Source organism: Schistocerca americana, chromosome 9, assembly GCF_021461395.2.
Source record: "Schistocerca americana isolate TAMUIC-IGC-003095 chromosome 9, iqSchAmer2.1, whole genome shotgun sequence".
Lineage (NCBI taxonomy): Eukaryota > Metazoa > Arthropoda > Insecta > Orthoptera > Acrididae > Schistocerca > Schistocerca americana.
Window position 1 is genome coordinate 144800052 of NC_060127.1, and position 288358 is coordinate 145088409.

Genomic DNA, 288358 nt, shown 5'->3' on the forward strand with positions numbered 1-288358 from the left:
AGTCGAAGTGTGAGATATAGAAAAAGATCCACCATCCTATCCAGAAAGTGCACTGTAGCGTTAAATAATTACGAGACCATAAGATAGAGAATCACCGATGTAAAGCCATCCCCACTGGGCGGAATTTCTCATGTGTTATTGTTGTAGGTTATAGAATTTGTGTGTTTAGGTTATAGAATTTATCGGAATAAATAAGGTAGTGAAAAGAAAAAGATTGGTGGCCTTTTCCTTCGAATTGTATGTTGTCATGATATCCAGAATTTATAATGTGTGCGCCACTCATATTCAGTGCGATGGCCACGTGTTGATAAAAGCCGTTAAATAAAAAAAAAAGAAAACGTGGTTTTGCCAGTGCGTAGTGAACAGTCAGAGTTCTGCAAATTACTGATAGTCAGGAATGCGTTTCCATTGCGTATTACTCATATAGGAGGATAATTTGTAACTTAATTGTGAGTATGAGAGTTCATGTTACTCGATAAATCAGAATGAATCCACTCGCTTGGCAGACCACTCATCTTGCAGGCCTGACTGCTTGATGCCACAGTATGAGCAAGGCATGTGGGTGCCTCTCAACTATTACCGCCAAACATGTTACAATTTTTGTAAACGATATTGGAAAAGAAGTCACACATCTAGATTGAAGCAGATATGTACAATAAATAACAATAAACGCAGTAAACAGGAAAAGAAGTAAGATAAACAGAAATGAATAAATTCAGAAAAATAAAGGAGTGCTAGGGAACATACAGTAAATGCCATCTTTCAGAGACTGGTAGTACTGCATTTTAAAAAGTAAAAAGCTTAACAATATGCAAGTAAAAAAGGAGCAAACAGGAAAAAAACATTAACACGATACTCAAAGCTGTACCTATGTAACAATTTGCATTAAATAAATTAACCAAGTAAAGTAAAAGCACTACTTGATGAGACAACTACAGTGAGTATCAGACATGGAAAGTAATACAAGTATCAGTCTAGACACAGATTTAACAGCTCTAACTACGGTCTATACGTATCACACAGACAATTTCAATAAAAAAAAGAACTCAATGAATATAGGAAAATGGACGGACATTGTCTGTTCCTTCATATGCCCCTGAGTATTAATTTCGTTTTAGCTTACTGGTTTTGTTTATTTTTATAAACTATTATGTAGGCTTGCTGTCCCAGTTTTCTGTTAAATTTTTTTCCTGTTTAAATCGTTTATGCTTATTTACTGTTCAACTTTTTGCTTCTTACATTGCATTACTACCACACTGTCAGAGATGTTATTTACTGTACGTCTCTGCCTCAATCTAGATGTGTAACATTTTTTCCAGTATCATTTACAAAAATTGTAAGTTCTTTGGAGACAATAGTCAGTAAATATCTGAAGATGGCGTTGCAACCTGAAAACCGGTTAACACAATAAAAAGATTACTGCAGAAAAAAATCAAACTAGCGCTTTACATTAATTACACTCAGCCTTCTTTCAAGTTCATGCTGGCTCAGCGGCAATCTTGATAATCTGTTCACCGTTGCATTAAAACCTGCCCACTTCCATCATGGGGTGTCATGAGCGCTCATTGATGACATCTGTACATATGTGCTTCCTGAATAAACACAACTGATGTTTTATTGTTCGTCAGTGTTAAATCCATTTGTCACCCTCAGACTCGATCGTGAATTTAATCTTTGGACTCTGAGAACGTATTTTTCGCGCTGCATTTTCAATGCCATACATTAAAATTGAACTGTCATGGGACGTAACTGGTTCAGTCACATGTCAGCAACCAACAATATTATCCAAAATTTTCTCAATCGAGGAACGGGGCTTAAAACTGTCTCTGAGCACTATGAGACTCAACTGCTGAGGTCATCAGTCTCCTAGAACGTAGAACTAGTTAAACCTAACTAACCTAAGGACGACACACACATCCATGCCCGAGGCAGGATTCGAACCTGCGACCGTAGCGGTCGCGCGGCTTCAGGCTGAAGCGCCTAGAACCGCTCGGCCACTCCGGCCGGCAATGGGGCTTATGAGGTCCAGAGTATTGAGCTCGTTAAATTCACCATTGTTGAAATTTGGTCAGAAAGTTCAACTGCAAGCTCAGAGCGTTGGGTGACCAAGGGGCGCATTTTGCGTTGCGTTTCCCTAAATTCTTCCATGTAGTCTAGAACCTGGCTGGCAGAGACGACAGCACTCACAGACCGCGGAACCGGAGCTGTGGTCCCTGCGAGGTATCGAGAAACGCCCTCAGCCTTTCCTAGAAGCATACACAGAGAAAGAGCGACTGCCACATCATCGTACATAGTGTGGGGAACGAGCTGCAGTTTTGTGCCCAGACGAATTTTCAGCCAATCGGTGTGAAAGCCCGTCCTGCAGAAACTTCTAGTCGTTTTACCGAAACACAACAAGCGTTTTTGGAGAAAGTTCTGCGGACTTCCTGAGTAATTTTGAATCCGAGAAAATATTTTTGACTGTTCTGGTGACAAAACTCGGGTTCCTACCTGCCACTGGTAGCGTAGGGAAGGTGTGACGATCATAGTGAAATGGAATTTGTTGTCCCGTCCCACATTTTTCTCAATAAATTCCGGTACAGGAGAATTATAGCGAGAGAATTTTTATTCTGCAGAAGTAAATCTGTGAGTAACAAGCAGGAGAGAATGGACCAAACGGTGTTTATTTATTTATTGATTGATTTTATTTCGTGTGTGCCACGTTTCGTTGCACACTTTCCCTTGTGTGACCTGGACGGTATGAATAAGAAATTATGCGAAATAGCAGAAAGCTTTGGTCAGAGGTCGTAGCATTGCATGAGTAGAGTAGTTGTGTGGGAGGATAGTACCAAACCCTAAACGCGAACAAGTTTGGCAAAGGTAGTGTGCAAGTCAGGTCAGAGAGGTCACAAAGGCATGAGTATTGGCTCTGTCAGATTGGCGAACCATCCGCTCCACCACCTTTCGAACAACGGTTAGGCGATGTCGCCATAGGCGTTGGACAGACGTGGAGGACCGAACTCACAATTCTGGGAATGTTAACAAACGTATTAGAATGTTTGAAATCTGTTCGCTAATAAAGTACAGATGTTGAAATCAGGTGTGCGGTTACCACTAAACCCCCGAAAGGGAGTTTCTTTTCGTAATTTAGTCAAATTTCAGTAAGAACTTTGCGTTTGTGCCTTGGTCAAGCATTCACCATGGGCCTTAAGCTCACGGCCATATTATTCCTCTGTGCTTAACGGAAGTTAACTCATTTGATGTATTTTAATGTGGTGTTTCTTTCACAGTAATACACTCCTGGAAATGGAAAAAAGAACACATTGACACCGGTGTGTCAGACCCACCATACTTGCTCCGGACACTGCGAGAGGGCTGTACAAGCAATGATCACACGCACGGCACAGCGGACACACCAGGAACCGCGGTGTTGGCCGTCGAATGGCGCTAGCTGCGCAGCATTTGTGCACCGCCGCCGTCAGTGTCAGCCAGTTTGCCATGGCATACGGAGCTCCATCGCAGTCTTTAACACTGGTAGCATGCCGCGACAGCGTGGACGTGAACCGTATGTGCAGTTGACGGACTTTGAGCGAGGGCGTATAGTGGGCATGCGGGAGGCCGGGTGGACGTACCGCCGAATTGCTCAACACGTGGGGCGTGAGGTCTCCACAGTACATCGATGTTGTCGCCAGTGGTCGGCGGAAGGTGTACGTGCCCGTCGACCTGGGACCGGACCGCAGCGACGCACGGATGCACGCCAAGACCGTAGGATCCTACGCAGTGCCGTAGGGGACCGCACCGCCACTTCCCAGCAAATTAGGGACACTGTTGCTCCTGGGGTATCAGCGAGGACCATTCGCAACCGTCTCCATGAAGCTGGGCTACGGTCCCGCACACCGTTAGGCCGTCTTCCGCTCACGCCCCAACATCGTGCAGCCCGCCTCCAGTGGTGTCGCGACAGGCGTGAATGGAGGGACGAATGGAGACGTGTCGTCTTCAACGATGAGAGTCGCTTCTGCCTTGGTGCCAATGATGGTCGTATGCGTGTTTGGCGCCGTGCAGGTGAGCGCCACGATCAGGACTGCATACGACCGAGGCACACAGGGCCAACACCCGGCATCATGGTGTGGGGAGCGATCTCCTACACTGGCCGTACACCACTGGTGATCTCGAGGGGACACTGAATAGTGCACGGTACATCCAAACCGTCATCGAACCCATCGTTCTACCATTCCTAGACCGGCAAGGGAACTTTCTGTTCCAACAGGACAATGCACGTCCGCATGTATCCCGTGCCACCCAACGTGCTCTAGAAGGTGTAAGTCAACTACCCTGGCCAGCAAGATCTCCGGATCTGTCCCCCATTGAGCATGTTTGGGACTGGATGAAGCGTCGTCTCACGCGGTCTGCACGTCCAGCACGAACGCTGGTCCAACTGAGGCGCCAGGTGGAAATGGCATGGCAAGCCGTTCCACAGGACTACATCCAGCATCTCTACGATCGTCTCCATGGGAGAATAGCAGCCTGCATTGCTGCGAAAGGTGGATATACACTGTACTAGTGCCGACATTGTGCATGCTCTGTTGCCTGTGTCTATGTGCCTGTGGTTCTGTCAGTGTGATCATGTGATGTATCTGACCCCAGGAATGTGTCAATAAAGTTTCCCCTTCTTGGGACAATGAATTCTCGGTGTTCTTATTTCAATTTCCAGGAGTGTATTTTGGGGGATTATTTTTTTATTTTTCCTATGTTTTCTGTGTGTACTTGCTTCCCCGCCACATTGGTAAAATGCAATTTCGGTCTGAAAATGTACAGTAGACGAGTGAATAACTGTACGGTAGTTCGTGAGTGTAAGATAGGGGAGGAATAATCTCGTGTGTCGGTATTTTTTGCATCTCTGTTGGCTACCGCAACTTGGCCACGTGTGTGGACTACTATCACGATGATAGTAGTAAATCTTTCTTGTGTCCCCGATAACTATTTGATTTGGTTACAATGAAGTGCGTGACGTAAAATATACGTATTAAACTCTTGTATCTAAGAAAGTTCAGATTTTTATTCCCATTGATGGGATAAAGGCTTGCAAAATTTTGCCGTCATATGATAGTAAATGATCTTCCCCCCAGCTCAGTAATGTGGTGTTATTTCTGAAAGCAAGATTAAAACAAAATTGCCAGTCATAGTCAAGTATATCACTTGCTGCCCTCTCTTCAGTTACGTTTTAATGAAAATCGAAATATTCAGTCAGATGCTCTTCCGCCCTGACCGAGTTCGCTTGTAGTGTCTTTGCTGAACTTGTTCTGCGTGCCCCTAGCAATTAAATGTAATAAGCATCGGTTTAGGTATAATTGTGTGCCTGTATAAAATTTTATTGAAGCAAAGCCTGCGCTCCCCTCTCCCTTTCCATAAAAAATGGTTCACATGGCTCTGAGCACTATGGGACTTAACATCTGAGGCCATCAGTCCCCTGGACTTAGAACTACTTAAACCTAACTAAGGTCATCACACACATCCATGCCCGAGGCAGGATTCGAACCTGCGACCGTAGCAGCAGCGCGGTTCCAGACTGAAGCGCCTAGAACCGCTCGGCCACAGCGGCCGGTCCCCTTTCCATAATTACGTGGCGAAAGTGCATCATGTTAACTAGAGAGACCAGTTGTGGTTATACATATTCCAACAGATACACCGTTAGTTGTTGAAATGCCATCGTTATTGAATAAGTAGCAGTTAATCTATACCCTCGACTGATTATCTCCGACCTTCATCATAAAGAATAGGTGAAAGTCACTATTTCAGTTGCATGCTGGCTCAACAAATGAAAGTGAATAGAAGTTCTATGCTGCTTACTAAGCCCTGCATAGCTCTTCTGTAGTAGATCTGAAAGATTCCGTTATCCGTTGCATTCAAATTTTTTACCCATTGGTTAAACTCACCTGCAATACCTCAGCAGGGGCCTGTAATTTCGTGGACCACACTAATTTGTTTAACCATTACTACAGAGGGTAGCTTGCAGGAGCTGTAGGACATGACAAGCGACGGTATTCCTCCTACCAGGTCCAGCTTTACCAACACCAGTGGTAGTGAAACGTTACGTTGCAATAGGAGAGAGCAGTCAGACGGAGTGGCGTTCGAGGACGTTGTGCTTACTTTTCAGGCGACGTCTCACTGCGGAGATATTGCTAGGATGCAAAACGTCCGTGCTGTGAGCGGGTTTGGTAGTGTGAGATACCAGCTCTTGTACTCTACGTGACAGATCGTTCTTCAGCCACACCACTACAAAACTATGCATAACGGGGATCTGACCATAACTAATCAATATTTTGGTCCTCATGGAGGGAATGAAGTGGACTTAATGTAATAGACTCTTCACTACTTCGACCATCTGCCACATAAATTATTATTGAAAGGGTTGTAGGCTCTGATTTCTACTGAAATTCGAGGCGTTTGGTGTGATTACACAAATTTGCTATCAGGACACAGAAGCGAAATACGATGATCCAATATAATGACACATAATTAGAAATCATATGGAAATTGCTGCAGTGCGTTTGAAAAAGTAAAGCTAAGGTGGACACCTACACCACAGTTCCCAACGATAATTCAATATGACTATAGTTCCCTGGATTCACAGGGTTTGTGAATGGCAAACTACACGCTAATGCGTTATATGTATGTCGAGCTACGATTGCAGCTGTTTGCAGGGGCGCACGCATTATGCTGTGAGCAATACTCCAGTGAAGACCAATGCTTACCACGCGGCCTGTGATATTCGCTATTTTTGGCTTAATTAAAACAGCAAATTCAGCCAGAAGGCAAATACTTGTTTATAAAGAATGATTAATATATAATAAGGCGTCGCATGGCGACGGTGGAATTTTCTAGATAATGTAATTCGTCGTCTTTGGGCGGCAAACAGAAAAATACGGATAGATATGCGATCCTTCACTATTTTGTTCGCTGGAGAACAAATGAAGCCTTGAGCGCTAAAAAGACTTTTACTGTTTTTCTGAAGTAAGACGGACGCAGATTTGTGGCGGTCTGATCTAATTATTTTTACTAAATAAATAAAAACGTGTTCCGTCTAAGTTTTGAGTGAAGTGTAGGAAGAAGAACTGTTGTAACTTACCGTGACGAAGCACGAGCGACTCAAGAGGACAATGGCTATATAAAAGAGCGCTCAATGGACATGATATGGACATAAAAATCTACCGTCATTGTAGTATTAAGCTTAAGACTCCAAGATCAGCAGTCCAATGTGCGTGTTACATTGATAAAAAGAAAACCGTTTTATCGTCTTCTTGCATCAGCTTTAATATTGAATTTCTCTTTTGTGTCATGTTACAGTTGTTTTTGCGCCCTTAAGAACTTTCTGGTCCCTTAGGAAATTTTTTTGTCATAACAATAACTTCACAACCGGGTATGACCGTATCTACGATCATGAAGTAATTAGAAAGACGATAACGCAACTTCTTAATCAATAGCACGCTAGTTGTGACTGCCTCAAGCCACGCGAAACCGCAAGTAAAAACTATTCACATCTCATAATGCAATATTTTATGACAATGGTCAATCCATGATTCTTACGCCAATTGTGATTGATAAAACAGTTAGTTAAATCTCAATTTCCAACTTTCCATTGAATAACAACATCACTTCTATTTTGTAACATCACACTTGGCGCCCGAACAGGGACTTGACCAAAAATTAGTTCAAATTCTTGGAAAATTTTCTATGTGCTTGTGTTAATAAATGTTCTGTCGTTTCATGTACACATCGTCTCTCTGTGAGAATAACGGTCAATAATGCAGTTTAATTATCGAGAGAAAGGAAAAGAAAAGAGACGCGAATTTGCTGAGACAACATAGCGGTAACCAAGCCATCAAAAAGTAAGTCAGAATTTTGCATACGCAGTGTAGTGCTTCAGTAGCAACGTTGCTTTTCCAAGTCGATCCACATCCTTTCTATCTCCTTCCCGCTATAGAAAATCTGCTTTATTTTATCTTTCAAAGTAAAATTCTTCGTAGTCTGATAATAGAAATTATTTCTCCCCATTGTTAGTAGAGCTGTATTGCATTTTCAACATGGTGGATAGTGTGTGCAATTTGCAGTGAAGAGCATCTTCATTCATTTGTCTGAAACGTTTAGATTCCATCTTGTCTTCTCGCCAGATAGAATTTCATTTGTTGCTCACGCGAGAGCGGTGCTCTTAGCGGACTCACCACGTCACTGACAAACGACGAAAGCCTTGCGTAGCACCTGATTTACTGACGAAAATGGCAGATAGTAAACAGAGACAGGTGACAACAGGAGACGGGAGTGAAGACGTTAATAGTATTCCATACCCTTTACGATCGCGAACGGGAGGTTCCCGTGTGGAAACTGAACTAACCATGTCTGTAACAGGGGAAAGTGACCCTAAAGTCCAAATTCTTCCCGCTGCAGCTACAAATGACCTCGGTGCGTTAATGGAAATGCTGAAACAACAGTTTGACGCAGTAAATGAGACTATAAAAACACAAAATGAGACTGTTAACGCCCGATTAGATGCTGTAAGCGAATCATTAAAAACACAGCTAGGCACAATCAAAACAGATCTGCATAAAGAAATTACGGCTGAATTAAATACCCATTTGGGTGAGGTGCAAACTAAGATCAGTGATCAAATTCAGAAAATGCAGAAACAGGTGAAAAGTGAAATAGCTGAAGTATCTGGAACATTAAACACAAAAATTCAGGCAGCTACCAAAGAAATAAACTCAGTTAGAAATGCAGTATCTGACATTGAAGGTGTAGTGGAGGATCTGTCGAGGCAGATAGACTCAATCAATATTGAAGAACAGGTTAAGAGCACCGTGAAAGCACACACGGAGGCATTGTCGGAACACTACGGTGAATGGATAAAGGGTAAAGATATTTTTATCGAAAAGAAGGTCAGGGAGGAGCTTAGGGAGACTGTCAAGGATGTAACTTACGAAATCTTAGCTGCTCCTGGTAAGTCGGGAGACACAGTAGTTTCTGAATTGGGACAGATTCGGAGGACACTTACACGGGATCTTCCCGAGTGGAAGCAGCAAGTAGTGGACGAAGTCAGAATGCTCAGAAACTGGGTAGAAAATCCGCACACACATACGCAAACTATAGGGAACAACTCTTTAGACGGTGACGAATGTCAGTCAACTCCTTATTGTTCACCGCCTGATTACATGCAAAACAACAGTCCTGTTGAGTTCCGAGTAGGGAAAATAAATGATCCGCCCACAATCGTGAGTTTAATGCAAGAGGAAAGTGTGATTAAGCATCGCACTTTTCCTGTTTTTCATCCGCAGAAGCGAGAAATACACCCCATCGTGTTCCTAAAGAATTTTTCCGGCATATTTCCCAGGAGCTGGACAGACAGACAGCGTATTCAGTTCGTCACTGGCTTTATTTCTGGTGATGCAGCATTATGGGGAACGGAAATGGTAGACACGTGTAGGAATATGAAGAGTTTGAGAAAATGTTCTTGGCAAAATTTTGGAGTAATGGGGTACAGCAAAGATTAAGGAAGGAGGTGTATGGTGCGGAAATTTTCAATGAGAAGCATGGAAGTCTCCGGCGATACTTCGAGAAGTATCTAGCAAAAATTAAATTCTGGGATTCTCCGATTTCTTCCAAGGACGTAATTATGATTCTCAAAAGCAAACTCCCTGTGTCTATTAGAGAGAAATTAGTAAATGTGTCCGAAGAAGACACGGATGTATTCCTTTCTGTGCTGGATTCCTTAGATTTAATTAGCGAGGATGTGCGCTCCAAGGTTGGCAGCGGCAAATTCTTCCCTGGCAGCCAGCAGAATGCATCGCACGCGGACAACAATGCGCCCAAGGAGAGAGCGAGCTACTGCGACCGCTGTTACCAACCTGCCAGCGGTTATCAAAACGCAAACGGCAATAACTTTAAACGGAAGCAGAAAACCAATTACAGTAATCAGCAGAGATACCACCCAATTTACAACCACCAGGTACAACATCAGTACGGAAACCCACCCTTTAATTCTGCGCCTGAGCAGTATGGAAATTCTCCACAAACTAGTGGTAATTTTTCAAATGGGCCAGTGTACAATCAAAGTTATAGGTCGAAATATAGCAAGTGGCATGGGCAAGGCGGAGGCCACCCAGCACATCAGAACAACTTTTCACAGAATAGAGGACCGCGGAACAATTTTCAAACGGTACCAAATGCGAACTTTCCTTCACAAGGAAATGATTCTGCCGGCAACCAAAAGATCGGGCGACAGCAGACGTCTCAAGTATTTTATTCACAAGTGAATGCACCCAGTGGATTTTACCCCTCTACACCGGCATTTGTACCACATAACCAGCACCAATATGAAACGGAACAAACACTTAAGGCCATGAATGACAAACAGGTTAAACATCCTGCGGAAAATTAGAGGCAGCACCTTTCAGCCTCCAAGAGGTCGCTGCGGATTTTGAGTGGGGGCACTAATGAATACTCTGATTCTGAGTATGCTAATGCGATACGGTACGACCATGAGACCGACTTACGAGATGACCTTGCACGTGACAAAGAAACTCAAGATATTAACAACATTTATGATGAACAGGTCCAGGCTTCGATTAAGATTTCTATTGCCAACATTCCTGTCAGCCATTGTTGATACAGGAGCAAACATCAATGTGATGTCATCATGTCTCTTCAGACAGGTGTCTTCTGTTTCAAAAGTTTTATCATTGCCGATTCAGGGCTGCTCCATATCGGGAGCGATTGGTCCATTGAAACAGAGAGTTAGTTTACAGACACAGCCTCAACTGCAGATAGCATCTGTTTTGGTTTCTTATCTCTTGCGTACTGGAAATTCCCTTGTGTGAACTGTTAATGATAAGTATTGTGTTGAACAGCGCACTGACTACATGGTAACGGCTACTACATGTCATCTTTAAGTATTAAATGCTTTGTATGGAAAAATTGTTTATAGTGATGGACATGAACTGATATTTCTTCAACAAGCTGAAGCAGGAAATTGAGGTTGCACCAAAAATTTCAATTTAATTTTAAGTTAGTAATAAGAAAAAAAGTGCTTGCGAGGTGATTGCCCGGAGCTAAATAAAATATGTAAAGGTGAGAAATGGAGGAGGATGCGTAAATAAGCACTTCTCTCAAGGTACAAGAATATTTATAGATTTATTTTTAGTAATGTAAGTACTTGAAGTTCTGTTGTAAAAGCCCAAATTACCTGCTTAAAAAAAAAAAAAAAAAAAAAAAAAAGAAGGTACATGTTCAAACACTCCAGACAGTGGACAGGAGTAGAAGAAATAGCTTAAAGTTCAGTTAAAGCGTGCTGTTAAATGGAAAAACGAGTGGTAACCCGCATGCGTTCACGCAAGGAGACAATAAGCTGTAGTAAACTAAGTTAGGTGAAATACAGTACAAATGGAGGCAAACCATGAAGCATCAATAATGTAGCGTAAGTACTCCACGAGGCCATTAATTGCTATGAAAGTAAACTATTTCCCTGTGATCTGAGCCCAATGTAAAGAGTATATGAGGAATGTTAGCTGACGAATTGATTTCAGTAGAATCAAGTTACTAAATAACCACACAGCAAGCCCCCTGTATCATAAATAAGTCCAAGTAAAGATCTTCAGAAGATTTGTAGTGTAATCTAGCGACCATTCAATACCCTAATTGAAGGCTAATCTAAAGAACATGCAATGCAGTGATATTTAAACTTAATATTGACTATAACCTGAGTAAGACGTAGAAGTAGCAAAGTATGCTGTAATGAAAGAGGTTGAAATTTATATATGTGCCTATGTTTATTATGATAATTTAATTTACATGCAGATTTTATTGCAAAAATGTCTCCTAAGACACTCCTCTTATGAAATCCATTTTCCTTGTGCCCGTTCCTTTTGATCCTGGTTCATTAACCCAGACCAAGGGTCGACTTGTAAAAGGCACGTGTGCTTCGGGGCAAAGCAGTGCTTATGAGAAATGAGACACGTAGCGTGATGAACTTCGCTAGCTTTGGTAATGTTTGTTATGGACCGGTTGTGTAAACCCAGTGAACTGTCGGTAATTCCATTCATGCGAAAAATAGTAGACACGCGTTACCCTATTTTTTTTAACAGAGAACGATTGCTGAGTACATGAAGCGAAGAGGGAGACCTATTGTTATCCAGTCTGCCCTCAAATTTATATAAAAAAAAAAAAAGATTCAGCGTTAAATGCGTACTCGTTATGTAGTAGATATGCTGCGTGGCAGTAGAAAATGATCTTGGGTGCACTAAAGAATAAATGCAACGAGTGTTGCGAAACCTGTAGTTTTCATAATGAGGAGATGAGCACTTAAAAGAAAGTTTGAAAGAATATTTTTAGGTTCACTAGTGAAAGCAAATCTTGAGATATAAAGAGTCCATTCATAAAGCAGTTGTTCACTGGACTTAACAAAAGGAGTGACCATTAATTGTAAATATTAGCTCGTAAGTGATATTTTGTAAATAGTAGAATATAAGTCTTTCTGTACCAATGGAGGAAACCTGCAAAATTGGTTGTTTTGTAAATGAACTCTATCGGCGAAGGAACTAAGCACGAATGCTGTGTGAAGATGCACACTAAAGTGCGACGTGCATAATAAAAGTAACTGTTCACTGTATGTTAGTGGTAGTGTTGTACTGCAAGTGTAAAAAGAAGTCAAGGCTACGACAACAGGTGCAACGCAAAGTTCAGTGTTGTTCTAAGTGCAGCGACAGCTAAAACATTCGTCGTCACTTACCTGTGAGCCTCATGGGAGGCAGTTGACAGAGAAGTATGGAGGCAGCGTCAGTGTCCAGCTCCTCCGATGGAAAACGCGCGCGAGGTGTTTGTATCGATGCACTCGTGTGATACGAAATTCACAAAAAAAAGGAGCAATCTACGACCAGCAGCTCTGTTACAGCCTTAGCGCGAACGGATACTGAGTATTGGAGCTCACGCAACACTGTGCAGCCGCTGTGAGTGGCTGACGTGTGGGTGACGAAACAATCCAAACTTTAAACTGCTAACCGCCATGACTTCCATCGTACATACTGGAGGAAAGACATTTGTACACTTGTGTGACTACATTTTCATATGTAAATTATGCAATTTTCTTGAGTTAAAGTTAAGATGAGTGAGAAGTAGATTGTTAGATTACTCAGACCTTAAAGCCATTAATACCGGCACTCCTGAACACTGCTAAAATGAATTATAATTCTGTCTCTTGATGGACAAAGAAAATGAATGTGCACTATAGGAAGACCCTAAACTCCAGACCAGTCCCGATCCTTAACAAATGTATCCAATAGGTTATAAGTTATACTAATAATTTTCCACTTCTTTTGTTTCATATTGTAAATAAAAACCCAGAAGCCGCATGAATTCCTGGCACCACAGTGGAAAGGACAGATGTACTGCATGATGAACGCCGTAGACAGCTAACACAGAAAGTGAAAGCATCACGAAGTGTAGTGCTACGTTATTAAACTGTAATTGAACCACAAGGAGTCAACAGATGCTCGAACATTGTCCACTCTAGTTTAGTGAAAATAAGCACTCACTGTACATATGTATTAGTTGTTAAGCTCAAGAGAAAGTAATTCCTGAATTCTATCCCCTGAAGTGCGAAATGAACGTTCACTTATTGTTATAAGCAAATATGGACCAAACTTAAATATGCACATAAATGTTAGTCTTGGTATTATGGAATGAAGTGACTGATGAACAAAGAATGAAAAACTTTATTTTGAAAAATGATAAATATCTGATATATGTTTATAAATGTAATTTCAATTTAAGTACATGATACGCCAGTAACATTATGTAAATGTCACACCAAAAATCACGAATATCTCATGAGGACATGAGGATCGAGGTAATCCTTCGGCATTCCCTCTCTCCTCATGGGAGGCAATGTGATATTCGCTATTTTTGGCTTAATTAAAACAGCAAATTCAGCCAGAAGGCAAATACTTGTTTATAAAGAATGATTAATATATAATAAGGCGTCGCATGGCGACGGTGGAATTTTCTAGATAATGTAATTCGTCGTCTTTGGGCGGCAAACAGAAAAATACGGATAGATATGCGATCCTTCACTATTTTGTTCGCTGGAGAACAAATGAAGCCTTGAGCGCTAAAAAGACTTTTACTGTTTTTCTGAAGTAAGACGGACGCAGATTTGTGGCGGTCTGATCTAATTATTTTTACTAAATAAATAAAAACGTGTTCCGTCTAAGTTTTGAGTGAAGTGTAGGAAGAAGAACTGTTGTAACTTACCGTGACGAAGCACGAGCGACTCAAGAGGACAATGGCTATATAAAAGAGCGCTCAATGGACATGATATGGACATAAAAATCTACCGTCATTGTAGTATTAAGCTTAAGACTCCAAGATCAGCAGTCCAATGTGCGTGTTACATTGATAAAAAGAAAACCGTTTTATCGTCTTCTTGCATCAGCTTTAATATTGAATTTCTCTTTTGTGTCATGTTACAGTTGTTTTTGCGCCCTTAAGAACTTTCTGGTCCCTTAGGAAATTTTTTTGTCATAACAATAACTTCACAACCGGGTATGACCGTATCTACGATCATGAAGTAATTAGAAAGACGATAACGCAACTTCTTAATCAATAGCACGCTAGTTGTGACTGCCTCAAGCCACGCGAAACCGCAAGTAAAAACTATTCACATCTCATAATGCAATATTTTATGACAATGGTCAATCCATGATTCTTACGCCAATTGTGATTGATAAAACAGTTAGTTAAATCTCAATTTCCAACTTTCCATTGAATAACAACATCACTTTTATTTTGTAACATCACAGGCCTCAGGAATCTGCAGTGAGATGAGTGGTGCGGCGTCGCGGCGGTGAATCGAGCGACCGATGTACCACAGTCTCTGCTTCTCAGTGCTGCATCTCCAAACCATACACCGCACTGTGATGCCTCGCGAACCAAAGCTCTCAGGCAGAGATTAGTTCAGATACGCCTTGCCGCAACAAACCAAAGGCAACCTGAGTTGCCTTGCACCTAAGGCCGTTATTACACTATCACCTTTCTACGACAAAGAAACATGAATGAGACTTTCACTCTGCAGCGGAGTGCGCTGATACGGTAGATTAAAACTGTGTGCCGGACCGAGACTCGAACTCGGGACCTTTGCCTTTGCCCGCGAAAGGCAAAGGTCCCGAGTTCGAGTCTCGGTCCGGCACAGTTTCAGAAACAAACATGATCAAATATTCGTCAAGTTTATTTGACAAAGATTTCGATGTGCTACTAAAACGGAGTATTACACTATAGTCATATTTTTCGTCAAGCTTCAAGATGGCGGACAGGAACTACTTGTTATTATGCGCTGCAGTTGCTTCTACTACAATTGCATTGTTGTGTGTATTTGGAAAAAAAGCGGCGGAGAAATAGGAAAAATACTTGGGTGCAGCCATGGGTGTAACGTCGAGATAATAAAAGCGTTCAGCATAATTTGTTATGGGAGCTGCTAGCGGAGGAGGTCAAGTCTTATATAAACCACTTACGAATGGGTGAGAGTGCATTTCAGTATTTGCTCAGTAAAGGGGCTTCTCATATTACAAAAAAGAAGACTCGCTTGAGAAATGCTGTATGTGCAGAAGACAGGCGCACCGTGACACTACGATTTCTTGATACAGGCGACAGCTACTCAACTAGCAAAATGACTCTGAGCACTATGGGACTTAAGATCTGAGGTCTTCAATCCCCTAGAACTTAGAACTACTTAAACCTAACTAACATAAGGACATCACACACATCCATGCCCGAGGCAGGAGTCGAACGTGCGACCGTAGCGGTCGTGCGGTTCCAGGCTGAAGCGCCTAGAACCGCTCGGCCACACCGGCCGGCACTATGCTAGCACCCGAACATCACACTGCACATAAGCCAAAATTATTCCAGAAACGTGTGAAGCGATCTATAAAGCACTGAAGAGGGAATATCTGAAGGTAAAGAAAGGTATAGTAAACTGTATGGACAATAAGAACTATTTGTATTTCGGAATAATTTAATTTGTAGAATTAGTGTTCCAACAGCTACAAAGTACGAAACAGATGAAGCGCTTTTTCACTTGTTGCATCCAGCGTTCAAAAACAGCGAAGTAAGAATTTCTTTTTATTTTAGAGTGTGACCACCTTCTCTGTTCTGGCTTGCTGAGAAGCTGCGGCCGGCCGCGGTGGTCTAACGGTTCTAGGCGCGCAGTCCGGAACCGCGCGACTGCTACGGTCGCAGGTTCGAATCCTGCCTTGGGCATGGATGTGTGTGATGTCCTTAGGTTAGTTAGGTTTAAGTAGTTCTTAGGGGACTGATGAACTCAGATGTTAAGTGCCATAGTGCTCAGAGCCATTTGAACCATTTTTTGAGAAGCTGCCTTGATATGTTCAGATGAAGAGGTGGACGGCTGTAGCTGTGGTTATGGATCTCTGCAGGACATTCCACCTGCCCACCAGCACACGACTTATGGCATGCATTGTACCCATTGCTCAACCCCACAACCTCCCCCCCCCCCCCCCCAGCCCCCTGCGAAGCCGAAGCAAGGTTATTAAGAAGAGTCCCAACCATCACTGGTCCCAACTTTGCAGCCGTGTTTACAAACACACTACAGAGACATCAAATAGCTGAAGCGATGCCAGCGTTCCGAGTATTTATATTTCACATTGCATCAAATCTTCGCTGAGGCTCTAGATTTGATCACATTTCTTTGACGAAATGCACGATTTGACAGTTCCCTATTACACTATCAAATTCCTTTGACATAAATATTTGACATATCAACTTCGACAAAGAAACATGATAGCGTAATACCGGCCTAACCACGAACATATGGTGGGCCTTGCCGGTCCCACACAACCACTTACGACTCCCGACAGCTTGATTACGCCACCCTCTTGGTAGTCTAACCACCGCACTCATCTTCTCCTCACTACATTCGGAAAACGAAACTGGTTCTCTTAATCCACATTTCAGAACCCGAATCTTTCTCTTCACGCTCAAACGCCTTCCAAAATCATATGCTACATGTGGATGCTTCAAAAAACACAATCAATTTCTAGAGCCAATAGCGCATTTTTTAATGCCCGGTACCTCCTCCCTCCAAAAGATCCTCTATCACGCCATCCAACACATGACCTCCAGACGCGCTTCGGCGTCATAGTCAACAAGCCAATTAAGATGTCGCCTCTCAATTCGCGCGGGAATACCACTGTGAGAGCCAGTGCCTCCCTCAAAAAAAATGCAGGAATTTTCGAAACGCCTGGGTAACGTACGTCAAGCCGCGCCGATGGGACAGCTTTTCTTCCACAGACCGAAACAGCGTTCTCCGGAAGGCTCACGATACAAAAAGCGTTGCGCCTACCAGTGAAAGTTGAGGCGCACTACCTTCGCCTACTTTCTCTGCCAAGAACAGGTACCAGAGCGACGCGATTCTGAGAAGGTGCCGTAAAACTCTGGCGCCGAGCTCTGCCTTGTGGAGTCCCCGTGGGACACGGGTCTACCGCCCGCTGCTGTGGACCGCCCGTCGGCGTTCCACCCAGGGAGGTTGGGGGGGGGGGGGGGGGGGGGGGAGCGTTAACAGACGCGCCTCGCCTGTCACTCAACATACCTGAGCACAGGCACCCACATTTTTTAAACTGCCAGCCGTAAAGTTGTTGTTTTGCTGTCTGAGCCAGCGGCGGCCACTGCACACAACACTACCCTTGGCTGACCACGAGGAAAATGCTTTTACTACATCAGCACCACATCGAAATACCGCATAAAAAATGGATTAAATGGCTCTGAACACTATGGGACTTTACTTCTGAGGTCATCACTACCCTAGAACTTAGAACTACTTAAACCTAACTAACCTAAGGACATCACACACATCCGTACCAGAGACAGGATTCGAACCTGCGACCGTTGCAGTCACGCGGTTCCAGACTGGAGCGCCTAGAACCGCTCCGCCACTCCGGCCGGCAAATACCGCATACGAAACTACATTATAACCAACACTGAAGGACTAGGAAGAGCAGTTGAATGGAGGATATAAGATGAGCACCAACAAAAGCAAAACGAGCATAATGGAGTGTTGTCTAATTAAATCAGATGACACTGAAGGAATCAGCTTAGGAAACGAGACATTTAACTAGTAGATAAGTTTTGCTAATTGGGCAGAAAAATAACATGGTGGTCGAACTAGGGAGGACATAAAATGTAGACTGCCGACGGCAAGAAAAGCGTTTCTGAAGAAGAGAAATTTGTTAACATCGAGTATAGATTTAAGTGTCAGGAAGTCGTTTCTGAAAGTATTTGTATGGAGTGTAGCCATGTATGGAAGTGAAACATGGACGATAAATAGTTTGGACAGGAAGAGAATAGAAGCTTTTGAAATGTGGTGCTACAGAAGAATGCTGAAGATTATATGGGTATATCACGTAACTAATGAGGAGGTACTGAACAGAATTGGGGAGAGCAGAAACTTATGGCACAACTTGACTGGAAGAAGGGACCAGTTGTTAAAACAAGTTTTAAGGCTTCAGGGGATCGCTAATTTAGTATTAGGGGTATGTGTGGAGGGTAAAAATCGTAGAGGGAGACCAAGAGATGAATACACTCAGCAGGTTCAGAAGGATGTAGGTTGCAATAAATATTCGGAGATGAAGAGGCTCACACTGGATAGAGTAGCAAGGAGAGTTGTATCAAACCAGTGTTTGGACTGAAGACCACAACAACAACAAAAATGTGAAAATATGTGTGAAATCTTATGGGACAACTGCTACGGTCATCAGTCCCTAAGCTTACACATTACTTAACCTAAATTATCCTAAGGACAAACACACACACCCATGCCCGAGGTAGGACTCGAACCTCCGCTGGGACCAGCCGCACAGTCACAACAACAACAACAACAACCAACACTGAGCCTAATCACTGTCAACCCTCCATACTGTTCATTGTGTTGGCCTCTGTTGTCTCCTTAAAACAACACGAGTGCCCTAATCCGCATGCGGATTATAATCGATCAGTTAGGTGAAAAAAGGGTGAGCCCAAAGGACGAGCCACCTCTCAAGGTGTCCGGCCCGGCCTGGCACTTCTTTCGCTGTTCTTGTTGAGTTAGTGTCGCCATTAGCACTAGCGCTGCTTATCCTCTGAGGAACTCACAATTTGTGTGAGTTTCTTTTTATAGCAGGTTTTTTGTTCTGGGGTCATGATTCGACCTTCTACAGTACTATTCCCATTGCGAGCTGCCCAGACTTTGAAAGGTCGTTGGATTGTCGAATAGCAGCAGTCTTCCACAGAAAATTCAGATGCCTTCAGCATTTATTCAACGCAGTCCATACAGACAGGAATTTTATCTCATGACTGGCTAATTTGTTTCTGTCTGTAATTCCATGCACAGTAATTCCATTATCCGTCACATGATAAACTGTCTCTATAGTTTCCCTTGATCTGTGAATAATATTGTTTTAATCAATAAATTAAAGATTAATTTTAATGAACACAATCGTTTTTGTTGTCCTACGACCCTTTCTCTAAATACATACGGCTCTCTATGCCTACACTGTGCACTCGTCGCATTGGCATTCCGCTGTAAAATGGGTACCATTATCATGAACACTTTTTTGACTAACCAAGAAAAATACTTGTTTCACTCCTTTTGCTTCTGAAATTTTGAGACTTATTTGTTGGTAATTAAACTTCACCTTGAAACGCGTATGTATTTAGTACAGCGATGGCGAGGCATGACAGAATCTCTGACCAGAGAGTTATTTATCGTTGCTAGTCTGCGCTTGACCGCGCGAGAGTGCAGTAGCATGTAGGGAGTCGGCAGTTGCAGTTGCGGTCGAGTTGCGAGAGAGTTCAGTTGTACGTAGCGAGTCGCGAGAGCATGTAGTAGCGCGCGAGAGACAGTCGGAGTTGTGTGTGAGGAGTCGGCGGGCGTCGACATGGGCCTCTGGTCAAGATTCAGGACGAGGTATACTTTTTAAATAAGGTAATGAAGCAGCATTGCGCTCATCTGATAATGTAATGCATCTTAAGTGTAATTAATTTGTTCAAGAATCGCCCCAATAATAATTTTGTTTTCAAACCAAGCATTTTAACAAAACAAACATTTTATTGAAAGAAAGTTTCCCATGCATTTCCTTAAAGAAAAAATTTGCTTAAGTTCAAAGAATTTTTGCGATGCATTTCCTCCAAGCTATGGCGAAAATAAGAGCAGATGCAGTTTTACTGAGGTAAGAATTTGAGTTTAGTTATTTCACAGGGCCTAAGATCGACATTTCGGTCTATTTGCGTTTTCATTGTCACTGAGATTTCTTTATCATTGAATTGTGTTTCATTTTGTGGGGAGCTTACACTTCGTTCAGAATGCTATTTATCATTTATTGTCATGGTCATTTAAATTATTATATTTTTGCTGGGAGGTTACACTTGGCACTATGTCCATTAACATTTAAATATTGTCTTTCGAAATTTTGCGGGGAGGCTACACTTGGCGACATCCGGCCAGGATCGTATTTCTTTGGGAATCTTCTAAGAAACAGTCAGATGTCTGCTCTTATTTGCTTACATATAATTAGCATTTGGCGCAACGCTTTTATTAATGTTATGACTTTTTTCCACAGCTCATCGGCAATTCGTTGCTCTGTTGTATTTGTGTGTTGCTTTTGCATTGTGCTTATTTGTTTTGTGAATAATTGTGACTATTGTAAAAATACCGCGAAAGACTGTGAAAAGTGTATCGTGAGGTATTATGAACGAAATTACCGACTTAAACAACTTTACTGATAGTACTTGTGATACGCAGTGTAATGATGACAATCAGTGCGTTCCAACCACTAATGATGATTATTATCTTACTGATGAACAAACGAACTCAATTGTCTCGTCTGTTAATTTGACGACAATTGATGACGCGGGATGCCCTATTGTAATGAGCGCTGCCCAGCCTAACACACCCGGTTTGGAAAATTCAAGTAACGTACAGAGAAATTTTTCTAATGAAAATGGACAGTGTACTGAAAGTACAACGGATCTATTTAATTCCGAAATAGTGTCTGACAGTGTACATCCGACTGATAAACCTTTTTGTAAATTACAGAATGACCAAATGGTCACACAAAACGCGACAATTGCAAATACACCGTCAAACAGTACAGATAATGGAGTAGGTAATGTTACTTTGGATCAAATTATGGCATTGTTGCTACAAACGAATAAACAACTTAGTGAACAGGTCAAACAACAGAATGAAAAACAAGACAATCTTAAAGAAGATCTCAAACAACAACTTAGTGAACAGAACGAACAGTTAAATGAAAAATTAGACAACAATTCCAGACAGTTAAGTGAAAAATTAGACAACAATTCTAGACAGTTAAATGAAAAATTAGACAACAATTCTAGGCAGCTTAGTGAACAAATTAGAGCCGTTGCCGCGCAGTGTCATGACACTAAGGAACAGTTACGCGAGGAAATTGAGGCTTGTTCTAGAAAAAGTAGCGAAGAAATTAGATCTGTTGCGCAAGAATTAATGGAAATGCAAACAGCTACAACAGAAACACTTAGAGACGAAATTAGCGGAGTTGCTAAACAATGCTCTGAAAAAGCTACACAATTACGCGACGAGTTTAACGCAATGACGGTAGAACTTTTGCGCACAATGGGTGAAAAGATTGACGCGAAATTCGACCAACAGAACTCTCAAATTGACGAACGTTTTAATCTTCACATACAAAACAGTGATACGCGTTTCCGCAGATTTATTCAGGATCAAAATAAAGTAAAACGTCAAGTAATGGAAACAATCACTGCTCAGAGACAAGAAGATAAACGTAAAATGTTTGCGAAGGCAAAAACATACGTAGACAACAATATTGCTACAGTGTCCGACGAAATTAATACCATCAAACAGTTGAATACAGAATTACGTGACGAAATTTCCGATCTTAAATCGAAAACAGACACATACACCACAGATTTTCAAACAGTGACCGACAGACTCGAACAATTAGAACTAACACAGGATTCCGACGTCGACAAAGCTGACGTTAAAAAACTAAACGAAACCACACATAAATTACAAAAACAGATTAATGCCTCAGACACTAAAACCGCTGATCAGGTAAAAATACTGACTGAAAAATATGATGAATTGGCCAGGCGTATTGACGTTATTGAAAGTAATAATGACAACAAATCAGACGATACTGCACCGATTTCATTTAATCAAACACCTGAATTTCAAAAGTTACAGCAGACAGTCAATGAGATTGATTCAGCTAATAACACGTTACGTAGAAATTTGTCAAGCTTACGGCAAGAAGTAACAGAGATGAAAAATATTTCAGTTAATAACACATCACAGCAGACGCCACTTTGTGAGCATTTGTCAGAGTTACGGAGCGCGTATAATTTGAGCAATTTACAGAGACTACGCGACTTAAAATCCGAAAAGCTACGCAACTTAGACTCAGGAATGACACAGACAAACAGATTCTCACACAAACCTGAACGTGTTCTCAAATTCAGTGACGAGAACGTAGATTATGAGCAAATTTTATCTGCAAGAAAATCTAAAGAATTTAGTAATGACAGAACACAGATACACGATTTGAACTGTATAAGACAATTTATTTTCGTACTTTCACCGCTATTACCTGTATTGCAGAAACTGGAATTAGCATGAATACAACAATTTGCTTTTGGATTTTTATCGCCATTGCCTGCAACGCAAAAACTAAAATGTAATTGCAGCGCGTAATAGACCTCAGGGGATTCATTACGCTTTAATGAATATGTGCCGTAGCGTGCATAGGGCCCCGAGCTGTAGTAGTGCTGTTTCATCTTTAGTTTTCTGCACTGCTGCCTTCTCTTCCACTATCCTTTATATCTATCAAAACAGCTCTTTAACTATTGCTCTACCTAGAATTAAGAAAAATGACTAATGAAAACCCGATATGACAAATTTTTACCGACAGTGACAATTTTCATTAGGCACTCCAGAACTACTAACGTAATTTTGATAACAGATAAAATCGTAATCATCAGTATGTGTAAAATTTTCAGCAGTCGCAACCACATTTTTTTTTGGTAACAATAGATGTTTTTCTCCACAACAGCATGAAAGTCAGCCGGTTAGCATACCTAACCAACAATGTTATACACAAGGTCAGCCAAGCTTTAATGTTTCGCCGCGTACACGTATAGTCCCAGGTACAACAAATAGTAACGCACGGCAGCAAAGAAATAGCTTCGTACAGACAACACACTATTTCAACTCGTATCGCAATGCGCCGTATAGAAATTACTATCATGACAGACGTAAAAATGACGAGCACAATTTTCAGCGTACATTTAATAACAGTCGATCTTATGAGCAGCAACAACATCAGCAACAACATATTATCATGAATGAACCAGACAATAGGTGTCATCTATAGCGTAACACGTCAGGAAGAAATAACAGAACTGTTCAAATAATCGAAATGCCACAGCATCTTCCCGAAAATAATAACACGTACGATAGAATTTAACCAGATACAGCACAGATTGCATATTCCAGAAACGCCAAACAATACTTTTGACACGCAGAATTTTGTTCACGTGAATGTTATTTGAAACATGCTTTGTTAAATGCACCACTTTTATCGCACACAGATATTACCAGAAATTTTTCCATTGCGACCGACAGTTCTAACACCGCTTTAGGCGTACATATTTTCCAGGAAATTGAAGAAGATGGCTCAACAATAATTAAAAACATCGCATTTGCAAGTCGCATTCTGTCGCCTGCTGAACGAAATTATTCCGTTACAGAACTGGAAACGTTATGTGTTGTATGGGCTTTTACGAGATTTAGGCACTTTCTTTATGGCAGACATACCACCGTTTACACAGATCACAGAGCGATACAATTCTTACTTTCGGCTAAATTTACTCACGACAGATTAAGCAGATGGAAGCTTTATTTACAGGAATTTAATTTTACAATTATTCACATTCCCGGCACACAAAATGTTATAGCAGACGCACTATCTCGTTCTCTCAGCAACAATCAGCAAGACGTCGCAACCAACTTCTGCAAAGCAAATTTCAGCGTCATGTACATCCAACAAGTTGCATTTGAAAATTTTATTTCGTCGTCATTACAGGACATAGCAAAAGAGCAAAATAAAGACAACGTGTGGAAAGAAATTAAACACCTTTGGCAAGATAAGAATAATGTTACGATTAGAAATCACTACACTGTACGCAATGACATTCTATTTCGCTGCTCTCATCCTGACAGCAACAATTGGTTATTATGCATTCCTGACGAACTGGTTAACAAATTAATTTGGTATACTCATTTAAGTTATGCACATTACGGAGCCAGAAAATGTTTTCTTATACTGAGACAGAACTGTTATTTTGCCAACATGGAGAAACGTATACGACGAGTTTTAGCGTCATGTAGCATTTGCCAGAAAGCTAAGTCAGACACCACTTCACATATTCCTCCATTATATCCCATTGTACCTGTTAAATTAAGACATATGGCCGCAGTAGACATTTTTGGTCCAATTCCGAGAACTAACAGAGGTTTTTGCTACATCTTTGTCGCTGTTGAACTCATTTCAAAATTTGTTACTTTCACTCCGTTACGCAAAGCTACTGCTAAAACTGTTTCGAAAGCATTTGTAAAACATTTTCTATTTCATGTAGGGCATGTGTTGAAAGTAATTTCTGACACTGGATCGCAATTTCGTTCTGCTGTATGGACACGCATGTTACGAGCTAGAAACATTTCTCCAATCTATATATCCATGCTTCTTCGAACCCTTGTGAACGATTAATGAAAGAAATTGGTAAACTGTGTAGAATATACTGCCACAAAAGACATATTGACTGGGACACACACATACTCTCATCCCAAGATGTAATTAATTCCATACCAAATGAATCCACTATGCTCTCTCCGTCTGTTATACTGAAAAATGCTGAACCACCTAACAAAATTAAAGAATTAGTAAACTTTCCTACATCTCGTCGATTACGACACCACGAAATAATTAACATTGCGCTGGACAACATCAAACGTGCCGCAGAGCGCCGAAGAAGACAGCAAAAACAGGTTTGTACACGCCGTGACTTTCACATTGGACAGAAGATATTAGTACGTACACACTATTTATCCAGCAGAATAAAAAGTAAGTGCAGTAAATTTGAACTTCTATACGCAGGTCCATATCGGATTCGCAGCATTCCTCACCCCAATGTTGTACACGTCGAAACTTTGAGAACCAGGAAAAGTAAGGGCAACCACCATGTGTACAATGTTAAACCCTTTATTGAATGAAACCACTTTATGATTTAACATGCTATGATGCCATTTACTAATTTTTATTACCACTTATGCAATTATATTCACATGATTAATTATTGATGACTATCGTATTTTTTCTTAGCAAGTGCCCGGCAAGGTAAGGTTAGCAGGTCGCTCTTCTTGTCGTTACACATCAGACCGTGCATATTTTTCCAGGCAAACTTACGTATTTTATGGTTCAAATGGTTCAAATGGCTCTGAGCACTATGGGACTTAACTACTGAGGTCATCAGTCCCCTATAGCTTAGAACTACTTAAACCTAACTAACCTAAGGACATCACACACATCCATGCCCGAGGCAGGATTCGAACCTGCGACCGTAGCGGTCACGCGGTTCCAAACTGAAGCGCTTAGAACCGCACGGCCACACCGGCCGGCTTACGTATTTTATGAATAATTATGCAATTCTATGTAGTGACGTATTAATTTTATCAAATTCTCTCTCCATTAAAGTCTTTAATTCTCGCCTCTATTAACTACACTACATACAAGCTGAACACAACGAACGTCACATTTGGTCTTTCTTGTGGATATACGATTGTTTCATGTTTTGTTTGTATGCAATATGGAATGGTTAAGACATAGCAAACACCAGTTGACTTTAACATTTTTGCCTTATGATATCTCAACATCGTGACTGTTTTAAATTTTTTTTTTTTTTTTTTTTCTGCTGCATTGTGATATTTTCTGTACATTTTTGCCTTTGAACACTATCTATGCTTTTGACGTATTACGTTTTCCGTCATGTTATGCTGTATACTTAACTATGTCACCATAAACCAGTCATTATTTAGTGAGTATATGATGTAAATGCAAGACATTAATCTTTGTTCATCATTTTCAGAAAGAAATAACATGTAAAGGAAACAAATTAAACAGAAATGGGAATTTCAACTGCGGAATGATCGAAAGAAGATGCAAACCTCGTGAGGAAGAGTAAATGGATCAGAATTAACAAGCATTAACAAGAATATACTATACACATCGTAGAATAGCAGTCTTAACTAATTTTTTCTTTCAGAATACAAGGCGATTGACGCAGGCTGTCAGACAGAACTACACATTTTAGTTTTAGTGATGAAATATGCTAGAGATAAGGAATAGTTGTGTAATGAGTAATGAGGTGATTTTTTTTTTGCAGATGATAATGAATGCTGATGAATAATGATGAAGAATACGCTACTATGAATAATGAAGTTTTTCTTTACAGGTGATGATAATAATGAAGTTATGATAATATGGATAATGAAGTGATGGATAATGAAGTTTTTTTTTCTTTACAGATGAGAATGATGTTGAAGTTTATGTATTTATGCTATGTAGTTATTTAAGTATTTGTTGCAGTTTGTTTTGACAGTATGTTTTATATCGTATGGTATGATGACTGAAGGTTTTGGAAAGGACAGCTATGGAACACATTTTTTATACACATTTCACTACCTGTTAATTCGAAGTTCACTACTTTTCAGCATAGTATGCGTTTCTTCTTTCAGCTCAATAATCCATTTTGTATTTTTTTCCAGGAGAAGCTTGTCATGATACTTACTAAACCTGTTACTTATTAAACCTGTACTAGTACTTGCATTTTTTTTACCCAGTTGTGTCTATCATCAATAAATGTGATCACATATACTTCCTTGTTTCATAACCTTGCTACAGCTGACTCATGACGATTGACGTTACACATTTTTCATTTACAGGAACAACCCAGAAGCAATTTTTTTTTCTTTTTCTCTTCTTGCTTTCCCTTATAATTACCCAAAGCAATGCATTGCTAACAAAAAAAAACATGTATCACCAGTTCCAAATAATGCTACCCATTTAAGAGAGTCCTGAATAATACTGAATGATGAACAATGTTTTGTACTATTCAATACTTGCTGGCCACTGAGTGCCAATAATTAGTGTAACTAAATGAATTATGTTAGTACTATGCCATTCATTAGCTCCTGTTTTCAATGATGACTTTTGATGTTTTGTAACTGGCCAATGAGTGCCAATAATTAGTATAACTAAATGAATTATGTTAATACTATGCCATTGATTAGCTCCTGTTTTCAATGATGACTTTTGATGTTTTGTAACTGGCCAATGACTGCCAATAATTAAAAATGTTGTACTATTCAATACTTGCTGGCCAATGAGTGCCAATAATTAGTATAACTAAATGAATTATGGTAATGCTATGCCAATAATTGACTCTCATTTTCAATGACGACTTCTGATGGTTTATAATTGGCCAATAAGTGCCAATGTTCACTATAATCAGTTAATTTTATGAACATTATTCTGTCATACTAAATATGCTTTGTAACTGGCCAAGGACTGCCACTGTTTATTGTAATACGATTACCCATGATGCCAATAATTGCTATAATCAGTTAATTTTATGAACATTATTCTGTAATACTAAATACATGGTACAGAAATGTACAATAACTGGGCCATGAATGCCGCAAACTACTAATGTAATTCTCAATGAAGTCTACTATATGACTTAATGTCCTTCACCTTCTGAGCTAACTACCCTGAATTACTGCAATATCCATTTGTCCTGTCCATCCTCATGATCATGGAGCACTATATTTGGTTTTTGCACTGATTCTACTTGGTGTACCTTGTAGGAGCGTGGTGTTGACACGACATGCTGTCCACCACCGTGAGCGATGAAGACGTTATTATGGTCCCACTGTTTGGTGTACCTGATGTACTGCCAAAATGATAACAGGGAATATTACTACGACATTTCAGTGTCTTGGATACGCTGATAAATACTTCTGGGAAAAGAACTGCAAATTGTCTCACTTGGTGTTGTATTTCTGTGGAAAGATATGGACTTTCAGTGCAGCTGCGTGCAACCTAAGTGCTACAACCATGACGCAATCCTTCCTATTCCTTCCCTAATTCTTGTAAAATGAAAAAGTCATATACAGTGCGTGTGCACTTCCTTTCATTTGTTAATAAGATCAGTTATCCTGAAATTACTAAAGACTTCTATAGTGCATGTGCACTTTATTACACTCCTTGATTTGTTTGTTTGTTGTAGAAAAATACTAGAGAGTACTACAGTGCGTGTGCACTTTTGTCATTTGTCAATATGATTTGTACTCATTAGGTTTATTTGTCGTAAAAATATTAGAGAGTTTTTCAGTGCGTGTGCACTTTATGCCATTTGTACTCATTACGTATATATTTTGTGGTTTTCTGATATGTTCTGTACTACAGTGCGTGTGCACTTTTGCCATTTATTAATACATTTTGTGATTTGCTGATATATTCTCAACTGCAGTGCATGTGCACTTATGTCACTTGTCAACATGATTTTTTTACCATTGCGTTTATTTGTTATGAAAATGCTAAAAAGTTTTTCAGTGCATGTACACTTATGTCATGGGTTAATATGTTTTGTGCTGAACGTCAGTAACTGTGCACTTATGTCATATGTTCTGTACTCATTGTCATTGTCTGAAATGTTTTGTACTCGGTGCATGTGCACCACATTTAATTCATGTACTACATTTGAATATTCTGTAAATTGTAAAAGTTAATTAATTAAGAAAAAATTTGTTGCTCATGGCAAGTCCAAATGACTCACCATCGCTGCCAAATTTTTGCCCCTCCAGTGAACGGTTATGAAACGCGTATGTATTTAGCACAGCGATGGCGAGGCATGACAGAATCTCTGACCAGAGAGTTATTTATCGTTGCTAGTCTGCGCTTGACCGCGCGAGAGTGCAGTAGCATGTAGGGAGTCGGCAGTTGCAGTTGCGGTCGAGTTGCGAGAGAGTTCAGTTGTACGTAGCGAGTCGCGAGAGCATGTAGTAGCGCGCGAGAGACAGTCGGAGTTGTGTGTGAGGAGTCGGCGGGCGTCGACATGGGCCTCTGGTCAAGGTTCAGGACGAGGTATATTTTTTAAATAAGGTAATGAAGCAGCATTGCGCTCATCTGATAATGTAATGCATCTTAAGTGTAATTAATTTGTTCAAGAATCGCCCCAATAATAATTTTGTTTTCAAACCAAGCATTTTAACAAAACAAACATTTTATTGAAAGAAAGTTTCCCATGCATTTCCTTAAAGAAAAAATTTACTTAAGTTCAAAGAATTTTTGCGATGCATTTCCTCCAAGCTATGGCGAAAATAATAGCAGATGCAGTTTTACTGAGGTAAGAATTTGAGTTTAGTTATTTCACAGGGCCTAAGATCGACATTTCGGTCTATTTGCGTTTTCATTGTCACTGAGATTTCTTTATCATTGAATTGTGTTTCATTTTGTGGGGAGCTTACACTTCGTTCAGATTGCTATTTATCATTTATTGTCATTGTCATTTAAATTATTATATTTTTGCTGGGAGGTTACACTTGGCACTATGTCCATTAACATTTAAATATTGTCTTTCGAAATTTTGCAGGAAGGTTACAACCTGGATAATAGTGTTTTGAGTCTGCAAGTCTGGTTCGCAGCTCACACTCACTACTGCCTAACTCCAGACAGCTCACAAAAACCTTGAATCGATACACACATAAAGACCGTAATAAATGATTTGATCTTTAACATCAGGTCATTCGCCAAAGTATTTGTTTTCAAAATTATTTCTAAAAATTACGGGCAAGTTTCTAACCGATGTGCGACCCATTGTCAACACATTATTATGTAAATAAAGTTTTCCATCGAATGGGACATTTTCATAGTTTTTTTGTACCAACCGTAAGTTTTAATCGAGTACTACCTAGAACATTGACGTTAGCAAACAAACCAAAATTATTATTCATTTTGAGCGGATATACATTTTTTCGTTGATATTGAAAACGATCCCTTTTTTTGGGAAATTGCTTCTGTAATAGTGTCCCTAATTGTTATTGATGTTTTAGATATTTCTCTGGGGCACCACTTTTGACATATACCGTGGCCTTCTTGCGAACTTTATAAATCTCTTGAGTACTCGAACAGCAATTCCACACTCTAATAGCACTGTGTGAAAAGTCGTGCAAAGTCCGCACGACAATTTTATTTTATTGAATATGTAAATTACTTGAAAGCGATACAGAAATTTAAAAGTGTATTTCGACTGAACGAAGGAAAACATAGGTACAAAAAGAAGGAAAACATAGGTACAAAGGAGGTAACTGCGAAGAAATCATGGGTAACAGAAGAAATACTTCAATTGATCGATGAAAGGAGAAAGTACAAAAATGTTCTGGGAGACTCAGGAATACAGAAATAAAAGTCGCTGACGAATGAAATAAATAGGAAGTGCAGGGAAGCTAAGACCAAATGGCTGCAGGAAAAATGTGAAGACATCGATAAAGAAATAATTGTCGGAAGGATAGCATAAAGGAAAGTCAAAACAACCTTCGGTGACATTAAAAGCAGGGGTGATAACGTTAAGAGTGCAACGGGAATTCCACTGTTAAATGCAGAGGAAAGAGTGGATAGGTGGAAAGAATACATTGAAAGCCTCTATGAGGGGCAAGATTTGATAGAAGAAGAACCATGAGTCGATATAGAGGAAACAGCGGATCTAGTATTAGAATCAGAATTTAAAAGAGCTTTACAGGACTTAAGATCGAATAATTCACAACGGATAGATAACATCCCATCATAATTTCTAAAATCATTGGGGGGAAGTGGCAACAAAACGACTATTCACGTTGGTGTGTAGAATGTATGAATCTGGCGACATACCATCTGTCTTTCGGAAAAGCATCATCCACACAATTCCGAAGACAGCGAGAGCTGATAAGTGCGAGAGTTATCTCACAATCAGCTTAACAGCTCATGCATCCAAGTTGCTTACAAGAATGATATATAGCTGAATGGAAAAGAAAATTGAGGATGCGCTAGATCAGGATCAGTTTGGCTTTAGGAAAAGTAGGCACGAGAGAGGCAATTCTGACGTTGCGGCTGATAATTGAAGCAAGACTGAAGAAAAATCAAGACACGTTCAGTGGATTTGTCGACCTGGAAAAAGTGTTCGACAGTGTAAAATGGTGCAAGATGTTCGAAATTTTGAAAAAAAGTAGAGGGAATCTATAAGGCGAGATGGGTCCTATACAATATGTACAACAGGCAAGAAGCGATAATAAAAGTGGACATCCAAGAACGAAGTGCTAATATTAAAAAGGGTGTAAGACAAGGATGTAGCCTTTCACCCCTACTGTTCAATCTGCACATCGAGGAAGCAATGATGGAAGAAAAGAAAGGTTCAGGAGAGGAATTAGAAATCAAGCTGAAAGGATATCAATGATACGATTCGCAGGTGACATTTCTATCTTGAGTGAAAGGGAAGAAGAATTACATGATCTGCTGAATAGAATGAACAATGTAATGAGTACGGAATATGGATTGAGACTAATTCGAAGAAAGACGAAAGTAATGAGAAGTAGAAAAATGAGAACAGCGAGAAACTTAACATTACGATTGAAGCTAATAAAGTAGATGAAATTAAAGAATTCTGCTACCTAGGCAGTAAAATAACCAATGACGGACGGAGCAAGGAGGACATCAAAACCAGGCTAGCAATGGCATAAGGGCATTCCTGGCCAGAAGAAGTCTACTAATATCAAATACCGGCCTTAATTTGAGGAAGAAATTTCTGAGAATGTACGTCTGGAGTACAGCATTGTATGGTAGTGATACGTGGACTGTGGGAAAACCGGAACAAAAGAGAATCGAAGCATTTGAGATGTAGTGCTACAGACGAATAGACTGATAAGGTAAGGAATGAGGGGGTTTTGCGCAGAATCGGAGAGGAAAGGAACATGTGGAAAACTCTGATAAGGAGAAGGGACCGGATGATAGGACATCCGTTAAGACATGAGGGAATGATTTCCATGGTACTAGAGGGAGCTGTAGAGGGCAAAATCTGTAGAGGAAAACATAGGAATACATCCAGCAAATAATTGAAGACGTAGGTTGCAAGTGCTACTCTACGCTGAACAGGTTGGCACATGAGAGAAATTCGTGGCGGGTCGCATCAAACCAGTCAGAAGACTGATGACTCACAAAAAAAAAATAAAGAAGAGCGGGGGAGAGATCTAGATTATTTATTACGCTTTTATTATTTCAAACTAAGAAAATTTCTTGTTGATTGTGTTCCAGAGCTTTTATAATTTTTTGGAAATTAAACAGTGTTACACATTAAGCGACTATTCCTGTTCTTTGTTGTGCGACCGGTGTCCATTCCAGGTATAAGGCTCTGCATGACTACACATTGTTAATAAATATTATGTTTTTGAAATTGTGCTTGTTATGTATGTATGTAACTCTTTATAACAACATTTTGCTGCTCTTGCACTGACCGCGTTTACTGATAAAACTTCCTGCATATAAAGTCAGCTTGTTATGCAAAATGTTTCTTCATATAGATCTAAACATGTTTCAGCAACTTTGAGCCATCGTCAGTGAGTTTCTTTTATTTAAATCTGTAGATATTAAATAAATGTTATGTGACAATTAATCTACGAAAATTAAGTCTAAAACAGTTTCTATTCGTCGTTGTCATTACCTGAATTTTACATTACACCATTATGCGGGACCTCTGTACATTGTCTTTTACTGGCAGTTTACCATCTGCAACTGAATGCTATGGATTTCGTTGGTGAGGAAGCCCCCTACACCAAACAGGCCCTGAAGACCACGTGATAGTCGACCGACAGCCTCTCATCTTCAATCGTTCATCGTCGGATGTGGTATGGAGGGGCACGGAGTTAGCACAGCGCGCTGCGGAACTTGGCTCCTTCGCATGAAGGTCTGTCACATTGACCACTCGGCTACAGAGGTAGAACATTAACTTTTTAATCACTTTTTTTTCGTGAGTCATCAGTTTACTGACTCCTTTGATGCGGCCCGCGACTAATTTCTCTCCTGCGCCAATCCCCTCAACTCAGAGTAGCACTTGCAACTTACGACCTCAATTATTTCCTGGGTGTATTCTAATCTCTGTCTTCCTCTACAGTTTTTGCCCTCTGCAGCTCCCTCTAATTCCATGGAAGTCATTCCCTGATGTTTTAACAGATATCTTATCATCCTGTTCCTTCTCCTTGCTAGTGTTTCCCACATATTCCTTTCCTCCTCATTCGTTGCCTTATCAGTCCACCTAATTTTCAACATTCGTCTGTAGCACCGCATCTCAAATGCTTCGATTCTCATATTTTCCGGTTTTCCCACAGTCCGCGTTTCACTACCATACAATTTTATTATCTAATCTTTTTTTTTTTTTGCTGTACTAAGGTATTTTGCTACTGTACTTGCGATTACTTACCTTTTGTTCTCGCAAATCGTTCAAAAAATGGTTCAAAAGACTCTGAGCACTATGGGACTTAACATCTAACGTCATCAGTCCCCTAGAACTACTTAAACCTAACTAACCTAAGGACATCACACACATCCATGTCCGAGGCAGGATTCGAACCTGCGACCGTAGCGGTCGTGCGGTTCCAGACTGCAGCGCCTAGAACCGCTCGGCCACACCGGCTGGCTCGCAAATCGTTAAGATAGATCTAAGACGTTGTGAAGCATATACATACATTTCACATATTTTACAGTATGCAGTACTTCGCTCGTAAATAACACCGATCAAACATCGGGAAAACACAGTCTACATGATGTCGTGTTTCCAGGCTCAAATGGCGTTCACTTGTTCTCAAGTGATGTCTGCCCTAAATTTGAATCTTTTTATCTCTCCCTGCCTCTCTCTCTCTCTCTCTCTCTCTCTCTCTCTCTCTCTCTGTGTGTGTGTGTGTGTGTGTGTGTGTGTGTGTGTGTGTGTGCGTGTGTGTGTGTGTGTGTGTATGTCGCCTGTTCTGTAGCTCCTTTAATGTTTTAAACAGTAATTCTTGCTCTAAACAAAAATATGTACTGAATAGTGGCCTGACAGAAAATGGTCGTACAATGAAGAGGAAATTGAACAGCAGCTTAAGGTGTTACACGATCTTATTTCTACAAGAAATAAGACATTATTCAATTACTTACACAGTGTGTTCATAAATCATCTTCATAACTTAAGACTCTAATGACTTCGAAATTGTGCTAGATATTAACAAAAGGGTTTTCAATATGCGATAAGATATGTCACAAAGTTTTTTTTCATTTACATCTACATCACAATCCGCAAGTCACCTAATGGTGGGTGGCAAAGGGTACTCTCGGTACTTCTAATTGATCCCTCCAACCCTGTTCCACCCGCGAATAGTGCGTGGGATGAATGATTGTTGGTAAGCCTCTGTATTGGCTCTAGTTTCTCGAATTTTCTCCTCGTGATCAATACGCGAGATGTGTCTGCGGGCAAGATATATGTTGTCCGACTTCTCCTGAAAAGTGCTGTCCCGAAACTTCAACACTAAATCTCTCCGTCATGCACAACGCCTCTCTTGTGACGTCTGCCAGTTGAGTTTGTTTAGCATCTCCGTAACGCTGTCTCGCCAGCTAAACGATCCCGCGACGAAACGCGCCGCTCTTCGTTGTGTCTTCTCTATCTCCTCTATCAGTCCTACCTGATAGGGATCCCAGAGAGATGAACAATACTCAAAAAACGCCTTATAAGCCACTTCTTTCGTGGATGAGTTACATTTCCTTAAGATTCTTCCGATGAACCTGAGTCTGGTGTCTGCTTTCCCCACTATCTGTTTTATATGGTCATTCTGGGTAGTTACCCCTAGATATTATACGGCAGGCGCTGTCTCTAGATGTTTGTCATCAATAGTTGTCAGAATTGGATTTCTTTTCCTATGTATGCGTCATGTGTTACATTTACTTACTTTCAGGGTCAACTGCCAGATTCTGCACCATTCCTCAATCCTCTGCAGGTCGTCCTGCAAATTCTTACTATCTTCCGGCGTTGCTCGTACTTTGGTATAGACAACTGCATCATCTGCGAATAGCCTTAAAGAGCATCCGACGCATTCTACTCAATCGTGAACAGCAACCGTCTTATCACGCTTCCCTGTGGTACTCAGGATATTACCGTTACATCTGTCGATTTTGTTCCGTTAAGGTCGGTCGGAGTGGCCGCACGACCGCTACGGTTGCAGGTTCGAATCCTGCCTCGGGCATGGATGTGTGTGATGTCCTTAGGTTAGTTAGGTTTAAGTATGTCTAAGTCTAGGGGACTGATGACGTCCGATGTTAAGCCTCATAGTGCTCAGAGCCATTTTTTGTTCCGTTAAGAGCGATATGTGGAGTTCTATCTGCAAGAAAGTCTTGAATTCAATCGCAGGTCTGCTCCGATACTCCGTAAGCTCGTATTTTTTTTCATTAAATGGCAATGCGGGATGGTGTGTGTTGTGACTTGGCAAGACAGCCAAGTCACTATGAGAGGAAGCCGAAAGGCACGGGCTTAAGCTCACGCAGGCTGGCGCGAGGTCTGGAACAGTTAAGGGAATTAATAGTAGCAAATAAAGTACGTAGTTGATGCAATACTTAACTTTAATCCATAATTGGTGTACATTGCTCTTGACGGTACAGGTTTTATAATCTCAATATTAACTGGTAATGGCGCCTTGCTAGGTCGTAGCAAATGACGTAGCTGAAGGCTACGCTAACTATCGTCTCGGCAAATGAGAGCGTATTTGTCAGTGTAGCATCGCTAGCAAAGTCGTCTGTACAACTGGGCGAGTGCTAGGACGTCTCTCTAGACCTGCCTTGTGGTGACGCTCGGTCTGCAATCACTGACAGTGGCGACACGTATACTACCGGACCGCGGCCGATTTAAAGGCTACCACCTAGCAAGTGTGGTGTCTGGCGGTGACACCACAGTGTCAAATACCTTACTGAAATCAAGGAACACAGCATCAACCTGAGCGCCGTTATCCACTGCACTGCGGATTTCACGGAGGAACAGAGCGAGCTGAGTCTTGCATGATCTCTGTTTTCGGAATCGATGTTGTTTTTTGTAGAGGAGATGTTCATTTTCCTAAAAATGCCATAATTCTTGAGCATAAAACATGTTCCACAAGTCTACAACAGATTGACGTCAAAGATATAGGTCTGCAATTGTATGGATCTGTCTTACGGCCTTTCTTAAAAACGGGAATGACCTGCCTTTTTTCCAGTCGTTAGATACCTTTCGCTGCTCAAGCGATCTATGATTACTCTAGAAGGGGAGCAAGTTCTTTCGCATAATCTTTATAGAATCTTATAGGTTTCTCATATAGTCCCGAAGCCATTCCGCTACACCTTCCAGGGGAGACGCAATTTTGACGCAAAAGCGAACCTACTAAAATGTGGACGCAACAGGGGAAATCTCAGTCTGTAGCCTGGTTCATACGGACGACGTGCGATACACAAGTGCAACGAAACTTTCAAACACGCTACCGAAGGCAACCACCGTCCCAGCCAACTTTTCGGGCTTGGTTTACGTCCTTTATGGATACTGGTAGTGTTGTCCTTGAAAAGGGGATGAGTCGCCCAAGTATTTCAAACGGCAACGTGGGCTAGGCATTTGGAATAACTCCGAGATAATGGGTGCGTACGATGGCCAGAGAGTTGAAAACGAGACGATTAACGGTACACAGTGTCTTTCATAAGATGTTACTGCTATATGCCTACAACGTCCAGCTTTTTCGAGTATCGAATAGTTTGCAGTGCATGTAGTATGCGTTATCCATGTCATTAAGAGTGCACACATTGATGTGTGAATGAGGATGTAGTAGTTTGAGGTAGCTTATCACATGTTGAAAACTATTTCTTCGTATCTAGGATAAGCTGTAAACATAATTCATAGCGACACTGCATTTGCGTTCAGGCTCCATACGAAACGCTGTAGTCGAGTTTGTCACCTTTGCCACCTGGTGTCTGATTGTGATTTCTGCCGTGTTTATTAACCAAGCGCAATCTGTATGCTGCTTTTGAGGGAGCATGAACATATATTTTCGGTGCACTCTGTATGATATTTTATATGATTGTTTTACTTTCGACATGCCAAGCATGTTCTTGGAATGTCTGTTTATTATGTTATACAAATTATTGTACTTACGAACGAGATTCTTTGAAGTGCAGTGTGTAAGTTACGTTATGGATCCATATTATATGAAAGATGTTGTATAGATATCTCACAACCTGTTTTGTGCTTACTGGATGTTTACAGATCCGAAGATGGCAACATAGTTTGCCGAAAGCGATAATCTGAATAAACGCTCTACTAATGCGATCGTGGCATTTCGAAGTTTGTAATTTCTATTTTCACACACTGTCGGAAAAAAATCACAGCATCAAGAAGGTGTTGTGCGATATAAACGTAAGTTGGTAGGCGTGTTTCTACATCTGAAAGTTGATGGTCTCTCAGATTTCGTCGCGTAAGGATGGCACCAGTAGCGTCACTATGAGGAGGCAAATCAGATATGCTTTAAATACACGCTGTAAGGGTCGTGAGCGTTCGTTATCTTTGAGATTGGACATGATGAGCTGAAGTTAGTCAAGAATGTCTTTAAGGCGACAAAGATGGCAATATCAACACATCACTGAGTGTGAACGAGGTCGTATATAGGCCTACGAGAAGCTGGATGTTTCTTAATTATTATTTTCCTCATTAAATTTGATTACGATTATTTTTTCCTCTTATTTTTTGTAGTTTTTTCTGCGATATTGCAGAAAGACTTCGCAGGAATGTAGCCACTGTACATGATTCCTGTCAGCGGACGTGCCGATGTGGACACACCTGGCCCGTTCAGATCATTGAAATTAAGCACCACCGGGCCTGGCCAGTACTTGGATGGGTAACCGTCCAGGTACGCCGCACGCTGTTGACATTTTCCCTTTTGTCCCCTATGGCAGGTGGGAGAGGAGAGATAGTGTCGTAGAGTCCCTGATCACCATTTCCTGATGAGCAGTTGACACCACAGTGACACAACGAACTGTTACAAATCAGTTTCCTTTAATTTACGTCTATGGTCACAAACTTCTTGTTAACAGATTACCGGTTTCGGTCTTTAATGGCCATCATCAGATCTGTTTCATAAAAAGAAAGTCCTAATGTACTGCAGCCATAGTGGCATCGTCAAATGTTAAATGCGGAATCATTTGACGATGCCACTATGGCTGCAGTACATTAGGACGCGCTACAGACGCGAAATTTAACTGACGGGAAGAAGATGCTGTGTTATGCAAATGACTAGCTTTTCAGAACATTCACACAAGGTTGGCGCCGGTGGCGACACCTACAACGTGCTGACATGAGGAAAGTTTCCAACCGATTTCACATACACAAACAGCAGTTGACCGGCGTTGCCTCGTGTAAGGAGGAGAAATGCGTACTCTCACGTATCCGACTTTCATAAAGGTCGGATTGTAGCCTATCGCGATTGCGGTTTATCCTATCGCGACATTGCTGCTCGCGTTGGTCGAGATCCAATGACTGTTAGCAGAATATGGAATCGGTGGGTTCAGGAGGGTAATACGGAACGCCGTGCCGGATCCCAACGGCCTCGTATCACTAGCAGTCGAGATGATAGGCATCTTATAGGCATGGCTGAAACGGATCGTGCAGCCAAGTCTCGATCCCAGAGCCAACAGATGGGGACGTTTGCAAGACAACAACCATCTGCACCAACAGCTCGACGACGTTTGCAGCAGCATGTACTATCAGCTCGGAGACCGTGGCTGCGGTTGCCCTTGACGCTGCATCACAGACAGGAGCGACTGCGATGGTGTACTCAACGACGAACCTGGGTGCACGAATGGCGAAACGTCATTTTTTCGGATGAATCACGGTTCTGTTTACAGCACCACGATGGTCGCATCCGTGTTTGGCGACATCGCGGTGAACGCACATTGGAAGCGTGTAGTCGTCATCGCCATACTGGCGTATCACCCAGCGTGATGGTATGGGGTGCCAATGGTTACACGTCTCGGTTACCTCTTGTTCGCATTGACGGCACTTTGAACAGTGGACGTTACATTTCAGATGTGTTACGACCGGTGGCTCTACCCTTCATTCGATCCCTGCGAAACCCTACATTTCAGCAGGATAATGCACGACCGCGTGTTGCAGCTCCTGCGCGGGCCTTTCTGGATACAGAAAATGTTCGACTGCTGCCCTGGCCAGCACATTCTCCAGATCTCTCACCAACTGAAAACGTCTGGTCAATGGTGGCTGATCAACTGGTTCGTCACAATACGCCAGTCACTACTCTTGATGAACTGTGGTATCGTGTTGAAGCTGCATGAGCAGCTGTACCTCTACATACCATCCAAGCTCTGTTTGACTCAATGCCCAGGCGTATCCAGGCCGTTATTACGGCCAGAGGTGGTTGTTCTGAGTACTTATTTCTCAGGATCTATGCACCCAAATTGCGTGAAAATGTAATCATATGTCAGTTCCAGTATAATATATTTGTCCAATGAATGCCCGTTTGTCATCTGCATTTCTTCTTGGTGTAGCAATTTTAATGGCCAGTAGTGTATACTTTTCCATTGGTATTTTTTTTCCCTGCCAGTGTACAGGATGCGGCGATCAAATCTGGACAAACAAAACTTTTTTAAAAATCAGATTTATTCAAACAGATACACATGAAAATCTTCCAAAAATAACAATACTCGACGCGACCTCCGCCGCAACTACAATATGGCGGGAAATTCAAATTGAAATATTGTCCGTATATAAGCGCCGCACCGTGTATATTGTGTCGCGTTCCCCTGCGCAGAGCTGCCCGCTTTCCCCGAACTTTGGCAGTCGGGATGGGCAGTGTTGTCGCAGCGGGGCAGCGCGAGTAAGCAAGCCTGTGTTTGCCGGGCCGAGCAGCGAACTTGGCCGCCGGCCGCGGGCACGGCTATTGGTTCGCAACGAGGCAAGTTTCCGGCGCAGCCTAGCTACTAGCTAGCCAGGCGCGTTCCGCAAGCTCAGGGCTCAGAGAGGCCTGGACGGGTTCTCTGGCCGTGGTATGTGCTTCCTCCGCAGTGCCGCTGCGTCGGAAAGTGGCTTGGCTGCATGTTTCAGACAGGTCGTACCTGTGTGTTATACGGGGGGGGGGGGGGGGGAGGCGTTCAATAAGTACTGCAATACATTTAGTTTCTCAACCAATTTCGGTTGGAAAAAAATGCACGTCGTCGAATATACTCGCTCTGGTAGGTCGCGGCGCTATAAGCAGCTTTCAAATTCGCGTCTGCAAAGGAGGTGCATTCCAAGTAGAGAGCTTTCACTGAGTTTGTTTTGGAGAAAAACCAGAAAATGCAACTGTTATTTCTTTGGTTAATTTGAGCAGGGAACCAAAGGACGAGGTCATTGGCCGTGCCCTTTCAAAGGAGTCATCCTGTCATTTGTCTGAAGTGATTTAGGGAAATCACGGGAAACTTAAATCAGGATGTCCGGACGTGGGTTAGGATGCAGATATCCAAAGGCGCTTGCTGAATGTTTGCGGAGACTTAGCAGTGACCAAAAGCATGGTGAGTCTGAGAGGTGGCATGAGCCCCCTCTCGTATTTCTATCTTACGATTTTCCTCTCTAATTGCATGCAGTGAAAATTCGCTATTCCTTCACACGCGGACTTCACACGCAGCGTCTCTCGTCACCCGGGTGGTCCGGTGACAGGCGGGATATGCTGATCTGGAAAGGGTAAAGCCGACAGGTGTGAGGAAGTCGAGTGCATGCTTTGCAGACGCCGACATTGTCAAAAGACACGCCCGGAGGGGTCTGAAGTAGCGGCTGGGCTAGAGGTTCCGTTACTTCACAGAAACTTACCAAAAACACTTTCTGGCGAGCTACCAGCGAGGCGTGGGAATGACTTGTGTACCCAGGCAGTTGTGGCGGGAAAATTCCCGCGCTTTCTGCAAAATAGTAACTGTGATTGGCTTGCTCAGGGCATAGCTCCGTGACGTAGCAAAATCAGCGCAGAAATTGGCGCCAAGAATCTCCATTGGTGGAATGGTAGTGCTCCGGCAATAGAGTGGAATTTTCCGCCGGTTTTCGAGTTGCTGATTGGAACGTTTAACCACGGCCACTGTCGTGGGGGCAGGAATGTTGTGTGTTCGGCCTGTACGGGTGCTCTAGGTAGTCGGCTCTCGCCTTTCGGTCGAGGACGTCGAAGCAACCAGCCATCGCTTCCAGTACGCCAGATCGTGTCCTTCCAGCTAAGAAGACAGCTTGGTAATGTACGTCCGCAGCACCGGCAAAGCAGGCATTTTTGCTAGGCGATAATCAGAGCTCAGCAGAGCGCGCCTGTTCGTCTTTTTCTAACTTTGTTCTGTCTTGGGTAGCAGCAATTAATGTTGGGTTAGCTGTGTGTCTCTCTTAAGATTTGAGTGGCAAGGAATTGGCTCCACATACCACTTCATCATAAACCTCACAATCTAGTTTAGGGACAACTTCACCTTCACAGCGTTTGAGTATCCAATTTGATGTATTATAAATGTTTCATGTGTTTTTATTATTTTGTGTTTAGTCTTAATAAATCATATTGTTATTTTGGACAGAACTTTCATTCTGTTAATCGGTAGAGCAACCCTATCATTTCTCACTACGTTAATGAAACCTTCCTTTATTTAACTTATTTATCAAATTAAATTATTGCAGGTGCCAAACTCTTTTCTACTCCACTTGCAGGGTTGATTAGTCAGTTCGCGTATATTTTTTAATCCATGTGCAACAGCAAAAGTCGGAGTTAGAATAGGGGGGGCTTAGAGCATCATTTACATATGTGGATTCTAGAAGAATTTAGTTTTAAATACACTGCTAGCCCCGGCACCTCGCAAGTCGTTGGACAAGGCATCTGTCATCACCGCAACATGCATTCCAGCTCGTCGCACACTGTTGTGACTTCTGCAACAATGGAACGTGTGGACACTCTCATTAGAAGTGATCTTGGCAACTGTCTACTCTCAAGGGATTGTTCTGTGTCCTTCCTCAAGATTCAACGATCAGTTCTGAAGTTTACTGTGCTGCCCTCAGAAAATTGAAGAAACGACTTCAGAGTGCTTGTCGCCACAAAAATGCAAACGAACTTCTCGCTCTCCACGACTGTTCTTCCTTATCCAGGCCACAGCCCGGATCTCACATTTTCCAACTTCTATCCACTTCGGTACGAGGGTGATGGGGAGGTTATTGATGTGTCAAGACGTTGGCTCTGAAGTCGCCTAGTAAGATGGCGTATGCCGCCCTACTGAGCGGAGATTATGCTGAAAAATATGGAGTTTGTAGCCAAAGCAGTGGAGAATAATATGGTCCATTGGAATTCTGAATAAAACCAAGCGGCTTTTGGAAAAAAATATGTTGCATTACTTCTTGAAGGCAATGTCCTGACTGGCTGGCTGGCTGATCCATCTCCACCCCTGCCCAGACCACTACGGATAGAAACTTGAAATTTGGAAACGGTCCTCATTTTACACTATATGCATCGTTTAAGGAGAGACTGTTCGAAATTATACCCATAAGGAGGTGAAATAGGGGATGTATTTTGTCATTTCAAGAAATTTAGCCCGTGTCGGAGTGATATGATGGGTGAACTTTTTTTTTAACTCCCACATCAAAAGAAGTTTTGCACCACCCTGGTTCCCAGCACTCCTGAAGATAGACGTCAACTGTGGATATTGTTTCACAGACACAGTCCCTTTGACTGTTCAGAGATGTCACTAAACCAACCCAAAGATGTAAACAATCATGCATGAGCAGTGCCTATTACACGGAGGGCGTCCGACAACTTCCAAGACCAAAGTTGTCTTCTCTGACACTGATGCGTCACCAGCTTTATCTTACATTTTGAGGAGAAAAAATCACAGCAGGGAGATGTCAGCCCCAGCAATCGATTCCATGCGAAAATTTGGGTCATAATTCTGATAATGCAAAGTTACGTCCTTCCGAAAGTACGGCTATCAAACTCCCGTGAGCACCAGTTCTTTTTCATGCGCTCAACCTAATGCCCGAGCGCGAAATCTTGCATTACAATATTATCGCACCTAGGAATGAGGGCGCTTCGGTCAGCTTATCGGGTTTATGGTGATATTTCATAAAGACAAGCTGAAAGACTTGACACTATATGCACAACGGTTTTGAAATCATCCACAGTGCGATGCACTTTCCTCAGCCACCACTGTACTCGTTTATTGCATCGTCACCGCGTGTTCCTATAATGGCCACGGGAGGCCAAGTGTAATAATATCTTGATCAGGTATAGTTCAATTCTTTTATCTTGGCGGTTCGCGCATGCCCACCCAGACGCGGGAGATTGCTGCGTTGCCAGTTGAACGCGCCAAGTGAAGCAGCGCCATAGTATACAGGGTGTTACAAAAAGGTACGGCCAAACTTTCAGGAAACATTCCTCACACACAAAGAAAGAAAAGATGTCATGTGGACATGTGTCCGGAAACGCTTACTTTCCATGTTAGAGCTCATTTTAGTTTCGTCAGTATGTACTGTACTTCCTCGATTCTCCGCCATGATTTCGTATAGGACACTCTACCTGTGCTGCTAGAACATGTGCCTTTACAAGTACGACACAACATGTGGTTCATGCACGATGGAGCTCCTGCACATTTCAGTCGAAGTGTTCGTACGCTTCTCAACAACAGATTCGGTGACCGATGGATTGGTAGAGGCGGACAAATTCCATGGCCTCCACGCTCTCCTGAACTCAACCCTCTTGACTTTCATTTATTGGGGAATTTGAAAGCTCTTATCTACGCAACCCCGGTACCAAATGTAGAGACTCTTCGTGCTCGTATTGTGGACGGCTGTGATACAATACGCCATTCTCCAGGGCTGCATCAGCGCATCAGGGATTCCATGCGACGGAGGGTGGATGCATGTATCCTCGCTAACGGAGGACATTTTGAACATGTCCTGTAACAAAGTGTTTGAAGTCACGCTGGTACGTTCTGTTGCTGTGTGTTCCCATTCCATGATTAATGTGATTTGAAGAGAAGTAATAAAATGAGCTCTAACATGGAAAGTAAGCGTTTCCGGACTCATGTCCACATAACATATTTTCTTTCTTTGTGTGTGAGGAATGTTTCCTGAAAGTTTGGCCGTACCTTTTCGTAAGACCCTGTATAGTTCGCAAACTTACGTTTAGGGAGGAGCGCGCAGTTTGTGAAATAAAGCTACCACTGCCGCATTAACCCTTTCGCTGCTACAGAGACGTGTTCCCCACATCCGCGATGTGCGCGATTTTGTCATCATTGCACTGCTCGCCTGTGCGGACACATGGTGTTTCGACTGCTCTGACACACTTTATTATTCAATTTCACAAAAACTATTTGGCCCAAAAATTTTATTTTTACACGTCTTCTTGACTGATACCTTCTCCCCCCCCCCCCCCCCCCCCCATAAATGACTTAATTTTGTTTCGAAGTTCAACGCAGTTATTGTGCAGCCTTAGATGTAGTAAACCATTGCACGAAATTTTGAAGAGCTTGCAGAGGTAAAAGTCCATAGCGTATACTTTCCGTATGGTCGATTTTAGTTGCCACTAGAAATTTCAAAAAATTACATTCAAACGAATAAAATACATGAAGTAATACACTTTGATGTTGTTTCTAAATTAAGAAAATACTAAGCACCGAACAAGGTTTGAACTCAAAAACTTCTGCTTAGCAGTCACACACTTTTTTTTTTTTTCGGGGCCGTTGCCTTTCGCGGGCAAGTGCTCTACCACCTTTTTTTTTTTTTTTTGTTTTGTTTTCCTTTTTATTTTTTTTTTTGCAGCAAAAGCGGCAAAAAATTAAATTTTCAAAAACTAACACTTGACTTGCTGTGTTCCTTCCTCGGTGACTGCAACAACTTAGAAGCTTCTACTTTTTTTTATATACATATATGAAGGAAGGTAAGAGAAAGGAGAAACAGAAACCTTTATTATTCACAAAATAAACATAGTACGTCCTGACACATAATAACTGTCCTAGAAGGAACCTCGCTGCCGTCCTACCATGCAGCATGAAATAACAACAAAATCAAAATGGGGCCACTTCCGGCACCCTAAAGAAAGTATTTATGGATATGAAAACAAAATTTGAAGTACATCCAATTGCTAACTGTTCAAGCGTGAGTTCTTCGTAGGTCGCATACTCGCATAGTGTTCTTAGTCGATCACATTACTTGGTCGGTTTCACAACGAAAGCACCGCCGCTCATCTTTGCGCACCCGGCACACCCCAACTATATGGCGGGTCCGCAAATACCGTTACCAGGAAATTGGCATACCAATCCTTGTACTTTTGTAGCCGTAATAGTTTCGTGTGTTCATCTTGCAAGTATTGCCAGGAATCCAGGACGTTCAGTAAGTTCGTACGTGTGTCTCTATAGATGTAATGGACCGTCATGCCTGTGATCCACGCCACTGCGTTCGTCTTATGACGCGGAAAATACGTTTCCTCTGGAAAAAATACTATGTCAGAACAGACTGCTGTATAGATAGTGCGCCGCATGAACGCTATTATCTTTCTTGCGAGAGTCCAGACAGCCAATGCCTCGCCGCAGACCAGCCGATGGTCGTCCGTATCCAGCATGCCGCATTGCTGACACAAGGGCGAATCCGCCAAATGTATTGCGTACTTTTTATCATTTGTAGGGTATTTTCTGTTGACGACAATGTACCATGTTGACCTGACAGATGTAGGTAGGTGGGGGTGGTGGACCGTGCGCCACACCACGTGCCAATTAACAGCTGGATGTTTGCGTTCCACCCTATTCCTGGCGATCTGTCGAAGAAGCAGATGGTACACGTCCTTCGACGTCGACTGTCGGGTCGTCGGTAAACGCTCTCGAACGTAACTGTGTTCCACGAGGAACGTGCGCACATACGTTAAAGGGGGTGATATACGGCCGACACTGACTGGAGGAAGATGCGATGTTGGTACGAGTTCTTCGATGATCGTCCCCGTAAGCGAGTGATTCCTGTTGCGCCACCGTTTGAGCATAGTATTAATATACATGGCACGCGCCTTCTCGTGCACGTTCACTAAACCAACGTCTCCCTCTCGCGCTGGGAGGGTAAGCGTGTTGTACTGTACCTTAAAGAGTTGTCCCAGGCACACATAGTACCCAAAAGCCGCCTGAATCCTCATAGCCATCGTGCGCGTCAAGGGAAGAAGGTGCGTCAGGTGGCACATCATGGGCGCGAGATAAAGGTTGACGAGTAACACTCGCTGCAGCATATCCATCGACCGTAGGGCGTTTAGTCGTACTGCCGTGCGGACTCTGAGTAACAGTCTTCGGTAGTTGTCCGCAGCCGTTCTCGCTGTCTCCTTATGAAAGGTGATACCCAAACAGCGGAGGGTTTCCACCGCAGGTAAGGGTCCTTCCGTTCCTGGTTCTAGTCCACGCCCCACATGCATGAATTGTGATTTTCGGTAGTTGACCACACTTCCAGCTGCCATCCCATACGTCTGTAGCCAATCCAGTGCTGTTTGAGTCTCCCTCTCATTCCGTACGAGGAACACAATATCATCCGCGTATGCTCTGCATTTGAATGACAAATGCCGTAGGGAGATCCCGGTAAGACAGCGGCGAAGGCCTGCGAGGCACGGTTCTAAGGCGATCGCATAAAGGAGGATCGACGAGGGGCAACCCTGTCTCACTGATCTTAAGATCTTAAAATACTCAGTTTTCCCTCCGTTGACCACCATCGCTGATCTGGCGCCGTGCAACAAACGCATCACAGCATTGGTCAATAATGGCGAGACACCCATCCTATTCATCACCGCCGCGAGGTACACATGATCCACGCGATCAAAAGCATGATCGAAATCTACTGCAACCATCGGCCCCCGGAGGCGGCATGCAGCCGCGAGGGCGACGACGTCACGATAGTCTCCCAAGGCTGTGTGGATATTACTGATGCCGCCAAGACGATCGGCATGTATTCGATTCTCCAGCGACGTTTTGATACGACTTCCCAGGATGCGCATGAAGATCTTGTAGTCACTATTAAGGGGCGATAATCACAAGGCCGTTTGCCACCACGGGGCTTCGGTATCGGTATCATGAGCCCTTCCTTGAATTGAATGTGAACCGGTACTTCTTGCTGCAGAAGCTCATTAAACATACATAGCCACATCGGTGTCATAATGGTCACAAAGGCACGGTAAAATTCCAACGGGAATCCGTCTGGACCTGGGGACTTGTTGCAAGCACCTCGTGTAATCGCTTCCTCCAGCTCTTCACACGTAATTTCAGATAACCCGTCCGCTTCCCCGTTCACACTCGTCGCGTCTGGGATCTCTTCCAGGACGTTCCCCAGCTCCCTCTGACCCTCCCCGTTGCTCGCATAGAATCTGCTAAAATGATCCGTGAACGCCTGTGCTATGCCCCTCTGTGTTGTAAAACGACGGCCATCGCCGAGATCGATCTCATGTATTAAATTCCTGCGTCTTCTTCGTCTTTCCTTTATCACGTAATGCATCGAGGGAACCTCGTTGGCAGGAAATCCTGCGACCTCGCGCGTATCATCGTACCTGCCATCCTCTGCTTCGCAAGTTGTACCAGCTTCGCTTTAACTCGGTGGACGGCCGTCTGGCGTTCTGGTGTAGGTGGTTGAGCTAACAGCTCCCGGAGAGCCGTAAAGTAAAACTCAGTGGTCGTGCGCTGCCATTGAGAAACTTCCTTCCCGTAACCTATTAACGTCCTCCGTAAAGCTGGCTTCGCGCACTCGATCCACCACTGCAGGACAGAACCGAAAGAATTTCGTCGACGGAGGCAGCCATGCCACGCGTCCTCCACCATGCGTCGGCATTCTGCATCTCGCAGGTGGGAGACGTTCATCTTCCAATTACCCCTCCGTCTCCACACCTGCTGTCTATTAAGGTTAACCGTACAAATATATGCCTCGTGGTCTGTAAATGCCGTCGGCCATATTTGTGCGTCCACCGTCGACGTTGCTAACGCCCTTGAAACGTAGATCCGGTCCAAACGGCCCGCGGAGTGGCTAGTAAAAAATGTATATCCTGGTTGGTTTCGATACTTCGGGTCCCATGTATCGACTAATTCCATCCCGTTGACCAGCTCCCTAAGTTCTTGGCTAGTAGTATAGTTAGGTTGTTGGTCCTTTTCTATCGAGCACACAATTAAAATCTCCGCCGAGTATGCAACCATCGTATCGTCCCTGGAACAACGGTGTAACCTCATGGGCGTAAAAATCTGCTCTGTCCCTTCTCTTATCCGAGCCTGACGGTGCGTATATGTTGATCAAACGTATTCCACCTATGGTCAGGGCCGTACCACGGGCAGAAGGCAAATATTCCACTTCGTCTGCACGTATCCCTTCCTTTAATAGAATAGCTGTGCCAACGCCCCTCTCGTCACACGGGGAACAGTAAATGTCGTAACCGTAAAAGTCCGAGGGGGGAAGTACCCGAACTTCTTGTAATAGTGCTATATCTAAATCCGCAGCCCTTATCATGTCACTGAGCATCTCGATTTTTACCGGCGTCCCAATGCTATTGATGTTAACAGACCCTATCCGATAAGCTTGTTGCATGGCTGTCAACGTAGATAGGGCACCGTACGGTCGCTAATTCTTCCGTACATAGGCTGCTGTCGTACTAACGTCCCCCGCCGTACCCTCATGTGGTCTGCCGTTATTCCGTGCACTCTGCCGGTCTTACACCGGGAGAGTGCGTGGGAGCAGTTCCTCCGGCATCATCTGTTCCCCACGGGGGTGGCTCTTCTGACCAGTCCCCTAGTGTCCCATCGTTGTCGTGCGATGCAGGCGCCGTAGCCTCCTCAGTAGCCTGTTGCCGTCGATCGAGCGCCTTCGCTGTGTCTGGAGCATCGTCAGCGGTATGTCGTGCCGCCGTCCCGCTGGCCACCGTTGCATCCACGCTAGGCAATTCTTCTGTATCCATGGTCGTCTGTTCTGTACCCGTAAACTTCTCAGAATTGTCTGCTAGATCAGAGTGGTCGTTCTCCACCGTGAGGCGACGCTTCTTCCGGCGTTTTGGTGATCGCTGTTTACGTTGCCGCGCCTCGGAATCAGAGGTCAGCATGGTCTCCAGTTGTTCGTGGGGGGCGTCGGAATCATGCGCCGTCGTATGATCGACGTCTCCAAGTGCGTTATCTGAAGGGGCCGCAAGCGGAACCGAAGAGAGGGCGTCCTGTGACTGCTGCAGGCGGTCCACCGCAACGTCGTCTTTCTGTGGCTCGCCACGATCCGTCGCTGTCTGTGTGTTCTGGTACGCGTCTGTCTCGCGGCCCACGTCATCGCGTAATGCGGCGACGTAAGTCATGGGGAGCACGGTCGGATGCGGCACGAGCGGTGGATCATCCCGTGGCAGCTGTAATAACCTTCGTTGAGCACACTCAGAACGTATGTGTCCCTCCTTCCCACATCCAGAGCACGTCCTTGGTTGTCCGTCGTAAATGACAATCGCCCGATAACCGGCGATGTACAAGTATGACGGGACGTGTTTTCGGAATTCGATCCGTATTTGTCTGACGCCATTGAGGACAGGATACGTCTTGAAACTCATCTATAGTCAGCAGCGTGGTCTATGTCAAGCTCATAAATGAAGCGGCATGTGACGAACTACTACTTCGACACCGACAAGGACTTCGCTTCTGTCATTCGGACGGGAATGTTGGAGCGGTAACTGTTGAACACGCCGGCATGGGCCTCCGAACGATCCGCGTCTTTGAGCTTCCATTCGAAGTGCCAGAAGAATTGGTGACAGACGCCCTGCGTCCTTACGGAACGGTCCTATCCCACGTGGCTGAAAAATGGGCGTGTATTCCAACTAGAACGTCAGGTTCGATTTTCACCTCGTCCCGTAAATAACGTTCGATCTCGTAAGCCTTCGGTCGAGCATATTCGTTAGCAAAACTAAATTTCAGTGTCGATTTGCGGAACGACAAAGCCATGATTCGTTCTATGTATACCGCCACACACCGCTACACACGTAACGTAAACACCTCTCGCGCAGACGTGCGGCAGGGACGTAAACACCGTCCGAACCGCTGCGCCGCCGAAGGCTGACTGTAATACACTTTGATGTTGTTTCTAAATTAAGAAAATACTAAGCACCGAACAAGGTTTGAACTCAAAAACTTCTGCGTAGCAGTCACACACTTTTATCGTTACGCTCTCGCAGCTCGTCGATCGTTACATCTCCCAGAGGACTTTAAAATATCACGCAAAATACCGACAAACACTGTTGGTATGACCATGAATTACTCACGTTTCGTCGAAGTACAATAGGAAATAAACAATTACCGCTGTTCTTTATTGCGAAAAAGCGGTTAGTGAGAATGATACAAATACTTTTCCTTGCTATCGCCTAAATTAGGAGGCTTATTGCTTGTTTGGCTTAATTAATTAATAGAATATGAAGCAATTGGTATAAAGAACGCTTTTTCCAAACTTTCTATAAAAGAAAGTCTGCTATGAAGACACTGCTTTCGTTCAATTACTTTATTTATGACTGAAAGTTTCTAAAACTGAAGACACTCGTCCGTGCTCTGCACTGCAGTCGAGCTCTGGCAACTTCGTTCTCTGTTCATTGGCCGACTGTGTTTTGTGACGTCAGATGCGCAGAACGAACCTAAACTCGGCCGCCGTCGTAAATGACGCGCACTTGAGTACAGCAGATTGAACACCAGAACCATCCTATTCGTGCGTTGTTGGGGTGAAGGAAGAGGAGAGCTGTGGACGCATCTGCTCAACGTGTTTTGAAATCTTTTTCGAGAAATACGTTATTTTGCGCGAAATATAGTAAGTAATGGTGAGGTCCAATACTCCGCGGAGCATAGGGAACGATGCGGGAGAACCGCAAGGCTGTATTAGGCAAGGTCCTAGTCCTAGTGGAGGTGGTTTGCCATTGCCTTACTCCAACCGCAATGGGGATTAATGGTGACGACGATGAAGACGATACAACACCCAGTCATCATGAGGCAGGAAAAATCCCTGACCCCACCGGGAATCGAACCCGGGAACCCAGAACGCTACCGCACGAGCTGCGGACATAATAAGTAATATGATTATGAAATACAGTATGTCTGTACGTTCAATACATTTTAACAAGATTCTCGTATCGACATTTTGTAGCTATGTATATGCCTCAAAATCAAAAAGAATATGCCTAAACAAGTGAAGGATTATTATTAAATGAAGTTGACAATTGTCGATTTACAGTTTAATTGCTCCAGTCACGTTGAAGAATAGCGCATCTCAAATGTACTTGTCTTTTACAGTGGTAGCTTTAAAATCCAAAGAATATATCGCGTAGCTGCGGTAACTAAAATAGCGCTACACTACTTCTTTAATGACATACTCTTTTTCGGTTCAGTCTTTTGCACTGCACTTGTGAACCACAACATAGTAGTGTTCAAAGCAAAGAAATCTGTGGCACCATCCACAGGTTAAAACCTCTGACTTTGACACCACGAATAAAGCGTGTTACCAATGTTAAAATGGTACTTCACAAATCTCTAACTCACTCCTCACGCCGGGGCATTGCGCTGCCGTTGTGGGAAGGAGCGAGTGCCATCCGGTAAGTGAGCGAGAAAGTTTGAAAGCTGTACTCTCAGAAGGTCATAATATTATTATGGCCCAAATTTTCAAGCGCAATCTGTCGCTGAAGCTGATATCTTACTAGCGTGACTTTTTCTCCTTACAGTATGACGTGAAGTTGGTGAGTTTTCCTTGTAAGGAAAGAATCCAAACGCCGGCCGCAGACGGTCGCAGGTTCGAATGCTGCGTCGGGCATGGATGTGTGTGATGTCCTTAGGTTAGTTAGGTTTAAGTAGTTCTAAGTTCTAGGGGACTGATGATCTGATCTTAAGTCCTATAGTGCTCAGAACCATTTGAACCATTTTTGAAAGAATCAAAGCAACCTTGTCAATAAAATGAAATACGATTGAATCCTCTTTGAAGTCCCTCAGCACTGTGGTAGGTGAGCAGTGTGGCTTCACGAAAGAGATCACATCTAGACGTGGCCAAGTGAATATCAGTTAGCACGAAAAACTTTTCGTAAGATCGAATCTTAACCTGCAACTGAGGATGCGAATGAGTCGTTCGTACGTATTCCGCATTTTTCTCTACGGGTGCTTGATCCTTGACCAGGACTAGACAAAAGAAAGGATGCTTTGGAAATGTATCTGCATCGATGTCTCATACGAATGTACTAAAAATTTCAAACTAACGAGTCCCTCATCAGATGAAGAAGCAAAATGAGATATTGATCACTATAAAACAAAGGAAAAGCTCAGTAACTAACACACATTGTAAGAGACTAAAGATACCAGTTGTTACAGATCATCATTAACGGTAAAATACGAACGAAAAGATCTGTTGGAAGAGGAAGGAACTCTTGACTGGAGGACATTTGGATATGGTACAACTGCTCGCCATCAGATGCTTTCCATAACTTAATGTCGTTCATCATATTACATGTTTTGGGAAAGCTTGCAACTGTGTCATTCATGATTTAAATAATGAAAACTGCACCAGTTACTTATATCTGCTGCTTAGCACAACGCATTTCGAGAATTTATTATCATTTTCAAGTGAATTTGTGAATTTTTTTTACATGAATATGTTTGATGGTGTTCGAATGCAAACATCACCAAACATATTCATGTACACTAATGCACAAATGCACTCGAAAATGAGAATAAATTCTCGAAACGCGTTGTGCTAAGCACCAAAAAGTAAATAACTGGTGCAGTTTTCACTATTTAAGTCACAAATACGGGAAGCGTGTAAGGGATAAATCCCTGCAGTCGCGCTATTCATCTATGTCCCAGGTGGCTCAGATGGATAGAGTGTCTGCCATGTAAGCAAGAGATTCCGGGTTCGAGTCTCGGTCGGGACACACATTTTCAGCTGTCCCCATGGAGATATATCAACAATTCCATGTTGGCAGCTGAGGGTTTCAGTTAATTATCATTTAGTAAAATCTGTATTATACTGTCAGTTGCAACAGTTTTGCTGAAATTGAACGAAAAGTATTCAATACTGCAAAGTTCTTATGTCTTGAGCGCGCCAAAAATAATAAAATAATAGCGAAAACCTGTTTTGTTTGTGATCTATGTTTTTGATAAATGTGAAATACGGGGTGTTTATAAATGAATATCGGGGTTTTAACGCTTTATAATATTTATTATATTTAACTTACAGTTATAAATGATATGTCAAATGAAACAGCAACTCAAACACTTTTACCAAGAACCTTATAAATGTTCAATGTGAGGACCATTTGTCAAACGGCACACATCAAGTCTGTACCCAAGCGCTGGATAGGCCGCAAGGGGGTTGCTTTGCATGGCCACGTTCACCCGACCTAACGCCATGCGATTTTTTCGTTTGGGGCTTCATCAAGGATCGTGTGTACGTGCCTCCGCTACCAGCAGACCTCCCTGAATTAAGAAACCGGATTGAAGCAGCTGTTGGTACAATCACTGAAACACTTATCAACGTTTGGGAAGAACCCGACTATAGACTTGATGTGTGCCGCGTGACAAAGGGTGCTCACATTGAACATTAATAAGGTTCTTGGTAAAAGAGTGAGTTGCTCTTTCATTTGACATATCATTTATAACTGTAAGTTTAATATAATAAATATTATAAAGCGTTAAAACCCCGATATTCCCGGAACCGCGCGACTGCTACGGTCGCAGGTTCGAATCCTGCCTCGGGCATGGATGTGTGTGATGTCCTTAGGTTAGTTAGGTTTAAGTAGTTCTAAGTTCTAGGGGACTGATGACAACAGATGTTAAGTCCCATAGTGCTCAGAGCCATTTGAACCCCGATATTCATTTACAAACACCCTGTATAAAAGTGTCGTATGCAGTGTGACTGCACTGCCATTGAAATGTGGCGCATTTGCAGTCCTCCCCCCCCCCCCCCCTCTAAGTCAGCGTGCTGTGGTGGTGGGGGAGGTGTGCAGTTATGCCGAGCCAGGCCACAGCTAGCCAAATTTTAGGCCGCCCCTGCTGTACCACTTCGAAATTGATGGGGTGCTGATTGCTACAAATCACCTGCTGTTCCTTCTAATCCCAGATATTTCATATACGATTGAGATAAGGTGATTTGGTGGGCAACTCGAAAGGCTGTACAGTGCGTGAGTGGTACTCTAATCAGCAACATACTCACGGTGTTCTCAACTTGGAAGATGGTAGATTGCACACCACATATTCATCATAAAAATATGAAGGTTGGGGCAACGCTTGGTCACTGAGAATGTTAAAGAAACTGTCCTATTCCATGTGAATTGCAACCTGACTGAGTGGGGCCAAGTCACTGCATGAAAAATCAGATACCACCTGCCAACTGTTCCCGGGTTCGATTCCCGGCGGGGTCACGGATTTTCTCTGCCTCGTGATGACTGAGTGTTGTGTGATGTCCTTAGGTTAGTTATGTTTAAGTAGTTCTAAGTTCTAGGGGACTGATGACCATAGATGTTAAGTCCCATAGTGCTCAGAGCCATTTGAACCAACCTGCCAACTGCACCATCCGCTCAGCAGTATGAGGGTTCAGCACCTCATTGGGTTGTCGTGTACTGGATGCACTGCGTCATATGATAACACAGGGGCTCACCGGACGACACTACTTGCCTACAGCCATCTAACGTCAGACTTTTACGTCTTCTGATCCACTGAATACGAGCAGCCTAATGTGCTACTTTTGAGAGGTTCTCGACTCTAAACGTCCCATTTGATGCAGTTTCCTTAGAAATAACTGGTCAAAACGAACCTGTACTCGCTGGTAACAGCAAAACGTATCAGGTTTCATCTACATCTGCATGAATACCCTGCAAATTACACTTAAGCTCACGGCAGACGGACCTTATAATATTTCTCTATTATTCCACTCTCTAACTGCGCGCGGAAAAAATGAACACCTACACCTTTCCGTGCGAGGTCTGATTTTATTATGATGTTCGTTTCCCCCTATGTAGGTCGGCATCAATAAAATATTTTCGCATTCCGGGGTTAAGTTTGTGATTGAAATTTCGTGAGAAAATTCCGCCGCAACGAGAAACGCCTTTGTTTTAATGACGTCCAACCCGAATTCTGTGTCATGTCAGTGACACTCTCTCCCCTATTTCGCGATAATAGAAACGTGCTGCTCTTCTTTGAACATTCTCCACGAACTCCGTCAGCCCTATCTGGTAAGGATCTCAGACCACACAACAGTACTCCAAAAGAGGACAGACAAGCGTACTGTAGGCAGTCTCCTTAGTAGATCTGTTACATTTTCTAAGTGTCCTGCCAATAAAACGCAGCCTTCGGTTTGCCTTCCCCACAGCATTTTCTATGTTTTCTTGCCAATTTAATTTGTTCGTAATTGTAATTCCACGTATTTAGTTGAATTAGCGGCCTTTACATTTGACTGATTTATCGTCTCACAGAAGTTTAACGGATTCCTTTTAGCATTCATGTGGATGACGTCACACTTATCGTTATTTAGGGTCAATTGCCAATTTTCGCACCATTCAGATACCTTTTCTTAATCGTTTTGCAGTCTATTTTGACCCTCTCATGACTTCACTAGACGATAAACGACAGCATCATCTGTAAAAACCCTAAGACGCCTGCTCACGTTGTCTCCTGATTCTTTATGTAGATAAGGAACAGCAAAGGGATCTATAACACCACCTTGGAGAACGCCATAAATCACATCTCATTTACTCGATGACTCTTCGTCAGTTACTACGAACTGTGACCTCTCTGACAGGAAATCACGAATCCGGTCACATAACTGAGACGATATTCCACGGGCACGCAATTTCACTACAAACGGCTTGTGTGGTACAGTGTCAAAATCTAGAAATACAGAATCAATTTGAAATCCCTCGTCAATACCACTCAACACTTCGTGTGTGTAAAGAGCTTGTTGTGTTTCACAAGATCGATGTTTTCTAAATCCGGGTTGACTGTGTGTCAATAGATCGCTCTCTTCGAGGTAATTTATGACGTTAGAACACAATATATGCTCCAAAATCCTGCTACACATCGACGTTCACGATATGGGCCTGTAGTTTAGTGGATTACTCCCATTACCTTTCTTGAATATTGGTCTCACCTCTGCAACTTTCCAGTCTTTGGGTACGGATCTTTCGCCGAGGGAATGGTTGTACATGATTGTTAAGTATGGCGCTACTGCACCAGCATACTCTGAAAGGAACCTAATTGGTATACAGTCTGGACCAGAAGACTTGCTTTTATTAAACACCGATACTGATTGTCACATCAAGAGGCACATAGACACCACTTTACTGCCATGACATGAATGCCTGGTACCAAATCCACACCACGTACAGAGCATCAAAGCGCCCACTCTACACTTAAAAACGTAAGTAAAATTTTGTCCAGCGAGTATATTTGCTCCTAAGTTTTAAATGTGTGTGTTTGTGTGTGTGTGTGTGTGTGTGTGTGTGTGTGTGTGTGTGTGTGTACACTCTTTGAGCAAAACTGTGTTTTAACTTTTTTATATATACAATGTGTTTTCCAACGTAGGTTGATTAACTTCTTTTTGGGAAATAGAATATTTCCTGGTAATAAATGTTTAAATGTGAAATGTAGCAGTTTGATGAATTCCTGTCAATAATATTTTATTATTTATTTCTTAAACATAACACAGATACGGGTTATGGTAGGGATTTCAAAAGACATGTAAAATTAGGTATTTTTAGGGTTGTATATATAACACACATCTGTCGATCATCCGACTGAGTAGCATAGGTTCTGTTGTAATTTTTTGTTTCCCACTTCACATCAGTGTTTTTGGTTAGGCATGAGCCCTCAGATCCACTCCTGCGCTCCTGTGCCTTGTATCGTTTTATTTGGTTCGGTCTTGGGCGGCAGATCCTACAAGTGGTCTGTAAATTTGATACAAAAAAAAATTGCCCACCCTGTTCTCCCCCTCTATTTCCACCTATTAAGAGGCTGTTTAAAATTAAGTCATTTGTGTCTCTGTCTAAGCTGTAGATGTTCTCAAATGCTTATCCCCATCATTCTATCAGCTAATCGTCCGCCTTACGTCCAACCCTCTCTTTCGGGAAAAAAATTAGCCCTGTTTGCTCCCGCTTTCACTGTAGTGTGTTCTGTACCCATATTCATCAAAATATTTCTACTGTTTACAGGTGTCACCCCACCCCGATCCCACCCAGATCTTCCATTGGGAATGTGGAATTAATAGTGTAATAAAGTTTTAATCTCTATGTTCACATTCTTCATTAAAGAATTTTTTACTATTTAGAAAAGCGCGCCCCCGCCTCCCTACCCCCGCCCCTCCCCCCTACCCCCCCCCCCCCCCCCCCCCCCCCCGCCACTGCTACCCCACCTCCACATCTTACATTGGCTATGTGGAATGAAAAGTGTAATAAAGTTCTAATCTGTAGGAATGCGTTTACCGTTTTAATATGTATTGGTATAGTATAGGATACAGTGTGAGGCCCACTTTCTTTTTATTTACACTGTACGATGCATCACTTTGTGAGCTGATGTTTACTTGCTAGTACATGCTGTTTTGGTTTTTATCTGTTAACAACATCCTAGCCCAGTAATGTGTTCTAGCCAACTTATTTTTCGGCTGTAACGATCTTTTGTAGGAGAAAATTTCGCCAATGTGGCTCTGCCTGGTGTACTGATGCCGTTAAATGGTTTTCTATGATTTAAGATGATACATTTCCGGCAGTTACGACTTTTTTTTATTAAAGGAAACAAAAGAAAAATTCGGAGTAGGAATTAAAATCCATGGAGAAGAAATAAAAACTTTGAGGTTCGCCGATGACATTGTAATTCTGTCAGAGACAGCAAAGGACTTGGAAGAGCAGTTGAACGGAATGGACAGTGTCTTGAAAGGAGGATATAAGATGAACATCAACAAAAGGAAAACGAGAATAATGGAATGTAGTCGAGATAAGTCGGGTGATGCTGAGGGAATTGGATTAGGAAATGCGACGCTTAAAGCAGTAAAGGAGTTTTGCTATTTGGGGATCAAAATAACTGATGATGGTCGAAGTAGAGAGTATATAAAATGCAGACTGGCAATGGCAAAGAAAGCGTTTCTGAACAAGAGAAATTTGTTAACATATAGTATAGATTTAAGCGTCAGGAACTCGTTTCTGAAAGTATTTGTATGGAGTGTAGCCATGTATGAAAGTGAAACGTGGGCGATAACTAGTTTGGACTAGAAGAGAACAGAAGCTTTCGAAATGTGGTGCTACAGAAGAATTCTGAAGATTAGATTGGTAGATCACATAACTAATGAGGAGGTATTGAACAGAATTGGGGTGAAGAGGAGTTTGTGGCACAACTTAACAAGAAGAAGGGACCGGTTGGTTGGACATGTTCTGAGGCATCAAGGGATTACAAAGGTCGCCATTGTGGCATTTCTTGATGTAGTACGTGTGTATATGGAATTTCACGATCTAGCTCACTAATGTATAGTGTTTACTTAGAAACAAAGATTAATATGTACCTCTTAGTAAATTGATACTACAATTGTTGGCACGTACTATGGTTTGGTTCTGTCTTTGACTGTATCCTATTTGGTAATGGTCATTGAGCGAAAATAGCAGCGAACTGTGTAAAATAAATGACGGCTGAAGGTTTCACCATGAATTTTAACGAGTGTATTTACATAATAGCAAAAAAATCTGTGCAAAATACCTAGCAATCTCAAATTGTTGTTACCGTGGACGCATCTTCTGAACGGAAACGAAGGAAGTGTGACATGGCCGTTATCTTTGATGGGATACACTATTATAGCGTTATATATGCTGTATTCTGTCCTATTACGCAGTAATTACCTAACAGTTTATTTCACCAGGTCTAACCACGAATACATTAAGATGGGGTGTAGGCTACCGTTGTGAGCTGTGGAGCTATGCCAATTCCAGTGCTGTGGCCAGCTGCACTGGGTTTCTCGAGGATCCATGGCCCGAACAGCCCAGTCAAGGTGATCTCACAGATTCCCCACTGGATTTCAATCGGGGGAGTTTGTAGCCCAAGGAAGTATGGTAAGCTCATCCCGGTGCTCTTAGAACCACGCGCGTGCACTGCGAGCCGTGTGATACGTTGCATTGGCCTGTTGGTAGACGAGGAAAACCAGACTGCATGTGAGGGTAGAGATGGTCCCCAAGGATAGACGCATACTTTTTTTGATCCACTGCGATTTCCGTAATGACGAGACTGCCCAGGAAACGCCACGAAGACATTGTGGCTAAAGTTTTAAAGTTCTGTGCCCTGTCAAATGTTTTTACAAAGATTTTAGGGAGAGGATTTTAATTTGCTCACTGTGTGACAAGCTCGCCCATATTTTATGTAAGTGGCCAGCCAATAACAATTTCCTGTGACATTCTTGTTGCTATGTTTCCCCTTTCCTTACGTTTTACTTTCTTAGGTAGCATTTTCCTTCTTTTCCTGCTTTCTTTGAGTGTGTGCTTTAGTTTTCTTAGGTCTGTCCACATTCGTTCCTTTTAATGTGTGTCAGGGCGCTGATGACCTCGATGTTGAGCGCCCATAAGCCCCAACACACCACCACCACCACACGAAAACATTCTCCAGACCGTAACTGTCGCAGGGTGTTTGCTTTCAGTCATTTCATGCCGCACACGCCGACAACCATCTGTTCGACGGAGCATAAAACGTGATTCATCTGACAAGGCCTCCTCTCGCCACTCATTGGACGTCCAGTTGCGATATGAGTTTTTAAATGGCGATAAACAGCATTCAACATTGGTGCATGCGGAGGCCCATGTGCAGCAACATTCGTTGAACGGTCGTTGAGTTGACGCTGTTGGTAGCTCTGTGGTTCATCTGGGCGGTCTACACGCTTAATCAGGTATATCGCAGCCATCGTCCACACCTGTCATCTATGACCCTGAGAGGTGGCATGCCCTAAGATGCACACAGTGACTTGCCTCCTCTCATATTTATAACTTACTCTGAGTAATTCGATTTGGGGAAGTATTGCCGAGTATTAAGAACTCAGAAGATATGAATACTTTCCTCTCTAATTGCATGTGGTGAAAAGTTGCTATTGCTTCACACGCGGACTTCCCACGCAGCATCACCCGGGTGGTCCGGTGACAGGAGGGTTCTGCTGATGTTGAAAGGGTTAGGCCGTTGGGTGTGAGAGAGTCGGTTGGATGCTTTCCAGACGCCGACATTGTCATAAGAGCGGGGGCGACACGCCCACAGGGGCCTGAAGGAACGGCTGGGGCTAGAGATTCCGTTACTTCGCAGAAACTTAGTGAAACACTTTCTGACGGACTTCCAGCGAGGCCTGGGAATGACTTGTGTTCCCAGGCAGTCTTGGCGGGCAAATTCCCGCGTTTTCTGCAAAATCATAACTGCGATTGGCTTGCTCAGGGGATAGCTCCGTGACGTAGCAAAATCGGCGCAGAAATTGGCGCCAAGTATCTCCATTGGTGGAATAGTAGTGCTTCGGCAATAGAGTAGAATTTTCCACCGGTTGTCGAGTTCCTGATTGGCACGTTTTAACCACGGCCACTGTCGTGGGGGCGGGAATGTTCTGTGTTCGGCTTGTACGGGTGCTCTTGAGAGAGTCAGCTCTCGCCTTTCGGTCGGTTACAAGACTGAGCTCTCGCTGCTCTGGACACCCTGCCATCCGACAGCTGTCTAATATACTTTCATTTAATTGTAACTGTTTGACGAAGTTGCTGAAGTTTCAACTTCAACGTAACTCTCTGAGTACAGTTGGCAATTGAGCGTTCTGTGTACAACTGGACTATGTTGTCCGTCTTGAGCAGTTTTGGCTAAAGTTGACTGTATCGGAGTTACTGTGTGACTTCGCTTGTTAAAATCACTCACTGTACCGTCAGTGATTGTGTGGCGAGCCTTCTTCGTCTCCCTCAGAGGCGCATTTGTGTTGCTAGGAAGTCTCTAGTCTGGAACAACCAGACCAGGATAATTTGTTTCGGGCTATACTCGCAACATTATCATCGCCACGACGGGACGTCGAAGTAACCAGTCATCGCTTCCGGTACGCCAAATCGTGTCCTTGCAGTTAAGAAGACAGCTTGGTAATGTATGTCCGCAGCACCGGCAGATTAGGGAATTTAGCTACGTGACAATCAGAGCTCAGCAGAGCGGGCCTGTTCCCGTCTTTTCTAACGTAGTTCTGTCTTGGGTGTTCATTGTCTGAGTTCTCACTACTGTAGCAGCAATTAATGTTGGGTTGGCTGGGTGTTTCTCTTAAGACTTGAGTTGGAAGGAATTGGCTCCACATACCACTTGGTCATAAATGTCAAAATATAGTTTATGGACAACTTCACCTTCACAGCATTTATTTGAGTATCCAGTTTGACGTATTGTAAATGTTTCATGTGTTTGGTTTATTACTTTGAATGTAGTCATAATAAATCAAATTGTTATTTTGGACAGAACTTTCATTCTGTTGATCGGTAGGGCAACCCTTTAATTTCTCACTATGTTAATGAAACTTTCCTTATCAAATTAATTTCTATCAAATTAAATTATTGCAGGGTCGATTACAGTCAGTTCGCGTTTCTTCTTAATCCATGTGCAACAGCTAAAGTCGGATTAGAAAAGGGGGGGGGGGTTTAAAGCACCATTTCCATATGAAGATTCTAGAAGAATTTAGTGTTAAATACACTGCTAGCCCCGGCACCTCGCAACCCGAGGTGCAGTTTACTCAGCGTCGGGTTAGGATAGCGCGCTTTTTTTTTATGCACGCTACAGCTTAACAACAGTGGCACACGAAGAGTTCACAAACTTAGCCGTTTCGGAAATGCTTCCACCAGTGGCCCGAAAGCCAATGATCTTGCCCTTCTCGACATCAGAAAAATCGATTCTTTTCTGTCTTAGGACAATGACTGCACTGGTTTGCCCGTCCCCTGACACACATTGTATACCCTCCACTGCTGAAGATGTGCTCCAGTCTTCCACCATGGGGTGATAGCAACAGCGGGCGACGGCAGTCCACAACGGTGCACCGTTTCAATTACTAGGGTTTCTTCCCGTTCCATTCTTTCATGGAGCGCAGCAAGGATGACAGCTGAAACGGTTCAAATGGCTCTGAGCACTATAGGACTTAGCATCTGAGGTCATCAGTCCCCTAGAACTTAGAACTACTTAAACCTAACTAACCTAAGGACATCACACACGTCCATGACCGAGGCAGGATTCGAACCTGCGACCGTAGCAGCAGCGCGGTTCCGGACTGAAGCGCCTAGAACCGCTCGGCCACAGCGGCCGGCACAGCTGAAATGTCTCTGTGCGATGGTGATCTTGTTCTCACGATCCCTATGGAGTTGTAGCCTATTCCTAGGTTCATCATTTAGTTCCTGAAACATTGTAAGTAGGCTTTCTGGGGATAGTCTGCATGCATCTTCAAGAGATTCCCAGTTCAGTTTCTTCAGCGTTTATGTGAAACTCTTCCATGGGTCAAAGAAACATTGACCAGCAGTCCGCTGTTGCAACCACCGACGCGTCCAGAACCTTCTTCGCGATTTGCTCCGCTCTTCTTCGATAATCGCTAATGGAGTTCACGCATCTATTTTAGACGCGTCTGTTTGGTAAAGGAACTGTGTGGTATGCGAGCCAGATAAAGCCGACAAGTGCCGCTGGAGAGCGCTGAGAGGGCAAAATCACATTGAACAGCTCGCCCCGTGTGGCGACGGCGCTCCATCTCTGAGGCCGGATTTTCGTTCTGCGTCCACGTCAACATTATCTGCCTCGTCCCGTGTGAGGACTCCATTAGCCGTATCAACGCATTTTCAATGACACGTACTACCAAGCAGATTGGGGGGGGGGGGGGTTATGACCACAGAAAAAATTTTAAAATGCAGATTTCTTTACTTGATGTTGACTGTTACTCAAAACATACATTTTCATAAGATATTGATGTGTAAGTAAGGATCTGAAACTGAGAAACACCGAATACGACGTTCACTGTGGAAAGCATTATCTACTACAAAGGCTCAATTTTTTTAGTTAACGGAAAAATTTAGAACATTTATGGAATATAGTATGGAATTTTCTGGGACAGATGTGGACTCTGACCACGATTTATTGATTATGAACTGTAGATTAAAACTGAAGGAACTGGAAAAGGTAGGAATTTAAGGAGACAGAATCCTCGATAAATTGAAAGAACCGTAGGTCATAGAGAGTTTCAGAGGGATAATTAGGGATCGACTGACAAGAACAAAGGAAGGAATAGAGTAGAAGAAGTATGAGTAAAAAGGCAGCAGACGAATATGTAGGTAAAAAGACGAGATGTAGTAGAAATGTTTGGGTAACACAAGAGGTACTGAATTTAATTGATGAAAGGAGAAAATATAAAAATGCAGTAAATGAAGCAGGCGAAAAGGAACACACACGACTCAAAAATTAGACCGACACGAAGAGCAAAATGGCTAGGCGGAAATGGCTAGAGGACAAATTTAACGATGTAGAGGCATATATCACTAGGAGAAAGATAGATGCCACCTACAGGAAAATTAGAGAGACCTTTGGAGAAAAGAGAACCACCTGTATGAATATCAAGAGCTCAGATGGAAAACCAGTCCAAAGCAAAGAAGGGAAAGAACAAAGGTGGAAATAGTATATTGAGGGTCTATATAAGGGCTATGTAAAAGAGGGAACATTATGGAAATGGGAGACGACGTAGATGAAGATGATATGGGAGTTATGATACTGTGTGAGGAATTTGACAGAGCATTGAAAATTTTAAGTCGAAACAAGCAGCCGGGAGTAGACAATATTCCGTTAGAACTACTGATGGCCTTGGGAGAGCCAGCCATGACAAAACCCTTCCATCTGGCAAGCAAGATGCATGAGACAGACGAAGCACTTCAAGAAGGATATATAATAATTCCAATTCCAAAGAAAGCAGGTGTTGACAGATGTGAAAATTACCGAACTATCAGTTTAATAAGTCACAGCTGCAAAATACTAAAGGGAATTCTTTAAAGACGAATGGAAAAACTGATAGAATCCGACCTCAGGGAAGATCAGTTTGGACTCCGTAGAAATGTTGGAACACGTGAGGCAATACTGACCCTACGACTTACCTTAGAAAAAAGATTAAGGAAAGGCAAACCTACGTTTCTAGCATTTGTAGACTTAGAGAAAGCTTTTGACAATGTTAATTGGAATACTCTCTTTCAAATTCTGAAGGTGGCAGAGATAAAATACAGGGAGCGAAAGCCTATTTACAATTTGTACAGAAACCACATGGCATTTATAAGAGTCGAGGGGCGCGAAAGGGAAACAGTGGTTGAGAAGGAAGTGAGACAGGGTTGTGGCCTATCCCTGATGTTATTCAATCTGTATATTGAGCATGCAGTAAAACAAACAAAAGAACAATTTTGGAGTCGGAATTAAAATCTAGGGAGAAGAAATAAAAACATTGTGGTTTGCCTATGACATTGTAATTGTCAGAGACATCAGAGGACTTGGAAGAACAGTTGAACGGAATGAACAGTCTCTTGAAGAGAGTGTATAAGGTGAAGATCAACAGAAACAAGACGAGGATAATGGAATGTAGTCGTATTAAAGCAAATGGTGGTGCTGAGGGAATTAGATTAGGAAATCAGACACTTAAAGTAGTAGATGAGTTTTGCTATTTGGGCAGCAAAATAACTGATGATGGTCAAAGTAGAGGGGATATAAAATGTAGACTGGCAATGGCAAGGAAAGCGTTCGAGACTAAGCGAATTTTGTTAACATCGGGGACATCTTTTCTGAAACTATTTGTAAGGAATGAAGCCGTGTACGGATGTGAAACGTGGAGGATGAGCAGTTTAGACAAGAAGAGCATATAATCTTTCGAAATGTGGTGCTTCAGAAGAATGCTGAAGATTGGATGGGTAGATCACGTAACTAATGAGGAGGTACCGAACAGAATTGGGGAGAAGAGAGCTTTATGGCACTACCTGACCAGAAGAAGGGATCAGTTGGCAGGACATGTTTTGAGGCATCAAGGATTGACCAAGCGAGAGAGAAGCGTGGAGGGTAAAAATCGTTGAGGGAGACCAAGAGGTGAATACACTAAGCAGATTCAGAAAGATGTAGGTTGCAATAATTAATCGGAGATGAATAGGCTTGCATAGGATAGAGTAGCATAAAGGGCTGCATCAAACGAGTCTTCGGACTGAAGACAACAAGAACAACAACAACAATAACAGCAACATATAATATGGTACAAGAACTGCTTAACAACACAAATATTTTTGTCTACATTGTAAAATTGAAAGTAAACGATTAGATTACAGTGTTTTCGAAAGGTGGGCACAATGTACCGCCACCCTCTTGGTAAGATGAGGGTGAAGTGAGGAATCTAGAAACATATTTTAGCCTACCACGCACCTGTCCCAGAGGTATAACGACATTTGACTAATTCCGGCACATTCTGGAGCGTTTTTGCAGTCATTCTTCGTGCGCTCCACGTATGACTGGTACGAGAAGAAGCCCTCTAGTAACTGGCACAGTGGAAGTTGTCCTCTGCCGTGCACGTAAAAGTGGACGAACCGTGAAAGAGAATTCAATTTTCAAAGCGCGGTCAAGATGGAGTCTGCGTCTCGAAATGAGACATCAGAACCTGTGAAGGCTTCCTATGCCGCCCCCTAAACAACCTGGCATGACTACTCAGGGTCTCGAGTAACAAAAAAACTTCTTCTCTCTCTGGGATACAAGATGAAACTTTGTAGACAACAAAAGCCGGAGACCATTGTAGCGACCCCTCGGCTCATGGGAATTTCTCACAGTAATTTCCTTCCTCTCCCCCGCTCCCCACCCCTCTCCCCCCCCCCCCCCCCCCCCACTCGTTCCCCCGATGTGTTCAAAAGAAAGCAGTAATATTAAATTTAAATGAATCCCGTAGCCTCATGACACCCTCAGTTGAATTACAGCTAATGAAACTCGAAGAAACCTTACAATGACGACACCAGCAGCTTTAGTTATAGGACGAACTTGAAACGGCAGCCGGCCGGTGTGGCCGAGCGGTTCAAGGCGTTTCAGTCTGGAACCATGCGACTGCTACGGTCGTAGGTTCGAGTCCTGCCTCGGGCATGGATGTGTGTGATGTCCATAGGTTAGTTCGGTTTAAGTAGTTCTAAGTTCTAGGGGACTGATGACCTCAGCTTTTAAGTCCCATAGTGCTCAGAGCCATTTTTTTTAAACGGCAGACAGTTAGAGAGCAAAAGGTGTCTGTTAGTCTTCTACGTATTTCTCACGATTGTTTGAATACCTTTAGGAGTAGATGCTCGGTCATGCTTCACACTACCATATAGTTCAAAGATGGCCGATCAAACAATTAGCTACTTGAGAAGACGATCACATCATATTTGGGGTAGCGCAAGGCTCGAAACAATTGAACCAAAACTCATATACTGAACTATAAACAGCGTGCCACGGGGAAACCTTTAAAAATGTGTAATCTGAAGTTACTCTTTTAAATTTTTTAGTTTTGCGGGAAATCTACCGAAAAATGAACACACCGAACTTCTCAAATTTTCCTGTACAGTGTTTAACCCTTTCCGATCTGAATTTTTTCTGGAGAAAGGAAAGTTTTTCTTTCTGCTGTAAAGCTTTTAGGTGATTTTTTAAATTATTTTAGATACAATATCGTACAAAAATATTTAGCCGTTTTCAAAGTATACTTAGTGCACTTGGCTTCTTTTTATTGACTAAAATAACTACTTTTGAAATATTCGCTGTTGTAATAAATAAACTCATTCAATAATTACCATGGAAAATAACAATAATCATGTTCGTTTATACAGTGGCATTAACTAACTAAGCACTTCCGTAGACTCTGACGGTCACAAACTGGTTCACACAGCTATATTGACTTGTCGATATGTTTATAGGAAAGCCCAACAGTTGGCTGAAGTTTTACCTGATAAAAAGATAGAATATTCACAAATGTGTACATGAGGTTTCCACTCCGGAAAAATATTTTTGTTGCAAATAAAAGACAGTAAAATTAAATGTACACAGTAGTAGCCAGAGTGTCTGAAAGAGTTATGGAAGTGCTATGGAAGTGTAAATTATTTTTGCCTCGTACGTTAACTGAGTCAGTCTCGCACTTCGTTTCGAATGGACCACGTCATTAACCACAAATTCTACGATTTACATGGGTGCCAGAATTAGAATTGCAACACTTTTGAAGAGCAGCAAGGACGGAGTCCGTGAACTGACGTCACTCACCACCCTTTTCTGCACTACGAGTACTTCTTGTGGAAGCACAGAACTACGTAAGTTCATCGCACAAAACACAGGGTAACCACAAAGTTCATGACACAGTTCAAAAAAATGCATACAAATAAATAGCCAACAACAGCATAAAAAATCATACAGTAAGTCAAAGTCAAATGCTCAAACCCTTGTTTACATTGCCAATAAATGTTCTATTTGTCCACTGTTCTTCACACAGCAGACACCATACTGGTAGTCCTTGGCGTGGAGAAGAGCTGAAAAAAGGCACCGCAGTTCTGTTTTACAAAGAGTGCACTACATCATTGGCCCCTCACCTACCTTGCATTTACCGCGAACCTCTATCCTAGCGCAAGGTCCTAAGCGACTGGAAAAAAAGCGCAGGTGACTCCTGTAGATAAGTACGGTAACAGAACGGACGAGCAGAATTACATACTACTATGTTTAACGTCGGTTTGCTGCAGAATTCTTGAACACATTCTCAGCTCGAATAGCAAGGTTTTAGAAAGTTTCGCTCCAGCGAAATTCAGCTCGTCCTTTGCTCGAATAATATACTGCGAACTATAGATGAAGCGCAACAGACAATTCCATATTTGTAGATTTCGGAATAGCATTTGACGCAGACCGTTAACGACGGTACGAGCATACGGAATAGATTACCAGGTATGTGAGTAGCGAGAAGACTTCTTCATTAAATTGGTTCAAATTGCTCTGAGCACTACGCGACTTAACTTCTGAGGTCATTAGTCGCCTAGAACTTAGAACTAATTAAACCTAACTAACCTAAGGACATCACACACATCCATGCTTCTTCATTAACAGAACCGAGTATGTTGTCCTCGACGTGAGTGTTCGTCAGTCACAAGGGTACAATCGGCACCACCCCAAGGAACCGTGACAGGACCGCTACTGTTTTCTATATACAATATTATCTCGCGAACAGGTTTGGCAGAAATTTGCCGTTGTGTGCTGATGATACTGTGCTGTATGGGATAGTGTCGTCGTTGAGTGACTGTAGGGGGACGCAAGAGGACTTAGACAAACTGTGGAGCGGTATAAGTTAATGTAGATGAGTAGTGACCTGCTTGGCACAGTCACTTCGTTTAAATATCTGGGCGTAACGTTGATAGCGATATGAAATGGATACGGATTTGTGAGAATTGTGCTAGAGACGGAGAATGGTCGATTTCAGTTTACTGAGAGAATTTCAGCAAAGTCTGGTTCATATGTAAAGGAGTCTGCGTATAGAAAGCTAGTCCTACCTGTTCTTGAGTACTGCCCGCATCTACATCATTTCAGATAGAACCAATTCAAATGCGGGCTGATGGATTTATTCCGGTAGGATCGAACAACACGCAGCTACTACGGAGATGCTTCGGCAACTCAAATGGGAATCCCTGGAGGGAAGGCGACGTTCTCTTCGAGCAACACTTTTGAGAGAATTTAGAGAACCGCAGTTGAAGCTTACTGCAGAACGATTCTACTGCCACCTACGTACATTTCGCCTAAGAGGCACAAAGATAGTGAACGAGAAATTAGGGCTCATACTGAGGCATGGGATGGAGGAAATCTGTGTTATCAGAGCTTGGCTGCACACTAGGGCCTCAGACCTGGAAATGGACTTGGGAGTGGACTTAAGCAGGTACCTAATAATACAAATAAACATGTTAAGTTATTTTACTTTTAGCAGGAAACAAATCGGCTCTTTTTGTCGCAACAAAGTCGTGGTGAGCGATATTTGTTTCAGCCGAGTCCAGCTACAAATTGCCGATGTCTGCCGAAATATCCAAGAAAATGCACCTGGTGTCTACTACCAGGATGAGCCCGTATCTGTGGTAGACGTCCGGACACTTTTGATCAGGTAGCATATGCAAAATGTAGATTACATATCATTAATAGCATGCACTTAATACTCGAATAACTCTTGTAGTTAAATGGCAGTTAAAAGGGCGAAGGAACGTCAATAATGCTCCTGCTGCGGAGTGTTCGGAAGTCATGACCCGAGGCACTGCTCGAGCAGTGTGTGAAGCAACGAGGCGGGTTGCCTACACGGGTGGCGCCAGTGCGCACGCGAGGTGTGGCCAGCCAGATAACACAGGAGAGGGGGCACGGCAGTCGATGTGCGTGGGGCGCGTCACGGTGTTTTCTTGGCTTAAATAAAGACGTTCCAATTTACTCGTATCCTATCCAAACAGTAATGGCACTTGTTTAAACACCACCATATCGCCGTTCCTGATAGTGCTGTCTTATGTTATCTGAAGTACCTTACGTTTTTAAAATTTCCTGCTCTATCACTAAGAAGTGGGTTGTTGGATAATCTTGAAAGTAGCCGGAACTAGATACGTGGAGGCATAGCAACGCTCATTCCTTAGTTGTAAGCCATTACTTTTTTTATCACACGTCAACACTAGGACAATATGACAGGCGTTCAATAAGTACTGTAACACTTTTTTTCTCGGCCAATTTCGGTTGTAAAAATGCAGCATTTGTTCTGGGACATCGTTGGAATATTTCTACTTCAACCTCTATAGTTTCATGAAGTTCCTATACGTGGCAGTGCTAACTGTATAAAGTATGTGATCAGAAGTATCCGGACACCCTAAAAAACATACGTTTTTCATATTAGGTGCACTGTGCTGCCACCTACTGCCAGGTACTCCATATCAGCGACCTTAGTAGTCATTAGACATCATGAGAGAGCAGAATGGGGCGCTCCGATGAAATCATGCACTGCGAACGGGGTCAGGTGATTGGGTGTCACTTGTGTCATACGCCATTACGCGAGATTTCCACACTCCTAAACATACCTAGGTCCAATGTTCCTGATGTTATGGTGAAGAGGAAACGTGAAGGGACACGTACAACACAAAAGCGTACAGGCCGACCTCGTCTGCTGACTGACGGAGACCGCCGACAGTTGAAGAGGGTCGAAATGTGTAACAGGCAGACATCTATTCAGACCAACATACAGGAATTCCAAACTGTATCAGGGTCCACTGCAAGTTGTACAGTTAGGTAAGAGTGAGAAAATTTGAATTTCATGGTCGAGCGGCTGCTCATAAGCCACGAATGAACTCGGTAAATGCCAAACGACACCTCGCTTGCTGTAAGGAGCGTAAACATTGGTCGATTGAACAGGGGAAAAACGTTGTGCGGAGTGACGAATCACGGTACGCAATGTAGCGATCCGATGGTAGGGTGTGGGTATGGCGAATGCCTAGTGACCGTCATCTCCATGTCTAGTGCCAACAGTAAAATACCGAAGTGGAGGTGTTACGATGTAGTCGTGTTTTTCATGGAGGGGGCTTGCACCCCTTGTTGTTTTGCGTGGCACTATCACGGCACAGACCTACACTGAAGTTTTAAGCACCTTCATGCTTCCCACTTCTGAAGAGCAATTCGGGGATGGCGATTGCATCTTTCAACACGATCGAGCACCAGTTCATAATGCACTGCCCGTGGCGGAGTGGTTACACAACGATAACATCCCTGCACAGAGTCCTGACCTGATTCCTATAGAACACCTTTGGGATGTTTTGAAACGCCAACTTCGAGCCAGGCCTCACCGACCGACATCGATAGCTCTCCTCAGTGCAGCACTCCGTGAAGAATGGGCTGTCATTCCCCAAGAAACCTTCCAGCACCTTATTGAACGTATGCCTGCGAGAGTGGAAGCTCTCATCAAGGCTGTGGATGGGCCAACACCATATTGAATTCCAGCATTACCGATGGAGAGCGCCACGAACTTTTAAGTCATTTTCAGTCACGTGTCCAGATATTTTTGATCACATAGTATACAACGTTCAAAATGGCGTCTGTGAAGGACATGTGTTCGAAGCAGAATATTTCATTATTTTCTTTTGACGAAAACCAGACCATCACACATATTCATAGTTGGTTCAGTATGTCGCTGGTTACCTGGCAGTGAACAAAAGCACAGTGAGTCGTTGGACGATGTGTCTCTCATCATCGCAACAAGGTCACAGAAATCTGTCCGATGTCCCGCGCACAGAGCTGTGACTCCTGCAACGTTGGAACGTGTGGACACTCTCATAAGAGGTGATCGACAGATCGCAACCACACAGCTCGCTGCTCAGATGGATGTCTCTGTTGATAGTACAGACATACTCGTCCACCAGTTGGGGTAATGGAAGGTGTGTCCCTCTGAGTTCTTCGGCGCCTAACAGAAGACCGTAAAGAGCAATGAGGGATCATTTGTGCAGAATTGCTTGCACGTTACAAGGCTGATAGTGACAATTTTTTGTCGAACACCGTTACTGTCTATGAAACATGGATTCGCCATTTCGAAGTCATTTCATGGATTGGCGCCACACTACCTCTCTTTCGAAGAAAAAGTTGAAAGCTGCACCCTCAGCCGGTATAGTCATGGGGACGGTCTTCTGGGACTATGAAGCGGTTATTCTCTGTGATGTCCTCCCTCAGGAAATTGAAGCTAAATGATTTCAGCGTCTTAGTTACAACGAAAAACAAACGAACTTGTCCTCCTCCGTGGCAATGCAATACCCCATACAGGTCTGAATACCCGAGAGGAGCTCACAGAATTTTGTTGCACTGTTCTTCCTTATTCACGCTACAGCCTGGATCTGACACTTTCAGACTTTCATCAGTTTGACCCAATAAAGAATTCACTCCACGTGAAGCAGTATGGGAATAATGGGGAAGCTACTGATGCAGCAAGACGTTGGTTCTGACGTTGACTAGTAGAGTGTATTGTGCAGTCGTATAGGCCCTCGCACTAAGGTGCTGTTAAGCCGTCGAGATGAACGGAGATTATGTTGGAAAATAAGACAATAACCTTCCAAACTTCGCAGGAGAGCTTCTGTGATGTTTGGAAGGCAGAAGGCGAGGTACTGCCAGAAGTGAAGCTGTGAGGAAGGGGCGTGAGTCGTGCTTGGGTAGCTCACTTGGTAGAGCACTAGCCCGCGAAAGGCAAGGGCCCCGAGTTCGAGTCTTGGTCCGGCACACAGTTTTAATCTGCCAGGAAATTTCATATCATTGCACATTCCGCTGCAGAGTGAAAATTTTATTCTGGAAGATAATAAGGTTTTGTAGCCAAAAGAGTAGGTAACAATTTGGTGCAGTGAATCCTAAATAAAACGAACCTTCTTTGAGAAGAAAACGTATTGCATTACTTATTGAACGCTCTTGGTACTAATTTCTACAAACATCGTAGGCTGTCAACTGTTTTAATATGTAAATTGTTTGAATAATGTACTGTATTATTCATTGACCATTTATTTCCAAACTTGAAAACTTGGGTGCTTCGGAAAATAAGTGAAATTGTAAAAAATGCCCCCCCCCCCCAAAACTGTAGAAGTCAATGGAAGAAGACAGTCATACATTGCAGAAATGTCACAGGGCACAATAACCTGCTACAATTTTAAAAAAATAGTGACCTTTCACTCTTATTGAAGAAATTCATTACTCTTGGTAGGATATACATGTTTATGTAATAGGAGCGATTTGTCAGTTTAATGGAGAGAAATTTCGTCTGAAGCCACGATCGCTAAATTCTATTTATTTCGCGATGACTGGTTTTTACAGAAATTTCCTGTGATCAAATGATGACGGCAAACTTATGTCGAAACCCTTCATCGTGAAATAAATAATGCTGATCTATGCTGCAGAAGAAATTTCTTTCCATTATTTGTTACTAAGATACAATTATAACTGGGTATTAAATAATTGTGAAAAAAGTGATAGGACATTATTAACTATGATAAAAGTGACAGGTCACTACTAATGATGATAGTAGTGGTACGTCATTAATTACAGTAATTAGACAATAAATTATGACAGACCATTACCAAAACTGATAATGCAAAGTGACTTCCTTGTAGATAACAGCGGACCGCTTATGCCAATAGGTCACTGATTTGTGCTCTTGTAGCAAACAAAAAGAAGTTCGGAGTAGGTTTTAAAATCAATGGAGAAGGAATAAAAACCTTGAGGTTCGACGATGACATTGTAATTCTGTCAGAGACAGCAAAGGAGTCGGAAGAGCAGTTGAACGGAATGGACAGTGTCTTGAAAGGAGGGTACAAGATGAACATCAACAAAAGCAAAACGAGGATAATGGAATGTAGTGGAATTAAGTCGGGTGATGCTGAGGGAATTAGATTAGGAAATGGTATACTTAAAGTAGTAAAGGAGTTTTGCTATTTGGGAAGCAAAATAACTGATGATGGTCGAAGTAGAGAGGATATAAAATGCAGACTGGCAATGGCAAGGAAAGCGTTTCTGAAGAAGAGGAATTTGTTATCATCGAGTATAGATTTAAATGTCAGGAAGTCATTTCTGAAAGTATTTGTATGGAGTGTAGCCATGTATGGAAGTGAAACGTGGACGAATAATAGTTTAGACAATAGAAGCTTTCGAAATGTGGTGCTACAGAAGAATGCTGAAGATTAGATGGGTAGATCGCATAACTAATGAGGAGGTACTGAATTAGAATTGGGGAGAAGAGGAGCTTGTGGCACAATTTGACTAGAAGAAGTGATCGGTTGGTTGGACCTGTTCTGAGACATCGAGGGATCACCAATTTAGTATTGGAGGGCAGCGTGGAGGGTAAAAATCGTAGAGGGAGACCAAGAGATTAATACGCTAAGCAGATTCAGAAGGATGTAGGCTGCAGTACGTACTGGGAGATGAAGGAGCTTGCACAGTATAGAGTAGCATGGAGAGCTGCATCAAACCAGTCTCAGGACTGAAGACCACAACAGCAACAACAGGTAAGTCGCACAACTGCGTCAGCACTTTGACTAAAGAGATTATTAACTCGTGGCCTTGAATATCAGGACAACATCAGCCTTAGCACATTGATTCCTTGGGGAGATTTGGCAACACTAATCTTGACCGTTGGCCTTTGAGGTACGTGTTCTTTGTACACCCATATCTACCCTACTCAAATTGTACCTTGGAACGTGTTTTCACATTAGGGAAACCCTTAATTTGCAGGAATAAATTTTGTAGTTTCAGAAAAGGACTGCAGCACAGAAAAACTGTATGCCATAATTTAAAAATGGAATTAGAAAATTTGTTGAATTTCTATTATAGGGCTGACTACAGGCGGATGTTTGGAGAGTGTGCGAAGGTACAAGACTCTCCCATATATATATATATATATATATATATATATATATATATATATATATATATATATATATATATACGACACCATGTCTCAAAACTTAATACAACTATCTGTACACAGGTAAACAAGAAAAAGAGTAAATGGGAGCAAACTTAATACTAATAATAACCTCTCTGAATCTAACAAATATAACCTAATTTAGTAAGTTAAATTATATCATTGACTGATTAATTAAATATGTAAACAAAACAGAAAATTAAATGATATTATGAAATATAAATGATTTTATGCTTGATTCCAGAACATCAATCCACCTAATTTTCAACATTCTCCTATAGCATCACATCTCAAGTGCTTCGATTCCCTTCTGTTCCAGCTTTCTCCCAGTGCATGTCTCGCTACCATGCAGTTCTTCCTTAAATTAAGACGTATGTTTGATACTAGCAGACTTCTCTTGTAGCCTGTGTTAGTCTGCTTCTCGTGTCCTCCTTGCTCTGTCCGTCACCGGTTATTCTGCTGGCTAGGTAGCAGAATTCCCTAACTTTGTGACCCCCAGTTCTCACGTTACGTTTCTCACTGTTATCATTTCTGCACCTGCTAATTACTTTCACGTTTCTTTGGTGAATTTTAACATAAAGCAATTAGGAAAAAGAAACACCATTCTGAGAAAGCATCTCCAGAGCTTAACCGCTTTACTGGGCTTCAGTAGGGTCGTGTCTAGGTGGTTTGCTCTTGGACGGTCGATAAAGAGATGCACCGCAAAATCTGTAAACATTTGATTTTTGGAAAAAAACGGCATTTTATCTGTGGAGATGGGTGCCGTATTGAGAAATTTGATTATTCCTGTAAGAAACAATAACAGAAAATGATTATAATCGCTAACAGTTCACCTATACATTAGTACTGTTGTACGCACACTAAAGTTCAGAAGGAGAGCGATTATGAGTCTCGTGTTGCGGGCTGCGTGCTTGACAAATCAAGGCGCCACTGTCACGTCAGTGTTTACAGGCTTCCTTCTCTGCCGCTGTAGTTCCGTGCGTATGAAGAGTCTGAGGACTGTGGCGCTGCACTCGCTTCACACTCGCCGACTCGTTCCCTCTTACTGAAGTGCGCAGGACTAGTCGTGACTTACTGTTACTACAAAAGGTGAGTAGATGTCCTTGCTGCTCTAGAGTAGTAGTGACAAGGCGAAATGATCGATTTGTCGGGATCAGATGGCCTCTAACGAAGCTTTGTCTTGTGAGAATGTACAGGCTGTAAGATGAAAATTAACTAATGAAAAGTACACAATTGCAAATGGTTCATATGGCTCTCAGCACTGTGGGACTTAGCTTCTGAGGTCATCACCCCTAGAACTCAGAACTACTTAAACCTAACTAACCTAAGGACAACACACACATACATGCTGGAGGCAGGATTCGAACCTGCGACCGTAGCTGTCGCGCGGTTCCAGACTGTAGCGCCTAAAACCGCTCGGCCACTCTGGCCGGCACACAATTGCAAATGTGTTTCATTATGGGAGGAGTGATCTCTGGAATACGTCTCACTCTAGTCCACACTTCAGACGAAAAACTTTCAAATTCCGACCAATGCAAACAAAATGGTTGTATTCTTGTTTATTCGACCTCCACCATGAGAAAACATACATACTGTGTCAAAAGAAAAGTCGGCACAGAGCAACGTGACTGTTATATCCCTTCAACAAAAAAGCGCTCCATGTCTCTATTCATTTGGTCATGCCAACTTGCGTTTATGGGCTAACAGTAAGGTGTGTAGCTTCCTATTTGTGTAATTTATCGTTATAATTAATCGACATTTAGTGACTACACTTCATCCTCAGGTCATGTTTGCTGCTACTGTCGTTACAGACTCGGTAACGTCTCGAAAGTTTGCATATGCCAAGATAATTGTTAGATAATGATGTTTGGTTTGTGGGGCGCCCAACTGCGCGGTTTTCAGCGCCCGTACAAATTCCCAACCTTTGCTCAGGCCAATCTCGCCGCTTGCATGAATGATGATGAAATGATGAGGACAACACAAACACCCAGTCATCTCGGGGCAAATGAAAACCCCTGACCCCGTCGGGAATCGAACCCGGCACCCGCTGCTCGGGAAGCGAGAGCGCGACCGCGAGACCACGAGCTACGGACAAATAATTGTTAGAGATTCTCTAAATAGATATCAAATACCAAAATACATCTACTGCAGTCTTCGAAAAAGTTTCATTTTTAGAAATGTATGTATAAACAGAACAATATTCATTCTAACCGATCAGTCGTTATATTGTTATACGGGGTGAACAAAAATTCAAGCACTGTGACTTCGCAGTGCGATACCTCACATACTAGCAGTCAGTAAATCGACGTTAACCGTCAGCAATCTGGCAACACTGTAATCACATGTACTGTAACTACCGATGTCAGCAAACAGCGGTAGTTCTGTGGAGCTGGTTCAGTGAATAGCGTTTTGGTCGAGACGGTTTTCTGTTTTTCTTTTTACCAGTTTCATTCGGCCACACTGTAATACTGTAACATACGTTTCATAAGCCACACAATCCGACATATACAGTGTTTCCCTAAAAGCCACACAATCCGACATGTACAGTGTTTCCCTAACGGCAATGGACATGATCTTCCCACGTTCCCATCGGTAGTAGTAACAATAATAATAATAATACAATTAATACAATAGGAATGCATGGAGATAGCAAACAGCATGCGCTGATCAGACACAATGTTGAAAGGCGTAATTAGTGGCTCTCCGCAGTGCCGTGTGATTGTTAGCCGTGTGTGCCGTATGATTGTTCGCCTGCCTGCATTACTTCCCTTCAAGTGGACTCTCCCAACATTCCACTGTTTCGTTTATCTCAGCCAGCGTTAGTAGCATCGTTGATGTGTGTCGTTACGTGCTGACGTGAACATTTAAGTTTAGTTCCTTTGTTTGTTTGATTCTTTTTTGTCACTGTTAAAATGCTAACCATTGAAGAACATGTGTTTTTAGTCGAACAAGTGTTCAAAGCTGGCGGTAAATACACAGTTTCAGTTCGTCAAACATTTAATTAGTTTTCCCGGAGACAACACTCCCACATCGCTACACTGTGCAAGATTTGATTAACAAATTTCGAAGTACAGGTTCAGTTACAGCTGCAGCGAGTGGTGGTCGTCCTAGCGTTTTGTCTGAGGATAAACTACTGAATATTTCAGATAAAATGTCCATGAGTCCGAACAAGTGAGTAAGAAAACTCGCCCAGGAAATCGATGTTAGTGTCGGAACGGCCCACACAGCTGTAACGAAAAACTTAGAACTTTTCTCATACAAAGTGACAGTCGTGCAAGATATGAAAAATACTGATCAATGCTTGAAAAATTTCGTTCAACAAAATGAAAGGGATATTCTTAATGAAACATGTTTCACTGATGAGGCGTGGTTTCATTTATCCGGGTACATGAAATCACAAAATTCTCGTACAAGGAGTACTGAAAATCGATTGTATATTCATGAGGAACCACTTCATTCTGTGAAAATAGGAGTGTGCATTGCAATTTCTAGACGTCGGATTGTGGGTCCCATATTTTTCAACGAAACAATAAACGCACTACGATACTGCAGTGATATTCTGTACCCATTCATAGGAGAACCTGTGTTAAGTGAAATACTGAACGGTTATTTTCATCAAGATGGTGCCACCGCGCATACAGCTCGAGTTTCAATGTCACTGCTTGCTGATGTTTTTGGTGATCGCATAATTTCACAGGGACCTTGGCCTCCACGATCGCCTGACCTAACACCACCTGACTTTTTCTTCTGGGGTGCAGTGAAAGCAATCGTCTATAAAAACCTTCCAAAATCCATCGATGAATTGAAAACTGCAATATCCACTTTCACTGCTTCTGTCACAGAAGAAATGTTACAGCTTGTGTTTGGAAACATGATTACACGAATTGAATTGTGTATTCAACAACAGGGGGGACACTTTCAACATTTAATGTGAAAATTAGTAAGTAAAAATGAATATTCAATAAACTAATAACTTGTATTTCACTGAGTTTCATTTCCGTATATTCACTGCGGCATACGGTACGCGCGGCTAACAATCACACGGCACTGAGGAGAGACTTTTTGAACAACCCGTACATACAAATAGTAAACGAGTATGGAAATTATTTGCCGCTAGCCTTGCTGGTGACGCACTGTCCTAACGCGGCAAGCATAATAGTCGGTACAAGTCGGAGGGACCACTGAAGGAGGGTACACAGAAAACTGGTTTGGAATCTAATAGATGCAGTGGGCCAATAAGTGAACGTCCTCAACGTGCAAACGGTTTCTTAAAAACTGACCAATGAAAACGAATGGACTTTCATTCTGTGTTCGTAGTACGAAACGGTAAATGTTATATAGAAGACCCAGTGTGATCGCTCTGTGACGATTAAGATGCCAGATACCACGCAGAGTACGTCTAGCAAATAAAAACAAAGAGGCCGTGAGCCAGTATCGAACCCTCGACCTTCTGCGTGCTAACCCAAAATGCCGTCCACAGCACCAACTGTACAGAACTACTGTTGCCTCTTAACAGAGGTAGTTACATTTTCATTTTCCTCTGTAGATTTTCTTGACCGTGAAGGAAATTCTTCTAGCTCGGTCGCCTAGTGTGAAGACTGTTTGCCGTTCCGTCGTCACGGACCTTTGCCCGCGGTACACCGTCTTGGAGGTCGTCTACACTTCGTACTGGCTTCATGCCCTTTGCAATATAGCTCTCCCTCCCACCGAATAATAACCCCTCTGTCTCTGAAGATATATCCAAAAAATATTGAACCACCTACCATCTAACCGCCTAAAATCCAGGAAACCTATGTGGGAAGACGAAGTCCTCAAATTCGCAGAAAGGTACGACAAGCAAGGGAATGGAGGCAATACTGGTATCTGAATAATCACCATCGTCTCATCACTGATTTTGATCCTTCGGCACCGGTGAAAGGAATGCAAATGCCCAGAAGAACTTGGTGCAGACTTAATGGTGTGAGGACTAACCACGGCAGGTGTAATGCCACTCTCCACAAATGGAAACTCACTGATGACCCACGATGCGACTGTGGTGCAGAAGAACAAACAATCCCTCACCTGGTCTGCGAATGTCCTGCGAGGAGCTTTGAAAGAGAATGGAGGGATATCATGAATGCTACTCCACGTGCTGTTCAGTGGGTGACGTGCTTGGATGTGGACTTGTAATAGCTCCAGAGGCTGTCTCACTAATCTTTCCAATATTGTTGTTTGCAATCAATCATTTTATAACATATTTGTAAATCGTTTATTATATTAATTAATAGTATGTGTGCAATTTTACTCTGTAGATGCCATAAGCTAAATAAATAAATAAGAGGTAGTTACCGTACACGTGATTGCAATGCTGCCAGATTGCCAATCTTTAACGTCGATTTGCTGGCGGAATTATGCGCAGCACGACATTGTGTGAGAGACATTGTTGTGTTGCGAGTATGTGAAGAACCGCTTTGCGAAGTCCGAGTGCGCGAATTTTTCTTCATCCCAACTTGCTCCTGTTATTTAAGCAGGTAGAACATTTTGTGACATTTCAGCTTGATTTACAGTTTAGTGGAGGAAATTTCTATCAGAACGGTTGCGTATGTAGCGGGAATGCCGCGATACCGCCACACACCGTCGGGTGGCTTGCGGAGTATGGATGTAGATGTAGATGTAGATGAAGTGTGCGGTTGTGCGTGGGCACTCGCGTACTCACCCTGCGCTCTTCGCGAGTCCGGTCGACTTGCACAAACCGACAAGGCCGGCCGTGGTGGTCGAGCCGTTGTAGGCGCATCAGTCCGGAACCGCGCGACTGCTACGGTCGCAGGTTCGAATCCTGCCTCGGGCATGAATGTGTGTGATGTCCTTAGGTTAATTAGGTATAAGTAGTTCTAAGTTCTAGGGGAGTGATGACTTCAGATCTTAAGTCCCATAGCGCTCAGAACCATTTGAACCATTTGAAACTGACAAGACTCAGGTGACGAGTGGGCAGCAGTTGGGACTCACGGGTCCTGTCTATGGCGGGAACAGGCAAACAAGGAGCTCGGAGATGACGCCGCAGGAGTCGCTGGCGAATTTAAAGTGAGTATACGGACTAAAATTAAAATTTACAACAGTCTTGATCGCAATCTTGTTCAAATATTTTTTTTATTGGAGTGGGTGACCGGTTTCGACTCTATGAAAGAGTCATCTTCAGACTCTGTAAAGATATATTGCCAAAGTAGTGTAGACGTTATAATAAGCATACAAAAATACATAAAAATAAGATAAATAGTATAAATTATAACGAGCGATAGGTGGACACTGCTGAATGAGTTCCGTCGACCCTCGACGCTCGTGTAACTGCTGACTGTGCATGGAGGGGACGGGTGTTAATAGGGCTGGACACACCCACCGTTCTGAGTATGACATCATCAGTAGCCAATCAGAAAACACTTTCATGATTAGATAACTTAATACACTACTGGTCATTAAAATTCCTACACCACGAAGATGACGTGCTACAGTCGCGAAATTTAACCGACAGGAAGAAGATGCTGTCGCATGCAAATGATTAGCGTTTCAGAGCACTCACACAAAAGTCGCGCCTATGGCGACACCTACAACGTACTGACATGAGGAAAGCTTCCAACCGATTTCTCATACACAAACAGCAGTTGACCGGCGTTACCTGGTGAAACGTTGTTGGGATGTCTCGTGTAAGGAGGAGAAATGCGTACCATCACGTTTACGATTTTGATAAAGGTCAGATTGTAGCCTACCGTGATTGCGGTTTATCGTATCGCGACATTGCTGCTCGCGCTGGTCGAGATCCAATGACTGTTAGCGGAATATGGAATCGGTGGGTTCAGGAGGGTAATACGGAACACCGTGCTGGATCCCAACAGCCTTGTATCCCTAGCAGTCGAGATGACAGGCATATTATCCGCATGGCTGTAACGGATCGTGCAGCCACGTCTCGATCCCGGAGCCTACAGATGGCGACGTTTGCAAGGCAACAACCATCTGCACGAACAGTTCGACAACGTTTGCAGCAGCATGGAGTATCAGCTCGGAGACCATGGCTGCGGTTACCCTTGACGCTGCATCACAGACAGGAGCGCCTGCGGTGCTGTACACAACGACGAACCTGGGTGCACGAATGGAAAAACGTCATTTTTTCGAATGAATCCAGGTTCTGTTTACAGCATCATGATGGTCGCATCCGTGTTTGGCGACAGCGCGGTGAACGCACATTGGAAGCGTGTATTCGTCATCGCCATACTGGCGTATCACCCGGCGTGACGGTAAGGGTTGCCATTGGGTCGGTCACTTCTTGTTCGCATTGACGGCATTTTAAACAGTGGACGTTAGATTTCAGATGTGGTACTACCCTTTATTCGATCCCTGCGAAACCCTACATTTCAGCAGGATAATGCACGACCGCATTTGCAGGTCCTGTACGGGCCTTTCTGGATACAGAAAATGTTCGACTGCTGCCCTGGCCAGCACATCCTCCAGATCTCTCACTAACTGAAAACGCCTGGTCAATGGTGGCCGAGCAACTGGCTCGTCACAATACGCCAATCACTACTCTTGATGAACTGTGGTATCGTGTTGAAGCCGCATGGACAGCTGTACCTGTATACGCCATCCAAGCTCTGTTTGACTCAATGCCCAGGCGTATCAAGACCGTTATTACGGCCAGAGGTGGTTGTTCTGGGTACTGATTTCTCACGCTCTATGCACCCAAATTGCGTGAAAATGTAATCACATGTCAGTTCTAGTATAATATATTTGTCCAATGAATACCCGTTTAACATCTGCATTTCTTCTTGGTGTAGCAATTTTAATGGCCAGTAGTGTACATAACTATGAAGGAACAGTTGCAGTTGGAATACATCGTAATGTCAATTATTGGTCATTATTCGTCAATGAATATAAGATATACTATTAAAATGGTTCATTGGTATGAAATAAGGCTTAGAGTATGCTGCCCTCTAAACTCAGAACTACAAATCTGCACCAAAGATTGTCGTCGGCCCAGCGTTTGCGTGGATAATCGAGGAAATGGCGTCCTGTTCCTCTGTGGACGTTACTGGTGCTGTCAAAGATTGTACTAGCGGGAGATGTATGTTACGGTTATGTGACGCCATAGAAATACAGTTAATTTTGCTCTCTTCTGATGTCAGCGCCATGAAAATAACTGTACTATGGCGGAACCACACCAATATTTCTGTAGTAACAGCGGAACGATGTTACTAAAGTGCATCGATAGTCGCCGTAGAAACGGCGTCCTAGCCCGGTGAGGCAGGCATCAGATGATCAAGGTTGCGATCAAGACTGTTTTAAATTTTAATTTTAACCAATTTTAAGATCGCTGACTATGTTCTCAAAAATTTCAAAAATTTTATGAGTGTACGGAGCTCACTTCTGATCTCTAGAACACACGTGTCGTGGACACTGTATTCGCCAGATGTCGTCGGATACGTATCGATACTGAAGATGAATCTACGAGATCTATTCAAAAAAAGGAGCGAAATGCGGTTGGCATTGCTGCATGCGCCTGTGTTTAACGTGTGACTGCCGAAAGATTCATTGTTGTATGTCTGTTAGTTATTGTTCAGTGTTTTATCGAGTAGAACGTGTGCTGCACAGTTTGAGAACTTCGAGATGTCAGAGTTAGAGGAGCAACGCGTCTGCATTGGATTTTTCGTGATGCAGATGATCCAGGAAGGCTGCGGTGACGAATGTTTAAGCCGTACTAGGTGTTACGAATGGTTCATAAGGTTCAAAAACGGCCGGATGGAAGCTAAAGATGACTCTCGTTCAGGACGCCCGACGACGCTCATATTAGGAACGTCAACGAAATTGCGCGCGTCAATCGGGGACTGACTGTCCGGGAGATGTCAGAAGAATGTACCACATCAGTTGGATCAGGTCATGAAATCCTGACAAAGCATCTTGGAATTCATTGTGTTGCCGCCAGATTCGTCCCAATGCTCATGAGTCAAAACCAGAAAGACCTTCCCCTCGCCATCTGTGAAGAGCTTTCTGGTCACGTAAATGAGATGTTCTTTAAGAGAATCTTAACTGGTAATGAAACGTGGGTCTACGGTTATGATGTTGACTCCAACGTTCAGTCTTCACATTGGTTCGGGAAAGGTTCTCCAAGACCATTAACAGCTTGTCAGGTCAGGTCAAATTTCAAAGCCATCCCGATAGGTTTCTTTAACTTTGAAGGATTGGTTCATCATGAATTCGTACCAGAGGGACAACGATGGTACTATCGGGACCTGCTGCGAATCCTCCGAGAAAGTGTGAGAAGGAAAAATGCCTGAAGTGTGGCGAGACAATTCATGGCTCTTGCAGCACGATAACACACCCGCACATTCATCCCTGTTCGTGGAGGGCGACTGTTGCACAGAAAATGAAATCACTCTGCTGCCTCATCCTCCATACTCTCCAGTCCTGCTCACGCAGGATTACTTTTTTTTTTTTCGAAGTTGAAAACCCCTTGAAAGACGAAGATTTGCAACGATAGACAAGATGAAAGAAAATTAGCAGACTGCGCTTCGCGCGATCCAGCAAGATACGTTCCGAGATTGCTTCCGGAAATGAAAACGGCATTGGGAGCGGTGTATCAATTGTGGAGGAGGATATTTCGCATGAGACCATGCACGATAAGAAAAAGATAAGCGTAGAAATATTTTGTGAGCAAAGTTCCGGAATCTTTTGAACAGTGCTCGTATAAGGGCGACTCCGGCGCCGTGCCTGGATAGCTCGGTGAGTCGAACGCTTACCCGCGAAAGGCAGAGATCTCAGGTTCGAGCCTCAATGAAGAACACAGCGTTAAGCTGCCAGCAAGTATCATATTTGTTGTAGAGTGCAAGTTCTTTCTGGAAAGGTGGCCAGTGTTTACCCAAAATCGATAATTATTGTAATCATGTTCTGTAACTGTCCCTAAGGAAAACAAAAGGAGTGGCTGCCTCGCCTCTTGGACTTCGCTCCTCGTGTACCACGTTGCTGTCCGCCCGCGGTATGGTTATTCAGCTAAGCTGTACATCTCAAATATTCTCGGAACCGTTTACTATACCGTAATTCAGGAAATTAGATGTAGCCTATAGGGGAAAACGGGTGTACATGGACAAAAAGCAAGAGGGAAGAATGAAACGAAAGAACAAGGACCAGCAGCTCACATTAAAGAGGGTGTAAGAGTGGCATGCCGTCTTTGGCCAGTACTGTTGAATCTGTACATAGTAGACGCAATGGCTGAAACAAAAGAAAGCCTCACAGTGCAGATCAGTTTCAGGGTAGAAAGACATCAATGACAAAATTCGTTGATGATGCTGCCGTCGTCATTTAAGGTAAGGAAGAATTGAGGTATCTGTTGAATGAGTTCAACAATGAAATTAGTACAGAATATGGATTGAGAGTAAACTAAAAAAAGGCGAAAGCAATGAGGAGCAGCAGAAATGAAATTCGTGACAAACTTAGTATCAAAACTGAGGACGATGATACAGACGAATTTAAGTAAATTAGCTACCAAGGTAAGAGAATAATAGATGATGGACTAAATAAGGAGGACATAAAGCGTAGAGTAGAATAGGCGAAGGGGGCATTCCTGGCCAGGAGAAGTCTACTAGTATATCAGACATCAACCTTAAAAAAATGGTTCAAATGGCTCTGAGCACTATGGGACTTAACATCTGTTGTCATCAGTCCCCTAGAACTTAGAACTACTTAAACCTAACTAACCTAAGGACATCACACACATCCATGCCCGAGGCAGGATTCGAACCCGCGACCGTAGCGGTCATGCGGTTCCAGACTGAAGCCCCTAGAACCGCACAGTCACAGCGGCCGGCCATCAACCTTAATTTGAGGAAGAAACTTATGAAATGTATGTTTGTAGCACAGCATTATACGGTAGTGAAACACGGACAGTGGGGAAACCTGAAAAGAAAAGAATCGAACCGTTTGAGCGTGGTGCTACAGAAGGATAATGAAAATTCGGTGAACTGATAATATGACGAATGAGGAGGTTACCGCAGAATCAGCAAGGAAGGAACGTCTGGAGAACGCTGACAAGAAACAGGGCAGGATGGCATCACTGTAGGGGCCGCCCACTGCCCGACCGTAAACCACTACTAATTCGTCGGAATGCAGGAGGAGGACCTGTCCGGCGTCGTTAGAGGCAATAAAACAAAAAAACTATATTCAAAATTATTCCACTCATTACTGAAAATACAATTCGTTGGTGCTCCTCCTGCATCAACTCGCGGTTAGGTCATCTGGAGAAGAATCCGCCGAATCCAGTAGCTGACTCGTGCGGCCGAGGAAGCTGCATCACAGCGGTTTGGAAGTCGATGGCACCGTGATGACGCGGTTTTGCTAGCCGCTGGCGATGTAGGCACGCCCGGCCGGTAGGTTTGCTTGTAGGTGGCGCTCAGCACGATGCGTGTGTTTCGATTCACACTCCGTTTTGGGAAGTGGTTCCTCCCAGATCACTGCCCACGCTGTCCCCTCAGACGGGCCGCCATTTTGGCTGCCGTGCAGTCGTGCTGAAAGCTGTGCCTGGCCCGCCGGTACAGTAGGCCTTCAGACACGTGCGATAATGGAGGTTAGGGCAGCTTCTGCAGTCGTGTCGGTAGTCCCTCAGATTACCCGTCAGCAGTGGCTGCTGCGCTGGCGTCAGGACTGGACAGCCGTGGCTTTGGATCGCTGATCGTCTTGTAGGGCAGAAAGTGCAAGATTAACACTGCAACAGACTTACACATACCATACCACACCGTGACAAGAGAATTGAGTGCGAGCCGGCCGCGGTGGTCTCGCGGTTCTAGGCGCGCTGTCCGGAACCGTGCGACCGCTACGGTCGCAGGTTCGAATCCTGCCTCGGGCAAGGATGTTTGTGACGTCCTTAGGTTAGCTAGGTTTAAGTAGTTCTAAGTTCTAGGGGACTAATGACCACAGCAGTTGAGTCCCATAGTGCTCAGAGCCATTTGAACCATTTGAGCCAATTGAGTGCGAACAATATGAACGCCATTGATCGCACTGATCAAATAGTCTAAAGTGGTGAGTGTGGACTATTTATGTCACCGGGGAGGGGATGTGCTCTACATCATTCGCAATGACCAAATTGATTCTGCCCTACCCGAGTCATCAGTGGTCTTCAGTTCCTCTGCATCTGCTTAACTAATTTGCTACAGGTTCTTTGCTACTTAGTCCAATTACTGCTAGATAAAATCAGTGAAAAACCAGTCTAGGTCGCAATGGTACTTTATTAAAATGACCGGTTTCGGCCTATGAGTAGGCCATCTTCAGACAACACCATCAGCTGAAATTGACGACGCGTAGAACAGTCAGTTGATCTCAGTCGCTGAAACTGCTGGTACTGCGACTGAGGTCAACTTGTAATTAGGCTGTTTAGGTTTTTATGTTGGCAACGCCACGTAGCGCTCTGTATGAAAATCACTGACTGTGCTTTGTGCAGTCTGTGGCTGGTTGGCATTCTTGGAATATTTGCTAGTGTAGTGTTGGGCAGTTGGATGTGAACAGCGCGTAGCGTTGCGCAGTTGGAGGTGAGCCGCCAGCAGTAGTGGATGTGGGGAGAGAGATGGCAGGGTTTTGAGCGGACGATCTGGATATGTGTCCGTCAGAAAAAGGAAATTTGTTTAATTAGATGTCACGAAGTTATATATATATATTTATTTATTATAACTTTTTAACATTATAAAGGTAAATAAATTGTTTGTTCTCTATCAAAATCTTTCATTTGCTAACTATGCCTATCTGTAGTTAGTGCCTTCAGTAGTTACAATCTTTTATTTAGCTGGCAGTATTGGCGCTCACTGTATTGCAGTAGTTCGCGTAACGAAGATTTTTGTGAGGTAAGTGATTCATGAAAGATATAAGTTATTGTTAGTCAGGGCCATTCTTTTGTAGGGATTATTGAAAGCCGGCCGGAGTGGCCGTGCGGTTCTAGGCGCTACAGTCCAGAACCGCGTGACTGCTACGGTCGCAGGCTCGAATCCTGCCTCAGGTATGGATGTGTGCGATGTCCTTAGGCTAGTTAGGTTTAATTAGTTCTAAGTTCTAGGGGACTGATGACCTCAGAAGTTAAGTCGCATAGTGCTCACAGCCATTTGATTATTGAAAGTCAGATTGCGTTGCGCTAAAAAAATATTGTGTGTCAGTTTAGTGATGATCAGAATAAGTAAAGAGAGAAATGTCTGAGTACGTTCAGTTTTGCTCAGCTGTTTGAAAAACAAATAACGTAAGAGGTTTACCAGCACAGTCATTAATAAATTTTCCTAAGTGGTCGTTTCAAACTGACTGTTCTACGCATCGTCAGCTTCAGCTGATGGTGCTGTCTGAAGATAGCCTAAGCATAGGCCGAAACCGGTCATTTTAATAACCATCGCGATCTAGACTATTTTTTTACTGATTTTATATAGATTACTAAAACGCTGCTTCCCGAAAATTTAACCAGAAATTTTCCTGATAGATGTTGTTGCGTCCTCCCTAGTGTCTCTTGTGTAACGTTGCGGCAGTAAGACGGTTCAATCTGCAGTGTCCTAACAATTTTCTGCTGAGTTTGCTAGCAGTCTCTCTTAAGAGTGTTGAGGTGGCTGCCTTGCTGACGAAGTAAAATGTTTCCGTTTCCCGGCTGGCGGTCGGCAACAATTCCGCGTGATTGAGCAAAGCCGGCTGTTCGCACTTGGAAAAAGTTTTACTCTCACATCACCTCACTGACTTTGGCGCATAACAGCACACTGGTTAAGACATCACGGAATAACTTCAGTGCTTCTGGAGAGGGTAATAGAAGGTAAACACTGTAGTGGAAGACGGAGACTGGAATGCACCCAACAAATGATTAACGAGGTAGTGTGGATGTGCTACTCTGAGATGAAGAAGTTGCCGCAGGAGAAGAATTTGTGGCGGGACACATAGACCCGTCACAAGACTGATGACCAAAGAAATTCTGTTTTCATCCGGATGAACTGTGAGAAAGTCCTCGCTAAATCACGTATGTCTATCTCCATAGTTATATTAATTAAGGAGAAGTCGGTATCTACTTTTTCAAAAGCTTTTTCAAATGGAACTGCAGTAATTTCCGGTGCTGGTCTCTGAAATGTATGATGGTAGTGACACACCAAAATCACAATAGTAATCCGTTGTAGTTGCTACATATTTTATTACACTCAAAAGCATCATAAAATCATAATCACAATAATACAGGACGCTGCCTTACAAGGCCAGATCACTTGGACAAATCAGAAATAAATTTCTTTAACCGGAACAAGTCCCATAAAACTTGAAATTTGAACACGACTAGGTAAATATTCTCAGGTACAGCTTTACTTAAATAGTACAGATGTCCATACAATTCCCATCAGAATTCTCATTACTTCCAATCAGCTGAGGAACAGATTAAGGGTAAGAACACAGATCTTCTAAGGTTTGGCTAACCAACTTTCCTAAACAAAACTATATGTAAATGACTAAAACAGTTAAGGAGGTGTTTTAATTATGACCAATCCAATCTTCAGATTTACTTACTCAGTTGATTAATCAAAAATATTCTTACAATGATTACAACTAAAACATGACCATATAACAATATCCCTAAAATGAGTTTGTTTCAATATTGCGCGTGAATTAGCGATAGACGCGAGCAGACCAAGCATTCAAATCAATACGAGAGATCCACGAGACAGGAAATGACATAGAAATGTACTCATCTTTGCACTGCAATTGACTTCAGATGCTATAATTCTCCACCGGAAAGATGGAATCACGCAACAGTGACAACATAACCCAAGATGTAAAGGAGAGGACAGGGCCTCAAATATCTCTCTGCCCCTGTGGTGCTCTGCTCCTAGTATGCTCGCTTCGACCGCTGCCAATTCTCTATAACACAACACACATCAACGGCAGACAATATTCTGAGACATAATCTACACAATCTAGAGAAGAGGGGATCAATATAACTGAATAGAAACAAATTACCCTCCGTGAATTACTTTGTAAGGTGTCAGGCAAATCCAACACCTTCTATGAAAACCCTGACATGATAGCAAATCCGACAGTATGTCACATAGCTCCGAATAAATCGTGACATTAAATTATCCAAATTAATACGATCAACGAGTGAGCAAATGGAATACCACAGACTAACACAAGAACGCCTAAATGCATTTCATACCTTCCCACCGTGAAACAGACGCAGTTCCGAGGGGAGAAACTTTTTTTTTTTTTTTTTTTTTTTTTTTTTTTTTTTTTTTTTTTTTTTTTTTTTTTTTTTAGGGTTTAAGGGCGCTCAACTGCTGAGGTCATTAGCGCCCAGTCACTGGTGTTAGAGCACAAGGAACCTGCTAAAACTCAAGGGGATGGGGGGACATCAAAAGGACCTGACAAAGATGCAGATAAAATAAGTAAAAAGGTTAAATGTCTTTGGTCAAGCCAGTTAAAGTTATAAAACGCAGAAGACGAGCAGCTGCTCGAGCGTCATCAGCTAAAACATCCGGTAAGGTAGATGGCAGGGACAGGACAACACGAAATTGACTAAAACGGGGACACGACAATAAAACATGGCGCACTGTTAATGCCTGACCACAAGGGCACTGCGGGGCTGGGTCACCAGAGAGCAGGTAGCGGTGGCTAAACCGGCAATGCCCAATCCGCAACCTGGTCAGAAGGACCTCCTCGCGCCGAGATGGTCGGGAGGAAGTTGTCCAAGCAGTTGGGAGCGGTTTTACTGCCTGGAGCTTGTTTCCTTGGAGGGATGACCAAGCATCCCACCACAAGGACACAAGCCTCTTACATACATCCCCACAAACGTCAGATGACGGGACACAATGGGAGGCTGGCCGAGGCTGGAGGACTGCAGCCTTGGCTGCAGCATCCGCAGCCTCATTCCCAGGCACTCCTACATGTCCGGGGACCCACAGAAAGCTGACAGAACCGCCATTATCAGCGAAAGAATGGAGGGACTGCTATATTCGTTGAATCAAGGGATGGACCGGATAGGGAGCCCCAAGGCTCTGAAGAGCACTGAGGGAGTCAGTGCAAAGTACATACGATGAATGGCGGTGGCGGCGGGCATACTGAATGGCCTGATGGAGAGCAAAAAGCTCGGCCGTAAAGCTGGAACATTGGTCAAGGAGCCGGTATTTAAAGGTGGTGGTCCCGACGACAAAGGCACAGCCGACACCATCGTCAGTTTTGGAGCCATCGGTGTAAATAAAGGTGTGACCAGCAAGTCGAGCACGAAGTTCGACAAACCGTGAGCAATACACTGCAGCCGGAGTACCCTCCTTCGGGAGTGAGCTGAGGTCGAGATAAATACGAACCGGAGCCTGGAGCCAAGGTGGTGTCGGGCTCTCACCCTCTCTGAAGGTGGTAGGGAGGGCAAAATCCAATTGTCGAAGCAGGCGACGGAAGCGGACTCCGGGGGGCAGCAGGGCAGACACATACAACCCGTACTGACGGTCGAGAGAATCGGCGAAGAAGGACTTGTAAGAGGGGTGTTCGGGCATAGACAACAGCCGGCAGGCATACCGACACAGCAGTATGTCGCGCCGGTAGGTCAATGGTAACTCGGCAGCTTCAGCGTAAAGACTCTCGACAGGACTAGTGTAGAAGGCTCCGGTCGCAAGACGTATCCCCCGATGGTGGATGGAGTTGAGCCGGCGTAAGAGGGATGGCCGAGCGGACGAGTAGACGAAGCTCCCATAATCCAGCTTCGATCGGACTATGGACCGATACAAGCGAAGCAGGACAGTGCGATCCGCTCCCCAAGACGAACCGCTAAGAATTCTGAGGACATTAAGGGAACGTGTACAACGGGCCGCCAAATAAGAGACATGTGGAGACCAACACAGTTTCCGGTCCAACGTAAGCCCTAGAAACTTAGTTGTGTCCACGAATGGGAGAGCAACGGGACCGAGATGTAAGGATGGCGGAAGGAACGCTTTATATCGCCAAAAGTTGATACAAACCGTCTTCTCTTCAGAGAACCGGAAGCCATTTGCCACGCTCCATGAGTAGAGGCTGTCTAGACAACGCTGGAGGCAGCGCTCCAGGAGGCATGTTCTCTGGGCACTGCAGTAGATCGCGAAGTCATCGACAAAGAGAGAGCCTGAGACATTAGGTGGAATGCAATCCATAATTGGATTGATCGCGATGGCAAAAAGGGCTACGCTCAAGACGGAGCCCTGAGGCACTCCGTTCTCCTGGAGGAAGACGTCGGACAATACGGAACCCACACGTACCCTAAACTTTCGATCCGTTAAAAAGGAATCAATAAAAAGGGGCAGACGACCGCGTAGGCCCCACTTGTGCATAGTGCGGAGGATACCTCCTCTCCAACAGGTATCATAAGCCTTCTCCAAGTCGAAGAACACGGCTACCGTTTGGCGCCTTCGCAAAAAGTTGTTCATGATGAATGTCGACAAGGTCACAAGGTGGTCAACAGCGGAGCGGCGGCGACGAAAGCCGCATTGGACATTAGTAAGTAGTCGTCGAGATTCAAGAATCCAAACTAACCGAGCATTAACCATGCGCTCCATCACCTTACAGACACAGCTTGTAAGAGAAATGGGGCGGTAACTAGAAGGAAGGTGTCTATCCTTCCCGGGTTTGGGTATAGGAACAACAACGGCGTCACGCCAACGCATGGGGACCTGACCTTCGGTCCAGACGCGATTGTAGGTACGAAGAAGGAAGCTTTTGCCCGCCGGAGAAAGGTGTGCCAGCATCTGAACGTGAATGGCATCTGGCCCCGGAGCAGAGGACCGGGACAGTGCAAGCGCACGTTCGAGTTCCCGCATAGTAAAGGGGGCATCGTAAGTTTCCAGATTCAGCGAGTGGAAGGAAGGTCGCCGAGCCTCGACTGCCTCTTTCCTGGGAAGGAAGGCAGGATGGTAATGGGCGGAGCTTGAAACCTCCGCGAAAAAGCGGCCAAAGGCGTTGGAGACAGCCACACGATCAACAAGGACCACATTACCTGAGGTCAGGCCAGGTACTGAGGAGTGGGCCTTAATGCCCGACAGCCGGCGCAGGCTACCCCAAACAACGGAAGAGGGAGTAAAACTGGTAAAGGAGCTCGTGAAAGAGGCCCAGCAAGCTTTTTTGCTGTCTTTGATGACTCTACGGCATTGCGCTCGGAGTCGTTTGTATTCAATACAATTCGCCAACGTAGGATGGCGGCGAAAGGTGCGTAAAGCACGTCGTCGAGCACGGATAGCGTCCCTACAAGCCTCGTTCCACCAGGGGACGGAAACGCGACGTGAAGAAGAAGTAGTACGAGGTATGGAACGTTCGGCAGCATGGATAATAACAGCCGTGAGGTATTCGACCTGACTGTCACAGCTGGAAAAATCGTGGTCCGGAAAGGTCGCCAGGGAGGAGTAAAGTCCCCAGTCAGCTTTCAGTATGTTCCAGTGCGAAGGACGTGGGGATGGGGTGTGGTGCAGGAGACGAACGACACAGGGGAAGTGGTCGCTCGAATAGGTGTCAGAAAGGACATACCACTCGAACCGACGGGCAAGAGTGGTAGAACAGATCGAGAGGTCCAAGTGGGAGTAGGTATGAGTAGAGTCCGAGAGGAAAGTCGGGGCGCCGGTATTGAGGCAGACAAGATTGAGATGGTTGAAGACATCCGCCAAGAGTGAGCCTCTTTGACAGGATGCAGGAGAGCCCCAAAGGGGATGATGGGCATTGAAGTCGCCAAACAATAAGAACGGCGGGGGAAGCTGATCGATCAGGTGCATCATGTCAGCCCGACTAACAGCAGATGACGGTGGAGTGTAGACGGTACAAACTGAAAAAGTAAAAGCAGAAAGAGTAATGCGGATAGCTATTGCTTGGAGTGGGGTGGTCAATGGGATGGGATGGTAATAGACATCGTCCCGAACGAGCAACATGACCCCACCATGAGCTGGGATACCGTCCACAGGGGCGAGGTCATACCGCTCCGAGGTATAGTGGGAAAAGGCAATACGGTCAGTCGGGCGCAACTTGGTTTCCTGGTGACCAAGGACGAGCGGACAGTGCAGGCGGAGGAGCAGTTGTAATTCCTCCCGATTAGATCGAATACCTCTTATGTTCCAATGAAAAAACGCCATTGCTAGTCAAAAAGTTGGGGGAACGAGACGGGGAAGAGCTGGTCACCTCGATGGCCGCGGAGGGCCAGGTTGCGAGGCAACAACGCTACAACTGACGGCAGGCGGATCCGGTTCCATCGACTCGTCGCCAGCTGCGGCCGCTGTCCCTGATGGTGTAGGAGGGGCCGCATCATTTGCCGACAAAAGGCCGGCGGAACGCCTGGCAGCAGAGCGTCCCGGCGAAACTGAGGACGGCCGGGAGCAGTGACTCACGGATGAAGCGTCAGATGAAACGCGCCGGGGTGGAGAGGGGGATAGAGACTTCTTCTTGGAGGCCTTCTTGGAAGGCCAAGGAGGCACAGGGATGGTGGGCTGGACCCGAAGAAGGTCCTCACGCGCGGGGTCTGTTTTGGAACGCCGGACCTCGGAAGCTGGGGTCCGGAACGTTTCCCCGATGGACGCCTGAGAAGAGGATCGCTTCTCAGGTGGCGTGGGGGGAGGAGGAGGAGGAAGGGAGGCCCCTGGGGCAGGGGGGGTGGGGGCCGCGGGGGAGGAGGAGTTGGAAGGGAGGGATTTGGGAGGTGGAGGCAGAGCCCCCTGATGGGCAGAGGAGGCGGAGGGGGGACAGGATAGAGGTGAGGATACAGCGGAAGGAGTGGACACAACTGAGGCAAACGAAGTGGCCAGTGACACGGGATGAAGGCGGTCATACTTCTTCCTGGCCTCAGAATAAGAGAGCCGATCCAAAGTTTTGATTTCTTGTATCTTTTTCTCCTTCTGATAGGCGGGGCAGTCTGGGGACCTAGGCGAGTGGACGCCAGGACAATTAGGGCACCGAGGTGGTGGGGTGCAAGTATGTTCCTCACGAAGAGGACGTCCACAGTCGCCACAAAGGGGCTCAGCCTCACACCGGGACAACATGTGCCCAAAGCGCAAACACCTAAAACAGCGCATAGGAGGCGGGACGTAAGGTCGCACGTCGCACCGGTAGCACATCACCTTTACCTTCTCCGGGAGAAAGTCCCCCTCGAAGGCGAGGATAAAGGCCCCGGTGTCGATGTGACGGTCTTTGGGGCCGCGCTGGACTCGCCGGACGAAATGCACGCCGCGGCGCTCCAGGTTGGCCCTGAGCTCCTCATCAGATTGTAGCAGGAGGTCACGATGAAAAATAACCCCCTGCGTCCTATTTAGTGCCAGATGTGGGACAATGGAGACTGGGATGTCCCCTAGGCGGTCGCACGCCTGGAGTGCCGCCGATTGTGTGGCAGAGGTGGTCTTGATAAGAACGGACCTTGATCGCATCTTGCTGAGAGCCTCGATTTCCCCGAAGACGTCCTCAATGTGCTGAACAAAGAACATGGGCTTGGAGGTGGCGAACGTCCCCCCATCTGTTCGAGAGCAGACCAAATAGCGGGGGAAGCACTTCGCCCCAAGCCGGCGGGCCTGTCCCTCCTCCCATGGAGTGGCCAAGGGGGAAAGGGCAGGAGAACCAGAACTAGAAACGGTTCCTTTTCTTTTGGAAGACTCGGCCGCAGAGCGACCTGATACGTGTTGACGTTTCATGTGCGAAACGTCCGCCCCGATACCACCCACTCCGACCAGGGGCTCTCCCCACGGGCGCCACCCAGCCGCAGCAAGGGCCACCTGGCAGGATGACCATTGCCGGGAGTCCTGATGCCCCAAGGAGACGGGCATCTACTCCTTGGCCAACGTGGGGAGGGTGCAGCTCAGGTATCGACAGTACGATCCCTGTGTTGTCAGGGGGCTACAACCTAGAGGGTACATGACGACCCCACCACAACGGGCTGGCTACCGTGCTGGATTTCTGGTGCCATGGAAAGTCCATCATGATCGCTGGTGCAGATGGAGATGCACTATGGGCGTAACTTGGACAACCCATCAGGCGTTTAGGCCCAATTTGAGGAATAATGGGTATGGTGACAACGCCGGTGCAATGCTGAGTGCCAAGGTCTTAGTGCACTTAGGACCAGTGGTACACCATGTAAGGTGTCCTTCCCCAAAAGGCTCGTACTTCTGTAGAATTTTGAAAAATGGAGGTCAAACCCCAAGGGGGACCATCACATTAAGGCCAAAACATTTGAGACTCCTTTTAGTCGCCTCTTACGACAGGCAGGAATACCGCGGGCCTATTCTTACCCCCAAACCCGCAGGGGGGGAGGGGAGAAACGAGAACAGAAGCCGAGTAGAATCGTGTAGGCTAGGAGGCCCTACGATAAGGGACGGACACCCACATCGCCGGATGACCGCCAAAACCACCCCCCAGCCCATGTTAAAAGATAGAGCCCTCCAGAAGAACAGTATAGATCTTACGATAACACTAAAAGGGCCACACCAGCTGCAAGTTTTAGCGTGAGACTTTTTCGCGTCTCTGTTACATTGCAAACGTTAAAAACATTGCCCCACCACGAAAAGTATAATGTTTCTCATTGGATAGACAGAAGTTTTGTAGGCGAAGCTTAAGGTTAACATTGAGACCCTATTTGGTCAGTTGAAAACACAGCCAGATAGCTTTCTTTAAACCAACTTCGGTAAAATGTAGTAAGGAGAAGTTAGGAGAGAGTTGCTTCCGAGACGGCGAGGTGCGTGGAGCTGTGCCGCCCGCCGCCCCCTGACGCTGCCTAAACGCCGTCAAGGTAATGAAGGCACGCGATGCCGCATAACAGCGCATAACACTTCACTTGGAACTGCAGAAGTCTCATCTGTTACATCCCCTTTTTGCGTAATACTAGTGTCGATCGTCAATTAAAGCTCATGGTATTCATATTTGCTATGTGAAGTTAAAATCTGAAACGCGATGATTTTTCTGTTATATAATTATTGAGAAGCCACATCAGCCACTGTAATTTACGACAAGTTAGATAAGTAATTAAAGATAATTGAGAGGCACTGTAGATCATTTTGATAGTTTTCTCTTTTTATGAAACTTAACTTAAATCTAGATTATAGATGTGATACGGCATAGGTCATCCTTCGATCAATTGTAGGAAACCCATTCAGAGAATATTCGTTCACATTTTTGTTGAATGCAGTTGGTTTTTATCATCCTGTATTAAAATATTTCCTTTTATCAATAGTGCAATTTATAAACAATGTATTGTGAGTAGAATAAAGTTTCCAATGGTAAACTTAACTGCTTTTTCGACGTTATTTTACCAGCTAACTAAAAATAGGAAAGCTTTGAACCCCTTCCACTAAATTTAGTTAGTATTAAGATTCTTTTACAGGGAGTGCAGTGGAGCTGACGCTGAAATCATAAAGTATTTGGTTATATCATCGCTAGTCTCACTGAACTCTTCTGAATTCTACATGTCATGTGTGGTCTGGCGTCTCCTTACCAGCAACAGGTCCCAGGTTCAAACTAGTCAATTCCCTAAAAAAACACGCTCAGAGCGTCGTTGCGCGAAGGTGGTAGGGAGACGCGACTTAGAACAAACACACACCACGCAGAATGTTAGAACTTGGCCAGTGCCAACCCTTAAACTTTGATTAATAAGTTCGCTAAAAATCATGCCCTGAGGTTAAGATCACAAGAATTATCTCGGCGCGCATTTACACGCGAAACTACCAAATGAACTACAAAGTAGAATAGAGGACGTATCTCGGCGTGTCTTGAAACGCCAGAGCCAGACTTACTCACTACTTGTTGCACTTCTAGCTACGTCTTTAACCACACTTCATGTCGGTTGGTTGGGCAAAGCCACACTTCCTCAACTGCCATCAAGATAGTTAGTCACGACACCGAGGTAGGTGATAAACAACTAAAACAATTCCAAAGGATTTTTAGTACACTGGCTTATTCAATTAAGCCTCATGCATCCCACCGAAGCAACTCGGCGACTCCAATTCAATCGGCCGGCGTAGCTTATAACAGACTCGAAGGAGCTTGTCCTTCCGACCTCTAGGAAAACCAAATCACCACGGGCGGTGGATCTGCCCTCACGACGCAACACGCCGCAGCCGCTGGCCCCACTCCCTCGTTGTCCGACTCGTCCTCTGCCCGCCCTGCCTACGTACACAGTCCAAGGTGACTCTCGCTCACCGCCGATCCCGACACACCTCCCCAGTACAGATGGGCAAACTCGTTCACCCTTGGGAACTAGTTCACTGCTGATTGTTCTTTTTTGGGAACCGTTCATTTTTACTCGTTCACCGTTCACTTGTGCTTGGTATATGGTTCTTATCAAAAACTGAAAACTAGTAGTGTAGGTGACTGAAGGGTGGAGGGCACCAAGAGGGGGCACTTGCCTTCCCCCTGGAGTATAGAGTTTTTATTCATTACAGAATCCTTCCACACTTTTAGAAGTAATTTCTGTGATTCTGCAGAACCTCTCGTTTAGCCAACCGTAGCCTTGTGTGGCTCATCGCAGGGAAATAATGTAGGGTGGCGTACGGAAAACCGGCCCCGAGTACAGACTGCTCGCCAATTACGGACGATGTGTTGCCCATTACGAGCAGATATAACAAGCAGACAAACGTAATAAGTAGGCAGTGAAGAAATAACAAACTAATGCAAGCAACAATTGCGAAATAATCGATGACGATGTGTAGAGAGATGGAGAAGAGAACATGAAAATCTCACGCGACGCGCATGGGCTATAGCTCATGTAGTCTTGTAAACCTGTTGGTGGCTGTTTCCCAAGTTAAAAGACCACAAGTGTCTTGTATAAAATTCTTCGTTTCGACTTCCACTACATAGCTATGCTACGTTGTAAACAATAATCGTTTACACCCTATATATACTTCACGTTCTCTCTGAGTTCGTAGGCGAAGTAGAGACTTTATGGAAGCATAAAATAAAATGTGGTTTTCTCATACTTGCGTCACACGCTTAGTAAAAATTAGGTTTTTATGTTGCATTATTAAAGTTAGTGCAGCGATGATAATAATAATAATAATAATAATTAAGTTTGCAGTAGTAAAGTTTTTGGTTTGAAAGCCCCTTCTGAACAAATGTTTTTGAGATAATAAGTAAATACGATTTTATGGCAACCCATGTCTTTTCAAATGGAGAGGCACCGCTTTTCCTACTGAGCCCAAATGACCCACAAGCCACTTTTTTTTCTCAAAAAAACCAAACTAGCAGGTAATGCAAATTAGAAACAACTAAACTTAAAAATAATTAGAGCCTTTCTAAATGTGATGTTTTGCATACGAAAGATACACGAAAATCGTTTTATATGAATTTTCTTACACTACAAATTAAGCAAATTATTGAAAGTTAGCTGCTAAATCAAGTCGATGAAACCAAAAAATATATGAATTACAAAAAAGACTTGCGTTGTTATAGTATGTCTTCTGCTGTTCATCGATATAATGAAGTGAGCTGATATGCCCTTTTGTTACCTGAGAAGACGTACCTATTACATACAACGTAATTTTTATGTAATTTACGTAACTATAAAATACTTTTTGATTACTGGTCGTGGACGCTGAATAGCCAGAACCAAGTGCAAGAACAGTTTGGAACACATGTAAAATAGGCGAGCACAGTGAACGAAACGAACAACTGGATACTGAACCAACTAGGAGCAGTCGGCAGTGGAACTGAGACAGGTGGTCATGCGAAGAACGACGCGTGCGGCCGAGGGAGACCGGGACTGAGCGTGACCGAGGCTGGAACGAGAACTGCCGAAGGGGCCGCCGCGTCCGAAGTGAATTAGTGATCTATTAAACCGATCGTTCCTCGTTCCCGGAAACTATAAGTAGACAGTCGCGACCGAAGTGAACTATGAGCCGATCGTTCCTCGTTCCCGGGAACTATAAGTAGACCGCCGCGACCAAATGAACTATGAACTGATCGTCCTTTCGTTCATCTTGGTGAACCGTTCCTTTGCACCCGTTCGTTCGTGAACTACCCATCTCTATTCCCCAGCAGAGAGCACGCGCTCCGTTGAATCTGCGCCGTCAAAGACGAGCAGAAGACAAATAAGCATCGAAGTCGACTCAAATATCAAATGGACGATCGATGGAAATTGGCGCCAGAAACGCACCAGCTCAGTACCGTTGTTCTAACGTGAATTCAACGAAACTCCACTCTTAAAGATCCAGTTCCTTGTTTCGCAGTAAGTTGCAGTATTTACAACTTAACATACCTTTTTTGAACGTGAAACCGACTGCTCTCTAGTATGTAAGCTCTTTCTGTTATACTGAACTTATGGCATCAAACTGAGGGTCGTCCAAGCAGCGGCAGGAAGAAGCACGCAGCAGTGAATATAGTCACAGCAGTCACTTGGTCAGGGCCTAAAACTTTCCCCTATGGAAGGCAGTAAATATGTCGCACAGAAGCAGCGACTAGTCGACGCGTCGGGAACGCTGTAGTATGTATTTATGACTCAGTACACTTCCCGATAGCTGGTACAGCTGCGCCACAGGCAAAAATAACACTTTTCACCAAAAAATGAAGCTACTGTATCGCACATGCTTCACTGCATAACTGCCACCACGCCTAGAACATTCAGAGCGGCTTTTTTTAACGTTCTCTGCGAATAAAAAACTGTCGGCCGCGATATTTTTCCGCTTAGAAATCGGAACGAGGTTTGCAGCGGTGAGCGGGTAATTTTTACGGCGCAGCCAGTGGCGCCATATTTGCGAGCTGACAAATCCCCAGGAACCCTCAGGGCGGGGACACAAATTTTTCTCCCTCTGTACCGGCGCGCTGCTGCGGGGCTTAAATCTCTCCGCCCCCCCCCCCCCCCCCCCACGCCGCCCACGCCCATCCTCCCCGCCCCCACGAGAGACGGCGCTGCGAGTTTATAGCGGCGGTGGCAGAGACAAACCTGTCCCCAGGCCGCCAGTAGGGGCCCCGCGCTAATCTGATACTCGCGGGCGGTTGTCGGTGCGGCGAAAGAAATTCTCCTCGGCAGCGCTCCCAGAAAGGCTCGTTATTCACCGCATCTGCCACAGCGTTTACTTGAGAAAGATGTCTCCAGTGTAGTCGGAATATCACGCGAAGCGTCAACTCAAATTTCCGAAACGTAAACACACCGGCCGAGAAAATTAAGGCTAGTTTACGAGATTACACTAGGTTGCGGAACCAAGTTTCGAAACTGCTCTGCCGATCACCGCGCACCCGTGGCGGATGGTTGTTCAAGTAGGTGGCGAAACTAAACAGTTTCGTCTCTTTCCAACTTCGGCGACACAAAACTACACTCCGTACGGCGAGAGAATACCTTTGACAGCTGGCAGCGTAATTGCCAGTGAAACGCCCTGCTAAATCCGCAGGACGGGACAGGTAGTTTAAGTTGTGGAAAGGGGCCACAATAAGCGGCTGTCAGTTACACTCGAACATACAATCTTTTATTTGATCAAACATTACAAGAACCAAGAATTAAAAAAAAAGCACAGCTTTAGCTTCCGAACTTAATTAGCAGCTGAATGCGCCTTACAATCTCATGCCTTAAGGACAAGACCACTTTAATTTAAAAACGGGTGAAAGCGAATAACTTAAAGCTCAACCAAAATCAGACATTTAAAAGGCAAAGCCTTATCTTAAAACAGTTCCTTAATTAGGCTGAAGGCCCAAACCATCTAATACCTTAAGGGCAGACCAACTTTAATTCAGAGTTGGTTCAAGGCCCCAAGAATCTGACGCTTTCACAGCAAAACAACTTAAATTCAAAATCGGCTGAAGGCCCAACACTTAAGACTCTATAACATTAGTTTAAAAAATGTCAAAGGCTTTACGTAAAACCTTAAATTAGGCTGAAGGCCCAAACCATCTGACACCTTAAGGGCAAAACAACCTTAATCTAAAAATCGGCTAGAAACCACACAAGTAGAAACAACAAGAACAAGCAAGAAAGACAGTACACCCAAGAGCGCTCAGATGTTCGAGAGTCGGCCTGGAATCCAAACACTAATGCTCGCTTATATGACACAGCCAGTCGGCCCAACCATTGTCGATCCACCGACAACCCAACCGACAGACAGTCAACGGACCCGCCGACAAGATAACCTCCGCTTCACCCAACCAGCACAGAACAGGGAGTTCAACGTAACAACGTAGAAGGTATTGGCGCCCACAACCAATCATACATGGAGCTGTAAAATTACACACCGTGCTGGACAGCCACAACACGATGAGGAAAATACACTGCCTGAGTTTACGTCAACGGCCAGGGCAGGTAACCGGAACGTTAACGGCCACAAGGCAGAAGATTCTACTAGTGCACTTCTATTCAAATAACCAAGTACAGTTAAACTCCACCGGAGGGTGAATAAAATTTGCCAACTTGAAAACACGTTGTTGCTCGCTGGAATATCCCAACAGCCGACAACGAACTCCAAACGACACAATATGAACAGTCAAAAAAAAATGTTCAAATGTGTTTGAAATCTTATGTGACTTAACTGCTAAGGTCATCAGTCCCTAGGCTTACACACTAAGTAATCTAAATTATCCTAAGGACAAACACACACACCCATGCCCGAAGGAGGACTCGAACCTCCGCCGGGACGAGCCGCACAGTCCATGACCGCAGCGCCCTAGACCGCTTTTCTTTATATATTTTTTTGTTGTTTTTTTTTGTTTTTTATTTTTTTTCGAAATGTGGTAAAAAACCAGTTGGACGCGAACACGCGACTCTTTTTTTCTTAATTATTCGCTACCCCTTTTTTTCCCTGTCTACATTTTCTTTTCTTTTTGAAAACCCTTTAACAAAAAAAAAGTGCCACCGCCACTTTTCATCCTAAAACAAAAAAATCTGGTCCACTTCAGGCGTTGGCTCCTGACTAAACCTACCCCAGAGAGCTGCCTATATACCAGGGGAAATATGGGAAATCAAGGTTAGAGCTATCCTTACAAACAAAACAAAATCTTCCTTTTTCTGAATTTTATTTTTATTGTTTTTATGTTATTTTATATTATTTATTTATTTATTAATTTATTTATTTTGTTTAGTTTTGTTGTGTAATTGATCAGAGGTCTTCTGCGCCCCGCTGGTAATATGTTGAGTCACGTCTTCTCGAAATTGATGTGTTCCGTTCAATTGTTCAGAAATGTTCATTGGTTCAAACAGGAAACCTTCTTCTCTCTTGGCTTAACACATTCCAGCTGCGAGGCGGCTCGTGGAAAGCACTCCCAAGGAAGTTCTAGAAAAATTGTCTGTATTTTGGGTGACGGACAACGACATAATGTCGGTCATTGAGGTATGCCCAAAAATCGAGTACAGAGTTTACAGTTTGTCCAAATAAGTAGTGAATGGCATGTCCGCGAATCCAATTCACAGCCTTGGTCTTTGTCCGAGGAAAATAGTCACGTCCCGGAAATAATAATGAAAGGGGAGTAATCTGATCCGGACTGTCCCGCGTTAGAAAAGCCACAATACGTCGAACCAAGTGCCAAACCTCCGCCGCCGGTCCGCAAACAAACCGATGTTCATCATTGTCTGGCACTCCACACGTGGAACATAGAGGTGATTGGGCGAGGTGGATACGATGAAGGCGAAATTGGTTGATTTGCTCACCACTGACAGTTAGGTACCAGACAGATTGAACATTCGTGTCAAGGTAACAGGCGAACACCGTGCGCCATACATGACGCCAGTCAACCTGAGGGAACTTGTGTTCAATCGGGTTAGGTGGACGACCTAATTGGAGGACATTGTATACTGCCTTTGTCTTGAGTAAAAGCTGTCTTGGTAAGGTGAGGCGTAGATAACTGAGTTCCAGAAAGAAGTACCGTATATAATGGAACTGGGCCGGAACATCCGAGATCATCACTGGGGCTGACAGTGAGACCGGCGAATATGCCGACAGGAGGAGACCAGTGAGGCTCGTTGGGCAACGTGTCCATACCGTCATCTGGGAGCTGACAAATAGGGCGCGAGCTCTATCCGGCACGTGAAACAGACATATCCCACCTCGTTCACGGGGAAGAGTAAGGGTTGCATAGTTAACTTTGAACAACAGCCCAGAGCTGACGAAAGATGCCATCGCTGCCAACATGCGACGTGCCACAGGAAGCGAGAAAGGTAGAGCTTGTGCTACATGGGGAACTCGGGATGCGATATATATATTTACATATCGAGCTCGTTGGAGAATATCTAGGGATCGAAGGCGATGGTCCATAAGACCTGCTCTGATCATTAAAAGGAGGCGTCGGCAGTTGATGGTGGCTGAACGCCGGAGATCAGATGAAAAATCTATTCCCAAACAACGAATGGTATCAACGGTGGTGAGAGGTGTAACGCACTCCACGGGAAGTCCCGTGCCAATGAACATAACTTGTGACTTACGTACGTTTAAAGAGCTACCCGACGCCTCACCATAAGTCGCTACCCACGTCAAAACAGCTCGAACCTCGTCGGCATTACGTAAACAGATGACTACATCGTCAGCAAAGGCCGTGCAACAGAATCGGTAGCGATCTATGGACAACCCTACCAAACGTTGTCTTAGTCCACATAGCAAGGATTCCAAGGAAAAGGCGTACAAAATTGCTGATAGAGGGCAACCTTGACGTACGGATCGACCTATTTTTATCTGTGGAGTGAGTCTGCCATTGTACATAATCCTGGATGAGGCACCCCGCAGAAGGCGCATCACTACCGTGATAACTGCGACTGGGAAACCCATATGGTGGAGAACGGCCGTCAAAAACGAATGGTCAACTCTATCAAAAGCTTGACTAAAGTCCAAAGACGCAAGTGCCCCAGAGAGGCGTTGTGCCTGGGTAACGGCGATCATATCCCTGTAGCGGCATAAAGCCGTGCGGATATTATTATCCCCTCCCAAAGATGCTTGGTCTGGCGACACAACATATCGGGCAACGTTTTTAAGTCGTGCCGCCAAAAGGCGAGTGAAGATTTTCATATCACTGTTAAGGAGGGTGAGGGCCAGATAATCACTGATATTGTTGCCACCATGCGGTTTATGTACAGGAATAATAATTCCTTCCATGAAAGCGTCCGGCACAGGTACTTCCGGAGACATCAGTTCCCGACAGATGGAGGTGAAGGCGGACTCTAATAAATCACGGAAGGTGCGATAAAATTCGAGGGGAAGACCGTCGGGTCCTGGGGAGCGATTGATGGTTCCTGCCCGGATCGCATCGCGGACTTCGTCATCAGTCACCTCTGACATCAAGTCAATCGCCGCAACTCCTGGGATACCACCGAAGTTGAGCTGTGAGACTTCCTCGATCAACTCTGGGGAATGTGGAATTGCGGCGTATAGCTGCTGGTAGTGGGCGTGAAGCACATTCCCTATTGCAGATTGGGTTACGTAGCGACGCCCTTCTTGATCTGTTAGGACGTGAATCAATTTTCGGCGTCGATTTTGGCGTTCTTGGATGATATGGTACATCGACGGATGTTCATGAGGCATGCGATCAGCAGTACGAGATCGTACTATCGCTCCTTCCAAATGCCTTCGCATGAGATTGGAGAGTTGGGCCTTAGCATGGTTCATACTTGTATGGCGCTCAGGGGAGGCTGGCATCGTGGAGCATTCTCGTAGGATCCTGTAGTAAAAGTCCATAATGCTGTTCCTCCAGGCGACAACATCTTTGCCATACCGGATTAAAGTTTTTCGAAGAGCAGGTTTTGCACACTGAATCCACCAGGATATGGTAGACGGATATGTGGGTCGGCGTCTATTACATGTGATCCAAGTGTCTTCTATTAGAAGTCGACAGTCAGGTGAATTAAGAAGTGCCGTGTTCAGTTTCCATAAACCACGTCCGTGCCATACTGCCTGTCTTGTGAGAACAACATCACAGAAGTAAGCCTCATGATCTGAGAAAGCAACAGGCCAGATTTCAGCCTGTCGAGTGTGTTGAATTAGGGATCGCGAGATGTAGATGCGATCCAGTCGGCTAGAGGAGTGCGCAGTGTAGTACGTAAACCCCAAAAGATCACCGTGAACATGTCTCCACGTGTCGACAAATTGTAGCCGCGTGACGAGTGTTTCCAGAGCTGCGCATAGTGAGTGACGCGGCAATTGATCCTGAGGTCGCTGGGTGCAGTTGAAGTCTCCACCCATGACCCAGTCATCGTGTGGTCCCATAAAAAGGGGTGTAACTTCATTCGCGAAGAAGGCATTGCGTTCACGACGGTAGCTGGAGCCCGACGGCGCATAAATGTTGACGATGCGTACACCAAAGAGAGTAAGGGCCATACCTCTGCCGCTGGGGAGGTATAGGACATCTTCGGCAGGAAGACCTTCGTGTAAGATGATGGCAACACCACTACCGGTGTCAGAAGCGGGAGAAAGATGCACCGTGAAGCCATGTGGTGGTGAAAAATCGGCGACATGCACTTCCTGAAAAAGCGCAATATCTATGTCCGCATCAAAAATCATATCGCGGAGCAGCGCTAGTTTGTGGGGCGCACGAATGGTCGCGAGGTTAATCGTTGCGACACGATAATGCTGGTGCCGGAGTCCCACAGGCACAGGTGGGGCTTCTTCTTCAGGAGCGAGAGGTCGTCGATCTTCCGGTCCGCTGAAAAGGCTGCTATTGTGGAGAGTTTGCGGGTGCGGGCGCAACCGATGGGGGCGCCCCATCATCAGCAGCGTCCACCCCAGTCCCTTCGATCTCCACGTCGTCCGCCCAGAAGACTGATACTGCGGTAGGGCATCGGCTGTGCACATCACCCACGTGGAGAGGAGACGCAGTTTTCGTCTCATCGGATAGGCTCTCTTCAACGTCGACCTGAGGGAGCGACGGCGCCAGTAAGGAGGGCTGTTCGTTTCCAGTGGTCGCCTGTGGTGGGTCTTTCGCATCAGACTTTTGGTCATCAAAGAGCAGTTTGTCGTCCATCTTCGTGTCTGCATCCCTGGTATCCATCCGTACAATGGATTCATCAGGGGGTGTACGGCTACGTTTCTTTCTCTTTCGTGTCGACCCTTGTTTTCGAACAGGTCGTTCAGAGTCCGATTGCGGGTGGTTTTCGTCTGACTCCGGACCAGTCTGAAGGAAAGCAGAAGTAGGTACCACTCTCGGATCAACGTCCATCTCAGTAGCATTTTCAGTCACAGTGCTGCGTTGATTCGGCAGGTCAGGATCTGGCGTCTGTGGCACCTCAGAAGGAATATCAGAAGCGGTTGCATCTACCTGATCAGACGACGTCAACGGAGCAGGAAGACCCTGTGTAGAGGTGCTACCTTCCTGGGCAACCTTGGCATATGTGACAGGGATCTGAGTGATCACCGCTGGGGACGCTTCCTCGCCGACCGGCGTCTGGATCAGGCGGCGTCGCATGCAGGCGGATCTGACGTGGCCTTCTTGTCCACAACCCGCACATGTTCGGGGTTGGCCGTCGTACATGACAATGGCTCGCACCCCGCCAATTGTCGGGTAAGATGGTATATGTTTTTTCAGTTCAATTTTGACCTGACGCACACCATTAAGGACATGGTAGGTCGTGAAGGTTTGCCATTTTTCCTCTACGTAACCGATGACGTTACCGTATGGTTGTAACGCAGAGACAACTTCGTCCTTCGGCACTTCAAAAGGTAGTTCAAACACCCTAATCGTGCGTTGACCGTACTCTGCGAGTTCAAGTGTTACAGCTCCGACGTGACCATCAGAGTATTTGAACTTAAGTCCATTGGCATGGCGGCGAATAACATCTTCACACACCTCGGTGTTTGTCATTTTAATATGAACGACACTACTCGTGATCGAAAAATGGATTCCGATAACGTGGTTAGGATCTAAACGAACTTCTTCACGTATGAACGTTTCAACTTCATGTGCACGAGGTCGCGCATGTTCAGCTGGGAAGGAAACTTTAAGGGTCGCACGGCGGTAAGCGCTCGACATGTTGTTCACGGTGGACGGACACAAGCCTTAAAGCTACGACGCGGAAGTAAACAAACACCTGCAGCGGAGCATTGGCCGGCGCGCGGGGCCGTCCGCATGCTGCCACGGCTGAGAGCCGACTGCCCAGACCTCTCGGCTAATCCCGCTCTGCTGTGAACAATCGTGACTTGCTGGTACATTAAGTCAAAACTCAACCTTCATGTCGGGGATCGGTGAGCCACGAACCTCGTAACAATGGGAACAGCACCACACACTCCGACACCGAATAGAGGCCGCCAGCGGGCCCGGCCAAACCACGTGCCGCGGAGAATTCCTCGCTGCTGCACGCCAACCGACCAACTGCCCGCTCACAGCACAGCCGGAAACCATAAGCGCCAGGCCAAAGATAGTCCAAGGTGCGAATATAGATACACACCGCTGCTGCCACCCACGGAAAGAGAGGATAACAGCATAATAGCGATAACCGCGGGAGACTAAACACAGAATAGCAAACAAGGTTTAATCCGACGCATAGCAGAGCCACCCACGGCTCAGCCAGTATTTGACATGGAAGTGCAGTGGGCCTGCGAATGGCGGGGCGGGGAAAGGGTTACAGGATCAAATGGTTCAAATGTCTCTGAGCACTATGGGACTCAACTTCTGAGGTCATCAGTCCCCTAGAACTTAGAACTACTTAAACCTAACTAACCTAAGGACATCACACACATCCATGCCCGAGGCAGGATTCGAACCTGCGACCGTAGTAGTCGCGCGGTTTCAGCTGTAGCGCCTAGAACCGCCCGGCCACTCCGGCCGGCGGTTACAGGATCCCTCAGCCCACCCTCGCACCCTGCGATCCCGCGGCAGCCAGGGCCACACGGCCTCACAGTGTTGTACCATCCACTGCGACGTTCCTGTAGGTAGCATTCTACTGAGTGATGAGTTCCTTCATCAAATATTTTTTCTCGTGCATTAGCAGTCTTTGCGTCCTTATACACTCATACAGAAATGGATTTTCGGCATTGACAAGGTACAGCAAAATGTACAAATGTTACAGCTCGCGCAGGATTCGGTGAACGATCCGCAGTGACGCAGTTTCCGTCCAAACCGCTGGGCGAGTCCATTCGTTTGTTCAGAGGAGGAGACCCATAAGTGTTTTCCACCTTTTGGCTGGTCAGCGAAGACAGAATCGAATCGCGCACCCTGCAATCTTTCTCAAACGATTTTACGGAAACTATTCGCCAAAAAAAGATCATTATTGCTATACTTATAGCTTTATAACCAGGTTCATGATGACGTGCCCATTATTTTGCTATTGTGATATTTACGAGAAAGTAAGACACTGCGCGAAATTCTGAAAAGTGTGCAATGAAAAATAGAGGTCGCTGTAATTTTGCGCGTGGTGCATATTACGTAATATGTTGTTGCGTGTGAAACTTAGCTAACATATTAAATTTTTCTTTAGCCTTGGGTACAGGTGTCCATCGGTCACGAATCTCGAGAAAATTCATCTGATGTGGCACACTCATTTGTGATCACGCCGCGCCAGCGATAAAGCCATATTTCAGATATCGAAATGAGATCTTAGAAAATGATAGCACACAAAGAGGAGAGTATTTTACCACATCGTTATTTGTAAGACTTCATTCTCTACCGTGTTACTCCAATAACTACAGACTTTTTGGTGATAGAATGTAATTTTTAAGGGCCATCGATAGCTGCTGGAACGAGGAATGCTTTGGATTTTGGAGCAACATATGTGAAGACGTTACACGTTTTTTTGTACTGAGGACATGGTTCTTCATAAGCTACTGACTTTACTTTTCCTCAGTTCCTCACTTAATAAACTTAATAGCCCACTGTTTCAGAATTCTCTCGCAACTGTGTCTGCACAGTATGTTAGTGAGGTGAGACTGTAAACTCCGCTGTGTTTTGGCAAAAGAAGCAAATTTTGACATGGAAGCCAGAGAAATGTGTAGGTTTTACTCAAAGTTCGCCATTCATAACGCTTCTGTGAAATTTACAAATGATTAAGAAGTCAGGCAAAGATAGATTGCTGCATTTTCGGCGGAATTCTTCTTAGATACTAACGAAAGTAGAGGTGACGGTAGATCTTTTTGAATGGTCACCAAGCAAGTGTAAGAGTGGAGGGGCTACACTTAATACTTACAAAAAATGTGAGCACAGGTTTCTGTTTAGAACGACTGCGCAACTAGTTAACTTGCGCCGCAGCTTACAACCGTGATTGTATTATTCTGTGACCACTGTCTTTTTTATTATGACCTATATTTCTGACTCATGATTGAAACAATGTCATTTGACGATAGCACTGTTGCTGAAAAGTTGTCATGTGAATTCATGTACGTACAGTTTTCTGCTTTTTATTTGAGAATTTTCACATATGTGACTATTTGATGTATATTACCTGTACCTTACATAATTTTCTAGGTAAATTTTACCATTCTGGTGAAGATAGTCTTAGAGCTATCGAAACCTGGTTAGTGTATTTTTAAGAAAGTTGTAAACAAACGGTTAGCTGACGGTTACATTTTATATAATGAAAATTGGTTGATCATGTAACTTCTGTGCTTCTACGTGACCAAAGAAATTACTTTTGATGCAACTGCAGTTTACACACACACACACACACACACACACACACATCAATAAAATCTATATAATTATTGCTCTTATTTTGTACTCAACAGAATGTTCTTCAATATGGTCCTGTTATTGATACGGGCGAAGGTAGTTCACAAACGTCAGAAACATGTTTTACATAAGTTTGCCGAAGTAGTGAAGAGATGTTTGATATGTTTTGCATTTGCGTTTTCTTTCTTAATTTTACCTCTTTTTAGGAAATTGCGTTTTCTCGCGCTATATGAGAAATTTGTGTTTTTTTTTTTTGTTCTCATTACAACATCATTCTGCTTGTTATAAATCAACAATTTTCGAATAAAATCTGAATGAAACATTGTTAATCTGAATGTTGCTATAAATGTTGTTTACTTTGTAGCAGGAGGATAACTACACTACTCAAATGTTCAAATGTCTGTGAAACCTTATGGAACTTAACTGCTAAGGTCATCAGTCCCTAAGCTTACACACTACTTAACCTAAGTTATCCTAAGGACAAACACACACACCCATACCAGAGGGAGGACTCGAACCTCCGCCGGGACCAGTTGCATAGTCCATGACTGCAGCGCCCTAGAGCGCTCGACTAATCCCGCGCGGCTAATTACACTACTGGCCATTAAAATTGCTACACCAAGAAGAAATGCAGATGATAAACGGGTATTCATCGGACAAATATATTATACTAGGAATGACATGTGATTACATTTTCACGCAGTTTGGGAGCATAGATCCTGAGCAACCACCTCTGGCCGTAATAACGGCCTTGATACGCCTGGGCATTGAGTCAGAGCTTGGATGGCGTATACAGGTACAACTGCCCATGCAGCATCAACACGATACCACTGATCATTAAGAGTAGTGTCTGGCGTATTGTAACGAGCCAGTTGCTTGGCCACCACTGACCAGACGTTTTCAATTGGTGAGAGATCTGGAGAATGTGCTGGCCAGGGCAGCAGTCGAACGTTTTCTGTGTCCAGAAAGGCCCGTACAGGACCTGCAACACGCGGTCGTGCATTATCCTGCTGAAATGTAGGGTTTCGCAGGGATCGAATGAAGGGTAAAGCCACGGGTCGTAGCACATCTGAAATGTAACGTCCACTGTTCAAAGTGCCGTCAATGAGAAGAAGAGGTGACCGAGACGTGTAACCAACGGCACCCCATACCATCACGCCGGTTGATACGCCAGTATGGCGATGACGAATACACGCTTCCAACGTGCGTTCACCGCAATGTCGCCAAACACGGATGCGACCATCATGGCGCTGTAAGCAGAACCTGGATTCATCCGAAAAAATGACGTTTTGCCATTCGTGCACCCTGGTTCGTCGTGGAGTACACCATCGCAGGCGCTCCTGTCTTTGATGCAGCGTCAAGAGTAACAACAGCCGTGGTCTCCGAGCTGATAGTCCACGCTGCTGCAAACGTCGTCGAACTGTTTGTGCGGAAGGTTGTTGTCTTGCAAACGTCCCCATCTATTGACTCAGGGATCGAGACGTGGTTGCACGATCCGTTACAGTCATGCGGATAATATGCCTGCCATCTGGACTGCCAGTGATACGAGGCCGTTGGGATCCAGCACGGCATTCCGTATTACCCTCCTGAATCCACCGATTCCATATTCTGCTATTCATTGGATCTCGACCAACGCGGGCAGCAATGCCGCGATACGATAAACCGCAATCGCGATAGGCTACAATCCGACCTTTATCAAAGTCGGAAACGTGATGGTACGCATTTCTCCTCCTTACACGAGGCATCACAAGAACGTTTCACCAGGCAACGCCGGTCAACTGCTGTTTGTCTATGAGAAATCGGATGGAAACTTTCTTCATGTGAGCACGTTGTGGGTGTCGCTACCGGCGCCAACTCTATGTGAATGCTCTGAAAAGCTAATCATTTGCATATCATAGCATCTTCTTCCTGTCGGTTAAATTTCGCGCCTGTAGCACGTCATCTTCGTGGTGTAACAATTTTAATGGCCAGTAGTGTATGTAGAACAAATATGTTCTGTAGGTTATGTAGTCATTTACACTGGGTGACTCAGAGATGTTGCGACAAACTTCGACGGTTGTATAAGGTGTCTAGAAGAACAGATCAAGAACAGAGACCCACCCGTGTCCCAAAATCTCATCCACCGGCGGTGCAGAGCGCCGGAATTATAGACGCCGGCGCTCGCCGTTAGCCCACCCCTGAGGCAGTAAACGTGAAATTTGTACGCTGACGGATAGTTCTGGAGCTGCTCTTCTAGACACCTTATACAACCCCTCGACGTTCTTCGCAATGTTTCTGGAGCATCCAGTATATCCTCACTCAGTTTCTAGGTGGTTCACTGCTTCCAGTGTCTACGGAATGTAGTAAGACATCGCATACACAAACAATGCTATGGAAATGAGATAATACCCGACAGCTCAGAAACATACGTAACACGGTTACAATGTTAACTAACCAACACCAGTAGGGAAACTACAATAGTCTATACTTATTACATTGAACAACCAATGAAACTGGTACACCTGCCTAACATCGTGTAGGCTCCTGCGAGCATGCAGAAGTGCCGCAACACAACGTGGCATGCACTCGGCTAATGTCTGAAGTAGTGCTGGAGGGAAGAGACACCATGAATCCTGCAGGGCTGTCCATAAATCTGTAAGAGTACGAGAGGGTGGAGATATGTTCTGAACAGCACGTTGAAAGGCATCACAGATATGCTCAATAATGTTTATGTCCGGGGAGTTTGGTGGCCAACGGAAGTGTTGTAAGTAGGCTGTTTAGGTTTTTTTATTGGTAACGCCACCTCTGTATGAAAATCACTGGCTGTGCTGTGTGCAGTCTGTGGCTGCTTTGCATTGTTGTAATACTCGCCATTGTAGTGTTAGGCAGCTGGCTGTGAACAACGCGTAGCGTTGGGCAGTTGGAGGTGAGCCGCCAGCAGTGGTGGATGTGGGGAGAGAGATGGGGGAGATTTGTAATTTGTCATGAACTGCTATATTTATATATGATGATATCAAGGTAAATACATTGTTTGTTCTCTATTAATATCTTTCATTTGCTAACTATCCCTATCAGTAGTTAGTGCCTTCCATAGTTTGAATCTTTTATTTAGCTGGCAGTAGTGGCGCTCGCTGTATTGCAGTAGCTTGAGCAGCGAAGATTTTTGTGAGGTAAGTGATTTGTGAAAGGTATAGTTTAATGTTAGTCAGGGCCATTCTTTTCTAGGCATTTTTGAAAGTCAGATTGCGTTGCGCTAAAAAAAATATTGTGTATCACTTTAAGGACAGTCGTGTATAATTTTCTAAAGGGGACGTTTCATAGTGTTTAAACTCAGAAGAGTGTTCGTGGAGCCACTCTGTAGCAATTCTGGACGTGTGGGATGTCGCATTGCCCTGCTGGAATTGCCGAAGCACATCGGAATGCACAATGGACATGAATGGGTGCAGGTGATCAGACAGGATGCTTACGTACGCGTCACCTGTCAGAGTCGTATCTAGACGTATCAGGGGTCCCATAGCACTCCAACTGCAATGTCCCGCATCATTACAAAGCTTCCAGCAGCTGCAATAGTCCTTAGTTTCATGATGTTGTCTCCGTAGCCGTACACGTCCATCCCCTAGATAAAATTTGAAAAAGAGACTCGTCCGACCAGGTAACATGTTTCCAGTCATCAACAGTCCAATGTCGGTGTTGACGGGCCAGGGCGAGGCGTAAAGCTATGTATCGTGCAGTCATCAAGGGTACACGAGTGGACCCTCGGCTCCGAAAGCCTGTGTCGATGACGTTTCGTTGAATGGTTCGCACGCTGACACTTGTTGACGGACCAGCATTGATTCACCAAATGACTTTTTTCCATTGCGCCACACTGCAGGTTTTAAGATTTCGGCACCAAGTTTTGCTGTTACAGCATTTTCATCGCTCATTAGTGGCTTTCGAATTCCAGCTCGCCGCGCAGTTCCCAGCTTATGCAGCAACCTTCGTGCTGTTTCTGTGCTAACAGGATTCGCGAATGCAACGTTCAGTTCTACAGTGGCTTTTTCAGCTGCCATCGCCTTACTTTTCGTCACAGTCCTCTTCTATGATTATCCGTCACGATTACTCAGCACACACGTTCGTCTGCGTTGTGGTTCAAATGGCTCTCAGCACTATGGGATGTAACATCTGAGGTCATCAGTCCCCTAGAATTTAGAACTACTTAAACCTAACTAACCTAAGGACATCACACACATCCATGCCCGAGGCAGCAGTCGAACCTGCGACCGTAGCGGGCACGCGGTTCCAGACTGAAGCGTCTACATCCGCTCGGCCACTCCGGCCGGCGTCTGCGTGTTTTGAGGCTTTCTCTATGTGCGATAGATATCTTCGATTGGTGCGCCTTAAGGACCAAACACTTTGTCTACTTCGATTACAGAAGCAGCCACCATACCACCAGCAACAGCTTACCCACGTTCAATTTCACTTAGCTCCGACATAATGCACTCATTACACAGAACTCTATTCTCACCATAACTAACCCTTGCAACGTACTGAGGACACTGCACATGTGGCGTTCATTGTTAAATACAACAGTGCAACCTGCAAGCTTGGCTTCGACCTGCATTTGTGTTCAAGCATGCATTCGTTGTGGTGTTTCCATGTTTTTGTTCAACCACTGTATTAGACTTTGAAGCAACGTAGTACGATGTTTGCAGTCAATGTATAAATTTAAATTTCAGCAGTCTAATGAGTTTTGTCTTGTGTTTGAGGTGTTTCCCAATTTTTGTGCACCCCCTGTACTTAGACTAAGCCATTTAAGTAAGCATTCTTCAAGACGTGGTGACTCACTTCATAATGCCCACCGCTTCCCCGCTCCTTGTGATACATTTTCAGCAATCTCAACTTTCTATGTCAGGACTGTCGATAGAGTTTGTAACAGAAACGCGAAACTCTGTGCTGCATCTGGTTTATTATTTTTTTTTCCTCCTCGCTCCGTATTCCACAGCCTCAATAAGCTGCTTCTTTCTTGCAAGTGTCAAACACTAGCATAATTGGCGATCACAAAGTTTCCTTTCGAAGGCTGCATTAGCCCCTTGCCGACACGTCGGTGCTCGTAAAGCCGCATTGGAGTCGAGCTATGTTGCAGCAACGCTCTCAAACGGAAACTTTTTGATCGCCCTTATACTAGTGTTTGACATAAAAAAGAAGAAGTTGTCGGAGGAGGTGCAACATTACTAAAACTACTTGGAAGTGTAATGGAATGGAGCAACCAAATAAGGACACAGCCAGTTTATTGTCAAGTGCCGTGGGAACGTTGAATAGCAGCGTGAGAGCAGAGGTCAGTAGCAAGTAGCTCGCTAGATTTGGCGAGGGTGTGTAGAGACACAAACAGCCCCTTGTAATAAAAGGTGTAGCACCTGCTCAAGGTGACGGAGCGCTGACAGGACACGGGCAGCGGATCTTCCTCCCTTGGACGCCCAGAAAACTGCAGTCTGACAGATATCGAAAGCAGTTCTACATTTGAATTACGTACATCCTGTTTACAACAAAAAACAAAACTATTCAAGTCATCTGTAGAGATCAATTACTTTCCCTATAAAATGATGTTATAAATGAAAGCAGCGAGGAGGGAAGCGTCAGTATCCTTCCGCCGAACAACTATTCAGGTCGCTACCTGGGTGCTCTGCTGTTCCGCCCTTTAACTCTACCACGCCTTGTTCCAACGCCTCCCCAATCTCCTTGTCGCGTGGTGTACCACGCCGAAACTTCAAGTAAATCCACAGAAGTGCCAAGCCACCATCTTTAGTCGCACCACTCGGCGTTTCCGTCGTCCAGATTTCCATCTACAACCAACCTATTCCTCTGACTAACACAGTAAAGCATATCAAAAATGTTCAAATGTGTCTCAAATCTTATGAGACTTAACTGCTAAGGTCATCAGTCCCTAAGCTTAACACTACTTAACCTGAATTATCCGAAGGACAAACACACACACCCGTCCCCGAGGGAGGACTCGAACCTCCGCCGGGACCAGCCGCACAGTCCATGGCTGCAGCACCTTAGAGCGCTCGGCTAATCCCGCGCGGCAGTAAAGTATTTAAGACCAACTCTCGACATATCTCCTTACTACTCAACCTCAAGCACGAAACCGACTGCAACTACTAACAGGCTCCATCTTTGGTCTACATACTTCTGCCATTATCCTCATCATAAATCCCTCGTCCACCCCATCCTAACCAACGCCAAAGTTGCCTGGATCTCTGCCTTGCCTAAATTCTGAGAGTCCTTCGCAATCCTAGAAAGACACGCGTTCCTCCTCGTCTTCTGCATCCGCCTACTTTCCCCAACGCGCAACCTGTACCAACTCACCCACTACCCACAGCTTCTTCTTTTCCTAGAGCACGTTTCTAGTCAATGTATAAATTTAAATCTCAGCAGTCTAATATGTTGTGTCTTGTATTTGGTTTCCAAATTTTTGTACACCCCCTGTACTTAGACTAAGCCATTGCAGTTAGCATTCTTCAAGACGTGGTGACTCACTTCATAATGCCCACCGCTTCCTCGCTCCTTGTGATACATTTTCAGCATTAATAGCGAAACCCTGTTTCTCACACACTAATAACCAAACCAGGTAGCCTGCTGCGCCTCTACATCCATATATCATCCCTTATCCATCCTCTCCCGCCGGAATTTGGTTAAACTTCCACTCCCCAACTATGATATCCGTCCCGAGATATACACCTCTTTCCACCTCACACTATCTATTTTCTCCTTTCCCCTTCATCGACCCATAGTCATACTCATTAGCTCACCTTAATGATAACAATTTTTCATGTGTCACCTAGCACCACTATTACACTGTGGTGTTAATGTATAGAGGCAGGGAAAAGGGGGGGGGGGGAGATAAGATCGTTACATATGCCCCGTGGCGATAGTGTGCAGGAGGTCGAGCGGTCAGAGACTTCAGAGTGGGCACCCAGAGCTGAAGTTAAATGACAGAACAGGAAATTAGCTACAATAAAGAGAATATATTTGGGTGTACGGCATACAAGGGGAGCGCCTAGGGTCGGAAGTTAGCAGGTTTAGGCCAATCTAGGAGGTCGAACAATTAATTAAAATGGGCGACGGAAGGGGAAGCGGTTCATGTTAACTTATGTTGGTGGCCGGTCATGAAAAGCAGAGCCAGAGGCTCTCCCTTCCAAGAAGACGTCTGTTCTGCTCGAGGTCTGGATTACAAGAGAGAGAGGCAACTCTGTTCCGCACCGCAGAGCACTCCAGCGTCCACACGCGTGACCTGTATCCCACGCACGCTATTGGCTAAAACCAATGGAGTGAATTCGCTAGCGGTTTCAGCAGAGATCTGAGGGCGTCTCTTGTCAGCAGCTTTAACGTCCAGATTTCAATGCCTCGGTTTTGAAAGACGGGCAACTTGTGTCACGTAGGTACAGCGTAAGATACTCTGGGAGAAAAATTTCACTGTGGCTTTGAAATAAATTTTTTTAAACAAATTCCCTAAAATATATAATATAAAGCCATGAAACGAGTTTTAGAACCTATCAATAGTTTCCACCTACGCGTAATTTTACGCAATCCTCGTTTATCATCACCTCTTTTTATGTAAATATCGTCAGTATCATCCACCTGCGTATTTTTTTTAAATAATCTGTTATTGACACCTTTTGTACAGTATCAGTTTGTGTAACCTTTGGTTGAAGAGCACTTTTTATCCATTGCCAGCTCGTCCCAGTTGCGCGGGACTGAAACAACAATAGAGGGAAAAAGATGCTCTGCAGTCACTTCACACACTGCGCTACTATGCCGGCAGCACATAGCGATCTGCCAGTCAGAGCTGTTTCGCCCAGTTCACTGTAGGCTCTATGCTGGCCACACCCAGCGGCCTACGAATGACCGTTCTTTCGCAGAGCACACTCTACACTCCGTGCTCTAAGCCGGTTGTGCTCAGTGCTCCATCTATCAGAGCTCACCGCAGCTGACCGCTTCGCAAGACTTTGGCTCGCCTCCGAATCCACCTTCTAATGGGACACTATCACGATGGACTTGGTTCACATACATCGGCAGCTCGTGGCCTCGCGGTCGCGTTCTCGCTTCCCGAGCACGGGGTCCCGGGTTCGATTCCCGGCGGGGTCAGAGATTTTCACCTGCCTCAAGATAACTGGGTGTTTGTGTTGTTGTCCTCATTCTTTCATCATCACTTATGAAAGTGGCGAGACTGGACTGAATAACGGTTGGGAATTTGTACGAGCGCTGATGACCGAGCAATTAACCGCCCCACAAACCAAACATCATCCTCATGATGTATGATTATTTTGGGAGGATAATTTTTTGTGCCTGCATTAAGTAGTAGAATAATTCCTGAGCAGAGTTCTAAAACTGACGTAGGCTACTGTAGACCATCATACTCATAGACTACAGTAGTTTTTCTAGTAGCCGCGTTATTCGTACGTTAGGTGTGTTGCAGACCTGTGGGCGGTTGCCTCGTTTCGATCGGTTTGTTCATTTGTGCGATCAGTCTCTTACTAGATTCCGCTAGAAATCGCAAGCGGCGATCCCTCCAGAAACTGAGTGAGGATATATAAAGAGCCACGTAACCTGCGGAACATTTTTGTTCTACATAGTTATCCTCCTGTCTGTTACTTAAAAGGAAACAATATTTGTAGCAAAATTTAAACTGTCAGTGTTAAATTCACGTTTATTCGAAAAATTTTGATCTGTAACGTGAAACAGATGTATGTTGTAGTGCAAACAAACAAGCAATACAGATTTATCATGTAGTGGTATAAAATGAAATTTGCTCAAAAAATTTAAAAAAGGTAAATTTAAAAAAAACTGCAAAACAAAAATCACTTCAATACTTCGTCGAGCTTATTTAAACGTGTTTTTGATATTCATAAACAACTTTTGTACTTATCAATAACAACAGGAGACTCTTGTCTTTGATCATGAGAAGAAGTTCCATTGAGACAAAATAACAATAATTATATATATATATATATATATATATATATCTTTTATGTTTGTGCATGTAAGCTGTACTTGCATCAAAAGTAATTGTGTGTGAATTTCTAAGGGACCAAACTGCTCAGGTCATCGGTCCCTAGACTTAAGTTACGCGATTAAGTAATTTTTATTACTTATAATATGCAATTTATACTCTGTAAAGATATAAAGTATACAACGGACTAACACATGCGATGTGCGTTTCTCTTTACTTGTGAAACAAACAAACAAAAAACGAAGAGAAGTCGTCGGCTCCCAGTTTCTTTCTCGACCATTCAATTGTGTCACTGCCGGTAATCCCATATTTACTATGTAATTTATGTAGTATACAAAAAACTACTGACCCGTACTTTTGGTAGAACGCTACTCTATTTCTGAGGATTTTTTTTTTAGATGATATAGTGTAAGAAATCATTTTTAGTGTATGTTTCTATGGTGTAGATATAATATCTGTGCATTCGTGTGTTTGGGCCTTTGGGAGGGGAAATCGTCTAAAAATAACCAGAAACAGAAGATAGGTTAGCATTTACTTTCGGATTTTACAAGTCACCTCGTTAATTTAAAGTTTAAAAATGCATTACCACTGAGCACAACGTCGGCGATTCCATGGAAAACCTCATGGAGGAACACTGTAGTAGTTTTTGAACAGAAAGTAAGTTGCTCTCCGAAAGAGTGCATTCCTAAGAGAACATTAACAGTAACGTGGAGAATGTCCCATTAAGAGATGTACAGGGTGTTTCAAAAAGGACTTACAACTTTAAAAATTCATATCAATTTATTGAAAGAAGATTTGCAGATGGGTTTAGTTTTATTTTGTATGGAAACACATCAACTTTTTACCCTTAAATTAAAAAGGTTCTATGTGGCTTCCGTTGGTTACCCTGCCCACATCCCATCGGAAGTCAATTTCCTCCCAAAGTCGCTGTAGCGTTGTAGGTGTAACTTGCTCAATGGCGCCATAAATTCTAGCTCTGAGTTCAGGTAAAGAAGGCACAGGAGGTACAAACACGATATAAGAATTTTTTGCATACTGAAGCCCCGTCAGCAACTGTGATAGACTAATATGCCGGGGTTGGACTTCAGTTAAGTAGTTTTAATTCGACATGGTACTACGGTACCATAGGTTTTAATTTTAATGTTGATTGTGTCTTACTCTGGCATGTTACAGTAATTTTATGCTTCTGAAGAAGGCTAGATTAATTTAGCCGAAACCTGGTAAAGACCAGAAAATTAGTGCAACTGAGGCTGATTCTTCAAAATGTTACAAACACGATATCCTTGATGAATCCCCATAAAAAAAATCGAGTGGTGTCAGGTCTGGGGAACGTGGGGTCCATGCAATTTCCATTGACCTGGAAAACGGTCACTGAGAAAATCGCAGACGTCAGCCAGGTAGTGCATGAAGTAAACATTTCGTTCTTGGTCATCCCTATCGATCTGTACTATCAAAAATTATTGTAACATATCCAGCTACACTATCCCGTTGATGGTCCTCTCACGGAAGAAAAGGGGCCGTCCGTGAGATGTGCTTGGACGACCTCATGGTTTCCCATGTCTAACCGAGCACCCTGTCTCTACAAAACATTTATGTCACCCATAAATTGTAGGCCTACTAGGAGGATCTTTAGTGTATTTGGTACGGAAATTACGCTGAACTGTTGTCGCCGACTTCGACTCTTCAAACCAAAACACACAGCTAGCACACTCGCGCCCAGTGAAGGCCGCCATCTTTAACGCAATTGCAGCTAGCGCTCCTTATGGTGCGATTCGGCAGTATCGGAATACGCGAGACAAAACTTGATGTATTTTCCTACAAATTGACACTACAATCACCTCTGTAGGTACTATGAATTTTCAAAATTGTAAAGTCCTTTTTGAAACACACTGTACTTGGGTTCGAAGGTTCATTTCTGAGAATTACGACAATGATAGAGACAAAAAATTTTTTAGAGAAATTGGCTAAACAACACAATAAGCGAACAGAGGGTAACAGCGAGAGATCAAGCCGAGACTCGACGATAAAAGGATAAGTAATGGAAGTTACAGAACCACTTGCTTGAGTTCCAGCAAACTGTGTCGAATGTTGACGGTCGCGTCACGGTGATTGAGCAGGAACAAGCTAGTTTACTTACCGAATTGATAGACCAAATGTACTCTTTTGCAACTGTCACTAATGGGAAGTTAGAGGAAGCAGAAGAAATGTCAGCAGAGCTGAGAAATGAGGCCACCGTAGCTAAATCTGTGTCGTAAATAGCTCACAGGGAGCTTGAAACACAAGTTTCTATGCCTACGTCTACGTGATTACTCTGCTATTCACAATAAAGTGCTTGGCAGAGGGTTCAGTGAACCATCTTCAAGCTGTCACTCTACCGTTCCACTCTCGAACGCCACACGGGAAAAACGAGCACTTAAATTTTTCTGTGCGAGCCCTGAATTCTCTTATCGTGATGATCATTTCTCCCTATGTAGATGGGTGCCAACAGAATGTTTTTGCAATCGGAGAAGAAAAGTGGTGATTGAAATTTCATGAGAAGATCCCATCGCAACGAAAAACGCCTTTGTTTTAATGATTGCCACTCCAATTCACCTATCATGTCTGTGACACTATCTCCCCTATTTCGCGATAATACAAAACGAGCTGCCCTTCTTTGTACTTTTCCAATGGCATCTGTCAGTCCCACCTGATGCGGATCCCACACCGCACAGCAATACTCCCGAAAATGGTGGACAAGCGTGGTGTAAGTAGTCTCTTTAGTAGACCTGTTGCACCTTCTAAGTGTTCTGCCAATGAATCGCAGTCTTTGGTTTGCTCTACCCACAACATTATCTATGTGATCATTCCAGTTTAGGTTATTTGTAATTGTAATCCCTAAGTATTTAGTTGAATTTACAGCCTTCAGATTTGTGTGACTTATCGCGTAATTGAAATTTAGCTGATTTCTTTTAGTATTCATGTGAATAACTACACACTTTTCCTTTTTCAGGGTCAATTGTCACTTTTCGCACCATACAGATATCTTATCTAAACCATTTTGCAAGTCGTTTTGATCATCTGATGACTTTACAAGACGGTAAATGACAACATCATCCGGAAAAATCTAAGACGGCTACTCAGATTGTCTCCTATGTCGTTAATATATATCTGGAACAATAGAGGGACTATAACACTTCCTTGTGGAACGCCGGACATTACTTCAATGACTTTCCGTCTATTACTACGAATTGTGACCTTTCTGACAGGAAATCACGAATCCAGTCGCACAACTGAGGCGATATTCCATAGACACACAGTTTGGTTAGAAGACGCTTGTGAGGAATGGTGTCGAAAGCCTTCTGGAAATCTAAAAATATGGAGTCAACGTGGCATCCTCTGTTGATAGCACTCATTACTTCATGATTATAAAGAGCTAGTTGTGTATCGCAGGAACGATATTTTCGAAATCCGTGCTGACTATGTGTCAATAAATCGTTTTATTCGAGGTACTTCTTAATGTTCGAATAGAGTATATGTTCCAAACCCCTACTGTAAATCGACGTTAGTAATATGGGCCTATAACTCAACGGGTTACTCCTACTTCCCTTTTTGGGTATTGGTGTGACTTGAGCAGTTTTCCAGTCTTTAGGTACGGATCTTTATGTGAGCTAGCGGTTGTATATAATTGCTAAATACGGAGCTATTGCATCTGCATACTCTGAAAGGAACCTGGCTGGTATACAGTCTGGACAGGAGGCCTTGCCTTTATTGATTTAAGCTGCTTTGCTACACCGAGGACATCTACTTCTATGTTTCTCATCTTCGCAGTTGTTCTTGATTGGAAATCGGAAGTATTTGCTTCGTCTTCTTCGGTGAAGGAGTTTCGGAAAACCGTGTTCATTAACTCTTCTTAAGTGGCACTGTCATCAGTGACTTCACCGTTGTTATCGCGCAGTGAAAATATTGATTGCCTCTTGCCACTGGTGTGCTCCATATATGACCAGAATCTCTTTGGGCTTTCTGCCAGATTCCGAGATAGAGTTTCGTTGTGGGAATTATTAAAAGCATCTCGCACTGAAACATGCGCTACATTTCGAACGTCTGCAAAACTTTGCCAATCTTGGGAATTTTGAGTTCTTTTAAATTTGGCATGTTTTTCTCGTTGTTTCTGCAAAAGCGATCTGACGCGTTTTGTGCATCATGGGGGATCAGTACCATCAATTATTAATTACAATATGATTATAATAATTATCATAATGTTTTCTGTTTGCCCAAAATTCTGGTATCCATCACAGAGTTGGTCTGACATTTCGTGCACCAATATTTGTTTCTTTTTTCATTAGGCTGCAGCCTGGAACGGGATCGAATGCTGTCCAGACATGTAGAAAAACAGCTTCAACAAAGGTGCCCGTATCTACTGCTTTCTGGGTCTCGCACACGAACAACACAAGCTAGGTTTTACATGACCGTTGCCTGTTGAATCCTTTTTCATTCCTACAGAGGATGTTTTCGGTTTTCATATATTTCTTAATATGTGAGCATAAAACACGTTTCAGAACTCTGCAACATATTGACGTCAGAGATATAGGTGTATAGTTTCGTGTGAATGTTTGATGACCCTTCATTAAAATGGGAATGACCTACACGACTTTCTAACCACTGGGAACGTTTCGTACCTCCAGCAGCCCATAGTACACTGCCACTGCAGGGGGAGTAACACCGCATGCAGTCCACAGTGGTTTTCTGAGTGTAGATGTAGATGCAGCTGTAGAAAATGAAACATTTTGAATTGTGTTACTACCGACAAATGTTTAAAATTAGACGGACAAATTTACGGCCAAAACGAAGAACTACAAAAACGAATGGTTGACGAAGGATGCCTACAGAATAGACATAGCGGAAGAAGGGGCAGGATACTGGGGCATCTAGGGATTGTCGCTCTGGCGCTGAAAGAAGCAGTAGGTGCTAGAGATCAGAAACGGAGCGAGTGCGAGTGCCTTGTTGGGGGTTGCATACTTCACAGATCAAGGCGCCCCTGTTGCGTCACTGCTAAACCTGTTTCCTTCTTCTCTGTTGTGCTTCTGCGAGTATGACGCGTTTGAGGACGATGGCGCTGCGATCGCTTCATACTCATCAACTCGTTCTGTCTTAGGCTAGGCGCAAACTGAGGCGCCTATAGCACGTGTGGCGTGACACGACACTACAGCGCGACATGCACGTGCCGCACGAGTCGCGTGGGTCCAGCGCATACTGCGACTTGCGACGCGTACGATACTTCGCACGCCCGACTGACGACGCACTGCGTTGACAGAACCGAAGCGCGCGCAATCTTTTATCTTCCTCAAACGATTTTACAGAAACTATTCACTGAAAATATTTGATTTTTGCCTTACTTGTAGCTTTATATGACAGCTTCGTGGCGAAGTGCACATCATCTTGCTAATGACCATTCTTATTGCGATGTACACATTTTAGTAAGACTCTACGCAAAACTCGAAAAGTTTGCAACGAAAATTAGGGGTCTCTATGATTTTGCGTTTGGTGCGTATTACACTGTATGTTGCTGCGTATGAAATTTAGCAAACATGTTGAATTTTTGTTTAGACTTGGGAAGAGGTCTCTTAACTGCCTCCGATCTCGAGAAAATGGATCCTATGTACCGCGCTCACTTCCGATCTCTCTGCCCGCGAGAATGAAATACTCGCAACATCTCTCACATCTCCTAAACCGCTCGAGACATCGCAACGAAAGTTTGGCGAATGATAGCACACAAGGAGGAGAGTGTTTTGCCAATTCTTAAACACACGGAACTTTCTTATCTATGCTTCCCTTTTTATTTATTTCACGCCAGTGACTATAATTTTTTGAGTTATCGACAACTAGCGAAACAAGAGCTTCCTAGTATGAAAATAAACATGAAATTTCTTCTTTTATGTTACTGCAAACCGACACTATGAGGTTTTTCGTAAGCTATTGAGCTCTGTGATTGCCAATTACTTGTTTAATGACGCACTCCGTTTCGGTATCCTGTCGCAATAGCTGCTGTGAGATGAGTTTGGCAAATTACACTGTGACAAAGGAAATACAATTAAACCAGTCATCAAGAGAAATGTAGCCGTTACCCACAAACGGTGATGCTTCTTCGAATGAGAAAAGGTTAGCAACTCACACAAAAATAGATTGCCAATTCTGTTGGAATTTTGGTGGAATCCCCGAAACCCATTGTATTTTTAACACTGAGCGATTGGAATGGAAACTTACCAAAGGATTTTATTCCTTCTCTTAATATGAGCAGTACTAAAATAATGACGAGCGTTCCTTCAGGCGGAATGATAGGCACATGCCAGATACTGGTTACTCACCTGCGGCTTGCCAAAATGACAATGTGTGATGGCGAATAAAATAGTTGTTATTGAGAAAAATAAACAACTGATCCCTCGCACAACACAATGGTCAGCGTATTGTTAGCAGCGGAGGTTAATGCGCCCGACAGGAATGCTCCAGCTAGCCATGTGTGCCTTGTGAGTTGGAGTTCGAAAAACATTGTCATGAAAGTAGATCTGCCTTTGTCAGCAGTACATTTCAACAAATTAAATATATCGAATCATAACTCTCTTTTAGGATATTCCCACTTTCGTAGTAATACCGACCATTTTCTTCATTTGTGTAGTCTGTTGTATAATTAATTTATATTAATGATGATAATGTGCATGCAAAATTTGAAATGCTTTTTCTCATCACGACGAACCAATTAAAACATTGTTATTTGTGACTGCTTTTCGACTGTTTCTAGCCTGCAGTGATGTTCACATGCATGTAGTACAGTGCGTCGTATTACATTATTACATCCATATCCAAGTAATCACAGTGAGACTTCTATACTTCAGATCTTAGACGCTTTTTACCAGCAGCACAAAGGGATCACACCTGTGGAGATTATACCTTTCTAAATTTTTGTAACCTATCGTACCGATACGCCAGCATACTAGGCAACGAGAAGATAAACTTGTTTTACTTTCCTGCCTTGCTTCTTAATCATATGATTTTATAATAATCCTTGCTTCCTTATTCACTACCCTCTGTCACTTCTTGCGATCTGAAAACATCGCGGAGGCATATGATACAATTCCAGCGGCCAATGCAATGGCTCATCAGTTACTGAAGTATGCATTTTTCTTGACAGACGAAAAACAAAACAAAACATGAGACCTGAGTTTCTCCTGGCGTATACCACTTTCAAATAACTTCCGGGAATTCAGCCAGGTAACACTTTTCAGCGACCGCCGATATTTCGGCGGGAGAACACCCCCGCCTTGAAAATGGCGGGGTGTTCTCCCGCCGAAATATCGCCGGTCGCTGAAAAGTGTTACCTGGCTGAATTCCCGGAAGTTATTTGAAAACCAAACATAACAAAACTATACAGTTATAAATAACAGAAAAGTATAATGTACTGACGAAGAAAGCTGGACCGTTTAAATGGCGAAAAACTAAGCACTACCCAAAGGCAATAAAATTTAGTACGCAATAAGGCAAAATTTATCGTATGGGCAATACTACCACTGCTCATATGCGCCGTTTCGATGTGAGCATATGGCCGGGCTACTTTTCCGCTCCCCGCCACAAATTTCCCTCGGTGCTATCGAGGCACGCGCGACGCGCGGCGCGAGGAACTGTGCCTCAACCACAACGCCTCGCAACCTGACGCAGGTCCGATTTGAACCTGTGATGTTACAAAAATGCGCGCTGCATCGCGCCACACGCGCAAAACGCGTCTCAATTTGCGCCTAGCCTACAGTCCCGCAGCTCGCGGCCGTGCGGTAGCGTTCTCGCTTCCCACGCCCGGCTTCCCGGGTTCGATTCCCGGCGGGGTCAGGGATTTTCTCTGCCTCGTGATGACTGGGTGTTGTGTGATGTCCTTAGGTTAGTTAGGTTTAAGTAGTTCTAAGTTCTAGGGGACTGATGACCATAGATGTTAAGTCCCATAGTGCTCAGAGCCATTTGAGTCTAGCCTACTGAAGCGTGCAGGACTGTAAGGCCAGTCGTGACTTAGTACAGAAGATGAGCGTACAATCTTGCTACCGTAAAGTAGCACTGAGAAGGCGAAATGACCGAACATCGGGATCATGTGAGTATGAATGAAGTTTTGTTTTGTGAGGCTGCAGAAGGTGCAAGACGAAAATTAATTAATGCAGTGTGTACAATTGCAAATGTGTTCTATTAGAGAAGGAGTGATGTCTGGAATATGCATCATGCTATAGTTCACGCTTCGCACAAAAACATACAATTTTCCTCCAGTCCAAACGAAGTGACTGTGTTCTTGTTTACTGCACTTCCACCATGGGAATCGGTATGTGCTCTGTGGAACGAAAACTGGGCACAGAACAATGTACTGTAATGCCTCTGTGACCAAAAAATGGCCTATTTATGCGTTTTTCTGATAACGGCAAGTTGCGTTTATGCGCTAACTGTGAATTGTGTAGCTTATCATTCATTTCTTTTTCGAAGACTGCTGTAAATTTATATTAATTAATCAATCCTCGTGTGAGGTTTTCTTGCACTGTCATCACAGATTCGGTAACGCGTCAGAAGTGTGTATGTTAACAGAACTGTTGCTACGCCTTGAGTATGACATTCGGTTTCGCAGTGACTTTTTCAGGTGTTGTCCCCTTGCTTCTGGTCACAATCCTCTTCGACAACAGTGTGTCACGATGACTCAACGCACACTTCCGGCATTGTAACTTAGCGGACGATTTTTCTCCGCTTTCCCTTCATGCAGTATAAATCTTCGATGCGGTGGCTCTTGAATCACCAAACACGTCGGCTCCCTCGACCATGAAAGCGCCCACCATTCGAGCACCAACAATCTGACCTCGACCTAATTCACTGAACTCCGACACGACGTACCCACAACTACACAGAACACTGTTGTGATCATGACTGGTACTTGCAACGTATCGAGGACATTTCACAGCTGCCGTTCGCAGTCAAATACAAGTTGTTCAAATGGCTCTGAGCACTATGGAACTTAACATCTGAGGAGGTCATCAGTCCCCTAGAACTTAGAACTACTTAAACCTAACTAACCTAAAGACATCACACACATCCATGCCCGAGGCAGGATTCGACCCTGCGACCGTAGCGGTCGCGGTTCCGGAATGAAGCGCCTAGAACCTCTCGGCCACCACGGCCGGCGTCAAATACAACGTCACAACCTGCAGGCTCGGTTGGCATCTTCGTTTATGATCAAGTACGCATTTCCCTAGGTGTTTCCACATTTTTTCCAGCCTCTGTATTTGCACTGACAGGTGTCGTGAGAATCAGTATTGAAGGCAGCCGAAAGAAACCAGTTTTATTTAGTTAGCTAAGTAAAGGAGTGCTACTTCATGTATTCAGTGTGCAGTATCCTGGAAAGACTTTGTTGATATCTGTATGGGCCGTTCTTCTTGGTATTGCGGACAACTGAAGAGGTTGCCGGAAGGAAGTCTTAAACGTCAATTTATTGAGGCTTAGTCTGAACACTTTATCTCTTGTATACTGAAGCGCCAAAGAAACTGGTACAGGCATGCGTGTTCAAATACCGAGATTGTAAACAGGCAGAATACGGCGCTGTGGTCGGCAACACCTGTATAAGACAACAAGTGTCTGGCGCAGTTGTTAGATCGGTTACTGCTGCAGCAGTGGCAGGTTATCAAGATTTAAGTGAGTTTGGACCTGGTGTTATACTCCGCGCACGAGCAATGGGACACAGCATATCCGAGGTAGCGATGAAGTGGGGAGTTTCCCGTACGACCATATCACGAGTGTACCGTGAATATCAGGAATCTGGTAAAACATCAAATCTCCGACATCGCTGCAGCCGGAGAAAAGATGCTGCAAGAATGGGACCAACGACGTCGGAAGAGAATCGTTCAACGTGACAAAAGTGCAACCCTTCCGCAAAATGCTGCAGATTTCAAAGCTGGGCCATAAACAACTGTGAGCGTCCAAACCATTCAACGAAACATCATCGATAAGGGCTTTCAGAGCCGAAGGCCCACTCGTATGGCTCGATGACTGCACAAGACAAAGCTTTACGCCTCGCCTGGGTGTATCAACACCGACATTGGACTGCTGATGACTGGAAACAAGTTGCCTCGTCGGACAAGTCTCGTTTCAAATTGTATCGACCGGATGGACGTGTACTTGTATGGAGACAACCTCATGAGTTCATGGACCCTGTATGTCAGCAGCGGACAGTTCAAACTGGTGGAGGCTCTGTAAAGGTGTGGGGCGTGTGCAGTTGGAGTGATATGGTACACCTGATACGTCTAGATACGACTCTGACACGTGACACGTACGTACCTGCATCCATTCACGTCCATTGCGCATTCCGACGGACTTAGGTTATTGCAGCAGGACAATGCTACACCCCACAAGTCCAGAATTGCTATAGAGTTGGTCTAGAAAAATTCGTCTGAGTTTAAACACTTCCACTGGCTACCGAACTCTCCGGACATGAATGTTGTTGAGCATGTCTGGGATGGCTTGCAACGTGCTGCTCCGGAGAGATCTCTACCCCCTCGTACTCTTACGGATTTATGGACAACCCTGTAGTATTCATGATGTGAGTTCCCTCCACTTTAGACATTAGTCGACTCCATGCCACGTACTGTTGCGGAACTTCTCCGTGGTCGCGGGAGCCCTACACGACTTTAGGCACGTGTACCAGTTTCTTTGGCTCTTCAGTGTTCAACAGGACAACCTGTAGGCTTGGTTAGCATTTCCCTCGGTGTTTCTATTTTTCCAGCCTCTGTATTAAAAGTCGTCGGTGTTGTGTGAATTAGTATTGAAGGCAGCCGAAAGCAACCAATTTTATTTAAGTAGCTACGTAAAGGGCTCCACTTCACGTATTTACTGTGCAGTATCCTGGAAAGACTTTGTTGATATCTGTAAGGGGCATTCTACTTGGTTTTGCGGATGACTGACGAGGTTTGCGGAACGAAGTGTTAGACCTCAGTTTAATGAGGGTTAGTCTGAACAGATCTCTTGTATTTTCGGATGCTCTACATGCTGGCAGCTAGTAGTTTCACATACAGGATGGGGCAAATGAAGATCGTATTCTGAACTTTGCTTTATGTACAACATGGTAACTCTTAGTGTTGTACACAGTGCAAAGTTCAGAATACGAGCTTAAACGGTGTCAATGTAGTGTGGATCCTTTCGTAAAACGACGGAATATTTTTACTTGTACTTAAGAGTGATTTGAAAATGACGTAAAATAAAGGTGTTAAAAATCTGCTTGACAATGATGCTTAGTCGAAATTAGCTTATCGCATGATTAAAGAAACATCGCATTAAAGCCTACTACGGAGTATGGTTACGTTTAATATTGATAATGTTTAGAGAACAGGTATGTTAAGCTGACTGCAGAATGATTCTACTGACGTCAGTGCACATTTCGCGTGAGGACCAGGAAGATAAGATAATAGAAATTAGAGCTCGTCGTTTTTCACTCACTCTGCCAGTGGAGCAGCAAAGGGAATGACCTGTAGTCGTACAAGGCACCCTCCACCGTGCACCATACCGTGGTTTGCGGACTATAAGTATAGATGTAGATTTAGATTTTTGTGGTATATTATCGCTAATCTCCTTTCTGCTGCTGCTAATTACCTTCTTCTTTCTTCGGTCACCCTGAGTCCATTGTGCTCATTAGTCTGTTCATCCCATCCAACAGCTCCTGTAATTCTTCCTCACTTCCACTGACGATAGCTGGGTCTTTATCGAATCTTCTCATTGGTACACTTTCAATCTGAACTTTAATACATAGTGCGTACATTTCATGTATTTGCGTCATTGCTTCTTCGCTGTACAAGTTTCAATAGTAGGCGCGAAAAAGTGCATCGCTTTCTTACCTCCTTTGTAATCCGAGCATTTTTTATCCTTCCAAAGTTTTCCCTCTTGGTTCTTGTATACTATATTAACCGTCTATCCATATATCTTAGATCTACTTTACTGAGAATTTCGGACTTCTTGCGCCTTTTTACATTGTCGATCGCAAAAATATTACAAAATACATACAAACACAGATTGGTGAAATCATACAGCAGAGTGGACTAGAAAAATTTACATTAGCTGTAAGAGTTACAAAACCAAACCACTGCAAGTGTCACCCACGTTCTGACAGTTCCGTACAAAGGTAATTATGTATAGACGAGTAGATAGTTGATGCATAGGTATTGATGAGAGAGTTTGCAAGTAGGAAAAAATGTGCCATGGTTCAAATGGTTCAAATGGCTCTGAGCACTATGGGACTTAACTGCTGAGGTCATTAGTCCCCTAGAACTTAGAACTAGTTAAACCTAACTAACCTAAGGACATCACACACATCCATGCCCGAGGCAGGATTCGAACCTGCGACCGTAGCGGTCTCGCGGTTCCAGATTGCAGCACCAGAACCGCGCGGCCACTTCGGCCGGCTTGTGCCATGAATGGCCGCATATTTTGGCTGCATTGACTTAGAAGCTTACGTTTTTCACACAGCCAAGGGACCATACAGCCTAGTATGTCACACTAATTTCAGCTTCATACCTCTAGCTACTCCTTACACAAATGGGTGTTAACTGTCAAACAGTCACACAGGCAACAATGTGATCGTATAAGGGTTCCTTTTTTTACCGACTTAGGTACGGATCACTAAAAAAAGTGTTACCATACGAGTAGACATGATTTTAAAAATGAAGCAGATGTTACTCAGCTGGTAAACATGTGATACTGAAAAACGTCTGAAAGTATGAGCTGCAGTGACAGGTGGAAGGGAGAAAATGTGTGTGCCAGGGCGTGTGTAAGTCTCGACGACAGGACAGGCTTCATGTGGGTGGTAGGGGGTGTGGATTTAGAGGGTGACGGAGGGTGGGGAGCGAGAGGGTAGGCTGTCAGGCGAGGCGATGCCGCAGGCAGGGGAATCCCCCCAGAGGCCAGAGCTGGGATCCCCTGGGAGCAGCGGCGCGCCTGCAGGGCTGCAACCCGCCAGGCTCTGCCGCACTGCGGAGCGCCGGCCGGCACAACACAGGCGGCGGCGCCTAAGCAGCCACGTCTGCCAGAGCGCTGCACCGCCGTGAGGGTCGCAGCGTTAAAGTAGCATCAAGTGTACTGCATACCATCATACACAAATGTAGCGTCTCAGTGCAACCACATCAAGTAGGTAGGAGTAAGTTCGACGTGCATTCTTATATATATGCAATGCATTGCTTATGGTTCCTCATTCGAAAAGTACTTTTGAATGTCAGTTTCCCCATGTCGCAGTTCGACAGTGGTAGGATAGTGCTACTCAGTGGGGACAGCAGGACTGTCACACAATTATGGAATCAATCTATGCAGGAGGCCCATACTTAACGTCATGCAGGATGTGACTAGATCCCGAGAAGAAAGACATACACATGGTCCGGTCATTTAATGTGACCACATCCCTTGTTCGACCTCAACGTGCAATAAAAACTCACAGGCGGCAGATGGCAGATCTAACATTACAGGGGGGATGTGCAAAACAGTGCAGTCATTGTCTATAATGTGGAAATGGCGCGCTTTATCTTGGCTTTTGGGCCAAGGGTGGAAGCATTTCCAAAATGACTAAGTTTGTGAACTGTTTGCGCCCTACCATGATTAAAATATACTGTCCATGGCAGCTGTCCAAAACTGGCATCGAGGCTACTGCCAGGTATAAATGAAAGGAGTGAACTACGGATGTGGAGGTGTGTATGGGCCAATAAACGTGCAACTGTTGAGCAACTGACTGCCCAGATGGCACAAGAAGCCACCAACAGTGTTTCATCAACAACCGTTCAGCGAACATTGCTGTGTACGGGCCTCCGCAGCCAGTGCCTGGTTCGTGCACCCATTTATTGACGTTCATTGGCAAAGGGGGCTGGAATTTTCACACCAATACCGCAACTGGACGTTGACAGGTGTCATTTTGGAATGTTTTGAAATGAATCACGTTTTACATGCCATCAGACAGATGGCTGTCGACACACACTGGAAAGGTCGAGACTGAAGTAGGAAACATTAAGGTCTGGGAAATGTTTTTGTAGCATTCTCGTCATACGGTCTGGAAAATGTTTTTGCAGCGATCTCGTCATACAGGAGGGCACAACTGATCAACAAAAGCATGCATCCATCGCTGGGGACCATGTCCTACCCCTCTATGCAATTTGTTTTTTCTCCAGAACAACAGCAACAGCAAGCACGACAACGCGACATGTCACACAGCTAACAGTGTACCACTACAGTTCAAAGAACAGCAGGATGGATTTACAGTACTCTCTTGGCCAGCATACTCCCTGGATTTAGACCCAATCGAGAATATGTGGGGCCACCAGTTGGACTATTGGCGTTGTGGACAATCATCCGAGGATCATGGTGCAGCTGGCCATGGCAGTAGAGTCAGCATGGCTCCACAGACCTGTCGGCACCTTCTGGAAGCTCACTGACTCTTCCTTGATGTTCACACTGCAAAAGATTGTTATTCAGGTTTTTGACATGTGGTCACGTGAATGTGATTCGATCTTGTACTTTGCAAGGCTGTGCAGGATCCTACAGAAATGTCATGTACCTTTGGTCGGGAAATAACCTATTTCACAACAAGTATCCACAAAGGGAATGCTATGATGTCTGGACTGCTATCCACTCCAACTGTTGTTGCGGCTTCCTATGAAGCGGTAGCAGAGAGAGGTGTGCCCAAATGCAACAGTGGACACGCACCATTTCGTGTTTTCAGACGAGCCCCAGTTCTGCATAATGCACGAGTATGTGTGTATCCTAGCCGGCCGTGGTGGCCAAGCGGTTCAAGGCGCTACAGTCTGGAACCGCGCGACCGCTACGGTCGCAGGTTCGAATCCTGAATCGGGCATGGATGTGTGTGACGTCCTTAGGTTAGTTAGGGTTAAGTAGTTCTAAGTTCTAGGGGACTGATGTTCAGAGCCATTTGAACCATTTTTTGTGTGTATCCTAGTGTTGAAGATCCCTAGAAAACAACGAGTTGACAGGTCGTATTCATCATTGTTACATGGGCCTAGCATATGCTGTGATGGTAAGGGGCGCCGTCTCTTCTAATTCTTACAGTTAATTTCGACGGCAGGTTTGTGTTTGTGATATCATCTTACAACATAACAGTGCAAGACACAACGCTACTGCTGCTGACCTGATCTACGTCGATGCACAGGGTGTTCGTCCACTGCCCCAGCCAGCATGTCCTGTACGTCTCCTATACACTGAAAACATAGGTTCACTGAGAGACTTACACGTCACCACTCACCAGCCACTACGGTTGAATACCTCTGGTATACAGTTGCTGCAGTATGAAATGTACCTGTAAATGTCGTCCAAGCTCAGTTCGAATCGCTGCCCAATCGGATTAGAGCCTTTCATGTTGCCAGAGGAGACTGTTCTAGAAACCCTGAGCAAAATCTATGAAAGATACACTTTTATTTATTTTTTGAGTCATCAGTCTCCTGACTGGTCTGGTGTGGCCCATCACGAATTCCTCTCTCCATCTCAGAGTAGTCCTTCCACTCCACGTCCTCATTTATTAGCTGGATGTAATTCAATCTCTGTCTTCCTTCTTTGAAATCGTCGATGATTAATTCAGATTTTATTCGAAAATTATGCAATTTTAACGTCAAACAGAGAGATGAAAATGCAATTTCCTTAAAAAAAACTTGTGTAAGACATTTATTGATATTCTTGAACAACTTTCGCACTAATAATAGAACAGGCTTGCCTTTTATCATAATGCAGAACCTTCTACTGACTAAAAAATAACAACAGTTTTTTAACGTTTGTGCATGTAGACTATACTTGCACCTAAAATAATAGGTTTGGTTACATTAAAGCGTAGAAGTTAAGCGATCAAGTAAATGTTATTCATTTTAAAATGCAATTAATATTTTAAAGGATATAAAACACACAATGGATTAACACCGAAGGATGTGCAGCTCTAATTATGTGCAAAACGTTTATTTATGTTTCCTTCACTACCAGTGGTACCAGTACTACCGTAAACCCACCATTTCCTACGTCATTTATATAGTGGACTAAAACTACCGAACTGTAGATTCGGTAGAGAACAACTCTCAACTCCAGCTAATTTCCTACAGCCTACTACAGTACCACATCTCGAACACTTAACTATCTTGTTCTCTGGTTTTCATACAGTCTGTGATTCACTTCCGTACAATGCGATGCTCCAAACGTATATTGTCAGAAATTTATTTTTAAATACAGGCTGATGTCTGATAGTGAGAGGTTTCCTTTGATCAGGAATGACCTCTTTACCTACGGTAGTTGCAATGTGTTTTATTATAGGACAACTATCCCAGGCGTTCCACCCAATAATATCCAAACAGCAGACTCTCGACACAATTTATTAAATTGCCAATACTAAACTCTTAAATAACATCAAATTCATATAACTTACAGAACTTAACAAATGGTTAAAAGAGTGAGCTTTAAAACCAATAACGGCGGCTTGCCACCATAAAATCCAAGAACCTTTTACAATAGTGCTTTTAGAGATTACCCAAAAGACAAAATCCAATAATAAGTTAACTTGGCTATACAATTTAAAATGATTTATATGAAAAAAACTTTGAGTACGATAATGTCGCTTGGCACCATAAAATGAAAGAAGCGCATAACACAACCAATAAATATAATAACAAAATAATAATTTTATACAACCAAAGGGCGAGGGCAACCCCCAACGCAATCACAGACGAGCGAGCTCTCAACACTTGGGAGCCTTCCCACTAGAAACGGTCCCCGAAATAAACAGCTGAGAGCTCCCCGACATGCCTCCCACAACTGCCCATCACTTACGCACCTTGGTTATGTTCTGTAACACACTACAGATAATATCAACACAAGGTAAAATTCAAAAATCAAATAACAGCATAACATCCCGACAGCACATGATAACCACGGCGCCATTAACTCGGGCGCCGTTAACAAGTGCCGGAAGCCAACACACACAAATCTTAATAAACAATTCTCGCATCTTAAAACAAAACAGTAAAAGCCAAGCGCTCATGAATAGTGAAACCACAGCCTCAGAAGTGCCTTAACAACACCAAACGCGACTATTCCACCAAGTTAATAATAACAGAGTGAGAAAAATAAGAACATACCGCTAAATGCTGTTATACAACCAGATTGACGAGATCGTGTTGTTCAGGTCCCAGAAGACCACATATACCAAGCAGCAGTAATTCGCTATGTATATACTGTACAAAACCGCCCTTCTGAGGCAGACTTTATCTAACACATCAAATGCCAAATATACTATACATGAACGCAACTCCGGACAGGACTCCAGTTGAGCAAATAAATTAGTATCAAAATGGTTCAAATGGGTCTAAGCACTATGGGACTTAACATCTGAGGTCATCAGTCCACTAGACTTAGAACTACGTAAACCTAACTAACCTAAGGACATCACACACATCCATGCCCGAGGCAGGATTCGAACCTGCGACCGTAGTGGCCGCGCTGCTGGTGACTGTGGCGCGTAGAACCGCTCGGCCACTCTGGCCGGCTAAATTAGTATTCACAGAAATCGTAACGAGCCACACACACACACACACACACACACACACACAGTGAAAAGTTCCAACAACGACGTCCCACATCAGAATGAAGTTCAGAAACCGCTGCTGGAGCTTCCAGGGGAAATCTGACGAGCCAACCGAGCCCACACCCGAACCTGGCAGATGACTCCAAAATTCAGAAACTCGTTGTCTCCGGGCCAGAGTATCACGAGACCCCACCGGACCTCCACATCAGACAGGCAGGCAGAACAAGTACGCCGACTCCAATTGATCACCACCGCATGGCCAGCACAGCGGCGAGTCGCCTCAGCCCCAGCCCACTCTGCTCATATTGCGAAGCATAGCAGCCTTAGCGTTAGTCACCAGCAGGTCAGGCAGTGCGAATTTCACGTTCCGTCGAAATCCCCGGAAAACCCACTACCCTCTCGCTTTCCGCCGGCCACCGAAAACACACGCCAGCGACGTCATAGCAAATCGCCACCGGAGCGTCACCCGCACCAGGACAGTGAACTATAATCGATTACAGTGCGCGCTCTGAACAAGATCACAGGTGTGGTGTCACCGCCAGACACCACACTTGCTAGATGGTAGCCTTTAAATCGGCCGCGATCCATTAATATACGTCGGACCCGCGTGTTGCCACTGTCAGTGATAGCAGACCGAGCACCACCACACGGCAGGTCTAGAGAGACGTACTAGCACTCGCCCCAGTTGTACAGCCGACTTTGCTAGCGATGCTACACTGACAAATACGCTCTCATTTGCCGAGACGATAGTTAGCATAGCCTACAGCTACGTCATTTGCTACGACCTAGCAAGGCGTCATTACTAGTGTATATTGAAATGGAAATTATGTACAGTCAAGAGAGATGTACACCGATTGTGGATTAAAGTTAAGTATTCTACCAGCACCTCCTGTTTTGCTAGTCTTATTTCTCTGACCTGTTCCAGACCTCACACCAGTCTGCATGTAATTAAACGCGTGCATTTCGGCCTCCTCTAGCAACACGGTGTTGGCTCTTCTGCCAACACATCACATGGCGACGAGTCTGAAAAGAGTCTAAAGTGGGTCTTCTTCTGTATATTTGCTTAAATTACTTGTGTCATGGCTTCGCCACAATCTCCAGATGTACTGTCCGAATTTTATCGCTTGCAGAATCAGCAGACGCAGGCCTTATTGGATGCCCTTGGACAGCTCGTCCACGATCAACGTGCGATGCAAAACGATGCGGCCGCCGCCGCTTCACCGCTACCACAGCCACAACACGCACTTGCACCACCTTTTCGTCCTTTTGATGCGGCACTGGAAAGCTGGACGGAGTGGTTACGCCAATATGGATTCCATCTCGCCGCCTACAGAATTCAAGGTAAGGAGCGGCAGCCTTTTTTGTTAGCATCCGTAGGGGTGCCACGTACCGTGTGATAGTGAAATTATTTCCCCGACGCGACGTAGCAACTCTGTCCTATGACGAAACTTTTTCTGAATTAGATGCATATTTCAAAGAATCTGTCAATGTAGTTGCAAAAAGGTATACTTTCTTTCGTACCAAACGTACGGCAGGTCAACTAATCGGGAGTGGGTTGCAACTTTGCAAGGCCTTACTAGGGATTGTGCTTTTGAGTGTGAATGTGGACTCCCTTATTCAGATACTATGGTACATGATGCAATTGCACAGAACGTTTGCGATGTTCGTATAAGGGAACAGATTTTGAAACTAGTCAATCCCTCCCTTCAACAAGTGATGGACATATTGGATCGGCAAGACACACTTGACTTTGCTCAGGAATCATTTGAAACTTCGCCAGCTGTGTGTCACATTAACCGGCCCGCCGAGCGAGCTGCACGGAACAGTAAACAGCCCTCGCGCCCGTCCGCGCAGCCATGTGTACCGCATAAGCAGGCCCATCCAGTGCTAAAATCATGCCCGCGGTGTGCTACTAGACATTCGCGTGAGAATTGCCCATCACGCCAGGCTATTTGCTTTTTCTGTAATAAAAAAGGACATGTTCAAAGTGTTTGCGAGAAAAATCTTAGAACGGACACTCACAACCATTCCAGGCCCTTTGCTTCGCGCCAGAATCGAACCAAGGATACTCAGGCTCGTGAACCTTCGCCCATGGAAATTCATGCCATTCATTCCACTCCGCCCAGTGCCACTTTCTCTAACAGTGACTGTGTTTGTTCCACAAAAAGTATGCGTCGACGTCACCGGAAATCCCGTCAAGTCGCATGTGATTCTGTACCAGTGTCAGTTCATGTTGCACGAGACAGTCGCTCTTGTCGTCAGCAGGACAATAAACTTTTTGTAGATTTGGTCATTAATGGCAACGTGATCCCGTTCCAGCTCGATACCGGAGCAAATGTTAAGTTAACTAGCTATTCCGGTCAGAATATCCCTGTGTTAGGACAGTGCAGCCTTCTTGCAACATACAAGGGACAAACAAAACTTGTGTCATTTTACGTCCTTCGTTCTTCTTCTGCAGTGAACTTGTTTGGTTTAGATTTATTTCAGTTGTTTAACTTGTCTATAGTCAATCAGGTCCTATCAGTGAACCAGACTGTGCCTTCAGCCAGTGTTTCTCGTCTATGTGAAGAGTTTGCAGACATTTTTGCACTGGGCCTTGGTTGCGCTAAGACCTATAAAGCACATTTGCAACTGAAAGTAAACACGCAACCGAAATTTTTCCGAGCGCACAATGTTCCCCACACATTGCGTGATGAGGTCGCACGAACATTAAATGATTTGGAATCGCAAGGTGTGATTGAACGTGTGCAGGCTTCTCTCTGGGCATCACCCTTAGTAATTTTGGCGAAACCTTCCGGAAAATTGAGACTGTGTGTGGACTTCAAAGCTACAGTGAATCCACAACTAGTGATTGCAACTATTCCTTTACCCCGCCCGGATGATCTTTTTGACAAACTGTGCCCGGGTCAATATTTTTCGAAGTTTGACCTAGCAGATGCGTACTTGCAAATACCAGTGGACGACGAATCCCAGCGCGTCTTGGTGGTTAACACGCATATTGGTTTGTACCGATTCAAAAGACTGCCATTCGGGTGTGCATCCGCCCCTGCATTGTTTCAGCAATATCTGCAAACGGTTTGTGCGTCGGTCCCTACTGCAGCAAACTATCTCGACGATATTGTGATCTCCGGAAAGACGGAAGAAGAACACTTAGCCAGTCTCAGAACATTATTTCAGGTCTTGCGACAAAATGGTCTTCGCTTGCGGAAGGACAAATGTGTGTTCTTTTGCTCGTGACTTACCCTATCTGGGACATGTAATCAATGCCCAAGGCATCCATCCCAGTCCAGAGCACCTCCGTGCCGTACAAGACTTGCCTTCGCCGCAGAATTTGAAGCAGCTACAGAGTGTGCTGGGAAAAATAAATTACTATAACGAATATGTGCGCCACGCATCTTCCATTTCAGCTCCGCTTCATCGCTTACGCCGTAAAGGTGTTCCGTTCGTCTGGACGACGGAATGCGAACGCGCCTTTCGCCACTTGAAATCGGCGTTGCTTTCAAATACTTGCCTTACGCCATTCGATCCCCAGAAACCCCTTTTGTTGATGGTAGATGCCTCGGATTTCGGGATCGGTGCTGTGCTTGCGCACAAAGATGGATCGCATGATCGCCCTATTGGCTTTGCGTCCAAATTGCTCTCGTCTGCGCAAAGAAATTATGCACAGATCGAGAAAGAAGCTTTGGCTCTCGTATTTGGTGTTACTAAGTTTCTTGATTTCTTGTATGGTCGTCACTTTACCATCATCACAGACCACACACCCTTGACGTCGCTTTTTCATCCGAACAAGCCTGTACCTCCACGTACAGCGCAGAAATTCATTCGCTGGTCTATTTTCCTCTCGCAGTACCGGTACGATATCTTGTATCGGTCCACTGCTAAGCACGGAAACGGCGATGCGTTGTCCCGTTTGTCTGTTGCTGAGGATAGAGCATTCGATTCTTCCGAACTTGCTTGCATGTTCGTTGATGCGGAAACCGATGACGTGGTCGAATCGTTTCCGATGGTTTTTCGTCGGGTAGCTACAGCCACAGCTGCTGACCCTGTCCTTGCTACCGTTTTGCGTTTTGTTGCTACGCAATGGCCCTTGTCAAAGTCACGGATCGAGGATCCGTTGGTTCGCCGATTTTTAGCTCACAAGGAGAGACTTTTTGTACGACGTGGTGTTTTGCTGTTGCGTTCTGATAATGATCAGTCCCGGGTCGTGGTCCCACGTTCGTTACAGTCCTCTGTCTTACGGCTTCTCCACCAAGGACATTGGGGTATAGTGCGAACGAAACAACTTGCTCGTCAGCACTGTACTTGGTTCGGAATCGATGCTGCGATTACGAATATGTGCTCTTCTTGCATGGCGTGTGCCGAACAACAATCCGCACCACCGCGGAAATTCTTTGCATGGCCGAAAGCCACTTCCCCTTGGCAACGCTTACACATCGATTTTGCTGGTCCATTCTGGAATGCTCGATGGTTGGTTGTAGTAGATTCATTCAGTAATTTTCCTTTTGTTGTCCGGATGTCTTCCACGACGTCATCTGCCACCATCCAAGCGTTATCCGCTATCTTTTGCATTGAAGGTCTTCCACAGACTATTGTTTCCGACAATGGCCCACAATTCATGTCCGCAGAATTTCAGTCCTTCTGCAAGGCCAATGGTATTCAACATCTGACATCCGCGCCGTTTTCGCCTCAGTCAAACGGTGCCGCTGAACGATTGGTCCGGACTTTCCAGTCACAGATGTTGAAGTCAAAAGAGTCGCATTCTCGGGAGGACGCGTTATTGCTCTTTTTGTCCTCGTATCGCTCTCAGCCCCGCGATGGTCGCTCGCCGGCTGAGTTGTTGCACGGTCGTCCTCATCACACCTTGATGTCTTTGTTGCATCCGCCGCATCAGGTTCCTGTGCAGCGGCAGACGCCTGCTTTTGCTCCGGGCGACGTTGTATATTATCGCAACTATCGCGATTCACGGCGTTGGCTCGCAGGGCGCATTCTTCGCTGCCTCGGCCGCGCTATGTATCTGGTTTTGGGGGCCTCTGGTGAGGTGCGTCGGCATCTCAATCAACTGCGCCTCTGTCGTCGCACGGGTTCTGCCGCTCCCCGTCTGCTTTCAGCGACGGTGCCGTCATGTCAGCGCCCTGGGGACCCACCTACTGGCTCGCCTCATCCCCAGGTGTTACCGACGATGCCTTCCATTTTGCCCCATGGCGACGCGCCGCCGCAGACGCCACCGGTCCTCCCGCCGGCGCCGCCGGCGCCGCCCGCAGTGGACGCGTCGCTGCAGCCGCCTATCGCTTCCCGTGACCAGCTGTCCTCCGACATGGAACTCTTGCCCGCTCCGGACCATATGGCGTCTTCGCCCGTCGGGTGCCCAGCCCCGATGGAGATCGACTCTTCGGCCCCTCCTGTCTCTCTACGGGCGCATACACCGCATGTTGGCGTGCACCCTGGACTAGGTTTTCAGGCGTTTCCTAGCTCCCCTCGGACCGAATGGCAGGGTGCGGGTGGCACAGCCTCGCCTGTTGTTAGGCCCCCCACGTCGTCGCATACGTCAACATGGGGTCCTCCCCACGGCGGGTGGAAGCCTTATAACACAACCGTACGCCGATTTGCGGGGGAGGAATGTGGTGTCACCGCCAGACACCACACTTGCTAGGTGGTAGCCTTTAAATCGGCCGCGGTCCATTAGTATACGTCGGACCCGCGTACCGCCACTGTCAGTGATAGCAGACCGAGCGCCACCACACGGCAGGTCTAGAGAGACGTACTAGCACTCGCCCCAGTTGTACAGCCGACTTTGCTAGCGATGCTACACTGACAAATCCGCTCTCATTTGCCGAGACGATAGTTAGCATAGCCTTCAGCTACGTCATTTGCTACGACCTAGCAAGGCGTCATTACCAGTGTATATTGAAATGGAAATTATGTACAGTCAAGAGAGATGTACACCGATTGTGGATTAAAGTTAGGTATTCTACCAGTACCTCCTGTTTTGCTAGTCTTATTTCTCTGACCTGTTCCAGACCTCACGCCAGTCTACGTGTAATTAAACGCGTGCATTTCGGCCCTCTCTAGCAACACATCAACAGGTGGTGGTGGTGGTTAGTGTTTAACGTCCCGTCGACAACGAGGTCATTAGAGACGGAGCGCAAGCTCAGGTTAGGGAAGGATTGGGAAGGACATCTTCCGTGCCCTTTCAAAGGAACCATCCCGGCATTTGCCTGAAACGATTTAGGAAAATCACGGAAAACCTAAATCAGGATGGCCGGAGACGGGATTGAACCGTCGTCCTCCCGAATGCGAGTCCAGTGTGCTAACCACTGCGCCACCTCGCTCGGTACATCAACAGGATAGCGGAGCTCACCACATCAGTAGTCTAATTTTTATGCCTTCCTTGCTTTGCCCATGATGTATACCGAGCGATGAAAAAGTTTCTGTTTGAGGGACGTACAGTCCAGGATCGATGTGACAACCAGGCAAAAGTCGCCGCGAGCGTTGAGGCATTCATACCACCTGTGCATGTGGTTGCAGACAGCCATTTGGTAAAGCCCTATGGCCTGCTCCATCAAGAAGTCTGTAGCCGCATGCTGCAATCCTTGTGCGACAGAAATCGTCGACCTTTCATGCCCTTTTTTAAAGACCCGAAGGCCTGATTATTGCATGGTAGATTAGGAGTATAGGGCAGCTGCTGTAGAGTGTTCCCCACTTGAGTTGGTGCATGCTATGCATTACGACATTTTCGACATGGGGTGTGCACTACCTGAAGCAGCACTGAACTTGCCGCACCTATCAACAATGCTGGTTTTCGACAGACATGCTGCCTACACACATCCTTCATTCTCCGATGGATATCTACCAATGGCTATCTACCAGTGTTTGTCGTTCGGCAGTGAAGAGCAGAATAACAGCACGTTGGTCCCGTTTGGACACATTTGGGGTAATGACGTCGGCGTAGATCATGTTTCTTCGTTTACTGCAACCACATTGGAAAGTCACGAACGCCACACTAATCCCTTTCCTATATGTCGCTGCATATAGCCGAATCGAAATTGCACCGGGTTGCACATGAGTTGTAGCTTTGTAAACATCATATTTCCTTCACTTAGTCTACGTTGAGGTCGGTAATTTTCATGTTAACTCCATCGTTAACCTCATTTCGGCTACTCCTCATAGCTTTCGTCTTTCTTCGTTTACTACAATTCATAACGTGTACTCATTAGACTGTTTGATCCCGTAATTACGTTTCACCTTCACTGAGGATAGCAATGTCATACAATCTTATCATTGATAACCTTTGATTCTGAAATTAAATCCCACTCTTTAACTCTCTGTTTCTTCTGTGTATAGATTGAACAGTAAGGGTGAACACTGCGTCTCTGTCTTACACCCTATTTAATCTGGAAGCTGCAATCTTGGCCTTCAAATCGTATTGTTCCGTCTCGGTCCTTGTATAAGGGCCGATCAAAAAGTTTCCGTTAGAGGGTAGTGTACACGCAACCCCGCGCGACTACGATGCGGCTGCACGAGTATAAGCACCGAGTGGTAGGCTAGGGGTTAGTGTGGCCGCCCAAGGGGAACTTTTTCGTTGCCTCTTATACATACTGTACACCCGTCTTTCCCTACAACTTTCACCTACTTCGTCAGAATTTCAAAAATCTTGTACAATTTTACATTGTGAAACGCTTTTTCTAGGTCGACAAATCCGATTAACGTGTCTTGAATTCTCTTAACTGTTGCACCGATCATCATTCTGAAAATCCAGCTTTGCTTTTTGTGCGAATGACAACATCACAGCTGCGTGACAAATTCTCACACACTTCCCCGCAGTCTCAGTTACACAATGGGCAACAGACCTGGGGAGCGAGAACCCGTAGACAATAACAAAGAGTCGAGACTACGATGAACGTGTTGGACGTAGCGACAAAGATTCCAGTTCGATGGCACTCTGCTCATCTTGCTGCACACCTCCACAGCTGATGGTTTCCGAACTAGAATCGCACACTCATCTGTAACAAAATGACTCAGGACATTTCATTCCATCAAGAAACAGTTCAAGTCCGTCTAGACTCTCTTAAATTTCCCAAGATCTTCCAGTATTCGCTGAGATCTCTTTGACTGTCTGTCGAGATACTTTATTTCTCCTTTTTTTCTCTTCCTTTCACTCAAAGAGAATTTCAATAGTTGTTATTTCTTTCTATACACCTACTGTAACTGACATCTACTGACTAGCTACTTTTCTGTTCGTGCTGTTGTGTGCCTTACCCATTTATTAACGTGTTGTTAAAGTACTTTTATCTGCTTAAGATTGTAAGCAGCTGTTACTCACAGTTGTGCCAGCGTACCAGTAGTTTTGTAATGACGAATGATGGTGAGTAAGTGAACCACTGCACGTGAGTAAGTGAACCACTGCCCTCACCTGTCTGCCTGTCCGGGTGAGCACAGCTCGTGGTGTGCGCCCCGCTCCCCCTTCCAATGCTATCCAGTACACAACACATCCGCATGCGCAGGAGCTCACATATAGCCAACGTGCTACCACAGTATTACACAACATACGCGTTATGCAACAAATAGTGTGGAAGTATGGATTAAACACATTGAAGATAGTACAAGCATTTACACCGAATAGCATCACGTAGCACATGTCAACCAATGAAAGCATTTTCACAACTATAACATAGATAAGAAGTCAAAGAGTCTTTCAGAGAGAGTAATTAATTTCCCTAATATTCCTTAAATCACTATGTATTTTGTAGTGCCCAATTCATGAGGTAGTCTATATTCTCCCTCAAGCTATCTTCGTCCGCAGCTAGTGGTCGTGCGGTAGCGTTCTCGCTTCCTGCGCCCGGGTTCCCGGGTTCGATTCCCGGCGGGGTCAGAGATTTTCTCTGCCTCGTGATGACTGGGTGTTGTGTGATGTCCTTAGGTTAGTTAGGTTTAAGTAGTTCTAAGTTCTAGGGGACTGATGACCATAGATGTTAAGTCTCATAGTGCTCAGAACCATTTGAGCTATCTTCACACCATATTTCATCGGAACCACTTGAGTAGGTTAGTCGTAACAAACATATTTCTTTTCGCATTTACAAAATTAGTATGGATAAAATATAAATTACGGTATGTTTTTTCCCGTGATCGGTTTTTTGTTGAATAAAGCGTATACAGTGCCCTAAGAAATACTGAAGTTGCCTGTGGAAACCCCATGAAAATTCGCCAAGTGTTTTTAAGGATTAGCGTGTTCAAACAGACAAATAGACACATAAAACAGTTTTACCAAAACTTTAAATCACGTTAACTTTTTTTCTTTATTCGATTTTGATGAAATAAAGTCTGTACGGTGCCTCAAATAGCGATCAAGTCTCCTGCGAAAACCCCATGAAAATTCGTCAGGTAATTTTGGGAAAGAGTGTTCAAACAGAGAGACACGACAGATTTATTATTGCATAAAACGCATGTTTGTCCATCAGCTGTTTTTATTTTGAACCAAATACCAACCGGTTTCAGTCATGGATCATCTTTACGGATAAAGGTTAAAATAGTTTAAGCCACCACATTATGTGACACAGGACTTTTAGAAGCAAACATACTAATAGTAAGTGTACATAGAGAACTACTGAAGAGAAGATCAGCGATTATTGATAAATATAACATTGTAATATATACAATATTTTGCGAGAGAGACAATCTTTGTAATATATCGATAGGTAACTATGGGAAGCTGTAAAGAAACCAGTATGGAGAGACAAAGTGACGTGCGTGAACGAGAGAATGTCGTCGTCGTAGTAGCAACTTTAGATACTTTTCGAAATATGACTCGATCTACTTGTAAATACATATCGCGGACTGTGAAACTGAAATATAAATATATTGATGTGCTTTATGTCTGACCTATCGCTCCACAAATGACTTGAAAACTACGATGTGAGACCACTGAAGTAACGTGTTTACTGAGTCCTTTCGTCTGCAACGCAAACGGTGAACTTAAAGTGATTCTCGTCGTAAACTACTGCATAAAAAAATGTCAGAGCTTCAGAATCCGAACAGTTTAATGATAGGATAACCAACTGGACTGTTTTCGACGCCCTGCATGAACTGTTCAGTAAAAGATCAAATGTGCTTCTTGTATAGGCTATTACTTCACCAAGTACTCAAAGAGCTATCGTGTTCGGACAGTGCAGCAACGTGCTTATTAAATGAATGTTTTTTTGGCACTGAGCGCACTGCTTAAGGCACCGCGCGGGCTTTATTTCACTAAAATCGCATCACGAAAAAAATTAATCGCCAGTTGAAGATTAATCTACAATTGCGGCGTCTGCCTGTGTGTCTGTTTGAACACACTGATCAGCTGATCTCTTTCATGTGGTTTTCACAGGCATTCTGAGTATTGCTTAGGGCGCCGTATATGTTTCATTCCACCAAAAACATATCACGGAAAAAAAGGCAAGAGTTTTCTATTATCAGTGATAATTGCGAAAGAGCCGACCGCTGTGGCCGAGCAGTTCTAGGCGCTTCAGTCTGGAACCGCGCGACTGCTACGGTCGCAGGTTCGAATCCTGCCTTGGGCATGGATGTGTGTGATGTCCTTAGGTTAATTAGGTTTAAGTAGTTCTAAGTTCTAGGGAACTGATGACCTCAGCTGTTACGTCTCATAGTGGTCAGAGCCATCTGAACCATTTTGATAAGTGCAAAAGTTGTTCTTGAATGTCAGAAACAAGTTTTATACACGTCCAGCGAATGACTGAAGCGATGTTAGATTTTTTTCTTTTTAAGGAAATTGCGATTTCATCCGTCTGTTTGATGTTAACAATCAACAATTTTCGAAGAAAATCTGAAGTAATCGTCAGCAATTTCAATTTTACTATAAATACTGTTGATTTTTAAGTAATTTACTGGAGGATGACCATGTAGATCAAAAATGTTCTGTAGGTTATGTGGCCCCTTATGTATCCTCCATCAGTTCCTAGACCACTCACCACTTCCGGTTTCTAGGGGAATCTACTAAGACACTGATCACGTATGTAAACAAAGCGATGGAAATGCAGTAACGCCTGATAGCTCTGCAACACACTTAACGTGCAGGTGTTGTGGCTGTGACCTTAAATGACCAAGGTGTCTAGGAAAACTACGGTAGTCACCGCTTACTTATGATGGTCTACGGTAGCCTAGTTTTACAACTCCAGCTGGATTGATTAGATAAGAAATGAGGAGTTTCTCCACAGAATTGATGAGGAAAAAATATGCGGAAAACATTGACAAGAAGAAGGAACGAGATAACAGAACATGTGTCAAGACATCATAGTGCTACAGAGAGCTGTAAACAGTAAAAACTGTAGGGGAAGACAGTTATTGGAATATGTCCAGCAAACAATTGAGGAAACAGGGTGCAAGTTCTATTCCGAGATGAAGAGGTTAGCACAGGAGAGGAATTCGTACTGCATCGTATCAGTCGAGCCGGAAGCTTTGACTCGGAAAGTTCTCTCTGTTATTGTATCTGTCTTGAGATCATTTATTTCTACACTAATCAGTATTTATGAGCTTAATTGGTAGATTGGTGTCTATATCGGTAAATAGTAATAAAAGATAAGGGCAAATCTGACACTAAGATTGGCATTTTCCTCCTTAACTGTGCACCCGTGCCCAGCACTCCCTTAGTTTATCTTGAAGGGCCCCGCCCCTGCAGATGTATTGGACGCTGTGCGCCGCGTGACGTGGCCTCAACCCCGGGGTTCCCCTTACAGTGCTCAGCTTTTCCAGTGAGAGTACTGCCCGCGACACGGCCTCGTCTCCACTGTCTCGTTTCCGGGCAGAGGCTGAATCACGCTGCCTGACTCACCCAATCAGCGGACGTCATACAGGCGGTGGCAGCCTGAGGACACGACACGGAAATTGCCGCTGGCCGCTGCCGCCGTCGCAAGTGTGACAGAAATCGACGCAGCTCCTTACGAGGCAGGGAATCTCGCTGACGGAGGGGGCCGAACTAATTGTCCGAACGCTACTGAAAGCAGAACTCCAGTATGGAGAGGTGACTGTGGGATACGCTGTTTAACATCTCAGCCTTATTTTTGTTGTGCTCTTCAGCCAGAAGACTGGTTTAGTGCGGTTCCGCGCTCGGTGCAACCTGATATCTTCAACTAGCTTCCTGCATTCATCCTTTGGTTTTCCTCTACCATTTTAATCCCCCATCCCTCCACACATTCCCTACCAGTACCAAACTGACTATGCCTTGGTATCTCAGAATATTTCTTCAGTTATGTTATACAGTGTCTGGTTTCCAATATTTATTTTGTCATTGAGCAACTGTTTATTTTGTGTTGATTCTTAGTTTACATGGAAGTTTTCTTGGAAAGGGAGGAGATGTCCCAATGTGCCATACATTTTTCACAGTCTCTGCAACTGAATTGATAGATTCTACATTGTTGGAACCTGTAATGTTTTGATTTCGGTTTTGGGATTCGTTTTTGTGTTTAGTTGTTTGTTTTGTAAACAAAGTTTATGCCTTGTTTTGAATATGTAACATATTTTATGTGTGAATTTGTTACGGTAGGTCATTGTATGCCATTTTTTGTGGTTGTGCAGGTTGTATGTGTTGATGTGGTTTGGTTAGTTTTTTTCATTATTTGTGCCTTTATTTTCCTGTTTAGTTTGTCTATCGGTGTTTCTTTGTGTCCTTTTTCCAGTGCTATATGTTTTATAGTGGCCAACTCTTTTTGCTAATCAGAAGTCTTTAGAGCGATCCTGTTCAGCCTGTGTAACTTGTATCTATGTGGGGCCTGTTTCTGATCCTGCAGGTGCTTTGAGGCTGCGTTTAAGATAGTGTCAAAAATGGTCAAATGTGTGTGAAATCTTATGGGACTTAACTGCTAAGGTCATCAGTCCCTGAGCTTACACACTACTTAACCTAAATTATCCTAAGGACAAACACACACACCCATGCCCGAGGGAGTACTCGAACCTCCGCCAGGACCAACTGCACAGTCCATGACTGCAGCGCCATAGACCGTTGGGCTAATTGATAGTGTCACTTGTTATGTCAAATGTGTGTTTGTGATTGTCTTTTCGTATGGTCTAGAAAGATTTACTGCTTCTCCTCAAACATTATTTCATTTTCCAAATCTTTCTTTGGTTTCGTTCACTGTTTGTTCAATGCACACACTGAATAACATCAGAGACAGACTAAAATCCTATCTGACTCCCTTCTCAACCCCTGCTTCCATTTCATACCCTTCGACTCTTCTAACGGGTCCGTTTTCTGTAAGCTGTATACAAATTTTCTGTCCCTGCTGTCTTCAGAATGTCAATGTATTCCAGTCAACACTCTCAATAGCTATCCCTAAGTCAATACTTAAAGTAAGTACTGCCCCAGTTGACCCTACACTTGTACAGAACCCAAAGTCATCTTCACCTCCGCCGTTTCTACCAGTTCTCTTTTTTTCTTTCTAGTGTGCATGGGGGCTTAATTAAATACAATGCAAATATTTTTGTAAATCTTTAGTAGCTGTAGGTCCGATTACGCAAGTCTCGTAAACGGTTGGCCCTGACTAGTATTATTACGCAATCTGACTGCATAGAACAACAACAAAGAATGAAAGAAAATTTTCGTTAACACAATTAATTAATTAAGTCCCCAGCAACTATAAAACCTATGAAGCCAACAAAGCACAAGTGTAGCTGTTCTGTGTGTGGAAGTGTGATTCAACGTACACATCTGGCACGGTTCTTCTTCAATAAGACAAGAAATTTTAAATATCATTTATACTGAAGTAATTAAAAAATAGAAATACTATAATTGCGTAAGGAAAGCAGAATAACACTCTAATACAAGAACACAAGCCAGATGCTTTGTTGACTGAACCTGTAATGCTGCATTATTTAAGACATTGAGATAATAAAAAGAAAAGGACAATTTTTTTTTTCTTTTACCTTCATATATTGACGAAAATCACTCTAATGATTACAATATATCTCCACACCGACTCTCTACTACCACATCTCAACAAGAACTTTTCAGTATCACATCTCAGCAAGCACTCTCTGCTACGAGTTCTCAACAAGCACTTTTCACTAGCACATCTCAACAAGCACTGTCTGCTACGAGTTCTTAACAAGCACTGCCAGTGGAGGCGGCTGAATAATACTCTTTGGCGCAGTCTCTGGCGCAGTGGCTCAGTGTAGCCACCTTTCATATGCCCCTCCTCCACGGGTCAGAATTTGATGGTATTTTTGCCAGTATTGGTGGTGAAAATACCACCAAATTCGTCCACAAAAATACAGACAAAAATAAAAGATAATATTAATACCTAAATATCACATAATTAGTTAAAATTTTGGCTTTGAACTGACCTTTCAATAACCTAATATATGAAATACAGTAAGCAATACAACTTCCTTTCATACATGTGACTTGACATAATAGTTTACACAATACACAAAAAATCAGTTTATACTAATGTTCACATAAAATGCTTTCAATGATTAGTTCCAGCAGTAGCACCCAGCAATGGTCAACAGGTGCAGACACCAACAAGTGACATCATTCAGCAGAAGCAGTTCCATTAGTGGCACTCAGCAATGTTGAGCAAGTACAGACACCAACAGGTGACATCTTTTCAGTAGAAGCAGTCCATCAGTGGCACCCAGCAATGTTGAGTAGGTGCAGACAGCAAGAAGTAACATCATTGCAGTAGAAACAGTTCTATTAGTGGCACCCAGCAATGTTGACAGGCGCAGACACCAACAAGTGACATTATGTCAGTAGAAGCAGTTCATCAGTGGCAACCAGTAATGTTGAACAGGTACACACAGCAACAAGTGACATTATGTCAGTAGAAGCAGTTCCATCTGTGGCACCCGGCAATGTTGAACAGGTGCAGACAGCAAAACAAGTGACATTATTTCAGTAGAAACAGTTCCATTTGTGGCACCCGGCAATGTTGAACAGGTGCAGACACCAACAAGTGACATTATTCAGCAGAAGCAGTTCCATCAGTGGCACCCAGTAATGTTGAACAGGTGCAGACACCAACAAGTGACATTATTTCAGTAGAAGCAGTTCCATCCTTGGGCACCCAACAAAGTTGAGTAGGTCCAGAGAGCAGTCCATAATATTCACTATCACTGATCACACTGTTCATCAGAGTTTATAAGCAGAAATTAAACATGTCCTAGTGGCACCAATCATGTAGAAAAAGTACAAGTAACAGTCCATAATATTCACTATCACTGATCACACTGCTCATCAGAGTTTATATGCAGAAATTAAACATGTCCTAGTGGCACCAATTATGTAGAAAAAGTACAAGTAACAGTCCATAATATTCACTATCACTAATCACACAGTTCATCAGCAGAAATTAAACATTTCTAAGTGGCACCCATCAATGTTGAACAAGTGCAGGTAACAGTTCCTAATATTCACCATCACTAATCAGACAGTTCAGGCATGAACAATAGTTTGAATACACATACAAATGCTTTTACACTAAACATACAAATCATAACAAACACACAAATGATGTCAGATAATTGTCATAGTAACTATTACAAATACACAAATATCAGTAAACCTATAATATTTATGTGTGTCAGTGCAAGCCACTACAAACAAATAAAATAATATTTAGGAGATAGGTTGGGACTAATTATTTGGGATTAGGAAAGGAAAACACACAAAACACACTCACTCATCTTTCATCCACATTAAGTACTACTGTGTAATTGAATAGTGTTAACTGTGTAAATGCAATTCTGTCAAAATTTGATGTTCATCTTGTGTATCAAGTAGTAGTGGCAGCAATGTATAACAGTCAATAATAGTTAAGTCAACGTCATAGTCATCATGTCAAGACCATTGTTTGCCAAGCCAAATCAAATGTACTGTTGCTGAACAACTGTCACTGTGCCCAGATATGCAAATACTTCCTCTCTTCAAAAGAAAAATATGTACTGCTTATTGATTTAACAAAGTGTGTGTAGACAATCTTCCTTCTACTTGTGTGTTCTAGTCTGCTATCTTCATCTTCCTTGTTCCATATAGACCAACAAAAAAAAAAAATATGCACCTCACTTACTTTACCTCTTATCCGCCAAAACTCCAATAATCATCAGCATCACATAATCTCAATACTTCAATAATACCACTTACGTCGATACATATAAATCTTATCATCAATATCATTTACCTTACCTCTTGTCCACAAAAACTCCAATAATCATCAACTTCATATAATCTCAATACCTCAATAATACCTCTTCAATACGTCGACACATATAAACCTTATCGCCAATATCATTTCACTTCCATAACAACTCTTTCCTCTAGTCAGTCTCCTCGAACAAGTACAGATAAAATCCTAATGCAAACCTCATCATCCCATACAATCCGAAGACACACTGTCAACACACAACCTCTGTGTAATCCATCTGAGCCAAATCTTCTACCCATTATGAATTATAAACAAAAGAAATGCATACATGACCTCTAACAGACTTAGTTCGAATAACTCTCAGTAATTAAGTACGATTACGGAGTGTGAATGATCATAATATTTCACAGTGTGTACACCACTTCAAGAATTATGGCAAACAGAAGCAAACATGTGGAGTATTTCTTGTGTCAAGTGTCACTTCCTATTTCAATTGCTCACAAAAAATGCAGTGTAATAACTGTCAATGGTCTAAACCTAGTTTTGGTATGTCATGTCGTTAGCTTCCTTCCTATTAGCATAAATTTATACAGCTTCCATAAAACCTCAGCTCATGTGACTTCTATGAAGTTTCTTGTACTAATGTCGTTTATGTCGAATTATAGCAGTTCATTTTCCTATCTTAAAAATATAAGGCACTGAGCGTAAGCAAAACATGCAATAGCGAGTAAATATACCAGTAGAGAACAGAATGTCAACAAGTGGATGCAGCACAATTCTTACAACGAGGCTCTGCCAAGCGAACAATCTATAATTAATACAATAGTGTGACCTAAACTCTATGTTCATACACAGTATATCAGCATTTCTATATACCAAATTAAAGAGTAGTTATGACAACAAAACAGAAATGTGTAAATATGCAATCCATAAGCAAGGCAGCAAATATGTTATCTAACATGATAAACAGGTCATTAGCATCATATCAGCATAAGCAAATAAATGTTCATATGTAATCTCAATAAGCAAACATGAAGGCGCAAGCAGATAAATCACAAAGTATAACTTACATACCTAACACATCAGCACAATTAATCAGGTGGCAATTATAATTTAAATAAATAAGCACAGCAGGCACATAATAAAAAAAAATATGACATCAGTGAAAAAGCAGTGCAGCCAAGCGATGCATAATATACACAAGTTACAACCCAGTTCATTAATAATCATTGTCAAAATCAGTTAACGTACGCAAGCACGTCGCTTCACAAGTAATTTCATAGAACATGAAATTTAGCACAAAGTATGAATCACGTAATCGCGAGCAGCAAATTACGTCTAAAGTACGTACCTAAGTGGAAATATGTTACCTGAAAAATAAACTCAATTAATAGTTACATTTTTTAGTTTATTAGTTTCTTCTTCAAAATTACATTCTTCCTGAAAATTTCTCGATAGCAAGTCCTCTTAACGTCGGAGACACACAGAATTTACCTGAAGTTCTTAAATATTTTATACAACCGTATCCTGAAAAACACTGAATGTTGATAACATAATTCATCAAGTCACTATAGCTTTATACTGAATTTAATCGGAGAAATTAGACTGTGTATTTGTTTACGGCTGTCAGTGCATTCGCACTGAGCGCTCGATCAGCTGTAGGCGCGTGACGTAGAAAGCAATTGTTTGCGGTCAACGACTGCCTTGTGCGGCGCGCAGACTTGACTGTTGCTTTGAGTATGTGCCGCCGCCAAAACACAGCGCGGTAACCTTGTATTCTCTGCATGTTTACGTAAACTGTTGGTTTCTCAAAAGTATGTCATTCCACAAAAATTTTAACGTTTGATATATGATGTATTCCCTTAGAGCGTCGTGATTTAAGAGTTTCTACTTCAACAGTGTTATCATGAATAATTTTGCGAATTCTATATGGACCGTTATAAAGCAGAAAAAATTTGCGGCACAAGCCTTTTCCTTTGTGAGACAAACGATGAGATTTAATTAACACCTTCTGACCAACTGACAAAATTTTTAAACGATCAGGACGCTTAGCTGATTTCTCTCTTCTAGCAGCCGCAGATGCAATATTTTGCAGAGCCAGGTTGACAACTTCAGAATGCCGCAGTTTCCGTGAAGGCAGAAAAGGAACGATTTCAGATATGCGATTTGTCGGTGCTTTGTTCTTTAATATCAGTTTAGGCGGTAAGGAAGTTGAGTCATTAGGGAGTTCATTCAGAAAGTTTTGAAAAATATGAAGATACTAATCCCACGTTCTGTGATTCTGATGACAATAAAGTCGACACAATTTATTGATTTCCTTCATCCATCTCTCTGAAGCGTTAGATTGAGGGTGGAAAAGTGAAATGAAAATTGATTTAATCTTACGACGCCGTAGAGTACGAAGCCAAATTTTAGAACGAAACTGTGATCCATTATCTGATATAACCTTATCAACATGACCAACTTCTTTAAGAAAATGTTTGATGAAAGCGTTAGATGCTGAACGAGCTGTTGCTTTGCGTAATGGTGTAAAACACACATATTTTGATGTCAACTCCACTGCTACAAAAATGTACGCAAAACCATTAGTAGAACGAACCACTGGACCGAACAAATCAACTGCAGCCATCTCCTTTAATTTCGCTGGAATGATAGGAAACAACGGTGCTCTGTCAGAAATTGTTGGGGGCTTAGCCTTTTGACATAATTTGCACTTGGCCAGAACAGATCGAATACGTTTTTCCATATTACTGAAGTAGCAATTTTCCCGTAATTTATGAAAGCATTTTCTGGGACCAAAGTGTGCATAACTGAAATGCATATACCAAATCAGCTTATTAACCCACTCATCAGGAATACAAACTAACCAAACAGAGTTGTCGACCGATTTTCGTTTAAAAAGAATGTCATTGCGAACTAAATAATGCTGTCTAATCGCTACGCTTTCCTTTCTCCTCCACTTCTCCTTAATGTCCTGCCAGATTGGATCCTTATTTTGCTCCTTAGCGATGTCCTGGAGCGAAGACGAAATAAAGTTCTCAAACGCAACACCTTGAATATACATCAAACAATAATTGTTTTCCTTGCAGTCCTCTTCAGCACTTTGTTTCAAACCCATAGGTGCACGTGATAAAGCATCAGCAACAATATTTGAAGAACCCTGTATGTAAACAATACTAAAATCAAAGTCCTGTAGGTACAACGCCCATCGTGACAATCTGCCGTGAGTTAATTTTGTTGACATAAGAAATTCCAGAGCTCGATGATCGGTGTAAACCTTAGTATGTCTGCCAAACAAAAATGTCCGAAATTTTGTAAAAGCCCAAACAACAGCCAAAGCTTCAAGTTCCGTAATCGAATAATTCTTTTCTGATTTAGAGAGAACACGACTTCCAAATGCAATAGTTTTCTGTACTACAACGCCGTCTTCTTCTATCTCTTGAAATAAATGTGCACCTAGGCCTTTGTATGATGGGTCCGTCGCCAAACAAAAATCTTTAGATAAATCCGGATGTGAAAGAAGTGGAGCAGCAACTAAAGCATCACGAAGTTGTTCAAATTCTGATTGAGCTTCCTCATCCCAACACCAATTAGATTTCTTTCCAGATAGTTCACATAAACGAGGTGTGGCCAAATCGTCCAATCTAACAAAGCGTCTAAGAAAATTACAGACACCAAGAAAACTACGAACATCACGTTTTGTGGTAGGAACAGCATAATTACGAATAGCGACTAGTTTCTCTGGATCAGGAAGAATACCTTCTGTAGAAATAATGTGACCGAGAAATTTCACCTGAGAACGACCAAATTCAGATTTTTCCAAGTTCACTGTAATGCCAACTCGTGCAAAAATACGTAATAATGAATCCAAAATTTTATTATGCTCACTCCAAGAACGTTTAGCAATAAGGATATCGTCAACATAAGAAATAATATTGTCACGAAGATAAACAGGTAAGATTTCGTTTAAACTACGAATGAATGCTGCAGAAAATATAGTAAGTCCAAACGGTAATTTCCGAAATCACTTTTAGGTAAAATAGTCATATCCGGTTATTGTTTATCTATTCTCTAGATAGATTGATAGTCGAAGAGTTGTTTTGACAGATGCAAAGAATAGTAAAAGAGTAGGCAGCGGTGCAGAAAACTAAAAGGGAAATAGCACCACTACAGCTCGGGGCCCTATGCACGCTACGGCACATATTCACTTAGAGTAGTGAATCCCCTGAGGACTTTAATAGCCGCACATAATTTCTAGTTTGTGACTTAGTGGCCAATTTGGCGGAAGTGCGTACGTAAATTGATCTAACCATGAACATGGATGTATGTCATTCTCAGAATTGCGGAAGATCTTCAATTTCCGAACAGTCAAAAAGTGTTTATAGTCAAAGTTTTCGCCTCGTGGCGACAAAGACCTAGCGCGTCTGTCCCAGTCACAATGACGATTATTGTCAAGTTCGCGCGCCTGGCGCTCTCTTGTTGCATCCCGTACACGAAACAAATTACTTTCTTCATACCCCTCTGCTATCTGTGATTCCATATTTCTTTTGCTGTCTTTTCCTACGATTTCGCCTTCAATTTGTTTGACTTGCTTTCGTAATGCCTCAACTTCCCTTTTAACGCGTTCATTAAATTTTCCCTGATTTTCAACATGTTTATTTACGTTCTGGTACTCTTCGGTTTCTGCAACTGGCAATGGTGCTGTATCATCTGAATCTCTGTCCCCATTTACACTAAGACTTGTCAATATATCTGAGATCTCCTCAACTCTTTCCGATAAGTCACCTAATTGTTCTTTCTGTTTATTTACGTCTTCTGTAAGTGTCGCGACTCGGGTTTCGGTATTGTCACATTTAGTAGTTAACTGTTCACACTGTTGCGTTAAGTTATTTATTCTGTCATTTGGTACGGATTCCTCGATTCTTTCAATTATTTCTTCCTTATCGTGTGCACATTGTAAATTTAATTCTGAAAATTTTTGTACTATCACGCGATCTTTTTCTTCCTGTTCCCTGCCCTGTTCCTCTTGTCTGATTTCTGTTGATATTAAACTATTATTGTGAGCATTCAAAATCGGTTGTACTTCTTCTCTAATTTCTTTGTTTGATTCGTCTTTCATGTATTTGAAACATGTCCCTGTTCGTGAGCCTAACTGTGTTTCCATTGTTCCCATATCAGTTTCTAATTCAGATCGTAACTGTGATCCCACTGCTTTCATCTCGGTTTTAATTGTTCCTATTTCTGTTTTTAATTCAGATTGTAACTGTGATCCCAGTGAGTCTAACCGTGTTTCCATTGTTTCCCTATATGTTTTTAATTCAGATCGTAACTGTGATCCCAGTGAGTCTAACCGTGATCCCAAATTTAATATTGCACCCATTAACTGCTCCATTTCTTCTGTCGTTAACCACGTAATCTGTGAATTTTCTGATTGAGAAAAATTTGAACTGTTTCCGGACTATTTTCCCTGCTTATTAAATGGTTTTCAACACCATTATTCATCATACTGTTATCCTGTGTTGGCGAGTTCGCCATGTCAACAATTTCGTTATTCTGACTATTCATCATTTTTGCCTGTTTCATTGACCGCGTAATCATTTACAAAACATAAAAAACTCGTCACTGTACGAAAATTACACACAATGACTCTTTATCTCCAACAATACCATTTACACGAAATGTTTCCCTCAAACACGATTAATCGAACAATTGAAATAATTGCACTACATTGTCAAACCCGTAGACAAAACAATACAAATTAAATTTTGAAACATACCATTAGAAGATGCCAATTACCAAATCTACACATGCAATATAGGCTACAATTACTAAACTACAAATTACTACAACAATACTACTGTCTACTATTTTTACAATCAGAAGAATTCCAAGGGACGATCCTGGCAGCGGTCGCCACGTGCATGGGGGGTTAATTAAATACAATGCAAATATTTTTTTAAATCTTTAGTAGCTGTAGGTCCGATTACGCAAGTCTCGTAAACGGTTGGCCCTGGCTAGTATTATTACGCAATCTGACTGCATAGAACAACAACAAAGAACGAAAGAAAATTTTCGTTAACACAATTAATTAATTAAGTCCCCAGCAACTATAAAACCTACGAAGCCAACAAAGCACAAGTGTAGCTGTTCTGTGTGTGGAAGTGTGATTCAACGTACACATCTGGCACGATTCTTCTTCAATAAGACAAGAAATTTTAAATATCATTTATACTGTAGTAATTAAAAAATAGAAATACTATAATTGCGTAAGGAAAGCAGAATTACACTCTAATACAAGAACACAAGCCAGATGCTTTGTTGACTGAACCTGTAATGCTGCATTATTTAAGACATTGAGATAATAAAAAGAAAAGGAAAAATGTTTTTTCTTTTACCTTCATATATTGACGAAAATCACTCTAATCATTACAATATATCTCCACACCGACTCTCTACTACCACATCTCAACAAAAACTTTTCAGTATCACATCTCAGCAAGCACTCTCTGCTACGAGTTCTCAACAAGCACTTTTCACTAGCACATCTCAACAAGCACTGTCTGCTACGAGTTCTTAACAAGCACTGCCAGTGGAGGCGGCTGAATAATACTCTTTGGCGCAATCTCTGGCGCAGTGGCTCAGTGTAGCCACCTTTCAATTCTAAACAATTCGTGTCAGTATAGCGCAAGCATGACTTATGAAAACGATAGTTCGGTGTTGTTCACACCAGTGAGCACCGAGGTTTTTTTTTTTTTTTTTTTTTAGATTTATAAGTATTATATTATTTCAGAAGTCTGATAGCTTATTTTCAGAACGAAAAAGGATATTCATAGAGAGAAAGTATGGTGAGGGTAGATGATGGCCACTGGGGAAGGCGGCGATGGCAACCCAGCATACACGCAGGACGGACGTAACGGTTGCGATAACACATCTTACGGCGTTTAAGCGACATGGGAACATCGTACTGACAAAGCACACAGACAACTTACTACAGAACAAGTAATCCGAGATGGGCTTAGGCCAATAGTGTGACAAGAATAGCAAGTTTGGATCCTACCACAATGACGACACGACGAGGAAATAGTAGGTTTGTTCCACTGATGAGAGCTGAAATCCGGGCAGTTTTTTTATGGTACACTCAGTATCATACCCTTTGAGTAACAGGTTGCACATCCTGCATGATCACAAGATTTAACAGATGCTAATTTTTAATATTATCTTGATCTGTATATTATTATTATTATGTGCGATTGGACCCATACGGATCACGCAAAGCTTTTCCGATTCAATTTTTTAACTCTCCAAACTTCTCTCATTCTTTCCCCGTGAATTCTCTTTCTTTCCTCTGTCCATTTTGTCCCCTGTCTCTTGCAAACTTCATTCTCGGGTTGTACTTTCCAACTATTGATTTTTTGCCTGTATACATTTCTGTTTATAACTTCTGAAGAATTTATTTGTGCATTTGCTAGATCTGTTTTGGTTTCTTGTATCCAGGGTATGGTTTTCAATTTTTCAATGTATATTAAAATTTTGTGGGAGAGTCTGGGTGTTGGGAGTCTGTGGATATGACCGTAAAATTTTAGTCTTCTTTTCCGGATGTCTGCGGCGAGGTTAGATAATTTTTCTGTAGTTTTCCGAGACTGTAACCTGTATCCATCTTCCGTTCTTTTTGGGCCAAGAATCTTTCTGATAATTTTGCGTTCCTCTTTCAGAATGCCTTCCAGGTCGCCTTTTCTATGGAGTGTGAGTGTTTCGCTGGCATATAGTGCTTCGGGCTTGATTACTGTATTGTAGTGTCGTATTTTTGAGTGAATGGAGAGACACTTTTTATTGTAGATGTTGTGGGTTTTCCAGTATGCTCTTTTCAGTTTTTGCAGTCGAACTTTTTGTGCAGTTTTCTCTCCCCCTGTGGGTTCTAGGACCTCGCCTAAGTATTTAAAGAATGGAACTCTCTTAATTTGTCCATATTTTGTAGTCAGTTTTTGAGTTTCAAATTTTGAGCAGATGAATTTGGTTTTTTGGAAGGAAATTTGTAGCCCAACTTTTTCGGCGCACTCTTTGAGAATGTCTATCTGTTTAATTGCTGTGGTCTCGTTTTCTGCTAGAATGGCCACGTCATCTGCAAATGCCAAGCATGAAATTTTAATACCATCTTTAGATCTTCCTAGTTGTATAGGCTTCCAGTAATTTTGATTCTTCAGTTCTTTTTCCCATTCTCGGATGGCTTTGTCTTAGACAAGGTTGAAGAGGAGTGGAGACAAGCCGTCACCTTGTCTGACGCCGGTTTTGATCAGGAAGGGCTCTGATATTTCACCCAGGAATTTTATCTTAGAAGTTGTGTTTGTGAGCGTTTCTTTGATAAGGTTTAGGGTTTTCGGATCGAGTCCTAGCTCCTCAAGGATAATAAAGAGAGATTGCCTATCGATTGAATCATAAGCCTTTGCGAAATCAACAAAGGAACAAATGATCGGACTGTTTCTGACTGCTTTGTATTTTAGTGTTGTCTTCAAATTGAAAATTTGTTCTGCACAGGATCGGTGAGGGCGAAAGCCAGCTTGGTATTCACCAATACTGTGTTCGAGTTGTTCTTGTGTTCGTTGAAGAAGACAAGTTGAGAGGATTTTATAAGTGACTTGGAGAAGGGAGATTCCTCGATAGTTGTTTATATCTGCCATGTCTCCCTTTTTATGCAGTGGATGAATTAGGGCGCATTTCCAATCTTCTGGTAGTTTTTCTGTCTGCCAAATGTCTGTGATGATTTGAGTGAGTTCTTTGAGGGAATTTGGTCCAAGATTTTTAAGTAGTTCTGCAGTGATATTATCTTCTCCGGATGCCTTGTTGTTTTTCAGTCTATGAATATGTCTTTGGATCTCCTCTAGTGTAGGTGGTGGGGATTCTGGATTTGTGTAGATATGTATATTAAATACACACTCATCTGATGCGTTCCTGTCCTTAGATATATTAAATTTTGTGTTTTATTATATACACTAATGTTTACCTCTGCCAAATCTCCACGTAACTTTGTAAATTTGTTTCATCTTATGGCTAGAATACCAATATACTTTAACGTTTTTATGTATGCATTAATGGATACTAAATTTATCCATTTATTGTAACACATTATTTTCTTGAACAGATAGATGCTGAGTTATTTTAATTACATTTATATACATTGACGCCATCCCGCGGTGGTCTCGCGGTTCTAGGCGCTCAGTCCAGAACCGCGTGACTGCTACGGTCGCAGGTTCGAATCCTGCCTCGGGCATGGATGTGTGTGATGTCCTTAGGTTAGTTAGGTTTAAGTAGTTCTAAGTTCTAGGGGACTGATGACCATAGATGTTAAGTCCAATAGTGCTCAGAGCCATTTGAACCATTGACGCCATGTTGGAGTGGTAGTTTCCATACACCAGACGGATATTTGTTAAATAGTAAACTGGGTCATGTAATAGGTATAACGGAACGTTTATTTTAAAAATACATTGTATAAATGAACTGTATCACTACTACTGTAATTCAAAATACAAAATTTTCGTAAACCTCATATAGTACTGCCATCTGGCGGCTTCTTCACCCACTACTTCGATTGGTCCAGTGAGTCAGTTTCCACTGTTCCACTCAGACGTCACCAAACAATGTAGATCAGATTCTCTGTATCCATGTTTGTCAACTGGAATGTGTTACAAATACATATTTGCTCAGTTCTACCTCTCTTTTCTGCGATGTGCATATTATGTACTTTGTCAGTGTTTTTCACATAGTGCTTGCTTCTTCCGTTTGTACGAGGTATGGTTTATGTAACTGTACATGTACTTCTCTTGTAGAGTATTTGAGAATGGTATAAGGCCGAAACACGTAAGGCAGTATAAAACCGATAAATAGCTGTTCGAGATTAATGTAAGCTTGTGAATGCATTTAAAAATTGGCTGCAACAGTCCACAAAGCATGTATGCATTTTGCTGATGTCTTCACGAATGACCGGGAACAGATTACTAGGAGATGAATTGAGGTCTCTGGATGCCATTCGTCTTTCACGGCTGGTATCAAAGGAAATGCAAGTCGTTGAGGAACGAAATAAAAAGGAAGCGCTGGGAGGCTAAGACGAAATGGTTGCGTGAAAATGTCAAGAAACCGAAAACGAAAGGACTGACTCAGCATACAATGAAGTCCAAACAATTTTCGGTGAAATTAAAAGCAAGTGTGGTAACATTTAGAGTGCAAAGGGAAATCCATTGTTAAGTACAGAGGAGAAAACGGAGAAGTGGAAAGAATACACTGAAGGCCTCTATGATGGGAAGATTTGTTTGATGTGATAGAAGAAGAAATATGGGCTCCAGTATGAGAATCACAATTTAAAAGAGGACTTAAGATCAAATAAGGCAGAAGGCATAGATAACATTCCATCAGAATTTCTGAAATCATAGAGAAATGGCAACAAAACGACTATTTACGTTGGTATGTAGAATGTATGAGTCTGGCGACATACCATAAGAGTTTCGGAAAAATATCATCCACACAATTGCGATGACTACAAGAGCAGCCAAGTAGGCGAGAATATCGCTCATGCATCCAAGTTGCTGACAAGAATAATACACAGAAGAATGGAAAAGAAAATTGAAGATGTGTTAGATGACGATCATTTTGGCTTTAGGAAAGGTAAAGGCAACAGTGAGGCAATTCTGACGTTGCGGTTCATAATGGAATCAAGACTAAAGAAAAATCATGGCACGTTCATAGGATCTGTCGACCTCGAAAACGCGTTTGACAATGTAACTAGTGCAAGATGTTCGATATTCATAGAAAAAATAGAGGGTGAGCAACAGGGAGAAGTGGGATATATACAATATGTACAAGAGTCAAGAGGGAATAAGAAGAGTGACCAACAGCGAAGTTCTCGGATTAAAATGGTGTAAGACAGGGGTGGAGTCTTTCAGCCCTACTATTCAATGTGTACTTCGAAGAATCAATGACGGAAATAAAAGAAAGATTCAGGAGCGGAATTGATAAGTAGCAGAAATTGATAAGTAACAGAAATGAGAACAGCGAGAAACTTAACATAGGGGTTGATTGTCGCGAAGTAGATGAAGCTAATTGTACCACATAGTCAGCAAAATAACCAATTACGGGCGGAGCAAGGAGGAGATCAAAAGCAGGATATCACTGGCAAAAAGGGCATTCCTGGCCAACGGAAGTCTACTAGTATCAAACATAGGCCTCAATACGAGGAATAAATTTCTCAGAATGTACGTCTGGAGCACAGCATTGTATGGTTGTGAAACATGGACCTTGGGAAAACGAGAAAACCAGAACAGAAGAGAATCGACGCATTTGAGATGTGGTGCTACAGACGGATGTTGAAAATTAGGTGGACCGATAAGGTAAGGACTGAGGACGTTCTGCGTAGAATCGGAGAGCAAAGGAATATGTGGGAAACACTGACAGCGAGAAGGGACAGAATGATAGATCATCTGTTCAGACATCAGGGGATGACTTCCATGGCAGTTTAGGGAGCTGTAGAGGAAGACAGAGATTGGAATATACCAAGCGAATAATTGAGGACATGGGTTGCAAGTGTCGAGATGAAGAGATTGGCACAGGTTGTGGCGGGCCCTTCAAACCAGTCAGAAGACTGGCGACTAAAAACAATAGAAGGCCGGGCGACAGAAACTTGCCTGGCGTAGAGCCAGAGGCAACTAAGACACTGACTGGCATACTGTGGAGCTCACGGAAGACTCGCGCATCTACCTTGCGACGATCAAATCGACGTCAGCGTTTCAGTAGACAATCTGGTGAAAGATGGCAGGAAGCAGCGATTCTCAAGGCCGATACGTCCCCAACCTTCCGCACATTAGGTCTGCCTGGTCTCGGTTCAGCTGTAGCTCGACCTTCGCGTTTCTGCTTCGCAACACCAACCGCCAGCCGGCCGAAGTGGCCGTGCGGTTAAAGGCGCTACAGTCTGGAACCGCAAAACCGCTACGGTCGCAGGTTCGAATCCTGCCTCGGGCATGGATGTTTGTGATGTCCTTAGGTTAGTTAGGTTTAACTAGTTCTAAGTTCTAGGGGACTAATGACCTCAGCAGTTGAGTCCCATAGTGCTCAGAGCCATTTGAACCAACCAACCGCCAACAGTCGACTGGCAGTTTTCAAAGGGTCTGAATGTCCGTTATGATTCTGTTACCCAGGTGACATCCACATTCGAAATGAGCGAGCTCTCCCGACCCACCCATTCTGCTATTACTGCTTCTCTACTGGGAACTAATGTTGTGCTCTACCAAAACGACGGCTCGGCAGTTTTGATACAGTACATAAAAGACACCGTAAACAGTAGGCTCACTGGTGGTATTGCTAGCACTGAAAGGGAAAGAAACGTAAATGAATTTTTACTCATAATTAGAACACAACATCGTTTCAGTGTTAGTCCATGTGTTTTTTATATTCTTTAAAAAAACACTGAAGCGCCAAAGAAACTGGTATAGGCGTGCGTATTCAAATAAGAGATATGTAAACTGGCAAAATACAGAGGCTATATAAAACAATAAGTGTTTTTGCAGTTGTTAGATCGGTTATTGCTGCTACAATGGCACGTTATCAAGATTTAAGTGAGATTGAACGTGATGTTATAGTCGGCGCAAAAGCGATGGGACACAGCATCTCCGAGGTAGCAATGAATTTGGGATTTTCCCATATGACCATTTCATGAGTGTACCATGAATATCAGGGATCCGGTAAAACACCAGATCTCCGACATCGCTGAGACAGGAAAGATATCCTGGAAGAAAGGGACCAACGACGGCTGAAGAAACGTGACAGAAGTGCAATCCTTCCGCAAATTGCTGCAGATTTCAATGCCGGGCCTTCAACAACTGTCAGCGTGCGAACCATTCAACAAAATATCATCGATATTGACTTTCGGAGCCGAAGGCCCGCGCGCGTACCCTTTATGACAGCACGGCACATAAGCTTTACGCCTCGCCTTGGCCCGTCAACACGGACATTGGACTGTTGATGACTGGAAACACGTTGCCTGGTCGGGAGAGTCTCGTTTCAAACTGTGTCTAGCAGATGGACGTGTAGGGTATGGAGACAACTTGATGAATCCATGGACTCTGCTTGTCATCAGGGGACTGTTCAAACTGGTGGAGGCTCCATAATGGTGTGAGGCGTCTGCAGTTGGACTGATATGGGACCTCTGATACGGCTAGATACAACTCTGACAGGTGACACGTACCTAAGCATTCTGTCTGATCACCTTGTGCATTCCGACGGACTCGGGAAATTCCAGCAAGACATTGCGACACCTCAGACGTCCGCAATTGCTACAGAGCAGCTCCACGTTCGGTCTTCTGAGTTAAAACGCTTCCGCTGGCCATCAAACTCCCCAGATATGAACATTATTGAGCATATCTGGTATGCCCTGCAACGTACTGTTCAGAAGAGATCTCCACCGCTTCGTATTTATGGACAACCCAGAAGGATTCGTGATGTCAGTTCCCTTTCCCTGCAGCACTATTTCAGACATTAGTCGAGTCCATGCCACGTCGTGCTGCGGCACTTCTGCATGCTCGCGGGAGACCTACACGATATTAGGCAGGTGTTCAAGTTTCTTTCGATATTCAGCGTGTAAATTTCAATTTATAAGTAATAAAAATTAGGTGATGTGCTACCTTGTCCGGTTTTTTAGAACCACTGCAATTACTTTCAACGCAAGTACAGTTTACATGCACAGACTTAAAAAATATATGTAATTATTGATATTTTGTACTCAGTAGAGCGTTCTCCATGATGATGAAATGCAAACGTTTAGTGTTATTATTTATAAGTGCGAAGCTAGATTATGAATAACAGGAACATGCTTTATATAAGTGCGACAAAGAACTGAACCGATGTTTGATATTTTTTTGTTCAGCGTTTTTTTTTTAATGTTACCTTTTTTGAGGAAATTGGGTTTTCTGGCGCTACATGTTAAATCTGTATTGTTTTTTTATTTCAACTGCAACATACCCTTGTTGCACATTCCAGATCAACAATATTCGAATAACATCTGAACTAAAGACTGACAATCTGAGTTTTGCTATAAGTAACATTGAGGAAGACAACTACTTAGAGTAAAAACGTTCCATAGCTTACGCGGTCCTTTATAAAAAAATGTTCAAATGTGTGTGAAATCTTATGGGACTTAACTGCTAAGGTCATCAGTCCCTAAGCTTACAAACTACTTAAGCTAAATTATCCTGAACACACACGTCCATGCCCGAGGGAGGACTCGAACCTCCGTCGGGACCAGCCGCACATTCCATGACTGCAGCGCCCTACACCGCTCGGCTAATCCCACGCGGCGTCCTTTATATATCCTCATTCAGTTTATAGACGGTTTACCTCTTCACGGTTTCTCGGGAACGCCGTAAGACACTGACTGCATATGCAAACAAAGCAATCGAAATGACGTAACGCCCGACAGGTATGCAACACGCATGACATACAGGTAACACGATTATGCTCATAACTGAAGGAGGCTGCTAGGAAAACTACTGAAAACTACGCTTACTTGTGATAGTCTATAGTAGTGCGTGTTAGTTTTACAACTCTACTACTAACACAATAGTCCTGTCCTCCTTTTATAGTGACGGAACCTCCTCTTGTGACATCTCACGGTCAATTGTGCGTGTGGTAACGGTGTCTGGATGCTTTCAATCAGACAGTGCAAATTCAGAAGGGGTCTGAAAACATGTACTGTCCCATATACACACATAAACACACACAGAGACAGAGACAGAAAGAGAGAGAGAGAAACAGAGAGAGGGAGATTCGGAGAGACAGACGCCAACAGACTCTTTGCCAGCAGTTGCATTCAAAGTCTGTGTGACCTTGGCACATATTAGAGGCGCTTTTTTTGTAAACTGATCCATCCGCCCACCTCGAACAGGACAGACACGCGTTGGCTGGAGATGTGTAAACAGATGTCCGCACTCGGGTTTTGATGTTTACTCCGGGGCGTGTGTACAAACAAACACACAGTTCTGCAGCGGGCGAGTTCCGTTTGAGGCGGCCAGCGCCGCTCCGCAGACAGCTGAGGCAGCGAAAACAAACGGGCAGCTCATTTCGCTCGCGCTGCAGCCTCCCCGTATCGATCACGCGCCGCATTTAATCCGGGGCGGGCGTGAGTTGCCGGGCCGGCGCGTCTGTGTAAGCACGCTGCCGCGGCCGCGGCCGCGTCTCGTCCGTGCAGTTACCAGCTGCTGGCGACTGGAGCACAGTAGGGGAGAGGGGCGTTGCAAAACACACACACACACGCACAGTATACTCCAGGTATATACGTACAAAGAGCATAGAAGTAAGTAGAAGGGCCTTTCCGGTGGCGAAGGAACAGAGGGTGTGCGCCCCCACTTCCTCCCAACCACACCCTCACCCTACCCTGTGGTATCTAAGTTGTCAAGCGCAGCACCAACCTCGCTGCTATTTTCTCTATGTCTGGTCGTTTACTCACTGCCTCATCTCGCCTTTCTATCGGTTTCCCTTTAGATTTCTTAGTTTTCAAGTCAACTACATAAAGCAGGGCCGGCCGGAGTGGCCGAGCGGTTCTAGGCGCTTCAGTCTGGAACCGCGCGACCGCTACGGTAGCAGATTCGAATCCTGCCTCGGGCATGGGTGTGTGTCATGTCCTTAGGTTAGTTATGTTTAAGTAGTTCTAAGTTCTAGGCGACTGATGACCTCAGATGTTAAGTCCCATAGTGCTCAGAGCCATTTCAACATAAAGCGGCGAATACACTCAATAATACACTCCTGGAAATGGAAAAAAGAACACATTGACACCGGTGTGTCAGACCCAACATACTTGCTCCGGACACTGCGAGAGGGCTGTACAAGCAATGATCACACGCACGGCACAGCGGACACACCAGGAACCGCGGTGTTGGCCGTCGAATGGCGCTAGCTGCGCAGCATTTGTGCACCGCCGCCGTCAGTGTCAGCCAGTTTGCCGTGGCATACGGAGCTCCATCGCAGTCCTTAACACTGGTAGCATGCCGCGACAGCGTGGACGTGAACCGTATGTGCAGTTGACGGACTTTGAGCGAGGGCGTATAGTGGGCATGCGGGAGGCCGGGTGGACGTACCGCCGAATTGCTCAACACGTGGGGCGTGAGGTCTCCACAGTACATCGATGTTGTCGCCAGTGGTCGGCGGAAGGTGCACGTGCCCGTCGACCTGGGACCGGACCGCAGCGACGCACGGATGCACGCCAAGACCGTAGGATCCTACGCAGAGCCGTAGGGGATCGCACCGCCACTTCCCACCAAATTAGGGACACTGTTGCTCCTGGGGTATCGGCGAGGACCATTCGCAACCGTCTCCATGAAGCTGGGCTACGGTCCCGCACACCGTTAGGCCGTCTTCCGCTCACGCCCCAACATCGTGCAGCCCGCCTCCAGTGGTGTCGCGACAGGCGTGAATGGAGGGACGTGTCGTCTTCAGCGATGAGAGTCGCTTCTGCCTTGGTGCCAATGATGGTCGTATGCGTGTTTGGCGCCGTGCAGGTGAGCGCCACAATCAGGACTGCATACGACCGAGGCACACAGGGGCAACACCCGGCATCATGGTGTGGGGAGCGATCTCCTACACTGGCCGTACACCACTGGTGATCGTCGAGGGGACACTGAATAGTGCACGGTACATCCAAACCGTCATCGAACCCATCGTTCTACCATTCCTAGACCGGCAAGGGAACTTGCTGTTCCAACAGGACAATGCACGTCCGCATGTACCACGTGCCACCCAACGTGCTCTAGAAGGTGTAAGTCAACTACCCTGGCCAGCAAGATCTCCGGATCTGTCCCCCATTGAGCATGTTTGGGACTGGATGAAGCGTCGTCTCACGCGGTCTGCACGTCCAGCACGAACGCTGGTCCAACTGAGGCGCCAGGTGGAAATGGCATGGCTAGCCGTTCCACAGGACTACATCCACCATCTCTACGATCGTCTCCATGGGAGAACAGCAGCCTGCATTGCTGCGAAAGGTGGATATACACTGTACTAGTGCCGACATTGTGCATGCTCTGTTGCCTGTGTCTATGTGCCTGTGGTTCTGTCAGTGTGATCATGTGATGTATCTGACCCCAGGAATGTGCCAATAAAGTTTCCCCTTCCTGGGACAATGAATTCACGGTGTTCTTATTTCAATTTCCAGGAGTGTATATATTGAAGAGCCAAAACAACTGGTGCACCTGCCCAAAATCGTGTAGGGGGCCCGCGAGCACGCAAAAGTGTCGCAACACGACGTGGCATGAACTCGACTAATGTCTGAAGTTAGTGCTGAAGGGAACTGAGACCATGAATCCGCCAGGGCTGTCCATAAATCCGGGAGAGTACAACGGGGTGCAGATGTCTTCTGAACAGCACGTTGCTAAGCATCCCAGACATGCTCAGTAATGCTCATTTCTGGAGAGTTCGGTGGCCAGCGGAAGTGTTTAAACTCAGAAGAGTGTTCCTGGAGCCACTCAGTAGCAATTCTGGACGTGTGGGGTGTCGCATTGTCCTGCTGGAGTTGTCCGAATCTGTCGGAATGCACAGTGGACTTGAATGGATGCAGGTGATCAGACAGGATGCTTATGTACGTATTACCTGTCAGAGTCGTATCTAGACATATCTGTGGTCCCATATCACTCCAACTGCATACGTCCCACACCACTACAGAGCCTCCACCACCTTGGACAGGGTCCATCGATTCATGAGGTTGTCTCCATAACCGAACATGTCTGCTCGATACAACTTAAAACGAGATTCGTATGACCACGCAACATGTTTCCGGTCATCAACAGTCGAATGGTGGTGTTGATGGGCCCAAGCGAGGCTCCCAAAACCCATATCGATGATGTTTCGTTGAACGGTTCGCATACTGAAACTTGTTGATGGCCCAACATTAAAATCTGCAGCAATCTGCTCTTCTGTCACGTTGAACGATTCTCTTCCGTCGTCGCCCGTTCCGTTCTTGCATGACCTTTTTCCGATCGCAGCGATATCGGATTTTTTATGTTTTACCAGATTTCTGATATTCATCGTACACTTGTAAAAAGGTCATACAGGATAATCCCCGCTTCATCGCTACCTCGGAGATGCTGTGATCCATCGCTGGTGCGGCGACTGTAACAGCAGACTGACTGAAATCTTGATGACCTGTCATTGTAGCTCTCCTGACACCGTTAAAAATAATATCAATATATTAATTATATGTCGTACACAGCAATGTATGGCGTAAAACGTACCAAACGTAAACTCGCCAGGGACCACATTTTTCACTGCAAACTTTTCAAAATAAGTGTATTTTGCTTTTAATTATTACAATAACTATGGGCAACAACAAAAGGAAAGCAGGTTCATTATCAAACTATAATGTGTGGCTAAAGGATTCGGACAAATAATTTTTTTCCCCAAATAGACTCCTAAACGGGGAGTCTCTCAAACACCTTGAGACTCTGGCAAAACAATGGGGGTGATACGCGATTACAAGAGTTCTCTCAGCCTCTGTCACCTCAGTTCTCCAAACTGGTGCCCTATTGAGCCGAGCAACTCAGAGGACGGTTGGGTAACCAACCCCAGAGGGAGACTGAGACGGTGAGCAGACAGGAATTGGAGGTCAGTGGAAGGCAACGGGAAACCACCACTGATACTTCTCCCATGAGAACCCCATGGCTTTGCTCAGTTCTAAATTATTCGGAGCTTCAAGTCCCCCAGTCGGATCCCCGTGGGAGGGACATAGCAGTGCCAATTATCCCTGCGCACTGTCAGAAAGATTGCAACACGAATTGTGCGTGGGCTAATTCAGACAGGAAAACTTGCAATAGTAGAAAGAGAAATGGACCTGCATGACCTGGAAATTCTTGGGCTTAGTGAGACTCACTGGAGAGGAAGTGGCCATTTCGTGACCCAAGGAAGGAGCACTGTGTACTTTTCAGGGAGTAGTGAGCAAAGTAAGAACGGCGTTGCGGTAGTTGTTCCTACAAATCTGACCATCTGTATTGTAGGTTACGAACCCATTAATGACAGTATCACCTCTATCAAACTGAATGCTTCCCCGTGCAGACTCAACATAATTCAGATCTATGCTCCTACAGCTACAGCGTCAGATAAGGAGATGGAGAAGTTCTATGACCAACTAAAGCAAGTCCTTAGTAACATTCCTACCAAAGAACAGGCATTAATCCAAGGCGACTTCAATGCTAAAATTGGAGATACTACCCAAGACTCGCATTTACGATCCGTCGTTGGACTTTATGGTCTTGGTGAGGGAAATGAACAAGGCAGGAACTTACTGGATTTCTGTGTAACGACATGTCCACCTGTAGCACAATTTTCCATCATTACGAACAACTTAAATTGGAAGCAACACATAGAAAGTGTTGTGGGGAGGGCTAACCAAAGACTGCGTTTCATTGGCAGGATACCTAGAAAACGTAACAGACTACTAAGGAGACTGCCTACACTACGCTTGTCCGTTCTCTTTTAGAATACTGCTGCGTTGTGTGGGATCCTTACCAGATAGGACTGACGCAGAACATCGAAAAAGTTCAAAGAAAGGCAGCACGATTTGTATTATCGCGAAATATGGGAGAGAGTGCCACAGAAATTGTACAGGATTTGGGCTGGACATCATTAAAAGAAAGGCGTTTTTCGTTGCTACGGAATCTTCTCACGAAATTCCAATCAACTTTCTCCTCCGAATGCAAAAATATTTTGTTGACACCCACCTACATAGGGAGGAACGATCACCAAGATAAAATAAGGAAAATCAGAGCTCGTACAGAAAGATATAGGTGTTCATTCTTTTCGCGCGCTATACGAGATTGAAATAATAGAGAATTGTGCAGGTGGTTCGATGAACCCTCTGCCAGGCACTTAAATGTACACTTTGCAGAGTATCCATGTAGATGTAGGTGTAGAACTGTTACAGATTTGCTGACGCTGACCTAGAAATCAACACCGGCACCCAGCAGCAGCTGCCGAGTAACACCACCACACAACGACAGAGGCGTCGACCTACATGATACCCACTACTAACAAAGCCTACCCTTGCATTACCTATCACAGGCAGCAAGAGATCCGCTACTGCTCTTACCACCCGACCTAACTATCGCAGAGGTTTTTTCCCCTTAGCTCTTGCCTTGGCACTTTTTTTCCTCTGCCCTTCAAACCGCTACCCTTCGTTCGACTTTCAACTAACCCTCACGCATATATGGCAGTATACCTTTGGAGTTGGTCGTCATGCCGGTGTGGGCGTGGACAGGCTCCACCTCTAACAAAAATATCTGGGGATCTCGCAGGCCAGTGAACAGGTCCAGGGTATTGTCTGTCCAAGAATCTTCTCTCTCGATTTATGAAATGGGTACGTGCATGGTACGTGCATCATCCTGCTGGTAGAACATTCGTCTTCTGGTCTGAAGCGGCACCTCTTCGGGAAGACCAGGAAGTATGTGTTCGAAATGTTCAAAAGTGTGTGAATTCCTAAGGGACCAAACTGCTGAGATCATCGGTCCATAGACTTACGCACTACTTAAACTAACTTATGCTAATAACAACACACACACCAATGCCCGAGGGAGGACTCGAACCTCCGGCGAGAAGGCCGCGCAATCCGTGACATGGCGCCTTAAACCGCGCGGCCCTTCCGCGCGGTAAGTCGGCATGTGTTCGAGAAGCACACGGTAAACACGATCAGTTAGACGGCGTGAAAGAATGTAAGGGGCCACTACTTGGTTGTGAATAGTCCTAACCCAAACATTTTGTAAGATGGCAAGAACTATGCCCCCTACATGAAGTCATTAACGATCACCTACCTCACTTTGAGCGAACAGTAGGGCTGAACAAAAATTACTGACAAAGCACAATGCATATTGTAGAGGGTATAGTATGGACATATTGGAATAATTAATGTCGGGTGATGTAAAGTAATTCACACGACATGAAAACTCTGTGGAAATGCGTCGATTTACTGGAGGCTAGTTTATCCCAGGGAAGTATTCAGAGTTGAACAGAAGTTGAGAGGAAGGGAAATTTTGTGGGAATTTGTTCACTTCCCAGAGCAGGCATTGGTCGGCTCTGGGAAGTGACGCATAATTAACGCGACTTGCTCTGCAATTGGCGTAAGTGATTTTGCTGGAGGGGTAACCGAGGCGAAGAGCGGACTGGGAGAAGTCTCCGTAGGGGTCTTCTGTTCCCAGTTTGCCAAGAGTGCGGACATGGCGTTCTTGACTCAGCTTGCCTACGGCACCGCGGACTGTTTTGCCAGAGTACTGTACCACCACAGACTGTATGTACCACGGATTGTTGCACCATGGACTATCAACTCTGTGACCATAGCAGCAACTTCCCTTCAGGCAGAAGGAGATAGAGGCGTGTAGATGGTGGAAAAACTGGCCGCAACACTGGGCAGAGGAGTGGCATTCCGTTGTATTTTGAGACAATTCCCGGTTCAGCATGCAGCGTTCCAATGGGTGTACGCACAGTTGGAGGCTCCAAGGAACACAATAGTTGTCATATTCCATTCAGCATTATCATATGTGCCCAACACCTAGTATTCTGGTATGTTGTAGGGTAGAAAATTATTCTGAGCCTTGCCATCTTGCAGTGAAGTTAGCGATCTTAAAGAGTGTATTGTTGTTTAGACATGAGGAGAGCAGTTCCCCTCTCTCTCTCTCTCTCTCTCTCACACACACACACACACACACACACACACACACACACACAAGCGCGTGCGCTGGGGCTTCCCTGCAAGGTAAGTACTGATTACCAAAAATTATTAGTATAGCATATGGCATTTGCCAACAGACCTCATGTAGGTACCTCTTCAAGGAGATAGACCTTTTTACTGCGCCATTACAATACATATATCAGATAGTGAAATTCGTCATAAATAGTCCATCAAAATTTGAGAAGGGTAGTGATGTCCATACCTGCAACACTAAACGGAAAAATTTCCTTTATTACCCATTGTGAAGGGAGTTCAGTATGCCGCAACAAAAATTTTTCATTATTTTCCCAATAACATAAAATGTCTTCAGGTAACGAAACAAAATTTAAATCTAATTTAAACAATTTAAAATCATTTGTGCTGGACAACTTATATTTTTTTGGCAAATTTCTATTTAAAAACTGGCAGCCAGTAGTGTAGTTGCATGAGTAAAAAAATAATGAGTAAAAATAATAATGTGTACACCAACGATGACACTAATGATGTATACATATCCTGTAAAGTAGCTCGTCCTACATTATTTCAAATGATCTATCGAACGTGTAACTCTCTAACTAATTAACTAACCTACCACATGCGTATAGTCCCCGTTATGTACACTCCCTATAAATCTAAATAAATAACATTAACTTTCATTCGATCTTTTTCACATCCCATATAGACACTTATATTAATAATGCGACTATACTGTAAAAATCTCAGTTCAGTAGATTCAATACTTTTCGAGATACAATTTTTTTTCCTAGAACCCACAATACGTTTTCTGGTATTATGAAACAGAGATAGATGTTGTAATGTACTCATCTATAGTTTCAGTTGAATCTATGAATAAAAAAGTCATTTCATATAAATTGCTTTTCTAGATTTTTCTTTCCTGTCATTACAATACCACCTAATGTAGCAGTAATCACTTTCAAAACAATAACTTAATTATGTTTCATTGTGTGAATGAAATGGAAAGAGTGACAAAGTGTATAGATGGCATAAGTAAAGTGTGAATGTTTTACTTTATGAAAGACTGTGTAAAATGTATTCGTGGGAAAAATTATTGTGCTATAAGGAATCTCGTGGCGTATGTCCTAGTGTCCACGCTTTTGTACAAAGGCAGCCGGAAGAGAAGTTGGCTAGTAAATCAATTAGTAATTCATTTCTGGGGACAATTCGTACTTTGTTTTATCTAAATTAAATTTGGTTTCGTTGATTCAGACTTTCTTTTATAAACTGTTTTCCTGATTCTGTTGGATGACTCATGAATTACCGGTTTGAGCTCTTCTGATTGGCTGCCTACAGCATCAGCCAATATCAGTTAAGCATCGCCCTCGCTTTGTGATACAGTTCTGCGTCTCTAGCTGTCTCACGGGATTCGATTTACTGTGCAGATCGATTTGGGACTTCGCCACACCTATTTCTGTTAAGATGAAGAACATCTTACTCCTTTTATTCAGAGTTTGGACATTTTAAGTAAGTTTGGATGTTATTCGTGAGTGAACTTTCTTATCGTACTTCAAAGTGGCCTCGGTGGCCGAGCGGTTCTAGGCGCTTCAGTCCGGAACCACGTGACCGCTACGGTAGCAGGTTCGAATCCTGCTTCGGGCATGGATAGGTGTGATGTTCTTAGGTTAGTTAGGTTTAAGTAGGTCTAAGTTCTAGGGGACTGATGACCTCAGATGTTGTCCCTTAATGCTCAGAGCCATCTGAACCGTACTTCAAACTCCGCGTGCGTGTTTCGTAAACATTCAGGAACATTCGAGAGAGCACTTCCTTTTAAGAGGCCCACTGAACGACTTGACGAATAAGTCGCGATTACCTGTGGGTGTTGAATGTATGAAACCAGCAGTATACCATCTGAGTTTCGGAAAAGCGTAATCCACACAATTCCGAAGATTGCAAGAGCCGAGAAATGAGAGAGCTGGCACACAATCAGCTTAACAACTCATGCATCCAAGTTGCGGACAAGAATAATATACAGGAGCATGGAAAAGAAAATTGAGAATCTGTTAGATGACAATGATTTTGGCTTCAGAAAAACTAAAGGTACCAGAGAGGTAATTCTGTCGTTGTGATTGATAATGGAACCAAGACTGAAGAAAGAGCGAGATATGTTTATAGGATTTTTCGACCTGGAAAACGCGTTCGACAATGTAAAATGGTGCAAGATGTTCGAAATACTGAGGAAAATAGGGGTAAGCTATAGGGAAATATGAGTAATATACAATATATACAAGAAACAAGAGGGAACGGTAAGACTGGGAGACAAAGAACGAAGCGCTTGGGTTAAAAAGGGTGTGAGCCAAGAATGTAGTCCATCGCACCTACTGTTCAATCTACAGATCGAAGAAGCAATGACGGAGATAAAATGGAGGTTCAGGAATGAGATTAAAATGCAGGGTGAATGGATATCAGTGATAAGGTTTGCTGATGACGTTGATATCCTGAGTGAAAGAGAAGAAGAACTGCAGGATGTGTTGAACGGAATGAACAGTGTAACGAGTACAGAATGTAGACTGAGACTAAATCGAAGAAATATGAAAGTAGTGACAAGTCACAGATATGAGGACAGCGAGAAACTTAACATTGCAGTTGGGGATCACGCGAAGTTACGGAGTTCTGCTCCAAGATGCTACTCCAGGCGGGTGTAAAATGAATGTGCGCAACGGAAAATAATAAACTCTAAACTGAAGATTTGGCTCTGTCTCATGACCCCCTGAAGACCCCCTGAAGCAGATCTTAGGATCTCTTAATTCTATAAATTACAATCTAAACATAAATGAATGATGAAGGCACTAATCCTACTAAATGATAAACATTGTTCCTGTTTATATTTTTTTTCTAGATTAAAAAACCTTTATATTACAAAGTTTACATTTCCTAAGTAAATTACTAATCAATTGCCCAACTCTGCCCCCTATTACGACTGCGCGATCTAGTATCAATAACGCGAAATGACTAACATCATCTACGTACCAAACACTAGAAGACACTGCTTTCAAAGATGATCTGCGGTGGTGTGGAACCTCAGTGGAAATAGACTAACGTGATCACAGCTGTTCAGCTTTTATAGCCCTAATAAGCCGAAGCAGTTTGCGATATCACCGTATGTACTGCGTCCGGTGCGTCGAAGTGGTGGTTCTCGTACTCGTCTGCGGCGATGGAAGAACTCCAGCCACAAATAAACTCTTTCAAACACTACGACAGCAAAAGGCGGTCCTCTGACTAATACACTCTAATATTGTCTTCTCCTCTCTGTGTTCTACAGACGAGAAACGCAAACTTTCAACCACAAGGACGGAGCCGGCCGAAGTGGCCGAACGGTTCTAGGCGCTACAGTCTGGAACCGCGCGACCGCTACGGTCGCAGGTTCGAATCCTGCCTCGGGCATGTATGTGTGTGATGTCCTTAGGTTAGTTAGGTTTAAGTAGTTCTAAGTTCTAGGAGACTGATGACCTCAGAAGTTACGTCCCATAGTGCTCAGAGCCATTTGAACCACAAGGACGGAGTTCAGATAACGTCTCAACGTAAGTATAGGCAGAGGAAGTGCTCTCAATTACTGAACGCTGCGTACTCATCGACGACTTCCAACCCGGAGGTGCAGTCCAGAATCGTATAGGTTCGCAACAGTACGGTTCCTAACTGTTCTAACTACACTCCTGGAAATGGAAAAAAGAACACATTGACACCGGTGTGTCAGACCCACCATACTTGCTCCGGACACTGCGAGAGGGCTGTACAAGCAATGATCACACGCACGGCACAGCGGACACACCAGGAACCGCGGTGTTGGCCGTCGAATGGCGCTAGCTGCGCAGCATTTGTGCACCGCCGCCGTCAGTGTCAGCCAGTTTGCCGTGGCATACGGAGCTCCATCGCAGTCTTTAACACTGGTAGCATGCCGCGACAGCGTGGACGTGAACCGTATGTGCAGTTGACGGACTTTGAGCGAGGGCGTATAGTGGGCATGCGGGAGGCCGGGTGGACGTACCGCCGAATTGCTCAACACGTGGGGCGTGAGGTCTCCACAGTACATCGATGTTGTCGCCAGTGGTTGGCGGAAGGTGCACGTGCCCGTCGACCTGGGACCGGACCGCAGCGACGCACGGATGCACGCCAAGACCGTAGGATCCTACGCAGTGCCGTAGGGGACCGCACCGCCACTTCCCAGCAAATTAGGGACACTGTTGCTCCTGGGGTATCGGCGAGGACCATTCGCAACCGTCTCCATGAAGCTGGGCTACGGTCCCGCACACCGTTAGGCCGTCTTCCGCTCACGCCCCAACATCGTGCAGCCCGCCTCCAGTGGTGTCGCGACAGGCGTGAATGGAGGGACGAATGGAGACGTGTCGTCTTCAGCGATGAGAGTCGCTTCTGCCTTGGTGCCAATGATGGTCGTATGCGTGTTTGGCGCCGTGCAGGTGAGCGCCACAATCAGGACTGCATACGACCGAGGCACACAGGGCCAACACCCAGCATCATGGTGTGGGGAGCGATCTCCTACACTGGCCGTACACCACTGGTGATCGTCGAGGGGACACTGAATAGTGCACGGTACATCCAAACCGTCATCGAACCCATCGTTCTACCATTCCTAGACCGGCAAGGGAACTTGCTGTTCCAACAGGACAATGCACGTCCGCATGTATCCCGTGCCACCCAACGTGCTCTAGAAGGTGTAAGTCAACTACCCTGGCCAGCAAGATCTCCGGATCTGTCCCCCATTGAGCATGTTTGGGACTGGATGAAGCGTCGTCTCACGCGGTCTGCACGTCCAGCACGAACGCTGGTCCAACTGAGGCGCCAGGTGGAAATGGCATGGCTAGCCGTTCCACAGGACTACATCCACCATCTCTACGATCGTCTCCATGGGAGAACAGCAGCCTGCATTGCTGCGAAAGGTGGATATACACTGTACTAGTGCCGACATTGTGCATGCTCTGTTGCCTGTGTCTATGTGCCTGTGGTTCTGTCAGTGTGATCATGTGATGTATCTGACCCCAGGAATGTGTCAATAAAGTTTCCCCTTCCTGGGACAATGAATTCACGGTGTTCTTATTTCAATTTCCAGGAGTGTATAAACTGTACTGAGAGCTAAGACAGCAAGTCCGTCTGTACCAACAAAAACTGGTATCGAGCGACCGTTACACACGGGGGCTCACAACGGAAGACCTCGTCTCTCCACCGCTGGCCTCCCAGCAAGGCTCGGCTCCCGACCCTCATAATTCCGAAAACGAATCATATTCCCGGAACCACGGAATATTCTCCCTCTCTACAGATTCTTCCGAACGCCGACCAACCATATTTTAGTCTTTTGTCGTCCACCGCGGAAAGTTTTCGAGGAAAACCCTATACTCGTACAATGGAACGCTCCTGAGTTAATATCCTTGGAACTAACCCAGGCTGCGGGGTTTCCGAGGTGCCGCTTCTTCGTACCTCTCAACTGCGTCCAAGATTTTCAGCGCTCGGAAGTATTATCCGCTTATCCTTCCACCCCTACTACAATAGCGGCCGGCCGTCATCCTGTTGTGTTCCGGAGCTGCCTGCCGTTTCATCTCCACTGGCGTTCCAACCTCTACTAGTATAGGCAATCATTCAGTACGCCGTGTTTATAATAAAGACACTCCGTCACCTTTCATCCAATAAGCGTTAACAATTATTTACAAGACGTACGTGGCAATGTCAGTCTCCTTTATATATTGATATACACGATGTACTACCTATGAAATAATACCTAATGTGGTTGTACATCACGGCAAAATATGTGGATGAGTGCTTGCTTGTAAGGTGCAAAATTATAGCCGTCTTACAATGCTATCTAGGCAGCAAAATAAACTATGACGGAAGGAGCAAGGACGAGATAGAAATCAGATTAGCACTGGAGAAAAAGGCATTCGTGGCCAAGAGAAGTCCACTAGTATCAAACATAGGACTTAATTTGACGATGAAATTTCTGAGAACATTAAAATTTTAATGTGAGAATGTGAAGTCCATGCTTGGGGTTCGTGACAGCAGTTCAGTGGCAAACCCATACCGAAAAAAATGATTAGAATAAGTTTTAAGTTGTGCTTTCTGAAAGCAAATACAGTCGGGACATGACTACAGTACTAAAATCTAGTGTTATCTTGACTCTGATTAGTTATTTCCAGGTTGAGTTACGCTGGAGACCTTAGTGTTTCGACAGTTCCTGCTTGTGTGCGCTTTCCACACTGATCAAGCAGAACATTATGACCACCGATCTTCTATTGTTATAAACCCGTCCACGAGATAGTATCGTCACCTGACGAGGAATGACTGCTAGTCAGACACAGGCACAGTGGTATCAGTGAAGGTGCTGTCCGTGTGCAGAATGGAGAAGGCACGTCATCTGGCAGAGTCTGAGCGAGGGCAAAATGTGATGGCCCGAGGGCTCAGCACTAGCGTTTCGGAAACTACTCGACTTATCTGGTGTTCCACGAGTCCACTGGACCTGACGGGATACCAATTCGATTCTACACAGAGTACGCGAAAGAACTTGCCCCCCTTCTAACAGCCGTGTACCGCAAGTCTCTAGAGGAACGGAAGGTTCCAAATGATTGGAAAAGAGCACAGGTAGTCCCAGTCTTCAAGAAGGGTAGTCGAGCAGATGCGCAAAACTATAGACCTATATCTCTGACGTCGATCTGTTGTAGAGTTTTACAACATGTTTTTTGCTCGCGTATCATGTCGTTTTCGGAAACCCAGAATCTACTCTGTAGGAACCAACATGGATTCCGGAAACAGCGATCGTGTGAGACCCAACTCGCTTTATTTGTTCATGAGACCCAGAAAATAGTAAATACAGGCTCCCAGGTAGATGCTATTTTCCTTGACTTCCGGAAGGCGTTCGATACACTTCCACACTGTCGCCTGATAAACAAAGTAAGAGCCTACGGAATATGATACCAGCTGTGTGGCTGGATTGAAGAGTTTCTAGCAAACAGAACACAGCATGTTGTTATCAATGGAGAGACGTCTACAGACGTTAAAGTAACCTCTGGCGTGCCACAGGGGAGTGTTATGGGACCATTGCTTTTCACAATATATATAAATGACCTAGTAGATAGTGTCGGAAGTTCAATGCGGCTTTTCGCGGATGATGCTGTAGTATACAGAGAAGTTGCAGCATTAGAAAATTGTAGCGAAATGCAGGAAGATCTGCAGCGGATAGGCACTTGGTGCAGGGAGTGGCAACTGACCCTTAACATAGACAAATGTAATGTATTGCGAATACATAGAAAGAAGGATTCTTTATTGTATGATTATATGATAGCGGAACAAACACTGGCAGCAGTTACTTTTGTAAAATATCTGGGAGTATGCGTGCGGAACGATTTGAAGTGGAATGATCATATAAAATTAATTGTTGATAAGGCGGGTGCTAGGTTGAGATTCATTGGGAGAGTCCTTAGAAAATGTAGTCCATCAACAAAGGAGGTGGCTTACAACACACTCGTTCGACCTATACTTGAGTATTGCTCATCAGCGTGGGATCCGTACCAGATCGGGTTGACGGAGGAAATAGAGAAGATCCAAAGAAGAGCGGCGCGTTTCGTCACAATTTGGTAAGCGTGATAGCGTTACGGAGATGTTTAGCAAACTCAAGTGGCAGAGTCTGCAAGAGAGGCGCTCTGCATCGCGGTGTAGCTTGCACGCCAGGTTTAGAGAGGGTGCGTTTCTGGATGAGGTATCGAACATATTGCTTCCCCCTACTTATACCTCCCGAGGAGATCACGAATGTAAAATTAGAGAGATTCGAGCGCGCACGGAGGCTTTCCGACAGTCGTTCTTCCCGCGAACCATACGCGACTGGAACAGAAAAGGGAGGTAATGACAGTGGCACGTAAGGTGCCCTCCGCCACACACCGTTGGGTGGCTTGCGGAGTATAAATGTAGATGTAGATGTAGAATGACAGGCGTCCGCTGCCGGCGACCCATGCATGTGCCAACGTTAAAACGTGACACCGGCAATTGCGACTGAAATAGGCTCGTCACCATCGGAGGTGGGCGTTGGAGCACTGGCAGAGCGTTCTGTGGTCTTACGAATCCCGATACTTTCTTCATCATGACGATGGGAGGGCGCGAATCCGTCGACTTCCAGGGAAACAGCCCCTTGACACCTGTACAGCGGGGCGGAGACAAGCTGATGGTGACTGCATTGTGCTATGGGGAACATTCATGTGGGAATCCGTGAGCTCATGCAAAGCACCATGATGGCCAAGGAACCTCGTACACTGGACGCAGACGACATACACCCGCTCACCCCTTCACGACGACGGCAGCTGCAGTTTTCAACAAGATAATGCGCTATGTCACAAGGTCAGGAGTGTGATGGAGTGGTTCGTGGAACACAGTGGCGAGTTCCAGATGCTGTGCTAGCGCCATAACTCGCCTAATCTGAACCCGATCGAACACATCTGGGATGTGATTGACCGTGGCCTCAGAGCTTATCGCCTCCCTCCCCGGAATTTATGATAATTGGGTGACTTTTGTGTGAGTGCGGATGTGGTGCCAACTCGCTCCAGTGACCTACTAAGGCCTCATTCCTTCCATGTCACGAAGCGTCTCCGCTGTTATCCATGCCAAAGGGGGACGCACCGGCTATTAGGTAGGTGGTCGTAATATACTGGCTGATCAGTGTATATGCAGAGTGCTGAGCGTTTAGGTTGTGCGGCAGTGCAAAGAAGTGAAAGTATGGGTTCGAAGTAGTTGTCCTAGAGCAATGCAACATCGACCTCGGCCCGATAGATTCCAAAGGTGAAGAATCTGCACACAGCGCATAGTTCGTTCAAGGCATCACAAATTGAATAATGGTGAACGTGGCCTCAGACGAACACGCTGAAATTGTTTTTTCTGTATACTGGGGCAGCACAATACGCTGCAGAGTTGATCGTTGCACCATTCGGGAGGACATCAGACAGAGAGACCGCTCCAGAGTACCAGAAGACCGTCGCCGTCACTTTACTGGCTTTGAACTTTTTCTTCGGATGAGAGATGGTGTAGCGACACTCGATGGATTGCCGTTTTGTTTCCGGTTAGATGTGATGAACCCATGTATCACCGTCTGTGGCAATGTTATACAAAAAATTGTCACGATCAGCCTCTTAACACGGCAAGCAATTCCGCACAGATAGTCCTTCATTGCTCTTTATGGTGTTCTGTTAAGCGGCGAGAAGCCCAACAGAGAAACGCCTTTGAGTACTCCAACTGGTGGACGAGTGTGTCAGCACTACCAGCAGAGCAGTTCGGCTGTGTAGGGGGGTGGGGGGGGGGGGGGGGGAGGGATGTTTGACTGCAATCTGTCGATCAGTTCGAGTGAGAGTGTCCGCACGTTCCAATATTGCAGCTCTGCGTGGCCGGTCGGCACGCGGGAGAGGCAACAGATTTGCGCGTCACTTCTGCGATGATGATTACGCTACACTACGTCGGAATAGGGGAAGGAAGTGTTTGCAGAATACTGAAAGTGTTGGCGTTAAAGAAGGTTTCTGCTAGGTGGGTTCCAGGATGTTGACAGTGGCTCACAAAGAAACAAGAAAAAAAGGTTTGTGCCAGGTGGGTTCCCAAGATGTTGACAGTGGCTCACAAAGAAACAAGAAAAAAAGGTTTGTGCCAGGTGGGTTCCCAGGACGTTGACTGTGGCTCATAAAGAAACAAGAAAAAAAGGTTTGTACCAGGTGGGTTCCCAGGATGTTGACAGTGGCTCACAAAGAAACAAGAAAAAAAGGTTTGTGCCAGGTGGGTTCCCAAGATGTTGACAGTGGCTCACAAAGAAACAAGAAAAAAAGGTTTGTGCCAGGTGGGTTCCCAGGACGTTGACTGTGGCTCATAAAGAAACAAGAAAAAAAGGTTTGTGCCAGGTGGGTTCCCAAGATGTTGACAGTGGCTCACAAAGAAACAAGAAAAAAAGGTTTGTGCCAGGTGGGTTCCCAGGATGTTGACAGTGGCTCACAAAGAAACAAGAAAAAAAGGTTTGTGCCAGGTGGGTTCCCAGGATGTTGACAGGGGCTCACAAAGAAACAAGAAAAAAAGGTTTGTGCCAGGTGGGTTCCCAGGATGTTGACAGGGGCTCACAAAGAAACAAGAAAAAAAGGTTTGTGCCAGGTGGGTTCCCAGGACGTTGACTGTGGCTCATAAAGAAACAAGAAAAAAAGGTTTGTACCAGGTGAGTTCCCAGGATGTTGACAGTGGCTCACAAAGAAACAAGAAAACGGTATGCCCCTCGCCCAAGAGCTCGGCGTGGTTTTGGTCATTGCCAGGTTTCTGTAGGGCCTGTGTAACACCTGAAGACGAATGTTAACACACAGTAAACCTAGTTCCATATTCGGTATCTGTTTCAAACGCGTGAACATGTCCAGTTTTGTGCCTATGCACTACGAGTTGCGGGCAGGATTGGTTTTCTGTAATCAACTGAAGAAAACCGCTGCAGAATCGCATCGAATGCTTGTCGAAGGTTTCGGCGAACATGCTCTTGGGAAAACACGGCGTTTCGAATGGTTCAAAAAATTCAATAGTGTTGATTTTGAAGTGCGAAACGACGAACACGGGAAACCATCGAAACTGTTCGAAAACAACGAATTTCAGTGTCAACAGAAACTCGCGGGACAATTGAATGTGACGTAGAAAGCCGTTTCTCTTCGGTTGAAAGCTATGGGAAAGGTGCAGAAAGCAGGAGAATGGGTTCCGCATGAACTGAATGGAAGACAGCCAGCAAATCGAAAGGTCGCTTGTGAAATGGTGCTTGCCAGATACAAAAGAAAGTAGTTTCTCCATCGAATAGTGACGGCTGATGAAAAATGGATATACTTTGAGAATCCTAAGCCTCGAAAATCATGCAAGAGTAAGCCGCTTTGAAAAGAAAACAATGCTCTGTGTTTGGTGGGATCAGAAGAGTGTATCTAATACGAGCCGCTAAAACCTGGTGAAACTGATAACACTGATCCCTACCAACAAACGATCCATTTAAATCGAGAATCACGTGAAAAACGACCGGAATCTGGAAAAAAGTCATATCGCTCCATGATAACGCCCCAACACACACAGCAAAACGGGTCAGCGAAACGATCGAGGCGTTCAGTTGGGAAATACTAGGCTCAAATTCAAATGGCTCTGAGCGCTATGGGACTTAACATCTGAGGTCATCAGTCCCCTAGATTTAGAACCTAACTAACCTAAGGACGTCACACACATCCATGCCCGAGGCAGGATTCGAACCTGCGACCGTAGCGGTCGCGCGGTTCCAGACTGAAGCGCCTAGAACCGCTCGGCCACGGGAATTACTAGGGCGTGCGGCTTATTCTACAGGCTTGGCTCCGTCCGATTATCATCTGTTTGCATCACTGGGACGCGCTATGGCTGAACAACACTTCAATTCGTATGAAAATGCACTAAAATGGCTCGCTGACTGGTTCGCTTCAAAAGAAGAACTGGTTTTTTTTTTTTTTTTTTTTTTTTTGCGTGGCATCCATAGCCTGCCGGAGAGGTGGGAGAAATAGAAATGTATAAATAGCAATGGCGATTCTTTTAAATAAAATATTGTTGATCAGTTTCAAATAACAGACGTGTAACTACTGCAACCAAATTCCGGTTTCGTGCTTCTACACCTGGTATACTATTTTTGTAAAAATCCATCTTTTATTCTGCATGTGTGAACGTTTTACATTGTGTAGATACATCCTTCCTGCTTGTTTTCAAACTTAGTTCAAGCTGTTCCCGTGAGTGGCGCCGTCACAGCATGTCTTCAAGACGGCTGCTACAATTGACGTTCGTCAGAAGCAACGTGCTGTCATACAATTCCTGTGCTGTGAAAACGACACAGTGGGAAACATCCACAAGAGGTTGAAAAAGGTGTATGGAGATGCTGCTGTCGATCGCAGTACAGTTAATCGGTGGGCAAGCAGGTTACGTGATGAAAGCGGGCACGGCAAATTGAGGATTGTCCTCGCAGCGGCAGGCCTCGTACTGCAAACACTCCACACAACGTGCAGAGAGTTAACGAATTGGTGACTGCTGACAGACGCATGACAGTGAACGAATTATCACGCTACGTCGGGATAGGGGAAGGAAGTGTTTGCAGAATACTGAAAGTGTTGGCGTTAAAAAAGGTTTCTGCCAGGTGGGTTCCCATGATGTTGACAGTGGCTCACAAAGAAACAAGAAAAACGGTAGGCAGCGAACTTTTGGAACAGTACGAGAATGGTGGAGATGAATTTATTGGAAGAATTGTGACAGGTGATGAAACATGGCTCCATCATTTTTCACCAGAGACGAAGAGGCAATCAATGGAGTGGCATCACGCAAATTCACCTTCTGCTGTAAAAGTTATGGCTACGGTGTTTATCGATTCCGAACGACTCTCGCTTGTGGACATCGTGCCAAGTGGAACCACCATAAATTCTGATGCATATGTGACGACACTGAAGGAACTTGAAGCTCGACTGAGTCGTGTTGGACCACATCGGCAAAAGCAGGATGTTTTGCTGTTGCACGACAATGCACGGCCACATGTCAGTCAAAAAACCGTGGAAACTATCACAAAACTCGGATGGACAACACTGAAACTCCCGCCTTACAGTCCTGATCTGGCTCCATGTGACTATCATCTCTTTGGGAAACTGAAAGACTCTCTTCGTGGAACAAGGTTTGAAGGTGATGACTCCCTTGTGCACGCTGCTAAACAGTGGCTGCAACAGGTTGGTCCAGAATTTTACCGTGCGGGTATACAGGCGCCGGTTCGAAGATGGCGTAAGGCAGTTGAGAGGGATGGAAATTATGTGGATAAACGAAAATATTGTTCCTAAAGGATGTATCTATACACTGTAAAACTTTCAAACATGTAGAATAAAAGATGGATTTAAAATATTTTTCTTTTGGGGAGACCCTCCTAGTAATTCTTTGTGCAGTATTCAAATATTCCCGCGTCTCTGCCAGTACCAAACCTTATGAGTAAAGTATCGTTATCTGCTATCCTACACGGTGTCGGGATTTAAATGGCCAGCAATTTACTCGCTGGTAGTGGCAGCCTGCGTGTGACTCTCTCATTCCTCCATTTCCTTGCGAAAACTGCACCCCGACACGCATCACAGCAGAACGGTCCGGCGATCTTCCTGCAACTGCGCGAGCGGAGAAACCTGAAGACGAGCGTCGGAAATGTAGCCGGAGGTGATGTTTTTCCTGGTAGCCAGGAAGCGGTGGAACCCCTGACGGCGCTGAGTGCCCCCTGCCGCGTGGAGCACCGGATGGGAGGCGCCGCGGCCGGATGACAATAGCGGAGACACTCGATACTCGCCGGGGCGGCCGCCGCCGTGTCCGCCGTCTGGGGCTGCGGGCGGCCCGCCACCCCGCCACAGCCGCCGCCTCCGACGCGTACAACCGCCCACCGTCGCGGCATCCGTTTGGCCGCTGGCGCCTTTAGGTTCGTATGAGCAGTTGCCAGCGGGCTCGTGCGCATGTGCAGAGCTGAATTCGCGTATCAGCAGCGCCTTCCTCCCGCTTCTGGCTACTTGAAGCGTGGCTGTTTGCTGTATGAGCAGTAGCAGCAAGTACCCAGAAGCTACCCGGAAAAATTTTTCTGGCGCGCCCAAGCTGCCAGATTTGCGCATGCGCAGAGCAGGCTGAGTTATAGTAGGGGGTCCTTCCCCATGTGACCCGTGTATATGTTTCGTGTCTTCGTTTACAGCTCTCACGTCAAATGAAATCGAAACAGATTTCTGTGTCCGGGAGCCATCAACTGAATTAATATACATTCTCATAACCATGAAAGACCAAAATAAGTTCGTAGTTTCAATTTTCTGATTTTATATTATTTCCACGTTATTAGGAATCAACCATTAATGTCTTAATGAAGTTACTTCTGTCTGTTTTACAGAGAAATTTGCTTCTATTAATTTTTTTACACTGAGGCAGTTAGTTTTTTTGAAGCGAAGTGTTTTATTCCGCACTATTGGCTGCTATCAACCTCGTTCAATTTAAAGCGCAAATTTTCATTTTGTGGGACGAATGAAATTACACCATAATAAAGAACCAAACATGAGAATACAGTACTGGACCTCCAAGAAAATTGGGATCACGAAAACCACATGAAAAGCTGAATATCAGGTACTTCAGAGTGCACCTGGACATAGAAATGTGCAACTAGAACAGAATGATGCATTTTAGTATGGTTTATGAAATTCCGATGCTGCTGGAGCAGTCTCTGATGTCCTGTTCCTTCTATGACACTGTAAGATCTCTTAATGCTATATACGTACGAACTTACGTAAACATTGACTTGAAGCTAAGTAGGCAAATTTGGTCAGTAGTTTTGAACTAAATATTTTGTTTCAAATATAATGACAGCTGTGCAGAATTTTACAAATCTGCCTTCTGTGAAACAGCGTTTTTGGATCACAAGGCACTTGTCTAGTACTTCCTCTAGGCCTGAAGTTATTTCTTAATTTGTGCTTACGTCTTAAATTTATAGAATGCCACTCTATGCTAAATTTTAGACTGGCCGCATACCGTGTTTAATGTTTTAACTCCCCACATGGCTTCATATTTCTTCCTAGAGTAGAATATAAACTGTCAGTTGTACAGTTTCTTTGCCTCACAGACAACCATGTTAATTTTTTCACATTTTGAAATAGTCATGAAGTTTATTGTCCTTTATTGCGGTGTAAGCTACACAAGAAACTGTCATTTTTTTATCTGTCAAAGTCACTCCTTAGCAAAATTTTATGATACTTCGAGCTGTTGAGTCTAATTTTGAAATGATATTTTGCCAAGAACTGCTTCCTTATTTGCATCCTTTATCTGTGTGTGATATAATAAAACAATTTCTCTAAGTACAACTCAGTATGTCCTCTCAACAACATGCCGCAGGGCTGCACATGGTCACGTGATGCCCCACCACGCACGAAATTCCAGCAGAAATGCGACGAAAAGCGTATGAGCAGAGCAAGCACCAAGCACGAGCTGCCTACGTCATCGTAGCTGCGCATGCGCAGTACAGCCTGTTGTCTGGCGCTTTCTGGTAACTGCTCAAACGAACCTTTTTACATCAGCCCGGTTGAGTGTCTGTATGCTGGAGCTGCCGAACTACCACTGTCCTACCGCCGTGACTTTCTCCTCAGCAGATATGCATGCCGTTTGTCTGCCGTGCGTGGCCACCCATCCTATGCCTTCTTCTTCGATGAGTCCCATGATCGCCACTGCGGGACTCCCGCAGTCCGCTTTGGCACTTGCTACGGCGGCTTAATTTCACGCTACCTGCAACTTTCCCGGTGGGCAACTTTCCACCTTGGCTTCCTGAATCGGGGCATGTTAAGTAATGGGCAATCGCCTTTATAACCATCTTATCTCAAATAACACACTGTCAAAGTCACAGTTCGGATTTCTAAAGGGTTCTGAAATTGAGAAGGCTGTCTACACTTACAGTGAAAATGTGTTTAATTCATTAGGCAAAAAAATGGCAACTGGTATATTTTGTGATCTGTCAAAGGCATTTGACTGTGTAAATCAGGTGTCTCCAAACTACGGCCCGCGAGGGCCGGCAAACTGGCCCGCGTTAGCTGGCCGGACCGGACATCCCCGGTATCCGGCCCGCCAAATATTTGAGGTGGTGCCTATGCTGGCAAAAATTGAGTTTCGAGGCCTATCGTGACCAATACACCTCGACATTGTCGGAGCTCTAGCTTTACAAAGCGGAAGGTCATGGTTAAACTTGTGGCTATCCACAATAAACAGACAGGCCATTCTCCGTGCGATAGTGGAAAAAAAAGAACGGTTAATAGACTAGCACAATAGCAGTTTGTGTAATTTTGATCACAATAAGTATGGTATGCAGCCATATCAGACATATAGTTGCCCAAATCCTGCCCTTACTTACCTTCAACCTGCAGGTTTGCATTACTCATGACGGTAAAACTGAAGAAGTAACTCAACCATTGAGATCAACAATAAGCTGTGAAAAGAAACGGAAAAACCAAAGAGAGGTGCAAAAACTCCTGTTTGTAGTTTAAAATAAAAATGAGAAGAAGTTCACGCCAAAAGCTTATTCGAGCATTTTATTCTACTCACGAGTCTGATGCAAGTCTTTCAAATGGACGCCACTTCGGCGACTAGCCTTAGTAATCAATCATTATGGAAGATGCTTCTTAAGCGAGGTTTCACTTTCTTTTGATGACGTCGTAAAATACATACAGAATGTGCAGTGTCATACTTTTTTGTCGGTGGAATTCGCCAGAATAAAATACGCCACAATTTCGGTCAGGTACGTCCACCAATCAAAATTATGTAATTAAATAAAAATCGTGGTTCGTTTCAGTGCTAGCTATTCCCACAACCTTAGATTTTTGCGATTTCATCTTTCCTTTAGCTCTACATTACGGTGATCATGGAGTGCTAGGGTGCTTTAATCCCACTTGGTAGATCTTGGCCCTTGTGACTTCGCGGAGGAGTCAATGTGGCCCGCGGACTAAAAAGTTTGGAGACCCCTGGTGAAAATCACAATATCCTTTTAAGTAAATTATAATATTATAGTGTAACAGAAAATGCTGCAAAATTGTTCAAATCTTATATCTCTGGCAGGAAACAAAGGGTGTTATTAGGAAAGAGAATGTATCAAGCTATCAGGCATCATCCGACTGGGAACTAATTACATGTGGGGTCCCACAAGGTTCCATTTTGGGCCCTTACTTTTTCTTCTGTATATCAATGATCTTTCATCAGTAACATTACCAGATGTCAAGTTTGTTTTGTTTGCCGATGATACAAACATTGCAATAAATAGCAAATCAAGTGCAGTCCTAGAAAGATAGGCTAATAAAATATTTGTGGACATTAATCACTGGTTCCTAGCCAATTCTTTATCACTAAACTTTGAAAAAACACACTACGTGCAGTTCGGAACTTGTAAGGGGTGTCCCATGAGTATATGCCTAACATACGATGACAAGCAGATAGAAGAAGTGGACAGTGTTAAATTCTTGGGATTACAGCTTGATAATAAATTCAACTGGGAGGAGCACACCACAGAACTGCCGAATCGTCTTAACAAATCTCTATTTGCAATGCGAATTGTGTCAGACATAGGGAATATAAAAATGAAAAAGTTGGCATACTACGCTTACTTTCATTTCATAATGTCATATGGGATTATTTTTTGGAGTAATTCATCAAGCCAAGCTTAAGTTTTCCGGGCACAAAAATGTGCAGTAAGAGTTCTATGCAGTGTGAACTCAAGAACATCCAGCAGAAGCCCGTTTAGGGAACTAGGGATAGTAACTACTGCTTCCCAATATATATATTCCTTAATGAAATTTGTCATTAAAAATATATCACTTTTTCAAACCGACAGCTCAATTCATGGAATCAATACTAGAAATAAGAATAATCTTCACAAGGATTTAAAGTCACTTACTCTTGTACAAAAAGGTGTGCATTATTGAGGAACACACATTTTCAATAACTTGCCAGCAGCTATAAAAAGCCAAGAGAAGCATAAAGGATTTATTGGTGCCCAACTCCTTCTACTCCATTGATGAATTTCTCAGTAGAACCAACTGATTAGTATATATATAACTTCTGCACAATTTCAGTGCAGTAATGTGTTCATTGTAAATAAGTGTGTGTGTGTGTGTGTGTGTGTGTAAGTACAATCTAACTTCTGCACCATTTCAGTGTAGTAATGTGTTCATTGTAAATAAGTATTACAGTAGTTGTCTTACACGTTTATTACCTTGTAAATAAATAAAAACCCTTTTTTATTTTAAATTCAGTGCATTAGAATTTGTAAAATGATTCTTTCATACAGTGTTCATTAAAAAAATGACGGTCATTCCACTTGGGACCTGTGGAAGGTACATTAGCTTATTTGTTTGAGTTGTAAATATTTGTCATGTATTATTGTTTTTCTGACATGTTCTACATCCTGGAGGACCTCCTCACTACGGACCAATTGGAATGAAAATAAATCGCCGGTTCTGGGACCTACAGTCTGGAACCGCCCGACCGCTACGGCCGCAGGTTCGAATCCTGCCTCGGGCATGGATGTGTGTGATGTCCTTAGGTTAGTTAGGTTTCAGTAATTCTAAGTCCTAGGGGACTGATGACTTCAGAAGTTAAGCCCCATAGTGCTCAGAGCCATTTGAACCATTTTGAAAATAAATCTAATCTAATCTAATCTTAAGCTTGGCCTTCATTCGCTTCCTAAGGACACTGCTCCAGCCTCGCTGTATCGCCTCCAGTTTCACGACCTTCACATGGAACTTCGCGATAGTACCTTAGTCTACACTGATGGCTCTCGGACTGACCGTGGGGTCGCGTGTGCCTTCGTCATTGGCGCCCGTGTCTTTCCATATCGGCTTCTGGCGCACTGCTCAGTATTTACAGGTGAGCTCTCCGTCCTGTTTCAGGCCTCGGAGAACATCCGGCGACTCAGACTTTTCAATTGTGTCCTCTGCTCAGACTCACTCAGTGCCCTCCAAAGTCTATGTGCGCTGTACACTGTTTATCCCTTAGTGCAGCGGGTCCCGGAAAACTGCCACTTGCTCACTCTTTGTGGAGCCAGTTTCATGTTCCTGTGGGTCCCTGCTCATGTCGGTCTGCCAGGAAACGAGGCTGCTGACGATGCTGCCAAGGCTGGAATCCTCACACCTCAGCTCGCTAGTTCCTATATTCCCTCTGATGATCTCTGTGTTGCCGTCTGTCAGGAGGTGGTGACCCTTTGGGATCGCCAATGGCCCTCCCTTCGCGGCAATAAGCTTCGGCTTATTAATCCCCTCCCAGCGGCTTGGACGACCTCCTCTCGGCGCTTCCGCCGGGGGGAGGTCATTTTAACTGTGCTGCATATTGGGCACCGCCTATTTAGGCATCGTCATTTGACAAGTGGCGCTACCCCACCGCTTTGTACACATTGCACGCCACTTCCTGTTGGAATGCCCTTTTTTAACCGTTTACGTTCCCGCCTGGGTTCGCTGTCTGAGTTATCGGCCGTTTTGGCAGATGACTCCCGGGCTGTCGACATCGTTTTACTTTTTATCCGCCAAAACAATATGGCGAAGCCCATTTAACTTTCAGTTTTCGAGCTCCATTTCTGCATGGTGTCCTTTTTATTCCTTTCTCCACGTCCCTGTTTTTAGCGGTTTTCTCTAATGTCACTTGGGACTGACGTATGGTCGTTTTCCAACTCCTCTCTGTCTTCGTGTTCTATAACTATAGAACACGAAGACAGAGAGGAGTAGGACCCCAGTCGTGTTTTGCTCCTTAAAGCAAAACAAAACAAACAAACAAGCCACCACTACCACAGACGTAGTTCGCCTTCCTCGAGCAGTGGGCGCGCTGACATCACGATTCTGCCGCACTGAAAGGAAGTGTGCCTACCACAATACTAAATGAAATGTCGCCCTGTACCGGCGTGTGATTTCGTACGCCGCGGTCGGCCCTTAACTGGATCCTTCTAACGATCAAACCTCCAGATGTCCGACACTCAGAACGATTTCAAACGTTGTATGTCGATGACGTATCAACCAAAACTCCGATTTAGTTCGTGCTGTGTGCTGTCGTACAGTAGAACACGCGTAAACGGTAATTACAAGTCTAAACATTCTGCGTGTCTGTCTGTTCTAGATCGTGTCTCCCTACCACTTTCGCGCAACGACGCTCTGAGCGTGTTTTTTAGGGAATTGACTAGTTTGAACCTGGGACCTGTTGCTGGTAAGGACACGCCAGACCACACATGACATGTAGAATTCAGAAGAGTTCAGTGAGACTAGCGATGATATAACCAAATACTTAATGATTTCAGCGTCAGCTCCACTGCACTCCCTGTAAAAGAATCTTAATACTAACTAAATTTAGTGGAGGGCGTTCAAGGCTTTCCTATTTTTAGTTAGCTGGTAAATTAACGTCGAAAAAGCAGTAAAGTTTACCATTGGAAATTTTATTCTACTCACAAAACATCGTTTATAAATTGCACTATTGATAAAAGGAAATATTTTAATACAGGATGGTAAAAACCAACTGCGTTCAACAAAAATGTGAACGAATATTCCCTGAATGGGTTTCCAAGTTCTACATGGATCGAAGGATGACCTATGCCATATCACATCTATAATCTAGGTTTAAATTAAGTTTCACAAAAGAGAAAACTATCAAAATGGTCTAAAGTGACCCTCAATTATCTTTAATTACTTATCTAACTTGTCGTAAATTACAGTGGCTGATGTGGCTTCTCAATAACTATAGAACAGAAAAATCATCGAGTTTCAGATTTTTACTTCAAGTGGCAAATGTGAACACCATGAGCTTTAATTGACGATTGACACTAGTATTACGTAAAGGGGATGTAACAGATGAGACTTCTGCAGTTCTGAGTGAAGCCTTATGCGCTCAAAAATGCGGCATCGCGTGCGTTCATTACCTTGTCGGTGTTCGTCAGGGGGCGGCGTAAAGCGCAGCTCCGCTCATCTCGCCGTCTCGGAAGCAACTCTCTCCTAACTTCTCCTTACTACAATTTACCGAAGTTGGTTTAAAAAAAAAACTATCTGGCTGTGTTTTCATCTGACTAATCGGGGTCTCAATGTTAACCTTAAGCTCCGCCTACAAAAATTCTGTCTATCCAATGAGAAACGTTATACTTTTCGTGGTGGGGCAATGTTTTTAAAGTTTGTAACGTAACAGAGACGCGAAAAAGCCTCACGCTAAAACTTGCAGCTGGTGTGGTCCTTATAGCGTTATCGTAAGATCTATACTGTTCTTCTGGAGGGCTCTAGCTTTTAACATGGGCTGGGGGGTGGTCTTGACGTAACAGAGACGCGAAAAAGTCTCACGCTAAAACTTGCGGGTGGTGTGGACCTAGCGGTTACCTGGCGACGTAGGGTGTCCGTCCATCCCTTATCGTAGGGCCTTCCAGCTTAACACAGTTCTGCTCTCGGCTTCTGTTCTCGTTTCTCCCCTCGGAACTGCGTCTGTCTCACGGTGGGAAGGTATGACATGCATTTAGGCATTCTTGTGTTAGTCTGTGGTATTCCATTTGCTCACTCATTACTCGTATTACTTTGGTTAATTTAATGTCACGATTTATTCGGAGCTATGTGACATACTACTGGATTTGCTTATCATGTCAGGGTTTTCATGGAAGGTGTTGAATTTGCCAGACACCTTACACAAGTAACAACAGAACTACAGACTACGGGAAAGATGTACACTCCTGGAAATTGAAATAAGAACACCGTGAATTCATTGTCCCAGGAAGGGGAAACTTTATTGACACATTCCTGGGGTCAGATACATCACATGATCACACTGACAGAACCACAGGCACATAGACACAGGCAACAGAGCATGCACAATGTCGGCACTAGTACAGTGTATATCCACCTTTCGCAGCAATGCAGGCTGCTATTCTCCCATGGAGACGATCGTAGAGATGCTGGATGTAGTCCTGTGGAACGGCTTGCCATGCCATTTCCACCTGGCGCCTCAGTTGGACCAGCGTTCGTGCTGGACGTGCAGACCGCGTGAGACGACGCTTCATCCAGTCCCAAACATGCTCAATGGGGGACAGATCCGGAGATCTTGCTGGCCAGGGTAGTTGACTTACACCTTCTAGAGCACGTTGGGTGGCACGGGATACATGCGGACGTGCATTGTCCTGTTGGAACAGCAAGTTCCCTTGCCGGTCTAGGAATGGTAGAACGATGGGTTCGATGACAGTTTGGATGTACCGTGCACTATTCAGTGTCCCCTCGACGATCACCAGTGGTGTACGGCCAGTGTAGGAGATCGCTCCCCACACCATGATGCCGGGTGTTGGCCCTGTGTGCCTCGGTCGTATGCAGTCCTGATTGTGGCGCTCACCTGCACGGCGCCAAACACGCATACGACCATCATTGGCACCAAGGCAGAAGCGACTCTCATCGCTGAAGACGACACGTCTCCATTTGACCCTTCATTCACGCCTGTCGCGACACCACTGGAGGCGGGCTGCACGATGTTGGGGCGTGAGCGGAAGACGGCCTAACGGTGTGCGGGACCGTAGCCCAGCTTCATGGAGACGGTTGCGAATGGTCCTCGCCGATACCCCAGGAGCAACAGTGTCCCTAATTTGCTGGGAAGTGGCGGTGCGGTCCCCTACGGCACTGCGTAGGATCCTACGGTCTTGGCGTGCATCCGTGCGTCGCTGCGGTCCGGTCCCAGGTCGACGGGCACGTGCACCTTCCGCCGACCACTGGCGACAACATCGATGTACTGTGGAGACCTCACGCCCCACGTGTTGAGCAATTCGGCGGTACGTCCACCCGGCCTCCCGCATGCCCACTATACGCCCTCGCTCAAAGTCCGTCAACTGCACATACGGTTCACGTCCACGCTGTCGCGGCATGCTACCAGTGTTAAAGACTGCGCTGGAGCTCCGTATGCCACGGCAAACTGGCTGACACTGACGGCGGCGGTGCACAAATGCTGCGCAGCTAGCGCCATTCGACGGCCAACACCGCGGTTCCTGGTGTGTCCGCTGTGCCGTGCGTGTGATCATTGCCTGTACAGCCCTCTCGCAGTGTCCGGAGCAAGTATTGTGCGTCTGACACACCGGTGTCAATGTGTTCTTTTTTCCATTTCCAGGAGTGTATATGTGAGTTATTCATCTGTAGATTTCGCGTGAGTGAGAAGGTAGAGTGTGAGGTCGTCGTGTCAAAGATCCCGCATTCAAACCTCACTGATTGAAATTTCTTTTCACTGTTTATGCATGAAACTGTTACACGAGAGAACATTTTTCTGACACGTAAAAGGAGTTTTAAGAGTGCGCAACAATTTTCTTTTCGCAGTCTGCTTTCGCTTGTTAGTTTAAAGTAGCAAACCTACAGAGCACGTGTGTATAGACAGGTGTGGTGATCTGTCAGACATGTACGGCAGAACAGCCACCACTCGTGACGAAGCAGCTAGTGCACTTGTAGTCTCACAAAAAGAACATATACAATCGGAACAGTAGAATAAAGAAACAATGGCATCATACATGCGAAAGTATTAATAGTCCCATATAACACTTTCAAGCATAAAACAGTAAAAAAAATTGTCATCATTGCGGTATGGACCCAGGACCGTCGGTACGGCGATGTAACGCCCTACCAACTTCCTCGCAGAAGCTATACGTATTAGCTACTCACAGTTACGCTTCTCCTGTGGTCTCTGTAGTTCTCGCGTCAGACTTAACTAACGTGTACGCTTGTTCTACTGGAGGACAGCACACAGCACGAACTAAATCGGTGTTTTGCTTGATACTCTGTCGACATACAACGTTTGGTATCGATCTGAATGTCTGATATCTGCAGGTTTGGGTATAACAATGTAGGTTTCCTACCACTTATAACCGCCAATAACAGAGCATAAAAAGGTTGTTTTTAAAACTGAAGTCGACCAAAAACAGGTTCTGAACCTCGACGTTAGAAGACAGACTGAACAGTTAGACTTCACTCAGTACTAAAAGTGATGTTTTAAGACAGATGTTCTTCTTTTCTTTAGCGTGAACCCGTTCAGTACATGCTCCGCTGTACTCAAAGATTTGCCAAATTTATTTTATCTAATATTTATTGAATATTCCGTTCGTGCTTGGAGGAAGATAGATATATTAATAACTTGAATACAAATTATTAATGTTCCACGATAATATTTCTTTGTTCGTTTTGAACCGGCTTTCAGCTTCTTAGGACATCGGTATATAACTTAATGCCAAACAGATAGTCCACACTACTTCAGCGATAATTCATAGCTGTTCAAAGATATGTGGCATTTTATGACTGTATCGGTACAAAATACAAGCATGATGTCATACCTAAAGAGATTCCGAGGAAAATAAATCTTATATTACAGTATATTCAAATATTAACCCTATGTGAATGTATAAAACAGCAGTGTTCTTCAAGTAAGTAATGGCACACGCTACTATGTCGTATGGACAAACTGGTGAATATGACGAACAGAACGAATGAAGGGACGCGAAAGAAAGAAGTATATGAAACAGTTATAGAAAGCTTATCAGCCAATGGTGAAAGGAATAATAACTGCCAGCTACTTTCATAAGGGTGAGTAATGGAACTGTGGTCATTAAGGACCCGGTCAGGATTATTTAATTGGTGTCTATTAATGCCCATAATTTCAAGTAATGTTAGTTTTCTCCCTTTAGTGCCTTTATGGAGAACATCACATTTCACATCATACTAGTTAGAGAGACAACTCGTGAGGGGTAACGTCTTAGACAGCCTGGCAACAAAGAGACCTGAACTTATCGAATCAGTGAACGTAGAGGAAGGTATCAGTGATCCTAAGGCTGTGACAGCATCTATGACGACCAGCCGTACAAGGAATGTTAAGAAAGGTAGGAAGATATATTTGCTCAGAAAGGATACAAATCTCAGAATATCTCAGCAGTCAGCATCAGATATTCGGCGATGAGAACGAAGATGTGGAGAACAAAAGCAAAAAATTCAAAGTTTCGTTCAATATATCCTAGACAAGTATTTTCCGAGTAAGATTTTAAGGGATGGTAAAGATCCACCATGGTTTATAGCTGTGTTAGAAAAGCGCTACGTAAACAAAGAGTACTTTATCTCAAATTCAAGAGAGTGAAAAACAAACAAAAGCTGAACGAAGCGAAAATGAGCGTAAGGAGAGCAATGAGAGATGCGTTCAATGATTTCGAAAGTAAGACGTTGTCCACGCACCTGAGTAAAAACTTAAGAAATTTTGGTAAAATCAGTAAGTAGGTCAAAACCATCTATTCATTCTCTCAGCGACCACATCGGCACCAAAACGGAAGATAACAGAGAGAAGGCCGAAATACTGAGTTCGGTATTCCGAAGTTGTTTCACCGCGGAAGATCGTAACACTGTCCCTCCTTTCAGTCGTCGTACGAACATCGAAATGGCAGATATTGAGACAACTAGCCGCGGAATTGAAAAGCAGCTAGAATAGCTTAGTGGTGGAAAGGCTTCAGGCCCAGATGAGATACCTACAAGATTCCATAAAGATTATGCGAAAGAACTTGCTCCCCTTCTAGCAGTAATTCATCGTAGATCGCTTGAGCAACGAAAGGTACCTAACGACTGAAAATAAACCGCAGGTCATGTTTTTAAGAAACGCCGTAAGACAGATCCACACATTTATAGACCTATATCGTTCATGTCAATCTGTTGTAGAATTATGGAACATGTTTTATGCTGAATAATTATGACGTTCTTGCAAAATGAACATCTCTTCTAAAAAGACAACATGGATTCCGCAAACAGAGATCCTGTGAAACTCAACTCGCTCCCTTCTATCATGAGATCCACAGAGCAAAGGACAACGGCGCTGGGGTTGATGCCGTGTTCCTAGTTTCAATAAGGCATTTAAGGCATTTGACATCGTCCCGCATTGCCGTTTAATGAATAAAATATGAGCTTACGGAGTATCGGAGCAGACCTGGGGTTGGATTCAAGACTTTCTTGCAGATAGAACTCTACATGTCGCTCTTAACGGAACCATTCCACAGATGTAAAGATAATATCGGGAGTACCGCAGGGAAGTGTGATAGGACCGCAGCTGTTTACAATATGTATAAATGATCTAGTACAAGGCGTCGGATACTCTTTAAGGGTATTCGCAGATTAGGCAGTTGTCTATACTAGTGTATCAACGCCAGAAGATAGTAAGAATTTGCAGAACGGCCTGCAGAGAACTGATGAATGGTGCAGACTCTGGCAATTGACCCTGAACGTAAATAAATGTAACATAATGCGCATCATAGGATAGGAAATCCACTACTGTACAGCTACACTATTGATGACAAACAGCTTGAGACAGCGTCTGCAGTAAAATATAGGCAACCTTAAGTGGAACGACCATATAAAACAGATATTGGGAAAAGCAGACAACAGACTCAGATTCATCGGAAGAATCTTAAGGGGATGTAACTCATCCACGAAAGAAGTGGCTTATAAGGCGCTTGTTCTCCCGATTCTTGAGTATTGTTCATCTATCTGGGATCCTTATCAGGTATGACTGATAGATGAGATAGAAAATAACCAAAGAAGAGCAGCGCGCTTCGTCACAGGATGTTTTAGCTCGCGACAGAGCGTTACGGTGATGCTAAACAAAGTCCACTGGCAGACGTTACAAGAGAGGCGTTGTCCAGCACGGAGAAATTTACTACTGAAATTTCGGGACAGCACTTTTCAGGAGGAGTCAGATAACATACTACTTTCCCCCACATACATCTCGCGTATTGACCAGGAGGAGAAAATTCGAGAAATTAGAGGCGATGCAGAGACTTTCTTCCCACGCACTATTCACGAGTGGAGAAGGGTTGGAGGGATCAGATAGTGGTACCGAAAGTAACGTCCGCCACCCAACATAAGGTGGCTCGCTGAGTATGATGTACATGCGGACATAGGTGAATATCAAGAGCTCAGATGGAAAACCAGATATGAATGACAGTCATTCAGAGCATGTTCAGCAAAAGTGGGATCTTTCTTTCTCAGACTGCTTTCATGCTCAGTCAGTCTATTAGTTACGTTATTTAGCTGTGCAGCCGGACGCCCTTCATTTATTTATTTATTTATTTATTGTTCCGTGGGACCAAATTAAGGAGGAGTCTCCATGGTCATGGAACGAGTCAATACATGAAATTATAACACGATAGTAGAAACAGATAAAATGAAATATAAAAAACATATTCAGACGACAATTTTTTAGCTCTTCCAGGAGCTCCTCGACAGAATAGAAGGAGTGGGCCATGAGGAAACTCTTCAGTTTAGACTTAAAAGAGTTTGGGCTACTGCTAAGATTTTTGAGTTCTTGTGGTAGCTTACTGAAAATGGATGCAGCAGAATATTGCACTCCTTTCTGCACAAGAGTCAAGGAAGTGCATTCCACATGCAGATTTGATTTCTGCCTAGTATTAACTGAGTGAAAGCTGTTAACTCCTGGGAATAGGCTAATATTGCTAACAACAAACGACATTCAAGAAAATATATACTGTGAGGGCAATGTCAGAATAATTCCCAGACTATTGAATAGGGATCGACAAGAGGTTTTCGAACTTACACCACATATAGCTCGAACAGCTCGTTTTTGAGCCAAAAATAGACTTTTTGAATCAGAAGAATTACCCCAAAAAATAATACCATACGACATAAGCGAATGAAAATATGCGAAGTAGAATACTTTTCGTATTGAACTGTCACTTATTTCAGATGCTGTTCTAATGGTAAATAAAGCAGCATTTAGTTTCTGAACAAGATCCTGGACATGGGCTTTCCACAACAGCTTACTATCCATCCGAACGCCTAGGAACTTGAACTGTTCACCACAGTTCTGATCGTGGCGTGAAGGATGGAAGTCTAGTGCGCCATCTGTCTGTGAATCGTGTACACTGTGGGTTGTCATACTTCAACATTTTGCGTATCGTATTTTCTGAGGGGACAGATTTGGCTGAACGAGGGAGAGAGAAACCGCCTAAAAGCTACACTTAGTCCGGACAGTGCACTAGCCACGATTGTCAATCTGCCACGCAGGTTCGACTCGACTCTGGCACACCTTCCGGTCTGGCTAGCTGCAGCACAGCGTGTTACGCTGTATGAGCAGGTGTTTTAAGGAAAGTAAGATACCCACATCAAAAAAAAAGTTTTGCGTCACCCCAGTTCCTACAACTCCTGAATATAGACGTTGACTGTGAATATTGTATCACAGACACAGTCCCTTTGACTCTTCAAAGATGTCACTAAACCTGCCCAAAGATGTGAACAACCATGCATGAGCGGCACCTATTAGACGGAGTGGGTCCGACAGCCGATGAGTTCCAGTCATTCCACCAGGAAGGAGGTACACGGCTCGTGTTGTCTGCAGTTCAACCATACCTAGACGGTCATTACCACGGTTCGGTCGCGTCCGCATTGTTACTTTGTGCCAGGAAGGGCTCTCAACAAGGGAAGTGTCTAGGCGTCTCGGAGTGAACGAAAGCGATGTTGTTCGGACATGAAGGAGATACAGAGAGACACGAACTGTCGATGACATGCCTCGCTCAGGCCGCCCAAGGGCTACTACTGCAGTGGATGACCGCTACCTACGGATTATGGCTCCGAGGAACTCTGACAACAACGCCACCATTTTGTATAATGTTCTTCGTGCAGCCACAGGACGTCGTATTACGACTCAAACTGTGCACAGTAGGCTATATGATGGGGAATTTCACTGCCGACGTACATGGCTAGGTCCATCTTTGCAACTACGACACCATGTAACGCGGTACAGATGGGTCCAGCAACATGCCGAATGAACCGCTCAAGATGGGCATCATGTTCTCTTCACCAATGAGTGTCGCATATGCCTTCAACCAGACAATCGTCGGAGACGTGTTTGGAGGCAACCCGGTCGGGCTGAACGCCTTAGACACACCGTCTAACGAGTGCAGCAAGGATTAGGTACAGTGCTGTTTTGGGGCGGCGTTATGTGGGGCCGACGTACGCCGCTGGTGGTCATGGAAGGCGCCGTAATGGCTGTACGACTAGTGAATGTCATCCTCCGATAGGTAGTGAAAGCTCATCGGCACCATATTTGGCGAGTCATTCGTCTTCACCGACGACAACTCGCCCCCCTCCATCATGCACATCTTGTTAATGACTTCCTTCAGGGTAACAACACCGCTAGACTAGAGTGGTCAGCGTGTTCTCCAGACATGAACCCTATCTAACATGTCTGGGATAGATTGAAAAGGACTCTTTATGGATGACGTGACCTGCCAACCATTCTGAAGGATCTACGGCGAATCGCCGTTGAGGAGTGGGACAATCTGGACCAACAGTGCCTTGATGAACTTGTGGATAGAATGTCACGACGAGTACAGGCATGCGTCAGTGCAAGAGGACGTGCTGCTGGGTATTAGAGGTACCAGAGTGTACAGCAGTCTAGACCACCTCCTCTGAAGGTCTCGCTGTATGGTGGTACAGCATGCAATTGTGGTTTTCGTGAGCAATAAACAGGGCGGAAATGATGTTTATGTTGATGCATATTCCAATTTTCTGTACAGGTTCTGGAACTCTCTGAATCGAGGTGATGCAAAACTTTTTTTAATGTGTGTGTTATAACTACTGTCATTGATGGCCAACGATATATCTAAAACGGGCTGATAATTCGGAACAAAAATGATTCAATACGATTACGTTGGTTTGAAAACTGAAATATTGCTTTTTACATAGACTCGAATCTTAACTTTTTGTTCTTTTCCTTTAAATTATAGCTGTCCACAGCGACGTTAATAAATGGTGTTGAATACCTGATTGATTTTAATTCTTTTCGCTTACTTATCCTCATCACTTCATTAAATCGTACATTTTTTAAAGTAATTCATAGAGTAGCATATCTACATCATACTCCGAAAGCCACTTGAGTGGCGGAAGGGACTTCTGGTACCACTAAATGATTCCCCTCACCCACCCACCCACCCACTCCGTTCCATTAGCGAATGGCGAGTGGGAAGAATGATCGTCAGTAAACTTGGCTGTAATTTCTAGAGATCTTTTCGCCATGGTCATTACGCGAGATGTATTTGAGAGGAAGTAATATGTTGGGCGACTCTTGCCGGCAAGTACTCTCACGAAATTTCAGTAGTAAACCTCTCCGTGAAGGAAAACGCCTCTCTTGTAACATCTGCCAGTGGAGTTCGCTGAGAATCTCCGTAACGCTCTCGCGCCGACTAAACGATCCCGTGATGCAACGCGCCTCTCTTCGTTGTATCTCCTCTATCAGTTCTACCTGAGAAAGATCCCAGACTGATGAACAATAGTCAAAAATCCCTCGAACAAGAGCATTTTGAACCACTTCCTTCGTGGATGAGTAACATTTCCTTAAGATTCTGCCAGTGGCTGCCAGTCTAGCATCTGCTTTTCTTACTTTATGTTTAAAGTTGTCATTCCACTTAAGGTAGCACTGGACAGTTACTTCTAGATATTTTACCGTAGATATTCTTTCCAGCAATTTACCAGTAATAACGTAGCTGTATGGTAATGAATTTCTTCTCCTATGTATGGGAATATGTGATATTTAACATACGTTGCTACATTATTATGGACAACGACATCATCTGCGAACAATCTTAAACAGCTTCAGACGCTTTCTAGTAGATCACTCATATACACTGTAGGCAATCATACTTTCTTAGGGTACTGGGGAAATTACCTTTACATCTGTCGATTTTCTCCGGTAAGAGCGAGGTGCTGAGTTCTACCTGCAAGGAAGTCTTGAATCCAGTCGCAAATTTGCTTCAGTACTCGATAAGCTGGTATTGTTTCTTTCACTAAACGCTAGTGCGGGACCGTGTCAAACGTCTCCCTGGACTCAAGGGACACGGCGACAACCTGAGCGCCGCAGACTCTGGCGCTGTGGGTCTCACGGATAAACAGTGAGCTGGGTTTCTTTCAAAATCCATGCTGATTTTTGAAGAGGAGATCTTCGTTCTCCAAAGATGTCATCATTCCTGAGCAGAAAACATGTTCCATAACTCTACAACAGATTGACGTCAACTACATAGGTCTATAATTGTGTGCATCTGTCCCGCTGTCCTCCTTGAACACGAGTATGAACTATGGTCTTTTTTTCCAGTCGTTGCTCCAGCGAACTACAATGAACTGCTGCTAGATGGAAAGCAAATTCCTTCCCGAAATCTTGTAGGTATCTCTTCTGGTCCCGACGCCTTTCCACTGAAAAGCGATTGTAGTTGCTTTCCTATTCCGTGATCTGTTATCTCAGTATCTGTTACATCAGTATATTCGATTTCGATGTTCGTACAATGACTGAAACGAGGACGAAAGGCGGTGAAACAATTTCGGAAGACCGAATTCAGTATTTCGGCCTTATCTCTGTCATCTTCCGTTTCGGTGCCATGATTTCACATAAGACCAAAATATCTTATCCTCTTTACGCAGCTCGGCTGACGAAATTTTACTTTCAGAGTCACTGAATGCCTCTCTCATTGCTCTCCTCACACTCACTTACGCTTCATTCAGCATTTGTTTGTTAACTAAGTTATCTAAGTTGACTCTGAGATGCAGTTCCCTTTGTTTACCAAGTAGTTTGGTTCAAATGGCTCTGAGCACTATGGGACTTAACTTCTAAGGTCATCAGTCCCCTAGAACTTAGAACTACTTAAACTTAACTAACCTAAGGACATCACACACATCCATGCCCGAGGCAAGATTAGAACCTGCGACCATAGCGGTCGCGCGGTTCCAGACTGTAGCACCTAGAACCGCTCGGCCACCCTGGTCGGCACCAAGTAGTTTTCTAACGCGGTTATTAATTCACTTACCCCGAAAATACTCATCCATGGCATACTGAAGCGCCAAAGAAACTGGTATAGGCTTGCGTATTCGAATACAGATATATGTAAACAGACAGAACACGGCGAAGCGGTCGGCAACGCCTATACAAGACAACGAGTGTCTGGCGCAGTTGTTAGATCGGTTACAGCTGATACAACGGCAGGTTATCAAGATTTAAGTGAGTTTGAACGTGGTGTCATAGTCTGTGGGACAAAGCATCTCCAAGGTAGCGATGAAGTGGGGACTGTCCCGTACGACCATTTCACGAGTGTACTTGAATATCAGGGATCCGGTAAAAAATCAAATCTCCGACATCGGTGCGGCCGGAAAAAGTTCCTGCAAGAACGGGACCAACGACGAATGCAACCCTTCCGCTAATTCCTGCAGATTTCAATGCTGGGCCATCAACACGTGTCAGCGTGCGAATCATCAATATAGGCTTTCCTAGCCGAAGGCCCACTCGTTTACCCTTGGTGACTGCACGACACAAAGATTTACGCCTCGCCTGGGCCCGTCAACACCGACATTGGACTGTTGATGACTGGAAACATGTTGACTGGTCGGACGAGTCTCGTTTCAGATTGTATCGAGCGGATGAACGGGTACGTGTGTGGATACAACCTCATTAATCCAGGGATCCTGCATGTCAGCAGTTGATTGTTCAAGCTGGTGGGGGCTCTGTAATGGTGTGGGGGTGTGCAGCTGAAGTGATATGGGATCCCTGATACGTCTAGATACGACTCTGACATGAGATCCTGACTGATCACTTGGATCCATTCATGTCCATTGGCCAATTCCAACAGGACAATGCTGCACCCCACACGTTCAGAATTGCTACAGAGTGGTTTCAGGAACCCTTTTCTGCGTTTAAGCTCTTCAGCTGGCCACCAAACTCCCCAGAGGTGAACATTATTGAGCATATCTGGAATGTCTTGCAACGTGGTATGCAGAAGAGATCTCCACCCTCTCGTGCTCTTACGGATTTATGGACATTCCTGCAGGGTTCATGGTGTCAGTTCCCTTCAGCACTAATTCAAACATAAGACCAGTGCATGCCACGTCTTATTGCGGCACTTGTGCCTGCTCGCGCGGGCAGGTGTAGCATTTTCTTTGGCTCCTCAGATTATGTTAAACCTTAAATGCTCTAATGCGATATTTTTCTCTGTTAAGTATTAAAAAAAATTCTGGCGGAGCCAGCAAGTTGAAAGACGTGCACGTCATTCGCCATTCAGTGCTCGCATTTCATATTTTTAATCCACGCATTCTGGTATTCGGTAAACTAATAATTCAGGTAATATTAATAATTTCTATGGGTTGCCTGATTTATTTGACGATTTTTACAGCTTGCCTCACACTGATCTGTGAGAGGAGCTAGGCGGCAGGGGTTTTCTTTATTTTTGGGCGAGGGCAGCAGTCTTCCTAGCAGCCATGATGGCTTCCCATTTCCCATCCCTTTTCCGATCGCCAGGGTAGCACGTGGTGGCGTTTGAAAGTTCAGTAGTGGCCAAAGTTTCTCCTGTTCTCAGTTCCCCAACCTGCCTTGCCAACCTTGTAAACGCTATTTCTGCTCAATTTTAACGTCGCGAGGTTGCCTCCCTGTGAAATTCCGGCCCTATGATTGGCCAGTTCAGGTGCGCGCCCGTTTTTCGCGGGCGGGCGCCAACCGCCCTCCGCGGGTGGATAGTGGACAAGGGGGCAGTAGGGCAGTTCTAGTGTGACCGAGCCGGAGACCGGAGGTGCCGCTCCCAGGAGATGAAGTCCGGCAAGCATGAGCGCCGTCGTGCACTGTAGATTCGCGCCCTGCGGCCCAGAGGGAACCTGACGGGTCATTGTACTGATGTGCACTCCTCGAATTACGGTTTATGCAATGTTTTCCGTGTTATAAGACTGTAGGGTTTTCCTTACACAGTCGGGCATAATGTGCGAGACGTGTTGGTTAGTCACAGAAGCTTGCAGTACGGCACTAAAGTGCATACATTCATGCTCACTTTTCCACTTCGTCCGACAGTAGCTCTTTCAGTTATCCTGTGTAAAATTCGACTCAGAATTTATATCTTTCTAGCTTGAAAACTTGTGCCCTTTGTCCTACGCCACGTGGTGAGTGTCTGGCGCCCCTTCATGTTTCGTTAACGTAGTCGGACCGCGAGCCAAAGTTATATGAATAGTTTCGCGTCTTGCTGGTTGTATTCCTTTAGTACAGGAGGCTACCTAGCGATTCACATACAGTAGCATCTTTCTTAGTCTTTGGCTGATTCATGGTGGTGGTCGTTGCATGCCTGCAACCCCTTCCTTTAGTAAATTGGACCCCATTTGCTAATACGGCGATCGTCCCTAAAATTTCCTTGTCTCCTGCTATCGTGGCTTATTATGAACGAGCGTTGGGGCAAGCTGCCGAACTCAATTCTTTCTTCCCCCACCCCCATTTGATTGTATAATTGTTCAGTATTCAACTGTTAAATAAATGAGTCCTTTAATCTGTACATTCTCCCTTTCATTGCGTGAAACCATCCTTAGTGTCACAGTACAATAATGAAGAACTATAAAGGTTGCTACAAGGTCGTGCAGGTCTCGCGCCCTTAATGATAGGATAGAAATTCAATATCGCGCGCCTGGCACGACCATTGCACGCATGGCACCGATAATAATAACAATAATTTTCAGTTATCCCCCATTGATAAACTGGGAAGTGTTCACGGCTCAGTGTGAGTACGTGAGCACTAAATCCACTTGATGTGGTGGAAGTAGTGGCCCGTTTTACCTTGCTGGTTTAAAAAAAAGGAATGTCAAAAATTACAACCCCTACACAGAGGGATAGTAACCTGTAAAATAAAACGAGCCACCGCTTTTACAAGTAGTGGCCTCTGTTTTACCTTGCTGGTTTAAAAAAAAAAGGAATATCAAAAATTACAGCCCCTACACAGAGGGATAGTAACCTGTAAAATAAAACGAGCCGCCGCTTTTAACAGGTCTGATTGAGAGTGCGTTAAAGAAGCACAAGCTTTCCCCTCGCAGAAGATGTTAAGATCATGCACCTATATTAGTTAGTGCTGATAAAAATATATTTTTATGAAGTCGTGCATAATTTTCTTCGTTAATCAACAGTTGTAATATTCTTGTTAGTGCAGTAGAAACGATGCGACAGTTCTAGTTACAGAGAAGTCGCGTTCATCTCGACACACAGAATTAGCGGAGGGAGACACACAAACATGTGAAGAGCCCCCTCAAACTGCAGACTGAGGACCACGGCCTGGTAATTAGCAGCTATCTACTACGTCGCAAAAACAAAAAGTCACACTCGCCGGTGGCACAAAACCTTTGGTCCTCAAAGAAGAAAAATACACGATTTTCACGAGCTTTTTAAGCAATAACAGATATGAGAACGCAGAACAACGCAGGTCTTTAATTTTTGACAGTCTAATGCTGCAGTTTCCACTCATTTCTGTCGGAGGGCGAAATAAAACAAGTAAAACATCGTCCGCGTACGTGAAAGGGATTTCGCCACCGTAGCACTGGAGTTTCGCAGTAATGAAACGAACTTTATGAACAAATTATACTCCCTGCCGCAATTTCTTTTTAAAATTGCTTTCCTTATCTGTTCCACACCTTCCTAAATAGAACATCCTCGTAGGGAATCTTACAAAGCAGTTATTATAACGGGCATCAACGAATGCGCGAGCCTGAGAGTACAAAACCAAGCAAAAGAAAAGGAATGTGCCAAAGAACTCTGCTAGCTGGTTTACCTCTTACACACTGATTACGTGGGCACTTTTCCTTATGATAATCACACAACTTTCGAATGATTTAATACCGCCCGCACCTCTCCGTATGCCGACTTAATATTTTTACCCGTGCATAAGGTGAAAATTGAAAGACAGCGATTTCAGGCCAAAAACACTTTATTTTTTAACGCTCTCCCCATTTGTGTCGGCGCTTCTTCAGTGATCACGTTCCACCTCTCAAGTGTAACTCTGGAACTTTGAAAAGGAAGAAAAAGAAAAAAATTCTGCGTCTGCCCTAATCCCTTCCGAACGTAAGTCCACCTTCAGTTACAAAATAACTCTTCTAGCACCCGGTCTCGATAAAAATAATGTTATACACAAATGGAAGAAAACATATTCCATTTGTATATAACATTAACGCCCGCCAAAGACATAGGTATTAGGGACGTAGCAGGAATTAGGAGCAGGGAAGGATTGGCATCAAACGAACTATAGCACCATTTACATTAAGCGCCTTAGGGAAACCACGGAAAACTATCATTCGTCGGATGGAGTGTGTTTTTATCCTCCCACTCCCCCCCCCCCCCTTCCCCTCACCGAAGGCGCGTGTCAAGAGTGCTAACCACTGCGTCTCATCGCTCGGTATCTTATTACCGAAATAACCGGTTTTCGATTACACCGGTTCTTTTAGCCTCCAGCTTAACCCTGCTGTTAAAAACCCTCAAAATAACCGGTTTCTGAAAAAACCGATTTTCAGTTTTATATTGCTGATACTTCCAGTAATATACGTAGACTTCGAACAACGATATAAAACTTCTAATGAACGTGAGGGAGTAACAGATCACGATCGATATGGGGTTGAGCCTGCCCTAGAAATCGCTCTCGCTTTATTAAAATAGTGCTGATCGCTTTTCCCAATTTCCATAGTAATCCAATACTTCAAAGCAAAGGAAATTGTACGAGCAAACATCTACACTGATCAACCAGAACATTATGATCTAATAGCCGGTATGTCCAACTTTGGCACGGACAACAGCCGCTCCGTATCGTGGCATAGAAGCAATGAGGCCTTGTTAGGTTGCTGGAGTGAGTTGACACCACATCTGCACACACAAGTCACCTGATTCCCGTAAATTCAACGGACGGGGAGGGGGGGGGGGGCGATAAGTTCTAACGCCACGTTCAATCACATCCCATATATGCTCGATCGGGTTCAGATTTGCCGAGTTTGGGAGGGGGGGCAGCATCAATTGGAAAGCGGCGTCATTCTGTTGCTCGAAACACTCCATCATACTCATGGGCATGTAACACGGTGCATTTTCTTGTTGAAAAATGCCATTGGCGTCGGGAAACATGGTTTAGTGTTGCATCATCATCCGCAGAAAGCCTCACGAAACTTCCGACATTCTCTACTAGAAAACTGGAACACCGCCCTAATATCGTGTAGTGGCGTGGACTCATGTCTGAAGTAGTGCTGGAGGGAACTGACACCATGAATCCTGCAGGAATGTCCATAAATCCGTAAGAGTACGAGGGGGTAGACATCTCTTCTGAACAACACGTTCCAAGTGTAACGTCCCCTTTGAAGAATTATACACGACTGTCCTTAAACTGACACACAATATTTTGTTAGCGCAACGCAATCTGACTTTCAATAATTCGTACAAAAGAATGGGCCCTGACTAACATTAAACTATACCTTTCACAAATCACTTACCTCACAAAAATCTTCGCTACTCAAGCTACTGCAATACAGCGAGCGCCACTACTGCCAGCTAAACAAAAGATTCAAACTACTGAAGGCACTAACTACTGATAGGGATAGTTAGCAAATGAAAGATATTAATAGAGAACAAACAATGTATTTACCTTGATATCATCATATATAAATATAGCAGTTCATGACAAATTTCAAAACTCCGCCATCTCTCTCCCCACATCCACCACTGCTGGCGGCTCACCTCCAACTGCGCAACGCTATGCGCTGTTCACATCCAGCTGCCGCTGCCCAACACTACAATGGCGAGTATTACAACAATGCAAAGCAGCCACAGACTGCACACAGCACAGCCAGTGATTTTCATACAGAGGTGGCGTTACCAATAAAAAACCTAAACAGCCTACTTACACAAGGCATCCCAGATACGCTCAATAATGTTCATGTCTGGGGAGTTTGGTGGCCAGCGGAGGTGTTTGAACTCAGAAGAGTGCTCCTGGAGCCACTCTGTAGCAATTCCGAACATGTGGGTTGTCGCGTTGTCCTGCTGGAATTGCCCAACTCCGTCGTAATGCACAGTGGACGTGAATGGCTGCAGGTGATGAGACAGGATGCTTACGTACGTATTACCTGTCAGAATGGTATCTAGAGGTAACCGTGGTCTCATCACTCCAACTGCACACACCCCACACCATTACAGAGTCTCCACCAGCTTGAACAGTCCCCTGTTGACATGCTGGATCCATGAATTTGTCTCCATACCAGTACACGGCCATCCGCTAGATACAATCTGAAACGTCCGACCAGGCAACATGATTCCAGTCATCAACAGTCCAATGTCGGTGTTGACGGGCCCAGGCGAGGCGTGGCCTGCAGCCAGCAAGCGTACCTTCCCTCTCTCGAGCGGTTTCAGTTGCTGTTCTATCCCATTGTCTCTTATTCGATATCAGCTACTTTGTCGTTTGTGCGACGATTTAAGAGGCATCACAGTAAGATCTTCCTCTGTGAAACCTTTTGGAAAAAAGACGTTTAGTATTTCGGCATTTTAAGACCAGATCTTCTTATGATCTGCTGTCAAGTCGGTAGACAGAATTTTACTTTCGAATCCGTTGAACACTTTGCGCATGACTGTGCTTGCGCTAAGGCTCTGACTACGTTTTACGAAACACAATTTTTAGAATTTTCTGAGGGAAGAGATACAGAAGCATCACCGTGCACATGACATTGGCGAATCTGACTTTGATGTCGGCGCTGCAGTCCGTCTGGGCCTGAAATGAGGTATACGCATGCGCCAACTCGACGAAGGATCTGGCCTCGTGACAACCGTCTGCTGCTGCTGCTAAAACCCTAAAAAACACAATATCATCCGGCGGGAAGCGACACTTGCGGCCTTCCTTCGGTGCTGGCTGCTGAGGAAGGTGGAACCAATTCCGCAGGCGATGGTCCACCCTGTGGATGCGAACGATAGGAGGTGAGAAACAGTTGCATTGCTTATTCCGTGGTGTATGCGGTTCAAGGTTTGGCCATCTACTGCTTAGCTGTTTGACTGTGGATGGAACGGTGCACTAGTTAGATGCTGTATACAACTGCATTCACAGAATGTTTCAAATTCATTTGATGTGAACTGACGGACATTTTCTGACACTATGACTTCAGGCAAACCTTCAACGCAAAAAATAGAGGACGACGCCTGAATTGTGCTGCGTGACGTTGTCGAGTTCACTAGCACAGCAAAAGGAAACTTGCTATAAGACTCTATCACAGTCAACCAACGGGTGCTCCAAAAAGGGCCCGCAAAGTTTGTGTGCACGCGTTGCCGTGATGATTGCGACTTAGGCCAAGCAGAGAATTTTTGTGGCGGAGTGGATTGATTTTCTGCACATGCGTGACACTGTGACGTCATCAGTTATATTTGGGTATCCATACCCTGCCAAGTACAGTGTCGACGTGGTAACTGTTTTTTACAAACAATTCCCCGGTGTTCTTGGTGAAATAATTTGCAAATTTTAGCGATCAATACACGTGACTGTCCACTATCATTTTGAACAAGAGTCACATCTTGCTCGGCTGGTCCCGGCGGACGTTCGAGTCCTCCCTCAGGCATGGGTGTGTGTGTTTGTCCTTAGGATACTTTAGGTTAAGTAGTGTGTAACCTTACGTACTGATGACCCTAGCAGTTAAGTCCATAAAATTTCACACACATTTGAACACACACACCTTGCTTTACGGCGAAACTATGCAGACGTGCAAAGTATCTGCGCACTACACAGTTCTTTATGCTATGCAATGAGAGAGGCCTAGATGTGCGCGTGTATTTGAGCAAAATGTTAAAATCTGAATCAGCTTCCGTGGGCTGTGCAATTTTCCTGTAGTTCAGAGGTAAGGATTGAAGCAATTCGGAATCGTGAGCATCGATGTGACAACAAGATGCAACAGAAGCGTCAATGTCTGTATCAGGGTCAACCAGAAGTCGTCAAAGTGCGTCCGCATTACAATTTTTAGCCGTCGGACTATACACAATCTCGTACTGGTATTGAGACAACAATAAAGCCCATCTTTGCAATTTTCTGCCGCACAAATAATGGTGAACTTTGGTGACACCACACACAATAGCCAATGCGTCTTTCTCTATTTCTGAATAGTTACACTGAGCTTTGGACAATGCGAATGCAATAGGCCTGTCTTTATGAACAAATCTGTGCGAAAGCACTGCACCGATTCCGCAAGGGGAAGAGTCAACGTGCAGTACAACTGGTTTGTCAGGATCAAAGAGAACCAAGCATCAATCACTGACAAAGGAGCCTCCCCATCGCATCCCCCTCAGATTTAGTTATAAGTTGGCACAATGGATAGGCCTTGAAAAACTGAACACAGATCAATCGAGAAAACAGGAAGAAATTGTGTGGAACTATGAAAAAAATAAGCAAAATATACAAACTGAGTAGTCCATGCACAAGATAGGATAGTATAGGCTCAAGAGCGCCGTGGTCCCGTGGTTAGCATGAGCAGCTGCGGATCGAGAGGTCCTTGGTTCAAGTCTTCCCTCGAATGAAAGATATAATTTTTTTAATTTTCAGACAATTATTATCTGTCCGGCATCACTTTTTTGGGAGTGATTATCACATCCACAAGAAAACCTAAATCGGGCAAGGTAGAAGAATCTTTTTACCCATCCACCAAGTGTACAAGTTAGGTGGGTCAACATATTCCTGTCATGTGACGCACATGCCGTCACCAGTGTCGTATAGAATATATCAGACGTGTTTTCCTGTGGAGGAATCGGTTGACCTATGACCTTGCGATCAAATGTTTTCGGTTCCCATTGGAGAAGCACGTCCTTTCGTCTACTAATCGCACGGTTTTGCGGTGCGGTCGCAAAACACAGGCACTAAACTTATTACAGTGAATAGAGACGTCAATGAACGAACGGACAGATCATAACTTTGCGAAAATAAAGAAAGTAAACTTTTCACTCGAGGGAAGACTTGAACCAAGGACCTCTCATAACGCAGCTGCTCACGCTAACCACGGTGCTCCAGAGCTCACATACACCTTGATGTTGCCTATCTTGCACATGGACTACTCAGTTTGTATATTTTTCTTATTTTTTTCATAGTTCCACATAACTTCTTCCTGTTTTCTCGATTGATCTGTGTTCAGTTTTCCAAGGCCTATCCAATGTGCCACCTTATAACTAAATCTGAGGGGGGCTGCGATGGGGAAGTTCAATTGTGAGCAATGTACCTATAAATTTTTGAAAAGCTTCTTGGCACTCAACTGTCGAAATATGGGGACGTTCTTGCGACACAAGCTATGCAATGGAACTGCCATTTGTGCAGCATTCGGTATGAACCGAATATAATGGTTCATTTTTCCTAAGACGGACTGCAGTTTTACATCTACATCTACATTTATACTCCGCGAGCCACCCAACGGTGTATGGCGGAGGGCACTTTACGTGCCACTGTCATTACCTCCCTTTTCTGTTCCAGTCGCGTATGGTTCGCGGGAAGAACACCTGTCTGAAAGCGTCCGTGCGCGCTCGAATGTCTCTAATTTTACATTCGTGGTCTCCTCGGGAGGTATAAGTAGGGGGAAGCAATATATTCGATACCTCATCCAGAAACGCACCCTCTCGAAACCTGGCGAGCAAGCTACACCGCGATGCAGAGCGCCTCTCTTGCAGAGTCCGCCACATGAGTTTGTTAAACATCTCCGTAACGCTATCACGCTTACCAAATAACCCTGTGACGAAACGCGCCGCTCTTCTTTGGATCTTCTCTATCTCCTCCGTCAACCCGATCTGGTACGGATCCCACACTGATGAGTATGGGTCGAACGAGTGTTTTGTAAGCCATCTCCTTTGTTGATGGACTACATTTTCTAAGGACTCTCCCAATGAATCTCAACCTAGCACCCGCCTTACACAACAATTAATTTTATACGATCGTTCCACTTCAAATCGTTCCGCACGCATACTCCCAGATATTTTACAGAAGTAACTGCTACCAGTGTTTGTTCCGCTATCATATAATCATACAATAAAGGATCCTTCTTTTATGTACTCGCAATACATTACATTTGTCTATGTTAAGGGTCAGTTGCCACTCCCTGCACCAAGTGCCTGTCCGCTGCAGATCTTCCTGCATTTCGCTACAATTTTCTAATGCTGCAATTGCGAGGAAATGGCAGGTCACATGTGGTTAAGGCAGTTGCGCAAGCAGATTCAGTTGGCCAGGCAGACACAGTGCCACCAAACGTGTCCTTTGTTAGGTTTCCTGAAATCGAAAAAGAGAGTGAAGCAAAATTTGGACACGGAACGGTAGTGAGCACGGGACCCTAGCCAAAAGCTGGGCATTCCCCTATACTGGCATCTATGCCATGAGAATAACAGACATTATTTGTATCTGGCGGGCCGCTTAAATTTGCGCGCACAACGACCTAATTGCTAACTTCATTGCTAGTTAGCTCGGAAACGGTGCAACCTATCGACTTTCTTTCTTAACAGTTGTTTCCCAGCACAACGTACCCTGCAACATCCTGACAAGCTTTTCTTTTCTGACTATCTAGTATGAGCTGTGGCTATAAAATAACAGGACCATTACTGGAAAATATTTCATTCCAAAAACATGCCTGTTCAGTTACTGTCACGCTCAGTATATTCCCGTGCGAATTGTCCAGTGATAGAAACACTGCTGAAAGTGTTTCTCTGTGACAGTTGCCGCTTTTGCTTCACCGACGAACAATGGCGGCTCAGTAGAGCTCCCAGCACTCTGTTACGAATGTCGTAGCCAGTGCAAACTTGAAACGTGATCGTAGCGAGTTATTCAGTGAATTTTCGTTCCGTCTGTTGCGAATTGTCACTGCTAATGGAGGTGCTAAGCGACAAGTTCTGCACAAGCGAGCGACAGCCATCATTTTAAGTGTACGCGCTTTCTTCAGTTGCAGAGCACATGTACGCGCTTACCGCAACCGCCGCTCAGAAACGGCAGTTTGGGATCTCTGTCTGCGTCTCGAGCTGTGCGAACCGCCATCATTCGTGGATCGGACTGTAGAACCCTCTTAACAGTCAATGCAGTATGAGCCGGTGGTAGCGTTACGAGTACAGAGGTGAGTTATTCGTCCACCTAGTACTGATACTGAGGGGGACTGCATTTGCCTGCTGCAGTGGGTGCGAGTCGGCTGGCCGGGGACGTCTCTCGGCAGCCCTAGGCGTGTCCAGGTGTAGAGCAGAGCCGAGCAGCGCCACCGGAAAGGGGAAAATCACAACACTGGGGACCTGGACGGCTGTCGCTCGCATTGCCTTTGTGCAGGAGACAGTGCTCCAAGGAATGGTAGTGTGTCAAACAATCTTAAAGATGCCTAACTTACAACTCTTTGAGATTCGACTATAATAAATGGTTCCAATGGCTCTGAGCAGTATGGGACTTAACATCTGAGGTAATCAGCCCCCTATAACTTAGAACTACTTTAACCTAACTAAACTAAAGACATCACACACAGCCGTGCGGTTCTAGGCGCTAGTCTGGAGCCGAGCGACCGCTACGGTCGCAGGTTCGGATCCTGCCTCGGGCATGGATGTGTGTGATGTCCTTAGGTTAGTTAGTTAGGTTTAATTAGTTCTAAGTTCTAGGCGACTGATGACCTCAGACGTCAAGTCGCATAGTGCTCAGAGCCATTTGAACATCACACACATTCATGCCCGAGGCAGGATTCGAACCTGCGACCGTGGCGGTCGTGCGGGTCCAGATTGAAGCGCCACAGGGCCCGGCTCTTCAACTATAATCATTTACGTTCAAATATTAATGCAGATCTACACTCAAGAGCCAAATAAAGTGGTACACCTGCCTAATATCGTGTAGCGCCCCCGCGAGCACGCAGAAGTGCCGCAACACGACGTGGCATGGACTCGACTAACATATCAGGTAGTGCTGCAGGGAATTGACACCGTGAATGCAGCAGGGCTGTCCATAAATCCGTACGAGAACGAGGTGGTGGAGACCACTTATGAACAGCACGTTGCAAAGCATCTCATATATGCTCAACAATGCTCATGTCTGGGGCGTTTGCTGGCCAATGGGTGTGTTTATAACTCAGAAGAGTGTTCCTGGAGCCACTCTATAGCAATTCTGGACGTGTGGGGTGTCACATTGTGCTACTGGAATTGCCCAAGTCTGTCGGAATGCACAATGGACATGAATGGATCCAGGTGATCAGACAGGACGCTTACGTTCGTGTCACCTGTGAGAGTCGTATCTAGCCTTATCAGGGGTCCCATATCACTCCAACCGCACACGCCCCATACCATTACAGAGCCTCCACGAGTTTGAACAGTCCACTGCTGACATGCAGGGTCCATGGATTCATGAGGTTGTCTCCATACCCGTACACGTCCATCGGCTCAATACAATTTGAAACGAGACTCGTCGCACTAGGTAACATGTTTCCAATCATCAACACTCCAAAGTCAAAGCTGACGGACCAAGTCTGGCGTAAATCTTTGTGTCGTGCAGTCATGATCAAAGGTGCACGAGTGGTTCAAAATGGCTCTGAGCAATACTGGACTTAACTTCTGAGGTCATCAGTCCCCAAGAACTTAGAACTACTTAAACCTAACTAACCTAAGGACAGCACACACATCCATGCCCGAGGCAGGGTTCGAATCTGCGACCGTAGCGGTCGCGCGGTTCCACACTGTAGCGCCTAGAACCGCTCGGCCACTCCGGCCTGCGGTGCATGAGTGGGCCTGCGGCTCCGAAAGCCCACATCGATGATGTGTCATTGAATGGTTCGTACACTGACACTTGCTGATGGCCCAGCACGGAAATCTGCGGCAGTTTCTGTCACGTTGAACGATTCTCTTCAGTCGCCGTTGGTCTCGTTCTTGCAGGATCTCTTTCTGGCCGCAGCGATGTCGCAGATTTGACATATTACCGGATTCCTGATATTCACGGTTCACTCGTGAAATGATCGTACGGGAAAATCCCCACTTCATCGCTACCCCCGGAGATGCTTTGTCCCATCGCTCGTGCGCCGACTATAACACCACTTCGAAGTCGCTTAAATGTTGCTAACCTGCCATTGTAGCAGCAGTAACCGATCTAACAACTGCGCGAGACACTTCTTGTTTGATATAGGCGTTGCCGACCCGAGGCCCGTGTTCTGCCTGTTTACATATCTCTGTATTTCGATACGCATGCCTATACCAGTTTTTAGCGCTTCAGTGTAAATACATCTGCGATGCCCGAAGAATGCGGCGCGTCTAGTGACAAAACATTATTTCAATATCTTTAAAACTCCGGAAGTAAATATTTCACAATGAACAAATATTTACACAGTGGAACTCCGAATTCACAACTTTTAAATGCCTCATGCGATTGCAGCAGACGATATCTCAGATGACAGTACTGCACTGAGTGCTGTGTATCTGTACCTACTTTAGTTCTTGATTTATTACGTCTTTATATCTCTTATTATGCAAAAATTTGTCTTAACATAGCATTCTCCACATTTATGCGCTAAATGAACACAGCGTCAGTACCTCATATGTGTCATACTTGTGTGTTTATTTTGAAACGTCCCCTTTGAACAATTCTTACAGGACTGTGCTTAACCTGACACACAATATTTTTAGCGCAACGCAATCTGACTTTCAAAATTTCCTACTAAAGAATGGCCCTGACAAACATTAAACTATACCTTTCACAAATCACTTACCTCACAAAAATCTTCGCTGCTCAAGCTACTGCAATACAGCGAGCGCCACTACTGCCAGCTAAATAAAAGATTCAAACTACTGAAGGCACTAACTACTGATAGGGATAGTTAGCAAATGAAAGATATTAATAGAGAACAAACAATGTATTTACCTTGATATCATCATATATAAATATATCAGTTCATGAAAAATTACAAAACTCCGCCATCTCTCTCCCCACATCCACCACTGCTGGCGGCTCACCTCCAACTGCGCAACGCTACGCGCTGTTCACAGCCAGCTGCCTAACACTACAATGGCGAGTATTACAACAATGCAAAGCAGCCACAGACTGCACACAGCACAGCCAGTGATTTTCATACAGAGGTGGCGTTACCAATAAAAAACCCTAAACAGCCTACTTACATAGAGAAAACATAAACAGCCTACTTACATAGCCCCCATGCTCCCCACAAAAAATTTTTCAAATGGTGTTGGGCACTGGCCAATACAGATTTGACAAAATTTTTTCACAATTACAGTAACAAAGATATAAAATGCACACACTTATTGATACAATGTTGGTCAAAAGCTAAAATTTTCTCACAGTCCATAAAGACAGTCCTGATCATTCATCACAGTAAAACTGCCGTTTCTTTTATCAAAGTCTGAGCAGTAAAAGACAAGGCACACGGAAGTAGTGGATTTCCATGCAGTCTTGAAGAAGTAGTGTTGTCCTTCCAACGGAAAGACAGTGCTGACTCTTGACATGCAGACAGGTAATGGGCCACAACATAGCAAACCCACAGCAGAGTCATTCGAAGTTTTGAGGAATATTGGTAGGTAGGTCATCACAGAGCAGACCCACTGTAGTCCTGGTAGAGATTACGGTATTGGTGGGCCACCAGAGGTGCAGACCCACTGCAGGCCTTGTAGAAATAATGGTACTGGTGAGTCAGCAAAGTTGTAGACCCACTGTAGTCCTTGTAGAAATGGCCAGCAGCCATCTGTTGCGACTGTGCAGGTGCACAATCACCATCGAAGAGTCTTGCAGAGAATATAGCAAGTCCATAAACCACCACTTGTGCACTCACAAAGTGTTTGGAATTGTCCTTAGAACCAGCAATGCTGTTATCCAGTCCCTTGCTGAATTATTAACACACGTGCAAACACTATCAGTCCCTACTTCTCACATATTGTCCATGTACTATGACCAATCAGAAACGTGTGCAGTGAAATGTTACTTAATTTGAAGAACTGGTAACAATTACAATTTGGTAACATAAAAATACAATAACAAAGGTACAAAATACATCATTAAAGAACATAATAATACAGATAACATTTGTAGTACAGGCTTTACAAAAGAATCGAAATAACATATACGTCAGTGTTCCAGGAATTATGACATGAGTACATACATAAAAGATCAGAATAACTTTCGAAACAACAACTTCACACATGAGCATTAACACAAAACAGAATAAATAATGTCTAAACATCTTTACAAAGTATATAACATATTATTAATGCCAATTATATTCGAGGATAACAGTATTCCTCATCATAGTGAATGTAGCTTAATATTAAAAGAAGAAAAAATTCTGTGAAACTACACAGAGACAGGAAGAAAACAAATACACAAGGGTACACAAACACATAGTGGGATAACACCAATAGGAAAGGACAGGGTTCGTTTTCAGTGTAACATTTGGTACTGCAGTCCAACCCAAAACTTCATATATCTTTCCTCTTATTTCATCCTTTGTTTCCACCAAAAAAAAATTCTATCTAAGCATGCTTTCTGTATTTATATGTTCACACATTTCTTACCTCAACATTTATTTCCAAGAAAATCCTACCTAAACCTGTTTTCTCAATGCATTTCTTCCAATTCATCGCAACTCATTCTCTTAGAGGCTACCCCCTCTTAAGCTAACTTAAATCTACTGAGCTCAGATGCTAAACTAAGGGACGAGGCAATGCAGCAGCACAAAATAAGTAACACAAACAGCAATGACCAAAAAATTGGAAAATTGCAAAGCAAGCTACAGTAAATCTAAATTACCAAGCAATGCAACATTACAACTAATATGAGCCAATGTGCAGCAACAAAAAAATAAATCTGGCTTAGCAGAGTAACACAAATTAAAGTTCAGTAGCACTATGCCTGGCAAACAGCAGCTTATATCTAAACATGACATAGCTCAAGCAGAAAAAATAGTACACTAAAGATAACAATGCAGATAAGGGAAATGTATAATCACATCTTAATGTCTAAGTAATTAAAGTGGTGCACCACAACAACTTATTGTAAAAAAAAATATTACCATGTACTTGAAAAGAAAATTATGTGTTACTGTTACTAGTTCCTTCTTATTATTCTTTCCTTTCCAAGTGCTCCTTTTTTAAAGAATGTGGATCATAAAATAATTATTTAATAGATCTGTTGACAGAAAGTGTTCACATTAGCAAATGCATTTCATTTTATAAAAGCAATGCTGCAACACAGCTGGAAACCAGATAACAAATGAAATAAGCAACTATGAAAAGCAAAGTATAAAAATATCATTCAGTAGTCATGTGACATTTCATAAGTTAGTAGAAACTCTCTCAACTCTCGTAGAAAGACGCTTGTCATAATCAGGTGTGCAGATGTAAAAATATTTCTCGTCATTTCATTAGGCATTTCAGTAAATATCGTAAATTAAGAGCTAGTGTAATCATATGTTTTCAAGTTCGATCGTGTCGTTTTTGCGATGCTTTCTACAAAGGAATGTCAGAAGGGAGGTTAATGGCGTCCCCTTTTTTTTTTACCTGTGCCGCTGAAAAGGGCTCGCAATAATGGCTTTTCCTCCAGGCAACTGGCACACCTGGCCACTCGCAACGCATTACGTCACGGTCACTTACCTTTCTTACCGACATATTTACGACAGCAGTTTCCGCTGCAGTGACAGTCTCATATAAACATTTCACAGGTCAAGAATTAGCGTTGCAAATCTGTAGAAAGAAATTCCTATGAATATAACGTTGTCCAAAAAATTTTCGCCGGCATTGTGATACATTCACGCATTTACACACATTTCATAACTCTTAAAGTACGATTCTTGGTTTCCAACATCCTTTTTCACAAGTCAAGAGTCCCTACCCACTATTCATTACTCCTTACCTTATTACACATATACATATCCATCGACACTCGTCAATATTTCGTCATTATAAATATGAAGCATAATCAAATAACTCATATAGCCTCAGCCTATTAATCGTAAACATACCTCAGCAGCATAATACACATCGTCGTCGTAAAAATAACATCATAACACCTCAGTCAAATCTCAAAATCGTCGTAGCTTCCTCCAATAATTAAAAAAATTCTCTGCTCATGTCAAAAGTGTCATCTGCCTCAAACGTACTTTAAAAATCATGAATCCATACCAAATACATCATTCAAAGCTCTCATAGTATCACAATGGTTCCGAAAAAAATATGAAGAGTTCACACAGTACAGACAAAATACAATTTCGTAAGTGTGAAGTTATCCAACGGTGTAATTACGTAAACATGTGTCACTGACGTAGTAAAAAACATGTTTATCTCTCAGTTAAATGATCAGATAGCTGTGTAATTTGTGTGTTAGAGAAATATGGTACCGATGTGTAAAGTTGTATAAGCAAATACCATATTAGCTAGGGTACCTTGTGGTTGCCACACACATGGTACACAAAGTAAGCGTGTACCCCCCTGAGGATTTATGTAATTATACCCTCAGGTGTTACAGATTACAGCAATGAAATGAAATATATCACGGAAAACTTTCTTTGTAATTCAAAAATCTTTAAGAATAAATGTTTTAAGTATAAAATTGATCACTGGAATGCGTGTCCTGTAGCGCTAAATGTGCATCTTGTTGTAAGATAATCTCTGTGGAAGTGTCGTAGTTATTTTCCTCCGAAAGCTAAGTTCTGCAGAAGCCAATGTACTTACCTCATGATAAACAAAAGTGAAATGCTTTGCGTATAGATATCTTAGTTATTATGCTTATTGGCGTGATGAAGAAAGTACTGTACAGTAACGTATTGTTGTGCCACGAAAAAAGGCTGTCTCATTGTTGCTATACCACAAAAGTTACTACTAAAACATGTTTTTCTTTCCAGAAGAATTCAGAAAACTGTGCAGATATAAAACAGATACACCGCAAAAGCAACATTGTAAATCGTCACTCATTAGTAGCGTCGTGATAAAAATCGTGTAGCTGTCACATAAACTAACCTCTGTGTCATCTGGTATCTCTCAGAAAGCACTTTAAATTCAGAATGTATTTTCAAATAAACCAAAATGTTGCATTAAAGTCTCATTAGCAGTACTGGTAAATGTTCTAAGTATGTGAGCCTTATAGTCGTTACGTAATCGTGCAACAAACAAGCAAGAATGTACACACACAATAACACTGTGTCGTCTGTTCGCAATAACAATGCATTCGTAATTTCTGTTTAAATAATTTCTCTTGGTTCTTGGCTGGATATTGAACTTCAAACATTGTTGCATGGTAACAGTTTCTAAAGCATACTAGTAACGTGAAGTGAAACGTTTTATGGCAAAGACAAAGTTAAAAAGCAGATTATCTCTCAGTAAGCGGTTTTACATGTGAAGTGTGGTGCAATCCTTTACTCTTCCTAGTATGCAGACTTTCAACTTCAAAGCAATTATCATGTTGTTTACATCGGTAAAGAATGCTAAATCTTTTCTCAAGGCTAGCGTCTTTGTTATTTTTCCCTGAGCCACCTGGCGCACGCGGCTGCCTGCGGTGCGAGTCATTGTCTGTTTCTTTGTTGGCGCGCGTCGTTACTGGGATTAGGAGGCCTAACTTCCACAAATTCGCCTCTCCGAGTGGGCCCAGCTCTGTTTAAAGCTCGCCAGTTCTGATGGAAATCAGGTCTGTCGTTTTGTCGGTAGTTTCCATAGTTTCTTTCTTGTCGGTCACGTGGTGGAGAATTTCTCCCTGAGTCGTAACTGCGTGCTGAACTGTTGCGTCTGAAGTTATTTTGTCTCCCTTGATAATAATTGTTTTGGTTCCCATATTGTCTGTTTCTCTGATTGTCTTTGTGATAGTCATTACTACGGAAATGCGATCTTTCTCTGTAACTATTATTACTCTGCCAGCGGTTGTCATATGGGTGGTGTCTGTTTTGGTCACGATTTGTGTTGTGAGAATAGCCTTGTCGTGTCAAGTTATTACTTCTTTCATCGCGGAATTGCGACGGATGTGACCTGTAATTGTTGTGTTCCTGGTTTCGTGTTCCGCGATTGTCAGTGTCAATTTCTATTTCTTGTAAAAGTCCCTGAAATGCTTCAATGTCGTCTTTGCAACGTCCTGCTAAAATAATATGTCGTAAATGTTCAGGTAATTTGATTAAGCAAATGCGGATGAGTTCTGAGGGGCTGTATGGGTTTGACAGGTACTGATTCTTGTGCAACATGTCTTCAAAATATTTCACAAGACTGGAGAATTCAGATTGTTCGAAATGTTTCATCATTATGATACCATGTTTTACGCGGTCTTGTGTGGCTTGAGACCAATACGCTGAGAGGAAGGCATGGTAAAATTCTCCTTCACTGTGGCAATCGTGAATGACCGACCGCATTCTTACAGCTGGTTCATTCTCTAAGTAGCCACACATAAATTCTAACCTGTGCTCCAATGACCAGTTGGGAGGGAAACAATGAGAGAATTGATGGAGCCATGCTTGTGGATGAATGTCGTTGCCAGAATTCTTAAATGTTTTGAATTTACGTGTAGTAATGAACAGCTTATAGTCAAAATCGTCATGTCGGCGAGTCGCATATCGGTCATTGTTAGGTCGTGTCGGCCGTTCCATCTCAAAATTCGGTGCACATTGCCAATTTCTTTCATAATTTCCGAAATGCCCTGTGTTATTATTTTGCGGCTTTTCCGTGTTTCTAAGTCCCTCTTCCCGTGTTGGAGCGCGAGTGTCCTCTGAAATACGTAATTCTTGTATTACCTGTGTCAGCTGATCTTGTACTTCCCGGATTTCTCTTTGGTGTTGTGTATTAATTTGATTCTGATTTTGTTTGAATTTTCTTATTTGTTCATACTCTTCAGTGTCCATGAAAGCTACAGGTGTTGTGTCATTCAGATCATCATCTACCTTTGTAGATAAGTTAGTGAACTGATCTGAAAGTTCGGCTACTTTATCCGATAGTGAACTTATTTCTTCAGTGTGTTTTTCTGAACCAAGTTTCAGAGTATCTACTGTGTCCTTAAAGTTTTCCTGAGTTTTTGCAAGTTGCGTAACCGAATCGGTAGATGCAACTGAGTCAAATTTAGCTTGCAAGGTCTCATGATTTTCATGAACAATAGTTTGCAGTTCTTTTATGGCTGCTTCGTGATTCTGTAGTGCATTTTCATGACGCGAAAAAATAGGTTGGAAATGCTCACAAATTTGTGTTTTTACGTCATTACAGACTTTTTGACATTTCGATTCAATGTGATGTAACTCAGCAGTTAAATCCTCACGTGTTCGTTCAAGAGTTTGCTCCAATGAGTCTAACTTTTTAAGATTTTGTTCCACTGTGTCTAACTTTTGAAGCTTTTGCTGTGTTTGTCTCTGATTTTGTTCCACTGTGTCTAACTGTTGCTGTGTTTGTCTCTGATTTTGTTCCATTTGTTGCATTAATTGCAATAATAATGTATTAGTGTCTGGAATCTGTTTCTCTACGCTGTTCGGCAGTGCATTTGCACCGGCAACATTCACATTTTGACAAGCAGAAAATGTGTCTTGACTTATTTGAGAAAACGGTGAGGATCCAAAACCTGAATCTACAGTATTTGCGAGATTGTTTCCTGTCATTTCGGATTCCTGAGGCGAGCTGTTGCCGACCGATCGATCGATAATGCTTCCCTGTTCTCTACATGTTTCAATGTCTACACCATTATTTGACGCCCGCTCCATTTCCCTATGCACAGTTACCAAATTACTACTTTGAATATTTGTTAATTCATTACATGGTGGCGTTAACACGCTGCTTTCGTCTTCACTGTCATTTCTCAGTTTACTTTGGAGCCTAGTATTACGTTTTTCACACGCCATTATTGTCAGAGTATTTCACACGATAACAAAGAAAAGCACAATTTGAAGATCAAAAATAAGAGAACACATTAACATAGCACTGAAAATAATATCTAGTTAATTACCAGCGCAGCTGCGAAATACTTGGTGCAAATCTACATGCATGCCACAACTGTTTTACAGTACAACAATGAAAGACTGCAACTACAAAGGAGATTCTCTCTACAATTACGCGCTAGCAATAAACAAAAGCTACACTAAATACACAAACTACAAGAAAAAAATCAGAAGATTCCAGTGAGGTATCCTAGGCTAAGGGTCGCCATATGAAACGTCCCCTTTGAACAATTCTTACAGGACTGTGCTTAACCTGACACACAATATTTTTAGCGCAACGCAATCTGACTTTCAAAATTTCCTACTAAAGAATGGCCCTGACAAACATTAAACTATACCTTTCACAAATCACTTACCTCACAAAAATCTTCGCTGCTCAAGCTACTGCAATACAGCGAGCGCCACTACTGCCAGCTAAATAAAAGATTCAAACTACTGAAGGCACTAACTACTGATAGGGATAGTTAGCAAATGAAAGATATTAATAGAGAACAAACAATGTATTTACCTTGATATCATCATATATAAATATATCAGTTCATGAAAAATTACAAAACTCCGCCATCTCTCTCCCCACATCCACCACTGCTGGCGGCTCACCTCCAACTGCGCAACGCTACGCGCTGTTCACAGCCAGCTGCCTAACACTACAATGGCGAGTATTACAACAATGCAAAGCAGCCACAGACTGCACACAGCACAGCCAGTGATTTTCATACAGAGGTGGCGTTACCAATAAAAAACCCTAAACAGCCTACTTACATAGAGAAAACATAAACAGCCTACTTACATAGAGAAAACATAAACAGCCTACTTACAATTTAATGAACAATTCACCATTTTTCCAATAACTTTATTTAAGTGTTGATTGCGAGTGATATTAAGAAACTGTGCTAATTTAAAAGTGGACATTCGCATGTGTCTGCTGATACCAGAATTGAAAAGAGAACCAAAACATGGTTCTGTCAAGAAGGCATAAATAACAGTTTAAACAGTATTTAAGGACAATATGTTATCACTTAATGTGAGCACACTTGCACAAGAATGCTGGCTTATTTATTTATATACTAACTATTACTTACATTTATTGTCAATGACCTGAGATGTATTATAGTAGTTGAGTCTGGGAAGTGGTAAAGACAAATCATACAGTGTCTGTACAGTTTGAGGACAACGTACTTTTGGTGGAGATGGCCGTTAGCCAATGGAAAAGCGGATAGTAGCGCAACACTACTGCAGATCTTCCTGCATTTCGCTACAATTTTCTAATGCTGCAACTTCTCTGTATACTACAGCATCATCCGCGAAAAGCCGCATGGGACTTCCGACACTATCTACTAGGTCATTTATATATATTGTGAAAAGCAATGGTCCCATAAGACTCCCCTGTGGCACTCCAGAGGTTACTTTAACGTCTGTAGACGTCTCCCCATTGATAACAACATGCTGTGTTCTGTTTGCTAAGTGGGATTGAATGAATGTGGTTGTGTGTCACGTTGCTAGACGGTGGCGTAGTCTGCTGCAGAAATCTACGATAGTCAAACAAATTCAGCAGCAGTTGTACAGAATAGCCAACTCTCGTAGTGGTCAAGTAGGCAAAGAGGTTTGCGCTACTTGTGAGGAATCCACCTGCGTTAGGTTGGTGGCGGAAATGGCATCTTTGGGTTTTGCGGGCCACGAGGAGCGTGGAAGAGGCTGGAGAAGAAAGCGGGAGGCAGTCTGCTGCCGGTACGCGTAGCGTCCACAGCTGTGTTCCAGTTGAAGAAGGGTGAGTTAGACTGACCGCGTGGCGCGTTGTTACTTGGCGAGAGGAGAGCTGTTAGCTTTTGGTCTCGCTTTTCAACTCTGAAAGATTGCTTTGCCTTGTCGCAGCGAGGAATGCAAAACTCTGGCAGATTTTTCTTTTAGTAAATTTCTATAGCAGACTTGGATCCGCCGGAAGAGCGCCTCACAAAGGTGTCGATAAGAAGTGAGCACTCGCTTCTGCGTGAATGTCTGTTTGCCTTCAGCTGTGCCTGTATACGCTTTTAGTTTTCTTAATATTAGTAGCTTTGCGTTCTCGTTAATTTTCTTTGCCTTATGTGTCTTTCATCCGTGGGGAGCCAACCACGTGGTAGAACATTAGTGTTTGTTGGGCTACCGTCATCACTAACTGTCCGGTCTCATGTTTGTTTTAAAGAATGTTAACTGTTCATGATTGTGTGATGTGATATTGTTGCAACTTGGCCACGATACCTAGAAACTGCGTCTCCACAAACCACGTGGGCACGCGGGTGTACTGCGAGACGTGTACCGTTTCACGAGTTATTGCGATCAATTATCAGGCAACAGAAGTTGTATGAATGATTCACACCAATTACTTTAGGTGTAGATTATAACGGTGAATGTATCGATGCTTTTCTTTACTGTTTTAGGAATTAATGTTATCAGGAATTGTGTACATGCCTCACATCCATGTCGTAGGAATAAATGATTTTATCAACAATTTTCTCTTGTATTCCGAGGTTACGTTTTTGCACCTAAGCCACTCACCTCGTAGCTTTCCAACACACATACAACGCGTTTCCTTACGCACAGGCCCAGTGATTAGTTTCCCCTTTTATTTTAAACAAATGCTTTAGATTAAGACTTATTTTCAGGTGTGTTGCTGGGAGCTGATCTTCTGCACAGTGTTCATGCATGTTCTGTTTCATGTTAAATGTTTGATTCTCGTGAACAGTGCACGGGCAATACTATTAATTACATCACATCCCCTATGAGCGAAATCACAACGTACGCATTTTTATGAGTTTTGGTTTGTGATCAAATTAATTTATTTTCCGACTCGGCCAAACCTTTGATTTGTATGGTTAGAGTCGGTGGCGACCCTAATCTTAACATGATAACCCGTAGAAACAGGTTAGTAACACTGTCTAGAGTAACAGGTGTGAGTCCATCGTCTAAGTGATTGATTCTGGGTCGTGAATGGCCGCTAGAGTAACTGTTGAAGGGACTCTATATTTCGAGAGGTCTGAATGTGCCCCAGAGTAGGACTCTAACTTTTGGTGGCTGATTTTCGGAACTGAGAGTAGACAGAGTATGAGATACTATTCTTTGCATCACGTGTATTAATTTACGAATCATCACATTGAACTTTGAACTGTTTTTAGCTGGTGAATATTTCGCGAAATTGGCTTAAGTTTTTGGGCGTCTTTAATGACTAATTAGTTTGGTGATATTGCTACCATTCTCGTAACGCTCTTAACTTTATTGCATATGATTGATTGAGGGAGGAGGGGAGGGGGTATGGGACTAAAAGATAAGGTCATCAGTCCTGCGATTCCAAAGTTACACGTGGACGAGAGGTGATCCACTAAAAGTAGAGAAGAATCAAATTATAAAATGAGGAAGTTAAAACACACGCAGTAGAAGGTATAAAAGGGTAGCCCAAATCTAAAAACTTGGAAAACAGGGATAAAAGAGCGGACTTTGCAAGGAGCAGTGGTCATGGGTTACAGACCGAGAAAACATGAAGAGAGGCTCCAACCACAACCACCTTGCCCGTGTTCCAGAAGTAAAGATAAATCTTATATCTGAAAGTAAAAACCACTTTCATGGGGCAGCCACATCCACTTTTTATCAAAAGTAAGATCGAAGAAGTGGGACTGTGCTACAACATCGAGGAGCTGGTCGCCTAAATAAAGTTCTGAATAAGAGTGTATAGTGGGTCGACGACAAAAGTGCATAACCCGCGTTTTGGAGGGAGAAAACTGGAATCCAAGGGAGATGGCCCACACAGAGGTCCGTCAGATGGAGCCTTGGATACAGTGCTCAGCAGATGCTACCAAGTGCAAGCTGCACCAGATGCAAAAATCGTCGACGTACAAAGCCGGGGTAACCACAGGCTCAAAAAATGGTGATAAACCCATTGATGACTACGAGGAAGAGTGTGGGTGGCACTTACCACAGAAGCCTGTGGGATACCGTTCTCCTGAATGCAAGGGGCGCTGAGTGAAGTGCCAAGTCGAATCCAGAAGAGCCAGTGAGATAAAAACTCGCGGATAAAAATCGGAAGGGGACCACAGAAGCCCCTGTCATGGAGAGTAGCTAAAGGCGCCAAGCCATGTCATATGCCTTATATAGGTCAAAGAAGACCGCGATAAGGTGATGGAAGTTAGTAAAAGCCTGTCTGATTGCTGTTTCCAGTCTGACTAAATGGCCAGTTGGAGATCGTCCTTTCCGGAAGCCACACTGATAAGAGGACAAAAGGCCTCAAGATTCGAGTACCCAACATAATCTGAAGCTAACCATCCTCTCGAGCAGTTTACAAAGTACATTCGTCAGGCCAATCGGGCAGCAGCTGTCGAGAGATGTTGGGGTCTTCGCGGCTTTAATGAAAGGGATAACTATACTGTCTCGCCATTGCGACAGGAAAGCAGTCGTGAGCCAAATGTGGTTGAAGACCCTAAGGAGATGTTGCCTCTGGGTAACGTCCAAGTGTGGATGGAATCCGTGCCTGGGGCCATGTCACATGAAGAGGTAAGAGCCTGCAAGAATTCCCATTCAGTGAAGGGCTCATTATAGTGTTCAGCGTGGTGTGGGTTGAAACAAGTACCTAAATTCCTGCTTCTTCACTCCAAGAAATAGAGGTATTACACAAAAAGCTAATCATTTGCATATCAGAGCATCTTCTTCCTGTCGGTTAAATTTCGCGTCTGCAGCACGTCATCTTCGTGGTGTAGCAATTTTAATGGCCAGTAGTGTAGATGTATCAGAGGTCCCATATCACTCCAACAACACACGCCCCACACAGAGGCTCCACCAGCTTCCACAGTCCCTCCTGACATGCAGGGTCCATGGGGTCATGAGCTTCTCTCCATATCCGTGCATGTTCATCCGCTCGATACGATTTGAAACGAGACTCGTCCGACCAGGCAACAGGTTTCCAGTCGTCAACAGTCCAATGTCGGTGTTGACGAGTCTAGGCGAGGCGTAAAGTTTCGTGTCGTGCAGTCATCAAGGCTACACGAGTGGGCCTTCGGCTCGGAAAGCCCGTATCAATGATGTTTCGTTGAATGGTTCGCACGCTGACACTGTTGATGGCCGGGCATTGAAATCTGCAGCAATTCGCTGAAGGGTTGCGATTCTGCCACGTTGAACGATTCTCTTCAGTCGTCGTTGGTCCCGTTCTAGCAGGATCTTTTCCAGCCGCAGCGGTGTCGGAGATTCCTGATATTCACGGTACACTCGTGAAATGGCCGTACCGGAAAACCCCCACTTCATCACTACCTCGGAGATGCTGTGTTCCATCGCTCCTGCACCGACTGTAACACCAAGTTCAAACTCACTTTAATCTTGGTAACCTGCCATTGTGACAGCAGTAACCGATCAAACAACTGCGCCAGATACTTGCCACCTTATATAGGCGTTGCTGACCGCAGCGCCGTAATCTGCATGTTTACATATGTCTGTATTTGAATACGCATGCCTATACCAGTTTCTTTGGCGCTTCAGTGTAAAATTATAAATGCGAAAGTAACCCTGTCTGTTACGCTTTCACAACTAAACCGCTGAACCTATTTTGATGAAATTTGTTACGCAGATAGTTTGTGCTGTGTCTAGACAAGACAGCCTAGACACAATGAGAGGAAGCCGAAAGGCACGCGCTAAGCTAAAGCAGGATGGCGTGAGGTCTGAAACAGGATACGTAATGAATGCTATAAAGAAAAGTACGTAGCTTCTGGAATACTTAACTTTAATCCATCCTTTTGGTACATCTGGAGATTGTGGCGATACAAGTGAGACTCTTTAGATACATACAATGTTACTAATGGCGCCTTGCTAGGTCGTAGCCATTGACTTAGCTGAAGGCTATTCTAACTATCTGCTCTGCAAATGAGCGAGGCTTCGTCAGTGTGCATCGCTAGCTACGTCGTCCGTACAACTGGGGCGAGTGCTATTCCGTATCTCGAGACCTGCCTTGTGGTGGCGCTCGGTCTGCGATCACACAGTGGCGACACGCGGGTCCGACATGTACTAATGGACCGCGGCCGATTTAAAACTACCACCTAGCAAGTGTGGTGTCTGGCGGTGACACCACAGTTTGAGCGCTGGGGAAGAACATAGGCTACTTTAGAAAGCGTTTAGTTAAAAACATTTATTGATTTGAGGAATATAGCGCGACTGTGAAACAATAATTGCTCTTACAAAAAACTATTCTTTGACTTTTGACCTTTGTCATATTTACTAATACACTTATACTGTCGGATATGTTCTACATAAGACGATTCTGCGTAGTGGATACAATAGTCATGCGATTTCAACGTGTTTAATCCGCCCTTCTATTCTAATTTCAGTCATAAGCCCGTCGCATTTTTGCCACTAAGCTTCACCCGTCTCTTAATAGAGTCTGAGATTCTTGAAGACTCACAATTACTACGTCCTTTAAATACTGTATGACAAACAGAGAGACATCGTGCCTTTACATGCAGAACGTGGCAAGCTGTTAGTGAGGCTACATCTGATTACGATACGCAAGCTCAGCCGCGGGTAACTGGCAGAAACGTGGGGGTATCTGACAGTATTGCACGTACAAATGCTATAAAATTTGCGCTGCACGGAACTATAAATTATTTATTTTCTTCCTTCCACCACCAGTCATCGTCACAAAACTTCTGAGAAGTGTCAACAGTTTGTGGTCTTTTCCTTTGTTTTCCTGACACTTCATCCCTGGTCCCGGGTTCGATTCCCAGAGTCGCTTCGGATTCTCTCAGCTAGGAAGTGTGTGTGTGTGTGTGTGTGTGTGTGTGTGAGAGAGAGAGAGAGAGAGAGAGAGAGAGAGAGAGAGCGAGAGTCGCCCAATTGGCTTCAAATAAAAAACTTGCACCAAGCCGCCGAACACCCCTAATGGGGTATCCTGGACGATAAACCCACACATGTGATTTCATTTTTCTGACGTGCGGGCGCAGCTGAGGGTAACAGCTAGTGATGACTGTGTTATAATCGAAATCTAGATCTGCTGCAATAAACTACGTATTTTTGCGGCTGGCTGCTGTCCTCCTTTAAATTTTAATTAATGTCATTATCAACTTTGAATTGCAACTGGAGGAATAAATAATTTTCAGCCTGTGAATCGTCCAATTTGAAGTCAAACGGAAGCGAGGTTGCATTACGTTAAAAAAAAAAAAAATTAACCGGACCAGTTAATATTCGCCTGGTATCTCGCAACTCGCTGAAAGCTGGCAAAATAAACGGCAGAAAATTCGTGATAATTGTACACTACACCGCAAACGTGTCGGAAATAAAATGTTAATTATGCCGAGAGCTGTGAAAAACCATCTCCGTTAATTCTATATTATTATTGTGTAGCAGATTCCGATGCGTTCGTCTCGAAGCGCGAACCGATGGCGTCGCGTGCGGTTTGATTTAAATTAGACGCTAATCTGGATGGGATATTTCTTTTCACTACAACTAATTGAAAAGAAAGCAAAAATGTACAGCTCTCTGACGTAAATGAGCGAAAATTCCGTCAAATGAAATTTTACATTTTTCCACCCTTCCATCAAAACGCGGACGAAAGGCCGAGTGAAGTGCGGGAAGCGCAGCAACTCGCTGCCTGAAAGGAAAGGCCGCCTACAAAGCTGACTGCCGGCCGACATTAAAGAGAGCGGATAAAAAAGAGCAGTTCTGGGGCTAAGCATCCCCAGCGACGGCGTTATTATTCGGAAAGGGAGTCTGCTATTTAGTGATAAAGTACACCGACGTTGAGACTGACTTTCACAGCTACTTGAATCTGTCATTATGAAAACGGGTCTGTGTCTGTTTTTGACAAGTAATTGGGGAAGTTGCGTTCAAAATCTTGAAAGAGAGAGTTGGTTCGTACTCTGGCTATTCAGTCAAGGAGACACTAGCATTTAGTGCATTTCGCTTACAGTATAGGAAAATCAGACCCTTGCTGCCCAGTAAATATGCACAAGCTGAAAATAATTTTAATCGACATTTCGCATTCCAAATAATAGTTGTGTGAGCTTGCAACGGTTTCTGGCTTCTGTAAATTTTTGAGGGCCCAAAAACCACGAAAATCTTCGACTTTTTCAGGTTTTTTTTCGAAAACGATAAATCTTACAGAAAATTTTCGAATATCAAAATTAAAGAGCGTAAAATGTCACGTAGAGTGACCTGCCTAAAAGTTAAAATCGGTTTATCAGTTTATCTGCAATCGGTAGTCAAAGTTAACTTGTTTATACTGAGTGATCTGTAGACATTCTACTTGAAGGAAGACAACTTCTCGGCCTAGATAGCACTTGTAGAACCCTTATTTATTGTTTCGATAAACAGGGTTACTGCCATGTGATCTCGGTAAAGGTTAATAAAAGCGCCCAATTAAAGCTATAAATGTACTCCGTATCTTACTTAGCCAGATAGTTAAAACCAATATTACAATATGTTTCGCCAAGAGCGACCGTAAGTACTAGTTTTAACTTTGACCTGCCGATGCATGTCAGATCAACTAGCCGGCTAAGTAAGATATGGAATACATTTACATCTTTAACTGCGGACGTCTATTAATCTTTACCGAGATCAGATGATGGTGAAATCTGTTTCCTAAAACTGGTCATCGTTAATAAAAGTTTTACAATTGTAACCTTGGCTGAGAAGCTGCCTTCCTTCGAATTCGATAGTCAAAGAAGGAAAGTGAGTTATCCTCACGTTTTAACGCCTGTAGTTCAAAAACGGCTACTCCAAATAATAAAATTTCATCGGCAAAAATTGTGTATCATCAAATTCTGTGTAAAAAGTGCTGCTAACTTTTAAAATTCGATCACTGTTATGCAAAGATACGAATAAAAACGTGGAAGTATTCGTGTTAGTACTTTTTTGTGAAGTCAAATTACTTTTTGACCTCTAATCATCCACATTCGTCCAACTATTTAGATTTAAGGGGACTGTTAGGTACCTACCTACCTCGGCAGTTAGCTCCATCTATGAATATTAATTAATTACTATGCCAGTCCACAACGATAATAAAAGGGTCTAAAAATTTAAAAAAATTGTATGCAATTGATGAAATACATTTTCTACAAACGTTCATTAAGCAGTTATTGCCCTGCAGTTACATTCATTAATAGTTTTTTATGTTTTCCTGCGTTCAGGGAAAGATTGTTTCGGTGGGCAACGTAACGCCGTCCAGTTCTGCGTCTCCTCCTGGCAAGGGATCTAAATCGATTCCTTCCTCGACGATGTCGACGTCATCGGCGATTAGTGCCGAATCAAGGAAGATATCTTCTTCTGTTAGAGAGTTAAGGCATAAAAGTCCCTTGTAATCTCTGGATTTAGCCGGGCACTTTATGGATGCTTTCCTGCAGGAGCAAGCGCTTCGCATCCCTTCTTGCACGATACTGTGTTGAAGTGTTCCTGGGGCGCTAGTTGTTGGCTGGTTGCAATCCCAGATCTCCAGACCGTTTTTGCGGTCTTTCATCCCTATTTCAACGGATCCAGGTGATTGTTACTCAAGATCTGAGCCTGCAAATAGGCCGAGAGGCAGCTTCAGTGGGAGACGAACAGGCAAAACTGAAGTTTTTCTTTTTTCGATAATGTTCTCTGTAACAGTTGCACAGGAATTTCATTCAAAGGTTCGGAGTTGCGAAAGTGTACACACACACACACACACACACACACACACACACACACACACACACACACATAATGAACTTCAATCCTGCGTCTGGGCTCTTTCAGGTGTGGCGCCGGAATACGTGAAGTCCGAGGAGACGTGCTGGAGGTTCGTGTTATTTTGAAATGTCTTTACAAATTTGATTTTGGCCTGTAGAAAAAGGCTGAGGTGATTCCAGAGCCGATGAAGGCGTGAAGAAATAATACGCGTATTTTGGCTTCTGCGGAGAGCTTAGAACTGTTGGGGGTGTGAATGTCTGTTGGTTGCCTTTCCAGGCTTCATAAGGAAGATATTGGTGATCGGTTCTTCCTGTTTACTACTGTCAGCTATGTGGTCAGTCAGCAGGAGCAACAAATCAATATCTTCCCCTACCATGAAAACGTTGCCTTCCTACCTCGGCTTCTCGATGGCTTTGCCCACAATCAAAGGGTCTGCCTTCTCAATGACCTGCTTGACCTGGTGCTCGCGACCGTACATTTTCTTCTGTCTGCAGTGAAATAAGAAATTTCTTATTAAGTTCATTCAAATAAGAAACGTTATTTTGGCACAGTTGGTCACATTGTTTCGTCGAACAAAACAGAAGCAGATGACACAGAGCAGGGTCTTCGGTCAAGTTCAACAGATTTAATGTTCCTTTCAGCTCTCTCCGCAGGGTGTTCCAACACTACGGTGCACATGAACCAAAAGTGTTTTTTGACGATGTTCGCCTACTTTTCAACGATGGATTGTACTCAATACGGGGTAAGAGGAACACACCGTCAAAGAAGAAGTTTCCGTTGCTTGTGATTTTAACACTGATTGGACTGAACGCTTTAAAGCGATCGGATTTTCTTACGTTGCGTATTACGCCGTTGCATCAAAACGAGTTAATGGAAACAGACAAAGGATCCTCGCACTGACGAGTGAGTGAAGACACTGTAACGTTCTCTGGCAGCACGCATCCAAAGTGAAAGTTTAAAGAACATTTCGATGTATGACGCTCACTGTAACAAATAATTTATATGTATTTCTGTTAATCGGATTTCAAAAGGACACTTAATTTTGTGAGGAAAAAGATAATTATGAATTTTGCTATTATAAATGATTATTCAAAGAGAGTGAAATACTATCTGTGGCGGAGGATGTGAAAACCGCCACAGAAGAAACGATATGTAATTAAAAGTGACAAAGACTGCACAAGAATTAGTTAAGATATAAACAGGCAATATATTGTAATAGAATCGCCTGTCTTCTGCTCGGACTGAATGGGAGAGGAACCCGTGACGTTGCATTAGGCTCTTAGGTAGTCTTCATTTGTCATAAGTCGATGATCGACGCCATTTGTAGCTGGGATTGTAAAAGGTGTGTAAAGATTTTAATTGTTTCTGTTAAAATATATTTATCTAGTAAAATCTGTTTGTCACAATTACTGCGAAGTTCGCACCGGACATTACCCATTTTATTTAAGAAAATTTCAGCATTTTATTGGATATCGCTGGCGGTGCGGAGCTGCACAGCGAGCGAGCAGTCTGCAGCAGCGGCAGATTTTAGTATACGACCTCAATAACGACCACACCCTAAAAAGGGTACAGGTAGAGGTGAAGGAAAATAGTAAAGTGTTTCTTTTCACAGCATTCCAGACGCAGAATAAAAAGAGATAGTAGATTTTACCTTGTGCATTCACAGGTGGACACTAGCTGCAGCTTTTGTAAATTCTGAACATATCGTAAAGTGTATTTAAAAGTGGATAATTTTCATGAGAGCTTAGCAAGATAAAAAAAAGAAAACATTTTCATATAGTAAAAATAGTCTTATGCTTCAAAGCTAATCGGGGTTACACAAAAATCCGCTGCAACGTGAAAATATTTGCTAAGTTCGATGGACAATAGTATTTTCATTCTTGCACAAACAGCTTTAGTACTTGAATTAAAGTAAAACTTGAATCATTATTTTGGGAATATTCAAAGAAATTCATTTTTATTAATCTGCAATAGAATATTTTATACGTGAAGTAATAATCACAGATGAAAAATTTATTGCAACCCTTCGTTTCTCATTTCCAACCAAGTATATGTTAAGTTCAAACGCAACGGTTTCCCAATCAAATTAAACACAAAAAGCAAAGAAAGTTTAAAACCAGACGGTCAACTCACGAATAATTAAAACACATCGAATCGCATTAAAACACTTTAAAAGGATGACTGTTTATTAACAAAGCCACAATTCGGTTATACTGTCCTTGTACGAGTACTGACACAGCTATATACAACACAAATGTGTCTCCTGTGACCACGTCTGAGATGTACCTACACGACGAACCCTGGAGCCGTGGTAAGCGGCGGCGTGAGCTCCCGGGACGTTACTGGGCCCGTGCTGCCGGCGTGTGACGGCTGACCGAGCCGGTTCTCCCCGTGTGGAGAGCAGAGACAAAATGCCAGTACTGCCAACTGCTAGAGGAGGGACCGAGGCCGCGTGGACCTGCTGTTAGGGCGAAGGGCGCAACTGACTTCGCAGCGTCCGGCGGTGGCCTAAATAATCGGGCGCGGATGGCTATTCTTGCGGTGCTGTGAAGGCACGTCATCCGCGTGACAATATAGTCCCCTGGCGATAGCGCTCCCTGCTGCCACAGGCACGCTGTCTGTCGGCGAGGTTGGCGCCCCCAGACGCTGAGGAAGCGACGGGTAAAAGTGGATTCACAAGTGACAGAACGTCACAGTCACGTCCGTGAAGTCAAAAGATACTCCTCTCTTCTTCAAATGGTGCCATTCATACGCGCCGTCAACGGAACATCATCGATACGTGACGTCATGTTAGGTCACGTCAAGGTTTCTCGGCAAGAATGTTTCGACGGGCGAGCTAGCTTCACGAGCAGCTGTTACGTGAGGTACACAGTGTGAGCTATAGTGAAGCCAAATACAGAGGTACGTTAACAGGCAGAACACGGCGCTGCGGTCGGCGTCGCCTGTATAACACAACAACGCAGTTGTTAGATAGGGTTCCTGCTGCTACAATGGCAGGTTATCAAGGTTTAACTGAGTTTGCACGTGCTGTTATAGTCAGCGGACGAGCGATGGGACCCAGCATTTCCAAAGTAGCGATGAAGTGGGGATTTTCCCGTACGACCACTTCACGAGTGCATCGTGAACATCAGGAATCCTGTAAAATCTCCGACACCGCTGGGGCCGGAAAAAAATCCTGCAAGAAAGGGACCAACGACGACTGAAGAGAATCATTCAGCGTGACAGAACTACAACCTTCCGCAAATTGCAGCAGATTTCAATGCTGGGCCATCAACAAGTGTCAACGTGCGGGCCGTTCAACGAAACGTCATCAATATGGCCTTTCGGAACCGAAGAACCCCGCTCGTTTACCCTTGATGACTGCACGACACAAAGCTTTACATCTCGCCTGGGCCTGTCGACACCGACGTTGGACTGTTCACACAGATAGTCCGTCAGTCGCTCTCGTCACCCGCCACAGAAAACTGTAAAGATGTTAGTTGGCAACGGCCTCAATGCTAATCATGTTGCCTGGTCGGACGAGTCTCGTTTCAAATTGTATCGAGTGGGTGGACATGTACGAGTATGGAGAGAACCTCACGAATACCTCGCCCCTGCATGTGAGCATGTGGATTGTTCAAGCTGGTGGAGGATCTGTAATGGTGTGAGGTGTTTGCATTTGAAGTGATATGGGACCCCTGATACGTCTAGATACGATTTTGGCAGGTGACACGTACGTAAGCGTCCTGTCTGATCACCTGAATCCATTCATATCCATTGTGCATCCCGACGGACTTGGGAAATTCCAGAAGGAAAATGCGGACAACCCGCAAGTCCAGAATTGCGACATAGTGGCTCCAGAAACACTCTTCTGAGTTTAAACAATTCCGCTGGACACCAAACTCCCCAGACATAAAAATTATTGAGCTTATCTGGGTTGCCTTGCAACGTGCTGTTCAGAAGAGATCTCCACCCAGTCGTACTCTTACGGGTATATGGACAGCCCTGCAGGATTCATGGTTCCCGTTCCGTCCAGCAGTACTTTAAACTTTAGTCGAGTCCATGGCACGCCGTGTTGCGGCACTTTTGCGTGCTCACGGGGGCCCTACACGATATTAGGCAGATGTAACAGTTTCTTTGGCACTTCATTGTACTACGAGAGTATCCCCCACTGACTGCTGTTGCGAAGAGGTCTTAATATGTACTGGAAGACAATACTAAGTTAAAGTATTTTTTATTTTATACACTGAAGACATACACTGCAAAATAAACGATTCATGTCTTGTCCAGTATGCTTTACTCCTGATTTTTCCAGTGTAATAACAAAAAGTCAAACTGGGAGTAAAGCTGATGCGGTATGCAGAAATTTAAAATAAGGTTCGTAGTAAATTAATAACGAACAGCAGGTAGCAGAAATGATACTTCAAGTATGCTACAACGGCACATCTATGTGTATTGTGGGAAAACCATCAGCTTCTGTTGAGGTGACACTGGAGGCCTAAAGCTTGAATTTCTCTTGGTAATTTTTATTTGTATCTCGCTTAACACTTAAAAAATTGTTGTTTAGACATTCTGAGATATTTATAGAACGCTGACTCCTCCTCCTCCAGCTCCTTGTTAAGAGTGCGGAACTCTCCTTCACAGTCTCAATTTCCTTTCATTTTTCTAACCCAGACTCTTTTTGCTCTCTGATCCTCATCAAGTGCAACGGCAATCACTGCAAACTGCTTTAAACTAATGTTGGCATTTTATGATGATCTGCCACGAACTACAAAGTAGCGCCTCTGGTGAGCATTTTATGAACTAGCTGTAATGTCACAACATTCTTTGGTGTAGTATGATTGCTCAGAAATTCCTCTAGCCATCGACGTTCAAAAACGTGACGGTTACGTGACGGTGACGTTCCGGCAAGTGTGAATCGACTTTAACTCCGTAGCAAACAGCCCAGGCCATACAAGGAAATATCTCAGTGTTTATGAGGATTGTTTACAGACGTACTCCTGGCGAGGCGGCTACCCGCACAGCCTGCCTGGTGTGCGGAGGCATCGATTGCCAGGCGGATGGGACTAACTCAAAGCAGAAACATGACTTCAGCTGTTGTCGAAAGGGATTCGACAAAAATTGTATCGGGACAGACACAGACCGGTTCACCACTCACCTTGACTGTGTACTTCACAGCTCAGAGGCGCACTACTCGATTGTTCCTCAGGAGCAGCACTTCTGTACAGTTTTGAAAATAGTTGACATAAATATATTAGCGGGAATTTATGACTGCGAACACTTCCACGTTTTTATTGGTATCTTTCCACAGCAGTGCGCCAATCTTAAAATCTAGGAGCTCTTTTTATGCAGAATTTGATGCTCTACAACTTTCGTGCATGGACGCTCTTCACATAGATCAGCTGCTTTTTGGCATAGTAGTTGGAACATGAGCATCACTCACCTTTCCACCAAGCTGTTAAAAATTTCCGACCTTTGACGATCGCATGAACCGCTTTCAGCCTTTAAGTAGGTCATTCCACCCCACATTTTATGCTGTTTTATTATGATATTCGAAAATTTCTGCAGGATGCCTAACGTCGATTGCGGGTGTCTGTTGGGCACCGCGGCCTAAATTCCAGCTAATTTTCATGTGATACTGGACAAGATGGTGATAATGAGTCCTATGCCTTGGAACATTTTGGTCGATTGTACCTATGCACCAGATTGGTAGTCGAACGCAGAGCCTTGTATTTACTGGCCAATGTTCTTACCATCTGATCTAGCCAGGAATTATGCGTTACCTGACCTCACAGTTTCACCTATGCCAGTACCTCCCTCCAGCAAAAACTTACACAGAAATTCTCACCTCCCTCTTCACACAGATAGTCCATCAGTAAAGCAATGCTTCGCTCTCGACACCCACCACAGAAAACTGTAAAGATGTTAGTTGGCAACGGCTTTAATGCAAATCACTGCTGGAGAAACACATGGCAGGGTAGTGGTACGACGGGACAAGCTACGCTGCCGAGCACATCGAAGAGCCACCTGGCGTTGAACTGCCACTCAAGACCGGGTCAGCTCTTAATCGAATAAGATTTAAAACCGACAGGTATGGCGGCGCTCTGCATAAGTGAAAGAAAATAATTTCTCCAAGCTGTGGCTCCAGTACTTAAAAGCAAATCGTTCACCCCGTAGTTCAAGAATGTCCTTTGAGACCTTACCGTGGCGAACCAACAGAGCTCTTGGTCATGACTGAGGGATAAATAGACTACATTCCTGTCCTGAATATGTTTTTGAAGTTTGAGGTAACTGCAGATATTAATTTCTAGTGATGTAGCCATGCACTTAACTAACAGACTTGCCGAACTATGTAGCTCTCCTGCATACGATGCTGTACTCTAGTACTCTTGGAAGAAAAGGAACATGTTTTATCCTCGCGCTTTATGACGGTTTTGGAGAATGAAAATCTCCTCTATAAAAAGCACCATGGATTCTCGGACCAGACATCGCACGAAACTCAGCATAGTGAAAAGGCTGATGTCCTGCATCGGATTAGATTTGTTGAAACGATTCCCATATTTATTTTTACTGAAAGAGCCGACTTAAAGGGGGTGATCTTTTAACTGACAGCGGTTGTTAACTGAAAGCACTAGGTACGCTGACTTTACCACATCGCTTTAATTATTTACTTCAATATGAATTCTTAGCAAACTACTTACTTAACATGTTTCCTCTATAAAAGGAAAGGAATTCGGAATAACCTTGATTGACAATGAATTTAGCGTTCATCAATCTAGTTATTTACTGCCAAAGGTTAATACCGAACAGAACATTATCAGCACTGTTGATTGATCAATCCTAACTGCTAGAGTCACGAAGAAAGTCAATTTGCCTGATGATGAGCAGGGAAAGTCTGTTTATACACAGGCATCCTGATCTACTTAAGGATAGGTTTAGAGTCATGCACAAGTGTTAGACTATCAGATCGACAGTGAAATGCAAGAGGGACATGCCAACTAAATAGCACTGAAGGTTGACCACATGCCATTCCATACCATAGTGAGGAATGAGAAATTCACTCTACATCACGACGGGGGTAAAAAACGAATCAATGCTGCGCACATCTAGCTGAATTTAATGATTTTAGATAGCGAGGATCGTTACAAGTCTAACTGATAAAAAATATAGAGCCTCTACACGAACGTACACAAGACCACACAACAAACTGAATTCATGATACTAAGTTTCACTCAAAATAACAAAATTTCACATGTAAAAAGTAATTTAAATATTGTGAAATGTAGACGATGAACAGTCAAGAAGAGAATAGAGGCGTCTGAATTTTAGTGCTAAAGAAGAGTGCTGACTAGATGCGCAGATAGTGTAACTAATGAGAAGATGCTGAACAGGATTAGGGAGACAAGAAATTTGTGGCGCAACCTGACCAGAATAAGGGATCGGTTACTAGCGCACATTCTGAGACGTCTAGCGATCAGCAGTTTAATATTGGAGGGAAGTGTAGAGGATAAAAATCGTAGACAGAGACCAAAAGATGATACAGCAAGCACATTAAGAAGGATGTAAATTGAAGTAGTTATTCGAAGAATAAGAGTCTTGCATAGGGTACAGCAGCATGGAGAACTACATCATTTATACTTCGGACTGAAGACCACAACAACAGCTACAATAACAACAACATAGCCACTCCTTATACCTGCAGTTGCTGATACCGACAGGTTTAAACACGTCCTAACACACAAGATATAACTCAACTCAAAATTACGTCTCCATATCTCAGCAGAACGGCCACACTTGCCGCACCCGCGAGGTAGAATCTCCCGAATCTTCTTGCCAGCCGCGCTCAGCCACAACGCTTCACCTCAGTTCTTTGTGGACGAGTGGCTAACTGAGCACTCTTCTACGCCCATTGAAAGCGAGAAGCGCTAAGCCAATTAGAGGTGCTTCGAAAACGCTGACGTTTGTTGGCCTCAGTTCTCTCAGAACAGAGAAACCTTCGAGAATGTTCTCGTACATTTTCTGCAACAAACTACACGATCGATAAAACGACAAGATTTTAAAGGCGGTGGGGAAGTTCGGCTCTGCCGTTGGGACTTGGCCTCCCAAATAAGTTTAAAAAGAAAGACAAACGAATTCTTCCTGGCCGCCTAATAAGGAAAGAAAGGGAAACCTCCACTGACTTGCTGCTCCGCCATATTCCCATTTCATGCAAGTTGCTACCCCATAACTTGTTATACACTCCTGGAAATTGAAATAAGAACACCGTGAATTCATTGTCCCAGGAAGGGGAAACTTTATTGACACATTCCTGGGTTCAGATACATCACATGATCACACTGACAGAACCACAGGCACATAGACACAGGCAACAGAGCATGCACAATGTCGGCACTAGTACAGTGTATATCCACCTTTCGCAGCAATGCAGGCTGCTATTCTCCCATGGAGACGATCGTAGAGATGCTGGATGTAGTCCTGTGGAACGGCTTGCCATGCCATTTCCACCTGGCGCCTCAGTTGGACCAGCGTTCGTGCTGGACGTGCAGTCCGCGTGAGACGACGCTTCATCCAGTCCCAAACATGCTCAATGGGGGACAGATCCGGAGATCTTGCTGGCCAGGGTAGTTGACTTACACCTTCTAGAGCACGTTGGGTGGCACGGGATACATGCGGACGTGCATTGTCCTGTTGGAACAGCAAGTTCCCTTGCCGGTCTAGGAATGGTAGAACGATGGGTTCGATGACGGTTTGGATGTACCGTGCACTATTCAGTGTCCCCTCGACGATCACCAGTGGTGTACGGCCAGTGTAGGAGATCGCTCCCCACACCATGATGCCGGGTGTTGGCCCTGTGTGCCTCGGTCGTATGCAGTCCTGATTGTGGCGCTCACCTGCACGGCGCCAAACACGCATACGACCATCATTGGCACCAAGGCAGAAGCGACTCTCATCGCTGAAGACGACACGTCTCCATTCGTCCCTCCATTCACGCCTGTCGCGACACCACTGGAGGCGGGCTGCACGATGTTGGGGCGTGAGCGGAAGACGGCCTAACGGTGTGCGGGACCGTAGCCCAGCTTCATGGAGACGGTTGCGAATGGTCCTCGCCGATACCCCAGGAGCAACAGTGTCCCTAATTTGCTGGGAAGTGGCGGTGCGGTCCCCTACGGCACTGCGTAGGATCCTACGGTCTTGGCGTGCATCCGTGCGTCGCTGCGGTCCGGTCCCAGGTCGACGGGCACGTGCACCTTCCGCCGACCACTGGCGACAACATCGATGTACTGTCGAGACCTCACGCCCCACGTGTTGAGCAATTCGGCGGTACGTCCACCCGGCCTCCCGCATGCCCACTATACGCCCTCGCTCAAAGTCCGTCAACTGCACATACGGTTCACGTCCACGCTGTCGCGGCATGCTACCAGTGTTAAAGACTGCGATGGAGCACTGTATGCCACGGCAAACTGGCTGACACTGACGGCGGCGGTGCACAAATGCTGCGCAGCTAGCGCCATTCGACGGCCAACACCGCGGTTCCTGGTGTGTCCGCTGTGCCGTGCGTGTGATCATTGCTTGTACAGCCCTCTCGCAGTGTCCGGAGCAAGTATGGTGGGTCTGACACACCGGTGTCAATGTGTTCTTTTTTCCATTTCCAGGAGTGTACGTATCAGAAGGCATGAGACTGTTGACCAAAAATGAGTACAAAGAAAAATAAAATTAAGTCAGGTGTATAGTAGAATTCCTCCTCCAAGCATTGGCATGTGAAAGAAATATGAAGCTATGAAAAAGTTAGTACAGAATACTGACAAGTCAGTGAATAACAAATTTATGGAAGAGGTGACTGGACGCGCCACTTCCTTGCAGTCGTAACAACACGTCGCTGTTAATGAGCGAAATCAACAGATCTAAAGATAGTTTCAATAGGATCCCAAGGAAGTGTAATACAACCGTTAGTATTTACAATACACAGACATCAAGAAAAAGTTTGAATCACCCCGGTTCCCAGAACTCCTGAAGATAGACGTTGACTGTGGCTATTGTATCACAGACGTAGTACCTTTCACTGTTCAGAGAAGTCACTAAACCCGCCCAAAGATTGTTCAAATGGCTCTGAGCACTATGGGACTTAACATCGGAGGTCATCAGTCACATAGAACTTAGAACTAATTAAACCTAACATAAGGACATCACACACATCCATGCCCGAGGCAGTATTCGAACCTGCTACCGTAGCCGTCGCGCCAGTCTGCCAGTCTGCTCTTCGCATCGGTTTCCCCTTCAGGAAAATCACTTACGCCAATTGCAGCGCAAGTCGCGTTAATTATGCGTCGCTTCCCAGTGCCAACCAATGCCTGCTCTGGGAAGTGAACAAATTCCCACAAAATTTCCCTTCCTCTCAACTTCTGCTATTTAGCTCCTCCCAGGCCACCCATCAAGGCTAGCGTCTGCACAAAACACCAATTTTTCCGGAATTCTGACTCCCAGGAGAGCACTTCAACTTCCTTGGTCCTATGTTCCCATCGGAGGCCAGCGTATTTCATTCTGTCGCTCTCACCTGATTTACTTCAGACCCAGAGGACCATGAATTCAGCGTGAAGTTGCTATAGTCACGAACACGCATATTTTGGCCTCTGGTGACCGCTCCACCGTAGCTTTGCACGTTTTCTCACATGTTTCACTGAAAACGGAACGACGGACATTTATCAATAGGCGTACAAGTTCGCCATCTGCTTCCCGGTACACCAGCATGGGGTCAACCACCCCCTTTCACTGTCACTCATCTTAAGGCAGCTGAGGTCCGCGCCCCGTTACTGCTTTCTCAGAGTTTGAGCCATCCTAAGCTGCCTATTGTCGCTTCCCTTCGCCGCTCCACAGCCTGGCCACGGTCAACTCTGAATACTTCCTTGGGATAAACTAGCCTCCAGTAAATCAACGCATTTCCATAATGTTTTCATGTCACGTGAATTACTTTAAAACCATCACCCAACATTAATTATTCCAATACGTCCATACTATACCCTCTACAAGATGCATTGTGCCTTGTCATTTTTGTTCAGCCCTACTGTTCACTCAACGTGAGTTCGGTGATCTTTAATGACTTCATGTAAGGGGCATAGTTCTTGCCATCTTACATGTAGTTCTAGGGAACTGATGACCTCAGATGTTAAGTCCCATAGTGCTCAGAGCCATTTGGACAGTGTCCAGCGAGTGCAAAAAGGTGAAGGTTCACTGCTGTTTTGGGGTGGCATTATGTGGGGCCTACGTACGCCGCTGGTGGTCATGCAAGGAGCTGTAATGGCTGTACGATAAGTGGATGCCATACTCCGATGGATAGTGCAACCATACTGGCAGCATATTGGCGAAGCATGGACGACAATTTGCTTCCCCATCGTGCACATCTTCTGAATGACTTTCTTCAGGAAAACGACATAGCTAGACTAGAGTGGCCAGGATGTTCTCCACACATGAACCCTGTGTAACACGCCTGGGATAGACTGAGAAGGCCTGTTTAATGGCAACGTGACCCACCAACCACTCTGAGGGATCTATGCCGAATCGTCATTGAGGAGTGGGACAATCGGGACCAACAGTGCCCTGATGAACTTGTGGATAGTATGCCACGAGGAATATAGGGATGCATCAATGCCAAAGGGTGTGCTACAGGCTATTACAGGTACCGGTGTGTACAGTAATCTGAACCACCACCTCTGACGTTCTCGCTGTATGGGGGTACAACATGCATTGTGTGGTTTTCATTAGCAATAAAAAGGGCGGAAATGATGTTTATGTTGATCTCTCTTCCAATTTTCTGTACAGGTTCCGGAACTCGTGGAACGGAGAAGTTACAAAACGTTTTTTGATGTGTGTATATAAGTGATTTGGAGGATGATTTCGGAAACTTCCTGAAGCTGTTCGCGTATGGTATAGTTGTCTACAAGGAGGTAACAACGCCGCAACAGTGTAGCGGATCGAGGAAGACTCGCCGTGGACCGACTGGTGTAGGGACAGGCTGTTGGCCCTGAACGTAAATAATATAATGTAGTGCGCATACACAGGCGAGCATGGCCAGTATTGTTCGGTTACACAACTGGCGACAGATCGCTGGAAATGGTAACTAGCATAAAATAACTAGGAGTAAGTATCCGGTGCGACCTAATGTGGATTGACCGCATAAAACAAATCGTAGGAAAATAAAATTGGAGAAATCTTAAGGAAATATAAACCCTCCACAAAAAGTGGCTGACAAAGTGCTTGTTCTACTGGCTATTGTGTACTGGTCATCGCCTTGGGACTCTTACCACCTAGGATTAATGGAAGATCTAGAGACGGCCCAACGAAGAGAGGCACCTTTAGCTACGGGACTGTCCAGTGGACTTGAGAGCGTCCATTGGATGACGTTGTAAGAGAGGCGTTCTATATGACAGAATTGTTTATTACTGAAATTCTGATAGTGTACGATCCGGGAAGACTGAGACACCGTACTTCCTCCCACACGTCTCAGAAAATGACACCAGCGAGAAGTTAGAACTAATACGTAGGTTCTTCCCACGCATCAGTCCCGAATGCAGTAGGGAAGCGTGGGAAGTTTGGTGGTACTAGAAGTACTCTCCACCACACGTCGGTTGGTGGTTTGCGGAATGTACAGGGCGTCCCAGGACGAATAATCAATATTCAGGTGTATGACACGAAAAAGCACTCAAAGCAGAAGTGTCCGGTAAACTTCATGTCACGGCTGGTGTTGATTGAGGGCATACTGATGGCAAAGTGTACGTCACGGACATCCTGCTACCTTATGCGTTGCCTCTCAATCGACTATACCCTGGTGCCATTTTTCAATAGGATAATTCTCGGCCTCACATTGCACGAGTCTCTAAGAATCGTCAGCGTGATGTTGAGGTATTCAGATGGCCAGCTAGATCTCTAAATCTGTCCTGGATAGAACACGTGTTATATCAGCTCGGAAATCGACACTGTCGAAGTGCCAGTGTCCGGGATCTCTCGCCTCAGGAGACAATACAGCGTGTTTATGACGCCCTTCCCAGCCGAATAGGTTCATGTATCCAGAGGAGTGCAATGTCCTGGTGGTAAGTGGGCTAATGCTGCCAAATTCTTTGGAAATTTGACTCGTTTTTGTAATCAGCTTGCTAAGATAACATACCCTTTTTGTTTGCTCCTCCCTCCCCCCCTCCCCCCCCCCCGTCCTTTTGAGTGGTTTATTTTTTTTTTAGGCCGCCCTTCGCTGCATCTTCTCTATTTCTTCCATTAATCTTACTAGGTAAGAGTCCAGGCTCGTGAAAAATACACAAGATCAGCCCAACAAGTATTTTGTCAGCCACTCCTTTTGTGGAGGATGTATATATCCATAAGATTCTTCCAATGAATCAGAGTACATTTTCTTTCCCTAAAAATTCTTTTTTTGTATGGCCAATCCACTTTGAGTCGCTCCGGATAATTACTCCTAGGTGTTTTACGCCAGTTACCATTTCAAGTGCGTAATCGAACAATAGTGGATGTGCTGGCCTACGTACGATTGTGTGCACTACGCAACAGTTATTTGCCTTCAGGGCCAACGACCAGTTCCTGCTCGAATCAGCGATCCACGGCAGGTCTCCTTGCTATTCGCTAATCTTCTTGCGTTGTTACTTCCTTATAAACAAAGATCTATAGAGCTTCCGAAATTATGCACCTACATCATTTACATATATTATAAACAGTTGTTACTTTCTTGGAGTACTCCTGAAATTACGAAGGCGTGCTGAAAAGTAATGCCTCAGAATTTTTTCATCTGTTCTCAATATCGGTTGAGGTATCACTTTGCTGACTGCCCTCTTTGGAGGTGGCCCTATATAACTGCGTGTTGTTGTACTTCTTATCGCAGTGTCTACTCCCTAAGGAAACTTCAAACGCATTTCAGCATTCTTCAGTATTTGAGTACCGCCTTCTTTCCACTTTGATTGTTCCGAATGATTATTTTCAGTCTGATAATCGATTTTACTACAAATCTCGTGTGTCCAGGATACCAGAATTTTAGACGCGAACCACATCCGTAAGAGCAACTGAACCTGGGATATTGGCTTGTCGAGGCATATCGCTATCCTCCAAGCATGAGCAGACACTGGACGTCCCTAACGATAGGCAGTTGAGCTACGGGACTGTGTGAGAATGCAGTTCTGGCGAAACGAGCGGAGATACTGCAGAAGAGCACAGTGTGGCGCGACAGTATTGATCGCGCTTTGGCGCGTTGTGGAGATGGCAACTGGGCCAGAAGAGTGCGGCCTTCCCAGAAGCCACTGAACTTTGCCACAGGGGGGGCACTGGCTGAGGGCAGTCCCAGAGGAGAAATGGAGCGGCCAGATTACTGGACCGGTCAATACAGTAGAGACGAGGCCTGTTCCTGTGAACGAGAGGCGTCCAGTAAATAATGCAACACTTTTCTTTTGAGGTTGATTTTATTCAGGATTCCAATGCACCGTGTTATTATCTACAAAACGCTCTTTTTTTAACGCAGTCTCCGTTCAACGCAAAGCCCTTAGGGCCGCACGGTACCGCTGCGCCAGGCGACATCAGCGCCAACATCTTGCTACATCAATAACCTCCCCATCATCCACTTACTGCTTCCTCCGGAATGCATCCTTCATTGGACTCACAGATGGAAGTAGAAAGGTGCGAGATCAAGACTGTAGACCGCATCAGGAAGAACAGTCCTGTTTTGCGAGCTCCTCGCGGGTCTCACAGACTTGTGTGAAGGCTTGTGTTCTCATAGAATAAGGAGCACTTTGGTGGTGACGAATACGCTGAAATCGTTTCTTCAGTTTCCCGAAGGTAGCAGGAGTGCGTCAACATTACTAACTGAGAGGTCCAGTTGAGCAGCGAGTTGTTTGTGATTAGACGGCCAACTCGAATCATGGTGTTGGCACTTTCCAACACTGCAACGGTCACAACTGTGAGCGGTCAGCTGGCACGCCGGAGACTATACGTGTTTGGGCGACCTTCTTGCGATGAAGGAAGGAATGAAGGTTGGGTTTAACGTCCCGTCGATATCGAGGTCATTAGAGACGGAGCACGAGCTCGGATTGTGTCACATGATTCAAATGGCTCTGAGCACTATGGGACCTAACATCTGAGGTCATCAGTCCCCTAGAACTTAGAACTACTTAAACCTAACTAACCTAAGGACACCACACACATCCATGCCCGAGGCAGGATTCGAAACTGTGACCGTAGCGGTCGCGCGGTTTCAGACTGAAGCGCCTAGAACCGCTCGGCCACAGCGGCCGGCGATTGTGTCAAGGATGGGAAGGAAATCGCCGTGCCCTTTCAAAGGAAGCATCCCGGCATTTGCCTGGAGCGATTTGGGGAAATCATGGAAAACCTAAATCAGGATGGCCGGATGCGGGTTTGAACCGTCGTCCTCCCGAATGCGAGTCCAGTGTGCTAACCAGTGCACCATCTGACTCTTCGTTTGCCATGAAGACACACCCCTCGCCCAACGACTCACCGTGATTTTGTTCACTGCCAAGTCTCCGTGGACATTCTGCAAGAGCCTGTGAATATCTGCGATGCTCAGGTTTTCCGCCAAAAGAAGCTCAATGACAGTCCTCTGCTTGGAACAAACCTCCGTTACAGACGCCATTTTGAAGGATACTTACAGCGCCGCCATCTATCGGAACTACATGAAACTATAGCGGCCGAACCGCGAATGTTTCATGGAGTTGAACCGAAATTGGTCGAGAAAAAAAAAAGTGTGTTCCGTCACGTATTGAATGCGCCTCCTACGTGTCACTGACAAGGGAAGACCTAAGACCGGGACAACCGATGCGGCTCGCATTTGACAGGTCGCTTGTGTGCAACTTAAAAATTAAGGCTTTAAGATATTTTGGTTCAAATCCCCACCCCGTTTTTGAGAAAACTACCCGTAAAGTTCGAGACGAGCAATCGACTTGAAACTGATGGGGTCGACAGATAATTGAAAACTGAACATTTTTCACCATTATACTGGGGATGGTATATGCAAACCCATATCTTGCTAGAAATCGAGGAAAGACTCTCTTACTGCTGTTGCTTATGTACCTCAGAACGATGTTCAGCGAAAGCGCCGCTGGTTTAACGACCAAGACATCTGGCTGGGAAGCAGAGGACCCGTGTTCGATTTTTAAATGTATTTTGAGCCTTTTTTTGCTTTGCACCTTTTTACTTTCGAAACTGGTAGAATAGGAGGGTTAATAAGGTAAGGAGAACAATAAGGAGTAATAACAAGGTAGGCGAATAAATTTTGCAGTGTCGTAAGCTATCGATACTGTCGGAGCCGGCGCATCGATGGAGATTTCACGAGCGGCGCTTTGAAAATCGCCGCCAATGCAGATCCAGGTCGCCGACCAGTGAAGACCTCCAGGACGGTGCTACAAGCGGCGGCCCCAGTCTTCCACTTCAAGATTACTTCTAGTTGCTAGTAGGTGCCGAAAGTTAACCGGGTTGTTGACACTTCTACCGGCAAACTTTCAGAGTACACAGATGCACGCCAGTGTCAGGCTCCGCTTACAGCTAACCGCATCTGCTCCAAGTTTTCAACAGAGCAGAATTTCTTCATCCACAAGTAGAGCACAACATATTTATTTAAAGTACACTTGTGTCTATTAATATTTTTCTTTCCTGTCCGGATTCGTACGGCGACAGATCTCTCTGGAAACTTTCCACCCATTTATCATTAGCAGCGAGGACGTAAGAATTAGAAGTTTAAGTGTCGTTGTATGATAAGAACTACGAGTAAGACTGCTGCCAATTCTACGCCCTACCAAAACTACCGTTCGATAGTTTTGCTACACTACATAAATAGCTTAGTAAATGGTACATTACCGGAGGTTGGTAGCACTGGAAGGGAAAGAAACATAAATGAATGCGTGAGAGAGAAACTGAGTTCCGACGATTTGTATTTGTTCTGTTGTTTTTTTCGATTCTTTGTTTTGCATATAATTAGACCCACACTTCATCAAATGATAGTCCATTCTGTATTTTACATCCTTAAAAATAGGAACTGCGTTTTAGAAATAAGAAAAATTAGATGCTCGCCCAACTTCTCCGTTTTTATGCAATCAAAGCAATTACCTTTGATCCGAGTGCATTTTACATGCAACAAAAAAAAGTTTTATACAATTACTGTTGTTATGTTGTTTTTAATGGAGCGTTCTTCATCAAAATAAAAGACGACGGTTTCATCTTATTATTGATAAATGCAAAAGTTGTTTCTGAATAACAGAAATATGTTTTATATAAGTTCGATGAAGTATTGAAGCGATGTTTGATACATTTTTATTTTGCGTTCTTTTTGGCCCTTTGTTGAGTAAATTGCGTTTTCTAGAGCTGTATGATAAATCTGTATTTTTTTTAATTTTTACTACAACTTTTCTCTGTTTTGCATTACAAGTCATTAGTTTTCAAATAAAACCTGAATGAAATATCGACAATTTAAATTTTGCTGTAAATACTGTTTATTTTTAAGAAACAGGTACGACAATTAGTATGCAGAAAAAAATGTTCCGTAGGTTAAACGGCCCTTTCTATATCCACAGTTTCTAGACAGTTCACCGCTTCCATTTTTGGGGGGGAAATAGTAAAGCACTGTTCACGTACACAAAGAAAGCGATTGAAATGGGGCAACGTCCATAGGCATGCAACACACCTAAAGTACGGGTAACGCAGGTACGCTATTAAGTGGCCAAAGCTACTACGAAAACTACCGTTGTCTACGTTAACGTGTGGCAGTCTACGGTAGTCTACGGTACTCTGAGGTAGTCTACAGTAGTTTTACAACTCTTGCTCAAGCGACGGTTGTTACAGTCAGGCGCGGGGGATAAGTTTATTTCGAGGCTTCAGAACTGCAATGTCTTTCTGGAAATCCAGAGGGAATTGCCCAGCCACGTGGATAGAATGGCGATGCATAGCACAATTCATTATAAACTATCAGTATCAATTTCTCAGGCGATGTTATCATAGGATTACCTTATTACCGTCCTCTATTTCTATCCACTTCGACACGCAAAGAAATACAGTTACAAATAAAAATATTCCCCAGCGAGATGTCTTGACCGATACGCCAGCGGCAATTTCACTGAACACCGTTTACCTTACGGGTACATAGGTATCCCAAAAATACAAGGTCAGTTAGTCTCCTATCATCCATTTCGAAAGTTGCAGAGCGAGTCATACTTCTTCGACTCGGCACACAATCCAACTACTCAGTTCCACCAAATAACGCAATTTGGATTTCATCTGAGGCAAGTGGAAGCAATTACGAGTGGTTATAAAGATGCTCAATGAACGGTAGTAATATACCTGGATACTGCTCAAGCCTTCCATATGGGATGGCATAATGGTTTACGCTATTACGAGGGTTCGAACTTTAATATTGGCAACTATTTATTTACAGCTCGTACAAAATAGATACTTGTTTCAAAGTTTATCCGACCTTCAGAGTAGTCATCAGCATTGTGTATAACCCGTCGCCAGCGATGTGGAAGTCTTAGGATACTCTTAGCAGTGACAGCTGTGTTGACAGTTCGAGCGGTACGGTCTATTGCCCGACGAATTTGTAGCAGTTCTGAAGCGAATGCCGTGAAGTGCTTCCTTCATTTTAGAAATCGATTTCTACTCACGAGGGCTTAATTGAGGAGAGTGCAGTAGGTGGTATATAGCACTGAGCAGCCCCATCAGTCAAACAAATCAGTTACAGCTTGCACTGTGCGTGCTTGCGCATTGTCCTGCAAAATGATGGCCAGGTCCTGCCGAAAGTGTCATCACTTCTGTCTCTCAGCTGTTCGTAGGTTCCAAAACTGAATTTGCACAAAATGTTTTACCTGGCATGTATCCCTTTTCTAAATTGGAAAAATAGTCTCCTGCTTTGTAAATCGGTAATACGACCAGTGATGTTGTATGCCCGGCCCAAATGGGGACACGCCGCAACTACACATCTCCACAGACATGAAGCTGTTCAAAACAAGGCATTACGTATCGTATTACATGCTCTATGGCTAGTTAGGAGTACCACGATTCACAAGACTTACAAATAAAGATTGATCCAGAGAAGATCCGATCCAAATCTAAAACCTTTTATGCCAAACTTCCTTCCTCCGCCAACACTGTAATTAGTCAGTTATTCACGTATGATCTCAATGGCCTGCACAAACATAAACGGCCTAAACGGGTACTGTTATCGAGCAGGTAATCTGTTCTCAATTATGTATGTAAGTGCCGGTCACACGCCATCGCAAAGAATGTTTTGTATATTGTAAACTGTAATGTTGAAATAGTAATATTGTGCATTGTAAATTAAGTTTTACTCTTCTGTTTCTCAGTGTATGTTGTCCAGTGGTTAGTATAAGTCTATTTGTAAATATTCAGTTATTTATAGTTACTAATTACAAGGTCCAACCAGTCACCTTAACAGTTTCTTTCCTCGATTTTTAGGAAAATATGAGTTTTGCACCTCATATACAGGGTGTTACAAAAAGGTACGGCCAAACTTTCAGGAAACATTCCTCACACACAAAGAAAGAAAATATGTTATGTGGACATGTGTCCGGCAACGCTTACTTTCCATGTTAGAGCTCATTTTATTACTTCTCTTCAAATCACATTAATCATGGGATGGAAACACACAGCAACAGAACGTACCAGCGTGACTTCAAACACGTTGTTACAGGAAATGTTCAAAATGTCCTCTGTTAGCGAGGATACATGCATCCACCCTCCGTCGCGTGGAATCCCTGATGCGCTGATGCAGCCCTGGAGAATGGCGTATTGTATCACAGCCGTCCACAATACGAGCACGCAGAGTCTCTACATTTGGTACCGGGGTTGCGTAGACAAGAGCTTTCAAATGCCCCCATAAATGAAAGTCAAGAGGGTTGAGGTCAGGAGAGCGTGGAGGCCATGGAATTGGTCCGCCTCTACCAATCCATCGGTCACCGAATCTGTTGTTGAGAAGCGTACGAACACTTCGACTGAAATGTGCAGGAGCTCCATCGTGCATGAACCACATGTTGTGTCGTACTTGTAAAGGCACATGTTCTAGCAGCACAGGTAGAGTATCCCGTATGAAATCATGATAACGTGCTCCATTAAGCGTAGGTGGAAGAACATTGGGCCCAATCAAGACATCACCAACAATGCCTGCCCAAACGTTCACAGAAAATCTGTGTTGATGACGTGATTGCACAATTGCGTGCGGATTCTCGTCAGCCCACACATGTTGATTGTGAAAATTTACAATTTGATCGCGTTGGAATGAAGCATCATCCGTAAAGAGAACGTTTGCACTGAAATGAGGATTGACACATTGTTGGTTGAACCATTCGCAGAAGTGTACCCGTGGAGGCCAATCAGCTGCTGATAGTGCCTGCACACGCTGTACACGGTACGGAAACAACTGGTTCTCCCGTAGCACTCTCCATACAGTGACGTGGTCAACGTTACCTTGTACAGCAGCAACTTCTCTGACGCTGACATTAGGGTTATCGTCAACTGCACGAAGAATTGCCTCGTCCATTGCAGGTGTCCTCGTCGTTCTAGGTCTTCCCCAGTCGCGAGTCATAGGCTGGAATGTTCCGTGCTCCCTAAGACGCCGATCAATTGCTTCGAACGTCTTCGTGTCGGGACACCTCCGTTCTGGAAATCTGTCTCGATACAAACGTACCGCGCCACGGCTAATGCCTCTTGCTAATCCATACATCAAATGGGCATCTGCCAACTCCGCATTTGTAAACATTGCACTGACTGCAAAACCACGTTCGTGATGAACACTAACCTGTTGATGCTACGTACTGATATGCTTGATGCTAGTACTGTAGAGCAATGAGTCGCATGTCAACACAAGCACCGAAGTCAACGTTACCTTCCTTCAATTGGGCCAACTGGCGGTGAATCGAGGAAGTACAGTACATACTGACGAAACTAAAATGAGCTCTATCATGGAAATTAAGCGTTTCCGGACACACGTCCACATAACATCTTTTCTTTATTTGTGTGTGAAGAATGTTTCCTGAAAGTTTGGCCGTACCTTTTTGTAACACCCTGTATAATCATGAAAAGGTTCAGTTTTCAATTACCTATAGATACTATCAATATGAGCTGATTGCGCATCATGAAGTGGGGGTAGGTGTTGAGCCCAAATACGTTAGTCTTTCATTTCGAGTTGCACGCAAGTGACAAGAGAAGTCTGCCAGTATGAAACATCTGGCCTAATCTCGGTAAGACACCTCTGAGAACGCACGTTTGGAGAACAGCATTGTAAGTAGTGAATCATTCGCACTGGGAAAAATCATTAAAGAAGAGAATCAAAGCGTTCGAGATGCGCCGTTATAGAAGACTGTTGAAAAGTAGGTGAACTAATAACCACAAAACTGTCGAAGAAAGGGACATGTGGGAAACACTAGAGGGAGCTGCAGGAAGTAAGGGGAAATTGCAACACACCCGACAAATAACACGGCATCCAATGTCGTATTCGGAGGAAAGTTTCCGAAGAACGAGGTCAGAGTCAAAATGGTTCAAATGGCTCTGAGCACTATGGGACTTAACAGCTGTGGTCATCAGTCCCCTAGAACTTAGAAATACTTAAACCTAACTAACCTAAGGACATCACACACATCCACGTCCAAGGCAGGATTCGAACCCGCGACCGTAGCAGTCGCGCGGTTCCGGACTGCGCGCCTAGAACCGCGAGACCACCGCGGCCGGCGAGGTCAGAGTCAGACAAGGAGACGGACTCTCGTTTGCTCTTTAACTGTGTCCTTGAACAGCGGCGAGAAATTGAAAGTATTGATGGAATACGACTGCGATGAAACAAGAAAGGTAAACGGGTAGATCGTCTGAAGTTGATATTGCGATCTTGTTAGCATCATTAGAATAGGCGGCTAACCAGACCACCCAACAACAAGCGGCTAAAACAAGTTTACAGTACTCTGTCGAGAGGACACAATGTATGACGAACATCAAGACATTAGAAAGAGGGAAAATTCTGATTGTATAGCGGTTTAAATTTCTTGAAGACTGAACAGAAAAATAGCAACGGGAGTACGAGTAAACAGGATTAACTTATCATGCCTATTCACTATGAACGTCTACCACAAGTGAAATCTTACGATGAAAGCAAAATTGAGACATTAGCACACAGCGACGCACCTTACGGCCTTATACGCAACAGAACGTTTGAATGTAACAACAGTAGTAGTTAAGAGAGTGCAACTTATGTATTGAACGGATCCACCTTTATTTAACAACGTAATAACAAATACTGAGATTGGAGATCACGGAATAGAAAAACAACTACAATCGCGTAGATGAGAGCCCTATAAGATTCTACAAAGATTGTGCGGAAAAACTTGCTCTCCATCTAGCAGCCGTCTATCGTAGGTTAACTTGCAACGTTAGCAGTGCTGCCACTCACCCCCTACCAACGTCAAAACTTTGTTCCCAAGAAATCTTGACGCTAAAGACGTTCCGTCCGGTATCGGTCCGTTGACGAGCTGTATGAATGCCGCCATCTGAAATGCATTGTGGAATGTTTCTCCTGAAAATTTCACATTCAATGGCGCATTTCCACTTTTTTGAGCCATCATTGTGACAGGTATGATGCGCCCCGTCACGAATTTCTCTCCTTCGCTAACCTCTTCCATCAGAGAGTAGCACTTGCAACCTTCGTTCTCAATCATTTGTTGGATGTATTCAACTCTCTGTCTTCCCCTATAGTTTTTACCCTATACAGCTCCCTGTAGTACCATAAAGTACCGGTGTCGTACCACGTGTCCTTTCACCTCCCCCTTGTTCCTTTCAGGGCTTTCCACATGACCCATTCTTCGCCAATCTACGGAGGAATTCCTCCTCCTTTACTTTGTCAGTCCACCTAATTCTTACATGCTTCTGTAGTACACATCGCAAACGCTTCAATTCCACAATCCATGTTTCACTACCAAACTGTGCCGTGCTACAAACGTACATCCCCAGAAATTTCTTCCTCAAACTAAGGCCTATGTTTGATACCAGTAGACATCTCTCGGTCAGAAATGTACTCTTTGCCTGTGGTAGTCTGCTTTTTATGTCCTCCTTGCCCCGTCCGCCGCAGATTATTTTCCTCCTTTGGTAGAGGAATTCTTTAACTTCGTCTTCTTCGTGGTCACCAATTCTGATGTTAAGTTTCTCGCTGCTCTCATTTCTGCTACCTCTCAACAGTTATGTCTTGTGCTGGTTTACTCTCCGTCCGTTTTCTCTACTCATTATCCTGTTCACACCATTCAATTGATATTGTAATTCTTCTCCACTTTCACTGAGGATAGCAATGTCATCAGCAATTGTTATCGCCGGCCGTTGTGGCCGAGTGGTACTAGGCGCTTGTCCGGAACAGCGCGACCGCTGCGGTCGCAGGTTCGAATCCTGCCTCGGGCACGGATGTGTGTGATGTCCTTAGGTTAGTTACGTTTAAGTAGTTCTAAGTTCTAGTGGCTGATGACCTCAGATATTAAGTCTCATGGTGCTCAGAGCCATTTGAACCAATTGTTATCAGTGGCATGATTTCACCCAGATTTTTAATCCTACTCTTGAATCTTTATTTCCTTGACTGCTCCTTCAGTGTAGAGACTGAACAGTAGGTGTAAAGGCTGCAACCCTTTATAATCCGAACGCTTCGTTCTTAGAGTTCCAGTGCTATTTTTCCTTCGTTCTTCTACATACTTTATATTGCCTTTATTTCTCTATAATTTACTCCTATTTTTGTCAGAATGTCGAACATCTTACACCAGCAGACCATCGAACGGTTTGTCTCGGTCGACATCTACAATGAATGTGTTTTGATTTTTCTTCTGTCTTTCTTCCATTATCAAGCGCAACTTCAGAACTGCCTTTCTCGTGCGTTTACCTTTCCTGAAGCCAAGCTGATCGTTATCAAGACATGCTCAGTGCTCTTTTCCATTCTTCTACGTACACTGCTGGCCATTGAAATTGCTACACCACGAAAATGACGTGCTACAGACGCGAAATTTAAGCGGCAGGAAGAAGATACTGTGATATGCAACTGATTACCAAAAATGGTTAAAATGGCTCTGAGCACTATGGGACTTAACTGCTGTGGTAATCAGTCCCCTAGAACTTAGATCTACTTAAACCTAACTAACCTAAGGACATCACACACATCCATGCCCGAGGCAGGATTCGAACCTGCGACCGTAGCGGTCACGCGGCTCCAGACTGTAGCGCCTAGAAACGCACGGCCACTCCGGCCGGCAACTGATTACCTTTTCAGAGCATTCACACAAGGTTGGCGCCGGTGGCGACACCTACAACGTGCCATGAGGAAAGTTTCCAACCGATTTCTCACACACAAACAGCAGTTGACCGTCGTTGCCTCGTGAAACGTTGTTGTAATGCCTCGTGTAAGGAGGAGAAATGCGTACCATCACGTTTCAAACTTTGATAAAGGTCGGATTGTAGCCTATCGCGATTGCGGTTTATCGTATCACCACACTGCTGCTCGCGTTGGTCGAGATCCAATGACTGTTAGCAGAATATGGAATCGGTGGGCTCAGGAGGGTAATACGGAACGCCGTGCTGGATCCCAACGGCCTCGTATCACTAGCAGTCGAGATGACAGGCATCTTATCCGCATGGCTGTAACGGATCGTGCAGCCACGTCTCGATCCCAGAGTCAACAGATGCGGTCGTTTTCAAGACAACAACCATCTGCATCAACGGTTCGACGACGTTTGCAGCAGCATGGACTATCAGCTCGGAGATCGTGGGTGCGGTTACCCTTGACGCTGCATCACAGGCAGGAGCGCCTGCGATGGTGTACTCATTGACGAACCTGGCTGCGCGAATGGCAAAACGTCATTTTTTCGGATGAATCCAAGTTCTGTTTACAGCATCATGATGATCGCATCCGTGTTTGGCGACATCACGGTGAACGCACATCGGAAGCGTGTATTCGTCATCCCCATACTGGCGTATCACCCGGCGTGATGCAATGGGGTGCCATTGATTACACGTCTCGGTCACCTCTTGTTCGAAGTGACGGCACTTTGAACAGTGGACGTTACTTTTCAGATGTGTTACGACCCGTCGCTCTACCCTTCATTCGATCCCTGCTAAACCCTACATTTCAGCAGGATAATGCACGAATGCATGTTGCAGGTCCTGTACGGGCCTTTCTGGATACAGAAAATGTTCGACTGCTGCCCTGGCCAGCATATTGTCCAGATATCTGACCAATTGAAAACGTCTGGTTAATGGTGGCCGAGCAACTGGCTCGTCACAATACGCCAGTCACTAGTCTTGATGAACTATGGCATCGTGTTGAAGCTGCATGGGCAGCTGTACCTGTTTGACCCAATGCCCAGGCGTATCAAGGCTGTTATTAAGGCCAGAGGTGGTTGTTCTGGGTACTGATTTCTCATGATCTATGCACCGAAATTGCGTGAAAATGTAATCACATGTCAGTTCTAGTATAATATATTTGTCCATGAATACCCGTTTATCATCTGCATTTCTTCTTGGTGTAGCAATGTTAATGGCCAGTAGTGTATTATCATTGTCAGGAGGTTCCATGCATCAGCTGTTAAGCTGATTGTGCAACACTTGCGCACTTATCTGTTCTTACTGTCTTCGGAATTGTGAATATGATATTTTTGCGGAAGTCTGACGGTATCTCTTCAGTCTCGTACACACTACTGCTCAAAAAAATTTCAACTCTTTGAACGTGACAAGCGCCTACGTCAAATTGGTATTAAGTACATTACGTCCCTGGATAGACATTTGTTTACAAATAAGGGGAACCGTAAATATTACGTAGGGGTACCGTCACTGTACTCAAGGAAAGGCTACGCAGTGAGTGAATCGCTCATCCAGAACTTGCATTTGAAAATTGTTTATTTGCGGGAGGATCAGGTTGTGCCTCATGTAAGAAGGAGCAGCGGCTACGAGCAGGTGTTGGTCGATATCCCAACAGCGTCGTACGGACGTAGAATCGATGGGATGACGAGTGCCAGGCTCAACGCCTTGCAGGTTCTCAACAGCAGCACGACATTAGCGCCCAAGTGGACAGTTTGTTTCCTCGCACGTACAGGAACATACAGTCACTTCACGTAGCGTGTGTCAGCAAATATTTTTCGTAGCACCACCGCCCTCACGCACCGTGTGACGACATATGGACCATTAGGTACCATCAGCATGGCGACCACCGTTGCAGCTCCACTTGATGTGGCAGTAGAGAGAGGTACGCCGAAAGTGGTGCCCCAGCAGCAGGAGTTGCCCACATCATCTATTCACTTGTGCCACAGTTCGTTGAACAGAATCACGGTGGACGTATCTGAAGTATCCTGGACTTGGAACACTTCCGCAAGGAACACGCGAACATGTCGTTCATCCTCTATAATTAGGAACATACAGAGTTCAACACAAATGGTCCTCGTTTACTGTCGCAAACAAGTACCAAACTTTAACAAGTTCCTAACAGGAACATAAGTTCATAACTAAATGCATAATAACAATAATGGAATGTAATCAAATTAAATCAGGTAATGCTGATGGAATTAGATTAGGAAATGATGATACACTTAAAGTAGTAGATGAGTTTTGCTATTTGGGGAGCAAAATAACTGATGATGGTCGAAGTAGAAGTAGAGAGGACATAAAATGTAGATTGGCTATGGCAAGGAAAGTGTTTCTGAAGAGGAGAAATTTGGTAACATCGAGTACAGATTTAAGTATCAGGAAGTCTATCTGAAAGTATTTGTATGAAGTGTAGCCATGTATGGAAGTGAAACACGGACGATAAATAGTTTAGTCAAAAAGAAAATAGAAGCTTTCGAAATGTGGTGCTACAGGAGAATGCTGAAGATTAGGTGGGTAGTTCACGTAACTACTGAACATAAATGGGGAGAAGCAGAATTTGTGGCACAACTTGACTAGAAGAAGGGATTGTTTGGTACGACACGTTCTGAAGCATCAAGGGATTGCCAATTTAGTATTGGAGGGCAGCGTGGAGGGTAAAAATCGTAGAGGGAGACCAAGAGATTCAAAAGGATGTGGGTTGCAGCAGTTACTTGGAGATGAACAAGCTTGTACAGGATAGAGTAGCACAGAGAGCTGCATCAGACGAGTCTCTGGACCGAAGACCAGAACAACAACAACTAAATGCAAGTACTTGGAATACATGTCTTGGTCGAGGAAACAACACAATGAAAACTCCACTAGTTTGGCTACGAAATCTTTAGGTCCTCGCTCTCCTTGAGAGGAACGCAGTGAAAAAGATTAACGATTGGTTCAAATGGCTCTGAGCACTATGGCACTTAACATCTGAGGTCATCAGTCCCCTAGAACTTAGAACTACTTAAACCTAACTAACCTAAGGACATCACACACATCCATGCCCGAGGCAGGATTCGAACCTGAGACCGTAGCGGTCGCGCGATGCCAGACTGAAGCGCCTAGAACCGCACGGCCACACCGGCCGGCAAAGATTAACGTGTATGGTATAATCTCAACGAGTTGACAGTTCCTTCAGCCTTGCGAAATTAGTCTGAAAGAATGCCAACAGGCCCGCTAACCCATTGCCGAGGTCTCTTGGCGGCGAAGGCGGCATGCTGTCAATGCGGAGCCAGATCCGGAGCAGACTTCTCTTGTCTGGCGCGGGCGCAATCCCTAAATACCCTCACGGCGGAGGTACACTTCCGTCTGATTGGCTGCACGTAGCACTGACGGATGCAGCTAAAGGTTCGTGGCAGGGACGACCTATCTTGCGAATTTACACGCCCTCTGTGCTTAGGTCCGCTGTCTGTGAATACCCTTTGCAGGTCGCGCTCCAAATGGCGGAACCTGAACGTCATGTAGTCGCAGGGGCAGAGCTGGCAACCAACCCGACGGCGGTGTGTTGCAGTGTGGCGGCGGCGCCTGACACGCCAGTATTCGTGTCTGGAGGCTCTGACGAAAGCGATCGTTGCCAGGGCTGCATTCGTCGTCGCCATACAGTTACAGCACCTGGCGTGGTGGTGTGGTGCGCCTCTGGCTGCACAACACATTCACCTCTGGTTCGCATAGCCGGCAATCTGCACATCAGGCGCTATAATTCTGATGTTTCACCAGGGTAAACCTCGTTGAACATATGAAAAATAGCTAATTTTTCTTTTTTTTTGCATGTAAAACAGAAGTAACACTAAATCTGATGATATAGTGTCATTTCTGTCATTTTTATCTCTGAAAATAATTTTTGTGTTAATATCGGACGCTCCCTGTAACCGCTGCACCAGATCGAAGGACCCCTTACAGAGGGGTGAGAGGTAATGGGGGGAATTCCCCAAGCACTCATACTGGATCTGTAACGATGTAATTTGGGATAAGTCATTTTCAATATATATTCTATCAGATACGTAGCATAATTCAAAAACATTAAGTTCTAAGAAAACGATGACCTGCTGAAACAAACGTCGTTTTCTCCCCCCTCCCTCCCCTCTCCATCAAATCGAGACAAAAGCGAGCTCCTTTTGAAGATATCACAAAATGGCTACATACGATGATAGATATTTCGATGCCGAATTCCGGCGTCAAATTCCGATCAAAACTGTTATGTTTGCCGCCAATTTTATAGATACGGTTCCGAGAAAAACACGTTTAAAGTTTTGAGTTACTTTTTTTTTGTAGACCTATTAAGCGATCCCTGGACCATACAACAATCTTTCCAGCTCCAAAAGGAGGTCCTCCTCCACCTATTGGTGGCCACGGCGGTCCTGTGGGCCAATTTGGCAACATCTGCTTGCTCGATACGCTTTTCGTCCGTTTATATGTGGAAGTTGTAACAAGCCACTCAGTCGTACTTCGAGTCCGAACACGTTCGTTATTCCCATAATGCATGTTAGACAGTCGTTGAAATTACGTGCTCTGACACTGGCCGCGATTAACACTTATTTTTTCCCCACTATGAGTGATTTTCGCAGACACTTTTTCACAAAGCCCCTTGTAACTCGATAAAGGAGTTACTTGCGAACATCAGATGAAGGCTGCAATAAAGCAGACACCCCGGAGAACATTTTAAGGTAAAAAATAATGTTTTGAAATTTTGAAAAAGGACTGCCCGCCTTAAGACCTTCGGCTGTGTCACACCTTCGGAGTCTCCACGACATCACCTTTCAACAAGATAACGCAAGACCGCATGTTCCTCGTGCTGTCCTGACCTATCTCTGTAGAGAGGTTGTACGACTGTTGCTGTGGCCGGCACATTCTCCACATCTCTCGTTCACTGAATACATCTGGTCATGGTTTGCCTGGAGAGTGGCTCACCAGTAATTGCCAGCCACTATGACATATAATCTATAGAACAGGACTGAAGCAACGTGGTATGGTATACCAATATCTCTCAGCCGGTTTAGAACCATTGCTGTCGCCAGAGGTGGCGCCTCTGTGTATTGAATTTCGCAGCCCCCAAATTACCAACAAATTTAATCACGATTCTTCCTATAGTATTGCATACGCACAGTAAATATAGTTTCTTTATTTGCTACCTTCCTTGGTGACGACAGAATGGAGGCGCACGCCCTGCAGTCTTTCTCAAACGATTTTTCAGAAACTATTCCGTAAAAACAATCATATTTGCTTTATTTGTATCTTATATGTCAGGTTCATGATGGCATGCCATCATTTCGTTACTGGTCAGAATTAATGCCATATTTACCTGGAAGTAAGACAGCGAGAAATTCGAAAAAGTTGTTAATGAAAAATAGAGGTCGCAATGATTTTGCGTTTGGTGCATATGAAATTTAGCTAATGTATTGAATTTTTCTTAAGAGTTGGCTGGAGGTCTATCTGTCACCAACCTCGACAAAATTGATCTGATGTAGCACAGTCATTTGCGATCTCGCCGCGCCAGCGATAAAGCCAGACTGAAATATTCACAACATTCCTCACATTTCATAAACGATTTGAGATACCGAAATGAGATTTTCGCGAATAATGGCATGCAAAAAGGAGAGTATTTTGTCATTTGGTTATTATGCAAAACTTCATTATCTATAGTGTTATTCCACTAACTACAGACTTTTTCGGTGCAAGAATGTAATTTTTAAGGACCATCGATAGCTGGTGAAACAAGAAATGCTAGGGGTTATGGAACAACATAAGTGAAGATATTACATGTTTATTTTGTACCAACATTGTGCTTTTCCATAAGCTACTGACCTTACTTTTCCTCATTTCCTCACTTAATAAACTGCTTTTTCAGAATTATTCTGCAAGTGCGTTAGTGAGGTGAGACTGTGCTTTGGCAAAAGAATCAAATTTCACTAGGGCAACAAGAGAAAAGTGTAGGTTTTACTCAAAATTCGCTACTCATGATGCTTCTCTGAATGCTACAAATTGTTAATAAGCCAGGCGATAATAAATAGCTACATACGATGATAGATATTTCGATGCCGAATTCCGGCGTCAAATTCCGATCAAAACTGTTATGTTTGCCGCCAATTTTATAGATACGGTTCCGAGAAAAACACGTTTAAAGTTTTGAGTTACTTTTTTTTTGTAGACCTATTAAGCGATCCCTGGACCATACAACAATCTTTCCAGCTCCAAAAGGAGGTCCTCCTCCACCTATTGGTGGCCACGGCGGTCCTGTGGGCCAATTTGGCAACATCTGCTTGCTCGATACGCTTTTCGTCCGTTTATATGTGGAAGTTGTAACAAGCCACTCAGTCGTACTTCGAGTCCGAACACGTTCGTTATTCCCATAATGCATGTTAGACAGTCGTTGAAATTACGTGCTCTGACACTGGCCGCGATTAACACTTATTTTTTCCCCACTATGAGTGATTTTCGCAGACACTTTTTCACAAAGCCCCTTGTAACTCGATAAAGGAGTTACTTGCGAACATCAGATGAAGGCTGCAATAAAGCAGACACCCCGGAGAACATTTTAAGGTAAAAAATAATGTTTTGAAATTTTGAAAAAGGACTGCCCGCCTTAAGACCTTCGGCTGTGTCACACCTTCGGAGTCTCCACGACATCACCTTTCAACAAGATAACGCAAGACCGCATGTTCCTCGTGCTGTCCTGACCTATCTCTGTAGAGAGGTTGTACGACTGTTGCTGTGGCCGGCACATTCTCCACATCTCTCGTTCACTGAATACATCTGGTCATGGTTTGCCTGGAGAGTGGCTCACCAGTAATTGCCAGCCACTATGACATATAATCTATAGAACAGGACTGAAGCAACGTGGTATGGTATACCAATATCTCTCAGCCGGTTTAGAACCATTGCTGTCGCCAGAGGTGGCGCCTCTGTGTATTGAATTTCGCAGCCCCCAAATTACCAACAAATTTAATCACGATTCTTCCTATAGTATTGCGTACGCACAGTAAATATAGTTTCTTTATTTGCTACCTTCCTTGGTGACGACAGAATGGAGGCGCACGCCCTGCAGTCTTTCTCAAACGATTTTTCAGAAACTATTCCGTAAAAACAATCATATTTGCTTTATTTGTATCTTATATGTCAGGTTCATGATGGCATGCCATCATTTCGTTACTGGTCAGAATTAATGCCATATTTACCTGGAAGTAAGACAGCGAGAAATTCGAAAAAGTTGTTAATGAAAAATAGAGGTCGCAATGATTTTGCGTTTGGTGCATATGAAATTTAGCTAATGTATTGAATTTTTCTTAAGAGTTGGCTGGAGGTCTATCTGTCACCAACCTCGACAAAATTGATCTGATGTAGCACAGTCATTTGCGATCTCGCCGCGCCAGCGATAAAGCCAGACTGAAATATTCACAACATTCCTCACATTTCATAAACGATTTGAGATACCGAAATGAGATTTTCGCGAATAATGGCATGCAAAAAGGAGAGTATTTTGTCATTTGGTTATTATGCAAAACTTCATTATCTATAGTGTTATTCCACTAACTACAGACTTTTTCGGTGCAAGAATGTAATTTTTAAGGACCATCGATAGCTGGTGAAACAAGAAATGCTAGGGGTTATGGAACAACATAAGTGAAGATATTACATGTTTATTTTGTACCAACATTGTGCTTTTCCATAAGCTACTGACCTTACTTTTCCTCATTTCCTCACTTAATAAACTGCTTTTTCAGAATTATTCTGCAAGTGCGTTAGTGAGGTGAGACTGTGCTTTGGCAAAAGAATCAAATTTCACTAGGGCAACAAGAGAAAAGTGTAGGTTTTACTCAAAATTCGCTACTCATGATGCTTCTCTGAATGCTACAAATTGTTAATAAGCCAGGCGATAATAAATAGCTACATTTTCAGCTAAATTCTTTTTAGATACTAACCAAAACAGAGGTTACAGTAAATCTTTTTTGAGTAAGAGCACTGTAATACAATAAACACGAACACGAAAAAGCACATCGAACTGTACTATGTACAATTACTGGACCGAGTAAACAACAAAACGATCTCCTGTCTTACAAGAAAATCAACAGAGAAGAATCACACGCAATCAGTTCACTGTAAAAAGTAACAATATACAACCACAATGACTGGTCAATTCATCCCGAAAATGCAGTCACAAAATATACAAGGGAGGAGTCGCTAGGAAGAAACAATGCAGCTGTTGTAATACCAAGTTCTCACGACGCACATAAAAATTAACCAACAACACAGGATATTCAGGAAGCCTATATGAAACTCCACAAAGTAAATGTCTTATGAATGATAAAACCCCGGAACCCATGTGATTATAAAGCGATGACACCAAACTCTCTCCGTGAAGTAGAGAGAAACATGGGAACATATGACGAGCAACACATCATCAACATCACAACAGCCCAGCGTCAGGCTTGGTTCGCGCCATAATTGAAGATCATATCCACTTCAAGTTCGAGCAGCAAATACTTGCTAAATCCTTTGCATCCAACAATCCGAATAAAATAAACGAACCAGCGTCAACGGCGATAGTAATGTCAGGGAACAAAAAGGAGTTTCAGAGGGTGGCTGGTCGGCGGGAGGGGGGGGGGGGGGGGAGTATTGGTCAGTCCATGAATCAGGGCTGTCACAGCGGCAGAAGGCAACGTTTTGTGCTGCCGTGGAAGCTCTGCCAGTCGAGACCAAATATTAAGTTTTAACTGTTAAGGATCTTGAGCGGTCATGCATCGCGTGTACGGCGGTATTCGTGAAACTATTTCGCCTCCTCAAGACCTCACGAAGACGCCATACATTATTACAGAGCTATCCTAAATATAAGCACGACTAGTCAATAAATGCCGGGGCACTGTACCCCGGAAAGGTCAAACCTAGAGCAACTCACTCAGACTACACCTTATCAAAATAAGAGCAATTTCAAGAACTATACCGGGAGAGGGCTGATTTTTCAACGAAATGGAAGAATGTGGACACATCAAATAATATTAGAAAGCATACGTGACCGACCTCTGAACAGATGGCAAACAACTTAAAACGACAGTCTGGTGCCCTTCATCTAAAGGTAAAATTACGTCGCCGAACAAAAAGTTAGTCATCAGGAGTGACATTACCGTGTAATCCAGAGCAAGGTTTGCACTCGTGGACTAGGGGTAGCGTCTTTGATTAGTAATCAAAACGTCCTCGGTCCCGGGTTCGATATCAGCCACCGCTTAAACTTTTATTAATAATCAGCATTGGCGACCGATGACTTAACCTCATTCTGCTAACGGCCTTGTCAAAGAGTGCGCAGGAGCAGACAGAAGTTCAGGGCACCCTCTTGTCCTTGGACTGGGAAACTGCCCCAAAAGGCGGAAGAATCAGCGATGATCAACGGCATGAGAATGCAAAAGGCAATGGAAACCACTGCATTAAAGACACGTAATGTGTATCCACAGGACAGGAGGCCTGTAATTGAAAAAGTGTCATGATGACACTTCCCCCATTCGGATCTCCGGGAGGGGACTGTCAAGGGAGAAGTGACCGTGAGAAAAAGAGTCGGGGCGTGAAACGTCAGAAGCTTGCATGTGGTAGGGAAGCTAGAAAATCTGAAAAGGGAAATGAAAAGACTCAATCTAGATATAGTAGGGGGTCGGTGAAGCGAAAAGGAAAGAAGACAAGGATTTCTGGTCAGATGACCATAGAGAGATGACAAAAGCAGCAGAAAATCGTATAACTGTAGTGGGGTTCGTTATTAATATGAAGGGCAAAGAGTGTGTTACAGTGAACAGTTCAGTGATAGCTTTGTTCTTATCAGAATCGATAGCAAACCAACACCGACGACGACAGTTCAGGTAAACATGCCGACGTCGGAACCTGAAAATGATGAAGAGATAGAGAAAGTATATGAGGATATTGATAGGGTAATACAGACATAAACGAAGATGAAAATGTAATAATCATGGGGGACTGGAACGCAGTTGTAGGAGAAGGAGTAGAAGAAAACATTACAGGAGAATATGGGCTTGGAACAAGGAATGAGAGAGGGGAAAGACTGATTGACTTCTGTAATAAATTTCAGCTAGTAATAGCTAATCTCCGTTCAAGAATCACAAGAGGAGGCGGTATGCTTGGAAAATACCGGGTGATACGGGAAGATTTCAGTTAGATTACTTAGTGGTCAGACAGAGATTCCAAAATCAGATACTGGATTGTAAGGCGTACCCAGGAGCAGATATAGACAGACCATAATCTAGTATTGATAAAGAATAGGCTGAAGTTAAAGACCTCGTCAGGAAGAATCAACACGCAAAGAGGTGCGATATGGAAGTACTAAGGGATGACGAGACACACTTGAAGTACTCTAAGGCCATGGATACAGTAAGGAATAGCTCAGTAGGCAGCAACAGTTCGGCGCTAGCGGCCGTGAGAAGCGGAGGTCCGATACTTCCGCCTGTGCGGCGTGTGCGAGTGTTTGTTTACTTGTGGACTTAGTCTGCGCGCGGGCTAGTAACAACGATCATGGCGAACAAGTACAGGAAAACTACATTACGATTCAATTTCTGCAAAGACTACGAACGACCAAAGGCTTTAGCTGTGGGACGATTCATTCGAGAGGACGTCAAGATACCGCCAAACGATATTGTCGGAATTCACCTGTCCATAGTTAGTCCCACGGTGTATGTTAAGATGGTAAATGACGCGGCGTGTGAGAGAATTCTACAGGCGACAAAAGCAGGTCTCCGATTTTGCCATAGTGACGGGAATGTCGGTACGGTAACTGTAGAACATGCTGGACTGGGTGTACGGACAATACGTGTTTTTGAGCTGCCATTTGAGCTCCCGGCTGACGAAGTTATCGAGGCTTTTAAGCCATACGGCACGGTACATGGTCACACAGCCGAACGCTGGACACAATTCGCCACCTAACCCGTTCTTAACGGAGTGCGACAGATCACTATTGATCTTCAGAGGCATGTACCGTCCTATCTGACAATTGGTGGTTGTCGGGCGGTGGTGATTTACGATGGTCAACCACGTACATGTTCTGGCTGTGGCCAGGAGGGACACCTCAGGTCGAACTGTATGAAACGGCGGATTACGCGACTGCCTTCAGATGTGCGGGAGCCGTCGCCGGCGATGACAGTACTACCGATCACCTATGCCAAAGCCCTCACTGCGTCCGCTGATGACCGAAAGGCCACAGCCCCGGTGGAAGGACAAGATGGCACTCTCCGAAACCTTGTAGCAGATGTCGGGATGACAGAGGATGCTGCTCCATCGAGCATACAATCCACGGCGACAACATCAGATGAGACCGAACTCCCACCAAGCACACCGATAGTACACGAAGCAGTTCAAGCCACTACGGATGCTGTTCCGTCTGGAACGCACTCTGTGACGACAACATCAGTTTCGACCGAACTCCCGCCGAGTACAACGATGGGACTCGAAACACTTCCAGTTCTCCTACAGATGCTTTTCTGTCGGGCAGCCCCGTGATTCCTACAATCTGAGGACACGGAAGATCACGCAAACAACGTTCCCCGAAAAGGAGGAAACGGCGTCGTCGCACGACATCTCCTAGGGATGACTCCCCTTGTCCCGACGACGATGTGCCTGTGGACCAAGACGACACAACACCCTGTACGAAACAGGATGAGGCAATGGAAACTGTTCGATCAGACCCGCGGCGGTCTGTCACATTGCCGGTACCGGGACGTGGTGATGCTGAAGAGGAAGCACAACCAGTTGCCGCTCCAGACGCAGATGCTGTGGCTATGGACACGAATATATCACTGCCTGCAAAGATGTGGTATGAGGATATTGAGGAGGCGCCGGACGTCATACAGAGGCAGCCGGCACTCACGGAGACGGCCTAATAATTGCTGAAGGTGAAGGGTGAGGGGCGAGAGAACCTAACTCAGCCCCCAGCGCCGATGCAGGGAGATGTTGTTGCGCCTCGACAAAGTGGGATTCAACGCCATGCGAACCGTATTGCGACATTAAATATAAATGACGTGCGTTCACCGGCCAAAATACACCTATTGAAGGAAACGATTTGGGCATCTGATGTGGATATTGCTTTGCTGCAGGAAGTCCACGTAGCTACACCCCTATACATCGCAGGCTACCAATCCTATTCGTCGCTTGGAGATCACAATGGGAGTGGGGTGGCAGTTTACGTGCGAGGTGGCTTCCCAGTGGAAAACGTGTGTTACCTTCCGTCGACCAGGGGAATGGCTTTCACGACGTTTGGGACACGCATCATCAATCTTTATGCACCGTCGGGAAACAATCGGCGGCGGGAAAGGGCGCGATTTTATGCAGAAGACATTGCCCCACTTTTCCATGGACGTTATGAATGTGTAATAATTGGTGGAGATTTCAACTGTGTTCTCAGCCAGAAAGACCAATGGCCGCAAGCAAACATCAGCCAGGAGTTGTGAATCGTTGTCAACGACCTTGTACTTAGTGACACATGGGAATTACGACATGGAGATGCACCGGGATACAGCTATGTGACAAGTCATTCGGCGAGCAGATTAGATCGCATTTATATCTCACGGGCTCATGCAAATGATGTCCAGGACGCGGAACGCTGGCCATTGGCATTTTCCGATCACAGCGCTTACGTCTGTACGATGGTTCTTCCCCGTAGAGAGGTGTGGAACAGTAAGGCCCCGTGGAAATTAAACATTCAACATCTACATGATCCTGAATGCCGTCAACGTATCCTTGAGACATGGACGATGTGCGAGCGAAGGGTTGGAAGGTATGCGACGAAGCTTGATTTGTGGCTGACTTGTGCTAAACAGGCGCTTCGCCGTATGTTCATCTCATATAGCAGGGAGATGGCAGAATGGCGCCGCCGTACGACCGACTTTTATTTTGCAGCGCTGCGCGACCTGGACGATGGTCCGCCGGGACAGGACGTCTGGATCGAACGCAAAAGGATAAAAGTTAAACTAGTGGCTTTAGCTCGGAAACAACTTCAGGGAACCATGGTGCGCGCCAGATGTCACGATACGATAATGCACGAGATTCCTTCCATGCACCACGTCGTGAATGAACGAAAGCACCGACGACGCGTTTTGGTACGGGAATTAATTACCCGCGAAGACCGAAGAGTGACGCGTCAAGCGGACATTGTCTCTGCATTCGTCGACCATTACCAACACACCCATCGGGAAGAAGCAGCCCCTGTCGATGACCTCCAACGTACAGCCACGTCCGTCTCCCGTACACTGACAGTGGAAGCAGCGGGAACCTTACTGGAAGCCATTAGCTGTGAGGAAGTACATGATGCGATCGCAAAGGGTGCGTTGAATCGCTCCCCAGGCATTGATGGACTTCCTGCTGAATTTTATCGAGAATTTCGCAACGAAATGGCACCGCGATGGACAGAAATGTACAACGAGATGTTAAATTCCGATGCGCCTATTCCACCGGCTTTTATGGAAGGTCTCTTGGTGCCAGTACATAAATCGAAGCCAGGAATTACGGTCACACATTATCGCCCCATCATCCTCCTTAATGCCGACTGTAAGATCTTTGCACGGTTGCTAGCGTCCCGATGTCGTATGTTAATTCGTAGCGTTCTCTCTCCAGAACAGACGACACCGGGTGGATCGGTGAATGTGCAAACAGCTACCGGCTGGACATCTCTAAAAAGGGCCATCACAGAAGTTGGAAATAAAAACATAGGTACAAAGAAGGTAACTGCGAAGAAAACATGGGTAACAGAAGAAATACTTCAGTTAATCGATGAAAGGAGGATGTGCAAAAATGTCCCGGGAAACTCAGGAATACAGAAATACAAGTCGCTGAGGAATGACATAAATAGGAAGTGCAGGGAAGCTAAGACGAAATGGCTGCGTGAAAAACGTGAAGAAATCGAAAAAGAAATGATGTCGGAAGGACTGACTCAGAGCAAATAGGAAAGTCCAAACAACATTCTGTGACAGTAAAAGCAACGCAGAGGAAGGAGCGGATAGGTGGAAAGAATACACTGAAGGCCTCTATGAGGGGGATGATTGTCTGATGTGTTAGAAGAAGAAACAGGAGTTGATTTAGAAGAGATAGGGCATCCAGTATTAGAATCGAAATTTAATAGAGCTTTAGAGGACTTCCGATCAAATAAGGCAGAAGGGGTAGATAACACTACATCAGAATTTCTAAAATCATTACGTAAGTGACAAGACGACTCTTTACGTTGGTGTGTAGAATGTATGAGTCTGGCGACATACCATCTGACTTTTGGAAAAATAACATCCACACAATTCCGAAGACTGCAAGAACTGACAAGTGCGAGAATTGTCGCACAATCAGTTTAACAGCTCATGCATCCAAGCTGCTAACAAGGATAATATACAGAAGAATGGGAAAGAAAATTGAGGATGAGCTAAATGACGATCAGTTTGGCTGCAGAAAAGGTAAAGGCACCCGAGAGGCAAATTGTGACGTTGCGGTTGATAATGGAAGCAACACTAAAGAAAAATCAAGACACGATCATAGGATTTGTGGACCTGGAAAAAGCTTTCGACAAGTAAGATGCAGCAAGATGTTCGAAATTTTGAGAAAAATAGGGGTAAGCTATAGTTAGAGACCCGTAATATACAATACGTACAAGAGCCAAGAGGGAATAATGAGAGTGAACGACCAAGAACGAAGCGTTCGGATTAAAAATGGTGTCAGACAGGCATGTAGTCTTTCGGCCCTACTGTTCAATCTGTACATCGAAGTAGCAACTTTGGAAATAAAAGAAAGATTCAGGAGTGGAATTACGATTAGAGGTGAAAGGATTTCAGTGATACGATTCGCCGATGTCATTGCTATCCTGAGTGAAAGTGAAGAAGAATTACAAGATATACGGACTGGAATGAACAATCTAATTAGTACAGAATATGGATTGAGAGTAAATGAAAGAAAGACGAAAGTAATGACAAAAAGCAGAATTGAGAACTGCGAGAAACTTAACATCAAGATTGATGGTCACAAAGTTGATGAAGCTAAGCAATTCTGTTGCCTAGGCTGTAAAATAACCAATGACAGATGGAGAGAGCAGACTAGCAATGGCGAAAAGGGATTGTCTGGCCAAGAGAAGTTTACTAGTATCGGACATTGTACTTAATCTGTGGAAGAAATTTCTGAGAATGTACGTCTGGAGCACACGATTGTATGGCAGTGAAACATGGAGTTTGAGAAACCCGGAACAGAAGAGAATCGAAGCATTTGAGATATGGTGCTACAAGCGAAAGTTAAAAATTAGGTGGAATGATAAAGAAAGGAATGAGAAGGTTCTGCGCAGAATCGGAGAGGAAAGGAATATGTGGAAAACACTGACAAGGAGAAGGGACAGGTTGACAGTACATCTGTTAAGATATCAGACAATGGCTTCCGGGGTACTAGAGGAGCTGCAGGGGGCAAAAACTGTATAGGAAGACAGAGTTTGTAATATGTCCAGCAAATAATTTAGGACGTAGTTTACAAGTGCTACTCTGAGATGAAGAGCCTGGCACTGGAGAGAAATTTGTGGCTGGCCGCATCAAATTCCACCCGTTGGATTCGGTTAGGAAGCGAGCCCACAAGGTTGTGCTGTTACGTCGCGTCCAGGATAAGCCACTCGCTGAGGATTTTATCTCACAGTGCCACCATCTCGTACGACATGTCCCACAGTCGGTCACAGTCACGTATTCTTCCAGCCCGATGAACTTTGTCGTTGTCGCCCTTATGTTCCTGTGTGAGCAATGGCCTCTTACGTGGTCATGTGTAGGGACTGTGGTTGTTGTGAGCGGACGCAAGGAGAATTGGCCACTCTTCGGAGGCAGGTGGAGGCTTTGTCTGTTAGGCTCATCGAGCTCGAGGCGCAGGCGTCGGCTCGTAGTGGCGTTGGGGCAACTGTGGTGAAACCTATGCCTACTTCGGTGGCCTTGGAATCACATGGAACCCCTGATGTCGCTGCGTCTTCCGGCAGTGATCATCTTACCGGTCAGCCATCACTCCAGGGTGAATGGCGGACAGTGGTGGGCTCGCGCGTGCCTGGCCGAAAGGCGAAGGTGGGATCTGGCCGCGTGGCAGCTGCCTTGCCCCTTTCCAACAGGTACGGGGTGCTTCCTAGTGGTGATGACATCGTTTCCGAGCCACCACAGGATGCCTCGCCTGTTGGGCCAGTGGCCGATTCTCCGGCAAGGTCCCGACAGTCACAGAGGGCGGGCCTATTAGTTATAGGGAGCTCCAACGTTAGGCGGGTTATGGAGCCCCTCAGGAAAATAGCGGGTAGGTCGGGGAAGAATGCCAGTGTGCACTCGGTGTGCTTGCCGGGGGGTCTCGTCCGTAATGTGGAGGAGGCCCTTCCAGCAGCTATTGAACGCACTGGGTGTGACCGGCTGCACATAGTAGCACATGTCGGAACGAATGACGCCTGCCGCTTGGGTTCTGAGACCATCCTTGGTTCCTTCCGGCGGCTGGCTGATTTGGTGAAGACAACCAGCATCGCACGCGGAGTGCAAGCTGAGCTTAATATCTGCAGCATAGTGCCCAGAGTCGATCGCGGTCCTCTGGTTTGGAGCCGTGTGGAGGGTCTAAACCAGAGGCTCAGACGACTCTGCGACTATAATGGTTGCAAATTCATCGACCTCCGTTATTGGGTGGAGAATTGTAGGGCCCCCCTAGACAGGTCAGGCGTGCACTACACACCGGAAGCAGCTACTAGGGTAGCAGAGTACGTGTGGCGTGCACATGGGGGTTTTTTAGGTTAGAGGGACCCCCCCTTGGGCGAAACGATGAAATACCTGACTGCTTACCAGAGAGGACATTATCATCGTTGATAAAGAACGTCCGTCCTCAGAGACCAAAAACAGGAAAAGTTAACGTAATATTGGTAAAATGCAGGAGTATCCAGGGCAAGGTTCCTGAATTAGTATCTCTTATTGAAGGAAATAGTGCGCATATAGTATTAGGAACGGAAAGTTGGTTAAAACCGGAAGTGAACAGTAACGAAATCCTAGACACAGAATGGAATATATACCGCAAGGATAGGATAAACGCCAATGGTGGAGGAGTATTTATAGCAGTAAAGAATTCAATAATATCCAGTGAAGTTATTAGCGAATGCGAATGTGAAATAATCTGGGTTAAGTTAAGTATCAAAGGTGGGTCAGATATGATAGTCGGATGCTTCTATAGACCACCTGCATCAGCAACCGTAGTAGTTGAGCGCCTCAGAGAGAACCTGCAGAACGTCGTGAAGAAGTTTCGTGATCATACTATTGTAATAGGGGGAGACTTCAATCTACCAGGTATAGAATGGGATAGTCACACAATCAGAACTGGAGCCAGGGACAGAGACTCTTGTGACATTATCCTGACTGCCTTGTCCGAGAATTACTTCGAGCAGATAGTTAGAGAACCAACTCGTGAAGCTAACGTTTTAGACCTCATAGCAACAAATAGACCGGAACTTTTCGACTCCGTGAATGTAGAAGAGGGTATCTGTGATCATAAGTCAGTGGTTGCATCAATGACTACAAGTGTAATAAGAAATGCCAAGAAAGGAAGGAAAATATATTTGCTTAACAAGAGTGATAGGGCACAAATCGCAGAATATCTGAGTGACCACCATCAAACGTTCATTTCTGAGGAGGAGGATGTGGAACAAAAATGGAAAAAATTCAGAAACATCGTCCAGTACGCCTTAGATAAGTTCATACCGACTAAGGTCCAAAGCGAGGGGAAAGATCCACCGTGGTATAACAATCATGTACGAAAGGTACTACGGAAACAAAGAAAGCTTCATCATAGGTTTAAGAGTAGTCGAATCATAGCTGATAAGGAAAAGCTGAACGAAGCGAAAAAGAGCGTAAAGAGAGCAATGAGAGAAGCATTCAACGAATTCGAACATAAAACATTGGCAAACAATCTAAACAAGAACCCTAAAAAGTTTTGGTCATATGTAAAATCGGTAAGCGGATCTAAATCCCCTATTCAGTCACTCGTTGACCACGATGGCACCGAAACAGAGGACGACCGAAGAAAGGCAGAAATACTGAATTCAGTGTTCCGAAACTGTTTCACTGCGGAAAATCGTAACACGGTCCCTGACTTCAGCCGTCGCACGGACGCCAAAATGGAAAATATTGAAATAAACGATATCGGAATTGAAAAACAACTGCTATCACTTAGTAGCGGAAAAGCATCCGGACCAGACGAGATACCCTTAAGATTCTACAGTGATTATGCTAAAGAACTTGCCCCCTTTCTATCAGCAATTTATCGTAGATCGCTGGAAGAACGTAAAGTACCTAGCGACTGGAAGAAAGCGCAGGTCGTTCCCATTTTCAAGAAGGGTCATCAATCAGATGCGAATAATTATAGGCCTATTTCGCTTACGTCAATCTGTTGTAGAATAATGGAACATGTTTTGTGTTCTCGTATTATGACGTTCTTAGATAATACAAATCTCCTTCATCATAACCAACATGGATTCCGCAAACAGAGATCATGTGAAACTCAGCTCGCCCTATTTGCCCAAGAAATTCACAGTGCCGTAGACACTGGCGAGCAGATTGATGCCGTATTCCTGGACTTCAGGAAGGCATTTGATACGGTTCCGCACTTACGTTTAGTGAAAAAAATACGAGCTTACGGAATATCGGACCAGGTTTGTGATTGGATTCAGGATTTCCTAGGAGAAAGAACACAACATGTCATTCTTAACGGTTCAAAATCTGCAGATGTAGAGGTAATTTCGGGAGTACCGTAGGGAAGCGTGATAGGACCTTTATTGTTTACAATATACATAAATGACTTAGTTGACAACATCGGTAGCTCCGTGAGGCTATTTGCAGATGACACGGTTGTCTACAAGAAAGTAGCAACATCAGAAGACTCGTACGTACTCCAGGAGGACCTGCAGAGGATTAATGCATGGTGCGACAGCTGGCAACTTTCCCTAAACGTAGATAAATGTAATATAATGCGCATACATAGGGGCAGAAATCCATTCCAGTACGATTATGCCATAGGTGGTAAATCATTGGAAGCGGTAACGACCGTAAAATACTTAGGAGTTACTATCCGGAGCGATCTGAAGTGGAATGATCACATAAAACAAATAGTGGGAAAAGCAGGCGCCAGGTTAAGATTCATAGGAAGAATTCTAAGAAAATGTGACTCATCGACGAAAGAAGTAGCTTACAAAACGCTTGTTCGTCCGATTCTTGAGTATTGCTCATCAGTATGGGACCCTTACCAGGTTGGATTAATAGAAGAGATAGACATGATCCAGCGAAAAGCAGCGCGATTCGTCATGGGGACATTTAGTCAGCGCGAGAGCGGTACGGAGATGCTGAACAAGCTCCAGTGGCGGACACTTCAAGAAAGGCGTTACGCAATACGGAGAGGTTTATTATCGAAATTACGAGAGAGCACATTCCGGGAAGAGATGGGCAACATATTACTACCGCCCACATATATCTCGCGTAATGATCACAACGAAAAGATCCGAGAAATTAGAGCAAATACGGAGACTTACAAGCAGTCGTTCTTCCCACGCACAATTCGTGAATGGAACAGGGAAGGGGGGATCAGATAGTGGTACAATAAGTACCCTCCGCCACACACCGTAAGGTGGCTCGCGGAGTATAGATGTAGATGTAGATGTAGAGGTGACCGGCTCCAGATGTTCACTGCGCGCAGTGCCCGTCACAGTATTCTCCCGCTAACAGGTTGGGATGCATCTTCATTGACTGCCTGCAGCCATTCCTGTTGGGTTTGGAAGCGAATTTGATTCACAAGAATTTGATTCACAAGCCGTGAAACGCGTCTCCGGCACCCCTCAGTCATAATATTTTTCCGACCACTGCTCTGGCGTCGTGTTTCGCGGCCACGTGTGTTACACCACGGCTTCTGGACAAGTTGAACAGTCCGTAGCGAAACAACATAAAATCCGGCAACTGCACAGACCGTATGGGCAACGTACAACGTTCGCTTGAGACATAAATGATCACTGAAGTGACTAACTTTTCGGTAATAAGGTTACTTAAAATCAAATTTCATACACGTAACCCGACCACAATGTTGACTGGAATACACTCTTGGAAATTCTGCAGGTAGCCGTGACCGAATACGAGGAGTGGAAGACTACATTAAGCTTGTATAGAAACCGGACCAGACTTTTAAGAATCGAAGCACATGAAAAGGAAGTAGTGGTTGAGAAGGGACGAAGCAGGATTGTAGCCTGTCCCGAATGTTATTCAATTTCTTCACTGCAACCTGTAAGGAAACCAAGGAGGCACTGCAAAGGGAATTGAAGTTCAAGGAAACGAAATTCAAACTCTGAGGTTTGTCGAGGACATTGTTCGGATTATTCTGTCAGAGATTACATACGACCTAGACAAGTTAAACTCAATGGATGAAGCGTTGAAAATGAGCATCACAAGAGTAGAGCAACGTCATGGAGCAGTGTCGAATTAAAGCAGGCAATGCTTGTGGAACTATATTAGAAAATAATACACTTAAAGTAGCAGACAAGTTTTGCCGTTTTGGCAGCAACGTTGCATATGAAGGTCGAAGTGGAAAGAATGTAGACTGTAGATGAACAGTAGCCATAAAAGTATGTCTGAAAAAGAGAAATTGTTTAACACCTAATAGGAAGTGTTTTCTGAAGGTATTTGTCTGGATCCTAGCCTAGTATGGAAGTGAATCGCAGAGGATACACAGTTCTGACAAGATAAGAATAAAAAGGTGCTGCCGGCCGGCGCGCCCGTGCGGTTCTAGGCGCTTCAGTTCGGAACCGCGTGACCATTACGGTCGCGGGATCGAGTCCTGCCTCGGGCATGTATGTGTGTGATGTCCTTACGTTAGTTAGGTTTAAATAGTTCTAAGTTCTAGGGGACTAATAACCACAGATGTTAAGTCCCATAGTGCTCATTTTTGAAAAAGGTGCTACTGAAGATTACTTGGATACAGCGAATAACTAATGGGGATAAAAGGAAGTATTACTTGACTTGACTGACATAAAAGATCGGTTGGGAGCGCACATCCTGGGGCATCATGAATTTGGTAATGGAGGGAACTGTGAGGGATCAAAACTGTAGAGGGAGACAGACGGTTGAATACAGTAAGTAGGTTCGTATAGACGTAAGTTGTAGAAGTTATGCAGAGGTGAAGATACTTGCTCAGGATGGACTAGCATGAACAGGTGGAACAAACAACTCTTCTGACTGAAAACCATAAACTGCAGCATTAATAGTCAATATGGCTTTAAATTGCTACAAGCAACACCTGCAGGAAGAAACTGGTGCATCACATCTTACAACCCGCTGAGAAAGTGATCAGATCTAGAGTCTATAAAGTGATATGATGTCATCGCAACAAATACTACATTGGCCACATGGGCAGAAAATTTACAACTCGTTTTAAATAACATATTGATTTTTTTCTAACTTGATAAAGTTAACAAATAAATTGTAGCCAACCGTGTAGAAGAAACAGAACACAGTTGCCACAGACAATGATCTTAAAGCACTGCATACTTTAGAGAAAAGCTGAAAAGTGGACATCTTGGAAGATATGGAAATATTCGTTCATGAACAAAAGCATAAAAACGAGTTTCTAAACGAAATTACAGACTACAAGAACTCAAATTTGTCAACTTCAACCAATACTGATAAAGTACAAAATATATAACGATTAGAAACACATATGAATCTGTGTTGTAATAGCAGTACCTTGGGTATTCTTTAAAATAATTGTATACTGTCGGTATTAACATCAGATTGTCACAGTCTGTCTCACACAAATACATTTCGTCAACCAACATCAGAGATGCGACAAGAGGTGCAGAAGACATTGTAGATGACAGATAACTTCAGGAACCACACTTCGCTGGTTAAATCGACACAAGCCCTGTTTTGAGTCTCACCTTGTCTCTACTACAGAGTAGAGGTGATTGTGACGTGTTTTAAGTGTCCTGTCCAAGTTTATAAACAGTGGTTAACAAGGAGTCATAGCAATGGAGAATGGAGGTAACTCAATACGCCACAAGATTAGCGTCATTTCATGTGGACTAAGTGCGTGGTTATGTGAACAGCAGACCAACAGACGAAGTGAATATTCCCTCAGGTTATCTCTCACTCTCTCCGCAGGATGACCAGAACACATGTAAAGCCCATAAAGAACCACTGTAGTATCCATATTTATTTTCGGTAAATGTCTTTGTATTGCCATGGGAGTTGCGTCAGTTCTTTCGGACATGTCCGACATAACAGACACCAGTCACATCTATAACTCAGTGGGGTCGACGGCTGTTTGATGAAAAAGTTTCATTGCGGAAGCACAACCAACGTCCGAACTCCTACGGGAATCGGAAATCTGCGAGTAGGGGCTTAGTGAACGGGAGTCGTTGCGTTGAGGCGAGCGGAAAGTTGAGAATTTGGGTCTGACGGAGAGCGTGTCCGCGTGGCTGAGACGGCTAAGGCACCGGGCTTCGAATCCGAGTCCAGCACAAACTTTGAACTCTCGCCGTTGCATTGCCGCAGATCCCAGTGCGCCCGGAAGCTAGTAATTCCTTCCCATCTCTTCCCCATTCCGTTTCCTTTCCCTTCCTAGCACCTGAAATATTTTTAAAAAAATCTATGACTCGTGCAGTCCCTGAAGAGCCTTTACAAACAACAATTTTATCACCCACCGAAGGATACCTAAGTCTCATCACTGTGAAACGGAAATGTCAAACAATGTTTATACGAGGACAGCAGGGGAATTTTAAAAAGATTCTACATGCAAAATACACAGTCCAGTCGCATTAATTTGACCACCTGTCGAAACCCTGAAGAGCCATGTTTTGCTGCGCGTACCGCTGCTAGACGTGCAGGAAGAGAGCCGACATGGCTCTAGAAGGTAAATACAGGCATGTGGAGCCATGCCGACCTGAGTGCAGTGGTCAGCTGCACTATGTTCCTCGGCTGAGGATCCACGGCGTTAACAGAATGAAATGTGAAAATACGGCCTCTTAGTTTGGACAGGAAGGAAAATCAGGAAGGGCTAGACCAATGGAGATTTGTCACCGTTCATTCACTGGTTGTTGTTGTTGTTGTTGTTGTTGTTGTGGTCTTCACTCCTGAGACTGGTTTGATGCAGCTCTCCATGCTACTCTATCCTGTGCAAGCTTCTTCATCTCCGAGTACCTACTGCAACCTGCATCCTTCTGAATCTGTTTAGTGTACTCAACCTTTGGTCTCCCTCTACGATTTTTGCCCTCCACGCTGCCCTCCAATACTAAATTGGTCATCCCTTGATGTCTCAGAACATGTCCTACCAACCGGTCCCTTCTACCACAAACTCCTCTTCTCCCCAATTCTATTCAATACCTCCTCATTAGTTATGTGATCTACCCATTTAATCTTCAGCATTCTTCTGTAGCACCACATTTAGAAAGCTTCTATTCTCTTCTTGTCCAAACTATACATCGTCCACGTTTCACTTCCATACATGACTACACTCCATACAAATGCTTTCAGAAACGACTTCCTGACACTTAAATCTATACTCGATGTTAACAAATTTCTCTTCTTCAGTCTACATTTTATATCCTCTCTACTTCGACCATCATCAGTTATTTTGCTCCCCATATAGCGAAACCCCTTTACTACTTTAAGTGTCTCATTTCCTAATCTAATTCTGGCAGCATCACCCGATTTAATTCGACTACATTCCATTATCCTCGTTTTGCTTTTGTTGACGTTCATCTTATATCCTCCTTTCAAGACATTGTCCATTCCGCTCAACTGCTCTTCCAGGTCCTTTGCTGTCTCTAACAGAATTACAATGTCATCGGCGAACCGCAAAGTTTTTATTTCTTCTCCATGGATTTTAATACCTACTCCGTATTTTTCTTTTGTTTCCTTTACTGCTTGCTCAATATACAGACTGAATAACATCGGGGATAGGCTACAACCCTGTGTCACTCCCTTCCCAACCACTGCTTCCCTTTCATGCCCCTCGACTCTTATACCTGCCATCTGGTTTCTGTAGAAATTCTAAATAGCCTTTCGCTCCCTGTATTTTACCCCTACCACCTTCAGAATTTGATAGAGAGTATTCCACTCAACATTGTCAAAAGCTTTCTCTAAATGTACAAATGCTAGAAACGTAGGTTTGCCTTTCCTTAATCTATTTTCTAAGAAGTTGTAGGGTCAGTATTGCCTCACGTGTTCCAACATTTCTGCGGAATCCAAACTGATCTTCCCCGAGGCCGGCTTCTACCAGTTTTTCCATTCGTCTGTAAAGAATTCATGTAAGTATTTTGCAGCCGTGACTTATTAAACTGATAGCTCGGTAATTTTCACCACAACACCTGCTTTCTTTGGGATTGGAATTATTATTCACTTGTACAATATATAATTTGTTTTGCACAGACTGAATTTAGTAAACATCAATTACCTTGAATACTGAAAAAATGTTCAAATGTGTTTGAAATCTTATGGGACTTAACTGCTAAGGTCATCAGTCCCTAAGCTTACACACTACTTAACTTAAATTATCCTAAGGACAAACACACACACCCATGCCCCAGGGAGGACTCGAACCTCCGCCGGGACCAGCCGCACAGTCCATGACTGCAGCGCCTAAGACCGCTCGGCTAGTCCCGCGCGGCTTGAATACTGAACAATAATCAGTAATGGCAGAAAATATCAATTAATGTCTCGTAAGCAATCACTGCTTGCCAGACCATAAGCTAAAAGACTAACGATACAAAGTTCACGCGAAATATAACGGCCAACGAACTTCACAACAACATTAACCCAAATTAAAAGGCACCACGGACACTTAAAAGTCGCAGCTCAAACTTCCAGTACGATCCAATGCACAAAGATCGAATTAAAATATTTAAACGAGCTTTTTAACACGCAAATTCTTTCTCATACAACTCAGCCTGCAGACTCGATGGAGGAGCGGACTTTAGTCCAAAAAGACAAACGTAGCATCCAGAGACTCCGGTAAACACGCCTCTGACAGCCTGGCAGGTTTTCAGTAATCCACTCCTGAGGCTCCTCGGCACTTCAAGCCAGACACAGGCCAACAGCACCACTGCATATCCACCCCAGTTTGCGCCAACGCAGAGACAGGTGGGTGGCGGCAAAAGGGCCTCCTTTCTGCTTGGTTGCTCCACTAATACTCGCACCATCATACTGTCACACTGCCCTTGCGGGCCCAGCAAGCTGGTCCTCCAGGCCTATATATGTCTACTGAAGAATAGGATACTAGGCTTTTCTAGTGTGAAAAGAGTGTTATACTTAACATTAAGTTCGAAATATAGATGTACGTGATATATGCCCATGATCTGTTTTCTCCGTACTACAATCGTTTGTTTCTGAACATTCGTCTTTGCTTCAGTCATTCCCCAAACCATAATGCTTCCTCCTCTGGCTTGGATCCTTTCGACGATGCCGCGCGGGTTTAGCCGAGCGGTCTGAGGCGCTGCAGTTATGGACTGTGCGGCTGGTCCCGGCGGAGGTTCGAGTCCTCCCTGGGGCATGGGTGTGTGTGTTTGTCCTTAGGATAATTTAGGCTAAGTAGTGTGTAAGCTTAGGGACTGATGACCTTAGCAGCTAAGACCCATAAGATTTCAGACACATTTATTTATATTGTTTATTTCGACGATTGTTGCACTGTGTTTGCTTTCATACGTTCCACGCCATTAACACCAAAAGCCATATGCCTGATGGAGGATAAAACGTGACTGATGCGTAGTGCAGCAACGTTCGCTGAACGGTCATTGAGGACACATTTTAGGTAGTCTAGCCACACAGAAAGACTTCGAGGTCAGAGGCGCCATGTCACAGATTGAGCAGCCCCTCCCGCCGGACGTTCGAGTCCTCCCTCGGGCATGGGTGTGTGTGTTGTTCTTAGCATAAGTTAGTTTAAGCTAGTTTACGTAGTCTGTAAGTCTAGGGACGGATGACCTCAGCAGTTTGGTCCCTTAGGAATTCACACAGATCTGAATATTGGTTGGTAGTCTTGAGAGAGGACAAGTTACTCTCTCACCTATTTTCCACATACGGAAAATTATTAAAGATTTTATTACCACCTGATGCGCCTTGAGTGAGACTCTAGAAAGTTAACAGCCTGGGCAGACGTTGATGGAGCCTGGTAAGTTGCTAAAAGCATGAGCTATTTTTATGTGTTCTTAGCTCGTAGAAACGGCATGTTTGGAGTTGAAAGCAAATGGCGGTGAGCCCTTCCCACAGTAAATCTCGCCGGACAGGTCGACAGCCGTACAGGGCAGACAGGGCAGCCCCTCATCGAGACAGATCTCGAGCAGAACAATGCAGCAATACCTGCCGTGGCACAAGCTGAAGCCTGGGCTGGGGGCGACAGTCTGAAGGAACGCGTCTGAGAAACGTTTGGAGATAGAATCTTTATCACAGTTCATAGCTAGGACTAACGAGCTCCAAGGCACAGGCAATTTAGATAAAGATCTTTCAGATTGTATCTGTTCGCTTGTTGGCGTGGGAAGCGACACGACTTCAGAGAAAATCGTCTCTTCCCCCTCTGCGAAAACTTAAAGAAGCAAGTAATTGGTGGTCTCTTTTTTTTTCCAGAGACGCAGGTTTCTAGGTTTCTTAACCCTTGCCCTGGTTCGACATTAGTTTGTGGTGTCACGTGGGAGGAGAGATTTAGCGCCTCTAGACCGCTGTGATTGGCTCAAGACAGCATGAAGGCCGTGTCGTTTATGCACTTTGTGGGAAAACAGATTTTTTTTTCTGAAGTGTGAAGCACTCAGGTGCAGGACTTTGATTTGGAAGCACTTCTAGTCGAGACTCTGGCATGTGTAGTTGGTGCTTGGGACCTGTCGTGAGACTGACTTCACTAGCGAGTAGTTTAGACTGGGGAGCCTGTGGTGAAGTTCTTACTGTACCGACACGTGTGACTTCAAATGTCTCAGACTGCTCGTTTGCCGATGACACACTTATTCGTTTTTGGTTTACCAGTCTTGACATTTGGTATCCTTGCAAGCTCTGTCGTATAAGTGAGCCAAATTGGTCCTTGGTACGAGCAGCGAACGGGTGTGTCACACACTGAAATCTACCGTGAATTCGGGGCTTTGGTAGAGAGTAAATTGTGATACGTCTGCCTGATCCTTAGACCGTGATCGATTCACAGGTGCGGTCTCCACGTCTCACCTCCGCCGCACACATCTCGCCAGCTGCAATTTACATCGCCGCTAAAAGCAAACAGGGTAACGTACTGCCGCTCCGGCATTGCCTTAAACCACGTTAGATGTTTATGGTATTCAATCAGCAACTTGCTTAGCATAATTTATGTCTGTTTTTTTTAGAAAAAATAAATGATGTTTGAACACTAAAATTATGTCAACACAATCAGCTGTTGTTGTTGTTGTTGTTGTTTGGGGGAGGAGACCAGACAGCGAGGTCATCGGTCTCATCGGATTAGGGAAGGACGGGAAAGGAAGTCGGCCGTGCCCTATCAAACGAACCATCCCGGCATTTGCCTGGAGCGATTTAGGGAAATCACGGAGAACCTAAATGAGGATGGCCGAACGCCAACACAATCAGTCATTTAAACAGTCCCCACCAGCGTTACTTTTCAGTCGGGTCCGCCTGAGTGGTCAAATGCTGAACAGTTGTACATCTAATA